The sequence below is a fragment of the Cupressus sempervirens genome, chromosome 5 (genome assembly GCF_028749045.1).
Source record: "Cupressus sempervirens isolate cs-2001-9-10 chromosome 5, ASM2874904v1, whole genome shotgun sequence".
In the NCBI taxonomy this organism is placed as follows: Eukaryota; Viridiplantae; Streptophyta; class Pinopsida; order Cupressales; family Cupressaceae; genus Cupressus; species Cupressus sempervirens.
The window spans coordinates 239,684,077-239,972,434 of NC_143122.1; the positions used below are offsets into that span (position 1 = coordinate 239,684,077).

Consider the following 288,358-nt stretch of genomic DNA (forward strand, 5'->3'; position numbering starts at 1 on the left):
TTATTCCATTTTAATTTTGTGACCCTATCTCGGGTGATGCTAAAACTTGTAGTGTTGGCCAATACAAAGTTGCCAATTGCCAAATCTCTATCACCTTTCATCATGGGATCAAAATATATATTCTATTAGCTCTAGGTGGTTGTTTAAAAACTATCCCCAAGCTCCTACCATCCTATTGAGCACTAAAATATTCTCGGGCATGCCAAACTGAATCGTCCCTAAGAGTCACGAAATGTCATAAGGCAGTGATCTTTGACTATGGCAACTGGATATGTCATCTCATCCAATGATGGAAACTCATGATAGAAGGTAAAGGGGTGATCATACACCCCATTTTGAACATGTTATTTTTTTATGGTTATAAGGTAATCCTTGTTTATAAGGTCAAGGAACTTGAGGTCACCTATAAACCCAAGTTGCCTTAGTCCTAATGATTTTTCTTTTTGTTGTTGTTTTTGTTAATAAGTTGACTCAATAAATTTTTTGAGAGTTATTAAACCTTATATAGATCATATGTGTTACCAAAAACCACTTGGTTAAGATCTAGAAATAGTTAGTGCAAAAATTGCATTTTGCAATAAAAGTTGTAACTTTTTGGCAATTTTAGCAATTTTTTGGAAAACCTTGAAATTAAACTTGTAACCAATCAAACCAACTAGTAATTAGTTGGAATAGATGTCAAATGATGAAAATACCTTCTATGAATTAAGAGGAGGCATAAGGTTTTGGTGATTATTAAGTTTTTTTTATATGGCAAGGAATCACTGCTGATGTTAAACTTGTATATAGGATCATTGATTTATTGTCAAATATCATTACTTCCTATTTGGAACAACAAACTCATACTTTTTCAGAATGAAACACCACTTTAGCTGCATGTTATCATCAAATGGAGTTAGTGGAAGATGTTAAGGATCTTCTTAGTTGTCTTAATAGCCATTTCATGGGTTTGAAACATAATCACTTCCCTTTGTGAAGAGTTGTCCGAAAATCAGTAAATTACATGTTGTTGCAAAGAAAATACAGTCATAGGATGTTGGAAGATTATTTTCACTCATAGGATGTTGAAGAATATCTTGGAAGGATGAAATAGATGAAAGACTGAAGTTTGTGAGATAGTTATTAGGTGTTCCTTGAAGTGTCTAACATGTTAGTTTTGAAGAAAGAAGTTGATTATGATCTATTTCTCAAATTTACTCATTTTTCTCTTATTGCTTCCCAAGCCTTGAATAGGGGAAGTGATCAAGTAGTTTTGTAAAGTTGGGTAGAAGTTTGTTTAATGTTGTAACCAAGTTGGAAAGAGTCTTTGAAGACACTTAGGAAGGTGGGAAAGGTAGTTTTCCTTAAAAGTGTTCTTGTTGGGAATCCACTAGCTTTTGGTGTGAGCACTCTACATCATTTTGGATGCAATTTACATTAAAATGAAATAAATAAAATGTACTTAAAATGTAAACAAGAAAAATAAGATATATATTATGATAACCAATAATGTCGTACATGAAAGGACATATAATATATTATGATAACCAATAATGTCATATATGAACAAACATATAATATATTATGATAACCAATAATGTTATACATTAATAGACATATAATATATTATGATAACCAATAATATCATACATGAAAAAAAATATCATATATTAACCAATAATTTCATAATTCTAATAATTTCATGCATCAAATATATGTCATACATCAAATATAAAATGTCATAAATACATCAAATGTATATCGAATATGTCCACTGACATAAAATCCAACATATATGTTCACTAATGCCTATACATGTGTGTCTATCAACTATATTTTCTCCTTCCCATGAGGGGAAGGAAACAAATCCCTAGAGGTCTTTGATCATTGTGTGGAGGGAAATAATGGGGATGATGGGGTCTTCCTCACACGCTCGCTCATCCTCTTGTTTAGGCTCTTCTCTAACTCGAGCTGATACAAAAAAAGTAGATATGAATCAATAATTACTATACATTGAAATCAAATATATGTACAGACAAAAATAATTATTTTCTTACTGCCATCAAATAGTCACTTTGTACATCCACCTCAAAGGCTTGCAGACAATCAAGTGTAATAAGGCCCTACAAAAATTTAATCAATATAATCACTTATAAATAACATTTAAAATTTTGATACTAAATATTATAAACTAAAACTAAAACCAAGAAAATTATTTCCTACCTCAGTCAATGGCTCTGAATTAGCCATCGCTGCAGCAACTCCATGATCGATGGACTGACAAAGATGAGGAGGAGTCTCAGACATCAACAGTTGCATTTCATATAATAAAATTTACATGTAACATGAAACATGAAACAAATATAATCAAATGAATTAAATTAACATGAAACAAATGTACCTCTACAAAGCTCGTATCATGCCTAGGCTTAGAGTCCCTTGTGAATGTTGATGGTCCAATAGAGAATTGATGCACATGCATAATTTTTTTTCAATCCTTCATATGATTACTTAATAAATATATTTATTAATTTAAATGATTAAATCGATACATACCTCTTGACTCATCGATGAGATGAAAAATGGGGCCATGGAATCTATTCTAGGGCTAGCAACACTCTTACCCTAAATTTTGAACAATGTCAATACATGCTAATTAATTAGTGATTCACTATACATATGAAATTTGATCAAATTAGTTTATTATAATTGTAATTTACCTATGTGTCAATGCCAAATGTGTCACTCAGGAACTCATCAATGACTAGCTCATCATCCATACCATCTCTAGCATGACTACCAAATGTGCATAAGAATCCACATGATGTGCACATGTGAATGCAACACACAGAAGGCTCCTCCTCAACTAATGGACTAGCACAATCAATGAGGGTTTGCGTCAAAGCACTGATAGTCCCTAGAGTGCTTCTTTATACATGTTTCTTCACAACTGAAGGAATAATCATATGCTCACCTTGTGGCTTAACAACAGGTGCCCTAACTACATTAGGTTCACGATGTGCACCTGACCTCTCAAATGATGAACCCCCACCTCTACCTTGAGATTCTAATATATCAAAATAATTGGGGATCACCCCAAGGACAAATTCATAATACAATTTCTTTAAGAAATACATTGGAACCTCATGATTATTGCAAGGAGGGGCATCAATGACCATCCACAATCTATCCAAAAAGTTATTTCTAATATCATCATGTATGCACCAATGGATGGGGAAGCTTTTAGTTGTATGTTGAACAATGTCTTGTTCTCCAAGCTTTTTAAACAATGCACACATGCTACCTTTTGGTATTTCCCTTTTTTTTTACATCTTTATATGATAATTTTCTTTCATAATATCTTCTTTTTTCATCCCTCTTAACATGTCAAATATCCAACTGACCACTAATAGATGCTACATGGGTCATAATAGATTCAAGGGAAGATGCCAATTGTGCTCTCATCGGATTGGTTTGTCCACAAGCTTTTAACCTACCAATGAGTGCTTCTAATTCAATTTTCCCTCTTTCTATTTCATTCAAAGTGTTTTCTTAGGTGCCAAGAGGAGGTCTTCCAAACAATGGAGGTTGTAGAATTTCTTTCTCTTCTTGTGGAGGATTTTGATTTTCATCTTATGGAGGGTTTTGATTTGGATCTTCTAGAGTGTTTTCAATTTGAGTTTGTTGATCCAGTTGGGGATTTGGCAGTTCATTATTCACATTTCCTAATAAGAAACAAATTACAATCTAAATAAATAAACAATTTTAAAGTAAAACTAAAAAAACCTACAAAATAATGTAAAAACTTACAAAACAATGCAAAAACAAGAGTAGAAAACATACTACATGATCTTGATCTTGATCTTCAGTGACAAGGAGGCATTTTGAGGAGGCAAGTGACAAAATTCTTCAACTTTTGCAACTGACATGCATGTTGTTGAGGAAAAACAACATGAAAACAAAAAATAATGAAATGGGTCACGGGTTTACAGCCCATATAAAAATATTTATGATTTCACAAAGCGTGTACACACTATAGCACACATGCACTTTGTGAATTTAAAGAAAAAATTTTGTGTGTCATGTTTTTGGCACCACAACTTGGTGCACTTACTCTATAAGGTTCATAACTTAATTGATTCTAATGTTTTATCTATTGATAATTTTGATGGTAGTGGGAATAAATTTGTTTCTCCTCCTAATCAAAATTTACAAATCTATATGAATCCTTTACCTACATATGATACTAATACTATTACTTAACCATCTTCTATGGATATTGTGTATGATTCAAAGATGGATGATCTTAATCATGTTGTTAATCAAGTGGAGCATGTGGTTTAATTTGTATCTCCACCTCAGTCTCAACTGCGACTTCAATCTCAAATCTTAGCTCTAACTCAACTAAAACCTAAGCCTAAATTGAAGCCTCAACCTAAACCTCGATAATAGCCAAAGAATAGGTCCAGTTTTCTTCCTATATATATATATATATATATATATATATATATATATATATATATATATATATATATATATATCAACTTGACACATAATTTTCCCTCCTTCTATTTCATTCAAAAAAATTTCTTGGGAAGAGGTCTTCCAATTAATGGAGGTTGTAGAATTTCTTTCTCTTCTTGTGGAGGGTTTTGATTTGGAGCTTATGGAAGGTTTTCATTTTGATTTTGTTGATCTGGCTGGGGATTTGGTTGTTCATTATTCATATTTTCTGATAAGAAACCAATTGCAATCTAAATAAATAAACAATTCTAAAGCAAAACTGAAAAACCCTACAAAATAATGTAAAAACTTACAAAACAATGTAAAAACATATAAAACAATCCAAAAAGAAGAGTAGAAAACATAGTACGTGATCCCAATCTTGATCTTTGGTGACAAGAAGGCATTTTGAGAGTCGAGTGAGAAAATTCTTCAAATTTTGCAACCCACATGTGCGTTGTTGAGGAGAAAGAATGTGAAAACAAAAAATAATGAAATGGGTCATGGGTTTTTAGCCCATATAAAAATATTTATGATCGCACAAAGAATGTACGTGCTATAGTGTGCATGCACTTTGTGAATTTAAAAAATAATAATTTGTGTGTCAAGTTTTTAGCACCACAACTGTGTGGACTTACCCCATAAGTTTCATAACTTAATTGATTCTAATGCTTCATCTATTGATAATTTTGATGGTAGTGGAAATAAATTTGTTTCTCCTAATCAAAATTTGCAAATCTATATGAATCCTTTACCTACATACGACACTAATACTATTACTTAACCATGTTCTATGGATATTGTGTATGATTCAAAGATTGATTATCTTAATCATGTTGTTAATCAAGTGAAGCATGTGGTTCAATCTATATCTCCACTTCAATCTCAACCTTAGCTTCAATCTCAAGTTTTAGCTGTAACTCAACTGAAACCTAAGCCTAAATTGAAGTCTCAACCTAAACCTCAACAATAGCCAAAGAATAGGTCCTATTTTCTTCCTATTCTATATATATATATATATATATATATATATATCAACTTGACATATAATTTTCCCTCTTTCTATTTCATTCAAAATGTTGTCTTGGGTGCTAGGAGGAGGTCTTCCAATCGGTGGAGGTTGCGAAATTTCTTGCTCTTCTTGTGGAGGGTTTTGATTTTCATCTTGGGGAGGGTTTTCATTTTTATTTTGTTGATCCAACTAGGGATATGGTGGTTCATTATTCACATTTCCTAATAAGAAACCAATTGCAATATAAATAAATAAACAATTTTAAAGCAAAACTGAAAAAACTTACAAAATAATGTAAAAACTTACAAAACAATGTAAAAACAAGAGTAGAAAACATACTACATGATCCTGATCTTGATCTTCGAAACAAGGAGGCATTTTGAGGAGGTGAGTGACAAAATTCTTCAACTTTTGCAACCCACATGTGTGCCATTGAGGAGAAAGAATGTGAAAACAAAAAATAATGAAATGGGTCGTAGGTTTGTAGCCCATATAAAAATATTTATGATTTCACGAAGCGCGTATGTGCTATAACACACACACACACACACTTTGTGAATTTAAAAATAAACTTTTGTGTGTCATGTTTTTGGCACCACAACTTGGTGCACTTAACCCATAAGGTTCATAACTTAATTGATTCTAATGGTTTATCTATTGATAATTTTGATGGTAGTGGAAATAAATTTGTTTCTCCTCCTGATCAAATTTTGCAAATCTATATGAATTCTTTACCTACATATGACACTAATACTATTACTTAACCATCTTCTATGGATATTATGTATGATTCAAATATGGATGATATTAATCATGTTGTTAATCAAGTGAAGCATGTGGTTCAATCTGTATCTCCACCTTAGTCTCAACCTCGGCTTCAATCTAAAGTTTTAGCTCTAACTCAACTGAAACCTAAGCCTAAATTGAAGCCTCAACCTAAACCTCAACAATAGCCAAAGAATAGATCCTATTTTCTTCCTATTATATATATATATATATATATATATATATATATATATATATATATATATATATATATATATATATATATATATATATATAGGATCATGGTCAACCAAACTATGGCTTTAAGTGGCAGTGAAAACCATCAAATCAAGGTTATGTCAACTTGACACATAATTTTAAAGTGGTTTTGTACTTTATATAAAAAGGTTTTAAGAAAATAATCTGTAGGAAATTGAATTTAGTTTTTAAACTACTAGGCCTTATTTTGAGAAAAAAAAATTTGATTGGTCAAAAATTTGGATTTCAATGCAGTACTACAAAAATTTTAGGGCAAAAATAAAGAGTAGGTGTATGTCTAACTACCTTAATCAAAATCAAATGATAATTTTTTTAAAATATAATTATAGATATAAAAAGTAGACTCATGTTTGGATGTTATGCATATTTTTGGGTATATTTATTCCAAATAAATAATTAAATATGAATTTTCTACTAAAACTTTTTCGGAATAAACAAACTCCCATGTCTGACCACCTTAATTAAGTGAAAACTTTACCAAATTAATTTTTCTTTTCTTTTCCTTATACTAGGTGAAGCATAGAATGCAACATAGCTTTTGGATTTAAAAAATGTTATATTGTTTGAAAGTTATAGCTATTTTTCAATTAGTATGTCAATCAGCACTTTACAATCATCTTTATTGAAAATTAACTAATAAATACATATCAAACTTAGAATTTGATAGCAATTATATTGATGGAATCTTGAGAGTGTTATAAAAAAACTCTTTTCATTTCATTCAATTTCGATGAAAATAACATTGTCAAATGGCTACTCGAAGTATGAGTGTCAGTGAAACCCTTCTCAAACACATGTTTTGGGTTGACCAAATAGGTTTTGTAAATACCAAACCTAATCGGATATCCGATTTCAAATCGGGTATCCAATTATAGATCGGATACCCAATACGAAATCGGGTATTTGAAAAGTCTGAATTTTCCAATTGGGAGGGAAACCACCCACATTGGAAATTTTGGAGGGAAATTTTAAAGGGGAACGAAAATTTGGGAAGTTTGTGGAATGCTATATAATTTCATATTATTATTACATATGATTATGAATATGATTATTAACCATTATTATTATATATGATTATAATTATTATTATATATAATAATATGTATGATTAATATGATTATTATTATATATAATAATATATATGGTTATTATTATTATTAAATATAATATCTAGTAATATATATGATTATTATTGTTATATAATCTAGTATCTAATTACTCCAAAATTTTCAATTGGGAGGGAAACCACCCACATTGGAAATTTTGGAGGGAAATTTTAGAGGAAACTTTTAGAGGGAAATTTATTTTTGGGAAGTGTGGGCATTATTATTATTATTACATATGACTATGATTATGACTATTAACTATTATTATTATATATAGTAATATGTATGATTATTATGATTATTATTATTAAATATAATATAGTTATAAATATAATTATTATTATAACTAAATATAATATAGTGATATATATGATAAATATTATTATAATTAAACATGTATAGTAATATTATATTATTATTATTATATATAATGATATATATGGTTATTATTATTATTAAATATATAATCTAGTAATATATATGATTATTGTTGTTGTATAATCTAATAATATATTATTATTATATTAAAATATCTAGTATTATATTATTATTATTAAATATATTATTGTCATGAAATGCATCGAGAGGGGTCATAGCTTAACCTCTGACATCTGTCGACACATTTCATGAAAGCATTTGTCAGTAGGGCCCTTAGTGACCTCTTTTAATGCATTTTCAATGGGTCCCTAGGGTCCATCATAGGGCCCCTAGGGACATATGTTGTCATGACATGCGCCAAAAGGGGTCATAGATTAACCTATAACACCTCCCGATGCATTAGAACCAACCAAATGGGTCCCTAGGGGTCCTAGGGCCCCTACGAACATATGTTGTCATGAAATGTGTCGTGAGGGGTCATAGGTTAAACTATGACACTTCTCGATGCATACGAACCAACCAAATGTGTCCCTAGGGGCCATAGGGCCTATAGGGACAAATGTTTTCATAAAATGCATCAATAGGGGTCGTAGAGTAACCTATGACCCCACTCCACACATTGGAACCAATCAAATGGGTCCCTAGGGGTACTAGGGCCCATAGAGACATATGTTGTCATGAAATGCGTTGAGAGGTGTCATAGGTTAACCTATGACACCTCTCAATGCATTAGAATGAACAAAATGCATCCTCATATGTTGTCATGAAATGCATCGAGAGGAGTCATAGGTTAACTTATGACCCCTCTTGATTCATTAAAACCAAACAAATGCATCCATAGGGGTCCTAGGGCCCCTAGAGACATATGTTGTCATGAAATGCATTGATACTATGACCCCTCTTGATGCATTGGAACCAACCAAATGCATCCTAAGGGGCTTGAGGGCCACTAGGGAGATATGTTGTCATGAAATGTATCGAGAGGGGTCATAGATTAACCTATGATCCCTCTCAACACATTCAAACCAAACAAATGGGTCCTTAGGGGCCCCAAGGTCACTACGAACATTCGTTGTCATGAAATACATCGAGAGGGGTCATAGGTTAACCTATGACCCCTCTCAATATATTGGAACCAACCAAATGTGTCCCTAGGGACCCTAGGACCCCTAGGGACATATGTTGTCATGAAACACATTGAGAGGGGTCATAAGTTAAACTATCACCCATCTCGAGACATTTGAATCAACCAAATGCATCCCTAGGGGTCCCAGGGCCACTAGGGACATATTTTGTCATGAAATGCATCGATAGGGGTCATAGGTTGACTTAAAACCTCTATCGATGCATTGGAACCAAACAAATGTGTCCTTATGGATCCTAGGGCCCCTACGAACATATGTTGTCATGAAGTGTATTGAGAGGGAACCTATGACAACTTTCAATGCATTGGAACCAACCAAATGCATCCCTTGGAGTAGTGGGGTCCCTATGGACATTCGTTGTCATGAAATGCATCGAGAGGAAGCATAGGTTAACTTATGACCTCTCTCGATACATTGGAACCAAAAAATGTGTCCCTAGGGGCCCTAGGGCCTCTATGGACATATGTTTTCATGAAATGTGTCGAAAGGGGTCATAGCTTAACCTACGACCCCTCTTGAAGCATTGAAACCAACCAAATGGGTCCCTAGGGGTCCTACAGCCCCTAAGGACATATGTTGAAATGATATGTGTTGAGAGGGGCCATAGTTTAACCTATGGCCCCTCTCAAAGCATTAGAACTAGCCAAATGCGTCCCTAGGAGCCTTAGGGCCCCTAGGGACATATGTTGTCATAAAATGCATTGTGAGAGGTCATAGGTAAACCTATCACCCCTCTCGATCCATTAGAAACAAAAAAATGTGTCCCTAGGGCTACTAGGGCACTTAGGAACATATGTTGTCATTAAATGCATCGATAAGGGTCATAGGTTAACCTATGACCCCTCTTGATGCATTGAAACCAAAAAAATACATCCCTAAGGCCCCTACAGCCCTTAGGGACATATGTTGTCATGAAATGCATTGAGAGGGGTCATAGGTTAGGGACATATGTTGTCATGAAATGCATCAAGAGGGGTCATAGGTTAACCTATGACCTAGGGCCCCTAGAGACCCATTTGGTTGGTATGCATCGAGAGGGGTCATAGGTTAACCTATGACCCCTCTCGATGCATACCAACCAAATGGGTCTCTAGGGGCCCTAGGGACATACATTGTCATAAAATGCATCGAGAGGGGTCATAGGTTAAGCTATGATCCCTCTCGACATATTTGAAACAACCAAATGCATCCCTAGGAGCCCTAGGGTGCCTAAGGTCATTTGTTCTCATGAAATGTGTCAAGAGAGGTTATAAGTTAACCTATGACCACTCTTGATGCATTAGAACCAAAAAAATGCATCCATAAGGGTCCTAGGGCCCTTAGAGACATATATTGTCTTGAAATACGTTGAGAGGTAACCTATGACCCATCTCGATGCATTGGAACCAACCAAATGCATCCCTAGGGGCCCTAGGGCCCCTACGAACATTCATTGTCATGAAATGTGTTGAGAGGGGTCATAAGTTAACACATGACCCCTCTTGATGAATTGAAAGCAACCAAATGCATCCCTAGGGGCCCTAGGGCCCCTAAAGACAAATGTTATCATGAAATTCATTGATAGGCATCATAGGTTAACCTATGACCCCTCTCTACGCATTGGAACCAACCAAATGGGTCCCTAGGGGTTCTAGGGCCCATATAGACATATGTTGTCATGAAATGCATCGAGAGGGGTCATAGATTAACTTATGAGCCCTCTCGACACATTAGAACCAACCAAATGCATCTTTAGGGCTTTTAGAGCCCCTAGAAACATATGTTGTCATGAAATGCATCGACAGGGGTCATAGGTAAACCTATGACCCCTCTCAATGCATTAGAACCAAAAAAATGCATCCATAGGGGTCCTAGGCCCACTAGGGACATATGTTGTTATGAAATATGTTGATAGGAGTCATAGGGTAACCTATAACCCCTCTCGACGCATTGAAACCAACCAAATGCGTACCTAGGGACCCTACAACCCTTAGGGACATAAGTTGTAATGAAATGCATTAAGAGGGGTCAAAAAATTAACCTATGACCCCTCTCGACACATTTGAATCAAAAAAATAGGTCCCTGGGGGCCCTAGGGCCACTAAGGACATATGTTATCATGAAATGCATCGAGAGAGGTCATAGGTTAACCTATGACCCCTCTTGATCCATTAGAACCAACATATGACCCCTCTTGATCCATTAGAGCCAACCAAATGCATCCCTAGGGCCCCTAGGGCCCCTAGGGACATTCGTTGTTATGAAATACATCAAGAGGGGTCATAGATTAACCTATGACCCCTCTCGACACATTAGAAACAAAAAAATGCATCCTTAGGGGTCCTAGGGACCCTTGGAGCATATCTTGTCATGAAATACGTCAAGAGGGAGCCTATGACCCCTCTCGAGGCATTAGAACCAACCAAATGCTTCCCTAGGGACCCTATGCCCCCAAGGGATAGTCATTGTTATGAAATGTGTTGAGAGGGATCATAGGCTAACTCAACTTATTGGAACCACCCAAATGCATCCCTAGGGGCCGTAGGGCCCCAAGGGACATATGTTGTCATGAAATGTGTCGATAGGGGTCATAGGTTAACCTATGACCCCTCTCTATGGATTGGAACTAACCAAATGGGTCCTTAGGGGTCCTAGGGCCCCTAGGGACATATGTTATCATGAAATACATTGAGAGGGGTCATAGGTTAACCTATGAGCCCTCTCAACACATTAGAATCAACTAAATGTTTGCTTAGGGCTCCTAGGGCCCCTAGGGACATATGTTTTCATGAAATGTGTCAAGAGGGAACCTATGACCCCTCTCGACAAATTGGAACCAACAAAATGCATAGGCCCCTAGGATAATTCATTGTCATGAAATGCATCGAGAGGGGTCATAGGTTAACCTATCACCCCTCTTGATGCATTGGAACCAACCAAATGCCTCCCTATACATATGTTGTCATGAAATGTGTCGATAGGGGTCGTAGATTAATCTATGACCCCTCTCGATGCATTTCATGAAAATATATGTCCCTAGGGGCCTAAGGGGCCCTAAGGCCCTTAGGGATGCATTTGGTTGGTTCCAATGTGGTCCCTAGGGGCTCTAGGGCCCTTAGGGACATATGTTGTCATGAATTCCATCAACAGGGGTCATAGCTTAACCTATGACCCATCTCGACACATTGGAACCAACCAAATGGACCCCTAGGGCCCCTAGGGACATTTTCTCATGAAATGCATTGAGAAGGGTTACCTCTTGATGCATTAAACCAACTAAATGTGTCCCTAATGGTCTTAGGGCCCCCTAGGGACATATGTTGTCATGAAAAGCATCAAGAGGCTCATAGGTTAACCTATCAGCCTTCTCAAGGCATGAGAACCAACCAAATGTATCCTGAGGGGTCCTAGGGCCCATAAGGACATATGTTGTCATGAAATGCATAGATAAGGGTGTTCGGTTAAGCTACGATCCCTCTCAATGCATTTCATGACAATATATGTCCCTAGGGGTCCTATGGCCCCTAGTGAACGCATTAGAACCAAACAAATGCATCCCTAAGAGACTTAGGGCTCCTAGGGCCTCTAAGGACATACATTGTCATGAAATGAATCAAGAGGGGTCATAGGTTAACTTATTACCCCCATCAACACACTCGAACCAACCAAACAGGTCCTTAGGGGCCCTAGAATCCCTAAGGACATACATTGTAATGAAATGCATCAAGAGGGGCCATAGGTTAACCTATGAACCCTCTTGATGCATTAGAACCAACCAGATGCATGCTTAGGTGTCCAAGGGCCCCTAGGGACATATGTTATCATGAAATGCATCAAGAGGTGTCATAGGTTAACCTATGACCCCTCTCGATTCATTAGAACCAACCAAATGCATCCCTAGGGGTCCTAGGGCCCCTAGGGACATATGTTGTCATGAAATGCATCGAGATGGAACTTATGACCCCTCTCGATTCATTAGAACCAACCAAATGCATCCCTAGGGTTCCTAGGGACCTTAGGGACATATGTTGTCATGAAATGCATCGAAAGGGAACTTATGACCCCTCTAAACGCATTGTAACCAACCAAATGCATCCCTAGGTAACCTAGGGCCCCTATGAACATTCATTGTCATGAAATGTGTTAAGAGGTGTCATAGGTTAACCTATGAACCCTTTCGATGAATTGAAACCAATCAAATGCGTCTTACATATGTTGTCATGAAATGTGTGAATAGGCATCATAGCTTAACCTATGACCCCTCTTGATGCATTGGAACCAACTAAACAGGTCCCTAGGGGTCTTAGGGCCACTTGGAACATATATTGTCACGAAATGCGTTAAGAGAGAACCTATGACCCCTCTCAATGCATTAGAACCAATCAAATGCACGCTTCTGGCCCTAGGGCCCCAAGGGACAATTGTTGTTATGAAATGCATTCATAGGGGTCATCCATTGTCACTAATTGCATCAAGAGGAATCATAGGTTAACCAAATGGATCCCTTGGTGCCTTAGGGCCCATAGATATATGCGTTATCATGAAATGCATCGAGAGGGGTCATAGGTTAACCTATGACCCCTCTCGATGCATTAGAAATAACCAAATGTGTCCCTAGGAGTCTTAAGGCCACTTGGAACATATGTTGTCATGACATGCATCAAGAGTTAACCTATGACCCTTCTTAATGCATTAGAACCAACCAAATGCACGCCTCAGTGCCCTAGGGCCCCACGAGAGAATCGTTGTTATGAAATGCATTCAAAGGGGTCATACATTGTGACTAATTGCATTGAGAGGGGTTATAGGTTAACCTATTACCCCTATCAATGCATTTGAACCAACAAAATGGGTCCCTAGGGGCCCTAGGGCCCTTAGGTATAGACATTGTCATCAAATGCACTGAGAGGAGTCATGGGTTAACCTATGACCCCTCTCGACACATTAAAACCAACCAAATGCATTTGTAGGTTCCCTAAGGCCCCTAGGGACATTCATTTTCATAAAATGAGTTGACAAGGGTCATAAGTTAACCTATGACCCCTCTTGATGCATTAGAACCAACCAAATGTGTCCTTAGGGGTCCTAGGACTCCTAGGGACATATGTTATCATGAAATGCATCGAGAGGGGTCATAGGTTAACTATGACCTCTCTCAATGCATTACAACCAACCAAATGCATCTCTAGGAGTCCTAGGCCCCCTAGGGACATATGTCATCACAAAATTCATTGAGAGGGAACCTATGACCCCTCTCGATGCATTGGAACCAACCAAATGCATCCCTACAGGCCCTAGGGCCCCTAGGGACATTCATTGTCATGAAATGCATTGAGAAGCATCATAGGTTAACCTATGACCCCTCTAGATGCATTGAAAGCAACCAAATGCATTCCTAGGTGCTCTAGGGTCCCTAGGGACATATGTTGTCATGAAATGCATCAATAGGGGTCATAGCTTAACCTATGACCCCTCCTAATGCATTGGAACAAACCAAATGGGTCCCTAGGAGTCCTCGGGCCCCTAGGGACATATGTGCTCATCAAATGCATCAAGAGGGTTTATGGGTTAATATATGACCTCTCTCGATAGATTATAACCAACCAAATGCATCCTTAGGGTTGCTAGGGCCACTCAAGATAGATGTTGTCATGCAATGAGTTGATAGGGGTAATAGTTTAACTTATGAGCCCTCTTGATGCATTGGAACCAACCAAATAAATCCCAAGGGGCCCTAGGACCCCTATGGCCATATGTTGTCATAAAATGCATTGAGATGAGTCATAGGTTAACCTATGAGCCCTCTTGACACATTGGAACCAACCAAATGCATCCTTGAAGGCTGTAAGGCCCTTAGACACATATGTTCACATGAAATTTGTCAATAAGGGTAGTAGGTTAACATATGACCCCTCCCTAGACATTTGAACCAACCAAATGGGTTCTTAGGGGTCCTAACGCCCCCCCTAGGGACATATATTATCATGAAATGTATCAAGGGGGGTCATAGGTTAACCTATGACCCCTCTCAATGTATTATAACCAAACAAATGCATCCCTATGGGCCCTAGGGACTTTAGGGATGTTCGTTGTCATGAAATGCATAGAGAGGGGTCAGGTTAACCTATGAACCCTCTTGACACATTAAAATCAACCAAATGTGTCCCTATTGGTCCTAGGGCCCCTAAGGACATATATTGTCATGAAATGCATTGAAAGTAGCCATAGGTTAACCTATGGCCCCTCTTGATTCATTATAACCAAAAAAAATTTCCCTAGGGGTCTTAGGGCCTCTATAGACATATCCTATTTTGAAATGTGTTGAGAGGGGTCATAGGTTAACCTATGAACCCTCTCGACGTAGTAGAACAAACCAAATGCATCGCTAGGGGTCCTAATGCACTTAGGGACATATGTTCTCATAAAATGCGTTGATAGGGGTCTTAGGTTAACCTATGACCCCTCTCAATGCCTTTGAACCAACTAAATGCATCCTTAAGGGCCCTAGGGCCCCTAAGGACATACGTTGTCATGAAATGCATTAAGAGGGGTCATAGGTTAAACTATGATTCCTCTTGACACATTTGAACTAACCAAATGGGTCTATATAGGCCCTAGGGCTACTAGGTACATACATTGTCATGAAATGCATCCAACCTATGACCCCTCTCAACACATTAGAACCAACAAAATTTGTCCTTAAGGGCCCTAGTTCCCCTATGGACACTCATTATCATGAATTGCATCAAGAGGGATCATAGGTTAACCTATCACCCCTAGAGTCATATGTTGTCATGAAGTGCATTGATAGGGAATCTATGACCCCTCTCAGTGCATAGGAACCAACACCCCTCTTGATGCATAGGAACCAACCAAATGGGCCCCTAGGGACATTCATTGTCATCAAATGCATCAAGGTAGGCCATAGGTTAACTTATGACCCCTCTCGATGCATTGGAACCAAACAAATGCATCTGTAGGGGTCTTTGGACCCATAGAGACATATTGTTTCATAAAATGCATGGAGAGAGAACCTATGACCCATCTCAATGCATTGGAACCAACCAAATGTGTCCATAGGGCCTCTAGGGACATATGTTGTCGTAAAATACATCAATAAGCTATGACCCCTCTCGACACATTGGATCCAACCAAATGGGTCCTATTGCCCTTATGAACATATGTTGTCATGAAATGTGTCCCTAGGGGTCCTATGGCCCCTAAGGACATATGTTGTCATAAAATGTGTCGAGAGGGAACCTATGACCCCTCTCAATGCATTATAACCAACCAAATGCATCCCTATGGTGCCCATGGCCCGTAGGGATGGTCATTACCATGAAATGCATTGAGAGGGGTCATAAGTTAACCTATGACACCTCTAGGCACATTGGAACCAACCAAATGGATCCCTATGGGTCGTAGGGCATCTAGGGACATATGTTGACATGAAATACATCTCTCAATGGATTGGAACCAACTAAATTGTTCCCTAGGGGTCATAGGGCCCCTAAAGAGATATTTTATAATAAAATACACCGAGAGGGGTTATAGGTTAACCTATGACCCCTCTCGATGTATTATAACCAACTAATTACATCCCTATGGGCCATAGGGCCACAAGGGACATTTATTGTCATGAAATGTATCAAGAGGGTTCACAAGTTAACCTATGACCCCTCTCAACCTATTAGAACCAACCAAATGCATTCTTGCAAGTCCTAGGGCCCCTAGGGATAGATGTTCTAATGAAATGCGTTGAGAGGGGTCATAGGTTAACCTATGACCCCTCTCGACACATTAGAACCAACAAAATGTTTCCTAAAGGTCTTAGGGCCCATATGCACACATGTCATCATGAAATGCATCGAGAGGGGTCATAGGGCACCTAGGGACATATGTTGTCATAAAATGCATCAATAGCGATCATAGGTTAAACTATGACCCCTCTCGACGCATTGGAACCAAAAAAATGCATCCTTAGAGGTGTCATAATCTAACCTATGACTCCTTTCAACACATTTGAACCAACCAAATGGGTCCCTAGGGGATCTAGGGCCATTAGGAACATATGTTGTAATGAAATGCATCAAGAGGGGTCAAAGGTTAACCTATGACCCCTCTCGAGGCATTAGAACCATAAAAATGTGTCCCTAGGGGTCCTAGGGCCCTTAGGGACATATTTTATCATGAAGTGCATTGAGAGGGAACCTATGACCCCTCTCGACACATTGGAACAATCCAAATGCATCCCTAGGGGCCCTAGGGCCCATAGAGACATTCATTGTCATGAAATTCATAAAGAGGGTTCATAGGTTAATATATACCCCTCTCGATGCATTGGAACCAACCAAATGCATCCATAGGGGCCTTAGGGCCTCTAGGTACATATGTTGTCCTGAAATGCATCAATAGGGGTCATAGCTTAACCTATGACCCCTCTCGAGACATTGAAAAAAATCAAATGGGTCCCTAGGGGTCCTAGGGCCCCTAGGGACATATTTTGTCATGAAATGCATTGAGAGGGGTCATAGGTTAACCTATGAGCCTCTTGATGCATTTGAACCAACCAAAAGGGTCCTAAGGGGCCTTAGGACCCATGGGAACATATATTGTCATTAAATGCATCGAGAGGGGTCATAGGTTAACCTATGACCCATCTCAATGTATTAGAACCAACCAAATGTATCTCTATGGGTCCTAGGGCCCATAGAAACATATGTTATCATGAAATATGTTGAGAGGGGTCATAACTTAACTTATTACACCTCTAAACACATTAGAACCAACCAAATGCATCCTTAACAGTTTTAGGGCCCCTAGGGACATATGTTGTAATGAAATGCGTCGAGAGGGGTCATACATCTTGATGCATTAGAAAAAACCAAATGTATCCTTAGGGATCATAGGGTTACTAGTGACATGTGTTGTCATAAAATGTGTCAAGAGGGGTCATAGGTTAACCTATGACCTCTCTCGATGTATTAGAACCAACCAAATGCATCCCTAGGGGTCCTAGGTCCACTAGGGACATATGTTGTCATGAAATACATTGAGAGGGATCATAAGCTAACGTATGACCCTTCTTGACGCATTGGAACCATCCAAATGCGTCCCTAGGGCCCCTACAAACATATGTTATCATGAAATACGTTGATAGGGGTCATAGCTTAACCTATGACTCCTCTCAACATATTGGAAACAAAAAAATGGGTCCTTAGGGGTCCTAGGGGACCTAGCAACATATATTATCATGAAATGCATCGAGAGGGGTCATAGGTTAACTTATGACCCCTTTGAACACATTAGAACCAAAAAAATGTGTCACTAACAGTTTTAGGGCTCCTAGGGACATATGTTGTCATGAAATGCATCGAGAGGGGTCCTAGGTTACGATGCATTAGAACTAACCAAATGCATCCTTAGGGGTCATATGGCTTCTAGTTATATATGTTGTCATGCAATGCATCGATAAAGGTCATAGGTTAACCTATGGCACCTATCGACATATTAAAACTAACCAAATGTGTCTCTAGGGGGCTTACAACCCTTAGGGACATACGTTGTCATAAAATACGTCAAGAGGGGTTATAAGTTAACCTATGAGACCTATTGATTCATTTGAATCAACCAAATCAGTCCTTTGGGGCCCCAGGGACCCTAGGGACATACATTGTCATGAAATTCATCAAAAGCAGTCATAGGTTAACCTATGACTCCTCTCATTGCACAAGAACCAACCAAATGCATTCTGTGTCGAGAGGTGTCATAGGTTAACCTATGACCCCTCTCGATGCATTATAAATAACCAAATGCATCCCTAGGGGTCCTAGGGCCCCTAGGGACATATGTTCTCATGAAATGCATTGAGAAAGTTCATAAATTAACCTATGACCCCTTTCGATGCATTAGAACCAACAAAATGTGTCCATAAGGGTCTTAGGGCCCATAGGGACATATGTTGTTATGAAATGTGTCTCTCGACACATTGGAACCAACCAAATGCTTTCTAAGGACATACGCTATCATGAAATGTATTGAAAGGTCTCATAAGTTAACCTATGACCCCTCTCGACACATTTGAACAAACCAAATCGGTCCGTAGAAGTTCTAGGGCCACTAGGGACATATGTTGTCACGAAATGCATTGAGAGGGGTCATAGGTTAAGCTATGAACCCTCTCGATGCATTGAAACCAACTAAATGCATCCCTAGGGTTCCTAGGGGACCTAGGGGCATATGTTGCCATGAAATGTGTCCTTAGAGACCCTAGGGCCCCTAGGGACATACATTGCCATGAAATGAATCGAGGAAGGTAATAGGTTAACCTATGACCCCTCTCGACACATTAGAATGAACCAAATGCATCCCTATGGGTCCTAATGCACCCAGCGACATATGTTGCCATGAAATGCATCGATAGTGGTCATAGGTTAATCTGTGACCCCTCTCAATGTATTAGAACCAAACAAATGCTTCCTTAGGGGTCGTAAGGCCCGTAAGGACAAATGCATGTCTAGGTGTCCTAGGGTTGGTAGGAACATATGTTGTCATTAAATGCATCGAAAGGGATCATAGGTTAACCTATGACCCCTCTCGACATAGTGGAACCAACCATATGCATCCCTAAGGGCCGTAAGACGCTTAGGGACATACATTGTCATGAAATGCATTGAGAATGATCATAAGTTAACCTATGACCCCTATTGATGCATTGGAACCAACCAAATGCATCCCTATCACACCTAGGTATAGTCTTTGTCATAAAATGCATTGAGAGGTGTCATAGGTTAACCTATGATCCCTCTTAATGCATTGGATCCAAAAAAATGGGTTCCTAGAGTTCCTAAGGCCGCTAGGGACATATGTTATAATGAAATGCATCAAGAGGGGTCATAGGTTAATCTATGACCCCTCTTGATGCATTAGAATCAACCAAATGTGTCCCTATTGGTCCTAGTGCTCCTAGGGACATGTGTTGTCATTAAATTCATTGAGAGGGGTCATAGGATAACCTATGACCCCTCTCAATACATTAGAAACAACCAAATGCATTTGTAAGGGTCTTTGGGCCCCTAGTGACATATGTTGTCAAGAAATGTGTTGAGATGGGTCATAGGTTAACCTATGACCTCTCTTGATGCATTAGAAATAACCAAAAGCATTCATAGGGGTCTTAGGTTAACCTATGACCCCACTAAATACATTGGAACTAGCCAAATGCGTCTCTAGGGGCCCTAGGGGCCCTTGGGACATTCGTTGTCATGAAATGTGTTGAAAGGAGTCATAGGTTAACTTATGACCCCTTTTGACATATTAGAACAAACCAAATGCATCCGTAGGGGTTGTAGGGCCCCTAGGGACATATGTTGTCATGAAATACATTAAGAGTAGTCATAGGTTAATTTATGACCCCTATCAATTTATTAGAACCAACCAAATGCATCCTTAGGGATTGTAGGGCCCCTAGGGACATATTTTGTTATAAAAAACATTGAGAGAGGTCATAGCTTATCCTATTACCCATCTCAACATAGTAGAACCAACCAAATACTTCTATAGGCGTCTTAGGGCTGATAGGGACATATATTTTCATTAAATGCATCGATAGAGGTCATAGGTCAACCTATGACCCCTATCGACGCAATTGAAACAAACAAATGCTTCCCTAGGGGCCCTCAGACCCCTAGGAACATACGTTGCCATGAAATGCATTGAGAAGGGTCATAAGTTAACCTATTACCCCTCTCAATTTAGTAGAACCAATCACATGCATCCCTAGGAGCCCTAGGGCCCCTAAGGACAATTATAGTCATAAAATGCATTGAGAGGGGTCATAAGTTAACCTATTACTGCTCTCGATGCACTAGAACCAACCAAATGTGTTCTTATGGGCTGTAGGGCCCCTAGGGACATATGTTGACATGAAATGTGTTGATAGGGGTGATAGGTTAACCTATGAGCCTTCTTGACACATTCAAACTAACCAAATGGGTTGGGTCTTACAGCCCATAACGAAATATGTTGTCATGAAATGCATCGAGAGGGGTTATAGGTTAACCTATGAATCCTCTTAACACATTTGAACCAACAAAATGCATCCATAGGGGTCTTATGGCCACTAGGGACATATGTTGTCATGAATTGCATTGAGAGGGGTTGTAAGTTAACTTATGAACCCTCTCGACATAGTAGAACCACCCAAATATGTACCTTTTTGCTATCATGAAATGAGTTAAGAGGGGTCATAGATTAAATACCTATGACCCCTCTCAATACATTAGAACCATAAAAATGCATCCTGAGGGGTCCTAGGGCCCCTAAGGACATATGTTGTCATGTAGTGTATTGAGAGGGAACCTATGACAACTCTCAACACATTGGAACCTACCAAATGTATCCCTATGGGTCCTTAGGCCCCTAGGGATATTTGTTCTCATGAAATATGTCAAGAGGGGTCATAGGTTAATTTATGACCCCTTTCAATGCATTGTAACCAACCAAATGCATCATTAGGGGCCCTTGGGGCCCTAGGGATATGTATTTTCATGAAATGCATTGAGAGGTGTCATAGCTTAATCTATGACCCCTCTTGACACATTCGAACCAACCAAATGGGTCCCTAGGTGTCATAGCTTAATCTATGACCCCTCTAGACACAATAAAACCAAAAAAATGTGTCCCTATGCGCCCTAAGGCTGTTAGGGAAATTTTTTATCATGACATGCATCAAGAGGCATCATAGGTTAACCTATGACCCCTCTCGATTCATTAGAACCAACCAAATGCATCCCTAGGGGCCCTAGGGCCCCTAGGGACATATATTGTCATGAAATGCATCGAGAGGGAACTTATGACCTCTCTCAAGGCATTGTAACCAACCAAATGCATTCCTAGGTAACCAAGGGCCCCTATGAACATTCATTATCATGAAATGTGTCAAGAGGGGTCATAGGTTAACTTATGAACCCTCTCGATGAATTGAAACTAATCAAATGTGTCTTACATATGTTGTCATGAAATGTGTCGATAGGCATCATAGCTTAACCTATGACCCGTCTTGATGCATTTGAACTAACCAAACAGGTCCCTAGGGGTCTTAGGGCCACTTGGAACATATGTTGTCACAAAATGTGTCAAGAGGGAACCTATGACCCCTCTGAACACATTAGAAATAATCAAATGCATGCCTCGAGGACCTAGGGCTCCAAGGGACAATCATTGTAACTAATTACATCGAAAGGCATCATAGGTTAACCTACTACCCCTATCAATGCATTCAAACCAACCAAATGGGTCCCTTGGTGCCTTAGGGCCCATAGAGATATACGTTATCATGAAATGCATCGAGAGGGGTAATAGGTTAACCTATGACACCTCTCGATGCATTAGAAATAACCAAATGTGTCCCTAGGGGTCTTAAGGCCACTTGGAACATATGTTGTCATGAAATGTGTCAAGAGTTAACCTTTGACCCCTCTCGACGCATTAGAAACAATCAAATGCATGGCTCAGTGCCCTAGGGCCCCACGGGAGAATCGTTGTTATGAAATGCATTGAAAGGGTTCTTACATTGTCACTAATTGCATTGAGAGTGGTTATAGGTTAACTTACTACCCCTATCAATGCATTTGAACCAACCAAATGGATCCCTAGGGGCCCTAGGGCCCTTAGGTATAGACATTGTCATGAAATGCATTGAGAGGAGTCATGGGTTAACCTATCACCCCTCTCGACACATTAAAACCAACCAAATGCATTTGTAGGTTCCCTAAGGCCCCTAGGGATATTCATTGTCATAAAATGAGTTAACAAGGGTCATAGGTTAACCTATGAACCTATGACCCCTCTCGATGCATTAGAACCAACAAAATGTGTCCCTAGGGGTCCTAGGACCCCTAGGAACATATGTTGTCATGAAATGCATCGAGAGGGATCATGGGCTAACCTATGACCACTCTCAATGCATTACAACCAACCAAATGCATCTCTAGGGGTTCTAGGCCCCCTAGGGACATATGTTATCATAAAATATGTCAAGAGGGAACTTATGACCTCTCTCGATGCATTGGAACCAACCAAATGCATCCTTAGAGGCCCTAGGGCCCCTAAGGACATTCATTGTCATGAAATGCATCAAGAGGCATCGTAGGTTAACCTATGACCCTCTTGACACATTGGAAGCAACCAAATGCATCCCTAGGGGCTTTAGGGTCCCTAGGGACATATGTTATCATGAAATGCATCAATAGGGGTCATAGCTTAACCTGTGACCCCTCCCGATGCATTGGAACAAACCAAATGGGTCCCTAGGGGTCCTAGGGCCCCTAGGGACATACGTGTTCATGAAATGCATCAAGAGGGGTTATAGGTTAATCTATGACCTCTCTTGATAGATTATAACCAACCAAATGCAACCTTAGGGTTGCTTGGGCCACTCAGGATATATGTTGTCATGCAATAAGTCGATAGGGGTAATAGGTTAACCTATGACCCCTCTTGATGCATTGGAACCAACCAAATAAATCCCAAGGGGCCCTAGGACCCCTAGGGCCATGGGTTGTCATGAAATGCATTGAGACGAATCATAGGTTAACCTATGACCCGTCTCAACACAATGGAACCAACCAAATGCATCCTTCAGGGCCGTAGGGCCCTCAGGGACATATGTGGAAATGAAATGCATCAATAAGGGCAATAGGTTAACCTATGACACCTCCCTAGACATTTGAACCAACCAAATGGGTTCTTAGGGGCCCTAAGGCCCCTATGGACATATATTATCATGAAATGTATCAAGAGGGGTCATAGGTCCTCTCAATGTATTATAACCAAACAAATGAATCCCTATAGGCCCTAGGGACTTTAGGGATGTTCGTTGTCATGAAATGCATGGAGAGGGGTCAGGTTAACCTATGACCCCTCTAGACAAATTAAAATCAACCAAATGTTTCCCTATTGGTCCTAGGGCCCCTAGGGACATATGTTATCATGAAATATGTTGAAAGTAGCCATAGGTTAACCTATGACCCCTCTTGCTGCATTATAACCTAAAAGAAATTTCCCTAGGGATCTTAGGGTCCCTACAGACATATCTTTTCATGAAATGTGTTGAGAGGGGTCATAGGTTAACCTATGACCCCTCTCGACGTACTAGAACCAACCAAATGCATCGCTAGGGGTTCTAGTGCACCTAGGGACATATGTTCTCATAAAATGCATTGATAGGGGTCGTAGGTTAACCTATAACCCCTCTCAATGCATTTGAACCAACTAAATGAATCCTTAAGGGCCCTAGGTCCCCTAGGGACATACGTTGTCATGAAATGCATTGAGAGGGGTCATAGGTTAAACTATGACTCCTCTTGACACATTCGAACTAACCAAATGGGTCCATACAAGCCCTAGGGCTACTAGGGACATATATTGTCATGAAATGCATCGAACCTATGACCCCTCTCAACACATTAGAACCAACAAAATGTGTCCTTAAGGGCCCTAGTTCCCTTAGGGACACTCGTTGTCATGAATTGCATTGAGAGGGGTGATAGGTTAACCTATCAACCCTAGGGTCATATGTTGTCATGAAGTGCATTGAGAGGGAATCTATAACCCCTCTCAATTCATAGGAACCAAAACCCCTCTCGATGCATAGGAGCCAACCAAACTGGCCCCTAGGGACATTTGTTGTCATCAAATACATCAAGATGGGCCATAGGTTGACTTATGACCCCTGTCGATGCATTGGAACCAAACAAATGATTCTATAGGGGTCTTTGGATGCATAGGGACATATTTTTTCATAAATTTCATGGAGAGGGAACCAATGACCCATCTTGATGCATTGGAACCAACCAAATGTGTCCATAGGGCCTCCAAGGACATATTTTGTCGTAAAATGCATCAATAAGCTATGACCCCTCTTGATGCATTGGAACCAACCAAATGGATGCTATTTCCCTTAGGAACATATGTTGCCATGAAATGCATCCCTAGGGGTCCTATGGCCCCTAAGGACATATGTTGTCATAAAATGTGTCGAGAGGGAACCTATGACCCCTCTTGATGCATTATAACCAACCAAATGCATCCCTACTGTGCCTACGGCCCCTAGGGATGGTCATTATCATGAAATGCATTGAGAGGGATCATAGGTTAACCTATGAACACATTGAAACCAACCAAATGGATCCCTATGGGCCGTAGGGCATCTAGGGACATATGTTGACATGAAATGCATTGATAGGGGTCATAGGTTAATCTATGACCCCTCTCGATGCATTGGAACCAACTAAATTGTTCCCTAGGGATCATAGGGCCCCTAAGGACATACGTTATCATGAAATACATCGAGAGACCTATGACCCCTCTCGATGTATTATAACCAACTAATTACATCCTTATGGGCCCTAGGGCCTCTAGGGACATTTATTGTCATGAAATGCATCGATAGGGGTCATAGGTTAACCTATGACCCCTCTCGACCTATTAGAATCAACCAAGTGTGTCCCTGCGAGTCCTAGGGCCCCTAGGGATAGATGTTGTAATGAAATGAGTTGAGAAGGGTCATAGGTTAACCTATGACCCCTCTCGACACATTAGTACCAACAAAATGTGTCCTAGGGATCTTAGGGCCCATATGCACACATGTAATCATGAAATGCATCGAGAGGGGTCATAGGTTAACTTGTGATCCCTCTTGATGCATTAGAACCAACCAAATGCATTCTCAGGGGTCCTAGGGCACCTAGGGACATATGTTGTCATAAAATGGTTGATAGCTATCATAGGTTCAACTATGACCCATCTCGATGCATTGGAACCAACCAAATGCATCCTTAGACGTGTCATAGCTTAACCTATGACCCCTCTTAACACATTCAAACCAATCAAATGGGTCCCTAGGGGATCTAGGGCCATTAGGAACATATGTAGTAATGAAATGCATCGAGACGAGGGCATAGGTTAACCTATGACCCCTCTCGAGGCATTAGAACCATAAAAATGTGTCCCTAGGGGTCCTAGGGCCCTTAGGGACAGATGTTATTATGGAGTACATTGAGAGGGAACCTATGACCCCTCTCAACACATTGGAACAATCCAAATGCATCCCTAGGGGCCTTGGTGCCCCTAGAGACATTCATTGTCATGAAATTTGTAAAGAGGGCTCATAGGTTAATATATACCCCTCTCGATGCATTGGAACCAACCAAATGCATCCATAGGGGACCTAGGGCATCTTGGTACATATGTTGTCATGAAATGTGTCAATAGGGGTCATAACTTAACCTATGACCTCTCTCGATGCATTGAAACAAACCAAATGGGTCCCTAGGGGTCCTAAGGCCCCTAGGGACATATTTTGTCATGAAATGCATCGAGAGAGGTCATAGGTTAACCTATGAGCCCTCTTGATGCATTTGAACCAACCAAAAGGTTCCTAAGGGGCCTGAGGACCCATGGGGACATATATTGTCATGAAATGCGTCGAAAGGGGTCAGAGGTTAACCTATGACCCCTCTCTACGTATTAGAACCAACCAAATGCATGTCTATGGGTCCTAGGGTCCCTAGCAATATATGTTATCATGAAATGTGTTGAGAGGGGTCATAGGTTAACTTATGACCCCTCTAAACACATTAGAATCAACCAAATGCGTCCCTAACAGTTTTAGGTCCCCTAGGGACATATGTTGTCATGAAATGCATCGACAGGGGTCATAGGTCTCGATGCATTAGAACCAACCAAATGCATCCTTAGGGGTCCTAGGGTTGCTAGTGACATATGTTGTCATAAAATGTATCAAGAGGGGTCACGAGTTAACATATGACTTCTCTCAACATATTAGAACTAACCAAATGCATCCCTAGGGGTACTAGGTCCACTAGGGACATATATTGTCATGAAATACATTGAGAGGGATCATAGGTTAACCTATGACCCTTCTCGATGCATTGGAACCATCCAAATGCATCCCTAGGGGACCTAGGCCTCCTACAAACATATGTTGTCATGAAATACATTAATAGGGGTCATAGCTTAACCTATGACCCCTCTCAACATATTGGAACCAACAAAATGGGTCCTTAGGGGTCCTAGGGGTCCTAGCAACATATGTTATCATGAGATACATCTAGAGGGGTCACAGGTTAACTTATGACCCCTTTGAACACATTAGAACCAAACAAATCCATCCCTAATAGTTTTAGGGCTCCTAGGGACATATGTTGTCATGAAATGAGTCGAGAGGGGTCATAGGTCTCAACGCATTAGAACTATCCAAATGCATCCTTAGGGGTCACATGGCTTCTAGTTACATATGTTGTCATGGAATGCATCAGATAGAGGTCATAAGTTAAACTATGGCACCTATTGACACATTAGAACCAACCAAATGTGTCCCTAGGGGCCCTACGACCCTTAGGGACATACGTTATCATGAAATACATTGAGAGGGGTTATAAGTTAACCTATGACACCTCTTGATTTATTCAAATCAACTAAATTGATCGGTGGGGGCCCCTAGGGACCCTAGGAACATACATTGTCATGAAATCCATCGAAAGCAATCATAGGTTAACCTATGACTCCTCTCATTGCACTAGAACCAACCAAATGAATTTTTTGCTGTCTCTCGATGCATTAGAAATAACCAAATGCATCCGTAGGGGTCCTAGGGCCCCTAGGGACATATGTTCTCATGAAATGCATTGAGAAAGCTCATAAATTAACCTATGACACCTTTCGATGCATTAGAACTGACAAAATGTGTCCATAGGGGTCTTAGGGCCCATAGGCACATATGTTGTTATGAAATGTGTCTCTCGACAGATTAGAACCAACCAAATGCTTACTAAGGACATACATTGTCATGAAATGCATTGAAAGGGCTCATAGGTTAACCTATGACCCCTCTCGACACATTTGAACCAACCAAATGGGTCTCTAGAGGTTCTAGGGCCACTAGGGACATACGTTGTCACGAAATGCATTGAGAGGGGTCATAGGTTAAGCTATGAATGCTCTTGATGCATTGAAACCAACTAAATGCATCCCTATGGTTCCTAGGGAACTAGGTGCATATGTTGTCATGAAATGCATCAATAGGGGTCATAGGTTAACCGATGACCACTCTCGATGCATTGGAACAAACAAAATGTGTCCTTAGGGACCCTAGGGCCCCTAGGGACATACATTGCCATGAAATGCATCGAGGAAGGTCATAGGTTAACCTATGACCCGTCTTGACACATTAGAACCAACCAAATGCATCCTTATGGGTCCTAAGGAACCCAGGGACATATGTTGCCATGCAATGCATCGATAAGGGTCATAGGTTAACCTATGACCCCTCTCAATGCATTAGAACCAAACAAATGCATCCTTAGGGGTTGTAAGGCCCGTAAGGACAAATGCATGTCTAGGTGTCCTAGGGCTGCTAGGAACATATGTTGTCACTAAATGCATCAAGAGGGGTCATATATTAACTTATGACCCCTCTCAACATAGTGGAACCAACCATATGCATCCCTAGGGGCTGTAGGACCCTTAGGGACATACTGTGTCATGAAATGCATTGAGAAGGGTCATAAGTTAACCTATGACCCCTATTAACGCATTGGAACTAGCCAAATGCATCCCTTGCACACATAGGGATAGTCGTTGTCATAAAATGCATTAAGAGGTGTCATAGGTTAACCTATAACCCCTCTTGATGCATTGGAACCAACAAAATGGGTTTCTAGAGGTCCTAAGGCCCCTAGGGACATATGTTATAATAAAATCCGTCAAGAGGGGTCATAGGTTAATGTATGACCCCTCTCAATGCATTAGAATCAACCAAATGTGTCCCTATTGGTCCTAGTGCTCCTAGGGACATGTGTTGTCATGAAATACATTAAGAGGGGTCATAGGTTAACCTATGACCCCTCTTAATACATTAGCAACACCCAAATGCATCTGTAGGGGTCTTTGGGCTCCTAGCGACATATGTTGTCAAGAAATGTGTTGAGAGGGGTCATAGGTTAACCTATGACCTCTCTCGATGCATTAGAAATAACCAAATGCATCCATAGAGGTCTTAGGTTAACCTATAACCCCACTCAACACATTGGAACCATCCAAATGCGTCCTTAGGGGCCCTAGGGCCCCTTGGGACATTCGTTGTCATAAAATGTATCGAAAGGAGTCATAGGTTAAATTATGACCTCTTTCGACATATTAGAACAAACCAAATGCATCCTTAGGGGTTGTAGGGCCCCTAGGGACATATGTTGTCATGAAATGCATTGAGAGTAGTCATAGGTTAATTTATGACCCCCATCGACATATTAGAACCAACCAAATGCATCCTTAGGGATTGTAGGGCCCCTAGGGACATATATTATCATGAAATACTCTGAGAGAGGTCATAGGTTAACCTATTACCCATCTTGATAGAGTAGAACCAACCAAATACTTCTGTAGGGGTCATAGGGCTGCTAGGTACATATATTGTCATTAAATGCATCGATAGGGGTCATAGGTTAACCTATGACGCCTATCGACACATTTGAAGCAACCAAATGCTTCCCTAGGGGCCCTAGGACACCTAGGGACATACATTGTCTTGAAATGCATTGAGAAGGGTCATAAGTTAACCTATTACCCCTCTCGATTTATTGGAACCAATCACATGCATGCCTAAGGACCCTAGGGCCCCTAGGGACAATTACAGTCATAAAATGCATTGAGAGGGGTCATAGGTTAACCTATTACTGCTCTCGATGCACTACAAACAACCAAATGCGTCTTTATGGGTTGTAGGGCCCCTAGGGGCATATGTTGACATGAAATGTGTTGATAGGGGTGATAGGTTAACCTATGAGCCTTCTTTAAACATTGGAACTAACCAAATGGGTCCCTAGGGGTCTTATAGCCCATAAGGACATATGTTGTCATGAAATGCATCGAGAGGGGTTATAGGTTAACCTATGACCCCTCTCGACACATTTGAACCAACAAAATGCATCCATAGGGGTCTTATGGCCACTAGGGACATATGTTGTCATGAATTGCATTGAGAGGGGTCATAAGTTAACTTATGACCCCTCTCAACACACTACAACCAACCAAATGTGTACCTTTTTGTTGTCATGAAATGAGTTGAGAGGGGTCATAGATTAAATACCTATGACCCCTCTCGATACATTAGAACCATACAAATGCATCCCGAGGGGTCCTAGGGCCCTTAAGGACATATGTTGTCATGTAGTATATTGAGAGGGAATCTATGACAACTCTCAATGCATTGGAACCTACCAAATGTATCCCTATGGGTCCTCACGCCCCTAGGGATATTCGTTCTCATGAAATATGTCAAGAGGGGTCATAAGTTAATTTATGACTCCTATTGGTGCATTGTAACCAACCAAATGCATCCTTAGGGTCCTTTGAGGCCCTAGGGATATACATTGTCATGAAATGCATCGAGAGGTGTCATAGCTTAATCTATGACCCCTCTTGACACATTTGAACCAACCAAATGGGTCCCTAGGTGTCATAGCTTAATCTATGACTCCTCTAGACACACTAAAACCAAATGGGCCGTTAGGCCCTTAGGGACATTTTTCATCATGACATGCATCGAGAGGGGTCATAGATTAACCTATGACCCCTCTCAAAGCATTAGAGGGGTCATAGCTTAACCTATGACTCCTCTTGATGCATTAGTACCTTACAAATGTGTCTGCAAGGCTCATAGGGCCCTTAGGGACATATGTTGTCATGAAGTTCATGGAGAGGGAACCTATGACGCCTCTCGATGCATTCGAACCAACCAAATGCATCCCTATGGGCCCTTGGGCCCCTAGAGACATTCGTTATCATGAAATTTGTTGAGAGGGATCATAGGTTAATCTATGATCCCTCTTCATGCATTGGAACAACCAAATGTGTCCATAGGGGCCTCTAGGGCCATATGTTATCATGAAATGCATTGATACAGGTCATAGCTTAACCTATGACCTCTCTAGATGCATTAGAACAAACCAAATGGGTCCCTAGGGGTCCTAGGGTCCCTAAGGTCATATATTGTTATGAAATGCGTCGAACCTATGACCCCTCTTGATGCATTAGAACTAACCAAAAGGGTCCGTAGGGCCCTTAGGGACATATGTTGTCGTTAAATACATCGAGAGGGGTCATAGGTTAACCTATGACCTCTCTTGACATATTACAGTCAAAAAAATGCATCCCTAGCGATTTTAGGGCCTCTAGGGACATATGTTATCATGAGACACATTAAAGGCAATCAAAGCATCCTTAGGGGTCGTAGGTCCACTAGGGATATATGTTTTCATGAAATGCATTGATAAGGGTCATAAGTTAACCCACCAAATGTGTCCTTAGGGGCCCTACGACCCTTAGGGACATATGTTGTAATTAAATACGTCAAGAGGGGTCATAAGTTAACCTATGAGCCCTCTCAATGCATTCGAATCAACCAAATGTGTCCCTAGGGGCCCTAGGGACCCTATGAACATAAGTTGTCATGAAATGCATTGAGAGAGGTCATAGGTTAAAGTATGACCCCTCTCAACACAATAGAAACAACCAAATGTATTCTTAGGGTTCCTAGGTCCCCTAGGGACATATGTTGTCATGAAATGCATTGATAAGGGTCATAAGTTAACCTATGACCCCTCTCGATGCATTAGAACCAACAAAATGTGTTTGTAAGGGTCTTAGAGCCCATAGGGGCATATGTTTTTTATGAAATACATCAAGAGTTGTCATAGGTTAGCCTATGACCCCTCTCGACACATTGGAACCATACATATGTTGTCATGAAATGCATCGAAAGGAGTCATAGGTTAACCTATGACCCCTCTTGACACTTTCGAAACAACAAAATGGATCCCTAGAGGTCCTAGGGCCATAAGAGACATACATTGTCATAAAATGCATCGAGAGGGATCATAGGTTAACCTATGACTCCTCTTAATATATTGAAACCAACCAAATGCATCCCTAGGGTTCTTAGGGCACCTAGGGAGATATGTTGTCATGAAATGCATCGATAGTGGTCATAGGTTAACCTGTGACCCCTCTCGATGCATTAGAACTAACCAAATGCATCCTTAGGGACCCTAGGGCCCCTAGGGACATTTGTTGTCATAAAATGCATCGAGAGAGGTCATAGGTTAACCTATGACCCATCTCGATACATTAGAACCAACCAAATGTGTCCCTAAGGGTGCTAGGGCACCTAGGGACATATTTTATCATGAAATGTTCCAAGAGGGGTTGTAGGTTAACCTAGGACCCCTCTTGATGCATTGGAACCAAACAAATGCATCCCTAGGGGCCATAATGCCACCCTAGAGCCCCTAGGGACATATGTTAACCAACCAAATGCATCCCTAAGGCCCCTAGGGCACCAAGGGACATATGTTGTCATGAAATGCGTCAATGCATTCTAATCAACAAAATGGGTCCCTAGGGGTCCTAGGGCCCCTAGGGATATATGTTGTCATGAAATGAATTGAGAGGGGTCATAGATTAACTTATGACCCCTCTCGAAACATTGGAACCAACCAAATGCATTCTTAGGGTGTTTAGGGCCCTTAAGGGACATATGTTGTCATGAAATGTGTGGAGAGGGGTCATAGGTTAACCTATGACCCATCTTAAAGCTTAGAACCAACCAAATGAGTCCCTAGGGAACCTAGGGCCACTAGGGAAAATGTTGTCATGGAATGCATCGATAGGGGCTATAGCTTAACTTATGACCATTCTTGATGCTTTAGAACAAACCAAATGGGTCCCTAGGGGTCCTAGGGCCCCTAGGGATATATGTTGTCATGAAATGCATCAAGAGAGGTCATAGATTAACTTATGACCCCTCTCGACACATTAGAAAAAACAAAATGCGTTCCTAGGGGGTTTAGGTCTCTTAGGGGCATATGTTGCCATGAAATTCATTAACCCATCTTGACACATTAGAACCAACCAAATGCATCCTTAGGGGCCCTAGGGCTTCTAGAGACATATGTTCTCATGAAATGCATCGATAGAGGTCATAGGTTAATCTATGACCACTCTCAACACATTAGAACCAACCAAATACATCCCTAGGGGCCCTAGGACCCCTAAGGACATACGATATCATGAAATGTGTCGAGAGGGGTCATAAGTTAACCTATGACCCCTCTCGATGCATTTTAACAAACCAAATGCGTCCCTAGGGGCCGTAGTGTGCCTAGGGATATGTGTTGAAATGAAATATGTCAACAGGGGTCATAGGTTAACCTATGACCCCTCTCGACATATTGGAACCAACAAAATGGGTTCCCAGGGGTCCTAGGGCCCCTAGGGACATATGTTATAATGAAATGCGTCGAGAGGGGTCATAGGTTAACCTACAACCCCTCTCGATGAATTATAACAAACCAAATGCATCCCTAGGGGCCTTATTTAAGACTTTTAGGGTATGAATCAATCTTTAGAGTGTGATGTTTAAGCCAACTGATAGTGCACTTGGTAAGCTAATGAATAATGGTGTGTCACATATACTGAAGCACCAAATGAATTGAGTTAAACTAGACCTCATGAACTTATTAATTATGAAAGAAAGCTCATGTATCAATTAAACCAGATACACTACCCAAATTATCATAAAATTGTATTATACAAAAAATAATAACTATAAACTGATATGAAAATTCAACACACAAATAAGACAATTTTACAATGTAACATAAACATTCAATACACAATAACAACATAGTTTACTAATCAACAATCAAATTCAATATACAAAAATAGTTTTCAAACTAACATAAAAATACAATATACAAGAACAAATAATTTACAAACTAATAAAAAAAAAACAAATACAAAAAAATATATATTAATAAAACAAAATGAAGAAAATAATTTAGAAACAAAAATTGAATGAAGTGCAACTATATTTAATTAAACAATTAGTAGCTCAAAGTTGACGGTAAAATTAATAGCCCCTAAGGATGTTCATTGTCATGAAATGCGTCGATAGGGGTCATAGGTTAACCTATGACCCCTCTCGACACATTAGAATCAACCAAATGTATCCCTAGGGGTCCTAGGGCCCCTAGGGACATATGTTGTCAAGAAATTCATTGAGAGGGGTCATAGGTTAACCTATGACCCCTCTTGATGCATTAGAACCAACCAAATGCATCCCTAGGGGTTTTAGGGCCCTTAGCAACATATGATGTCATGAAATGCATCGAAAGGGGTCATAGGTAAACCTATAACCCATCTCAATTCATTGGAACCAACCAAATGCATCCCTATGGGTCCTAGGGCCCTTAGGGACATACATTGTCATTAAATGTGTCGAGAGTGGTCATATGTTAACCTATTACCCCTCTCGATGCATTAGATCAAACAAAATACATCCTTATGGGTCTTAGGGACCATAGGGACATATGTTGTCATGAAATGCATCGAGAGTCTCAACACATTACAACCAACCAAATACGTCCCTAGGGGCCCTAGGGCCACCAGGGACATATTTTGTCACAAAATGCATCGATAAGGGCCATAGCTTAACCTATGACCCCTTTCAACACATTGGAACCAACCAAATGGGTCCCTAGGTGTCCTAGGTCCCCTAGGAGATATGTGTCATGAAATGCATCGAGAGGGGTCATAGGTTAATCTATGACCCCTCTTGACACATTGAAACCAACCAAATGGGTCCCTAGGGGTCCTAGAGCCCCAAGGGACATATGCTTTCATGAAATGCATTAAAGGGGTCATAGGTTAACCTATTACCCCTCTCAATGCATTGGAACTAACCAAATGCATCCCTAGGGGTCCTAAGTCTGCTAGGGACATATGATACCATGAAATGCATCAATAGGGGCATCTTGACGCATTGGAACCAACCAACTAGACCCCTAGGGCCCCTAGGGACATATGTTATCGTGAAATGCGTCAAGAGGGGTTACCTCTGTAGACACCTAAATTTGATTACACTGCTTTGGTAATCTAATTTAGCCATCTCTAAAGGCATCATTAATTAAATTCTTATTTAATTAATCCTTTGCCATCCCTAGTTGATTAATTTAATTAATCATCTATAGTCTTAATTGATAAATCAAATAATCTATTATTTATCAATTAAATCCTTTTCTCCTATCTAATTCCAAAAATCCCCATTTATTAAATAAATCTATTTGATAAATGAAATCCTCAAATTCAAAAACCCCTAACCTATCTCTAATCCTCCATTTAGCCTAATCCACCGCATCCACCCATACTAACCAAGCTTAGCCACTAACTCACCCACCCTCATTAATGCCGTCCACTTGCACATCTCTAACATCCCTAATCTAATCCTAAACCCAAGCCTAATCCACCCCCTAATGTTGTCACATTCCTTAAACAAGTTTAAGACTTTCCTAATCTAAACCAAAGTCTCCCCTCAAAAAAAACACAACCACTAAGTCATGAGTTCTCTTACAAAACATAAAAGACTCTTACAAGCCCACTCATGACTCTTACACCCATCTTCCACACTCTTCCCTCTTCCACACTCATTCCTCTTACATCCCTCTTACATACTCAACCCCACTCATCATGCCTTTAACCAACCCTTTACCCTACCCTCTCACACTCATCCTCCTTGTGACAAGTGTCACCTTCCCATTGGTGCTAAACAAGCACAATCCATGTGCTCTCCTTTGAGTGCATCCTAGCCCTCCTTAAGCCTTCATCCATCCTTGCATCTAAGCCCTCCATCCCTCTACCCCTTAGATTATAAATTGAATCCCATCCCAAGCCATTTCATCAACAATCTTTGAGCTAAAGTTACCATGCTATTTTGAGAACCAAAGCCATCAACCATACCCTTATAATGCCAAATTGAGAGCTCACAAAGCTACCAATTTTCCATTACCCATCTCCATTGAAGTAGCTTTTGAGCATCTTGAGCATACATCCACAGCAAAAGGACACATCTACAGAATCAAGAAAGCATGGAGTGTTTTCTCTTGTGAGGTTTGCACTTCTTGTTCTCTTTCTTTGTCTAAGCATATATGTGAATTTAGTTTTTGGTTTGTGAATGTTTACTTTATTTGTTAATGTTCTTTGCATACTAATTCTTGTTCTACAACCTCTCGACACATTAGAGCCATATATTGTGAAGAAATGCATCAAGACCTATGACCCCTCTTGATGCATTAGATCCAACTAAATGCATCCCTATGGGTCTTAGGGGCCCTACAGACATACGTTGTGATGAAATGCATCAAGAGGGGTCATAGGTTAATCTATTACCCCTATCGGTGCATTTGAACCAACCAAATTGGTCCCTAGGGGCCCTAAGGCCCATAGGGACATACATTGTCACGAAATGCATTGAGAGGGGTCATAGGTAAAACTATGACCCCTCTTGACACATTAACACCAACCAAATACGTTGGTAGAGGCCCTAAGGCCACTAGGGACATTTTTTGTCATGAAATGAGTCGATAGGGGTCATAAGTTTACCTATGACCCCTCTCGTCATATTAGAACCAACCAAATGCATCCCTAGGGTCATAGGGCCCCTAAGGACATATGTAATCATGAAATGCATCAAGAGGGGTCATAGGTTAACCGATGACCCCTCTCGATAAATTTGAACAAACCAAATGCATTGCTAGGGGCCCTAGGGCCCCTACAAACATTTTTTGTTATTAAATGCATCGAGAAGGTACATAGTTTAAACTATGAACCCTCTTGATGCATTAGAATGAACTAAATCCATCTCTAGAGAGGTCTTAGGGCCCTTAAGGAAATATGTTGTCATGAAATGCATCGAGAGGGAACCTATGACCCCTCTCAATGCACTAGAATGAAAATAATACATATGTTGTCATGAAATGCATCGATAGAGGTCATAACTTAACCTATGACCCCTCTCGACGCATTGTAACCAACCAAATGGGACCCTAGGCATCCTAGGGCCCCTAGCGATATATGTTGTCATGAAATGCAACAATAGGGGTCATAGGTTAACTAATGACTCCTCTCGACACATTAGAACCAACCAAATGTGTTCCTAGGGCATTTAGGGCCCTTAGGGACATATGTTGTCATGCAATGCATTGATATGGGTCATAGGTCAACCTATGACCCATCTTGATGCATTAGAACCAACCAAATGCGTCTCTAGTGGTCCTAGGGCTGCTGGGGATATATGTTGTGATGAAATGCATCGATAGAACCTATGAACCCTCTCAAACGCATTGGAACCAACCAAATGCATCCCTAGGGTCCCTAGGACCCCTAGGGACATACGTTGTCATGAAATGCATCGAGAGGGTTCATAAGTTAACCTATGACCTCTCACGACACATTTGACTCAACCAAATGTGTCCCCGAGGCCCTCATGGCCCTGAGGGACGTACATTGTCATGAAATGCACCGAGAGAGGTCATAGGTTAACCTGTGACCCCTCTAGACACATTGGAACATACCAAATGTTTTCCTAGGGATCCTAGGGACCCTAGGGACATATGTTATCATGAAATACATTAAGAGGGGTCATAGGTTAACCTACGATCCCTATCGATAAATTATAACCAACCAAATGCGTCCCTAGGGGCCCTATTTAACACTTTTAGGTTAATAATAAATCTTTAGAGTGTGTTGTTTAAGCCAACTAATAGTGCACTTGGTAAACTAATGACTGATGATGTGTCACATACACTGAAGCACCAAATGCATTGAGGTAAACTAGACCTCATGAACTTATTAATTATGAACGAAAGCTCATGTAACAATTAAACTAGAATTACTACCCAAATTATCATAAAATTGTATGATTCAAAAAATAATAATTATAAATTAATAAAATACAAAAATAGTTTCCAAACTAACATAAAATACAATATACAAGAAAAAATAATTTACGAACTAATATAAAAAAATAAAAAATAAAAAGGAAATAAAATATTTACAAAATAAAATGATGAAAATAATTTAGAAATCAAAATTGAATGAAGTGCAACTCAAATCTATTAAACAATTAGTAGCTCAAAGGCCACGGTAAAATTAATAGCCCTTAGGGACGTTCGTTGTCATCAAATGCATCGATAGGGGTCATAAGTTAACCTATGACCCCTCTTGATGCATTAGAATCAACCAAATGCATCCCTAGGGGTCCTAGGGCCCCTAGGGACATATGTTGTCATGAAATTCAACGAGATCAATGCATTAAATCCATCAAAATGTGTCTGTAGGGGTCTTAGGGCCCGTAGGGACATATGTTGTCATAAAATGCATCAATAGGGGGTCATAGGTTAACCTATCACCACTCTCGATGCATTGGAACCAACCAAATTCTTCTTGACAAGCCGTAGCAGTGCTAAGGACATACGTTGTCATGAAATGCGTCAAGAGGGGACACATTTGAACCAAACAAATCTATCCCTAAGGGGCCTAGAGAAACTAGGAACATATGTTGTCATGAAATATGTCGAGAGGGGTCATAGATTAACCTATGACCCCTCTTGACACATTAGCACAAATGAAATGCATCCCTAGGGGCCCTAGGGACATATGTTGTCATGAAATACATTGAATGGGGTCATAGATTAACCTATGACCCCTCTTGATGCATTAGAACCAACCAAATGCACCCCAAGGGGTCCTAGGGCACCTAGGGAAATATGTTGTCATGTAATGCATCGATAAGGGTCATAGGTTAACCTATAACCCCTCTCAAAACATTGGAACCAAACAAATGTGTCCTTTGGAGCCCTAGGGAACCTCGAGACATATATTTTCATGAAATATGTCAATAGGGATCATTGGTTAACATATAACCCCTCTCGATGCATTGGAACTAACCAAATGCCTCCTGAGCGGCCCTAGGGCCCCTAGGGACATTTTTTTTTATGAAATGCATTCAGAGGGGTCATAAGTTAACCTATGACCCCTCTCAACACATTCAAACTAACCAAATGGGTCCCTAGGGGCCCTAGAGCCTTTAGAGATATATGTTGTCATGAAATGTGTTGAGAGGGGTCATAGGCTAAACTATGACCTCTCTCAACACATTAGAACCAACTAAATGCATAATTAGTGGCCCTAGGGCCTCTAGGGACATATGTTGTCATGAAATGCATCGATATGGGTCATATCTTAACCAATGACCCCTCTCGATACATTGGAACCAACCAAATGGGTACCTAGGGATCCTAGGGTCCCTAGGGACATATATTGTCATGAAATGCATCGAGAGGGGTCATAGGTTAACCTATGACTCCTCTTGACACATTAGAACCAACCAAATCCATCCCTAAGGGTATTAGAGGCCCTAGGGATATATGTTATCATGAAATGCGTTGAGAGGAGTTATAGGTAAACTTATGAGCCCTCTTAGTGCATTAGAATAAACCAAATGCATCCCTAGGGGTCCTAGCACCCCTAGGAACATATGTTGTCATAAAATGCATCGAAAGGGTTCATAGATTAACTTATGACCCCTTTCGATGCATTAGAAAAACCCAAATGCATCCCTAGGGCCCCTAGGGGCATACATTATCTTGAAATGTGTTGAGAGGGGTCATAGATTAACCTATGACCCCTAACCTATGATCCCTCTTGATGCATTTGAACAAACCAAATGGGTCCCTACCAGCCCTAGGGTCCTTAGGAATGTACGTTATCATGAAATGAATTGAGAGGGGTCATATGTTAACCTATGATCCCTCTTAATGCATTAGAACCAACCAAATGCATCCCTAGGGGCTCTAGGGACATTCATTGTCATGATATGCATTGAGAGGGGTCATAGGTCAAACTATGACCCCTCTTGATGCATTAGAATCAGCCAAATGCATCCCTAGGGGTACTAAGGCCTTCAGGGACATATGTTGTCATGAAATGTGTCAAGATGAAACCTATGGCCCCTCTTAATGCATTAAAACTAACCAAATGCATCCTCAAGGGCCATAGGTCCCCTAGGGACATTTTTTGTCATTAAATGCGTCGAGAGGGGTTATAAGATAACCTATGACCCCTTTTTGTGCATTGGAACTAACCAAATGCATCCCTAGGGGCCATATGTTTTCATGAAATGCCTTGATAGGGATCATAGCTTAACCTATGACCCCTCTCAATGCATTGGAACCAACCTATGACCCCTCTTGACACATTAGAACCAATCAAATGTGTCCCTAGGGGCCCTATGACCCCTAATGACATAAGTTTTCATGAAATGCATCGAGAGGGGTCATAAGTTAACCTATTACCTCTCTCGATGCATTCGAAGCAACCAAATGGGTCACTAGGAGCCCTAGGGCCCCTAGGGACAAAAATTCATCAAGAGAGGTCATAGGTTAACCTTTGACTCCTCTTGATGCATTATAACTAAGTAAATGCATCCCTAGGGCCCTTAGGGTCATTCATTGTCATGAAATGCATCGAGAGTGGTCATAGGTTAGCTTATGAAACCTCTTGACGCATTAGAAACAATCAAATGCTTCCTTATTGGTCCAAGGGCCCCTAGGAACATATGTTATCATGAAATGCATCAAGATGGAACCTATGACCACTCTCGATGCATTGGAACTAACAAAATGCATCCCTAGGGTCGCTAGGGCCCTTAGGGACATTTGTTGTTATGAAATGCATTGAGAGGGATCCTAGGGACCTTAAGGACATATGTTGTCATGATATATATCGAGAGGGGTCATAGGTGAACCTATAACCCCTGTCAACACATTAACACTAACCAAATGCGTCCCTAGGGGTCCTATTTCCCCTAGGGACATATGTTGTCATGAAATTCATCAAGAGGGCTCATAGGTTAACCTATGACTCCTCTCAACAGATTAGAGTGAATGAAATGTGTCCCTATGGGTTATAGGGCCCATAGGGACATTTTTTGTAATGAAATGTGTTGATAGGGGTCATAGGTTAACCTATGACCCCTCTTAATGCATTGGAACTGACCAAATGTGTCCCTACGGACCCTAGGGCCCCTAGGGAGATACTTTTTCATGAAATGCATTGAGAGGGGTCTTAACCTATGACCCCTCTCGATGCATTGGAACCAACCAAATGCATCCCTAGGGGCCCTAGGACCCCTAAGGACATTCGTTGTAATGAAATGCATCAAGAGGGGTCATAGGATAACCTATGACCCCTCTCGACATATTAGAATCAACCAAATGCATATCTAGGTCATAACTTAACCTATGAGCCCCATTGAGGCATTGGAAGGAACCAAGTGGACCCCTAGGGCCCCTAAGGACATATGCTGTCATGAAATGTGTTGAGAGAGGTTACCTCTCAATGCATTAGAACCAACCAAATGCATCCCTAGGGGTCTTAGGGTTTCTAAGTACATATTTTGTCATGAAATGCATTAAGAGGCATCATAGGTTAAACTATGACCCCTCTTGATGCATTAGAACCAACCAAATGCATTCCTAGGCGTCCTAGGACCCATTGGGACATATGTTATCATGAAATGAGTCAATAGGGGTCATAGTTAAACTATGACCCCCCTCAATGCATTTCATGACAATGTATGTCCTTAGGCACTCTAGGGCATGTAAGGATCACATTCAAACCAACCAAATGCATCTCTATGGGCCCTAGGGCCCCTAGGCACATACGTTGTCATGAAATGCATTGAGAGGGTTCATAGGTTAATCTATTACACCTCTTGACACATTTGAATCAACCAAATGGGTCCTTAGGGACATATGTTGTCATGAAATGCATCAAGAGGGGTCATAAGTAAACATATGACCCCTCTCGATGCATTAGAACCAACCAAATGCATCCTTACGAGTCCTAGGGCTCTTAGGAACATATGTTGTCATGAAGTGAATTGAGTGGGAATTTATGACCCCTCCCGACACATTGGAACCAAACAAATGCATCCATAGGGGCCATGGGGCCCATAGGGACATTTTTTGTCACAAAATGTGTTGAGAGGGGTCATAGTTTAACCTATGTCCCCTCTTGACACATTGGAACCAAACAAATGTGTCCCTAGGGGCCCTAGGGCCATTAGGGACATATATTGTCATGAAATGCATTGATAGAGGTCATAGCTTAACCTATGACCCCTCTCAATGCACTGGAACCAATCAAATGGGTCCCTAAGTGTCATAAAGTCTCTAGGGAAATTCGTTGTCATGAAATATATTGAGAGGGGTCATAGGTCAACCCATGACTCCTCTTTATGCATTTAAACAGACAAAATGGATCCCTAGGGCCCATAGGGACATACGACATCATGAAATGCATTGAGAGGGATCTCTCTTGATGCATTAGAACCAACCAAATGCATCCCTAAGGGTCCTAAGGCGGTTAGGGACATATGTTGTCATTAAATGCATAGGGAGGGAACTTATAACCTGTCTTGATGAATTGGAACAAGCAAATGCATCCTTATGGGCCCTAGGGCCCCTAAGGACATTTTTTGTCATTAAATATGTCAAGAATGGTTATAGGTTAATCTATGACCTCTCTAGACACATTGGAACCAACCAAATGCATCTGTATGGCCATATGTTCTCATTAAATACATCGATAGGGGTCATAGCTTAACCTATTACAACTCTTGAGACATTGGAACCAACCAAATGGGTCCGTAGGGGTCTTAGGGCCCCAAAGGACATAAGTTGTCATGAAATGTGTTGAGAGGGGTTATAGGTTAATTTATGACCCCTCTTGACACATTAGAACTAACCAAATGCATCCTTAGGACTTTTAGGACCCCTAGGGACATATGTTGTCATGAAATGCATTAAGAGCAGTCATAGATTAACTTATGAACCCTCTTGACACATTAGAACCAACCAAATTCATCCTTAGGGGTCATAGGGCTGCTAGGGACATATGTTGTAATGAAATGCATCGATAGGGGTCATAGGTTATCCTATGACCCCTCTTGATGCATTAGAACCAACCAAAGCATCCTTAGGGGCCGTAGGGCACCTAAGGACATTCATTATCTTTAAATGTGTCAACAAGTGTCATAGGTTAACCTATGACCCCTCTCAACATAGTAGAAACAATCAAATGCATCCTTAAGGGTCGTAGGGTCCCTAGGAACATATGTTGTCATGAAATCTATCGAGAGAGAAACTATGACCCCTCTCGATGCATTAAAACCAACCAAATGCATCCCTAGGGGCCCTAGGGCCGCTAGGGATAGTCATGTCATGAAATGTGTTAAGAGGGATCATAGGTTACCCTATGACCCCTCTGAACACATTGGAACCATCAAAATGAATCCATAGGATGTGTAGGGTCCTTAGGGACATATGATGTCATAAAATTTGTCGAGATGAGTTACCTTTTGATGCATTAGAACCAACCAAATGCATCCTTAGGGGTCTTAGGGCCCATAGGGAGATATGTTGTCATAACCTTTCTCGACGCATTAGAACCAACCAAATCATCCATAGGGGTCCTAGGGCCCATAGGGACATATGTTGTCATGAAATGTGTCGATAGGAGTCATAGTTTAACCTATGACCCCTCTCCACACATTTCATGACAATTTATGTCTCTAGGGGCCCTAGGGCCCCTAGGGCCCCTAGGGACTACATTGGAACCAACCAAATGTGTCCCTAAGGGTCCTGGGAACATAGAGAATTATATTGTCATGAAATATGTTGATAGGCATCATAGGTTAACCTATGACCCCTCTCGATTCATTGGAACCATCCAAATGGGTCCTTAGGGGCCCTAGGGCCTATAGGGACATATGTTGTCATTAAATACATTGAGAGGGGTGATAGGTTAACCTATGACCCCTCTCAATGCATTAGAACCAACCAAACATGTCCTAGGGGCCCTAGGACCCTTAGGGACATATGTTGTCATAAAATGCATCAAGAGGGGTCATAGGTTAACCTATGACCCCTCTTGATGCATTTGAACCAACCAAATCCTTTTCTAGGGGCCCTAGGGCCCTTAGAGACATTTGATGTCATGAAATGCATCAAGAGGGGTCATAGGTTAACCTATGACCACTCTCGATGCATTAGAACCAACCAAATGCATCTCTAGAGGTCCTAGGGCCCATAAGAACATATGTTGTCATAAAATGTGTCGAGATGAGTCATAGGTTAACCTATGACCCCCAGCATCCCTAGGGCCCCTAGGGACATATCTTGTTATGAAATACATTTAACCTATGATCCCTCTCGATGCATTAAAACCAAAAAAAAGGGATATGTGTTGTCATGAAATGAATCAAGAGGGGTCATAGATTAACTTATGACCCCTCTCGACACATTAGAACCAAAAAAATCCATTCTTAGGGGTTTTAGGGCCCTTAGGGACATATGTTGTCATGAAATGTGTCGACAGTCATCTAATTGCACTAGAACCAACCAAATGCATCCCTAGGGGTCCTAAGGCTGCTAGGGACATATGTTGTCATGAAATACGTCGATAGGGGCCATAACTTAACTTATCACCCCTCTCAATGCTTTGGAACTAGCCAAATGGGTCCCTAGGGGTCCTAGGGCCCCCAGGGATATATTTTGTCATGAAATGCATCGAGGCAGGTCATAGGTTAACTTATGACCCCTCTTGACACATTAGAACCAACCAAATGCATTCCTAGGGGGTTTAGGTCCCTTAGGGACATATGTTGCCATGAAATGCATTGACCCATCTCTATGCATTATAACCAACCAAATGTGTCCCTAGGGGTCTTAGGGCCACCAAAGAATTATGCTATCATGAAATGCATTAATAGGGGTCATAGGTTGCCAATAGTGGAATGTTGTGATGGTTAAGTTGTTGTGTTGTTATCCTTGCCATCAAAGTTCAAATCTCATGGGGATGAGGTCCCCCGTTTGTGGCCTCACTGGTTCATAGCTTCAGGTCAAAGCGTTTACCCCTCTTTTAAAAAAATAGGGGTCATAGGTTAACCCATGAACCCCCTTGATGCATTAGAACCAACTAATGCATCCCTAGGGGCCCTAGGACTCCTAGGGACATACAATGTCATGAAATGCATTGAGAGGGGTCATAAGTTAACCTATGACCCCTCTCAACACATTCAAATATACGAAGTGGGATCCTGGGGGCCCTAGGGCCTCGAGGGACATACGTTGTCATGAAATACATTGAGAGAGGTCATCAGTTAACCTATGACCACTCACAATGCATTAGAACAAAACAAATGTGTCTCTACAGGCCACAGAGCCCCTTGGGACATGTGTTGACATGAAATGTGTCGATAAGGGTCATAGGTTAACCTATGACCCTTCTCGACATATTGGAACCAACCAAATGGGTCCCTAGGTGTCCTAGGGTCCCTATGGACATATGTTATAATGAAATGCGTCAATAGGGGTCAGGTTAATCTATGACCCCTCTTGATACATTATAATAAACCAAATGCATCCCTGGGGGCCCTATTTAACATGTTTAGGGTAAGAATCAATCTTTAGAGTGTTATGTTTAAGCCAATTGATAGTGCACTTGGTAAACTAATGACTGATGATGTGTCACATACATTGAAGCACCAAATGAATTGAGGTAAACTAGACCTCATGAACATACTGATTATGAAAGAAAGCTCAGGTAACAATTAAACTAGACAAACTACCCAAATTATCATAAAATTGTATTATACAAAAAATAATAACTATAAATTGATATGAAAATTCAACACACACATAAGACAGTTTTACAACCTAAAATAAATATTCAAAACACAATAAAATATAGTTTACTAATCAACAATCAAATTCAATATACAAAAATAGCTTCCAAACTAACATAAAATACAATATACAAGAACAAATAATTTACAAACTAATAAAAAATAACAAATAAAAAAGAAACAAAATATTAATAAAAAAAATGAAGAAAATAATTTACAAATCAAAATTGAATGAAGTGCACCTCAAATCTGTTAAACAATTAGTAGCTTAAAGACCACGATAAAATTAATAGCCCCTGGGGACGTTCGTTGTCATGAAATGCATTGATAGGGGTCATAGGTTAACCTATGACACCTCTCGATACATTAAAATGAACCAAATGCATCCCTAGGGGTCCTACGGTCCCTAGGGACATATGTTTTCATGAAATGTTTCAAGAGGGAACCTATGATCCCTCTCGATGCATTGGAACAAACAAAATACATCTCTAGGTGGCCTAAGGCCCCTAGGGACATTTGTTGTCATGAAATGTGTCGAGAGGGGTCATAGGTTAACCTATGACCTCTCTTGATGCATTGGAACAAACCAAATGCCTCCCTAGGGCCCCTACAGCCCCTAGGGGCATATGCTATCATGAAATGCATCGATAGGGGTCATAGCTTAACCTATGACCCCTCTCAATGCATTGTAACCAACCAAATAGTTTTCTAGTAGTCGTAGCGCCCCTAGGGACATATGTTGTCATGAAATGCATCACTAGATGCATTAGAACCAACCAAATGTGTCCCTATGGGTCCTTGTGCCCCTAGGGACATATGTTGTCATGAAATGTGTTGATAAGGGTCATAGCTTAACCTATGACCCCACTCAATGCATTAGAAATAACCAAATGGACCCTTAGGGCACTAGGGGTCTTAGGGTCCCTAGGGACATATGTTGTCATGAAATGCATTGAGAGGGGTCATAGGTTGGAACTAACCAAATGCATCCCTAAGGGGCTTATGGCCCATTAGGACTTATGTTGTCATGAAATCTATCGAGAGACATCATAGTTTAACCTATGATGCCTCTCGTTGCATTAGAATCAAACAAATGTGTCACTAGGGGACCTGGGGCGCCTAGGGACATATGTTGTCATGAAGTGCATTGAGAGGGAACCTATGACCCCTCTTGATGCATTGGAACCATCCAAATTCATCCCTAGGGGCCCTGGGGCACTTAGCAACATTCTTTATCATGAAATGTGTCGAGAGGGATGATAGGTTAACCTATGACCCCTCTAATTGAATTATAACCAACCAAATGCATCGCTAGGGCCCCTAGGGCTGCTAGGGACATATGTTGTCATGAAATTTGTGATAGGGGACATAATTGAACCTATGACCCCTCTCTATGTATTGTAACCAACCAAATGGGTCCCTAGGGATCCTAGGGCCCCTAGGGACATATGTTGCCATGAAATGCATTTAGAGGGGTAACCTATGACCCCTCTCAATGTATTGGAACAAACCAAATATGTCCTTAGGGCCCCTAGGGCCCCTAGGGACATACATTGTCATGAAATGCGTTGTGAGCCTATGACCCCTCTTAATGCATTAGAACCAACCAAATGCATCCCTAATGGTCCTAGGGCACTTAGGTACATATGTTTTCATGAAATGCATCGAGAGGGAACCAACGGCTCCTCTCAATGCATTGGAACTAACCAAATACATCCCTAGGGGCCCTAGGTACCCTAGGGACATTTTTTGTCATGAAATGTGGCGAGAGGGGTCATAGGGTTTGGACACATTAGAACCAACCAAATGCATCCCTAGGGGCCCTAGGGCCCATAGGGACATATGTTGTTATGAAAATGCATTGATAGGGGTCTTATTTTAACCTATGACACCTCTCGATGCATCAAAACGAACCAAATTTGTCCCTAGGAGTCCTAGGGCCTGAAGGGACATATGTTATCATGAAATGCGTCAAGAGGGGTCATAGGTTAACTTATGACCCCTCTCAACACATTAGAACTAACCAAATGTGTCCTTAGGGGCTTTATGTCCTCTAGGAACATACATTGTCATGAAATGCGTCAAGTTTGGTCATATGTTAACATATGACCCATCTCAACATATTAGAACCAACCAAAAGCATCCTTAGGGCTCCTAAGGCTGCTAGGGACATATGTGGTCATGAAATGTGTCAATAACTATGACCCCTCTCAATGCATTAGAACCAACCAAATGCATCCCTAGGGGCCTTAGGAACCCTAGGGACATATGTTATCATGAAATGCATCAAGAATAGTGATAAGTTAACATATGACCCCTCTCGATGCATTAGAACCAATTGAATGCATCCCTAGGGGCCCTAGAGCCCCTAGGGACATTCGTTGTAATGAAATGCAACGAGAGGAGTCATAGGTTAGGTTAACCTATGACCCCTCTCGATGCATTAGAAGCAACCAAATGTGTCCCTAGGGGCTGTAGGTCACCTAGGGACATATGTTGTCATGAAATACATTGATAGGGGTCATACGTTAACCTATGACCCCTCTCGACAACCTATGACCCCTCTCGATGCATTAGAAGCAACCAAATGTGTCCCTATGGGCTGTAGGTCCCCTAAGGACATATATTGTTGTGAAATGCATCGATAGGGGTCATAGGTTAACCTATGACCCCTCTCGACACATTGGAACCAACCAAATGGGTCCCTAGGGGTCCTAAGGCCCCTTGGGACATATGTTGTTATGAAATACGTCGATAGGGTCATAGCTTAATGTATGACCCTTCTCAATGCATTGGAACCAACCAAATTGACCCCTAGGGACCCTAAGGACATTAGTTGTCATGATGCATTAGAATCAACCAAATGCATCCCTAGGGGTCCAAGGGCCCTTAGGGACATATGTTGTCGTGAAATGCATCGATAGGGAACCTATGACCGCTATGGATGCATTTGAACCAACCAAATATAGGGTTCCTAGGGACATTCTTTGTCATGAAATGCATCGAGGGAAGTCATAGGTTAACCTATGAGCCCTCTTGATGCATTGGGACCAACCAAATGTTTTCCTAGGGGCTGTAGGGCCCCTAGAAACATATGTTATCATGAAATGCATCGATAGGGGTCATAGCTTAACCTATGACCCCTCTTAATGTATTAGACTCAACCAAATGGGTCCCTAGGGGTCTCAGGGCCCCTAGGGCCATATGTTGTTATGAAATGTATCGATAGGGTCATACTTTAACCTATGACCCCTCTCGACGCATTGGAACTAACCAAATGCGTCACTAGGGGTCCTAGGTCCACTTGTGATATATGTTGTTATAAAATGCATCGATAGGGTCATAGCTTAATGTATGACCCCTCTCAATGCATTGGAACAACCCAAATTGACCCTTAGGAGCCCTAAGGACATATGTTGTTATGAAATGTATCAAGAGGGGTTACCTCTCAATGCATTAGAACCAACAAAATGCCTCCCTAGAGGTTTTAGGATCCCTAGGGACATATGTTGTCATGAAAAATGCATTGAGATGGGTTATAGGTTAACCTATGACCCCTCTTGACATGTTAGAACCAACCAAATCCATTCTTGGGGGTACTAGGGCCCATAGGGACATATGTTGTTGTGAAATGCATCAATAGTGGTAATAGGTTAACCTATGACCCCTCTCAATGCATTTCATGACATTGTATATCCCTAGGTGCCCTAGGGCTGCTAAGGACCACATTTGAACCAACCAAATGCATTCCTAATGGACCTAGGGCCCTTAGGTCCCCTAGGGACATACATTTTCATCAAATGCGTTGAGAGAGGTCATAAGTTTATCTATTACCCCTCTTAATTCATTCAAACAAAATAAATGGGTCCCTAAGGGCCCTAAGGCCATGCATCGAGATGGGTCATAGTTTAACCTATGACACCTCTTGACACATTAAAACCAAAAAAATGTGTCTGTAGGGGCCCTAAAGCTCATAGGGACACTTGTTGTCATGAAATGGATTAAGAGGGGTCATGGGTTAACCTATGACCCCTCTCGATGCATTTAATCTAACCAAATGTGTCCCTAGGTGCCCTAGGGCCCTTAGGGACATACATTTTCATGAAATGTGTCAAGAGGGGTCATAGGTTAACCTATGATCCATCTTGATGCATTAGAACCAACCAAATGCATACCTAGGGGCCCTAGGGCTGCTAGGGATATTCATTGTCATGAAATGCATTAAGAGGGGTCATAGGTTAATGTATGACCTCTCTCAATTCATTAGAACTAACCAAATTCATCCCTAGGGTTCGTATTGTGCTTAGGGACACATGTTTTCATGAAATGCATCAAGAGGGAACCTACTACCCCTCTTGACACATTGGAACCAACCAAATGCATCCCTAGGGACCTAGGTACCCTAGGGACATTCATTGTTATGAAATGCAACGAGAGGGGTCATAGGTTCTCAACACATTAGAACCAACCAAATGCATTCGTAGGGACATATGTTGTCATAGAATGCATTGATAGGGGTCATAGCTTAACCTATGACAACTCTCGATGCATTGAAACCAACCAAATGGGACCTTAGGAGTCCTAGGGATTGGAAGGAAATATCTTGTCATGAAATGCATTGAGTGCGGTCATATGTTAACCTATGACCCCTTTTGACATATTAGAACCAATCAAATGCATCCCTAGGTGTCCTAGGGTCACTAGGGACATATGTTGTCATGAAATTCATCGATAGCCAATGACCCCTCCCGGTGCATTGGAACCAACCAAATGTGTCCCTAGGGGCCCTAGCACCCCTAGGGACATACGTTGTCATGAAATGCATCGAGAGGGTCCACAAATTAACCTATGACCCCTCTTGACATAGTCAAATCAACCAAATGGGTCCCTAGGGGCGCTAGGGCCCCTAGGGACATACATTGTCATAAAATGCATCGAGAGAGGTCATAGGTTAACCTATGACCCCTCTCGATGTATTAGAACCAACCAAATGCATCTAAACATTCATTATCATGAAATGCATCGAGAGGGGTCATAGGTTAACCACTAACCCCTCTCAATGCATTAGAAGCAACCAAATCCATCCCTAGGGGTCCTACAGCCCCTAGGAACATATGTTGTCATGGAATGCATTGAGAGGGAACCTATGACCCCTTTTAATGCATTGGAAACAATCAAATGCATCCCTAGGGGCCCTAGGGTGTGTAGGGATAGTCATTTTCATGAAATTCATTTAGAGGCATCATAGGTTAACCTATGACCCCTCTCAACACATTGGAACCAACCAAATGCATCCCTAGGGCCCGTAGGTTTCCTAGGGACATATGTTGTCATGAAATGTGTCGATAGGGGGTCATAGGTTAACCTATGACCCCTCTTAATACATTGGAACCAACCAAATGGGTCCGTAGGGGTCCTAAGGCCCCTTGGGACATATGTTATCATGGAATGCATTGATAAGGGTCATAGGTTAACCTATGACCCCAGTCAACACATTGCAACCAACCTATGACCCCTCTCGATGCATTAGAACCAACCAAATGCATCCCTAGGGGCCCTAAGACCCCTAGGGACATTCATTTTCATGACTTATTAGAATCAACCAAATGCGTCCCTAGGGGTCCTAGGGCCCTTAGGGACATATGTTGTCATGAAATGTGTCGAGAGTGAACCTATGACCCCTCTCGATGCATTTGAAAAAACCAAATGCAGGGCCCCTAGGGACATTTGTTGTCATGAAATGTGTTTAGAGGGGTCATAGGTTAACCTATGATCGCTCTTAATGCATTATGACCAAGCAAATGCATCCCTAGGGGTCGTAGAGCCCCTATGGACACATGTTATCATGAAATGCATCGATAGGGGTCATAGCTTAACCAATGACCCCTCTCAATGCATTAGAAACAACCAAATGGGTCCCTAGGGACATATGTTATCATGAAATGCATCAAGAGGGATTACATGTCAATGCATTAGAACTAGCCAAATGCTTCCCTAGTGGTCATAGCTTAACCTATGACCCCTCTCAAAACCAACTAAATGTACCCCTAGGGCCCTTAGGTATATATGTTGTCATGAAATGCTTCAAGAGGGGTTACCTCTCAATGCATTAGAACTAGCCAAATGCTTTGCTAGGGGTCTTCAGGTCCCTAGGGACATATGTTATCATGAAATGCATCGAGAGGGATCATAGGTTAACCTATGATCCCTCTCGATGCATTATAACCAACCAAATACATCTCTAGGGGTCCTCGGGCCTATAGGGACATATGTTGTCATGAAATGTGTCAATAGGGATCATAGATTAAGGGTAATAATTTAACCTAACCCCTCTCAATGCATTTCATGACAATGTATGTCCCTAGGTGCCCTAGGGTCCCTAAGGACCGCATTGGAACCAACCAAATGCGTCCGTAGGGCCCCTAGGAGTCCTATGGACTTACATTGTCATGAAATGTGTCAAAAGGGGTCATAGGTTAATCTATTACCCCTCTCGATGCATTTGAACTAACCAAATGGGTCCCTAAGGACCTTAGGGCTTCTAGGGACATATGTTGTCATGAAATGCATTGACTCTAGACACATTAGAACCAACCAAATGTGTCTCTAGGGGCCCTAAGGACCTTAGAGACATTCGTTGTCAAGAAATGCATCGAGAGGGGTCATAAGTTAACCTATGACCCATCTCGATGCATTAAAACAAGCCAAATGCATCCCTAGGGGTCCTAGGGCCCCTAAGGACATATATTGTCATGGAATGCATTGAGAGGGGTCATAGGTTAACCTATGATCCCTTTCTATACATTGGAACCAACCAAATGTGTCCCTAGGGTCCCTAGGCCCCTAGGGACATATGTTGTCATGAAATGAGTCAATAGGGGTCATAACTAAACCTATGACCCCTCTCAACGCTTAGGAACCAACCAAATGGTTCAGTAGGGGTCCTAGGACTGCTAGGGACATATGTTGTCATAAAATTTGTCGAGAGGGGTCATAGGTTAACTTATGACCCCTCTCGATGCATTAGAACCAACCAAAGTGTCCCTAGGGGGCCTAGGGCCCCTATGGACATTCATTGTCATGAAATGCATTGAGAGGAGTCATAGGTTAACCTATGACCATTCTCGATGCATTAGAACTAATAAAATGTGTTCCTAGGGGCCCTTAGGCCCCTATGGACATATGTTGTTATGGAATGAGTCAAGAGGAAACCTATGACCCCTCTCGATGCATTGGAACCAACCAAATGCATCGCTAGGGGCCATATGGCCTCTAGGGACATTGAGTTGCATAAAATGCATCAAGAGGGGTCATAAGTTAACCTATGACCCCTCTTGATGCATTGGAACCAAGAAAATGTGCCATCGATAGGGTTCATTACTTAATGTCTAATGCTACAGGACGGTCATGCCTAGGCCTACTATAACCTATCTCATTTTTTAGAGATCACATTTCATTTGGATTTGGCATAGCAATCCCACTCGATGGCAAAACTCACAGTGTGCCTGAGTTCATAGGTGCATCATAGTATAACTTTGAAACCACTTATCTTGGCATCAAATCATCAATGCCATTAGCTCTAGATAGGTGGGTGAACCCTAGTGAGACCCTTGCTCTGGCAGAGAGCCTCCATCATTCGCAACCACCCCATACTGAAGAGTCTCTAAGGTGCTCTAAGTGTGTTTTGAGGTCAATCTTCTAAGGTTCATAACTTAGACCTCATGGGGGCTATCGATAAAATGTTGAATGGTACAAGATAGTCATGCCTAGGCCTACAATAACCTATCTCATTTTCAAGAGATCACATGTTTTTGGATTCGGCATAGTGATCTCGCTCAATGCCAAAACTCAAAGTGTGCCTCAGGTCATAGGTGGATCATAGCATAATTTTGAAACTGCTAATCTTGGCATCCAATTATCAGTTCCATTAACTTTGGATGTGTGGGTGAACCCTAGTGACACCCTTGTTCTGGTCATGGAGAGCCTCCATCATTTGCAACCACACCATACCGAAGAGTCTCCAAGGTGCTCTAAGTATGTTTTGAGGTCAATCTTTTGAGGGTCGTAACTATGAGCTAATGGGGGCTATTGATGAAATGTCAAATGCTACAAGATGGTCATGTCTAGGCCTACAATAACCTATCTCATTTTTGAGAGATCAAATTCTATTTGGATTTGGCACAGTGATCTTGCTCGATGCCAAAACTCGCAGTGTGCCTCAATTCATAGGTGCATTATAGCACAACTTTGAAAAAATTGATCTTGGCATCGAATCATCAGTGCCATTAGCTCCAGATGGGTGGGTTAACCCTAGTGACACCCTTTTTTTCACAATCCTTCGCAGCCACCCCGTACCAAAGAGTCTCCAAGGTACTCTAAGTGCATTTTGAGGGTGATCTTCTGAGGGTCGTAACTTAGAGCTCATGGAGGCTATCAATGAAACATTGAATGCTATAGGACGATCATGCCTAGGCCTATAATAACCTATCTCATTTTTGAGAGATCACATTCTATTTGGATTCGACACAACAATCTCACTCGATGCCAAAACTCACAGTGTGCCTCAGTTCATAGGTGCATCATAGCATAACTTTGAAACCACTGATCCTACCATCAAATCATTAGCGCCATTAGCTCTAGATGGTTGGGTGAACCCTAGTGACACCCTTATATTGGCCGCAGAGAGCCTCCATCATTTGTGACCACCCTATACTGACGAGTCTCCAAGGTGCTCTAAGTGCGTATTGAGGTCAATCTTCTAAGGGTCGTAACTCAAAGCTCATGAGGGCTATTGATAACCTCTTACCAATTTTGGTGAACTCATCTAATTAAGAATTTAAAGCTATAGCAAAGAGTGCAAATGAGTTAGTTAGGGGTTTGAGCATGACCATACAAGGTTAGAAACACCTATATAAGGTGTGAAATGATAGAATGCATTAATGAAGTCAGTTTATATAAAAGTTGCATTATATGCAAAATATGGCCCAGAAGGCTAATCATGGGAATGTAAGGGATTATAGGGTTTGTAGTACTATATAGGGTGGAAAATGTCTTATTAGGGCCTTTAGATGTTGATTAGATCAATAATTGGCAAGAAATGTAATGATAATTTAAATTACAATTAAAACTTGACAATAAGTTGTCATCAATCGATTCAAAGGGATTAGAAGTTAGTTAGTGGAGAAAGTTGGTCAGTTTATAACTGTTAGAGAGTATCTTTAAGTTATATTGTTCAAATAAAAACAAGATGTATGGTGTATTATTAGTAAGAAGTAATAAAACAAAGTTTCTTTCTGCAATTTGTATCATTTTCCATTATTACACTTTGTTGGTAACATGTTTTTAATGAGATTGTCAAAGGAATATTTTTTTGCCATAGAATTTTTAGTGCTTTTATGGGGGCCATATCTAAATTTTCCACTGTTGGATTGGCCTGATTTTTGGATATGTTATGGAGGTTCAAGTGATCTAATTACTAAATGGTTGGATTGAGGAAATGAAGTATGGTTCAAAATATATGAATGATTGTGTTTGGGTCTATACAAAGAACAACAAGAAGGTATGTTTTGGATGATTTGGTTCCTAAGTTTTGTTAAGTGGATCAATATGGGTAATCTGATCAATGTGAGAAATGTATAGATGTTATTCATATGGATATGTTATTGGGGAGCCAATTTGAAAAGGTTTGATCCAATAAAGTCTCTTAAGTTGGGATATTTTGAGGTTATGTTGAAATTGAAAAGTTGTAGTATCAGGATAGTAACAAAGTGAAGGGCTAGTTATCAAAGATTATGAGTCTAGGAATGAGTTCATGATCGGGAATAGAATCCATGGTTAAGGAATGGAGTCCTTAAGTGTGTTGAGATTATATCTGAAGCCAAGAGTTAGTTTCAAGGTTGAAGGTGGAGTTTAAAATCAGATTTGGGGTTATGTGAACCTTGTGTAGGAGGTTAAAAAGTGTGTTGATGTTATTGTCTAAAATGCCATGGATCTTTGTTGAAGCCTTTGAGTTCATCCCAATTTCTTGATAGACTACCATCCTTTTGTGAATCCCCTTACTTAAATTATTGTTTGTTAAAGGTGTACTAAAGGGCTTTGCATCATTCTACCAAGATAAGGAATAAATCCAATCTAAAACTAAAACCACAAGGAAAAAAATGGTTTTCCATATGTCACTCGTTTCTATGGTTTCTCTGTATAAATAAGGTTTCCCTATTTTTCTTACTTTGAATCACATGATAGAAAGTGAACTCTCATATATTAACTATAGAATTTTTGATAGAAAAAAGATATAACTCATGATAGCATTCCAAATTAAACATTGCATCCAAATTTGATAATAAAGATTGTTAAAATGTTATTCACAAATTATTGCATTTGAATCAAATATAACAAACATGATCAAAATTAATGATATTCCATAAATATGAACAATGCACATGATGCACAATAAATTGAACAATACTAGATACTAAATTCATATGTATATCATTGTGGACATAAATGAAAAAAATATACATCAAAATACATGTATCCATAGGCCGATTTGACAAATATATATCAAAGTTCATGTATCCATAGACAAATTACACAAATATATATCAAAATACATAGATCCATATACAAAATGTGGCTGATCATACCATCAAAATGTGTATAGTATCAATGTTTCTATAATCAATGTGGCATATGTCATCTCAAAATGTCTCATTACTCATCTTATGACAACTATATTGTCCTAAGCTATTGGTGGATGATCAAAATGCAGCCTCTTTGCTGCACTAGGTGGATCAGATACCTCCTACATAAACAAAAAAGGAAAACCCAAAGTTAGATGACTAAATTTATATGATTCTTTGTATCTAACATTGAATTACTCAAATGCATAATGATCTTTTTTATAATGAAGATTTATAGTATTAAAATTTCATCATAAATACCTCTCTCGTTGACCTCCTACATTGGTCAGGAGTCCTCTCATATGTCATTGGCAATGCTTGAACCTCTTTGATTGTGGCCTATGTATGTTCAAATATGTTTGTCAGATGAATCTACAATTTAAGCTATAACATTATAATTCATAGCATGCTAAATTTATAACATATGATCAAGAATTCAAACTACAACTTACCCATTTTGACTCCTCCTCAGGATATAGTGGCTGCATCATCAAAGATACAAAACTCTACCATCCAACCTCATGTGCACTAGGAGTTTCCTATGAGATACAAAATACTAGTTGTTAATATCATGGAAATTAGTTTTGAATTTATTTATGAAAATAAAGAAAATAAAAAATAAATGATACTTATACATACAATGGGGCTCTTAATGCGAATGGAAATGCCAAAGCATCTATGACACAGAATCTACATGGGCTCATCGCCAATAGCCACACCCTATACAATAAAGAATGTAATTAAATTTCATTACCAAAAACATTTTACAAGAATGCATCGATATTTAATCAAATAGAAAGCACCTAATTACCTTTCCCTTTTCAATGGGTCCTAGCTCATCCCCCGCACTTTTTCCCCCAGGGACAGGTGATACTTGCAAGAAAAAAGAAAGATCAGAAACCATATATGCTACAATATCAAATAGAAAAAATAATGAGAACATAACATAATGTATTTTAGATGCCTCAAGGCCAAATGAAATAGCTGATAGCATGGCATCATCAACATATCTCAACTCCTCCTCAGTCATCAACTAGACATGAATGAAGATCACATACATGTATAAGTCAGTATAGCTAAAAAATTAAAATTACTCTATTATAAAGATTAAGTTTAAATCACATATGTCATAATAAAAAAATGTATACACATACAGACACAAAAGGAGTCCATGCCTCTGCATGCCCCTCCTCTCTCACATCAGGGTTTGTAGCCTCTACGCATGTGTCTGGTGTATCCTTGTCAAATACAAATTAATACTTAGAAAGATCACCTATGGGACCCAGACAAATATTGTTGCATGTTATGCAAGTATGGGACACACAAACATGCGATGAGCTCACCGATGATGAACTTGCACCAACATCATCAACACGGGGAGGCAACACTGACCTAGCTTGGGATATCAATAGGCTACTCAATCTATGGATGGCTCTAATAGTCTAAGAGCTAGCCTCTACAATGATATCAGGATCCTACACTTGAGGAGGGGGGGAGACATCAGTAGGGGGGACAAAAGTGCTAGCTTTTTTCCATTGGGCACAAGGTCTCTCCTGAGGAGCTACTTGTCCTACACCCATGTTGGGATTCATGCTCCAATAGTTCACCTTGAGCTTCAACACAAATTCTGCATACAATTTTCTAAGGAAATAAAATGGCACCTCTAAATTATTGTGTGGAGGGATGTCAAAAACCATCCACCAACGATCCCAAAAGTTCGCACATATGGTGTCATTTGTGCACCATTTAATCAATAGTTTCAGCTTTTTGTGGTGGACTTGTAAACTAATTTTTGGATTTGCAAAAAGGCAACCAAATAATCTTTACTTATATTGAGGGACGCAACCTCATCATAGTCAAACATCATCAAACATCTCATGCATTTCATCATGCCAACAAAGAGTGACATTTTGTTTGTTGGTAACTATTTCAATGTTATCCACTATGGTTTTTAATATGGATAATATAGGAGCCAATGAAGGTACAATATTATATGTTGTTCACAAAGCCCTTAATTTAATGAAATATTCAAATATCAAATCCTTAATTTCAGGAGGGTTTTGAGGGGGTAGGGGATCATTTGGTGGATGATTTTGAGGGGGCATTGGATCATTTGGTGGGGGGTTATGAGGAACAATATTTCTTGCCTCATTACCATCGTTTCAGTCAGCCATACCTATTAATTCGCAAAACATAATTTCTATTAAAAAAAACCTAAATTTCAATAATTTCTATTAAAAAAACCTAATTTTTTAAAAATTCAATTAAAACTAATAAATTTATAATAAAATTGATTGAAAACATTAAAAAAACAAAAAATCACTAACCTATATCGTCAATCCATTCACGGATCAGATATCATAGCTCAAAACATAAAACACAGTGTGAATAAACAACCCTCGGGTTTTGCTTTTTAAGAAAAAAAAATCATAGTACAAGTATCAGGTACCCAATATGAAATAGGATACCCAATAAGGCTTGGGGCTACTTTTTATCTTTGGTATTAGGATGGGTGTAAAAATGTCAGAGTGGATTATGAAATTCTTTTACACATTTTCAAACTCTATTTTTCTCACATCGCCACTTTTTGGCACACCATGATCCTACACATATCCATATATATATGCACCATGATATACACACACACACATTTCTTTTATGCAAACTCAAAAATTCTCATTTCTCATTAGGTGGTCATTCTTGTTTCATTTATCATTAGGTTGTCAATGCTATTTAATTTTTCATTTCTATTAACATAGAAATCAACACATACGAGGCAACAAAGGGGCACCCTAGAATTTCAAGTTGTGGGGTAGTGATTTGGAATCATACAAATAGACTCATTTCAGCTAAACCTATCTATCTAGGGTTAAGCATGGCTAAGGAAAAGGTTTAACCAAAGTCTGGATTAAAAAAATTCATTAAACATAATTGATTGCTTGTCTATATTGAATGAGTTGCAAGATTTTCGCATATCTCATGAGTACCACGAGGCTAGTCAAGTGAAAAATTATCTTGCCAACTTATTTTAAATGTTTTATAATTTTTTGGAGTCAATTGATCTAATACATATGGCTATGACTCAGTACAAAGGTACACAATACCTTCAAAGGTTGTATCCTTGAAAGTTTTCTATTCAGTAGATGGAATCTATAGCAAAGATGGAGAAAATGATAGCAGTCCACAACAAATTGATGACAAATGCAAGAGGAAGAAATCAATTTGGAAGGAGCTGAGACAAAACAAGGAATAAATATAGAAGGAGTAGGTATGGATGAGAATAAAAATGAAACTAAGGATATTATTAAATTGTTGATACTTTTATTAGTTTATGTTGACATTTTGTGTTGCCATCAATACCAAATAGGGAGTTTGTTGGAAACAGTTCTTCAATAGTATGTTGCCATTGATCTATTACAAAAATGTCAATATTTAGTGAGCAATGGAGGATTGGCAGTATTAAGTATGCTTATCTTAGTACTAACCAAGCAATTGGGTAATGAAGATCATTTTAGTATTAATCAAGCGTTCAATACTAATATTGACCAAGTAACAACATAATACAAATTGTTTAATAATTAATTGTTTGAGGCCAACTATTTGGATGGTTATTGATTATTTGGAAGGGTATTTGAGACAACTTATCAAAGCTCATGATATATATGAAAGGTTAAATAATGAGGATAAAGAACAAGTTCGAAGATGTGGAATAAGATGGATATGTGAGTGCAGGTAGAGTAGAAAATTGTGAAAGATAAGCTATAAAGAATATTCTAATTAGTAAGGATCCAAAGGTCAAGCCATAACAAAGATCAAAATTTGCAAAGGAATTTGTTTCATAAATCAGGTCAAATTTGTGTTACCTTCTAACCATTGTAGCAGTAAAGAAATCTCCTAACAAATTTTATTGAACAATCATTTTGTAAATTCTTTAACAAGGTGACATTTCAAGATTGAAGTGTTTGAAGACCTCTAACTAGGCCACTCATAACAAGGAGATCTAAATCCTCTAACAAGGTCATACTTAATAATATGTATTGTAACCTTTAACAGGGTTGGCTCTTAATAGGGCTCAATTTAAAAGAGTGAAAAATATTGTGACTAGTTGCAGAATGGTTTTTCTCAAATTGGGTTTCCATGTTAAATCTTGGTGTCATTTGTGTTCATGTTAGTTTCTTAATGCTTTATATTTTTGCAACTAAGTTACAAAAGGTTAAAATAGTTTAATATTCACAAGATTTCCTTGTTAAACGAGTTACATCATTAACATAGTTATAATCGAGCTGGACAATATTGCATGATTAGTGAAAAGTTTGATTTGAATCTAGGGTGAAGGGAATTATTTTGTAGTAACTGATTCACCCCTCCCCTCTAAGTTACTCTCTTCATTTTGAACAATCTCTCCTTATTGTGGCTTTTTCATCTAGTTTTGGTGATGATCACTACCAAGGCTTCAATGGATGAGGATTTTTGGTGACTTATTCTCATATCCTCCCTAAGTAGAGTGACCACAATTTCATCATAGACCAATTTTCTCTTAGAAAAATTTGAAGTGATAACTATTGTAACTATGACATGCCAACTGCCAGGTAAGGAACATAACAGGATGATAGCTTTAGATTTGTCATCTTGATTCATACCAATCGAGGTTTCTTAACACAATAATGTGTTCAGATCACTTATATGATTTGACATCACAATCCCTTCCTTCATTTAGAGCTTGTAGAGCTTCTTCATAATAAAGATTTTATTTGTAACAGATGTTGTTTCACAAATACTTTGAAGTATATCCCACAATTCCTTTGTTTTCTTTTCATTTGATACATTGAAGAAGATATTTTGAGATAATGAAAGAAATATTGTTGTCATCTTCTTTCCATCAATCTTTTCCCAATCTTCATTTGATATTGTAGTCACCTTCTTGGTTCTTCCCCTATTTGCAAGTGAAAGGTATTTCTTAACCAACAATAAATGCATGTTAAATTTCCACATATTGAAATTATGTCTTGAGAATTTATGCATTCTCAAATTTTCCATCTATATACCACCTTAGTCTCAACTTCCAGTTCAACCTAAAGTTTCAGTTGTACCTCAACTGAAACCTAAGTCTAAATTGAAGCCTCAACCTAAACCTTGACAAAAATGTAAGAAAAAATGATCTCAAGAACTTTTGATTACCTTTGATGATTCTACGACTATTAAAGCTCCTTATGGTACCCTTTATATTTATGCCAAGATTGCTGAGATACCTACTCATGGTTGTCTTGTTGATCCTACCTCCTTAGTTAATGTAATTAGAGAAGAAAATATTTTTATGAAAGGATTGCAACATGATTTTCATGATACATTAGATGTGTGGATTCAAAATTGTAATGGTTTTCTTTATCCATCATTTGGTTCTATTGATTTACCAATTGAACTTTGTGGAAAAATTGTGAACACTACCTTTGTTGTTGTTCCTACTTATGATCAGTTTCAAGTTAAGCTTGGTTTTTTTCATGGTTAAATGTCATGCATGATGTTGCTTTCCCTATTCATAAATGTGTTAAGTTTATTTATGATGGCAAAGTAAAGATAGTTAATCATAGTTTATATCATACTTCTAGGCCTGGGGATTCTACTACCATTGACTTATTTTGGCCTTCATTACCTAATTCATGTCCTTTTCCACCTGATCATCTTTTCCATTCATATTAATTCTATAAGAATTGTAAGATTCTCAAGTTAAGTTTACCTCCTATGGATCTTAACCATTGTCTTTTTCCTACACCTTCCATACCTCCTTTATCTATGACTTCTACAAGTGTTAATAAAGCTCTTGCTATTGCTTGTTAGTCTTCTAATAATTCTATTAATCTTCCTATAGAACATGTGAAGGATCCTGTGATTGTTCCTCTTAGTTCTCAACATATTTCAAGTAAGGAAAAATTTAATCGATCTACTAACGAATGTCATAAAAAGCATTGTGCTCAAGATAAACCTTGTAATTTTGTTCTTCAAAAATCTTTACCTTCTTTGGATACAACTATGCATGATGTGTTAGAAGAAGTTGTTGCTAATAATGATGTTAAGATGCATGATTTTGATAATTCTATTTGTATCTTAGATCCTATTTTGATTAATCTAGATGAAGAAGATACTCTTGTTGATACTAATGATGTTAATGATGAATATGAAACTATTGACATTGGCATTGATTTACCTAATATTCTTTCCTCACAATTGACACTTACACCTACTATTGAACATTGTGATTCTCAAGAGAATCCTTGTTTGGAACTAGCTATCATTCCTACTATGTTGGATATATTCCCTCTTGCAATTTACCCACCTTCTCTAAATGATATACAACAAGATAGGGAGAGTAGGAGACATGCTTGCTTGGCTAGTCCTTCATGGTAGCCTTTGTTGTGTGTTTGTCTGTTGTATTGTATTTCTCCCGTGATGTATTTTCTAAATATTCTTATATTCTTTTATATGATATTTGTTTCTATATTAGTAAAAAGTGATAAAAGAATAGAACCTATTGTATTATTCCTCTATATGTATCTCTATTCTTCCAAAGGGTATTTCATGTTATGTTGTATGTGTACTATTGTTCATACATGTTTCCTTGTGTAATCTTCTCGGATTTATGTCTTGGTAGCACTGATTCTTTTTGGTCTCTAGGTCATGATCCAAAAAGATTCTCCTTTGTATCTCTTATGTGATCTTCCCTCCTTTGTGATTTTAGTTCTACTTTCTTTGGGGAATTATGTCAATTCATTTGCAATAATATCATATATATATTATCTTATGATCATATTGACCCCACAGTAGGTAGATCCCTTCTATGTTCTATATATATTTATGTACTATTTCCCTTGATTTGTCTTTTTCTGGTGGCATCTTGTAGTGGAAACATAATCAGTGGAGTTGTTTATGTTTCCATGAAAGCCATTGATCTTGTTAAAGTGTTAATAATGACTTTAACATGATGGCATGTGCTCTTCTCACCTATTGCACACAAACACTTTTCAAAAACACATATATTATTTTTCAAGACACCTTTTCTCCCTTTTTGGATTAATGACTAATCCTTAAAGCATGCATTTATATTTTAGGATCTCTTGATCCCTCCATTTTCAAATATTTTTTGATCCCTTAAGGTCGAAGGTGTCCTTAGTATTGGATCTCTTTTTGTTTGATTGGGTTTTACTCTTATAGAATAGAATATTCTTGAGAGTAAATCCTTGATGGGTTGACTAGTGAGTAGCCACATTCACTAGGTAGTTCAATTCAATCTTTTCAATTGTGTAGTTTCCTTGTGTGGTTCTTAATAGGACATAAGTTCTTATTGGGTGAGATAATAACACTCTCTTTTCTTTTCTCTTTTTCTAGAGATGTCTCTCTTATTGTGATCTTAGAGTTGATGAAGACTTGAGTCTCTAGGGACTTGAGGATCTCTTTGTCTCTTTTATTTTAATAAGATTATCTTTTCATTATGATCTACTTTACAAGAGTTTGCATCGAGTCCATACTCTTGCTAAAGTGGGGGCTAAATGTATCATCTTAAATTGGAAGAACTTCCATGTTAAGAGTATTTAGCCCTTTGAGTAAGTGATCTAAGGTCATGTCAAGTGCTTTGAGTGGGTCTTTGCATGAATTTGGCTATTTTTCCCTTGTTCTGCTTCTCTCCCTCAATTTCCAGCCTCTTTCTAAAAACTTCCTCTGTGAAACTGATGACTTTGACTTTATGGGTCAAGAATAACTTGAAGGGTCAAGGACAACCTCCACCCTGACCCCATATCCTATTTTCAATTTCTAGGAGTTTCAGGATATCAGGCTTCAAAAAGTTTCTTTTTTTCGCTTCTAGGTCGACTATTTTGGGTTTTAGAATGGTAGATTCTTAAATTGCATTTAATCTAGGTCCATTTCTAGGGGTTAGGGTTAATTGGGATTTAATGCTCTCATGTCAGCCTTCTGTAGGAGTTTATGCCCTAGATCTCCATATAAAGAACCCCCAACTCATTTTTCTCGAAGACACATTATGATATTGGATGAAGCATTACCTTTCTACATCCATTATTCTATGAAGTGAAGATCTACTAATCATTCAAGTGTTCAAGCATTAAAGATCCAATTCATTAAGGAGGTCTAGTGTTACCTATTGAAGAATTCAATATCTATGGAGCCCTCTTGCTAAAGATTCTCCATCCATATTCATCCAAGCCTTTCCTATGCAAAGATACATTCAAGATTGGTGTTGAAGATCTAATGCCATTGATTTGAGACATCTTACATACATTTCTACATTCATTTGGAGCATCCATAATTGGATGCAAACAAGGATTCAAATCCTCGACAAGGATTTTAATATAAGTAAGGTGAATAGTTCAATTTACTTTGTTTATACATATTGTAATTTCATTTATATTTCAAGGTTGATTCCAAACTGGGGTTTGACCAAGGCAAATCCATGGTCCGAACAAACAAACCATTTTTCTAGCAGATATAGGAGTGGAACATTGAATTGAAGAGCAGATCTGGATACCCTTTTCATCAAACTTACAAAGATCCCTAAAACTATATGCAGACATAAGAAATCAAAATTTTCCAGATTTTTCCTACTTCAAGGTTAGTAGTTGTCTTTTATCTATTTCAAAATTTAAGCACATACTTCTGAAATAGAAAGACCATAGGATCTATTCTTTTCTTTATATTCTCCATTGCTTGATCCATTTGTGCATTGATCACTTCCCTTTGGTTAATAAATTTGGATCATTCCTTTTGGAAATTTGGATTGAGGATAGGTCCTATTTTCTTCCTATTCAACACACACACACACACACATTTATTTTATGTAATATTAAAAATTCTCGTTTCTCATTAGGTGGTCATTGTTGTTTCACATATCATCAGGTTGTCAGTGTTGTTTCATTTTTCATTTGTGTTAACATAGAAATCAACACATATGAGGTAACAAAGGGAAACTCTAGAATTGTAAGTTGTGGGATAGTGATTTGAGATCATATAGATAGACTCATTTAAGCTAAATCTATCTATCTAGAGTTAAGCATGGCTAAGGAAAAGGTATAACCAAAGTCTAGATAGAAAATAATTCATTAAACATAATTGATTACTTGTCTATATTGAATGAGCTGCAAGATCTTTGCATATATCATCAGTACCATGAGGCTAGTCAAGTGGCACATTATATTGCCAACTTATTTTAAATATCTAATCATTGTTTGGAGTCAATTGATCTAATACATATGGATATGAATCAATGCAAAGGTACACAGTACCTTCAAAGGTTGTATCCTTTGGTATTTGATGTCAAAGAAGGAGAGTTTGGCGTCAACAAGGAAAAGTTTCAAGGGACGGTTGAATTAAAAAAGAAATAGGGAAAGTTTTGTATTCATTTGATGGAATCTATAGCAAAGATGGAAAAAATGACAATAGTTCACATAAAATTGATGAAAAATTCAAGATGAAGAAATCAATTTGGAAGGAGTTGAGACAAAACTAGGTAGAATCATAGAGGGAGTTGGTATGGATGAGAATAAAAAATGAAACTAAGGATATTATTAAATTGTTACTTTTATCAATTTATGTTGACATTTTATGTTTCCATCAATGCCAAAGAGGGAGTTTTTTGGAAACAATTCTTCAATTTTGTGTTGCCCTTGATTTGTTACAAAAATGTCTATATTAACTGAGAAATGGAGGATTGGCAGTATTAAGTGTGCATATCTCAATACTGACCGAGCAGTTGGGTAATGAAGATCATTTTAGTATTAATCGAGCATTCAATCCTAATATTGACCAAGTGACAACATAATACAAATTGTTTAATAATTAATTGTTTGAGCTAACTATTGGATGGTTATTGATTATTTGGAAGGGTATTCAATATAACTTATCAAAGCTCATGATATATATGAAAGTTTAAATAGTGAGGATAAAGAACAAGTTGGAAGATGTGGAATAAGATGGATATGTGAGTGAAGACAAAGTAGAAAATTGTGAAAGATAAGCTGCAAAGAATATTCTAATCAGTAAGGATCTAGAGGACAAGCCACAATAGAGAACTAAATTTGCAAAGGAAGTTGTTTCATAAATCAGGTCAAATTTTTGTTACCTTCTAACCATTGTAGCAGTAAAGAAATCTCCTAACAAAGTTTATTGAACAATCATTTTGTAAATTCTTTAACAATGTGACATTTCAAGATTGAAGTGTTTGAAGACCTCTAACTAGGCCACTCCTACCAAGGTGATATAAATCCTCTAACAAGGTCATACTTAATAATACATATTGTAACCTTTAAAAGGGTTGGCTCTTAACAGGGCTCACTTCAAAAGAGTGAAAAATATTGTGACTAGTTGCAGAGTAGTTTTTCCCAAATTGGATTTCCACATTAAATCTTGGTGTCATTTGTGTTCATGTTATTTTCTTAATGCTTTATATTTTTGCAACTAATTTACAAAAGGTAAAATGGTTTAATATTCACAAGATTTCTTTGTTAACCGAGTTACAACATTAACATAGTTATAATCAAGCTAGACAATATTGCATGATTAGTGAAAAGTTTGATTTGACATCTAGGGTTAAGGGAATTATTTTTTAGTAACTGATTTGCCCCTCCCCTTTATGTTACTATCTTCATTTCAAACAATCTCTCCCTATTGTGGATTCATCCTCTAGTTTTGGTGATGACCATCGTCAAGGCTTATATAGATGAGGATTCTTGGTGACTTATTCTCATATCCTCCCTAAGTAGAGTGGCCACAACTTCATCATAGACTAGTTTTCTCTTAGCAGAATTTGAAGTGCTAATTGTTTTAACTATGACATGCCAACTACCAGGTAAGGAACATGACAAGATGATAGCTTTAGATTGGTCATCTTGAGTCATCCCAAATGATGTTTCTTGACATAATAATGTGTTCAAATCATTTATATTATTTGACATCATAGTCCCTCCCCTCATTTTGAGCTTGTAGAGCTTCTTCATAATAAAGGTTTTATTTGTAGTAGATGTTTTCTTACACATACTTTGAAGTACATCCCACACTTCCTTTATTGTCTTTTCATTTGATACATTGAAGAAGACATTTTGAGATAATGAAAGAAATATTGTTACCATCTCCTTTTCATCAATGTTTTCCCAATGTTCATTTGATATTATAGTCAGCTTCTTGGTTCTTCCCCTAGTTGCAAGTGAGAGGCCTCGCTTAACTAACAATGAATGCATGTGAAATTTCCATAGATTGAAATTATGTCCTAAGAATTTATGCACTCTCAAATCTTCTAGGATTCCAAAGTTTTAACCACCAAAATTGATAATAGCAACTATGCCAAGCTCTGATACCAATTATGAAGTATGCTGAAAGTGTGAAGTGAAAAGAAATAGAACAACAAGATAAAAAGAGAACACAAACAAGGGAATTTATCGTGGTTCACCACAAACTATGGCTACATCAACACTGTAGGGGAAATCTCTTATTAATGTTAAATTCTGATGTTACATCACAACTGTAGCTTCATCTCTTTGAATACAATATATTTAATAAGGCTCCAATAAGATATATGTATAGACACTCGAAAGAATTGAAGAGTCATAACAATTAGAAGAAAATCATTAAAAAAATAGAGAATAAAATGAATGCTTGTTGGACTTCACACATACACCCAACAATGTAGTGAACAATAAAATATTCTAACCCACTTTTTGGATAGTAAGAAAAATATTATTATCTTATATTATCTTTAGTCTCCTCTATAACTATTCAGCAATATATATATATATATATATATATATATATATATATATATATATATATATATATGAGTGTTTGCATTTTGTTAAGCACTTTTCCAATAGTCCAGCTCTTTAGAATTGTAAAAAGCAATTAGATTGTATTAGTGTTAGTATGAAGGAGTAGAGGCTAGTTAATTTAAAGTCTGATTTAGTTTAATGAATATAAATATTCGTGTATTGAATATAAAAATCAAGCAGAATCATGTTCAATTCCCTAACTTTGAATCATGTTAAAAATTATTCACTTAAAGAGATTATAGTTCCTAGATTATGTGAAGTATTTCCCTTTTTCATAAATCCATCTTATCTCAACACTCAAGTGGGTAGAATTTATAAGATAGGATTAAAAAGAACTGCCTTCATATGTTCAAGTATTGTAGTAGGAGATGTGAATTCATGATTGTGGAGGTAGAATAGTTGGATAATTTTGACCATATTCCAAAACATTTGCTTGCATTCACAAGGGATCTCACTTGGTTGCAATAATTTCCTGAGTATATTTTGTGTGTTTTCATTTATAGTGAGTCTAATCCTCTTAGTAGAATCCTCAATAGATGTTGTTGGATATTCTTTCATGAACAATGATACAAAGTTGAGCTTTCCTTGCTTGATCTCCCTTTGAAATAAATGAACAATTTAGTCCTCCATTGAAATTTGTTATATGAATAATTTAGCTCATTAATATTCATTAAGTAATACAAAGGGCTGATTTTGTTGATAGAAATGTTCAATACCTTGTAGCTTTGAATGTCATTCAAAAGGCGCCCACAACTATTCATGAGTTGCATAAGCCTCTTATACTCATGATGGTGAATCATTTTCCAGGAGAGCTTAGGGAAAACAAAAAATAGTGATAGGGAAGAGCTTATAACACAATAGTAAATTGTGATCCTTTTAAGTGGGAGGTCTTAGGTTTGAATCCACTTGAATTTGACGATTTACAATGATAATTTCTTAAGCTAATTACTAAAAAATGCAGAGAGGAATGTAGAGAAGCACTGGGTGCCAGCTAGGCTAGGGCTTTATCCCTAGCCTGTGATTGTTATTTGATCTTTACTGATATTTTTCCCTATTCTGTTTGGATTACCAACTGCTGGACAAAGTTTGCATGGGTTCTAGTTTTTGGAAATCTTTTGCAATCAATTTTGGATTGGGGTTTTTTTTGTTTGCATGGCAGGGCCTAGAATTTCTTCTACATTGGTGAGAATAGATGGTTCTTCTCCAACTATGCATACAATGAGATCTGAATCATTTTATTCAGGGGAAAGCTCCAAGTTGAAAAAAGTTAATGGTTGTTTTCCACGTAGCCATGATCTCCCTATTTTGGTTATTTCTCCAGCAGTTGTAATGGAGGACATTGAATATTGGACCAAGCATGCTTTGATATGCAAGTTTCTTGGAATCCAGATTTCCCTATCCCCTCTTGAGGCATGGATCCACTGCTCATGCCAAGTGGAAGGTGATATCAAGATTATGTTGGCAGGGAATAGCTATTTTTTTATTGTATTCTCTTGCATGTCTGATCATGATCATGTTTTTGAAGGAGGCCCTTATTTCTACAACCATGTGGGGTTATTTGTCAAACCCTGGCATTTAGGATTTAATTTTTCTAAGGATCTCCCTCAACAGTGCTAGTTTGGGTTCACTTGCCTTGCCTTCCCCTTGAATTTTGGTGTTAAGACATCCTCCAACAAATTGCTACTTTGTTGGGAAAGCTGACTGTGATTGCACATCAATCCCTCGATAAAAAGGCTATTTCTTATGCTAGAATTTGTGTTGAAATTAATTTGAATAAGCCATTACCAGATTCTTTGGAAATTTGTCTTGGGGTTTCTTCCTGGGTGCAATAGTTAGATTATGAATCCCTCCCTTTTCACTATCAAATTTGTCATAAGTATGGTCATTTACAGTGTCAGTGCCCCCAGAACTTGACTTTCAAAGGAGTGGATGGTTCTATGGTTGGCAATGCTAGTGGTTTGGCAAATACTACAGGGAAAGGACAATCTCAGATGGCTAATACTACCAAGGGGAAGAATCCACAAGAGGGAAAGGCTCAAATGTAGGATAAGGATGGATTTACCCATGCTTGCCCTCGAGCTAAGGAGCATGGTTAGAAGAGGCCTTTGAAAGAAAGAATATCTAATTCAGGTTTTAATCACTTTGAGGTGTTGGATAGTATGGTTCTAGAGGAGGGTATTCTTCCTCCTATCTCTTTTGACCCAGTTCTCCTAGATGAAGGATTTGTACCTAATGACGCTTATGGGGCCTCCCAAGATTTGGTATATCAAAATTGTGAGGTCCCTATAGCTCTTGTGTTGAAGGCTTTGGTGACACCTGCGATGTTGGAGGATAATGATGTTGTTCTAGCTGACTTGGTTAAGGATGTGCTACCATCAGGTAAGGGTAAGGGATCTCCTCTCCCTATGGGGTTGATGCATAGACCCTTTAAGTGGGTTTCTTTTACTCTCCCTCTAAGGAGTGGGCACAAAATAAACCAAGAGAAGATTAAACTCACATGAGATATATTGATTGAGTCTAGGTCAGTGAAACCTTTGGATGCTCATTTTCCTAGTTCTACTCAATGATGATTATTCTCTCATGGAATGTTAGGGGGTTGAATAACATCCCCAGAAAAAAGGCTATTTAGAATTTGGTAGTTGATTATTGTCCTAATGTTTTTTGTATCCAAGAGACTAAGATTTATGTGGAGTCTATAGTCCAAATGCATATAGTATTTGGTCTCATGGCCAATTCCAATGTGTTGGGGCTATGGGCAGTGCTAATGGTTTAGCTATCTTTTGGGATCTGTGAAAAATTTCTCCCCTTAACTAGGTGTCTTCTCACTCAGCTCTCTCTATGGTGGCCTCTACTTTAGACTCAAGAGAGGTAATCATGGTTACTAATGTGCATGCACCTGTTGATCTTGTGGGAAAGGAGGAACTTTGGAGGCATATTCAATATGTTAGAAATTGTCACCCTAATCATCCTTGGGTTTTAGCTGGGGACTTCAATTCAGTTTTAAGTCTAGAGGAGAAGCAAGGTGGTTTGGCTAGATTGGGGCTTTCTTCCACTCTTCTTCGGTAGCACATATCTCTTTTGCATCTCTTTGATGTTAAACTTTCTAATGGTCTCTATACTTGGAATAATCGAAGGAATAGGGTTGATGCTATCTCAAAATATCTAGATAGATTTCTTGTTTCTTGCTTCTAGGTTAGTGGCACCCTTACTCTCTCTTCAAAAATCCTTGATTGGAGGGGTTCTGATTATTGGCCAATCAAATTTTTTGCCATTGGGGCTTGTATTCTAAAGAATCCTCCTTTTAAGTTCTAGTTGATGTGGCTTTGTGACTCCTCTCTTTGTGATGTTTTTAATGTTGGTGGAAAGATGGTGCTCCTGCATATGGTACTGCTATGTTCTCATTTTCTAAAAGGCTTCAATATGTTAAAAGGCAGCTTAGGTTATGGAATAGACAATGTTTTTAGAACCTTCACTCTATAAAGAGGTTTGTTCAAGAAGATATTGATTTCATCACAAGGGAGATTAGAGATTGAGGTTTCTTGGAGGATCTTGGAAGGGCTGAATCCCTTGCTTCTAGAGCTCTAGAAGAATGATAACTTCAAGAGCAATTTTTTTTGAAGCAAAAGGCTAGAGTTGATTGGCTCTAGGAAGGTGATTGAAACACTGCCCTCTTTCATAAAATAGTGCAATCTTGTTGGAATCAGAGCAATATCTCTTCTTTGGTTAATTCTCAAGGTATCCAACTAACTTTATTGCTAGCTTTGTTCCAGGAGGCTACTTAGTACTTTTCTACCCTCTTCTTTGAGGACTCTCCTCCTGCTGATAATAAAGAAAATATTATTTTGTCTTGTATTCCTTCCCTTATAACTTAGGAAATGAATGATTATCTCATGCATCCAATATTTTTGGAAGAGCTAGAGGAGGTGGTCTTTGGTATGCCTAAGGGGAAGGCTCCTAGTCCTGATGGCTTTCTAGTTCAGTTCTTTCAAGAATTTTTGGACATCATTAATCATGATTTTTTGGAGATGGTTAAGGAATCCTATTCTAGCAAGTAGATGCTTTGGGTTTTTAATTCTACTTTCTTGACTCTTATTCCTAAGAGAGAGGGTGCTAATCAATTGGATTTGTTTAGACCAATTGCCTTATGTAATGTGTTTTACAAAGTTATTACTAAGTTGATTGCTGAGAGAATTAAAATGTGGCTTCCCATTATTATCTCAAAAGAACAAGGTGGTTTTGTTTCTAGAAGACAAATTTTGGAAGGGATGGTTATTGCTACTAAGGCTATTCACTCTATGGCTACTTCAAGGGAGAGGGAAATGTTTGTTAAGCTGGATATGGCTAAGGCCTATGATAGAGTTAAATGGAGTTTCCTAAGGACTATTTTTTTTCTTTTGGATTTAGCTCTGACTGGGTGAGTTGGACTATGAGTTGTGTTACTTCTGCCTCTTTTTCTATTCTTCTTAATGGTCAACCTTCTTAGCTATTTGGTGCCTCTAGAGGCCTCCACTAGGGTGATCCTCTCTCTCCATATCCATTGGAAATGATTGAAATGATCATAAGAAAAGTTGTTGGAATAATATATGGAACTAGTAAAGAATGTCCTCAATCATTGTTTTGTCATTGATGTCAAACTTGCTACTTGCAGGAATGACAATTGCTTTAGTGATCCAAATACTATCAATTAGTTGATTGTCAAGGAGGAGGCAATCAATAAGATGTAACTAGAACACCTAGAGAAAGGTTGAAGTTATGATATTGTAATGAAGTACAAGGATCAGCTAAGCCATTGATGAAAAAGTGTATTTGATGACATACTATAAGATACAAAGAATGGGCACACTGAAACATATCAAAGATTTAAGGTTTTAGCTAAGTCTTTTGTAAATCTCAACTAAGTTCATTAGAGAGAAGGAGCCGAGCAAATTTCTAGTTAATGCTGAGTAAACTTTAGATGCTAAGTAAACTTTAGATGCTGAGCAAGTTCAGATGCCGAGTGACACAGAGTTTATCAAGAGCCGAGCAGAACCAAGTAACTCAATAATGCTGAGTTGCTGCATTATTTTGGAAATTGAAGATTCGCCAGATCTAAGCTGAAAAGGTTGTTATCTATAAATTTTTCAATTAAAAGGAAGATAAGAATGATGAGCTAGTGGCACAGAACACCATGTAGAACGTTTTTAAGGATACAACTGGCTAAGTTTCTAGAAGAGAACAAGATATGGGGTAGATACATTGTATCTTACCTAATCCATTTTGAAACCCTAAAATTGGAGAGGGAGAATTGAGTGGTAAAGGAAAATTAGATTTCTATTTAAGAAGACATAAGTTAATGAAAAGAGAGAGAGAGAGAGGTGGTCAAGCATAAAAGCATGAAGTACTGAAGAAGGTGCTAAAGAGAAGAAAGCACAGGAACTCTGTTTGGATAGACGACCACAAGGATGATTGCATTGGTAGAATGAGTAAGAAGACTCAAGGAGACAAAGCTTGAGAGGAAGACAAGCAGTTAGAGCTGGAGTGATTGAAGCCAAGCATAAAGATTGAACTGAAAGTGTGATCTAAAATCTGCAAAGTATGTTGTAAGTTATATCAGATCAAAAGACCATTATTGTTACTTTGTAGCAATTGTAACAGTAAGTTTAAATCCTATGGACTTAGGTTGGTTTAATAGCCATAAGATAAATCCTTTAACAGGGTGACATTCCAAGTGAATGTTCTAAAGACCTTTAACTAGGCCCATTCCTAACAGTTTGGAGAAATCCTCTAACAGGGTCACATTTAACAGTGTGTTGTAAGCCTTTAACAGGGTAGGCTTTTAATAGGGCATCACTTCAGAAGAGTGAGAATCAAGTAGCATGTTGCTGGTGGTTTTTCTTAAATTGTGTTTCCATGTAAATCATTGTATCATGTGTTGATCTTGGATGTTTTATCTTTGCATATTGATTTACTATAACTTGCTTATATGATTGATTTAACTTTGGATGGATGAAAAGTGTATGGATTCATTAAAAGTAGTAAAAAGGTATTAATAGGGCATTTGGACCTTGGATAACTGATTCACACCCCCTCCCCAAGTTATTCTAAACAATTCTAACAATATCTATTCATCATCATGGCTAAGGGCTTGGGTAGATTCATTAAGTATCAGGTGTCCTAGAATTCTATTTAGGGGTGGCGGTGGGGTAATGGTTTACCTTCTCTTTCCCATATTCAATTTGTTGATGATTCTATTCTTGCGGCTCTTGCTAGGATCAAGGAAGCTGAAGCCTTTCAAAATACTTTGGACATTTATTTGGTAGCTTCAAGCTAGAAAGTTAATGAGCACAAATCTTCCATTTACTTTTTTAACACTCCTGATTCTATTCAGCATAGGATTGCTGGTATCCTGCGGTTTTAGATTGGGTCACTTCCTTTGACTTATTTTGGCATTCCTATTGCTATTTCTAGGTATCCATGTCTATTCTAGCAAAATTTGATTACCAAGCTTTACGATAAAGTAAATCATTTGACTCATAGATGGCTTTCTACTGCTGCTTAGGTTACTCTTCTTCAATCTTTTATCCAAGCTCTTCCTACTTATAAAAGCATGGTTCAGGCTGCTCCTATTTACTTCCTCAAGGAGTTTGATGCTCTTTCTTAGAAATTCCTTTGGAGTGGTAATTTTCATAGTACTAAATGGAGCTTGATTATTTGGGAGACTATTTGTAGGCCTAAAAAGGAGGGTGGTCTTGGTCTTCGATCAGCTCTCCTGAGTAGTCAAGCATTGGTTGCTAAACTTTATTGGCAATGGTGCTCTAGACAACATCAAATTTGGGCTCATATTATCACTCATAGATATTTTCATGGTGTTTATCCTTGCTCTATTTCTACACTTCCTCCTAAAGGTTGTGGCTCAATGGTTTGGTATACTATAAAGACAAGTGCAATGTTAGTTAAGAGGGGTCTATTCTGGATATGTAAAGGAGGTTCTGAGGCTCTATTTTTGTCTGATGCTTGGGATGGATTCCCATCCATATTATCCATGTATCCTCATCTTAAGACTCTTTGTGACTCTTTTCATGCTATTGGATGGGATAAAGTGGCTCATTACAAGACTCCTTATCAATTGGGACTTGTTGTTGGTTACCGATGGAAGAATTCTTCTGAGTGGCCTCCTAGAGGCACAGATGTGGATTGCCAGGAGCTTTCTCAAATTTTGACCTCTAGAGCATGTTCCTCTTTGCTAGGTCCAAATGTTTTACCTTGGGGAGGTACCTTGTCTAGTAAATATCATGTCTCTACTAGGTATTAGGAGATAACTAGACAATTATTTGGGGATGCCAAGGTCCTGTGGTGGAAGCAAGTCTAGAATAAAGTTTCTTAGTCCAAGTGCAATTTTTTCATGTGTCTAGTGGCTCACAACTATTGTATTACATGGGATAATCTTTGTAAATGTGGATTTTAGGGCCCCTCTTATTGTGTTTTTTGTGGTAATGGGGAGGAGTCTGTCTCCCATCTATTCTTCCATTTCTCCTATTCTATTCAGCTATGACACCTTTGGTGGAGTGCTTGGGGTTGCTCTTGTAGGTATGCTTCCTCTTTGCCTGAGTTTTGGGCCCGCTTGGGAAATGCTCCCTCAAAGTCTTCTCCTCTCAATGCTACTTGAATTGCTGGCCCATTGTTCATGCTTTGGCATATCTAGGTAGAGAGGAATTGTTGAATCTTTCAAGATGTTTGGCTTGGTGTTTTTCATATTTGGTGGAAGATCTCACATTCTTTTGAGGAAAATATTCAAGTGAAGTGTGAACTAGATGGGGGTTATGGATCTATGCCTCAATTTTCATCTTTAGGATGAGGCTATAGCTCAAAGGTTTTCTTCTATGTCCAAGAAGCCTCGACATCAGAGGAAAGGTTAGGTGAATCGAGATGGGCATTGGACTACTCCTCCCTATGGAGTTCTAAAAATTAACACTGATGGTTCTTCCCAAGGGAATCTAGGCCCTGCTGGTATTGGGGGAGTGGCTCAGTGTAGTTCTGGTGATGTTAAATTATTATTTTTAGTTGATAAGGGTGATTACACTAACAATCCCATGGAAGCTCAGGCTATTTTATATGTTGTGGAATAGTGTTGCTTATGGGGATGGAGTAAGATTATTTATGAGTCTGATTCCCAAGTGGTGGTGAACTTTCTTTCCTCATAGGAGCTTGATGATGTTAGTTGGCAGCTAGTCACTATTGTTAATAAGATTATTCTCTTTTCTACCTCTTTTTAGTTCATTAGGTTCACTTATATTCCTCATGAATGGAATAGAGTTGCCAATTGTTTAGCCAAATGGGCTTCTAGTCATGATCTGGGTTGGAATATTATGGATAGGGGGCAACTTTCCTTTGAGATGGTGCAAGAATTTGATGATCTTGTTACTCAAGATTGAGCTCCTTGTTGTATTTCTTTCTATCTTAATAAATTTTTACCCCTCTTTTCCCAAAAAAAAAATAAAAAATAGTGATGTAAAAATAATTGGTTCCAAGCCAATTTTTATTCTCCCATTTTCCATGTATTCTTCCGAGGATGGTATAAATCTAGTTTTGGTCCATTCAGCCTCCATCATTGAGATTGGTAGTTCATACCACTATAAAATTAAGCACAAAAAAGTTCTCATATATTGTTACCTAGTGATCTATTGTTTGCATAGCTTCTTGAAGTAAATTTTGTTGGCATCTATAGAATATAAATAAAATGAACACATAATTTATGTTCAAGGGAGATATACCCACAATTTCTCTTAACTAAGTGCTAATGTCCCAGCTCTGGAAAATCCATATATCTTGAACAATATAATTCATAGAGTTATAAATAGTAGAGAGTAAAATTTTCACATTAGCTGAAGAATTACATAAAACTATTGGGTCCCATCTACATAACATTTGAAACAAAGAAAGTTAGCAACTCTTCTCTATGTTTATATATATATATATATATATATATAAAGGAATCTAAGACCCATATAAAAATAGAACTTTTAACAGTCCAATACTGTTAGAAGATAAATTAATTATCTATTAGACAAAATTAACCAAGAATTATCTAGAATTGCACAAACCATTTCTACAAGCTTCTATTTTTACTATTTCACCTATCCTTCGTAAATGCTACACCTAATTTTGGTCTATAGTAAAGAGTGAATTTATTATGCACTCTTCTATAAATTAATGAAATGGGCCTGTGCTCTTTGAGCCCAATTTGGACCTCCAATAAATACCTACTATTTCTTTGCGATGGTTTTTGTAATGAGAACTGATTTTAAAATGGTTTGGATCATTGAAATCATTTATAATAGAATTACCTCTTAACCACTTCAAAAGAGGATTGAATATCTTCAATGGAACCCTCCACATCATAAAAGAAATCCATTAGAGTAGTGAGAACAACATTTTTAGTCCACACAATCTGAGTAGTAGACATTTCAGGGCTAAAAAGTGTTGAGGCAGCAGAGAAATAGCAGGCTACAAGCTTTTGTCTAGCAAAGTGTAGGTCACCAATTTTAGAGTCTACACTTCATCTGTTAATATTGGCAACCACCATAAAATCTTATCAAATTCCCAGTTTAACAATGGTGGTATTATTATTCTTGTAATTTCAAAAAAACTACCCACTTTTCCAATGCCTTCAAGTCCTCTTGTTGAGACGCTTGGCAAATATTGAAGTCTTTTTTGGCTAAAGATAAAAATAAATCCTTTCCTATAAATGGGATCCTGTAATACAATTCAAAGATCATCTACAAGAATATGGACTTTAAACTTTAGGTAAAAGTGAAGGGTTATAAAGATATGGGGATCTAGTCAAAAGGTACCTAGAAGAGGTCTCTCCAATCCAAATATCATCAAAAGTAAATGCTTTCATGTATCATAGATGTTCTATTCTCTCCAAACTAGCCATCCAAGGGACATCTAGTGCATGCTTAACCTGTAAAGAACACAATGGCCCACATATACTAATGTCATAAATAAATTTAAACACTTGTGCTTTGCCGAAACCTTTAAACATCACACATTAAGGAGAAAATTAAGTAAAAAAGAAGAAGTCAACTTTAATTATTTAATACTTTTAGTGTTAGAATGAAGCTTAGTGTGTGATGTTTAAGTCGTCAGATGCTTTGCAGCCTAATGAATAAATTGATTAGCTCTGCTTCAATATCTTTGAGAGCTCTACTTTGATCACCCATCTTAATATTTTTAAGATAATTTTGGGAGAATGATTTTGCTTCTTCAAAAATTCTTTCACCTAGGAACATCATTTGAGATGTCTTGTATAAATTCAGCAATTCTATAGTAGCTTGGCCACTATTTTATAGAAATAGTAGGAAGTCACTATCCCTCAGGTAACTGAGAAAGAAATCTACATGATTTTTTCTGATATCAAATTAATAGGAAATGCAAATGGAATTCAACTTAAAAAAATAGAAATTCACATTAACTCTTGTACATAATCAATCTTTGACTTAGAAACTACATGCCCGAAATTTCACATTTTTTAGATGACATAGAGACACATCATATCCATTCCAACACAAGATCTTGAAACTATTAGAAATGGTCATTATGTCTGATGCTAATGGCATTCCTTCAACCATTTCATTCTCTATCCAAAATTTGCTTAGGAAGAATATTTATTTCAAACAATATAATATGGAAATCAATTCATAAAATGTACTACAATTAGTCAAAAAAATATCTCCCAATTACCTATAGACATCTAGAACCTCTTTTATCTCAAGTTTGAAATGTCTTGCTATAGCCAAGCTCTCCAAATGATTTACCATTGAGAGGCCAATAATCAAATTGATAGGATAAGCACCAAGCACTGCACCAACAAGCAAATGTCTCTTACATTTACATGATCATTATAAAAATATCATCAAACTATATAAAAGAATATGTAAAGACCAACCTGTATCATAAGTAGAAAGAGATGAATATCTTCTCTTAATTTCCAAAAACAATGTATTTATCCTTGTAATATTATCACCTATGCACATCAAACCAAATGATTTGTTCTCTCTATTCTCTTTTTCAGCCTGCCATATAATGAGATGAGTGGTTATCAAATTTACTATAAACACGATGATTAAGGTAAACATAAATGTAAAGAGTACATTAGATAATATAGTTAAATACATTGGAGGAATCTTCAACACTCATAGATTCAACTTTCTAATGTGTTCTTGTATTGAACTTCTTTCTTCCATTGAAGTTGAAATTAGAGGCCCCTAGATTAAAGATATTATTACAAATCAGTTCAAAAAAACTCAATGACATAATTGATTATGAAATAAATATATGAATGAGTATAAAATTGTAGATTGTATACTAATCATACCCTTCCAAACTATAAATAAATTTGACTATGAGTAGGGAAAACACAAATTCTTAACCACAAAATTATTGTAGTATTCAACTATGTTCTTCATTAGCCTATGAAAGCTGACTAAGGTTACAATGTTTATAATGACTATAGTCAAAAATATAAATTAAAACAAGTAGGAATTCTTTAGAATTTATTTAAAAAGACATTGGCATGATATAACTTGCGGATCTTATCAAGACATGGTATTTTGTATCTCTAGACCGCCTTTGAAGATTTGAAGATGGTAGCTTAGGAATTGCATAGTTGGCAGTGGTGGAGATGGTAGAAAAACTAAGTGCTGCCATGGAAAATGAATTCCTAATGGTGGCCACAAAGAAATTAAATCTATACAAACTAGTTTTTTTGCCTTAACCCGTGTTCCCTACTTCTTATAGAGAAGAAGGAAACAAAATGACAAAATTGTATCATAGCTTGCTTATTCAATACAAATAATGCAGTCTTCTTAGTATAATAATGATGAAATGAATTGATAATGATCACAAAAAGTAAGTGAATGTATAAAAAATTCATACAAATAACTCAAACCTATGTCCCAAAAGGAACTGTCTCCAATGAACTAGAGCATGCACCATGGCTACAAGTTCCAAATCATGAGTGGTGTAGTTAAGCTCATGGTCCTTGAGTTTCCTAGACTCATATGTAATCACTCAACCATCCTGCATCAAAACCACACCCACACTTTCCAACCAAACATCTGTGCAAACCATGAAATCACCTACAAGATTAGGCACTAAAAGAATTGGTGCATTGGTCAAACACTCCTTAAGAGCATTAAATTTTGCTTCATACTAATCCAACCAAACATACTCCTTCCCTTTCCACTGAAGAGAAGTGATGGGACATTAGTGGGTACTAGCCAATCCCATGAAACTTTGAACTCATAATGCCCATACCGTGTATGAAAAGCTATTTGATGACTATCAACCTCCTAGATATGAAGCTAATGCTATCCTGACTTTAGATCAATCTTTGAGAACACTTGTGTTCCCTTCATCTGATTGAACAAATCATCTACCCTCATCAAAGGATACTAGTTCATCACTATCACCTTATTCAACTACTAGTAGTCAATGTACATACGCAAAGATCCATTCTTCTTCTTCATGAAGAAGATGACTGTTGCACCCCATGGGGATACAATAGGATGAATATGACCCTTGGCCAACAATTCCTCCAACTACAATTTGAGCTTACTCAACTCTTGAGTAGTCATGTGGTAAGGAGCTTGTGAAATTGGCCTCGCTCTTGGTACAAGATCAATTTGAAAATCAATGTAAAACTGCAGTGGCATACCTAGAATCTCATCAAAAACCACATCTACATACTCATGAAAGAGTGGGTGATCATAAAGCATCACTATATGGCTCTTAGCTTCCTCAAGATCATTGGTAGACACAAGAAAAAACTAACAACCCTTTTGCACACTCTACTTCAGCTGATTAGCTAAGATCATTCGAAGTAAAATTGGTCTCAAAACTCCCAAAAGTTCCACCTACCCACCTGTGTCATCAACACATTGTACTAACTTATGATGACAATCTATATTCGCCTAATGGGAAGCTAACCAATCCATGCTTAACATAATGTCATATGATTTGAGAGGTAGGATACGAAGATCCACTATGGTGATAAAGGTTCCCAAATTCAAAATACAACCTATGACCAATGAGTCTACAACCACTTTAGAACTTGTGGTTAACTTAACTTGCCACCTATTGACCTAACATACTACCACCAGCCCACATCATTGAACATGAGATGGTGAAATGAAAGAATTTGAAGTGCTAGAGTAAAAAAAAATTGAAGTTGAAATACCATGCAACGTACCTATAGCCTCGACTACTATACCTTGATGGTTAGCTTGATGGTTGTTAACTGTTGCAAAGACTTGATGATTCCTCCCAACATCTCCCACTATAGGCTTTGATCTAGTTGTACTCTTACCACATCTTATAGATGGTTTGATAGAACACTCAAAAGAAATATGACCAGGTTGACTGCAAGTAAAATAGTTTCCCCCGAAATTGGGACCTATTCCCTGACCACCCTTAGTAGTGTTAGGATAAGGTGCACTACCCTTGCTAGAATTCTACTGAACACTCTGGGGAGGATGATCCTACTAATATTTCTATCCTCAGCTTTGGTTACCTCCTTTTGTGTCAGTGGCACCAGAAGACTAGCCACCCTTTCCTCAAAACCTCTTCTTACCCTTACAGTGATAACCACCTTGAGAGGGTTCTAATTGGGCTTGGCCCTTCCTAAAGGACTAGGTAAATGGTTCATCTATCCTAAACATCGTGCAGTTTGGTTCTAAGAACTAGATCTACTACTAAAACCTCTAGCAAATTTTTTCTTTGCAATACACTCCTTCTCAACAACGAGAACAAGAGTCCTAGGCTAATGCATATAGACTTATCCAATTAGGCCATCCTTAAGGCCTTGGATGAAATGATGAATCAAGAAAAAATCATCATGATTGTAGCATGAGTACTACCTAAGCTCAAAGAATTGAATTTCATACTAATCCATTGTCATATTTCCTTTCTGAATTGCATGGAACTCATCAGCACGGGCCTCTCTAAACTAAGGAGATAGGAATTTTTCTCAAAACCACTCCTCAAAGATGTCCCAAGTGAGATCTACAACACTGATATGGAGCTTCTACCCCTCAATATTCCATTGTATAGATGTGTGGTCCCTCAACTGCATAATTGCACAACCTACCTTCAAATTGGTTGCATATGGGTACATGGTGAAGTAGCACTCCATGTCTAATAACCAAGTTTTTTCCTTGAGGGCACCTCCCTTACCATCATACAATGGTGGTTTGGATTGGTGAAGAGATTTCATGATATCCAACTAGATGAAATCTTCACTATTGTAGTCCCTACCACCCTAATGGTGCCCTTGGCCACCTGGTGAAGTACAAGAACATTCATTTTTGCACTCCTTTCTATGCTTTGAATGAAGGGAATCCCCATGATGAGATCCCTCCCCCTAGTCATGATCCTATCACTATTCTTCTACACGAGGGCCTAGCCAAGAAAGAATCTTCTAAAGAACTGACATTAATGCCCCCATGCCATTCTATTCATTATTACCCTTTTCTACCTCTCCTTCCTGATGTTCCTCTTCTTGGTGTTCTTCTCCATGGTTATTGCTATGGGTACCACCCTGACCACCAAGTCTATGTACAGGAGGGATCACTATGGGAACAAGAAGATAATGTTAGGAAAATTGGATCATAAGCATAAGAGTCAAAACCATGAACCAACAAGATATCAAAATAGCAACCATAATATAATAATAATCAACATAAAACAAAACCATAGTGGAAGCATAACACATACAGCCTAATGTTGCAACATGGGCTCTTATACTAGATGTAATGCCCTACCTGAAGAAACTTGGAACAAGGATAAATATAAGCCAAGATATATTTTTTTAAACAAGTATGGATGCACATGACATATCACATAAAAGGATCATAAAGATCTCAACAAAAGACTAACCAAACATCTTGACATCAATGGTTCTCCAAATGCCACTACTAACCAAAATAATTAACCACAGAAGACACCCAACTAATTTTGAATCAAAAAATTCTAAAATTAAAATGCAATGCCAAGGGATTGAGGAACACCTAAAAGGGTAGCCAAAACACTTCCCAAATTTTTTGGGTCAAACCAAAAAGGGCTTTTTGTCTGCCTAGATAGGTTTTTTCAAAACCTAGGTGATACTTTAAATTAACACTATGCGATACTTTCCAGTATTGTACGACATTTCTTAAGAAGAGGTGCAACACTTTTAAGGTTTGGGTGACACTTCTTTAAAGGGCATACAATAATTTACAAGTATCATATGACACTTCTTTAAAGGAGGTGTGATACTTTCTAGTATTGCATGAAATTTCTTCCTAAGAGGTGTGATACTTTCCAGTATCACATTATAGAACTCCCTTGGGCATGTGATAATTTATAGTATCACCCCATGTTGACACATGGTCACCCAGGAAACACATAAAATGTTCCAAGGAAAAACTAAAGAGTAAAATAGAGTTTAGAACCTCCACACTAGGGAGTACTGGATCCATAATTCTAGGCATAAACACTCAAACACAATACTAAAAGACAAAAATTGCATCTAACCATCTAATCAAGCAGTGAAGGGAAATAATTGAAAGCAACATTGTAGTGTATAGAAGTAAAATTTTAATGAACTAAAATAACCAACTAAGTATGTGCTTCCTCCCAATTGTAATAGCATCATAAGACCATCGTGGGTCCTAGCCATCCCCTATGCATAACATCCCAAACTACTAACTAGATCATCGATGCTATCTTATGAGGACGTCACTACTAAAACATGCTACAACATAAGAATAAGAAAATCTAACATGCTAGAAGTAAAGCATAAGATAATCCTACAAATCAAACTCATCATCTAACATATGATAAACATCATATAAGGAAATACGTCAATAATGACATCATCTAAACATGATATACAAGCATTCCAATGAAAGCATAAATCACAAGATAACATACTCTAGAACCTGAAGTACCAAGTGAAAACATCCACCAATAGTTGCACTGGGATAGTAGACTGTATTTGTACATCAGTCCTCAGTAGTGGTATAGGTAGCTATACCTCTCAACCACGTGGAAGTTGTAGGTCCACTCCCACTATGTTGATGGAGATAATGATCCAACCACAAACATACATAAAGAAAATGTCCATGGCTAACACTCACACCAAAAATTAAGAGGCCTGAAACCAAGAACATAGACAATGCATAAACTATAGGTCTTGGTTAGACACTTAATGGGCTACTAAGCAGGGGCTGACATCATGGAGAGTCACTTGGCATTGACAAGCCCAAGCTCAAATCTGCAAATTCAACTCCTTATCAGGAGGCTCTAGCACTGTGTCCTCAAACTTAATTGAGTGTTCACACATTTAATTATCTTAATTTTTATTACCACCTAACATTTTATTTAGTTATCACTTAATTAAAGGTTCCTCTGCCAACGTATGGCACCATGATTACTAGGTTGCGAGATAAAAACCCCCTCCATATGCTACCCTACCCTACCCATGCTCATCCACTGATGAGTGCCCCTAGGCATGCATATTCCCAACCCAATCCCAATGATCATAACTTCTAGAAGTACCATGGAAGATTGAGGCTTGTAAGTCACCTGAAAAATGTACACGCACGTACTTGTGTGTGGTGCACCACCATCACAAAGATCATAACATAAGGACTAGATGAGAACATAATGCATAAATACACTCAACTGAAAATGGACTTGGGAGGAAAGATGTGACATGCATCCCAATGAAACATAAAAGTGCAACAATGGTATGACTAACATCCAAATAGATGACCTAGGTCCATGACCAACATCATGGCAAGAAAAACCAGGAAAATAGGGCAATACGTAAAATAAGGTAAAAACCCCAAAAACTAGAAAAATTAAAAATTAAAACCCATTTGGTCTTTGGGCACAAAAACCCCAAGAATCCAATAAAATTTGGGTTCAGACAGTGTATGCAAAAAAAACTAGCATAATGGTGCAAAACCTTAGACCCCCATCTTGAAAATAGGGAAAATGTTCATACTTGACCAAGTAGGCAAAACCAACAAATAAAAATGAAGGGGAACACTAGTTCTCAGCTTCTTGATAAACTGCTACTAGAAATAGAAGCTAAAACAAAGTAGAAACAAGAAAACAGGAAAGCCCTACCTTACAGGAAAAGTTGCTAAAACTGAAAACAACATAATAAAATAAATTGCCCATTGAAACTAGCAAAAATCATGGCAAAGCAAGGTCTACTTGAGCTAGATCCAACGAGACTAGCCTCGTGAAGATCCTATGCTCATAGCTCCCGCAACGAATGAAAACATGATCCTCCAGAAGAGGATTATTAAAAAAGCTCTCAAATTTGTATTTTGCAAAAGTGAGAAGTGAGAAAACAATTCCCTTTTTCAATACTTATTCACTTTTTGAGTGAATAATTAATTAGGGAAAATAGCCAGTTAGACTAGGTAAACCTCGAATTGATCTAAACAAAAATAGGTTATCCCTCACAATAAGAGTTTACCTAAGGAAAACTTGCCAGAAATTAAATTCAATAAAATTTAAAGCTTGAAAACTCAAAATCACAAAAATCTCCTTAACAACTTTTGCAACAATGCGAACTACTAAATGCACAGACACACTCACTAGTCTAATCACATAATGCAAATGAGTTCAGATTTAATAATAATTGAAAGGTTTAATTTAAACAATTAATTAAGGATACATCGACCATATAGGGATTCCATTGGTAAAATATGAATAGATGAATCACTAACTCCATGTGCCACTACTAAGGATATAAATCTTACACACTAAAACACACAATCAAATTCAATTAAATATAATAACATAGTCAAAGTAATAAATGCATTAAATAATTAATTTAACCATTTATTCAATTATTCCTAAATAATCCATTTACATCACTCACATTTGCATAAAGTATAAATATACAAGAATGAAGGAAATAACCATAGCATAAAATCTATCACATAATAGAATTAGAGATATGTCCAAATACCAGATAACTAGATATCATCATAGACTTATTGTCATCTCAAAATGGCATCAACATGCAAATATGATAAATTGAACAACATAACTTAGTAAAGCATCTATGGTACTAAAATCAAAGTATAACATCCAACCCTCAAGTCATCTCAAAGTACAAATAATAAGAGTATCAAGTATCTATCAAATCAAAATGAACAAGGTACAAACTACAAACATGAGAGGCACTACACATATGTGCATGAATTAATGTAAACCAACTCACTATGTGAACTTCTTTACATGCATACATACAAAATTACATATTAATTGTACTAAATTAAATTAATCATTCATGTCTTGGATTTTCACAAGCAATTATCCTTGCATTCAATCAAATATATTCATACCAAACTAAGTATGCAGAAATCTATACTTACAGATTATATTATCTCTTAGTGATTGAGTAAAGATATCATGCATAATATCATCTAGGTATGATTAGATTTATTCACATTAAAGCATAATAGGATTGAGTAGATGATCCAATTATGTTACTTCATACTTGTTTTATTGAACATTTTGTTTATCATAATCATTAATACAAGAATTATACAACTACAACTAGTACTCTTTTTAATTTTATTTAATCATATACATTTAAGACTATTATTTTTCTTAAAATTAGACTATATATTTGTTATCAAAAAAACACAAATATAGATCTCTGATAATTATCTTTTTTAATTTAAAGATCTTCATATTTAATGTGAAGAGTTTCCACTACTAGACAATGGAATAGCCACAATGTGGAGCCACATAGCTCATGAATTTTTTCACCAAATTATATTTTTATTATAATTTTGTCCTTCAAAAATACTATAAGTGAATGTTCTTCTAATTTTTTATATATTTAATAATTTTTTTCTTGTCATTTGAGGTAATTTTCTATTATGAGATAGAGACATCTACCATAAGGATGGACATGCCAATTTTGATAATCTTGCTTTTAAAGTCGATTCCCTTATCTAATTAATGAAACTACTTGCAACTGACACCCTGATTTTTTGCAACTTACCCAATCAACCATTCACACAAATGAATCATCCCATATCCATAAAAAACATCTAATTTTCTATAAGTCTCTCCTCTAAAGACCCAATACATGAAGCCATTATCACCATGAGTAGACTCACTCTCCTAAGATGAATTCAATCAAAACTATTCATACCAAACTAAGTATCTAGAAATCTGTACTTACAAATTATATTTTCTCTTGGTGATTGAGTAAAGATTAGATATAGTTTTCGAAGGTGATAAAATTGCATATGTAGATGTATGTATGTATGTATGCATGTGTATATATATGTATGTATGTATGTATGCATGCATATATGTATGCATGTATATATGTATCTCTACATCTCGTTGCCATGCCTTTGTAATCTTTGTATATGTATGTTTGTATGTATGTATGTACATATATATACATATGTATATGTATATATGGGTATATACACACACAAATGTATGTGTGTGTATGTATGATTATATACACATACATATACATAAAGAGAAGCTTCTCTAATCACCTACTAGGTGAAATATAAAGAAATACATGTTTAGAAGGAAAAGAAAAGAACATTTACATAGTTACCTCTTCTTCCCTTGAAGAAAATAATAGAAAAAGCACTACTACATTTGGGCCTGAACACCACAAATTACATCACCGTTGCAAATTACCGATGCAATTTGACCCCAAATCTTGTAGTGCTACAAAGGGCATAGAGATCATAAGGGCATGCCATGAAAATGAAATTGTAGAGCAAGGGCACATAGATCACAAGGGAACAACAAAAAAATGCAAAGAACACAAGGGCATGAAAACGAAATTCTAGATCTCCACTGATCTCCACCAAGGGACAATAATGAAATGCAGAGATCTTAAGGGCACAAAAATAAAATATAGTGATTACAAGGGCACGACAATGAAATCTCCACCCTCATTCAGAGCTCTCCACCCTCTTTTACATGCAACTCTCCACAATCAAAACAAATGGGGAATGATTTATGTCATATTTTTTTTTTGTTTATATCTAAAATCAACTTCACATGGTGTTCTAACTCTGCCATAGGTGTTTGATCCTCAATAGCTTTCATTTTAGCATTTCAACATTAAAGTTTTCAAGTTTCTTCTTCATTATATAGTCCTTTTCACCCTAAAAACCACTTTATTACTTCATTAAAATCAGGATTTGAACAAAGCCAATGATAAAACAAAGCCCATATTCTAGAATCCAAATAATAAAACAATAAAACTCACTCAACCCATGCTAACTGACATAGCTCAAGATCCTGTACAAAAATAATTTAGACCATTAAAAATGGGCAAGAAATTTTAGAAAAACATATCATAGCAGATATTCTTAGAAAAAAATAAGCCATAACCTAGTTAAATGGGTCTAGTTACTGATTAGTTGGGTTGATTACAAAATTCCTATAGAACTGTCATTAGATTAGGTACAATAAAATGAACAATCAACTATTCCCAACTTGTAGGATCAAATATAGTTTTCCAAGGTGATAAAATTGCACATGTAGATGTATGTATGCATCTATGTATGCATATATATATGTATGTATGTATATATAGAGAGAGAACTTGTGGATTTTGGAGATCTAGGATTTCATTTTTGTGCCCTTGTGATCATTGTATTTTGTTGCCATGCATTTGTGATCTTTGCATCTCATTGTCATGCCCTTGTGATCTCTATATATGTATGTATGTGAATAAGAAGAATCAAAAGAGAGTTCAAATAGTGATATTGAAGTTGTTGAAGCCCTACTTGTAAGAAAGTATTTTTAAGGCATAGGAAAGTACAAAGGTAAAGTTCCTCTAATCTATTTTTCTTGTGAAGAAGTTGGTCACATTGCTACAAGGTGTCCAAATAGAGAAAACAAAGATGGAAAGAAAAGAAATAAGCACTAAGGTAAGAAGGATTTCAAGAATTACAAGAACTTTAAGGACAAAGGTAAGAAATCTTATTTTATGGCTAAAGATTCTGATAACAATGAAGATAAAATGATATATATTGCTGTAAAAGATGAATGAGATGATGAAGGAGATAAGATGGAACTTATCTCTCATGTTTGGAAAAATGATATATGGATTATTGATAGTGGTTGTTCACATCATATGACTAGAGATAAAACAAAATTTGAGCACATGGAATATTATGATGGTGGTAGTGTAAGATTTGGAAATAATGAACCTTGTAGCATAAAAGCAAAAGGATGTATTTCTTTGACTAACGAACTTGTATGTGACAATTCTTATTGGGTTGAAATATTAAAGCATAATCTACGGAGTGTGGCATAGTTGAATAACATTGGATTCAAGGTAGAATTCATGGATGGAAAGGCCAAACTATTGGATGGAAAAGGAAATTAGGTTGGATCTGGCAAGCAAGCAAAAGGTAATCTATTTTATCTTAATCTCAGTGAAAATTCAAATTTTATTGCTCAAGTAGAAGAAAGCTGGTTATGGCACAAAAGACTATGTCATGTAAAATTTGATAATCTGGTTAAGATGAGCAAACATAGTGTTAGATTGTGGTGACTGATCAGGAAAGTACTGTACATACTTCATAAATAGTGGCCGACATGGTAGCCGACATATTATGGTTGACATATGGCCAACATGTTATGACCCTAAAGCAGTTTAATACTTGTATAAAAGGGCTTAGGGCTGGGTATTTTTCATTATGTTGTGATGCAAAATTGGTTCTCGCAGTGGTATTGAGCTGTAAGGGATTATAGATTGTAATCAGGTTGTAATCACTAGATTGTAATAAGATCAAACTTGCTATTTGGTGGATGTAGCCTAGGGATTGGGTGAACCACGTTAAATCTTGATGCCTTGTGTTCATTTTTGTGTGATCTATTATTTTTTCTGCTATTGGTTATATTTTCATGTAGTTTTTTATTTTTGTCCATGGTTTATCCTAACAAGTGGTATTAGAGCATGGTTTTGGCCTGGTCATGGGTTCAAATCTCCTCGGTGCCTTCCTGACCTGCATAAGCACCTAGTATGCATGTCGAGGGGGAGATTGTTGGGTGATGCAACACACTCCCCTACCCACAAGTGCTTAATTATGTGGTGTTCCATGTTCACTAACAGTCATGGGTTTTGGTGCAATGACAAATGGGCCTCTGTATGCCCAATTTATGCCCTAATCCATGCTCAAAGTAAACAACATCTGATTATAGGGCTCTGAAAACCTGAAAAAATATAAAAATCATAGAATCAAACCTATACTATGTTTTAGTTCTCTAAATTAGCTTTCCAGCGCCTATAAGAACTCTAAAATTCAATATTCTGAGAGAAAGTTATGACCATTTTACTAAGACAATCTTTTTACCATTTTCATTGCAATTTTTCATTTTTTATTGTGATGAAAATTCTGACGAGATTAAATTTGATAGCCATCATGGGTTGAATCAAAAATCCTTTCATTTCCTCTAAACATGGCCAAACTAGGGCATATTATATATCAAAATTTATGGAAATGTCTACCCGGATCCAATGGTGAGGTCTGTTTTTACCTAGGAGGTCATTTCTGCAAGCTCCCCCTAAAATCCTCATTTTAAATGAAACACCTGAAAAACTCTTTTGTCCAACAATTTTACATGCCCAAATGTTTTAACATCCCATCATAATAGCAAATCCAAAATCCTTAGATTTGCAATAAATCATTCATATATCTTGCCCTTTCTTTTATCCTCTCATGTATTCCCATGGATTCAATCTAGGGTTATAATAATAAAACTATAGCTCTATGGCACAATAGACTTGGGCACATGAGTGAGAAAGGTATGAAAGTACTTCATTCAAAGAAAATTTTACCAGGTCTAAAATGTGTGAATATGGATTTCTGTAAAAGTTGTGTGTATGGAAAACAAAAGAGAGTGAGTTTTGTAAAGACTAGGAAGGAAAACAAAAGGGAGAAATTAGAGCTTGTGCATACAGATGTATGGGGACCAGCTCAGGTATCTTCCCTTGGTGGATCTCATTATTATGTTACATTTATTGATGATGCAACTAGGAAAGTATGGGTTTATTTCCTTAGATAGAAATCTGATGTATTTCAAACTTTTAAGAAATGGAAATGCTTGGTTGAAAATGAGACTGATAAGAAATTAAAATGTCTCAGATCTGATAATGGTGGTGAGTATTGCAGTCATGAATTTGAAGATTATATCTCCACTAATGGTATTCATAGATAGAAAACTATTCCAAGGACTCCACAAGAAAATGGAGTGGCTGAATGCATGAATAGGACTATAATGGAGCACGCAAGGAGCATGAGGTTGCATCTTGGGTTGCCCTTACACATGTGGGCAAAGGTTGTCAATACTGTAGTATATTTGATTAATAGAGGTCCCTCTACTCCTTTGGGCTGTGGTATTTGAGAGGAAGCATGGACTGGTAAGAAGGTGAGTTATTCTTTTCTCAAGACCTTTGGTTATGAAGCTTTTGCTCATATAGACTTTGAAAATAGAACCAAGCTAGAAGCTAAATCAAAGAAATGTGTCTTTTTTGGATATGGCATTAATGAATTTGGTTATAGGCTTTGGGATTTTGAAAATCTTAAAATTGTTAGAAGTTAGGATGTCATATTCAATGAGAACGTGTTGTACAAAGATTTGTTGCAGCAACATGAGAAGAAAGAAGATGATTATGTAGTGATGGATGATACTCCAAAAGCTAATGTTCCAGCCATTCCTCATGATGTGCAACAACTGCAACAACAAATACCACACACACTAGTGAATGTTAGATGGTCAATGAGGCAAATTAGACCCCCACAAAATTTTTTTCCCTCTTTGTATTCTATTTTACTTACTGATGCTGGTGAACTTGAAAGTTATGATGAAGCTGTGCAAGTGGATACTAAGATTCAGTGGGAGTCTGCAATGAAAGATGAAATGGACTCTTTGCTACAGAATACGACATGGGATCTATGCAAGTTGCCTGTAGGTAAAAAGGCTTTATAGAATAAGTGGGTTTACAAGTTGAAAGAAGAGGAAGGAGGTAAGAAAAGATTTAAAGCCAGGTTATATGTAAAAGGATTTGCACAGAAAAAGGGAATTGATTTTGATGAGAGATTTTCTCCTATTGTTAAAATGACTTCTATCTGTACTGTTTTAAGTCTTGTGGCTACTGAAGATTTGCATTTAGAGCAGTTGGATGCTAAAACAACCTTTCTTCATGGTGATTTGGATGAAGAAATATATATGGCCTAGCCACGGGGATTTGAGGTCAAAGGTAAGGAGAACTTAGTGTGAAAATTAAACAAAAGTTTATATGGATTGAAGTAAGCACCTCGGTAATGGTATCTAAAATTTGATAGGTTTATACATGAGCATGGCTATAACAGGTGCCATTCAGATTATTGTGTTTATTTTAAGAGGTTGGATGATGATAGCTACATTATTTTATGTCTATATGTTGATGATATGCTTGTAGCTGGGTCTAACATGGATCATATTAAGGGGTTGAAATGCCAATTAGCACATGCATTTGCTATGAAGGATTTGGGGGCAGCAAAACAAATCCTTGGTATGAAGATTTGTAGAGATGGGAAGAATAGAACATTGATGCTATCTCAAGCTGATTATGTTGAGAAGGTGTTGCAACATTTCTCTATGGAGAATGCTAAAGATGTCCGCACACCTTTACCTGGTCATTTGAAATTGACTAAGGAGATGTTTCCCAAGACACAAGAAGAGGAGGATAAGATGTCCAAGGTACCCTATGCTTCAGCTGTAGGAAGCTTGATGTATGATATGGCATGCACTGGGCCAGATATTGCACATGTAGTGGGAGTTGTTAGCAGGTATATGAGTCATCTAGGATTTGAGCATTGGAATGTTGTCAAGTGGATTCTCTGATATTTGAGAGGAATATCCAATAAGTGTTTACACTTTGGGGATTCTACTACTAATTTAAAGGGCTATGTTGACTCAGATTTGGTAGGGGATATTGATACTAGGTGGAGTACTACAAGTTATGTCTTTATTGTTGGTGGGGTAGCTGTGAGCTGGGTTTCTAGGTTACAAAAGATTAATGCTCTATCCACTACAGAGGTAGAGTATGTTGCTGCTACAGAGGTAGCCAAGGATATGATATGGCTTTAGTTCTTCTTGGAAGAATTGGGACATCCTCAGAAGGATAATTATTTGTTTACAGATAGTCAGAGTGCCATTCATCTTGCTAAGAATTCAGCTCTGCATTCTAAGACCAAACACATACAGTTGCGGTACCATATCATTTGGTCAGTTTTGGAGGATGGACAATTAAAGCTAGAGAAGATACATACCAATGATAATCTAGTAGATATGTTGACAAAGGTTGTAACAAGGGAGAAGCTGAACTCCTCTTTAGCTTTAGTTGGTCTTTTAGACTGAACATGAATAAAAGAACAACAGAGTCCAGGGTGGTTTGATCCAGTGGGAGCCCCATGTGGTATTGGTATTGCTACAGGATCAACCTCCAAGTGAAAAATTGTTTATTAGTGTGGAGCCTGATCAGTCCCCAAGTGGGAGATTGTTAGATTGTGGTGACTAATTAGGAAAGTACTAACATGTTATAACCCTAAAGCGATTTAATACTTGTATAAAAGGGCTTAGGGTTGGGTATTTTTCATTATGTTGTGAAATTGGTTCTTGCAGCAATATTGAGCTGTAAGGGATTACGGATTGAAATCGGGTTGTAATCACTGGATTGTAATAAGATCGAACTTGTTGTTTGGTGGATGTAGCCTAGGGATTGGGTGAACCAGGTTAAATCTTGGTGCCTTGTGTTCATTTCTGTGTGATCTATTATTTTTTCAGTTATTGGTTATATTTGCATGTAATTTTTTATTTCTATCTGTGCTTTATCCTAACACATAGAAGAGTAAGAAGTATTCCTAGTTTGAAAAGGCCTGATATGGGTCTATGCAAAAATTGCCAAATTGGTAAGATGGGAAAGACTAGTTTCAAAAGCAAGCATTATTAGTCAGAAGAAGTTTTAGAGCTTGTGCACATAGACTTATGTGGACCTATTGGAATAGAGAGTTTTAGTGGAGAATATTTTTTCATTCTTTTTGTTGATGACTATTTTAGAATGATGACTATAATGTATCTAAAAGAAAAATTAGAAGCTTTTCAAAAGTTCAAGTGGTATCTGGCAAGAGTAGAAAAAAAATTTGGAAAGAGATGGAAATGTTTAAGATCAGACAGAGGTGGTGAATTCATCTCCAATGAATTCAATAATTTTTGCATTGAAAGAGGAATTAAAAGACAATTATCAACCCCTGGTACACCTCAATAGAATAATATAGCTAAAGAAGGAACAAATCCATCATGGATTATGCAAGACCATTGATGATAGAAGAGAATGTTGCTATCAAATACTGGAAGGAAGCAATCAACAGAGTAGTTCATACCTTGAATAGAGTACAACTAAAGAAAGATTCAAATCAAACTCCTTATGAACTATGGTATGGCTACAAACCTAATGTAAGTTACTTGAAAGTATTTGGTAGCAAATGTTATATCTTGAAAGAATCTAGAAAAGGAAAATTTGATGTAAAAGGTGATGAAGGTATATTTCTAGGATACTGCTGTAGAAGTAAAGCATACAAATGTTTGAATTTGTCTACTCATAAAGTTATAGAAAGTGCACATGTGAGAATTGATGAGTTTGCCAAAAAGAGTGAAGAAGAAAGAGTAAAGAGCCAAAGGATTACATAATATTTTTTTACTATGAAATTGATACCCTTCCAAATCTATCTAAAAGAAAGGAGGCTTCACCTCTTGAGTCCCCAAAATCTCCAACAGTTACTGAGTTGCAGACAACACAACTCGAGTCATAGTCTAAAGGACCCAAGTCACAATCAAAGACTACTAAGCTAGTTCAAACTGAGTTTGAAGGACCTGAGTCATAAATAGTGGGACCAAAGCTTGATATTGACATTCATGATGAAAATAGTTGAATTCATTCCAAATCCAAAGAACTTATGTTAGCAAGATATGTTAGAAGGCATCATGCACCTAATCAGATCATTGGAGACAAATCTAATGGAACAATGACAAGAAAAAATTTGAAAAGTACATGTTTACTTGCTAAATTTGAACAAATAACTATTAAAGATGCATTGGATAATGAAAGTTGGGTTGAAGAAATGAATGAAGAGATAAAATAGACATAGAAGAACAAAACCTAGACTCTTGTTCCTAGACCCAAGGATAAAAATGTGATTGGCACAAAGTGGGTGTTTAGAAATAAACTGAATGAAGATGGAAAAGTTTCCAGAAACAAGGCAAGATTGGTGTGTAAAGGCTATTCTCAAGAAGAAAGTATTGATTATGGTGAAACTTTTGCTCTTGTTGCAAGATTAGAAGGTGTTAGAACTTTACTAGCATATGCAACACATAGAGGATTTAAAGTGTATCAAATGGATGTCAAATATGTATTCTTGAATGGAATTTTTGATGAGGAAATCTACATTGAACAACTATAAGGTTTTGTAGATCCTAACAAAAGGGACATGGTCTACAAATTATATAAAGCATTAAATGGTCTCAAGAAAAATCCCAGAGCTTGGTATGAAAAAAAACATAGCTATTTGGTATAGATTGGCTTTCAAAGAACAAACGATAATAGTAGCCTATATATCAAAGACGGGCTAGACAAGAAGATTGTGTTGGTAGAAACACTTGTTGATGATAGTTTATTCATAGGAAATGATGACTTGTGCAAGGCATTTTCAAAAGAAATGAGTAAAGAATTTGAGATGTCCATGTTTGGTGAGATAAAATTCTTTGTTGGACTATAGATTTAGTAGAACAAAAATGGTATCTACATTACTCAATCTAAATACATCAAGGAGATGTTGAAAAAATTTGGAATGGAAGATATAAGACTAGTTCAAACCCCTATGTCTACTAGACATAAGCTTTCCAAAAATGATGTTCCAAAGAGGTAGATTAGACCACGTACAAATCAATGATTAAAAAATTGTAGTATGTAGTGCATACAATGCTTGATATTGCATTAGCAGTTGGTATGGTGGCAAGATTCTTAGCAAACCCCACAGAAAATCACATGATGGAAATCAAGAGAATCATGAGATATCTAAAAGGTACTAAAGACTATGGCTTATGGTACAAACTTGGAGGCAATTTGGACTTAAAGGTGTTTATTGATGCTGATTGGGTAGGAAGTCTTGATGATAGAAAAAGCACTAGTGGTGGATCATTCTTTCTTGGTAAAAGACTAGTTTCTTGGACAAGCAAGAAACAAAATTGTACCTCTCAATCCATAGCTAAGGCAGAATATGTGGTAGCAGTAGTTAATTGTTCAAATATTGTTTGGTTCAAACAACTGTTGTTAGGTATGAAGATATAGATCAAGGATCCAGTAGTCATATACTGTGATAACACTAGTGCAATAAATATATCAAAGAATCCAATGATGCATACCAAAACAAAGCACATTGCTATAAAATATCATTTCTTAAGAGAATTGGTGCAAGACAAAGAAGTTAGATTGGAATATGTGAACACAAAAGAAAAAATTGCAAACATATTTACCAAGCCATTACCTAAGGATGCATTTCTGTATCTAAGAGGTAAGCTAGGGATCATTCCCCTAGCTGGCTCACTAAATGAATTTTAGTGATGCATCAACTAGAGTATATTGAAGATCAATCAGTTGATGCAATATTGACAAAGGCATATAGCAAATGAATCAATACTTAAGGTACATTGATATTAACAGAATTGTTATCAAAGAGGGAGAAGTTTACTGTCATATCTCATAGAAGTTTTTGTTATTACAAAGAAGGAGAAGTTTTTTGTAAGAGAGAGAAGTTTGCTATCTTAAAAAATTAATGAAGAGATGTCAAAAAGGGAGAAAACTGAAGGTAAGAAGAGTTCACACTGACAGAGGGAGTTCTCATGGATAGAATGAAACAAAGGATATGTTCCTTACTTTATTCGTGTTCTAAAATTTCATTGTGTTATGACATGTTGTGTTGCCATCAATGCTAAAGAGGGAGATTGTTGGATACAATTGATTAATTATGTATTGTCTTTGATGTTACACAAATGTCATATCATTATCAGTCAGTGTATGTGAAGCTCACTCGAGTAGTGAAGATAGTTTTTAGTGTCTAGCAAGCATCCCTAAGTTTGCCAAGCTGAGAAGACAGTATCTACTGAGTTCACTTGGGCATCGAAGGAAAGTCTGTAGAAGATGAGTGTTAACCAAACTCACTCAGTTAATGAAGGAAAAGTTGGATGGAACCAGTGTTAATCAAACTCACTTGGTTACCAAAGGATCTTTACAAGTTTGCAGTGTTAACTGAGTTTTAGTTGGTTAACACAGAAAATCATTTTTGAGTTAGTGTCTATCAAGCTGGGTTAGCTAATGAAGGATTTTCTTGTTTTGGCATATTAAACTTAATTAATTTATCTATTAGTTCTAGCTGACTAAGATGATGAATATTAATTATTCTAAGTTGTATTCTAGCTAACTTGACAATATGAAAAATATAAGTATAAGGCCAAGTTGAGATTTAGAGTGTGTGTGAATAAATAGAAGATTTCATGATTTCAAGAAGAAGTGAATCAGAAGGGTAAGAAGAATATCCTTATGGAGAAAAAAAGATATATTTGATTAGGAATGATTAAGTAAATCTAGAATCAAGATCTATAATCAGCAATTCAATTGCATTCAAATCAAGTCATCTCATTGTTACTCTCTAACCATTGTAGCCGTGATCTAAATCTCTTAACAAAGTTGACTTAATAGTTATTTGTAAATCCTCTCACAAGGTGGCAGTTTTGTTGAATTTTCTAAAGACCTCTAACAAGGCCACTCCTAATAGGGTGATTAAATCGTCTAACAAGGTCACACCTAACAATGTGTTTTGTAACCTTTAACAAGGTTGGCTCCTAATAGGACTCACTTCAGAAGAGTGAAAAATAGTAACTAGTTGCAATTAGTGGTTTTTCCCAAATTGGGTTTCCACATTAAATCCTAGTCTCAAATGTGTTCATGCTATTTTATTTTATATGTTTGCAACTAAATTTAAAGTAATGGTAATCACACATAACATCTAAAGTTTTCATATTCAGTATTTATCGAGTTACAACATTTTGTGTGTGTTTACCGAGCATCAACTGTATTCAATTCTCAAAGTTTAATTTTGTATTGACATCTAAGGGATCTGGAATTTATTTTAGTGGTAACTGATTCACCCCTCCCCTCTCAATTATTCCTCTTATATTTCCAACAATGTATGTATGTATATATGCATGCATGTATGTATGTATATAAACAAAGAGATCTTGGAACAATAAAAAATAAATAAAAATCACTCAACAGGTAGCATGGCCACGGGTATACTTACAATTTTTTAAACATAACTATATAAGGAGTGAGTTAGGAAATATATAGGTTAACCTTACATTAATTGTAAATGACAATACAAAGGTTTCACCAAGGTATTATAGTATTTTAATTATAGAAAACCACCTGATTTTCCCAAGTGGGTGTATGATTACAAAGAGCTATATTAGGTGAGTAAAGCTCACCAGTGTTTATAGGAATACAAAACTATATATTTGTTAGAGTGAGTAGTTCAAGGGTCTTGATCCCGTAGATATGGTTATGTAGGTAGCCTAGTAGGAAGAGTATGCCTCTAGTGTGTAGATGCCTTCAACATAGTTAGGTAGCACTTAACCATGTATGTATGTAACTATTCTCTACTTAACAGTGCCATCCACTTGTTGCTGGGGGGGGGGACGTAGTTGAGCTTGTACCTTTAGCAATACTTCATTTCCATTATTTGCACTCTTTGAATCAAAGGTATATAACTTTATCACTTGTAACTACAATTTTCAAATAGTACAAGGCACAATAGTTTCTTATAATTTTATGGTTCTCTTTGTAAGTTTATAAAATTGAAGTTTAAGACTTAATTGCATTTATGTACATATTTTTCAAGTTTGATATTTCTCTTTTTCCTGAATCATAGTCCAAGAATAATTTTTCAAAATATATACTAACTAGTTGGAGATTAGGCCAAAAAAATGTAAGAATGATTGTGCCAAAAGAGCTAAAAAAATGATTGTGCACGATAATCATCTTTTTACATTATGTTTGGCATAGTTGTTCTTACATTTTATGATTTTTGGTGAGAACAAAATTCCAAACTAATTAGGTAGGTGATAAGACCTCTGTCTTGTGATAAGATCTATTTCTTTATTTAATATAAATCCTAGAATATATCTAATTGAGTTGTTTTTTATTTGGTTTTGGCTAATACAAACTTTTATTTCAAATCTATGTTTTTTTTCCAAATGCCATGATTTCTAATGAGAAAATCTAGCTAAAATATTGTATAGAATCCTAGAATATATTTAATTTTGTTAAGGGTAAATTTGTTAAGCTTTTTAAAGTGCATCTATATTATATGATTGCTTTCTTTTGCAATTGGGTTTGAAATATGTTTACTTGTCTGCACCTCTTAATTAGATTTAGAAAAATCTAAGCATTCAGGTTTTCAAGTTTCCTCTTCATTATATGTTTGGTTTATCAATGATTTCCTCCAATTTGATTGTAGTGCATCTCAACTAGTTGCCCTAATGATGAAATCACCCATCTATCTCCAAATTATGCAAGCACTTGTTGATTTATAGAATCTAGAAAGATACTGAGAGTTACAAAGCAATAAACTTGAAGATCATCATGTGTGTGTCTCATTGTAGGGATGTCATGTTCTTGTGCATATATTACAATCACTTCCTTCAAACTAAACTGAGTTGCACCCATTGAATTATTTAGGTGAATCCCACTGCCCATGGAAGCTGAGACTTATTGTTGTGTATATGCTATTGCTGCTTGTTGTTGTTGAAGTACCTCAAATTGGCATTTCTTTGTCACCCTAAGATAGCTTAAATTCTCTCTAGCCCCATGTTGTTCCATAGTCATACCCTCTACAACTTGATTTATCATGTCAAGGGCTACATTTAGTTGACTTATTATCCTCTTATTAGCAAGAAGCTCAAGGAAAAATAGTCCTTTCTACCTTAAAAACCACTTTGTTACTTCATTAAAATCAGGCCAATGATACAAAACTTGCTATGAATTTTGAAAAAATGTTGCCTCCAATATTGCAACCATATGATAAATGGGAATAGCAGATGCCTAAGCCATAAACTATTTAAATTAGTTACTTGCTGATTAGTTGGGTATTGAAGTTAATTTGGGCATCACTATAGAGATCTTGTGGATTGTGGATTATGGATTATAAACCAAAAAAAAAAAAAAAAAACACAACATTAAACATTCCCCTTTGTATATTGCTAAACAGAGAGATCTTAGCACAACATAAAAACAATAAAACTCACTCAACAAGTTTTCATGCCCTTGTAATCTTTGCATCTTGTTGCCATACCCTTGTGATCTTTGTCTATGTATGTATGTATGTATGCACATATGTTGGAGGGGGGGGAATGAGCTTCCACCTTCAAGTGATTGGCCCTGGTTAGTAGAGAATATTAAACAATTCTCAAAACCATGTGAAGCTCAACAATAACCTATGATTGCATGCCAACTAATTGTGTGAATCTCTTAGTTTCAAGCAATGCAAAAGGATGCCATAGTTCAATATGCAATTCCAATTCATAGGCATATTAATGAAGTAATGCTCTGATACCACTAATGAAGGTCCGCTCTGATAGCACTTGATGAAGATATGCTCTAATACCACTAATCAAGGGCCACACCACCCTTACCAAATTACAACCAAGAAATGCCACAATATGAAGACAAGAGATGACAAAATTCTTCAAACAATTTTATTGAAAATTCAATAGCAATTACAATAACATTTTTGCAAGATCTCTCAAGATCTAATCCAAACCCAAGCTAGTCTAGATCCACACTCTGGTAGAAACCCCCAAGATCTCAACTTGTGCTCGCAAGCCACCAAGCAACCTCCTTGTTTCTAAACCATAGTCACTAGCTCTTCTCCAACTTTATCCAAGATCCAAGTGTAAACTGCCTCACATTCGACGCTCTGTCTACACACTCACAACTCCATCACAATCCTACTGTAAATTGCCTCACATTCGGCACTCTATCCAAAGACTCAAGAAAAATCACTCCTCACTTCCTCCTTCTCTTTCACACTTTGAAGCCTTCACCTTCCCAAGCTTCTCCTTCTCAAGCTTCTCCTTCTCGAGCTTCTACTTCTCAAGCTTTCACCTTCTTCTCGAGCTTGATTAGAAATGCTCATATGCCTTGCTTAAATAGGCACTTACCACCCAATGCATGACTTATCGACAACCTTCTAGAATTCCACCTACACAATATCCACAACCTTCTACAACTTCCATAACCTTCTACAGTATCCACAACTTTCTACAATATTCATAACTTTCTAGAATTCTTCCCACACACCTCGATAAATGGAATTACAACCATTTATTTTTTATTTTTTCTATTATGCCACCTATGCACCTCAAAAATAGAAATCCCATTTTCCTTTCTTTTCTCCTTTTTATTTTTTTTATTATTTCTCCTCTAATTTTCGTCACTTTCTCTCTCCTCCACAAATTTTTTTTTTTCCAATTTTTTTCAATTTTTTTTTTTCCAATAATTTTCCCATGCAAGATGCTCCTGCATCACATACGACATTAGGCAAAGCTGCAAAATGCAACAAGTTTGCACTTTTGTTAGAGGTCTTTAATTAGGTATTTTAAGTTATAAACCATCACAAACATTGTTCATGATGATGGTCTATAATTTTAAAAACTTAGTAGATCTATTAAATAAATGTAATCATGCTGCATTTTTTCAGCTCTGCCTATTGTCCATGCATAAAGAACACAGTTGCATTTGCATTCTTGATTCAGAGTAGCAAAATCTTATTTTGGATGTGATGAAAAAATGACATTCACTAGAAGATTGGAAAGTGATGTCACTTTTGTAGGTCTAGAACCTTATTTTGTACTTTAAATATTGATCATTTCTTAAAGATTTTATATGTTAATGGGGAATCTAGATGTTGGGGGGGTGGGGTGGGGCAAATGAGCTTCCACCTTCATGTGGCTGGCTTTGATTAGTAGAGAATATTAAACTATTATCAAAACCAAGTGAAGCTCAATATTAACCTATGATTGCATCATAGCTATTCAACTTTGCTACCAATTTGTTATTATTATTAATATAACATGACATTACAATTGCGATAGTTGGCCATCGATCCAAAAAAATTCCTGCCACATGCTCATCCCCATTGCAATAGAGGTTTTTGATAGCTTGTCATCAGATACATAACATTTCTATCACATAGATGTCACAATTGTGATGGTGTATTTGCCAAATTTCCATTGCAATGCTTACAGTGAAACTAAATGGTTTGCTAAAACTATAGCCCAATTTATGAAAATTATGGTTGATTACCCTTTCCATTGCAACTTGCAACAAAAAAAGTCTGATGCCCATATGAGGGGAGCCAATTTTGACTGATGTCAGTTGGGCGATAGTTTACTATTGTAATTGTGATGGCCCATTGTCACAATTCGAGCCCAAATGTAGTACTATCTTGAGAAGCACAATAGACTCTATGAAGCTCGGTAGTAATGTAACCAACCAAATGATTAAGTGTTTAGGCATTAATTGACAAATTATTTGACCATAAGGTGAACAATCTTCCCCTTTCGCATTAGTGACAAAAAAAACTTATCATACAAAATTTTTGAATACATAAAAAAAATACAAGTCAAAGATCCCCCTATCAATGTGCTTGGGTCTGTAACTCAGTTTTGACTGTTATGTTGATACTTGACTGACATTGACTCTATTTTGGCTTTTTCAAAAAAAAATTTATATCTTTTTTGTACATATATTTCCCCCTTCATAGATATATTCCTCCTTTGTATTCTCCCTTGTATATACATTTCTTCCTTTTTGTATGATATAACTATTTCCCCCCTTTTCTTTGACACAAATGCCAAAAATGCATATTTACAAGGTAACACCAAAATGTAAAAGGAAATCACTATGTACCTTCAAAATTATGGACTTTGTTTTGTCCCAATTATCTTGCAAAACTTTGGAAGCATGCAAAGCTATTTGTACTTCAGCTGATAATTCCATCATATGATCAACAATAGAAATGTTTTTGTCATGGATTAATGTTTTAGTATGAATAATATATTTCTATATTACAGCCATGTTGGGAATTATCAAACTCTAAATATCTTCCACTATAGCCTAGATTATGGCTTCTTCTCTCAACAATTCTACCTACAAGTCTGTCAAATACTTGATCTTGATGAAATGTGTAGAGCTAGTGCTTGGGTCAAGTGACAACTAGTGTGCATTTGCCTTCATATTAGTATCTATCTTAGACAACCTGTCCTTTATTTCCTTGGTGAAATTTGTAGTATCACTTAACTTTACTAATAAGGAAACAACATTATTTATAGAGTTTTCAATAGTAACAAGAATAGTGGACAATTCCACTTGATCAATGGCAATCTTTTGTTCCACTTTCTCCAAAACTTTGTTATCAAACTTTCTTTCTTCCCTCTATAGTAGCTTCTCTTGTCCATTTAAATCTTCATTAAACTTGTGAACTATGTCAACAAGTTGGTCCAATATAGGTTTATTTTCAGCAATTTAAATACTAAGTGCATCAACAAATATACCTTTTATGTCTTCTAGCACTTGATTCCTCTTCTTCCTTTCTACTCTTAGCTTCTGTTGTTTTTCTCTTTTCTTCCAAATCTCTCCAAGGGTGTGCATCTCTTTGGGAGTGAGATTAAAGGTATCCCAATTTCGAATAACTATATACTCATCTAGGTCAATTTCATCAATGGAGGATTCTACCTCTTTACCCTTTTCCTTTGGAACATAGGAAGGAATAATTTCCTTTCCTTTACTCAAATCCTTAGTGCTTGGTTGAGGCTTAACCTCAATTGTCATTGCACTTACTATTGAAACACTAGTAGCAAAAACAATAGTAGGAGTATTTACAATACCTTGTTGTGATTCTATCTGGCTTATTGCTATGAAGAGTAGAGCTTGCTGCTTAGTAGATGAAGTAGTGGTGAGAATACTCATCAATATACTTGGTAAGATAGCTCCAACAACCAATTGAGTGCTAGGTTGAACAATATTTAGCTCAATTATCTATGACTCAGTGACAAACTATTGCTTTTCCTAGAGAATTAGGGAGGGAGGCCATTACCTTTGCTGCAATCTTCTCAAGATCAAAATTTTGAATATCCTAAATCTCTGGTAGATCCTCACTAAATGATTGATCATCCTATTCCTCTTCATCATAATCAACATCATCAAAATCATCAACTTGCACAACTTCCTCAGTGGGCTTTATCTCATTCAATCTATAAATGTTCTTCCATTTATTTGTATTGGATTTTACAACAGATTCAATATCATTAGACAAAATTAGGAATGCATTGAACTTAGGAGTAAGCTTTTGTTCATGCTTTTTCAATGCTTCCTTCACTTCCTTATCTAATAGTTCTGGCATTACCTTCCTTTAGGTTTGTTCCTTGTTATCCTTGGAAATATTTACTACATTTTCCTAATGAGGTGCAACTGCCTTAAGTGTAAAACCTAGAACTTAATTAGTTAATTCACTCAGAGAGTATTTCCGTTTAGCTATCTTTTCCACTAAGGCTTCTTCTATCTATTTTTTTTTCTTCCTTGCTTATTGTTTCAAACTTAAGAGATTTGAAATATGCCATACCTCCTCCTTTTATGAGTCTTCTCAATCTTTCTTCAAAAGTTGGGGTAGACCTTTTGAAAGATATCTATTGCTCATCTTCATCTTGAATTTTGAGCTTCTTCCTTGACTTTTTGGGTCTTCTAGTGAAGAATGTACGTGAGGACCTTGTAGTTCTTTTTTTTATGGTTACTTTCCCCTTTTTCTTTGGAGGTTCCTCTAATGTTTCTTCCTCTTCTTCATCTTCTTCATCTTCTTCATGTTCCTCTGCTCCTTCTTCTTCTTCAATGTCATCTCCCTTTCCTTCTGTGAGCAGAAGAGGGGAACCAGATTTCACATTTTCCTTTTGAATCTTTTTAACCTTCTTCCTTCCTCTCTTCAAGGCTTGAGGAACCTTGATTTCAAGTTAAATCTTGGTTTTTTCCTTTTCATATGTTCCAAAATATGGTGCTTTAGGGTCCAAAGTCTCATTGACAAGAGCCTCTATGATATTCTTAGTATCATTAAGGTTTACCTCATAAACAATAGGTCCTACCCATGCAACTCTAGGTTTAACTACCTGTATATGTACCTTTTCATAGTCCACAAGGAAACATATGTCCTATTCATAATCATCAAATATTTTCTTAGGTATTCCAAACCTACTTTGCATCCTTTCCTTAAAGGTCTCAAAATATGCATCCACGATGCCCTCAAAATTATCTCCCATTTTAGCTATAAACTCATTGATCTGACATAAGATAGATCTATCTTTCTTCCATACTACAATACCTTTTAAAGGGAAAAACTTCTAAATATAAAAGGATAAACATACAAGAAGTGATCCAAACTTATAGAGATTAGACTTGGATGCTTAGATGCTCTCCATGTTCTTGCTTAATTGGATCATCTACTACTCGGTGAGGTCAAAGGATAGATTGTTCTTGACCACCTCGAATGCTAAGTCCACAACTTCACACAAGACATTATTCATTCAGTTGGAACTTATATCTTGAGAGCAATCACATAAACTCCAAACTTGATCTCCACGTCTATAACACCATTAAGCTTCACTCCTCTGCCATCCCACTTGGAAAAAGTCTTCTTTGCTAGCTCAACCTGACAAAAAGTTTTTCTTGTTTTAGGTCTATCTAGCATGGAATCCTGATAACCCTATGAATCATTTTCTTTGTGATCTGGATAGGTTGGTCAAGCCAAAATTGCATTTCATGAACACAATTAAGTATAAACCTAATCCACTTGATTTGGAAATCCCTCGACATATGCAAAATATGGTTTAAACCATTTGTTTCCAAGTGTTTATGCTTGGGTTTTAGGTTTCCATCCATGCAAAGTGCCTCATACATTTGATTCATATCTAAAATTCCCAATTCTTGAATCAAACAATGATAAAAGAATCTAATATTATGTATCAAGAATACCTTCAATGGAATTTGTGAATGTGCACCAACTGGGTCTAGTTTTTTTGTGATCGTCGGACAAAGTTTGAACTTTGGGTCTATAAGCACAAAATTTCTTATTAGCATCTCAGAACTTGACTTAACCTTGCTACTAGATGAATATGCCATATCACTCAATGCTGGAGAAATAAACTTTAACAAATTCACATAGAATCTCTCTCAGGCTCTAGAATTCTCTGCTCTTTTTACTCTCAAATTCATGGTGAAAAATAAACCTTTCAATTCTTCTTTTTCACCAAATATCTATCTTCAAGTTGCCATTAATGCATTGTACACAAGATAACTAAATGACATCCTATTAAAGTCAATAAGGATGAGATGCTTGACTAAGTCTTCAACTCGGAAAATACCTATGAATTGGTAGATACCTTCGATCTTCAACTTGATAAGAATAAGCTTGGTTATGTCTTAAACTTGGTATATGCCATCTATATTCAATTTCAATTAGGTCAGCAACCAAACTTTTCTCGGTAAGTTCTTACAACCTAACTTTTCTTGGTAAGCTCTTGCAACCCGACTTTGCTTGATAAGGTCTTTAACTTGGTGATACCAATGCATCTGAAATGTTGATTTAGATCTTATTGCTTGTGGATTGTCCAACTAATATAGGATGTTCTTTTCCAATGATCTCCATGGCTAATCAGTTTGAAATGTTTGAATCACCCAACTCATTGACTTAGCTATCAACATTTTTAGAATTTTTACTTGCATTCTCTAGAGATTTCTTTATCCATTGCTACCTCATTTGACTTTTGATATTGTTAGCCTTTGCTTTCTTTTCATCTTCAACTTTAGCTCGATTCATACAGTTTCTAGCTAGATGTCCAAGTTTTGTACCTACAAAACATTGTTTTGTAGGGTCTCTCTCCCTCATGTGAGTTCTTATGCAATTTGCTCCAATATGTCCATTCTCACCACAAAAGTGACATTTGCACCATGTGTTATAATCCCAACAATATATTCTATTGGATTCCATTTCTTGGTCTTGCATTCTGAAGATTTGTGCCCTTATTTATTGTAATTGAAACATTTTCCTTCAAACTTAGTTTTCTCCATGCATTCACTTTCTCTATGACCTTGCTTGTTACAACTAAAACATTTTCCATTGAATCTTGACTTACCATTGCTCCAACACTTGTTTGATGTATGACCTATCTTTCCACAATGATTACAAGAAGGTCTTTTATTCTTCTGAGCTCCTTGATAAGATGATTCACCTTTATCTGTATCGCCTAATCTTGCTTTTCCTTTGTGTCTAAATCGGGTTTTCTCATTCAATTGATTCATGCTTTCTTGAAATTTCATCATCCTTTCATTGGTTTTTCTTTCTATGTTGAGATCATTCTAAAATCTTTCATTATCTGTCCTTAAGTTGATAAGCTTTTGATTTTCACAATCGAGTTGACTTAACAAATCTGCTTGTTGAAGAGATAGGTGTTGAATTTCATTGTCCTTTTCTTCTATCTTTTTAGTTAGTAATATTTTCTCTTCTTTTTCTATGTCTTTTTTTTCCATGTCTTCACACATGTTGACTAACTGAATTTCTTGTTCACTTTTCATCTTTCTAACTTCTCCATGAAGAGTAATATTATTTTCAAGTAGGTCTTTGATTGTTGAATCAGCTTCATCTAAACTTCTATCTTGGAAAATGTCTTCAATTCTTTCTTCTATGTAGAGATCTCCATTCATCTATACTGCTAGGTCTTTTCTTATTTTCAAGAATTGAGAGAGTTGCTCCTTCATTTTCTTGAATTGTTCCATGGCCATCTGCAGATCTAGCTTTTCATTTTCAATAGCTTTCTCAACTCTATACACTTCCATTACCTCAGATCTTTCCTCAAGCTGCTAAACTTTTGATTGAGATGTAGTGCCTACCCTCATTCACATCTTTCTAGACATATTGTTACTACTATTATTAGACTATGTTAGACTAGTTTTATGTTGATGGATTAGTGGTATTGTTTTGAGACTATCAGACATTATGTTATGCATTCAGTTGATATATGATGAGATCATTTAGACTTTACATTTCATGTATGCATGATGACCATTACATTGCTTTTAGTTATTGATGATGATTAATTAGATGGTTTATTATCTCATGTGTTTTATTATGGATACTTACCCCATACTTGCATGTGTATGGTGTGCATGTTTGTTCTTATTGTATGGCATTTTTGATGTGGTTAAGGAAGGGAGTCGTAGTCACCTACTAGTCAAGATCTACACGATGCACCACTTCCTGCAATTGCCTATTTAGCTTAGCATTATATATATTGTATGTACATGCATGGTTTTTATGAAGGTTGCAGGTATCGGGTATCGACTTTCCTGAATTGCTAGGATGAGCGTACCCTATTACACTATCTCAACGATAAGAGAAGGGAGATAAATTCTCAAGTCCAAATCTCAAACCCTTAAACCATTTGTCCTAGTAAGGTAGGACAAGTATCTAGATATTTTACCTTCTGAATGTGTCGGATGACATAATTCATGATTTTTAACCCTTTAGATTGATTTTGTATCAATTGTTCTATGATGGGTTTTCATATTTTATCTTGGAGGTCTATGGTGAATTTTCTATTAATTAAGTCTTAATAAATAGATTTAATTAATAAATTAATTATTTGGAGAAAATTAATATAATATCACGATCTTTGATATTTTGATTATAATTAATTAAATGATAATTAATTAAGAAAAGAATTAAATAAAAGAAAATTAGAAATTAAAATTAATAATAATTATAAAATAATAATAAAGTAATAAATAAATAATAATAATAAAAGTTATAAAAATTAAAATGAAAGTTATAAAAATTAAAATAAAAGTTATAAGCTTGCCTAGGAGTAAATGCACCTTTTTATTTCTCATATATCAACAACACGGGGGTTAGTGCACCAATTAAGCACATGGTGTCTACAACCTTGTGACTCATCTAGAAGGTTGGAAAAAGCTCGTGCTTAATTGTCTACACCTTCTAGTTGTTTCTAGAGACTTTCTAGGTGCTTGCTAAGAGTCCTTTATATTCGGGCACTCCTAGAGGCTTAGGGAGAGCATTTTTGGAGCATTGGAGTACTCGAGAACATGGGAGAAGGAAGGAGCTTGCTCTATAGTTTCTGGAAAAAAGTGAATTAGCATCAGAATCTGGGTAGACTCTTGTGATTTTGCTTGTGCTATTTTCGCATCTTGCACTTCCTGTCTTCTTTGTGTCTTCCATATGTTTTCTGAGGATTTTCCTATTTTGGTTGTATGCATTCTCAATATGGGTAGTTAAAATTTATTTGAGAAAACCTTATATGCATAGATCTGAAGAGATTACGGTGCTAGGGTTTAAATTATAACCAAATCCATTAGAAAATTTTACTGAAAAAATTTAGAGAGAATATTTTATAGGAAATTCTTAAAATTGTGTATATATATTTTGTGGGAAAACATACATGTTTATATGTATATGTATGTATATATATATATATATATATATATATATATATACATATATATATATATACATATATATATATATACATATACATATATATACATACATACATATATATATATGTATATGTATATATATATATTTATATATATATATATATATATATACATATATATATATATGTATGTATATGTATATGTATATATATATGTATGTATGTATATATATATGTATGTATATATATATATATATATATATGTATATATATACATATATACATTTATATATGTGTATATATATATATATATATATATTTTTTTTTTTTAATTGAAAAGTTGAATGATATATCAGTGAGAAAACTTATTAAATTGCATCGCAATTCTTATTATATAAAAAATGCTTTTATTAAAAAATATTATTAAAAAAAAAAGTATAGCAAATCACATTGAGGGGCATGAATGGTACCTCATACCCTCGCAGGTCACAGAGGCCTACCGTCGCAGGACTGCGATGACAGGGGTACACTATACCCACTGTCGATGTAGTGCTTGCGGCCACAGGTACTGCGTACCGCGACGGGGGGGAGGGAAAGAATTATATTAATATATTTTTTTAATATATATATGGGTACGTTGGGAGTTATGAAGATAGAAATCAAAATTAACATTTTTTGTTACAATGTTATAAGATGTTATAATATATATATATATATATATATATATATATATATATATATATATATGTATGTATGTATGTATGTATGTATGTATGTATGTATGTATGTATGTATGTATGTATGTATGTATGTATGTATGTATTAATAATAAATAATTATTATATTATAAAAATAATTGTATTAAGAGATCTTTTCTTTAATAATAAATTAACTTGTAATATTATGGTATGACAATATAGATTTAATTTAATTGATTCGAATTATGAAGAAAGGATGATTATGAAAAGAATTGGTAATTTCTTATGTCAAAAACTTACTAGATAAATTTGATGGGAGTCATTTTCAAATAATGTTTATATAATAAAAATGTCATTAGAATAATTGGAAAATCGATTCTAAGAGTTATAGGGAGAAACTTTTATCTATCAAACAAATACATGTATTAGGTAAAACATACAAAGATTCCTCCATTCATTATCCAAAATTGGAAACTGAAAACTTCCACATTTAATTCAAGTATGTAATTTTAGCAAAACCAAAACATGTGCTTGCATTGTGTATTTTCTTATGTTTCTATTTTGGGTTTTGGGTTGACTAGTGTTGACTAGTTATAGGACGTCTACCAGAAGCTTGGGGGTTATGATTGTGATGTTGTGATGATGTCTTATTTCTGATCTTTATAAACCCAACCATGGTTATGTGATGGAATGCTCTATGAAATGTTTGTAATTACTGATTGTTATTATTTTCTAGTCTTCTTGTGAGAAGCTGAGATTATTATGTATGAGACATTTGACCTAATCATTTTTGAGTCATCGATCAGTTATCCTTGGATTATTTTTCAGTCGCCATGATGGGACTGAAATGTTGATTTATGATGTCATGATGTGGCATGTTTTGACTCAACCATTTTGGAGTCTTCGATTAGTATGATTTGAGATATATTTTGGTTATTGAGAACCAATGGATATTTTTGATTATCTGTAATGCCTACCCCTAAGTTGCATTTCAGTTATCATTGCCAAACTCTTTTAGGCTAGTTTGATACTTGATATTTAGTAGCATTACTTTCATATTTTCATATATTATTTCAAACTTAGTTGATTATATGATGAGATTACTTGGTACTCTATATTTCATGCATGTATGATGATTATTCAGTGTTTTCAGTTATCGATGATGATTATTTAGATGGTTTATTATCATATGCACTTTTTTATGGATACTTACCCCATACTACATGTGTATGGTGTGCGTATTTGTTTTCTTTATGTATGGTGTTTCTGATATGGTTAAGGAAGGCAGTCATAGTCACCTGCTAGTCGGGATCTACATGATGCACCACTTCCTGCCATTATCTGTTTAGCTTAGAATATTGTCTATACATGCATGGATTTTATGCAGGTTGCAAGTACCGGGTATCGACTTCCCTAAATTGCCAGGATGAGCGTACCCTATCGCATTATCTCAATGGTAAGAGAGGGGAGATAAACTCTTAAGTCCAAATCCTAAACCCTTTAGCCATTTGTCCTAATTGATAATTAGGACAAGTATCTGAGTTGAGTACCCTCTGAATGCGTCGAATGATGTCAATTCATGATTTAAACCCTTTGTTTGATTTAGTATGTGTTTTTCTATGATGGGTTTTCATATGTTATTTTATGAGTCCTTGGTGTATTTTCTATTAATTAAGTCTAATTAAAAAGATTAATTAATGATTTAATTTAATGAAAAATTATTATGACATTTTAATATTTAATTATATTTAATTAATTGAGAAATTAATTAAATAAAAAGAATTGAATTTGGAGATAAAAGTCCAAGGATAAATTTAGAATGTGATAATATTTAGTTAATTTAGTAATAATATATTTAGAGTTCATTTTTAAATAAATGCTAAATATTATTGTTATTTAAGTTAATTAAATATTTTATCAATTAAGTTTAAAAAAATAAATTAAAAGTAAAAAGATATTAAATTATTATTAAATTCTAGATCACATGATGCAGGCATGAGTTGAAAATAAAAGAGATTAATTAAAAGATAAAATAAGTGAAAATAATAATGTTATTTTAATTTCATAAAGTGCGCATGGGATTAAAAGTAATAAAGATTAAAAATAGAAGTCAAAAGGAAAACTAAATTAAGTTATTTAATAATTCATTTAATGTGCATTAAAAAGATAAAGCAAAGATAAATAAAGTTAATTTGGAGTTTGAGTCTGGTGAGCAAGGAGTCCTCTCGAGTGAACGCGCAATCAGTGCCCCGATTTGAGGAGAAAACTCCTTATCATAACTTTGCAGTTCATTTTTGAGGGACAACAAATTTGGAAAGGAACTTTTGGAGACAAGAATTTTGGGAGACATCTTTTGGCAGCGAATTTTTAGAAGGAGAATTCTAAGAAACTTTTTTCAGAGGAAAGTTATTGAAGAGGAGCGAATTTTCTCATAGTTTTTCGAGGTTTTCGTATTAGCATCAGTATCAGGTAGGGTCTTGTGCTTTGATCGTTGATTAATTTCGCAGTTATCCTTTCTTGTCTTCTTTGTGTCTGTGAATTGTAAAATCTAAATTCTTTGTGAAAGAAGTTTAAGCATTTCAAATATTGTGAATCTTTAGATGCTTGTCAAATAACTACCCGATACATAGGGATTAGAAAAGAAAAGAAAAAACGAAGAATTCTCCTATGCTAGATTAAAGAAATCAGGATTTCATTTGGGAATGGTCAAATTTTAAATACAATGAAAATTTAAGATTAAAAATTTGGTTGGTTAAAAATATTTTCTCTGTCAGAACAAAGATGAAAACAATTTCAAATATATATATATATATGTGTGTGTGTGTGTGTGTGTGTGTGTGTGTGTGTGTGTGTGTGTGTGTGTGTGTGTGTGTGTACTTTAAATAAATTTATTTTATTAAAATTTGTTAATTACAAATCATAATAAAATAAATTGGAATCTTTTTAATTTTATTTTTGAAAGAGACTAATCATGTATGTACGTTTTGAATTATTAAAAAAAATTAAAAATTAAAAAAATATATATAACAAATCATTTAATATTGTAAGTGGCGGGGGGGGGGGGGGAGGGAATTATCCCATGCCCCACCCCTTGTCACGGTCTCTATGCGATAGTACCTGCGTCACAGGTACTGTGAAGTTAGGTACCAAGTACCTGCGCCGCAGGCCCTGCGACTGCAGGACTACGACAAGCTGTAGGTTGTCAAGCCGGTGGGCTTATTAAAAATACACATTTTTTTAAAATATATATTTGATTTTAATTAATATTTAAATTAATGTTATTTATAAAAAGGTTTTATTATTATTTAAAAATTTTATTAATAAAATTTAATATGTTTTTATTTAATAATATTTTAATAATAATCTTTATTAATATTTAATAATTAAATATTAATGCATTTAATATAGATTTTGTAAATACTAATTTATTAATAATTTTTGGTTAAATATTATTAAATTAATAATTAACAAAGATATTAAAATAAGTAATTAGAACTGTAATTATTGATTAATTTAATTAAAATTAGGTTAATTAAAGTTAATTAATAATGGATATTATTTGATTAAATTGTAGATTTAGATTATTGATTTAATGGAAGTTATTATAGAAATGGATTAATTGTGAAAAAAAATTTATTACTTGAAACATATCTGAAACTAGAACTTAAACCCTATTGTTTATTTCAAACCCAACCCAAACTATGAAACTATATTGTTCTGTTTGTACTGACCATGCTTTGGGGGGTCTTGGGATTGTTTAGATGTTGACCAGTTTAGGTTGTTACCAGAGGCTCAAGGGTTTTGTGAATGTGATGTTATGATGATTTGGTCTCGATCTTTCTTAACCCAACCTTGGTAATATGATGCTATGCTCTATGATGGATGTGTGTACTAGTTGTTATTGCTTTCCAGGTTCTTGAGAGGACTGAGGTGTTTTAAGTGATTTGTTCTTGATGATGTCATGTTGTGACATATTTGACTTGACCATTCTGGAGTCTTCGATCAGTATTGTGATTTATTTTGGGATACTTCCTGGTTGCTCGTGTAGAACCATTGGATATTGTGACTTATCAATAATGCCTTCAGTTGCTGATAGAGAACTGTTGTAATCATTATGATTATCAATTGATGCTTTCCCGTTTTATTTGGAGAACTAATGTGATTATTATGGCTTATCTTTTTATGCTTTCCAGTTGCTTGTATAGGACTGAGGTGATTTGTGATTTCTTGAGCCTAGGGTAGGTTATGTATGTGTAGTGTTGAGAAGTGGCTTGCAATGAGGGATGGGAGACCCGAAGTGGCTCTGGGGATGACTCATTGTAAGTTGTTTGTTTTAATAAGTGATAACATTACACTAAATACTGACTTAAAGGAACCTAATAAGATTAATTGTATGTTCTCACCCATGCCTCAAGTGCTAGTACAGACCAGGATGGGAGAAGAGATAACACTTGGTTGCGACCTTGCATTCCATAGTATGCCTCGTCAGTATGAGAGGATACTAGTGGCCACAGGATTACTGGAGACTCAAGATTCTTGAGGATTGCTCGGGTAACTTCCAATGTGATTCATGTGATGACACTTTCTTGCTTGCATAATAAGTTTCCTATGTGTCTTTGTGTGGCTCTGGGTCTAGATGTCTATCAATGTTGGAACCTTTGAGTTAGTTTACTTTTAGGATTTCCCAGACTTAGAGAGTACTTGTGCTTTGTGTTTTGATATCCTGTTCGAGACTTGAAACTATCTCCTTAGTGCGGTTGGGTGGTAGTGCTTTTTACTCTTACCACTAAGATCCATTCGTGGTCACTGTGGCTAGAACTTTCTTGGTTGGCATTTACCTTCATTCTGTTCATGGATTATTATGATGGATGGTTAGGCTTTATGATGGATTTTTTATAATTATGGATGTATGGATGTATCATGTATGGTGAATGATTACATTTATTTTACTGTATTTTGTATTGTGGATTTGAGGATGATGTATCTTTATTTCTACGCATGTATATTTTTTTCAGCCTTTCATACCCTATGACATGTACAGTGGATGATTGAGCATTCTGAATTAATTTTCCAAATGGCATTCGAAACAAATGTATATTATATGGACATTGGACTTTTTGATTATTTTTTCATGTGGATGTGGTAGTTGTTAGACTTAGTTTTAGATCAAATTTAAATGTGACTCAACATCTTGGGATCCTTAAGGAATGTAACATGTTATGTATGTTTGTTGATGATTACATGTTATTGCTTCCGCTACTATGTGTTGATGTGTATGTTATACTTTCTTACTTTTAAAAAAAAAATGTTTAGAAAACTTAGTAAAACTTTAGGTTAGTTCTTTTGGATCCCTTGGCGAGGCATTACATCTGGTATTAGAGCCTGAGTTTCTACATTGGGAGCTCTGGGTATATTGGAATGCCACTAGTGTGAACTAGTTGAACAAGAACAAAAACTTTAACCTATTTTGTGTATCTCTTTCAAATTGAAACTTGAAATTAGTTGAACTGAAACATAATGTAAACTATTAGTTACATATTTTTCATACTTCAACACTAAGACTTCAAAAACTGAAATTATACTTAAACCAAAATTATAGGCAAACTAAAAATTGAAACTATCTTGTTTGCAAAACATGTGTCTTTTATCTATACTTTTCAGCAGTATGTTTTATGGTTATTATAGCATCTTATGTCTTGGATATTATTGTAGGATGGTATCTGGGATGAGGTCTTCCATTAGAGGTCATGGTAGGGGCTGTGGACGAGGCAAAGCTATCAGTGTCCATGAGTCCATCCACAAAGATCTTAATCAGGAAGAGAATAGGGAAGAGCATGTCAGTGAGCATCAGGAAGAGAAAAATAGAGAGGAGCATGCCGACTTAGAGGAGATTGGTCTAAGGAAAATGATGTGAACCATCATTGATCACCTACCTCCTATTCATGATCAAGATAGAGCACATCGAGCAGGACATGAGCATAGACCTAGGTCTAGGAGCCCTCCAAGGGATCGACATAGATCCATTGTATCTTCACAGATGAAGGATCTTCAGAGGTCCAAGGTCAAGCCCTTTAATGGGAAAGGTTCTAGATATGTAGCTGAGCAGTGGCTTATTGCCCTTGATAGGATTTTTACTATGCAGGACTTTGACAGTAATGTCAAAGTGAGGTTTGCCATAACCAACCTAGAGTTCTTTGGGGCCACTTGGTAGACAATCGAGGAAAAGAAGTTGGGCTTAACCATGAACAGTGTCACATGGGAGTTATTCTTAGAGAGCTTCCATGAGCGATTCCTACCAGAGGAATGGAAGCAACGTAGAGCAGATGAGTTCCATAACCTGAGACAGTACACTATGACCGTTATAGAGTATGAGCGCAAGTTCTTTGAGCTCATGCCCTTTTCAAGATTCAGGGACAACCCAACACAGTTGGCACAACATTTCATCAGAGGTTTGAACAACCATTTAATTGGGGGTGTTAAGGTGTTTGAACCTAAAACCCTCAAGGATGCGGTTCATAGAGCCGTCCTTGTAGAGCAGAGTGTGAACCTAGGACATGGGGGTTTTGTAGGAGCACCTTCAGCATCAGGGTCGAAGAGTGGTCAGGGAGCAGGTGGCAATAGGAAACCTCCTTCTAAGGGTAATCAACAATAGGAAGGAACTTATCCTTCCACACAGAGTGGTGGTGGTGGTTCCAATGCTAGAAACTATCACAAGCTCATCGCAACAAGCCCAACCAGTATGATCGATCATCTCAGAGTGTTTAGTTTTATCCTAGTGGGGGTAGTTTTCAGCAGTCTAGTGCACCTAGAGTTTAGAGGAGCTTTGATGGAGAGTGTTTCACATGTGGACAATGTGGACACAAATCATCTCATTTCCCTAAAAGGAAACCATCATTCTAAATCCAGGGACCTGCAGCTTCTGAATCTACAGTTGGTGACATGGGTAGAGCTCAGAGAGTCTACTCAGTGGAGTCTTATCCTCCTACAGGGGGAAAGGGTCCAATGGGACCCGCATAGTGAGTCCTTAGCTTTTCTTTTCTTGTAGGCTTCCAGGAGTAAGCCTAAGTCTAGGGGGGGTGGATGTAATGCCTACCCCTAAGTTGCATTTAAGTTATCATTATCAAACTCTTTTAGGCCAGTTTTATACTTGATATTTAGTAGCATTACTTTCAGATTTTCAGATATTATTTCAAACTTAGTTGATTATATGATGAGATTACTTGGTACTCTATATTTCATGCATGTATGATGATTATTCAGTGATTTCAGTTATCGATGATGATTAGTTAGATGGTTTATTATCACATGTGCTTTCTTATGGATACTTACCCCATACTGCATGTGTATGGTGTGCGTGTTTTTTTTTCTTTATGTATGGTGTTTCTGATGTGGTTAAGGAAGGGAGTCATAGTCACCTACTAGTTGGGATCTACACGATGCACCACTTCCTGCCATTGTCTGTTTAGCTTAGAATATTATGTCTGTACATGCATGGATTTTATGCAGGTTGTAGGTACCAGGTATTGACTTCCCTGAATTGCCAGGATGAGCGTACCCTATCGCATTATCTCAATGGTAAGAGAGAGGAGATAAACTCTTAAGTCCAAATCCTAAACCCTTTAAGCATTTGTCCTAATTGATAATTAGGACAAGTATCTGAGTTGAGTACCCTTCGAATGCGTCAAATGACATTAATTCATGATTTTAACCCTTTGTTTGATTTAGTATGTGTTTTTCTATGATGGGTTTTTATATGTTGTTTTATGAGTCCTTGGTGTATTTTCTATTAATTAAGTCTAATTAAAAAGATTAATTAATGATTTAATTTAATGAAAAATTATTATGACCTTTTAATACTTAATTATATTTAATTAATTGAGAAATTAATTAAATAAAAAGAATTGAATTTGGAGATAAAAGTCCAAGGATAAATTTAGAATGTGATAATATTTAGTTAATTTAATAATAATATATTTAGAGTTCATTTTTAAATAAATGCTAAATATTATTGTTATTTAAGTTAATTAAATATTTTATCAATTAAGTTTAAACAAATAAATTAAAAGTAAAAAGATATTAAATTATTATTAGATTCTAGATCGCATGATGCAGGCATGAGTTGAAAATAAAAGAGATTAATTAAAAGATAAAATAAGTGAAAATAATAATGTTATTTTAATTTCATAAAGTGCGCATGGGATTAAAAGTAATAAAGATTAAAAATAGAAGTCAAGAGGGAAACTAAATTAAGTTATCTAATAATTCATTTAATGTGCATTAAAAAGATAAAGCAAAGATAAATAAAGTTAATTTGGAGTTTGAGTCTGGTGAGCAAGGAGTCCTCTCGAGTGAACGCGCAATCAGTGCCCCAATTTGAGGAGAAAACTCCTTATCACAACTTTGCAGTTCATTTTTGAGGGACAACAAATTTGGAAAGGAACTTTTGGAGACAAGAATTTTGGGAGATATCTTTTGGCAGTGAATTTTTAGAAGGAGAATTCTAAGAAAATTTTTTCAGAGGAAAGTTATTGAAGAGGAGCGAATTTTCTCATAGTTTTTCGAGGTTTTCGTATTAGCATCAGTATTAGGTAGGGTCTTATGCTTTGATCGTTGATTAATTTTGCAGTTATCCTTTCTTGTCTTCTTTGTGTCCGTGAATTGTAAAATCTAAATTCTCTGTGAAAGAAGTTTAAGCATTTCAAATATTGTGAATCTTTAGATGCTTGTCAAATAACTACCCGATACATAGGGATTAGAAAAGAAAAGAAAAAACGAAGAACTCTCCTATGCTAGATTAAAGAAATCAGGATTTCATTTGGGAATGGTCGAATTTTAAATACAATGAAAATTTAAGATTAAAAATTTGGTTGGTTAAAAATATTTTCTCTGTCAGAACAAAGATGAAAACAATTTCAAATATATATATATATATATATATATGTACTTTAAATAAATTTATTTTATTAAAATTTGTTAATTACAAATCATAATAAAATAAATTGGAATCTTTTTATTTTTATTTTTAAAAGAGACTGATCATGTATGTACGTTTTGAATTATTAAAAAAAATTAAAAATTAAAAAAATATATATATAAAAATATATATAACAAATCATTTAATATTGTAAGGGGGAGAGGGGGGGGGGGGGGGGGAGGGAATTACCCCATGCCCCACCCCTTGTCGCGGTCTCTATGCGATAGTACCTGCGTCACAGGTACTGTGAAGTCAGGTACCAAGTACCTGCGCCACAGGCCCTACGACCGCAGGACTACGGCAAGCTATAGGTTGTCAAGCCGGTGGGCTTATTAAAAATACGCATTTTTTTAAAATATATATTTGATTTTAATTAATATTTAAATTAATGTTATTTATAAAAAGGTTTTATTATTATTTAAAAATTTTATTAATAAAATTTAATATGTTTTTATTTAATAATATTTTAATAATAATCTTTATTAATATTTAATAATTAAATATTAATGCATTTAATATAGATTTTGTAAACACTAATTTATTAATAATTTTTGGTTAAATATTATTAAATTAATAATTAACGAAGATATTAAAATAAGTAATTAGAACTGTAATTATTGATTAATTTAATTAAAATTAGGTTAATTAAAGTTAATTAATAATGGATATTATTTGATTAAATTGTAGATTTAGATTATTGATTTAATGGAAGTTATTATAGAAATGGATTAATTGTGAAAAAAAATTTATTACTTGAAACATATCTGAAACTGGAACTTAAACCCTATTGTTTATTTCAAACCCAACCCAAACTATGAAACTATATTGTTCTGTTTGTACTGACCATGCTTTGAGGGGTCTTGGGATTGTTTAGATGTTGACCAGTTTAGGTTGTTACCAAAGGCTCGGGGGTTTTGTGAATGTGATGTTATGATGATTTGGTCTCGATCTTTCTTAACCCAACCTTGGTAATATGATGCTATGCTCTATGATGGATGTGTGTACTAGTTGTTATTGCTTTCCAGGTTCTTGAGAGGACTGAGGTGTTTTAAGTGATTTGTTCTTGATGATGTCATGTTGTGACATATTTGACTTGACCATTCTGGAGTCTTCGATCAGTATTGTGATTTATTTTGGGATACTTCCTGGTTGCTCGTGTAGAACCATTGGATATTGTGACTTATCAATAATGCCTCCAGTTGCTGATAGAGAACTGTTGTGATCATTATGATTATCAATTGATGCTTTCCCGTTTTATTTGGAGAACTAATGTGATTATTATGGCTTATCTTTTTATGCTTTCTAGTTTCTTGTATAGGACTGAGGTGATTTGTGATTTCTTGAGCCTAGGGTAGGTTATGTATGTGTAGTGTTGAGAAGTGGCTTGCAATGAGGGATGGGAGACCCGAAGTGGCTCTGGGGATGACTCATTGTAAGTTGTTTGTTTTAATAAGTGATAACATTACACTAAATACTGACTTAAAGGAACCTAATAAGATTAATTGTATGTTCTCACCCATGCCTCAAGTGCTAGTATAGACCAGGATGGGAGAAGAGAGAACACTTGGTTGCGACCTTGCATTCCATAGTATGTCTCGTCAGTACGAGAGGATACTAGTGGCCACAGGATTACTGGAGACTCAAGATTCTTGAGGGATTGCTCGGGTAACTTCCAATGTGATTCATGCGATAAAATAAAATAAGTGAAAATAATAATGTTATTTTAATTTCATAAAGTGCGCATGGGATTAAAAGTAATGAAGATTAAAAATAGAAGTCAAGAGGGAAACTAAATTAAGTTATTTAATAATTCATTTAATGTGCATTAAAAAGATAAAGCAAAGATAAATAAAGTTAATTTGGAGTTTGAGTTTGGTGAGCAAGGAGTCCTCTCAGGTGAATGCGCAATCAGTGCCCCGATTTGAGGAGAAAACTACTTATCACAACTTTGGGGTTCATTTTTGAGGGAAAGTGAATTTGGGAAGGAACTTTTGGAGACAAGAATTTTGGGAGACATCTTTTGGCAGCAAATTTTTAGAAGGAGAATTCTAATAAAGTTTTTTCAAAGGAAAGTTATTGAAGAGGAGCGAATTCTCTCATAGTTTTTCGAGGTTTTTGTATTAGCATCAGGATCACGTAGGGTCTTGTGCTTTGATCGTTGATTAATTTTGCAGTTATCCTTTCCTGTCTTCTTCGTGTCTGTGAATTGTAAAATCTGAATTCTCTATGAAAGATGTTTAAGCATTTCAAATATTGTGAATTTTTAGATGCTTGTCAAATAACTACTCGATACATAGGGATTAGAAAAGAAAAGAAAATGAAGAACTCTCCTATGCTAGATTAAAGAAATCAGGATTTCATTTAGGAATGGTCGAATTTTAAATACAATGAAAATTTAAGATTGAAAATTTGGTTTGTTAAAAATATTTCTCTGTTAGAATAAAGATGAAAACAATTTCAAATATAAATATAAATAAATAAATATATATATATATATATATACTTTAAATAAATTTATTTTATTAAAATTTGTTAATTACAAATCGTAATAAAATAAATTGGAATCTTTTTTTTTTTTTTTAAAGAGACTGATCATGTATGTACATTTTGAATTATTTAAAAAAAAAATTAAAATATATATATATATATATATATAATCATTTAATATTGTATGGGGGGGAGGGAATTATCCCGTGCCCCACCCCCTGTCGCAGTCTCTGCGCGACAGTACCTACGTCGTAGGTATTGTGACATCAGGTACCAAGTACTTGCATCGCAAGCCCTGGGACCGCAGGACTGCAGCAGGCCGCAAGTTGTTAAGCCAGCAGACTTATTAAAAATATGCATTTTTTAAAAATATATATTTGATTTTTAATTAATATTTAAATTAATGTTATTTATAAAAAGGTTTTACTATTATTTAAAATTTTTATTAATAAATTTTGATATGTTTTTATTAAATAATGTTTTAATAATAATCTTTATTAATATTTAATAATTAAATATTAATGCATTTAATATAGTTTTTGTAAATATTAATTTATTAATAATTTTTGGTTAAATATTATTAAATTATTAATTAACGAAGATATTAAAATAAGTAATTAGAACTATAATTATTGACTAATTTAATTAAAATTAGGTTAATTAAAGTTAATTAATAATGGATATTATTTGATTAAATTATAGAATTAGATTATTGATTTAATGGAAGTTATTATAGAAATGGATTAATTGTGAAAAAAAACTTATTACTTGAAACGTATATGAAACTGGAAGTTAAACCCTATTGTTTATTTCAAACCCAACCCAAACTATGAAACTATATTGTTCTGTTTGTACTAACCATGCTTTGGGGGGTCTTAGGGTTGTTTAGATGTTGACCAATTTAGGTTGTTACCAGAGGCTCAGGGGTTTTGTGAATGTGATGTTATGATGATTTGGTCTCGATCTTTCTTAACCCGACCTTGGTAATGTGATGCTATGCTCTATGATGGATGTGTTTACTAGTTGTTATTGCTTTCAAGGTTCTTGAGAGGAATGAAGTGTTTTAAGTGATTTGTTCTTGATGATGTCATGTTGTGACATATTTGACTTGACCATTCTGGAGTCTTCGATTAGTATTGTGATTTATTTTGGGATTCTTCCTGGTTGCTCGTGGAGAACCATTGGATATTGTGACTTATCAATGATGCCTTCATTTGCTGATAGAGAACTGTTGTGATCATTATGATTATCAATTGATGCTTTCGAGTTTCTTGTGGAGAACTGATGTGATTATTATGGCTTATCTTTTTATGCTTTCCAGTTGCTTGTATAGGACTGAGGTGATTTGTGATTTCTTGAGCCTAGGGTAGGTTATCTATGTGTAGTGTCGAGAAGTGGCTTGCAATGAGGGATGGGAGACCCGAAGTGGCTCTGGGGATGACTCATTGTATGTTGTTTGTTTTAATAAGTGATAACATTACACTAAATACTGACTTAAATGAACCTAATAAGATTAATTGTATGTTCTCACCCATGCCTCGAGTGCTAGTATAGACTAGGATGGGAGAAGAGAGAACGCTTGGTTGTGACCTTGCATTCCATAGTATGCCTCGTCAGTACGAGAGGATACTAGTGGCTGTAGGATTACTGGGGACTTGAGATTCCTGAGGGATTGCTCGGGTAACTTCCAATGTGAATCATGTGATGACACTTTCCCTCTTGCATAGTAGGTTTCCTAGGTGTCTTTTTGTGCCTCTGGGTCTAGATGTCTATCTATGTTGGAACCTTTGATTTAGTTTACTTTTAGGATTTCCCAAACTTAGAGAGTACTTGTGTTTTGTGTTTTGATATCCTGTTTGACACTTGAGACTATCTCCTCAGCGCGGTGGCAGTGGACCATTTAGGTTCCATGCGGTCAGGTGGTGGTGCTTTTTACTCTTACCATTGAGATCCATCTGTGGTCACCATGGCTAGAACTTTCTTGGCTGGCATTTACCTTCATTCTGTTCATGGATTATTATGATGGATGGTTAGGCTTTATGATGCATGTTTTATTATTATGGATGTATGGATGTATCATGTATGGTGAATGATTACATTTATTTTACTGTATTTTGTATCATGGATTTGAGGATGATGTATCTTTATTTCTACACATGTATATTCTTTTAAACTTTTCATACCCTGTAACATGTACAGTGGATGATTGAGCATTCCGAATTAATTTTCCAAATGGCATTTGGAACAAATGTATATTATATGTACATTGGACTTTCTGATTATTTTTTCATGTGGATGTGGTAGTTGTTAGACTTAGTTTTAGATCAAATTTAAATGTGACTGAACATCTTGGGATCCTTAAGGAATGTAACCTGTTATGTATGTTTTTTGATGATTACATCTTATTGCTTCCGCTACTATGTGTTGATGTGTATGTTATACTTTCTTACTTTTAAAAAAAAAAATGTTTAGCAAACTTAGTAAAACTTTAGGTTAATTCTTTTGGATCCCTTGGCGGGGCATTACATTGTCAGTGATGCTTCAATTGCCAATAGAGAGCTGTTGTGGTCATGATTTTCTATGGATGCTTTTCTGTTACTCATGGAGATTTGATGCTATTATTGTGGATATTTGATGTTCTTATTTTGGATTATCTTTTTATTTTTCTTTCCAGTCGCTTGTATAGGACTAGGGTGATTTATGATTCCATTAGCTTAGGGTAGGTAATCTGCTTGTAGTGTTGGCAAGTGGCTTGCAATGCGGGCCGGGGCCCTAAGAGGCTGCCAGGGTAACTCATTGTAAGTTGTTTTAATAAGTGAAAACATTCACACCTAATACTGACTTAATGAACCTAAAAAGATAATTGTTTTGTTCTGGCCCATGCCTTGAGTGCTTGTACAAACTAGAATGGGAGTAGAGAAAATTCATGGTTGTGACCTTGCATTCCATAGTATGCCTTGTCAGTATGAGAGGACAGTAGTGGCCGCATGAGGATCAGTAGGGACCCATGGAGTTTAGCTAACTGCCAGGGTAACTTCTACATGATAAATGCGATGACACTTTCCCCTTGCATAGTAGGTTTCCTACATGTCATTGTGTGCCTCTGGGAATTAGATGTCGATTTGTGTGTTGGAACCTTTGAGTTAGTATACTTTAAGGATTCCTGGACTTAGAGAGTATTATGCTATGTGATTTTGATAGCCTGTTTGGGACTTGGGATTATCTCCTCAGCATGGTGGGAGTGGACCACTTAGGTTCCACGTGGTTGGGTGGTAGTTTTTTCCACTATAATCATTTGAGATCCATTTGATACATCGTGGTTGATGCATCCTTTATGATGGTGGACATGTATCCTTTCATTGATGATTAGCATATGTTAGATGATGTTATTTTATGATTTACTTTGCATGTTAGATTACTTTCTACATATGATGTAGTATATATAGGTGTGACATTCCTATTATGTTAATAGCGATGATCTCTTCAGTAGTTTGGAATGTTATGCACGGAGGGATGGCTAGGATCCATGATGGTCTAATGATGCTATTAATGGTTGGGAGGAATCGTGCACTTAGTTTATTATGTTTGATCTTTATGATGGATGTTTATATCTTCTATGATGACGTATCATGTGTATCATATGGTTATCTTTACTTGATGTATCATAGATTAGAATAGGATGATGTACCTTATTCCACATATGTATATTCTTTTAAGCTTTTGATACCCTATGACCTGTATAGTCAATGATTGAGCATTTAGAAATGTAATGTATAAACATTGGGCTTATCATTATTATATCATGTGGTTGTTGTATTAGATGGATTCAATAATGTTAGTTGATTTAGATGTAATTCAACGTTAAGGGATCTTTAAAGAATGTAACCCATTATGTTATGTTATGTGATGTTTACTTTTAGATGGTTATTGCTATTGCTTCCATTATTCTTGTATCAGTTGTAAATGATATTATTTTCATGTTATTTTTTTTTAAAAAATGTTTCCAAACTTAGTGAAATTCTAGGTTAATTCTTTGGATCCCTTGGCGAGGCATTACATGAGAACCAAATGCTCTAATACCAATTATTGAAAATGTATGGCGGGCTAGGTAACGAGTGGGTGGGGGGTGAATCAGGAATCAATTAAACTTTAACTCCAATTCACTAATTAATCCTCTATAAGATAATCTAATCTAATCGCATGCATGAAAGACTAAAAGCAATAAAACTTTCATAACAGTTGACACAATATTTGGTAACCTAAAAACCTTCCAAATAGAAAGTGAAAATAGGGTGGGGATGATATCCACAAGCTTTAGTGATGCAGTATAAAGTTGTCTTGTTAAGGCTTACAAATGATCACTTTTGGTGATCTAACCTGTTAGGAGCAATAAGGACTGTTAGGTCCACCTTGTAAAAGGATTTATACAACACAATGAAGCATGCACTTGGTAGGAGATTTAGAATAAGACTATTAAGTCCACCTTGTTAGAGGATTTGACTGATGCACCTGTTAGGATGAACTAGTAGTCGATCTCTGCCCTACAACTTGGTTTGCTAATTGAGATTCTTTTGATATAGAAATGATCACCTTGCTCTGATAGATGAGACTCTTCTTTTCCCCGTACTGCTAATAGCCTTTTCTCTTCAATTCACTTTCATACTTGTTTCACATTCTCTCATTTGGATATGACAAGATATCTTACATGTATACTAATCCAAATAATTACCTACTAAGGTTGGCTACAATACCTAATTCAAAAATCTTCACTAAGTCAGCTCAATGCTAAAATTCAAGTTTTGAAGACCACTCAGGTGAAATTCTAACACTAGGAAACACAATCAACTCGTCCATCTCTGGCACTTGATTGACATTGGTGCTCGGTCCACATGGATCACTCGGGTGTAGGCATGATCTCTATTTGCATTAATGACTTGGAAAACACTAGAGAACTCAATTGAGACTAAAGGGCTCAGTTGAAATTGAATCTCAATCAACACTACCTTCCTTTTGTTTAGCTAGCTCAGTAGACACTGGTAGCTTGGCTTATACTACTTTCTGCTTGTGAAGCTCGGTAGACTCTATCAATCTCAATTTACACTATTTTCTTCTCGTGAAGCTTGGTAGGCTCTGTGAAGCTCGGTAGCAATATTACCAACCAAATAATTAAGTGTTTAGGCACTAATTCAAATGATTTTACCATAAGGTCAATATTATAATGGTTAGAGATACCAACAATCTCCCCTTTTGACATTATTGGAAAAACAACTTTGTCATATCAATATCATTTGATAAAATGAGCTCCCCCCTAAGTCTTATGACTTATCAATAATGAATAAATTCATCACAAGCTTTATACTATACCTATATATCCTATTTTCTTCAATACACTCCCTCTTCCATATATATTTCTCCCTTGTATACATTTCCCCCTTGTTTTTGAACACTTTATGTCACTATTGTTGGGGTTGAAAAAGTTGAACTAATCCATATGTTTCAATGATTCCTTTAGAACTCTAGTAATTATGGTCAATGCATGATTTCATGTGGTTCTTGTGGTCTCTAAAAATTTGATTCTATAGTTTTAATTTTGTAGCTAAATCAATTAAAATCTTAGCCACTGATAAGTTATGATCTTTTATGATAAGATCATGGGTTGTCTTTAGTTCTCTCTGCATGATCTCCAAATGTTGTATCATCATTTCCTGAATTAAGATCAATTTGCATCTCATGGTATTGTCAATTGCCTAAAGCACAACCAATGTGCCTTGAGAATTTAGTAGAGTATCACAGTGATCAATGCTAGATCCTACTAACTATGATATAATATTGTTGAATGCCTTCATCTCGGCTTGAGTCTTATCTATCTGTGCCTTAATATCATCTATAGATATTGCCACATCTAACAAAATTGTGTACACATGTTGTACTCTCTGTATAAGGTCCATCATTATCTATGCTTTCTCTTGCAATAACACTTTTTGCTCAGCTAAAGTTACAAAAACTTTGTCCACAACCTTGGTCTCAATTCTTCTTGCTGACCAATCCATTAGTTTCCCATTTGATTCAAAATTTTCACCACTTACTTGATCAATTATATTTACAATTTGATCAATGATTGGTGTCTCTTCATCTAAAGTTTTTATCTCAAAAGCATCAACAAAAATATGCTTTACATCTTGTAAGGAATGCTGTTGCTTTTGGTCTCTCCTTAGCTCTTCTTGTCTCTTCTTCTTCTTCTTCAGAATTTCTTGTAGCAAAAAGTTTTGCTACAAGGTGAGATTTTCCTAATCAAATTGTGGCATCTCAATGATCTCATACAGACTAACCTAAATATTTGGTGAAATGCCTTTTATTTCTTTTCTCTTCTTGTTCAGTGAAGGGTTGTTGCTAGTCAGCACTGGCTTAGGTGTAGGTGAGGGGGGGTCACCACTCGGTCTTGCTTGTGCATCTATGCTTGAGATAGAAAAAATCATACTTGGTTTAGCCTTATTTAAATTTTTTTTTTCCTTAATTTGAGGTGTTGAAACAATTTTATCATTTTCATTAGTTTCTCTACCTTTTCCATCTTCTTCTTCATCTATTAGCTTGGATTGCTTAGCTTCTAGAGTGTTAGGGGTGTCAACACGTATACGATACATGCTACCTTTTCGACTCGAGACACCTAAGCTTTCTCCACTATTGTGTTCATCATCAATGTTTATAGTCTCTACCTTCTTTGTAGTTAACCCAAAAATGCTCTTCCACAACAACTTTCTTTGTTATCGTACAACTTCCTCTTTATTTAGCAATATAAAAAATATCCTAAATTTTGGGTCAAATCTATTCCTATACTTCTCTAAAAATGTGTCATTTTGTTCTTGTGATAGATCAGGCATAACTCTGACTAGTGTGTTAGTTATTATCTAATTTTCTACTTCCTCTACCTATTATCATCTTCTCCTGAGGTATTTGTCTCTCCAATTTATTTGAAATTTGAAATCATTTCTATCATAGCTTCTTCAATTCTATTCTTATCATCATTATCTAATATGTCATATTTGACAAATTTAAAACTAGATAATCCTAAAGAACTTTTTATATATAAACATACCTCATCAATAGAATTTTGTTTCCTCTAAGGTGGCCCTTTGACCAAGCTCCTTCTTCTAATTTGAGGTTCACTTAGTTCAGTAGACTCTACTGCTTTATTCTTTATAGGCTGCTCAGCAATAGCAGATGGCTTGGTCCCTGACTTATTTGGTGGTGGAGGTGTCACTATATTCTTCTTCTCTATTCTTTTAGCCTTATTTATTGGTGGCATGCCAACAACTAGGGCTTTACCCTTGTTATCTTTTTCTACTTCATCTTCCTCATCACCATTGACTTGTCCTCCATCTTCACTAAGACCTTGTGTAATTTGTAATGGTTCTTTTCCCTTGCCTAGGGTGCCCAGTTTAACTTCTAGGTCTTTAATCATCTTCTTTCTCTTCTTCTCCTTGGAAGCTATCTTGATGTTCACTATTATCCTCACCTTTTCTTCATCATATCTTCCAAATGGTTTGACCTCAACATCTATTTCTTCTTTTAATAGTGCATCAATGTTTTCACTTACAATATCACTATCTATCTCATATTCAAAGCTTTGTAACTACGCCTTCCTTGGCTTCAAGTGTTGCTTGTAAAAATGTGTTGTCCATATCAACAAGGAAACATATGTTACTATAATATTTTGTGACCAATTCCTCTAGAATTCTTATTCTCCTTTTCATCCTCAACTTGAATTCATCAAAATATGTATTGCTTGCATTTTCAAAATTGTCTCCTAATTGAGCAATATACTCATTGATTTTCCTTGTCACTGGTTTATCTTGTTCCCATACAATATTACCTTATCAAGAAAATAATTTTTGATATAAAATACTATACAAACAATTAAGGAACCAAACTTACACATTGAATTCTTTATGTGTCATATTGATGATAGATTTTCTTCTAGTTGTAAAATTTGCAGCTTGACAAGATCATACTCATTTTCTTTCATCACAATCTTCCATGGTTAGTCCATAGCCATAAATGACACACTATTCAATCTGCTCAATTGATAGAATTTGTGAGCAATGACTCTCATTGAAAATTCTATGAGTGGATAAAAATTGCTTGTAATGGACATACCACATCCATTCCACTCGGCTCCTGTATTTGCCTCAATTTCTCCTTGACTCAAGCATCACATGGTTTTCTTCTTATCTAGGGTTGGATAACTTGTATCCTTCTATACCATTTTTTTTGTGATCTCCATTGGTCCATTTTACAACTAGTACTTCATATCATGAACTTTCCTCAAAATAACTTTGATCCATTTGATACTAGAATTTCTCAAAAATTCTAGGGCAAGAGTTAACTCGTTCCTCTCAATAACCTAAAACTCATACTTCAAAGTGCCTTAAAAATCTTCTCATAAGCTTCCTTGATTTTATAATCTCCCACTTCTCTGATTTTTCACATAAAATATCTTCTAATACCATGAATCATAATGACTTTAGGTGGTATCAAAAATAATGCACCCATTGAGTCTCTTTTTACAACAATCTTTGGAATAGCACAAAATTTAGGAGCAGGACAGGTGTCACTCTTCACTAGTTGAACTTTACTAAAATTTTGACTAATTTGAGTGATTGATGAAGCTACCATGATCATACCTAGGGTTTGGTGTTCTTCCTTCTCTAGATACTTGACACTCTTTCATGCTCTTTACTTGTTTAATCTTCTTGATCAACTCCTTGAAATCTTTATTGGTTGCTTGAAATCACTTAATCACTCCGAGCTCTTTGAAAATATGGATGCAAGGTATTAACTAATATATTCAAAAAAATTTATATACCTCTCTTTTGATTGATTAGGTTCACCATTAATGTTGCATACTTCATTGAGTGGAAGCAAGCTAGCACAACATATTGGTCTCTTCCATAACCTTCGGTTTCTATTAGAGTGCTCGGTCAATGTTGCAATGCTTGGTCAATATAGATAGCTTACTGATACTCAATAACCTTTCACAAAATTTTTTTCTCATGCATCTTATATATGCAAATATTAAATTTTGGCACACATTTATGTAAGGAACTAATGTATGATATATCATTTAGGTATATAGTTTCATACATACCTATTTTTCTCAATTAGAGATGACATGATCACCTTCTCCATTGGATTGGGTGACCTAAGATCTATTAACTCGACTATTTCCATCTTCTATTTTCTTTTTCCATTTCTAGTTCATTTCATTCCTCACTTACTTGATGTCCACTTTTCCCTTTCCTTTGTCCTTTATCTAATTTTCTAAATGTACTTGAGTCCCGTAATTCTTGCTTTGATGTCCAAACTTCTAACATTTGGAACATGTATTGTTAGATGCATAGTTCTTCTTTTGATTTGGCTAGTAGGGTTTTGTCTCTAATCTACATTCAAATGCTCTATGCCCATATTTCTAACAGTTGTAGTAGTATCCTTCAAATCTAGTTGTAGTAGTTATATTCCTTATTCTTGACCTACACTCATATATTTGATGTTCCTGTTTCTTGCAATAAAAGAAGTAACCAATAAACTTAGTTTTAGAATTTTGCATACAATTTTTGCTTCAACAGATGTTTGCAGCATGTCAGTTTGTCGTTTGGCTTTGCATTTCTCATTTCTCCATTCTTGGATGCTCTCCTTTCTTAGTGCATGAATGTCCTAACCTATTAGAACAATTTGACGACTTCATGAGTTCTTCATAATAATTCATTTCTTCCTTTTGTTTGTTGAATTTCTCCATAGAATCCTTCTCATTCTTTAGTATCTCATTATGAGATTTTAGGTTTGCAATATCCACATCCTTGTGATTCAGTTTCTGATTTGTAGTCATTAGTTGGTTCATTAGATCCATTTGTGTATTTGTGAGCTTCTACACATTAGTGGTCATGTCCCTTGGTACTGTTATGACTTTTTCCACCATGACTGACCTTAATATCTTTTCTCCTTTAATGTTGTTAGCTATCTTCAATGTTTCCCTTTTAATACTTCCGACCACCTTCAACTTCCTTTGCTAATAGGTTATTTATTATGTAGAGATATTTGCAAATAAGTATTATCAAATTAAATTCAAATATTAGAACACACATTCTGATGATTATATGAAATACTACATTATATATATAATATTGCCAAAATGTGACATACTATCTACCTATAGGTTAATCATAAGTTCAAGTAAACATAAGTTCACAAATGTCTTGGCGGAAGTAAAACAAAGTGTTTAAAATTATCATAAAACATAGGAAATAATTAGCCTCATCATCTACCCCATGGTAAATTGATGCTTGTCCTCAAGCATTACATTTTCTAGTCAGTGATCTAAATTATCCAATTGTAGTCCTTCCTCTCCTACTACTCTTGAAGGTGTAGTAGAATCCTCATGTTCTCTCCCAAACTTCCCTTCTCTTGTCCTCTTCTAGCTTGTCAAGTCTATCAACATTAATATCATATAGGGGCCAGATGCGCATTGGAGGTTGCATAGTGAGTGCACACCATGGTTTTGGCCTAGCCTGTTTCCCCAACTATATATACTTTGGAACTTGGTGAAGGGCAGCCTCTAAATTGATAGGACTATATGGCTCTGATCTTTTAAGTGTCTCAAGTAATCTAGCCCACCTAATTTTAGCACCAACCATTGTTATCTGAAAGGAAAAGTAAGGTAGGTTATCATATTTTACATAGATCTTGGTTCTAGCAAAGATTTTGTCCCTTACTCCCTTGTCCTTATCCCCATAAGTCAATATGAACCAGTCCCTAAGAATTTCTTCTGGTTTATTGCTCTTAGCTCTTAATGATAGGGGCTCCATTCTTTCCTCATCTCTATAATTATTCAATTGTCTATCATAATTAACTTCATTATGCATCCAAGACATCAAAGCCCTCAGATGTGTATCCCCTATCTAGAGTAAAGGATTCCATTGAGTTTCTAATATTTGAATTTAATTTGATAATGCTTATTTGCAAATATCTCTACATAATAACTAACCTATTAGAAAAGGAAGCTAAAGGTCATCTGGAGTATTAAAAGCAAAACATTGAAGATAGCTAACAACATTCAAGGAGAAAAGACATTAAGGTCAGCTGTGGTGGAAAAAGTCATAACGGTACCAAGAGACATGACCACTAATATAGAGGAGCTATGAAGAATTGCTATATTTTCTTTACATTTGTTATTATGTCAAAGTGGTTGTCTAGACTTTATTGTTCATTCTGTGAGTTGTTACCTTTCTTTCTCTTTCTCTGATAGATTTGTAGTTAGTTTGTTTTGCTTTTCTATTTCAGAATAAGTGTCGATCTTCTATTTATAGGGATCAAACCAATAGTGTTAGAGGTTAGAAGAAAGTTTATGACAAGAAACTATTGACTCTTGCAGTGAATTGTTTTTACAATTTTATGTATTGTTCTCATGTAATGAATTTCTAAAACATAATGAAATAGCTCCTAGTTTACATTCTGTATTAGTAGATTAGCAAAAGCCAACCAAGGGGGCCCATTTGGGAGGTGGATTAGATTAGAGTAGTATAGATTTTTTTTCAAGCATTTTTAGTATTGTGGGTAGAAGTTGTAAGTTCCTTCCTATAGCATCATACTTTGTGAGTGTTCCTACATCATCTATAAGAAAAATTATAGTAGATGAAGTGAGTTAAGTGTGTTAAGAGTTAAGAGTATTTTTTTTAGTAAAGAGTTAAGTGTGTTAGTTTCCTACAGCACTAGTGTAGGTTCTTTCCTTGCATTTTACTTTCTTGTAGCATAAGCATAATTACTCATTAAGAAACCTAGTGCACATAATGTGCCAACCACTTCAAGTATAATTCCCTGGGTTGACAAAATTAAATGCACCTTATGGTGGGGAAAAATAGTCCTTAGATTGAATACACTACTTCTAAGTATGGCCTTTGGCATGATTATTATACACCTATTGTGAGAGGGATCATTTTTGGTGCCATTGTCAAGGATGGTGTCATGCTAGGAGCATTCTTGAGTCATAGTTCTTACTTAAGTTTTTTTTAGAAATTTACAGTTTTAAAGCTTTCTTCACTAGTGTGAAGAATTCGATTGCATGCATTGAAGAGAAAGACAATGAGATAAATATGACGAATTTCTTCCATGGGAGTCTATTAATTTGAATGAAGAATTTGAAGAAGAAGAAGTTGAGTTGCCTTTTGAAGATGCAAGCCCTATTTTTCCTATAGAATCATCCTTAAGAGCAAAACCTATAGATACGAGTGGTCTTCAACCTTTTGCTGAAATTTTGGCCATTTTCCTTGATAATACTACTCCAAATCCACCAGTTGTTAATAATCTAGTACCCAATGTTCCTTTTCAGTAGAAACTTCATAATCTAATACCTCTAGTAACGACACAACCTACTTTTCCATTTCCTCTTCCAAGCCTCATAAATACTGATAATCTCAAGAATATACCTGCAACTAGTCTTCCAAAGTTCTATGGCCTTGCAATTGAAGACCCTGATACTTTCTTGTTTGAATTTGACATACTCTATCGTAGTTTTGACTACAAAACTAATGCCCATAAGTTCAAATTATTTCTAGCAACATTAAAAGAGTCAACTTTATGATGGTTCATGGGCTTAGAAGCCAATGCAATAGGAACTTAGGATGAACTGTACACTTTGTTTCTTGATAAATATAAAGAGTATTGTAAAGCATCTAGTTCAAGAGGAGAAGATATCTTTAGAATATCACAAAAGGAGGAAGAAACATTAGAAGACTATGTTTCACATTTCTTGTATACACTATAGAAGAACCCTCAACATGTGTTGTTTGAGGATTCACAAAAGCTAGTCTTTTTGAGAAGTGTGAATGATAATTGTTTAGAAGCACTAGACTTGATGGCTGGTGGTGATGTATATCAATCTTCCTAGGATGACCTCAAGAAAATCTATCAAAACTATTCAAGGCCAACTATGAAGAAAGGCCAGGGACCTCATTTCACAGTCACTAAAGGAATCAGTCAGGGTATTTCAAAGCTCAAGATATCTAACTTATTGTCAAATTTCAAGTAGGACATCATAAATGATGTCACTATACATCTCGACACAATGACTACAAAGAAGCAACATGCAGAAGCTGAATTACAACTAGCTAAATACTGCCCCCACTACCAAAAGCAAAAGAAGGATTGCCAATGCAAATTCGTTGCCAACATGGAGAACCTACATCTTCCAACTGAGTACGTCAAGATAGATGGAGATGATGAGTAGGTATTCTTTGTTGCTCAACACTAGCTATGGGCCCAACATCAAGGTATGCATTAGGACCCTTTGCATAATTCAAATTTATGTGTTAATCAATGGCAAAACCATAATCCCCAAGGTCCTCCACAATATAATCAACCCAATTGGAATAATGCGTGGCAAAATAATCTGCAATAGCCCTAATGGCCTCAAAACTCCCAACTATCCTAGCCTAATGAACATAATAACTAATGGCAGAACTAGCAAAACCAATGGCAACCATCCTAGGGGAATTGGTAGTCTACAAATCAATGGAAAGGACCTCAATAGTGGCCTAATCAAAATACTAGTACTCCACAATTACCACCCCTAGTCCAACAACTTGCACTAATGCCACCACCTGTGAATCCTAGACCTCAAAAGTAGACACAGTTACCTACACAATCTCATCCAAATCCAAATAACTAGTAGCCACAACAACCCATGTATATTGATGATGCTCAGCAATATCCTGCTCATGCTCTGAATATTGTAAATATACATCTAAGGCCTGGTACAACTTTACCAGTGCCTAAACCACCTCTTATAACTAAAATACTAGATACTCCTATAGCATCAAATTCCCTAGTGTCTAAAGAGGTTGACCCAACTAATGTCACTATCTCAACCCAAGCTCAGCCAGCAGTAGAACCTCCTTTTCTAGAGAAGCTTGTACAAAGTGAACTTGTACAAATAGAGGAACAATCTTTTGATATTGTTGATCAATTGAAGAACATGCATGTCTAAATACCCCTATTCCAAGCTATTGAAGATGTTCCAATCTATGGAAAAGATGTTAGAGAAACCTACCTGAAAAATCTTGGGAGGAAGAAAAAGGACCCAATTGTAGTCCATGTTGTGGGTCAATTGGCTGACATTATGTTAGGAAAATTGGTCACTCCAAAATATTCTGATCTAAGTAGTCCAATTGTGAATGTGAGTATAAATGATCAGTTTGTTAAAAATGCTTTAATAGATCTTGGAGCTGCTATAAATTTCATGACCAAGGATACTATGAAGAAGTTAAAAAATGAAGGATTAAGGGCTACTCCAACAATTTTGCAACTTCCAGATAGTTCTGTTGTCACTCGTGATGGCATGATAGAAAACATAGTTGTAACCTTAGACTCTCTAGAGTATCCTACAGATTTCATGATTCTGTCTCCCAAGCTAATTTATCTGGTTACCCTATCATCCTAGGACGACCATGGTTAGCTACAACTGATGCGAATATAAGTTGTAGATCAGGGAATATGACCATATCAAATGGCCAAGCAACAAAAAAATTTGATTTGTATCCTCCAGCACAACCATTACCAAATTTAAGTACATCTGTTTGGCCCAATTTAGGGGATGGAGAAGAAGAATTAAACTCTATAGCAAAACTTATGATGATACATAGACAATCCTTTCTAAAGATGCAGGAAGATGATTCAATACTTTAGAGTATTCTTACTAACAATTGTGTGGTAGAAAAATATGTATTGGAAAGTTTCGTGTTAGAATTGACCACATATGAGGAATGTAATGAGAATTGTACTTTTTTCAAAGAACCAAACATTCTCCATCAACTCTTACCCTATGAATTAGATACAAGTCCAATTTTTGAAGTTGCTATGATAGAGTCTAATACTACTGTTGAGCTATCCAAAGGTCATAATCTTCATGTTAATCCCAAATTATCATCCACACAAATGAAACAATTAACAAAGCTACTTCAAAAGCATGCAAAGGCTTTTTCATTGGACTATGGTGATATGAAAGGGTTGAGTCCTACATTATGCACTCATAGAATATACATCAATGAAGGGCGTGTACTGCTCCATCAACCCCAAAGAAGGATAAATCCAAGCCTTAGAGAAATAGTTAAAAATTGAATTGCAAAAATTGCTTGATGCTGGTTTTATTTATCCTATATCTGATAGTAAATGGGTGTCACCCTTGATCATAGTGCCCAAAAAGGGAGGGAAATGGCAGATTTTTGTAGATTACAGAGAATTGAACAAGGCCACCAAAAAGGATCACCTTCCTTTACCATTCATAGATCAAGTTCTAGACACTCTAGCTGGAAAGAAGTATTTCTCTTTTTTAGATGGGTATAATCATTATAATCAAATGAGTATTGCTCCTAAAGATCAAGATAAAACCACATTCGCATTCCTCTGGGGTACTTTTACATACTCTATTCTCCCATTTGGCCTATGCAATGCTCCTGCAACATTTCAACAAGTTGTTATTAACATCTTTGCTGATATATCATATGATTGTATGGAAATATATATGGATGACTTCACAATATTTGGAGTCACCTTTGATGAATCTTGAAAAAGTTCTGATAAGGTGTCAAGAACATAATCTGACACTTAATAATGAAAAATGTTTCATGCTTATGCAAGAAGGTGTGGTACTTGGTCATTTCATATCAGCAATGAATACAAGTGGATCTAGCTAAGATAGAGGTAATTCAGACATTGCCCATACCCACAAAACTGAAAGACATGAAATCTTTTCTAGGTCATGCTAGATATTATAGACGTTTCATTAAAGACTTTAGCAAAATAGCTAGTCCCTTATATACATTACTGACTAAAGAAGTGGAATTCATTTGGACATCCGAATGCAATGAAGCCTTCCTACAGCTTAAGGAACTTCTCACTACAGCCCTAGTTTTACAAGGCCCTGATTGGACTTTTCCTTTTTACATATATATAGATGCTTCTGACTATGCCATAGGTGCAGTTCTAGGACAACAATCTCAACATCTTGAAAATGCAATATATTATATTAGCGAGAGCCTTCATGGACTAGAATTAAACTACATAGTGACCAAAAAAGAACTGTTAGTAGTAATTTATGCTCTGAACAAATTTTGGCATTACATAACTGGCTATCCCATATTCGTTCACATTGATCATGCATCAATTAAATATCTCATGAACAAACCTGCTATAACAGGCAGGTTAGCAAGATGGTTACTATTGTTGCAAGAATTTGATATCACCATTGTTGATAAGCTTGGGAGAGCCAATGTGTTAGCTGATTAATTTATCAAGAATCAACCATGATAAGAACGACACTACTCTAGTAGATGATGCATTTCTAGATAAGCATTTATTTCATATTGTTGTTCAAACTCCATGGTATGTAGACATTGCTAACTACATTGCAGCTAATAAAATGCTAGAACATTTCTCTTACAAGGAAAAGAAGCTACTTGTAGTGAAAAGTTTCCATTTCTCTTGGATTGATAATATCTTATTTTACACTAGACCTGATCAAGTTATGAGAAGTTGTGTGAGAGAGGATGACACATATGACATTCTACACGCATGTCATAATGAACCATGTGGAGGGCACTTTGAAGAAAAAAGAACAGCTTTAAACATTTTAACAACTAGTTACTATTGGCCTACCCTTCACAAAGATGTAGCCAACTATACATAGAAAGTTCACAAGTGTCAAAGGATGCGGTGACCAATAAGAACATATGAAATGTCTCTTCATCCACAACTGGCATTAACACCATTTGACAAATGGGGTATAGACTTCATTGGTCCAATTGATTCTCCATCCAATGGGAAATCATATATCCTTGTGTGCACTAACCACCTGATAAAATGGGTTGAAGTCAAAGCCATGAAGCATGCTCGTGATCACAAAGTTGCAGAATTTCTATATGAAGAAATCTTTACTCGCTATAGCATACCTATAGAACTAGTCACTGATCAAGGTGCTCAATTTACCTCTAATCTGATCATAGAAATGATGAAACAATATGATATCAAGCACTAAAAATCAAGCCCCTATCACCCTCAAACTAATGGACAAGCAGAAGTCACTGTAACGATCCCTCTAATACCTTTTTTTCGATTTAGGACTAATTTCTTTAAATTCAATTACAATAGACTTCTTTCGATACTTCAGACTCAACCTTTTGTTGGTAATAAATTAACTGGTGTAGTAATAATATTATCATTGAAAAGAATGATAGGAATTAGCTTGTTTTATACTTGTTCGAGATCTGGAAGAAACCTTATTTAATTCTAGTAGCTCCTGAAGATTGCATGGATTATTAATGATATTATCTAGGAATAATGAGTCTCTTGATATTCCTATTATCACAGATCGAACACCATCAATCTCTTGATCCCTCAATTACTAGAGTCTACATTGTTCGTTGGATTGTATTTGTTATATTAAATATTGTTTTCATTTCTGTAAGGAATTGTAGAGAGTTTTGCAATATAGATGCTTCCTCTACTCTTAGCATTTTCTGAGCAATTCTCTTAACATATTGATGTCTTACCATTGGCTATAAGTAGTTGTTTTGGGATTCAATACATTTGTTGACATGTTTATATGCTAATCAATCATCCAAATGTTCACAGTGGCCCAAACATTATATCTTCCTTACTATCTCGTCAAAGCCCTAAATACAAATATGACGTTTATTGTATCTATTTTTTGGCCATTTCCCTATGATAAGTATATTACCTCTTGCGATATTTACAATATCTCTACTATCTTACGCCAGTTGTGTATGATCGTTGCTCTTTGTAATACCCTTTTGCAGATGTAAATATCTGATGCTTATGTATTTGTTCATTTTTTTTTGTCCATCGTATCCTCTACTCCTTCAGCAAACAGCTCTGCTGTACTGACTGTGTTGGGAATGTATGACTTGGATTTGCTTAGTCAATCAATATATATATATATATATATATATATATTCCATAATGTTACGATTCTCTATTATGAAGAAGAATGATTCTAAAATTCCATCACATTAAGCTGATCACATGTAATGTTATTCTAAATGTAAAGCTTCCATAATTTATTCTAGCACAAATTTAATTCTCTTTTCATGACAATTGTATATGGTTATCTTCCCCGCCAAAAGATATTTCTTTGATACTTTTGTATTTCCTTATATATCCTCTCCATTGAAAGGTCGTGTCTTTAGATATTTAACTAATTCAATGTTATTTAAAATTTTGATTATTATTTATTTATACCAAATTTTATTAATGTCCACATTTAATAATAATAGATGATAATATTGGCTAATGAATATATTTAATAAATTACATTATATTTTGTTGTCATTTATGATTAGTACTAATTTAAACTTTATCTATTTTTAAAATCATATTATATTTAATTATTAATTATTATTAATCATTTGTATGATTATTATATTAGCATCTCTATTCGATTTTATATTTTATTTATTGATAATGCTTATTTATTTATAAAATATTATTCTATTATGATAATAATTCAAAGATAATTATATAATAGATATTATATAAGATAACTTAGTTTAATATCATTGTTTTATTTATTAAATAAGAATTTGCATACTCTATTCTTATAAGATATTATTAGTATTTATCAATATAATAATTATTTTAATTATAATTACAATTTATTTATTTATTTCTTATGTTCACTCTATTATTAAAATTGATCTTGGAAATGGAGACATTATAGTCACAAATCGAAAGATAGAGGCCATATTAACAAAAATAGTTCATTTGCACCGTAGGGATTGGAATAGTAGATTACCAGAAGCTGTTTAGGCCTACAAAACAACATGGAAGACTACTACAGGGTTCACACCATTCGAGCTCCTCTATGGGAAAGTAGCCATGCTCCCCATTGAATTTGAACATAAAACATTAATAACTGCACTGGAGCTTAACATTGAACTTCCTGCAGCACAGAGAGAACATCTTTTACATCTTAATTCTTTGGAAAAAATGCGCAAGGCTACTCTGGAATGTACTAAAATCATACAGAAGAAAAGGAAACAATGGCATGACTCCCACATTAGCAACAAATAATTTCAAGTTGGTGACTGGACATTGCTATATGATTCCAGATTAAAAGATATTCCAGGCAAGCAGTAGATATGATGGCTGGGTCCATATGAAATTAACCATGTCTTTGCAAATGGAGCTATTTAGTTAACTACCATTGACCCAATGCCTTTTAAGTTGCTAGTCAATGGCCATAGACTGAAGTTATATAAATGGCCCCAAATAAAAGAGGACTTCTTGCAGCAATTTCAATAGACAAATTCAAATGTACACCAGGTAACTCTTCTTTCAGTAGAAGGTGTTGACCTCCTACCTGCAACTCTTCAATACTAATTTCTTTGTGCATGCCCATAATAAAAACTTTATGTCCACATAAAGTTCCAAAAATCTCCATTCATCTTCTAGTTTCTTCTTTTCCAACTCATCTCACTTCTTTACCTACCACCCACCCACCTTCCACATCATCATTTTACAATGCTTTCAATAAACACCGCAAGTTTGCTCACGTATGCTATCACTGTTGATGAACTTTCTGCCACTTTTTAGTATGTGCAACAATCAACTAACATGCATAAGCTTTTCAAATCATTATTCACTTATAGTACATAGATTTTGTTGTTTATATATAATACTACATTATTTATATTATGGTGGCGTTATGCCAATTCCATACCTTGTACACTTGTCCATATTTCGTAGGGGATAGGGAAGGTTACTAAAACACAATGACATTCCTATTTATTCATAAAGAATTATTTTTTCCAAATCTTTATACTCCTTTCACTTATGAAACTCAATTGCTATAAGTACGCAAGTGTTTAGGTGTTGTACCCCTTATTCTCAAATGATTCCTTACTATCAGGCTGTGATGTGACCCATTTTCAATTTTCAAGTGATCTAAATTCTATTTTCGGATGATTCTCACATATCCATGATAAAATCACATTATTACTGCTCATAATGAATTGTTATGGCATTAATTAGCTAAAAAATGAAATGTAAAATGGGTCTGTAAAATAACAAAAAAAGAAAGCCTGAATTCATAGAAGAGAAATAGTGCAAGTAGAGCAGAGAGTGAAATTGTCAGGTAGAATGGATGGACAATTGCAGCAATGAGAACTAGTGGAGCATACTATTTTACTCTCAAACGTAGAGGTAGTGAGGATATTTAATGCATGTGGCTGGTTAGGGTATTTCCTAAGTTTAACTGTGTTTGATGAAGAAGCAGCCACAGAATTTACAAGAACATTTAATGAGGGAGAAGATACTGTATGGGGTTTAACGGTTGTTGCTACAGAAGAGCAGATAATAGAAGTAACTGGGTTACCAAGAATAGGAGAACATTATCCTAATACACATGATGCAAGATCAGCCAAGGCTCAGTTTGTCATACCAACTGATCCTCAGTTGGATATCACCAAGCAAGGTTGCAAAAGGACATCTCTTCTACTGCCATACAACAAGCTGGCTATGCACATTATCAAGTACCTCACCTATGAAGGGAGATTTTCATATTTACATGCACATCATTTTAAATTACTCAGGTGCATAAGGCACAATTATCCAGTAAATGTTCCCAATTTCTTGTATAACATGTTATGCATTAGTGTTGAAGAAACCCAGAAGGGGAAGGACAATTTTGTCATCCATCATGCCCTAATTAAATTACTCATAGACAGATCACTTAGGGATCTCTCTCCCATGTCATGGGCAGAATTTGTCCGAGTTAAAATCTTATAACCCTAGGTTGTCCTTAATGAACAACCCAATGAAGAGAATGTAGTTCCCATTGATGAACCTACTAAGCAAAGCACTTAAGATGCTAAAGCTGGCAATGTGCAAGAGAATGTACAAGAAAATGTGTCTTTACCTATTCAAGAGACTCAAAAACCTACCTCTACCTAAGCAAAGGGAAAATAGAAATTGCAAGAAGAAACCTTAGCTATGGTAGTAGAAAAGCTAAACCCTATAGTCGCAAAGAAAAAGAAAACAAAGATAGGTCCTATAGTAGTTCCTCCTATAGTAGAGACACCAAAAGGAAGAAGTAGGAAGAAGACTATGATACCAGAGGAGACCCTTGTGAGAAGAAGTCCTAGAATGAGGAGGTAAATTTCTAAAGTGATAGTAGAAGCTCAGTCTACTTCATCCAAACCATCCACTAAAGAATCTCCAGTACAAATTATTTTCGATAATTCTCCTTCTCACCCTGAAACTGCAAACATTCCTAAAAACCCTAATGAGGAATGTGGGGTTGAAGTAAATAAAAATCAAAATGATTCCCTAGTAGGCCAACAAATAGTTCCCATAATGAAGGAGTTAGTTTATTTAAACATTGGCCTAGTTCCCTATAAACCAACATGGCTTATAGATTTTGTAAAGTAGTTATGGAGGGAACAGAGGAAGAGGAAAAATAACTATGGAGAGGATAGTGGTTCCATTACCCTACAAAAACTTATTTTCCATTTGTTTGGACAACATATGCTTGTTGTTGCCCTATGGGAAGAGGAGAAGAAGAAAATGAAGAAAGTCATAGTGTCCCTAGGTGAGGAAATTATAGATTTGAAAGAGCAATTGGCAAACCAAAAACAAAGGATGGATCATGCCCTCAAATTGGCTAATCAAGAACTTTCTTGCATACCACCACCTTGGATTTATGCTATATGTTTAAAGGAACAATTCATTTTATTCCAACTTATTCTAACCCTCAAGAACATAAATATAGAATTCAAATTAACTTAGGAATTCTATGATTTATACCAAACTCTGCCATCCTGGTAGCAGAACTTGCTCTATGAGTTATATGTGCACAACTTTATCATTCCAATAGAAACTCAATGAAATCCTTTACTCTATATAGGGGATATGCATCTGAGGGATTTGATGTCCTAGATGCATAATGAAATTAATTATGACAGACAATTGAATAATTACACAGATGAAGAAAGAACGGAACCCCTCTCATTAAGAGCCAAGAGCACTAAACTAGAAGAAATTCTTAGGGACTGGTTTAGATTGACTTATGGGGATAAGGACAAGGGAGTAAGGGACATAATCTTTGCTACTAGAACCAAGGTCTATGCAGAATATGAGAACCTACCTTACTTTTTCTTTCAGAGAGCCATGGTTGGTGCTAAAAGTAGGTGGACTGGATTACCTGAGACACTTAAAAGATCAGAGCCACATAGTCCTATCAATTTAGAGGCTGCCCTTCACTGAGTTCCAAAGTATAAAGAGTTGGGGAAACATGCTAGGCTATAACTATGGTGCCCACTCACTATGCAACCTCCAATGCTCATGTAGCCCCTATATGATATTAATGCTAATAGACTTGACAAGCTGTAGGAGGACAATAGAAGGGAAGTTTGGGAGAGAACATGAGGATTCTACTACATCTTCAAGAGTAGTAGGAGAGGAAGGATTGAAGTTGGAGAATTCAGATCATTGACTAGAAAATGCAAGGCTTGAGGACAAGCATTAGTTTACTAGGGGGCAAATGATGAGGCTATTATTGCCTCTATTTTATAATAAGTTTAAACACTTTGTTTTACTTCCACCAAGACATTTGTGAACTTATGATTAACCTATGGGTAGATAGTATGTCATATTTTGTCAATATTATATATATAATGCAGTATTTCATATGATCATCAGAATGTGTGTTCTAATATTTGAATTTAATTTGATAATGCTTATTTACAAATATCTTAGCATAATAACTAACCTATTAGAAATGGAAGATAAAGGTGGTCGAGAGTATTAAAATGGAAACATTGAAGATAACTAAACAACATTCAAGGAGAAAAGACGTTAAGGTGAATAGTAGTGGAAAAAGTAATAACGGTACCAAGGGACATGACCGCTAATATGGAGGAGCTATGAAGAATTGCTATATTTTCTTTGCATTCATTATTATGTCAAAGTAGTTGTCCAAACTTTATTGTTCATTTCGTGAGCTGTTACCTTTCTTTCTCTTTCTCTAGCGAATTTGTAGTTAGTTTATTTTTCTTTTTTGTTTCAAAATAAGTGTCGATCTTCTATTTATAGGGATTAGACCAATAGTGTTAGAGGTTAAAAGAAAGTTTATGACAAGAAATTTTTGACTCTTGTAGTGAGTTGTTTTTATAGTTTTATGTATCATTCTCATGTAATGAATTTTTGAAACATAATGAAATAGCTCCTAGTTTATATTCTGTGTTAGTAGATTAACAGAAGCCAACCAAGGGGGCCCACTTTGGAGGTAGATTAGATTAGAGTAGTATAGATTTGTTTTCAAGCATCTTTAGTATTGTAGGTAGAAGTTGTAAGTTCCTTCCTGTAGCATCATACTTTGTGAGTGTTCCTATAGCATCTATAAGAACAGTTATAGTAGATGAACTGAGTTGAAACATATATTAGTATTTAATTGAATTTTCAATGTTCGTTTTAGTAAAGAGTTAAGTGTGTTAGTTTCTTGCAGCACTAGTGTATGTTCTTTCCTTGCATTTTACTTTCTTGCAACATAAGCATAATGACTCATTAAAAAACCTAGTGCACATACTATGCCGACCATTTCAAGTATACGTCTCTAGGTTGACAAAATTAAATGCACCTCATGGTGGGGAAAAATAGTCGTTATATTGAATACACTATTTCTAAGTATGGCCTTTGGCATGATTATTATATACCTACTATGAGAGGGATCAAGAACATCAACAAAAACAAGCATAAAAATAGGTCATGTATGATATTTAGATATATTTCTTGATTAATTTTTGATTGATAATTTAGACGAGAATGATCCCATTGTTGAGAAATTGATTAAGGTTGTAGAGAAAATAAATGACCCAGATATAGATGCAAATGAAAGATTAATGCAATGGTTAGAAAGTATATCAAAGAAGAGAGGTATGGAGAAGGTAGCAACAGAGATTGATGTCAGACATGTAGAGTTGTCAAATCTTGTGAATAATTGAGAAAAAGTTACTCAAAATGTACATATTTTTTTTAGGAAGTTATGTGATACTTCCACATTCACAAAGGACATAAGGGGAAGGATAGATAAGTTGGAAGAGGATCTATAGCATAGTAAATATTTCTGCACTTGAACGAGGTATTGCAAATATTTTTGATATTAATAAAATGTGCACTTGCCTTATATATATATAGTTGTGACTTAAAGTTGTCATTGTTAACAGAGAACTCACAATTGATAAAGGGTAAAAGCACAAACTTGTGTCAACCTTTTGTAAAGGAAAAGGCTAACAAAAGTATAGTTGTTCACATTCAATGGCATAAAGCTGATAGTATTATTTGAAATTTGAAAATGAAGTAAACTAATGAAATGTGTAGAAATTGATGAATTTTAGGATTAGATTTTTCAATAATTATTTGGAATAAGAATTGATATATTTTCCTATTTTTTATAGATAATTTTTTAGTGGCTAAAAAAAACTGAAAATTAGGGGTCTAGTTCTCACCACAACATTATATGAAAATAAACTTATTTCCCTTTGATCTCTGACTATGTTATAGCTAACATATATAGATAGAACAATCAAAAATAAAAATTGGCTTTAGATCTATATTTTCTTTTTTGTAATGATTCAAAATTGAACTCACCTAAAATCAATAGTTTTTGCCTTCCACCACATTTTTCAAAACAACCCTATTCTAACCAAAATAAAAATTATACATTCTTGAAGAGGACTCTCTCCTCTAGAATGTCATATAATTTTATTTTATTTTGATATGATTTAATATTTTTTTCTTTTTCAAAATTGACATCTTTTCGAGTGTTAAAATATGTGCTTGTAGAATTTTTAAATTACAATATACTATATCTAATTAAAACACTATAAAATTCATATGAAAATATTCTTGACTTTGAGCTTTATAAAATAGTGTTTATATGTTATTAAAAAAAATTCATAAAAAATAGTAGGACTTATCGAAACGTCAATTTTTTAAAATAATTTGATTTCTTTAGTAATTAGATAGAAACTAGTATAAAACATACATCTAATAGACATTTCCAATTGGAATAGTGTGAGACCATATACAAGTTAGCTAGAATAAATTTAGCTATATCATATGTTTGAAAAAAAAATAATTTTTAGATAGAAATACTCAAATTTAGTCATTCTGATAAGTTAGCCTGAAAGGTGACATAGTTTTGTACTTTTACCCTGAAATGTATTCCTTAGATCTAAAAACAACAAATTATATGATGTCACAGTGCACTAATAAAACATAATTTAACATATAACTGTTGGTCTAACTCTTTTAGGGATATTTTTGAACGTTTCATCAAAAAACATGATGGTGTGGTATCATATTTGATAATATGACTCTAAACTCTAATCACATAATACTTGTCAAAAAAATTGATACAAAAACATGAAAATTTGAAATTAAATATGGTTCAAAGATGCATGAATATAAATTTTGAAAGACAAATTTTGAATACACAACTTGTGAATCTTTCTCCTAACATTTTCCCTTGTAAATTAATGCATCTGTGATGAAGCTAATTGAAAGGAAGTTGAGATTTTATATGGGAGTCATATTAGTGAATCGAAATCATCAAAATATTGTGATATTACTATCAAAATTAAACTATGTGGTTTTTTGAGTTAAACTCATTGACTCATATTTCATGAGTAGTAATTCACACAAAGCCATCTCTCATGAGAATGAATGAAACACTTAGCACTCATTGCATCTAGGTGATGTTCATAGAGGTGAAGCATCGACACCCATGGCATATTTGAAATCATATCAGTGAATTAAAATGATCAAAATGTTGTAACATTTCTATTAGAATTCAATTGTGTAGCATTTTGAGCCATACTCATTACCCATGTTTCATGAGTTGATGCAGGAAAGAGATGAATAACTAGGGCCAAAGGCACACCCAACTATCCAAACCACCCTACAAGAGTTAACACAATGGAAGAAAACACGAGGAACAACACCAAGGAAAGAGAGAACAAGGATATATTTATTGATTCATCAAATATTCAGCATACATGCCCAGCTGTAAGGCCTTCTAGGTTATGGCCAATTACAAATGTATAACTTCCAGATCTCCAAATCAGCTTTTTAAATCCACATATCTATTTTCTTTTGAACTCTCCCACCAAAAATCTGCCCTAACCCTAAACCTAAACACCCTACTTATACTTGCCAAAATGGCTTACAGCTAATTCTAGAACATAGAGAAACCACAAGTTGGCCCTCATCAAATATAATTAACTATACCAAAATTAAATGTGAGCAAAGTCAGCTAGATTGGAACTAGGCAGAATGAACTAATCTGCAGGATTACAAAGAAACCCAGGATACTCCTACATCAGACAACCAGGGTTGGAAAAAAAAATGATTCTCTTGAATCATGCAAATGTCACACCCTGAGCTGAATCCAACTCAGACTGAGAAATCCATGTAGCATCTTCAACTGGTCTATTCTTCCACCTCACCAAACATTCATAGTAATCTTTTCCTTCTGTGCTCTTACCAAATCTTTGATACAATATCTGTTCAATCTCTTCGATTTGCTTCTTAGGATAATCATTAGGTACAACAATTTCATCCTCTGACTCATGATACTTATACAAATCAGCAATATTGAATATAGGAGATATATCCATGTCATCAGGTAACTCAACTTCATAAGCATTACCACTATCAAACTTCTTCAAAATCTTACAAGGTCCAAATTTGTTCATCTTCAGCTTACTGTATGTTCTAGCTAAGAATCTTCCTTTCTTCAGATGAACCATCACCTCATCACCAACCTGAAAATCATGGTGTCTTCTAGACTGATCAGCATTCTCTTGATACTTCTGATTACTTTTTTCCAATCTCAACTTCACTTCCTTATGCAAAGACTCCATAAAATCAGCAAATTCTTTTGTTGCAACACTTCTCTTTTCTTCACCAACAACATCTCTCAAATCTGATATGCCTCTAGGATGCATTCCAGTAACAATCTCAAAAGGTGTCTTCCCTGTACTCCTATTCATAGAATTGTTATATGCAAATTCAGCTTGTGCCAATACCATCTCCCAATTACTTGGCTTATTCCCAACCAAACATCTTAGCAAATTACCCAAGCTTCTATTCACAACCTCTGTCTATCCATCTGTTTGTGGATGGAATGTAGAACTAAACTTCAACTCAGTACCCATCTTCTTCCACAAAGTCTTCCAAAAATATCCAACAAACTTACTATCTCTGTCAGAAATAATACTTCTTGGTAATCCATGCAATCTCAAAATCTCTTTAAAAAAAGGTTCATCAACATGCTCAGCATATGATGTCTTCTTACATGGTATAAAACGAGCCATCTTAGAAAATCTGTCCACTACCACACATATGGAATCATACCCTTTCATTGTCTTAGGCAATCCAAGAACAAAATCCATACTAATGTTAGTCCAAGGTTTCTCAGGAATAGTAATAGGTGTATACAAACCAGTATTTTGACTCACTCCTTTTGCAACTTGACAAACTCCACAACTCTTTACAAATTTTTGAATATCCTTATACATTTGTGGCCAATAATATTTTTCTTTCAGCAAACCCAATGTCTTATCAATTCCAAAATGTCCAGCTAATCCACCACTATGCTTTTCCTTAATTACATTCAATCTCATAGAACATCTAGGAAAAAACAATTGAATGCTTTTGAACAAAATACCTTCTTGAATGAAATACGCATCATACTTACTTATGTGATCTGTTAGATTTGGTGCTCTACACTCTCTCCATGCCTCAGAAAAATCAAGATCAACATCATATAACTCTTTCATCTCATCAAAACCAAGAACTTCAACCTTCATTTCAGTCAAAAAAGAATGTCTTCTACTCAATGCATCAACAACTTTGTTAGTAACTCCACTCTTGTGCTTAATCACAAATATAAAACTCTGCAAATATTCAACCCACTTCATATTTCTTTGATTCAATTTATGTTGACTTCCCAAGTATTGTAAAGCTTTATGATCAGTATACAACACAAACTCCTTAGGCATCAAGTAATGTCTCCACTTCTTCAATGCTTGAACAATAGCATAAAACTCTTGATCATACATAGAATATTTCCTTCTAGCATCATTCAACTTTTCACTAAAGAAAGCAACAGGCTTACCTTCTTGACTTAATATAGCTCCTATTGCATTACCACTTGCATCACATTCAACTTGAAATACTTTGTTGAAATTAGGGACAGCCAATACCGGTAATTCTGCAACCTTTTGTTTCACAGTCTCAAAACTCTTATCAGCTCCATGTGTCCACTTGAATTCCTTTTTATCTCCCCTCATTGTTTGAGTCATAGCATTGCAAATAGCATTGAAATTGTTTATAAACTTTATACAAAAACTAGCTAAACCATGAAATGATCTTACCTCACTCACATTCTCAGGTCTAGGCCATTCCAAAATTGCTTTAACCTTCTCATGATCCATCTTCAAACCATCAGCTGAAATCACAAATCCCAGATACACAATCTCCTCTTGCATAAAAGAACACTTTTTTCAAATTAATTGGCATTTTTTCCTCTTTCAACCTCTGCAATACTTGTCTAATATGCTCAAGATGTTCTTCTTTAGTCTTACTGAATATCAGAATATTATCCAAATAAAAAATCACAAACTTACCCAAAAATCTTTTCAGAACTTCAGTCATTAACCTTATGAAAGTATTAGGTGCATTAGTCAAACCAAAAGGCATAACCAACCATTCATACAAACCATCTTTTGTCTTGATAGTAGTCTTCTATTCATCACCTTCTCTGATTCTGATCTAATGATGGCCACTCTTCAAATCAATCTTGGTAAAATACTTTGCTCCACTTAAACAATCCATTATGTCATCCATCCTTGGCATAGGAAACCTATATTTCACTATTATCTTGTTAATGGCTCTAGAATCAGTACACATTCTCCATTCTCCATTCTTTTTAGGTGCTAATACAGTAGGTATAGCACATGGACTCAAGCTTTCTCTGATCAAACCTTTCTGCAACAAATCATGCACTTGTCTATTAAGTTCTTCATTCTCTGTAGGTGTCAATCTATATGGAGCTTTGTTTGGAAAACTTGCTGCAGGGATCAAATACATACAATGACTTATACTTCTTACTGGAGGTAATCCATCAAGAAGATCATCAGCAATAATGTCTTTATATTCATTGAGCAATTTTGCAATTTCTTCTGGCACTTGGTCAATACTACCATCTATCACTCGGTCGCCACTATCTGGCACTCGGTTAGCATTATTCTCTTGCACTTGGCCTTCATTGACAAAACTTGGTTTTCTTGAAATTGTGGCAAAACAAACTTGATTCTTCTTCACTTCCTTTTCAAATTGTTTCCCATTAACCATACAAATCTTTACAGTACTACAATTAACCTCATCTGGAACTTCAATCAAAGGCAACAATGTTTGTTTCTTCCCATTCACCTAAAGAGTACATTGATTCAATCTTCCATCATGTATAGCATGTCTATCATATTGCCAAGGTCTACCCAACAAAATATGACAACAATCCATGGGCATAATATCACACAAAACTTCATCAACATAATGTCCAATTTTAAATTTCACAAGGCATTTCTCACTTACCAATATCTTATGTTCATCTTTGATCCATGAAGCATGATAAGGTTTGGGATGTTTCAGCCTCTCTAATTGCAACTTGGTAACCAACTCTTTTGATGGTAGATTTGTAGAACTCCCACTGTCAATGATCACTTTGCAGCATTTTTCAGCCATCTTACATCTTGTCTTGAAAAGACTTCTCTTTAAAACAGGTTCCTCATCACTTCTTTTATTACATAAGGTTCTTCTCACCATCAAATTTTCTCCAACTTCAGGTCCACTTGGTGAACTTTCAATGTCTTCTTGAATCACAAAATTTCTATTATTTTGTCCACTTTCAGAGGATCTACACTCAAAAGATCTATGCCCTTTTTTGCCACATCTAAAACAATTACCATGAAATCCACTTCTAGAATAGGAATTACCTCTTCCCCGATAAGAATTAGTGCCTCCTTGGTAAGAATTATCACCTTTCCATTCGATCTTGCCTTTGTCATCACTCTTCCATTCAGATTTGCCTTTATCTTGCATAGAATTGTAAGATCTACTACTTTCTCCATAAGATCTACCTCTACCTCTTTGGAATCTACCACCTCTACCTCTTTGTCTTTGTTCATGCTTCTTTGTCAAAATCTCCTCAGCCTTCAAGGCATACTGGTATGCTTCTTCCACACTTTCTAACTTCACAAAACTTATCTCATATTGAATTCCAGATCTCAATCCATTAATGTACCTTGCAATTTTCTCAACATCATCATCCACATGTCTAGATCTTATGTCCAATCTATAGAATTCCTCGATATATTCTTTCACAGTCATGTCCCTTTGTTTCAAATTTTGCATCTTTCTCAATAAGCTAACTTGGTAATCAGCAGGAAGGAATTTGTTCTTTACCTTGTTCACCATCTTTGGCCAAGTTCTTATCTTCTCATTTCCTCTCCTTTGTCTATCAGTTTGCAAGTGTTCCCACCATAATGATGCATGACCTTTCAACCTAGTGACTGCAATCTTCACCTTTCTGTTATCAGGAGTGTTTTCATACTCAAAGAACTTCTCCATATCAGAGATCCAATCTAGCACAGTATTTGTATCAAATTTTCCATCATAAGGAACAACTTCTACAACAAAATTTGAATTTTCCCTAGACAATAATCACAACAATCTTTCCTCATCTCGATCTTCTTCAGGTTTTGGATTATGGTTTGGTGTTGCTGCTTCATCATCACTTACATCTTTAAGATGTGGTCCTCTCCTCTGGGCTATCTCTACAACATCTAACAATTTGTCTTAACTGATCCAATATAGCGTTATCAACATTATTTCCTCTACCACAAACCATCTTTACAAATTAGGTTCCTGCAAGATCGTAACCCTCTGCAAGTTATAGGTCAAATCCATAGATCTGCCACCCTACAACCAGATCCAAATTAGGGTTCTACACAATCCAATCTCCACAAGGATGAACTTCGAGCTCTGATACCAACTGATGCAGGCAAGAGATGAATAACTAGGGCCGAAGGCACACCCAGCTATCCAAACCACCCTGCAAGAGTTAACACAACAGAAGCAAACACGAGGAACAACACCAAGGAAAGAGAGAACAAGGATATATTTATTGATTCATCAAATATTCAGTATACATGCCCAGAAGTAAGGCCTTCTGGGTTATGGCCAATTACAAATGTAAAACTTCCAAATCTCCAAATCAGCTTTTTAAATCCACATATCTCTTTTCTTTTGAACTCTCCCACCAAAAATTTGCCCAAACCCTAAACCTAAACACGCTAATTACACTTGCCAAAATGGCTTACGAATAATTCTAGAACATAGAGAAACCACAAGTCAGCCCTCATCAAATATAATTAACTATACCAAAATTAAATGTGAGCAAAGTCAGCCAAATTGGAAATAGGCAGAATGAACTAATGTGTAGGATTACAAAGAAACCCAGGATGCTCCTAGATCATGAGTAGTGGTTCACATGAACCTATCTCTCATGAGAATGAATAGAACACTTAGCATTCATTGCATCTAGGAAATGTTCACAAAGGTTAAGCCACAAAAACTTCATGGAAGGTCATCCATCCAAGTACTGCTCCACTTCAAACTACTTAATTACAAAATTTCTTCTATAATTAAACTTGCCAAATTTGGATATTTGAAATCATATTAGTGAATTGAAAACATGAAAATTTTGTATTATTTCTATCAAGATTCAATTGTATAGTTTTTTGAGCTTTAGACTTATTGACCCATATTTCATAAATAATAGGTTCAAAGAAATTTATCTCTCATTAGAATAAATAAAACATTTAACATTCCTTACATCAAAGTAATATTTACATAAATGAAGCACACAAGACTTTATGAAAGGTCATCCATCCAAATATAGCTATAACCTTACCGCTGAATTGAAATAAGGTTGAGATTTGAGAGGAATGAATCAAATTCATGGCTGAAAGAAGCCTCATGTGTAAGAGGCAAAGGCTTGTCTAGTACTTCTGGAACATCACAGTCTCCCTCCAACATCTTTAAAGCTTCCACCATGCTCGGCCTAAATGCCACCATAACATGGGTGCACAAAATGCCCACTAAAACAAACCTCTCCATCTCTCTCTCAGCCCCAATCTCATGGATTCTACTATCGATCACATCCAAAGTTTCCCCCAATTTCACAAGCCTCCATGCCCAATCTATAACCAAGTAATAGGATGGAAATTCAACACTACTATCAAGAGCTTTTCTCCTGCTCAAAATATCTAGTAACACAATGCCAAAGCTATACACATCACTCCAATTTGAGAGTTTCCCATACAAAACATATTCCAGATCGATGGGGCACTTTGTCTGACCAAACAGAATAACAGAAATGCTCTGAGAATTCTCATCTTCATTTTTTCCTCTATCAACTGCAACCTTTGCCGACAAGAACTATATTTAAGAGTTGATTAATTGTTTGTGAATCGGTCTGGCGAGTGAAAGTTTTCCACGTTTTATTGTTCTCCTCTAGAAAATGCAGCATTATAGCTTGAGGACAAAATTATTCCATAAAAATTTACTTTAATGGAGGACACTTTAAACGTGTCTATTATTTTTTGCTACCTTGAAGCAGTTAAGCTAAATTTATTTTTCTTGACTTCTAAAGAAATGTTCCTCCTTTTTTTTTTTTTGATGAATAGTCATTTTCTATTGATAAATAATATACTAAGTTACAATTTACAAAAAAGGGTCGGAGGATACAAGATCACCCTGTGAAAGTTTACATGGCCAAAGCTAGAATCAACATCTATTCATAAAAATAAACATATAAGAAGCAACCCTTAGGCAGCTAAAGCAATGCTAGCTGAGGGTGGTGGTTCATCCCGATCATGAAATCCCTAGTCATCACTAGGATTGGCAGGTGGGCTGCGAACAATCCAGCCATCAACAACATCGTTAGGAGCCTGGTCAGCATCTTTGGTATCAGGCCGTGGAGGTGAGATGGCCAATTCCAAGCAAAAGGGCCATTTTCCATAAACAACATGCTAAGCACTAGGAGGAGGAGCCACCAGGCCTAGGGACTAGCCTATGCCACCACGGGGTGGGGAAACCAAGCGACGATGCCAACCACCATCACCACCACTAGAAGAGCAGTGGCAGGAAGCCTGTGAGCATGGCGTATGCGAGTAGTGGCTAGAAGAGTTGCGCCCTCGATGGCCGCCCTTGGGCGGCGTAGTATCAACTGAAGCATCAAGAGACACTTTGGAAATTGTACAAGGGCATTACCCCAATGATTGAGAATCTCTTGAAGGTGGGCCACCTCCTATAAGAATTGGAAACTAGAAGCATTGCCACATATGCAAACGACCCGAAAATGTGGAATTTAAAATTTGAAAAGGCAAATGTTGACTACATATATATAGGAACTTATTTCCATTTCATCAAAGTTGAATATAATTTTATAGTGAGATTTAAATGAGTTACAAAGATGAAACATGTTAGCATAAATATCATAACTTTAACATAATTAATGTAGTTTAAATCCAATACAAAGTCAATCACATGTCAGTACTACAACACATAAGAAGTTGAAATATACACATAATCATGTTGATCTTAAATCACAACTATGTCGACCTACATGTTGAACATAAGCATACCATCAGTACATCATATGATATAAAACATATATAATAATATAAACACAAAAATTAACATGCCATCAAACCTGAGAGTCCATCAGATTGCTATCCATCCACTATCATGAGATGAAAGAGTGGTATAGGCACTTTTACCACCCAACTATGGAGTGGTTAGCTCCCCAAGATTCTCTGGTTAAGAAGAACTATCCAACCCTGGCATGAGTAAGCAAGTAATGTGGCACAGTTGGATCAGAAAGATCAAATGTAGCCAAGTGATCAAATCTACTTACACCTATGTCTAGTAGATACATTCACAAGGATATGGAAGAGGGAAAACAAAATAAAACAACCTTTACATTTCAATCATATGCATAAATATTTTACCGAGCTTGGCCAAGCATCATGAACCAGTTAAAATGTAAAAGACTGGTATGTAATATATATGGAACACTAACACAAGTTTCCAATAATTACCCTCCTCTTTGATCCCACATTCAGCACCCTTCCCAAAATAAAAAATTATTACTTCTAAATACAAAATATAAGAAAATAAGTATACAAAATGGTTGGAGAAAGAGAGTTTAAAGATTTAGTATTTTAAAAATTCTGAACTAGTGTACTCTTTAAATGATAAAATTCACTTTTGTTACACAAGCACTAAATAACACTTTGATGCAAGTTATCCTTAGTCATTCATCCAACCTATACAAATTTTAAATAGCTTCTACACTAAAGTTTCCATGATACTCAAATTAGAAGCAACTTTTCATATTTGAAAATAACAAAACAGGATGGTGAGTTTCTTTAATTGGTACTATGTTACTGTTAGTATGGCTCTATTTCTAGCTATCACTATCATTGTCTATGTTTAGAGCTATGTAAGCTGGAGTGTGGGGTTTGGTAACTATACTATGCTTATGCTTATATCAACAAGTTGTCTTTATTGCTGGAGCTCCCTTGCCGTGACAGTCCACAAGGCCATCCATTCACTGGATTTACACAGGGTCATAGTGGAAAATTTAGGAAATGGAATTTATCTCTATCTTTGGACACTACAAAACTTATCATGGCCAAGGTTGCTCCAAGCCTCCTCTCATAGATAGACTTTGGCAGTTTACTCAGACAATTTCTCTCCTTTATTCAAAAAATATAATACATTTATTCGGATACTTTTCTTATCAATAACCAAAATGAAGAAATGAAAAAAGTCTTTTGTTTTCTAAAAATTATAGCCAATCGGTTTCACTGGAAAATAAAACAATTGCATAGAAAACTGTCCATAAACTGATGGAGAAATAATCATACAAAAAAAAAATCAAAGTACTGTAAAAAAATAAAGATTTCACCCAAATTTACGTCAAACTTCTACTGGCATGCACAACCTTAAAGAAAACTATAATATGGATGAAAATTGCCACTCTGAATATATTTCCTGATGTTATTCTTTTCTTCTAAAACTGGCAGGTGTACTGAATATTGTGTATGAAGAAAACAAACAAAGAAAAACAACAAAACACAAACCATCTAACATAATTCTGAAGTTCATTTCATTGTAATTTATTCTACAAAACTCCAAAGATATATCAAAACTTAGCAATAAGTGTATAATGAATCTGGGATGTTTTTCTTTCTAAGGAATAAGCTAGTTTTTGGAGCCTCCCGTCAACAATTGACTTCTCCCACAAGCTGCTACCTCCTCCTCCTCTCAAATTTCTCTCCCTTACAACACATCTCCGCTCGCTCCATAAATCGTTCCCTTCCTCCCTCTCTTCCTTGCGATTTTTAGAAGGAATTAAATATTTCTATCTTTCCTCCCCTTTCCCTGCCGCTCTTGTTTTATTTAAAAGAAATATTTCCTTCCCCCCCCAACAACACATCTTCTCCCCCCTTTCACAACAACACAACTCCCTCTCCTTTAATTAAGAAATCTTCCTTAATTTAGTGCAGATTTGTATCCCAATCAACTTCCACATCCCCTAAATTCACTGTCGTTCCTTTTCTTCAACCAAAACATAATGAACATAAATTTAAATTGTTAGTTTTTAAATTCCATTCTCACCGATCTTGGAAAATAACTCCAATTACGCATGTTTATGAAAAAATCACTTTCAGTTCTATTTATTTACACTAAATTCTTCAACATTTAAATTTTTATTTTGAATTGGAGCATAATAATTACTAATGTAGAAATTAGAAGCCTGGTATTTATTTTAAAATATAAATTATAATATTTCAAAAACAATAGACAAATTTATGAAATTTGTAAATAAAAAATCTACACATTTTTATTTATTTATTTCAAAATCAAACTAACTAAAAAAATAAAGATAATAGATTTAATATGAATAAAAATATCTGTGTGTGTGTGCGTGCGCGCATACACTATGAAAATTTAGGGCCAAACCTACTGAGAAGCTAAACTCCTCTACCTCAACCACTCTTCCACCTTCAATACCTGCACACTCACAAACTCAATATCATCCATTGAGTTAGTAACGACATCACCAAGATAAATAAATAACATCTTAAATACATTTTTTTTGAAACATTCATCACATGTCATCAAATATAAACATATAAAAATAATGATAATTTTATCCATCATATCAAAATCTCATATGATCAATCATATAACAAAATCACTATATCGACAGCAAGTAAAATTTATCCATCTAATATCACCGACTAATAAAGTCTAAAATAAAATATAAAGGTATTCAACTCAAGTTGAGTCATACATTGTCTTAGTCAAAAAGTCCATCAACATAATAAGTCTGAATAAAAAGCATGTTGAAATTTGAGTCGTGACACATCAAGAACCACCTTGTTGGCTTGCACTTGAATCTGCATCATTACATTATTACAAATGCATGCTTTAGTGTACATAGCAACATTTTTAACACACTTGTGATGTTGTTGACTAAATTACTTGCTAAATTATGATTGAGCATGTGGAGCCCATATGTTGCTTGCTTTCACTTCTCTAAGACATCTGAATTCATTTTCATGCTTAATTCTAGAAAATTTTATATCATCTAGAGTATGAGATGTAAATTGGAATATTTATGATTTTTGGTGGTTTCTTTGTGTTCACTATAAGTCTAGAGTTCTTGACTAATAGACAATACCTATCTCTTTCTTTCCATATTGGAAAAATACTAAAAACACAATGATTTTAACATTTTTACATGATGATCTACATTAAGCTTACCAGAGTGATAACATCTTTTACATGATGATCCTCATTAAGCTTAGGAGAGTGATTTTTGATCTCTTTAAACGAATAAAAGAATCAAAGTTTATTTAATGAATCCCCATAAAGTATGGCTCTATACTTCAGCTATGACAGTTGGCCTTTGTGAAAGATTATTTCATCTAACTTGTAGATCTCTTCTTTCAGTAGCAAGATTAAATGATAAAAAACTTGTGAACAACAACAATGATCTCATATAATACACTTCACAACAATGATTTCAACATCTTCTACACTTCGGAAAAGACTAATAACACAATGATTTTAACATCTTCTACACTTTGATCTTTATTAAACTCAGGATGGTGATCATTGATATTAAAGGTTTTTTTTAATGAATCCTCACAAAGTATGGCTATATAATTTAGTTATGACAATTGGCCTTTGTGAAATATTATTCATCCTTATAGGTCTCTTCTTTAGGTGCCAAGGTTAGAGGATGCAACTAAGTCTTGATCATAAACCCTTGAGATATATTCAATTAAAAAAAACTTTCAACAACATCAATCTCATAGAATACACTTACAATCACAAGATTATAATAGATTTATTTAGCATTTGTAATAATGAAATATGGATAATGATGAAACAATGAAAGTAATAAAAACAAAAGATTTAAAATTCTCTTTATTTTCAACTAGTGAATGGTTAGCTTTCAAAAAATTGACTAGTGCCTAATTTTGCAACAAAGTCCAATCTAAGTTAAACATCAATTCTAAAGAAAACCCAACTCTCAAAATGAATCTATTACACTTTCTCTATACCATAGAACTCAAAACCTCAAACAAATCTCTTTTTCTAATAGTATACCTCTATTTAATAATCAAAAAGTATTTTAAGTGCCACATTTGTTATCCTAAAAGATTTTTTTGCCAAAATGTTAAGCAAAAATAAAATGGCTTCATAGAACTTCTTGAATGCAAACTAACAATGATTAATGTTAGGATTTGGTGTTGTCTAACATTTTATTAAATGACTTAATTATAATTAAATGATTATTTAGTTTGACAATTATAGCAAATGTAATTAGCCACGCTATGTACTTATTTGGGGACCACTTGTAATGTTGTACTATGACATTGGGTTGATTATTTTATGTGTGGAAGATAGATGGAAATTGATTAATATTTAAGGAAAAACATTTAATAAAGTAAAAAATTAACACCCAATGAGGAGTCAATGATTATGTGCTCTTATGCCTTTGAGAGACATTGTTTTGTGTTTGTATTATGTGAGGTTTGGGTTTACAAAGCAAGCACATGTTTGGAGGTTAAGGTTGGGTAAGTATGTTGTCATCTTTTGAGTCTTTTTTAGGAGAGCATATATGAAGCATGACACGAGATGTGTGGATTCATGCCTGAACACAAGGATGATGTAATGAAAAGGCTTAATGTTTCCAGAATATTCATATAATTTGCATTGTGTTATTTATTTGTTGAATAGAGGATGGAATATGAATACTTTTGGAGGTTGATTTTTTCAAACCTCTTAAGGGATTTTTAGGGTATATCTCTTGGTCTCTTGTCACTTCCCTATTTGATCTATTTTCATTATGGTTATTCAATACACTTGTATGCATGCTTTTCTCTAATGAGGTTATGTAGGAAATATATTGAATCTTAGACTAGATTTTAAATGCATTATTCCCTATCAAGTGGTACAAATCTTTCATAGTTGTGGGAGGTGTGATCTTTCAAGTTGAGTATATATATTTGGTACAATATTAAACTCATGGATATACAAGAAATATTTGGGGTATTACAATGAATGAAACACATGAGAAGGTTGGTATTTTTTATATTTAAGGGTTTTGGATGTATGCTACTTTTATTGGTTTCTTCATAATTAAAAAAATGTAGGGTCAAAAAGTTTTCCTAAATGTGCTTCCATATGGGGGTTTTGTGTGGGATTTTTATAGATAACTTCTTGGAACAAATGCTTTTCTGCACTATATCTAGAATGGCCAAGATAAAAACATCTAACATTAAATTTTCTCTATTTCTTCAACATGAAAAAATGAAAACAATTTTAGCCCTTGGACCCTTGGTCACATGGGTATATAGTCGAAAAAGGTCTAAAGGGCCTTTTAAAATACCTAAAAAAATAACTAGAACAATATGTCCCCTTAAATTTTTATCACATTTCTATGATAGCATTTTATTGAAAATGAGAGAAATATAATGGGATCCTTGGTAGAGATTTCAATATTTTTAAAGGGATACGATCCACATTAAGGATGCACCTTAGAATTAAGAAGAGGGGATCCTAAAACAAGGATACATTCTTGTCAAACTTTAACTATCCCTATCCCCATTTTATAAGGGAGAATAACCATACTAGAGTATTATATTTCTATCATAGATGATAAATAGTTGTACATGAGATTTTACAAACATTAACAATAGTGAGTTCCCATGTAGACCTATGAATGTCACATAGTGAGGATCAACATAGTTGTATCATCATAACTTATACACCTTTAATTAGAGAATTCTATTTCATACTCTCCTAACACTCTTTATTTCCCATTCTTGTATATATTATATGACCTTTTTCTAATTTAAATTAATATTATCAGACTTATTCCACTTTAATACATGTGAAAACTTTATTATTTGGGCCCTTATCCTAAGTGTGCATTTTATCTTATTTTAACCTATAATGGAGCACTATATAAACTCAATCTGTACAATGCAATTACAGACCACAATTATTACAGTAAAGTTATACACAATTTCAATGCTTAACTCAAGGTGTGAGAATCCTTCCATCTATGCAAGTTTATCAATTAAGCACTGCTAAATTATGAATTTTGAAGAGCCAATTGTGTTTATTTTAATTATTGCCTATCATATTAGTTTCTTAGAGTTTTTTATTGCCATGATTATCTTCTTGTGACTAGTCTTTGAAACTATTTTCTACTGGCACATTAAGATAAATTTATCTCATACGTGTGTACATCTACAATAGCTTCAAAAATCAATGAATTTTGATACATCATACTTGCTCATAATTTTCCTTGTTGATTGCATCTGCAAAGTATAGATTGTGAATTTCTTCTTTTTTTGTGGGTTTTTCTTTATCTTCCAAACAGTTTAACTTGGAAAATAATTTTTTGATAGCTTATGTCCATTTACATTTTTAATTTCAACAATTTTCTTACGCTCTTATTAGGTACCCTAACATCTTTGTGACTTTTTTTAAAAAAATGGTTAAATTAGTAACTCTTTCTAGGAGATAGATTAAATTGTATCAATAGATTTTCATTATATCATAAAAGATTCAATAGAAAAATTGTTATTATTGTCACTGATTGTAGCCCTACAATTTTCTCTTAGACTGGCAAAGGTCTTCTCACAAGTAATCACATTAGTCTTCAATTGAATCATCTAGGTGGTTGACAAAAAGCCTAAAAGAACCTTGGGAATAGTTATATTATTCATTCAAGAGAGGAATTTGCATCGATTTTTTTGTCTTTGTCTTATGTAGTGACAAGGCTCAACATGATATATCAAGATAATGTGTTTGCCAATATCATTGTTTAAAATATTTTCTTTTGAAATTAGTTTATAATCTTCATTAAAAAATAAATACATTTGTTCTCAATTAGAGTGCCATTCGATATTCTAGCACAATGGTAGATATGAGAGACATGATTTCATTTTTCATGATGTTATATTACATAACTCCCAATATAAATTAAATGTGGATATATTTCTTCAATATTTTAGATTAAACTACATGAACTATCATTCTTTTATCTTGTCCTTCTCTCTTCTTTTTATAATAGATTATGAAATGCATCTTTACTAATTCAATCTCACTTAAAAATTATGTATACATGAAATAAAAATTATCAAATAAAGGGGTACTCGAGGTTTACGGATGTTCACTGGATACTCTTAAGTAGAAATAAAAAGTATTGCCCCCTAACTACATGTCCCCATGTGGCTGCTTAAGTGTAAATCATGCTTAAATGTAAACAGCTGAAGTGTCCCCATGCCAATATTTAATGACAGGAATGAGATAATTTAGAATCTATCCCTAATTTTTTTGGAGCAGCCACTGCTTAAACTTGAAAAATAAGCTTTGAAATAAACAAGGGGCTGGAATAAGAAGCAACTATTTATTAAGAAAAAAGACACATGGCTGCATAATATTGCTCCCTAACTACATGTCCCCATGGGGCTACTTAAGTGCAAATCATGCTTAAAGGTAAGCAGCTGAAGTGTCCCCATGCCAATATTAAATGACAGGAATGAGATAATTTAGAATCTATCCGTAATTTTTTTGGAGCAGCCACTGCTTAAACTTGAAAAATAAGCTTTGAAATAAACAAGGGGCTGAAATAAGAAGCAAGTCTCCTATTTTTTGATGGAGGGTTTAGACCTGTGAGGCAAGGAGCCTGCAAGCTAAATCAACAAAGGCCACCACATAGGCAATTTAGGGACCCAACCTCATCCCTTATGATGCCGGAGCCTTGCACTTAGCAAGACTTGATCCGTGGTGGGCTCTTTGTGAGCCATTTAACTTCACCAGCAGACCAAGGGCCCATTGACAATCATTAAGATTTTTATTTAAACATTCTATGTTAGATGCCTGCTATAAAATAAGCAACAAACATCATGAGACCACCAACTTCACATATTATTGTTAAAACAATTGAATAGTGGCCGCTAGCCAAAATAAGATATGCACAGCATATCTGTATAGATAATTGAAATAGACTTCTCAGGGGTTTGAAAACACTGTCCCATCTAATATTCTCGCACACTTTTTGGATAGTAAGAAAAATATTATTTTATATTATCTTCAGTCTAGTCTAGAACTATTCAGCAGTCTCTATATTGAGTGTTTAAATTTTGTTAAGCACTCTTCCAAGAATCAAGCTCTGTAGAGCTGTAACGAGCAACGTAAAATATAAGTTTGTAATAGTGTTAGCATGAAAGAGCAGAATCTCAGTTAATATAAGGACTGATTTAGTTTGTGTCTATTTTTGTTTGATTGCTGGTCCCTCTAAATACTGAATATCAAAATCAAACAGAATCATGTTCAATTCCCTAACTTTCAATCTTATTAAAATTATTGACTTAAAGAGATTACAATTCCTACATTATGTGAAGGATTTCCCTTTTTCATAAAACCAAGTATCTTATCTCAACACTCTTGGGTACAATTTATAAAACAGGATTAATAAGAACTGCCTGCATATGTTCAAGTATCGCAGTAGGACATGTGAATTCATCACTGTGGAGGTAGAATAGTTGGATAATTTTGATCATATTCCAAAATATCTGCTTGCATTCACGAGGGATCTCACTTGGTTGCAATAATTTTCTTAGTATTATTTGTATGTTTTCATTTACAGTGAGTCTAATCCACTCACTCGCATCCTCAATAGATGTTTCTGGATATTCTTTCAGGAACAATGATACAGAGTTGAGCTTTCCTTGCTTCATCTCCCTCTGAAATAAATGAACAATTTAGTCCTCCATTGAAATTTTTTATATGAATAATTTAGCTCATTAATATTCATTAAGTAATACAAAGGGCTGATTTTGTTGATAGAAATGTTCAATACCTTGTAGCTCTGAATGTCATTCAAAAGGCGCCCACAAGTATTCGTGAGTTGCATAAGCCTCTTATACTCGTGATGGCGGATCATTTGCTCGGAAAGCTTAGGGCCAACAAAAAATAGTGACGTAAAAATAATTGGTTCCAAGCCAATTGTTATTCTCCCATTTTCCATGTATTCTTGCAGGGATGGTATAAATCCAGTTTTGGTCCATTCAGCCTCCTTCATCATTGAGATTGCCAGTTCGTACCACTATAAAATTAAGCACAAAAATGTTCTCATATATTGTTACCCTAGTGATCTGTTGTTTGGAAAGATTCTCCAAGTAAATTTTGTTGGCATCTAAAGAATATAAATAAAATGCACACATAATTTATGTTCAAGGGAGATATACCCACAATTTCTCTTAACTGAGTGCTAATGTCCCAGCCCCGGAAAATCCATATATCTTGAGCAATATCATTCACAGTGTTATAAATAGCAGAGAATAAAATTTTCACATTATCTGAACAATTACATAAAACTATTGGGTCCCATCTGCATAACATTTGAAACAAAGAAAGTCAGTAACTCTTCTCTATGTTTATATATATATTAAGGAATCTAAGAGCACTATAAGAATAGAGCTTTTAACAGTCCAACACTGTTATAAGATAAATTAATTATCTACTATCCACTATCAGCATGGACAAAATTGACTAAGAATTATCTAGAATTGCACAAACCATTTCTACAAGCTTCTATTTTTACTGTTTCACCTATCCTTCATAATTGCTGTACATAACTGTGATCTACAGTAAAGAGTGAATTTATTATGTACTCTTCTATAAATTAATGAAATGGGCCTGTGCTCTTTGAGCCTAATTTGGATCTCCAATAAATAACTATTGTTTCTTTAGGGACAGGCTAATTTCCATCCAAAATTCACTAAAGACAAAACAAAGTCAAATTTATTTTTTTTCACATTCACGTAATGATTTTTTTCCACTTTTTTTTGATATTTTCGACTACAAACTATGCAGATCATGAAGATCAAATGCTGAAATTTTCAGAAAAATTCATGATGTTTTCAATTTTTTGAAAATTGGTCAACTGTATAGTTTGGATGGAGGATAGCCACGTGATAATTTTAATAATGAGAACTGATTTTAAGATGGTTTGGATCATTGAAATCATTTATAATAGAATTACCTCTTAACCGCTTCAACAAAGGATTGAATATCTTCAATGGAACCCTCCACATCATAAAAGTCATCCATTAGAGTAGTGAGAACAGCATTTTTAGTCCACACAATCCGAGTAGTAGACATTTCAGGGCTAAAAAGTGTTGAGGCGGCAGAGAAATAGCAGGCTACAAGCTTTTGTCGAGCAAAGTGTAGGTCACCAAGTTTATAATCTACACTCCATCTGTTAATATTGACAACCACCATAAATTTTTATCAAATTCTCAGTTTAACGATGGTGGTATTCTTATTCTTGTAATTTCAAAAAACTACCCACTTTTCCAACTTCTTTAAATCTTCTTGTTGAGCTGCTTGGCAGATATTGAAGTCCTTTTTGGCTAAAGATATGAATAAATCCTTTCCTGCAAATGGGATCCTGCAATACAATCCAAAGGCCATCTCGAAGCATATAGATTTTAAACTTTAGGTAAAAGTGAAGGGTTATAAAGATATGGGGATCCAGTCAAAAGGTACCTAGAAGAGGTCTCTCCAATCCAAATATCATCAAAAACAAATATTTTCATGTATCTCAGATGCTCTATTCTCTCCAAACTAGTCATCCAAGGGACATCCAGTGCATGCTTAACCTGTAAGGAACAGATTGAATCACAAAGAGTAATGACATAAATAAGTTTAAACATATGTGCTTTGTTGCCACTCTTAAATATCATACATTGAGGAGAAAATTAAGTTTTAAAAAAAAGTCAATTTTGACTATTTAACACTTTTAGTGTTGGAATGAAGTTTAGTATGTGATGTTTAAGTCGTCCAGTGCTTTACAGCCTAATGAATAAATTGATTACCTCTACTTCAAGATCTTTGAGAACTCTACTTTGGTTGCCCATCTTGACATTTTCAAGATAATTTTGGGAGAATGATTTTGCTTCTTCAAGAATTCTTTCCCCTGGGAACATCATCTGAGATGCCTTGTACAAATTCAGCAATGCTATAGTAGCTTGGCCACTATTATCTAGAGATAGTAGGAATTCACTATTCCTCAAGTAACTGAGAAAGACATCTACATGATTTTTGCTGATATCAAATTAATAATAGGAAATGAAAATAGAATGAAAGGCAAAAATCACATTAACTCTTGTACATAATCAATCTTTGACTTAGAAACTACATGCCCGAAATTTCATATATTTCAAATGCTATAACCAGCATGCATTCTTAACAAAGAATAATTTATGCGAGATTTAATCAAAAGCATATTTTAATGAAAACATGATGGTTTTTTTCTCAAAAGACCTGGAGATACATCATATCCATTCCACCGCAAGATCCTGAAACTGATAGAAATGGTCATTATGTCTGATGCTGATGGCATTCCTTCAACCATTTCATTCTCTATCCAAAATCTGCCCAGGAAGAATATTCATTTTAAACAATATGGAAATCAATTCATAAAATGTAAATCTGCCCAGGAAGAATATTCATTTCAAACAATATGGAAATCAATTCATAAAATGTACTACAATTAGTCAGGAAAAATATCTCCCAATTACCTATAGACGTCGTCTACAACCTCTTTTATCTCAAGTTTGAAATGTCTTGCTATACCCAAACTCTCCAAACGATTTACCATTGAGAGACCAAGAATCATATTGATAGGGTAAACACCAGGCACTGCACTGACAAACAAATGTCTGTTACATTTACATGACCATTATAAAAATCCCATCAAACTATATACAGGGATATTTAAGGATCAACCTGTATCATAAGTAAAAAGAGATGAGGATCTTCTCGTAATTTCCAAGAACATTTTTATCCTTGTAATATCATCATCTATGCACATCAAACCAAATGATTTGTTCTCTCTGTTCTCTTGCTCAGCCTGTCATATAATGAGATAATTGGCTATCAAATTTTACTATAAACACATGTGATGATTTGTAAAGTTATCCCTGATAAACTACAAAGTAAATTCATTATAACAGTTTGCGAAAAATAAATATAAATGTACTCCAATCATCCAGTGTGACTAGACTTGTATTTGATAATTATTGTTAACAAAAAACATTACGTTGTATCCTTTGGAGAAATCTTCAAGAAGGAATCCACTCATAGATTTAACTTTCTGACGTGTTCTTGTAGTGAATCCCTTTCTTGCAGTGAACTTGAAACCAGAAGCCCCTGTTAAAATATTATAAGAAATCAGTTAAGAAATAACTCAATGACAGCATTGACAAATTGTACTATGAGTAGGGAAGACAAAAATGTTAACCACAAAATTATTGTAGTATTGCACTAATTTCTTCATTAGCCTATAAAATCAGACCAAGGTTGTCTGACTATAGACAAAAGTATGAATCAAAACAAGCAGGGATGCTTCAGAATTTATCTAAAGAAGAAATTGGCGTGTAATAACCTGCAGATCTTATCAAGACATGGTACTTTGCATCTCTGAACCGTCCTTGAAGATTTGAAGATGGCAGCTTGGGAATTGCATAGTTGGCAGTGGTGGAGATGGTAGAAAAACTAAGTGCTGCCATGGAAAATGAATTTGTAATGGTGACCACAAAGTAAGTAAATCTATTCAAGTCAATTGTTTTGCCTTAACCGCTGCTTTCTCTGCTTCTTATACAGAGGAAGGAAAGAAACAGACAAAATGGTATCATGTCTTGCTTATTTAAATGTTTCATTTGTTTTGTCTACAGGTTGTTATATCTTTTCCGCTTAGAGTCAAGAATTAAACGCACGGTCAAAATCACCTGGAAGTTTGGAGCACAATCCCAACTTCATCCCACGTCATAAGATTTGATTCGTATAGACCAATAATTATATTCATTTATTTCATTGTTTCTAGAAAATGATGCCTTTTTTATACTAATATAATAGTAATGATGATAAGTAACATGCAGTGAGCTCATCCGAGTTAATTGCCAAGGGTTGACAAAGATTCCTTTATTTAGAAATGTTTCCGTTCATTGGGAGAATCAAGAGCGCTTTCCATATTGCCTAAAATAAAAACATGATGACAAGTAACATGCAGTACGCTCATTTCGAAAAGTTCTGTTTGAATTTTAGCTTGCATCTGCTTACGTGTCTGCCGGCTGGCATTGTCTTTGAGCACGATTGGCTTTAAATATACAGTTACAGCTAGAAATGGGTAAAATATTCTATTATCGGAAAGTTTTCTGATCTCTTGAAAGATTGGTAAACATTTGTATATTATTATTACTTCACTATCTTTCCGGATTTATATTTTCTTTATATGTATAGTTATTATATTAAATATGTGCATTTCTTTGAAGTGGTGTGCAATGAGCTTCATCTTTAGGTCCTTTCTTAATTTCTTTTTTGGAAGTTGGGAGAGTGTAACATGGCTCAAGTCTGGGTCTGAAGACTCACCTTTAAACATTACACATCTGAAGTGGAATATTTTTCTACTTATGTTCAAACAAAAGAAAATAAGAGTGGACATCAAATGAAAATCCTTGTGGTTGGTCTATAGCCAACCATAGTTACCAGAAACACGATGGGGCAGCTCCATTTCGCATTTCGACAGCAGAACTGGTTTCCCGTTGCAAAATGGTTTTTGGGCTATTCCAAAAAAAAATTGTTTAAAAAAATTATCATTTGCATTTTGAATTGTAAACATAAATTATAGGCAAGAGTTATAGTTTGCAGGCAGATTTTTTTTTAAAAAGCAATCAGATTACTTGCCTGTAGTATTAGTTACTAGCTAATATATACTCTATATGTAAAATACGCTGAGATGCATTAAGGTGTTGAATTATTTTTAATGCATATTAAAAGTGAATAATGAAAAATTTCAATGCCTCAAATGCATCTCAACGTATTTTACATATAGAGTATATATTAGCTAGTAGCAGTTGCAGCGTGCACAACACATTGAATAATTAATTTGATTATGTTTAAAATATAGCTTTAAAATTTATATAATGGTTAGGTTTAGTATTAGGGTGTCTTGATCTATATTTTTTATTATAATTAAAGATAAGATTTAGTGTTAATGTTGAATCTATCATCTTATTTGCCAGTGGAAAAATGCTTAGTGTTAGTGTCAAAGTTAGGAATAGTGTAAAACCTATCATACCCTTATATAAAACCTAACACTAACACAATATTATAAACCTAAATTATAAATTATCTTAGTCATAGAAACTAAACCCTAATCCTTAATACTTAATCTTAATCCTAAATTCTAAACCCTAATTAATCCTAAATTCTAACCCTTATATAAAACATAACACTAACATAATATTATAAACCTAAATTGTAAATTTTGATCCCTTGCCCTAACCCTAAATTCTAGACCCTACTCTTAATTTCTAAAATAATAAAATAAACCATAATAATAAATGGTCAACCATAGTACTAAATGGTAAACCATAATCTTATATACTACATTCCCTAAATGCTAAACCCTAATCCTAACCTTAACCTAGTATAATTATTATATGAACTCATATGAGAACCCTAATATTAATCATAATCCTAGAATTTATAGCATGGTTAAGATTGTAAGGTATATATCATGGTTAAGGTTAGTGTAAAGGTTTAAGGAAATATTAGTGCAAGGCTTGATTGAATCATTAAGGATAGTGTTTAGGTTTGAAAAGTGACAGATTCTAGTTAGGGTTCAAGGTTAAGGGTATGGTTTGAATCATGCTTAGCCCTAGGGTTAGGGTTAGATTTTGGATTAGTGATTGAACTATAGCATTAACCCTAAGATCATGATATAAATACTAACCCTAAATATAAACCCTAATCCTAGAGTTCTAACCCTAACCCTAATCATTTAATAATACCCATATGCAAACCTATACCCTAATACTAATATTGACAACAACTGTAGATCTAAAATACTAATCCTAGTCCTAATCATAAAGACTAAACACTAATCCTTATTACTTAATCATAACCTAGATGTTAAATATTAATTATAACATTATTCCTAAATTCTATCCCTTATATAGAATCTAACTCTAACATAATATTATAATCCTAAATTATAAATTTTAGATGCTAATCTAAACCCTAAGTCTAAAATTTAAACCAATAACCCTAAATACTAAGGTAAACCATAATCCTAAATTTTGAATCCTAATACTAAATGGCCAACCTAATCTTATATTCTAATAATCTAAATGCTAAATCCCAATCCTAATTGTAACCTAGTACTAATTGTTATGTAAATCCATATCCTAAACCTAATCATAATGATAACTATAAATATATTTTATGTTGAACTCTAGTCCTTGTTCTAAAGCACAATCCTAACCCTTGAGAAATTCTAACCCCATTCCTAAATCCTAAGCATTATTTTTTTTGTTCTAGGGCAATATAGTTAAGGAAAGGCTTAAAATTATCATTGGGGTTAGGATTTAGGTTAGACTTATAGTTATGATTAAAAATATGATTAAATTCAGGATTGGGATTAGGGCTTGGATATAGTTAACATTAAGATGGGGATTATTTCTATGACTAATGTTTAGGGTTGGACTTAGGATTATGTTTATGGATAAGGTTTAAGAAAATGGTTAATATGTTGGTTAAGGCTAGGGTTTGTATAATGGTTAGAATTTGGCTTATTAATAAGGTTAGAGATAGACTTCTGGGTAGGGTTAGTGTTTAGGGTAAGGATTATGGTTAAAATTGGGGTTTACGTCATGGTTAGGGATAAAGTGAGTATTTAGGTTAGTGAAGGATTAAACTTTTGGTTAGGGATTATGATTTGGGTTCTAGGGTATGTGTCATAGTTAGAGATAGGGTTTGAGCTATCTTGAGTGAAAGTTTAATAATTATCAATAGGGTTAGGTTTGGGTTAGAGGTATAATCAAGGTTAATGTTTTAATTAAGGACCTTTTAGGGTTTTTGTGTGAATTATACTTTGGGTTAGGGTTAGGGTTGGATTTTGATAACTTGTCATGTTAAATTTAGTGTCATTAATAAGGTTAGAATTATGATAAAGGTTAGGGCTATGGTTAGGGTTCTCATTACATTTTGATTAGGGTTTGGGGGAATATAATCGAGAAATTTCAATGCCTAATTACTATTGATTTATTTATTTCTAGAATTTATTTGTAATGTAAGGATATAGATAGAGTTTCCCCTTTAAGTGTGAACCATATTGATTCTCATTCAAATAGCTCATAAAAGATTATCAATAATAGAAAATGATTTTTTTTAAAAAATTGTAAAACAAATTATTTTGTTAACTGATTTTTTCTAAGAATAATAAACAAGAAATGTAGAAACATTTTTATTTTTTGTATACTTTTTTAAATCTTTTATAGATTTATCCAAAATAAGATGTAGAGAGATATTGTTTTCCATTATTTTAGAAACATCTAGCTTCTATATTTTGACGTTTTAAATTAAGAACAAAAATATGTCTACTTCTCACTATTTGGAATTAGAAACATATAATTTCTATACTTTGATATTTTAAATTTAGAAAAAATAATTTTCAATTAGAAAAGTACAAAATAAAACAGAAACCTTCTAACTTAAAATCAAAGATTTAAAATAAGTTTTCATGTTTAAAGTCATATGTTTCTATTGTTTTACAGAAGTTGTTTATATATTTCTTGTAGATAATATTCACACAAATTATATATTCTTAATATAAAATTATTTTCAATTAGAAAAGTAAAAAATAAAATAGAAACCTTCTAAATTAAAATCAAAGATTTAAAATAATTTTCCATGTTTAAAGTCATATGTTTCTATTGTTTTACAAAAGTTGTTTATATATTTCTTGTAGATAATATTCACACAAATTATATATTCTTAATATAAAGCACCAATTTTAAGAATACGATCAACATGAAATCACCATCCAAAGAAATAAATTCTTGCATAGTGTTATGATAAAAATACATTACAATTTAATTTAAGTAAAAATAATCAATAATTGTGTCTCAATAATATAGCTCATATGGAACATTTATAACAGAAGGAAACCTCATAAAGCTAAGGTTTTTTTAAATGAACTATAGAATAATTAGAGCTTTACTACATGAAAATCATTTTTAAATGATTTAAAAAGTTATATTACCTTGATAGAACCTTTCTAACTTTATTAGATACAAATCATTTAAAATCATACAAAGCGTAGTTTTAAAAATATATATAAATTAAAAGAATTTTATCTATTATCTACAAATCAATTTAAATTTACAACATATAAATCTTAATATAATATTTAAGATATCTAATTGATTATTAAACTAATTAAAAGTCCCTTAAATTAACTTAACTTGCCCTAATTTAAGTCAAATGACAAAGACCTTTGGTACATCTTGGTCTTTTTGTACAATAATTTCATCACATAATGAAAGGAAGTAATATAATTGAAGTCTATGCACTAAACAAACATTCAGCCAATCGCACATAACAAGACTTTTTTTTAAAGCTCACCTAGTATGCTTCTAAATCTATGGTTGTTGGTATAATAATTACAAAATACTAGATATCAAAACTCAATATTTGTGCAATCAAATAAATTTTCAAAAATCCAAACTTAATGTAATGAATTATCACTCAAAATAAAACTAACAATGACTGTAACTTTATTAAAAAATAAAGAGAAATATTTAGATTTGAAAATATGTTCATAGAAATATATCCCATTCAAAATATAAAGAGAAAAGAACACCCATAATAGATCCCTGGCACGAAGGAGCCAATAAACAATGGATCAAGATTCCTGCATACAACCATTATTATAAACTCCACTACCATCAATACTTTTGAGGTCACCATTCACATCAACCTCTAAACATGCCTACCTTCCTAAAATATAAAGCAAAGCAAGGTATTCACTGTAACAACATTTTAAGTTAAAATCTTGGCATTACATACCTAAGAGTGCAAGACATTTTCTTATTTAAAAACTCAAAGCTAAACAACTAATGGATCATAGTCACTGCACAAACCTCAAACTTCATTGATAAATATATTTTATAGTTCATGCATACAACAAATTCATGCCATAAAATCAATTATAAACTCATTGAAGGAGAAATAAGAATTCAGGCATGAAAAATCTCCATGGATCAAATCCTCCAAATTTCCAAGAGTAGCTATTTCCATTATTACATGCAACTGACTTCCAAAAATAATGGAAGTCAGTTTCATATAATAAAGGCCAAAAATAATGGAAGTCATTATTATATGCAACTGACTTCCATTATTCTCAGCTTTTTCCACAAATGTGGCTCATTTTTGTGAAGCTTGGGTGGAATAGTAAAGGTTTCTTTTTTCTTACAATGGTTTTTTTTTTAATGACCTCCTATAGGGGGTATTCTGCCATTGTAGTGTTACGCCTCTCAGCGTAATTATTATGCAATAAGTATTGGTAATAAATGTAACTATTAGTTATTTATGAGATTAAACTTTGAGTAATTTAAAAATAATAATTAAATATTAAAATTATTTTTTTTAATAAAATATTAACATTTTAAAATAATTTTAATATTAAATTATTGTGTGTGTGTGTGTGTACACACACACACACACACAAACATTTCTTTTATGCAATCTTAAAAAATCTTGTTTCTCATTAGGTGGTCGTTGTTGTTTCATTTATCATCAAGTTGTCGGTGCAGTTTCATTTTTCATTTTTGTAACATAGAAATTAACACATGCAATGCAACAAATGGGAACCTTGGCATTGCAAGTTGTGGGGTAGTGATTTGAGATCATACAAATAGACTCATTTCAGGTAAACCTATCCATCTGGGGTTAAGCATGGCTAAGGAAAAGGTTTAACCAAAGTCTAGATAGAAAACAATTCATTAAACATAATTGATTACTTGTCTATATTGAATGAGCTGCAAGATTTTCACATATCTCATAAGTACCATGAGGCTAGTCAAGTGGCAAATTATCTTGCCAACTTATTTTTAATGTCTAATCATTGTATGGAGTCAATTGTTCTAATACATATAGATATGAATCAGTAAAAAGGTACATAGTACCTTCAAAGGTTGTATCCTTTGGCATTTGATGTCAATGAGGGAGAGTTTGGTGTCAACAAGGAAAAGTTTCAAGGGATAGTTGAAGTCAAAAAGAAATAGGGAAATTTTTGTATTCATTTGATGGAATCTATAGCAAAGATGGAGAAAATGACAATAGTCCACAGCAAATTGATGACACATGCAAGAGGAAGAAATCAATTTGGAAGCAACTGAGGCAAAACTAAGAAAAATCATAGAGGGAGTTGGTATGGATGAGAATCAAAATGAAACTAAGGATATTATTAAATTGTTGATAGTTTTATCAGTTTATGTTGACATTTTTTGTTTCCATCAATGCTAAAGAGGGACTTTGTTGGAAACAATTCTTCAATTGTATGTTGGCATTGATGTTACAAAAATGTTAGTATTAAATGAGCAATGGAGGATTGATAGTATTAAACATCAACATCTCAGTATTGACCAAGCAGTCAAGTAATGAAGATCATTTTAAAGATAATAAATTTTCACAATCCATGATAATAAGATTCCTGCTTCTAGGTAAGATTGTGTGAGAGTTTTTTTGCATCAACATTTTGGATCATACTCAATGATCCATCATCAGGATGAGAGTGCTAAGAATGTGGATCATTGAGTATGATTTGAAATGTTGATGCAAAAAAACTCTCACACAATCTTACCCAGAAGCAAGAATCTTAAGATCATTTTCGTATTAACCAAGCGTTCAATCCTAATATTGACTAAGTGACAACATAATACAATTTTTTTAATAATTAATTTTTTGAGGTCGACTATTTGGATGGTTATTGATTATTTGGAAGGGTATTCAAGACGACTTATCAAAGCTCATGATATATATAAAATGTCAAATAGTGAGGATAAAGAACAAGTTGGAAGATGTGGAATAAGATGGATATGTGAGCGAAGGTAGAGTAGGAAATTGTGAAAGATAAGCTGCAAAGAATATTATGTATAGTAAGGATCCAAAGGTCCAGCCATAAGAGAGATTTGAATTTGCAAAGGAAGCTTTTTCATAAATAGGTCAAATTGTTGTTACCTTCTAACCATTGTAGCAGTAAAGAAATCTCCTAATAGAGTTTATTGAACAGTCATTTTGTAAATTCTTTAACAATGTGACATTTCAAGATTGAAGTGTTTGAAGACCTCTAACCAGGCCACTTCGAAAAAGATGATCTAAATCCTCTAACAAGATCATACTTAACAGTATGTATTGTAACCTTTAACATGATTGGCTCTTAAGAGGGCTCACTTCAAAAGAGTGAAAAATATTTTGTTTAGTTGCAAAGTGGTTTTTCCCAAATTGGATTTCCATGTTAAATCTTGGTGTCATCTATGTTCATGTTATTTTCTTAATGCTTTATGTTTTTGCAACTAAGTTACTAAAGGTTAAAATAGTTTAATATTTACAAGATTTCTTTGTTAACTGAGTTACAACATTAACATAGTTATAACTAAGCTGGACAATATTGCATGATTAGTAAAAAGTTTGATTTGACATCTAGGGTCAAGGGAATTGTTTTGTAGTAATTGATTAACCCCTCCCCATTTCAAAAAATCTCTCCCTATTGTGGCTTCTTACTCTATTTTTGGTGATGACTGTAGTCAAGGCTTCACTAGATGAGGATTCTTGATGACTTATTCTTATATCCTCTCTAAGTAGAGTGACAACAACTTCATCATAGACCAAATTTCTCTTAATAGAATTTGAAGTGCTAATTGTTGTAACTATGACATGCCAACTATCAGGTAAGGAACATAACAAGATGATAACTTTAGATTCATCATCTTGAGTCATGCCAACTAAGGTTGCTTGACATAATAATGTGTTCAAATCATTTATATGTTTTGACATCACAATCCCTTCCTTCATTTTGAGCTTGTAGAGCTTCTTCACAATAATTTTTTTATTTGTAGTAGATGTCATTTCATACATACTTTGAAGTATATCCCACACTTCCTTTGTTTTCTTTTCATTTGATACATTGAAGAAGACATTTTGAGATAATGAAACAAATATTGTTGCCATCTCTTTTTCATCAATATTTTCCCAATCTTCATTTGATATTGCAGTTAGCTTCTTGGTTCTTCCCCCAATTTCAAGTGAGATGTCTTTCTTAACCAAAAATGAATTCATTTGAACTTTCCATAGACTAAAATTATGTCCTGAAAATTTATGCACTCTCAAATCTTCAATGCTTTCGGAGTTTTAACCATTGAAATTGATCATAGTAACTATGCTAGGCTCTGATGCCAATTGTGAAGTATGTTGAAAGTGTGAAGTGAAAAGAAATAGAACAAGAAGATAAAAAGAGAAGAGGAACATTGGAATTTATCATGGTTCACCACAAATTGTGGCTACGTCCACACTACAGAGGAAATCTCTTATTAATGTTAAATTTTGATGTTACATCACAACTATAGCTTCAACTCTTTGAATACAATATGTTTAATAAGCCTCCAGTAAGATATATGTATAGACACTCGAAAGAATTGAAGAGTCAAAACAATTAGAAGAAAAGCATAATAAAAATAGCAAATAAAATGAATGGTTCTTGGACTTCACACATACACCCAATAGTGTAGTGAACAATAAAATTGAAACATATTTCTAAGGATTCGAAAACATTTTGTAATAACTCTTCATGTAATGCCTACCCCGAGTTGAATTTTCTATTGTATTTCTTGATTCTTTTATGCTAGTTTTCTAATTATGTTTTCTGATTATCGGTACTTGGTTAGCGGATTTGATTATATTACATTTCATACTCAATTGATTTATGTGATGAGTTGTCCAATTATTTCATGTGTTTATGTTTATCCTTTCAATGATGATATATGTATGTTCAGTTAGTGATTTGAATTATCTCATGATGATTAGTTAGATGAATGATCTATATGCAATTTTTATGGATACTTACCCTATACTTACATGTGTATGGTGTACACGTATGTTTTACTTTATGATTGATGTTCCTAATGTGGTTAAGGGAGGGATTTGTAGTCACCTGCTAGTCAGGATCTACATGATGTACCACTCCTTTCCATTTCCTATTTAGTTTAGAATATATGAGTATGTATATGCATGGATTTTATGCAGATTGCAGGTACCAAGTGTCGACTTCCCTAAATTGCCAAGATGAGCATACCCTATCATAGTATCTTAATGGTATAAGTGGGGAGATAACTCTCAAGTCCAAATCCTAACCTAAGCTAGTTCTAGAAAGTAGGAAAAGTATCTAAGTTGTTTCACCTGTATGAATTCGTTAAGTGACGTGAATTCATGATTTTGACCTTGGAGTTTGATTATATGATTTGTCTTCAGTTGGGTTGTTGTATTTTGTTTTGTGTATCTATTGTGATTTGTGTTATTAATTAAATCAAATTAAAAGAATATTTAATGATTTAATTTAATTGAAATTTTATAAAGAAAATTCAATATTTAATTATATTTAATTAATTGAGAAATTAATTTAAAAAAAGAATTAAATTTAAAAGATTAATTAAAGTTCTAATTTAGGCATATTTATATCTATTTATTTAATAATTTTTATTTATGAGTTTTATTTTAATAATAAACTCTAAATAATATTATTAGTTGAATTATTAAATATATTATTAAAACGCCTTGTAATTAACTAGAGAGAGAAAACATAAATTTAATAAATTTTATTTTAATTAAATTGCATAAAGCTTATGCATGAAATTAAAATATAATAAATTAATTAGAGAGAGAAAAGAAATTAATTTCATAAAGATATTTTTAATTGCCAAAAAGTGTGCATGAATATTTAAAATATAATAAAATAATAAAAGATAAAGATCAATGAGTCTTCTCGCATGATTGCACAATCGAAGCCCTAAATTTGGGTGAGAATCTTTTATCAGAGATCTAGAGCTCATTTTTGTAGGAATTGGGTTTTGGAGGAGCAATTTTCTGAGAAGAAGGGTTTCAGAAAAAGGGGATTATTTGCGTGCTCCGTCCGGTTGTCATTTTAGCATCAGATCTAGGTAGGATCTCATGGTTTATTTGTACAATAATTTTTGTTCTTTGAACTTCTATCTTCTTTGTGTCTATTGAATATTCTGGTTCCAGAATGTTAGTTGAGTTGAAACCCTTGTATGCGAATTTATTGTTCTTTGATTGAGAAATATATGTTTATGCTTTGAAGATTTGAAACCCTCATATTGAAATTTATCACTCTTCATCTCTTGAAAATATCGGTGAATGGATTTAGTAATGAAATCCTTATTTGATGGACTGGAAGGGTTGTTTTGAATTGTTAAATTGGGTTGTGGTTTTGAAAAGATAATGAATTTTGTTTTATGGATTTTGCTTGTTTTATCTAGGTTTCTATACCAGATTCATTTTCAAAGTTTTATCAATATAATAATAATAATAATAATATAATTACCACAGTGATTGGTAATTACATAATTAAAATATATAAAAATAATTAAAAATGTTTTAGTGTGGATTTGGTTTTTAATGATACTGGAGGGGATATATATATATATATATATATATATATATATATATATATTTATATTTATATTTATATAAAATTTGTTTGGTGGGTGGGGGCCACCACCCCCCACCCCCTTCTCCTATTCTTTCCACCCTTTGACCACTGGCGGCTCCCTTAGGAAGGACTACATGCGACAATCCTACTACTACATCAGCAGGTTTGCACACAACAACAGACAATCGACGAGCTTAAAACATTTTAAAAAGAAACATTATGAATTGTTTCTTGTTATTTTATTTTTTAAATATTTTATTTAATTATACTTTTTCAAGTGTACAGGTGCACAACATGCACAACTCCTCATTTTGTAGAAACCATATTCACAACTACAAATACACAAAACTCCCAAGGTAACCCTTAGTTAGCTCAGTGCAATTTTGCACCTTGCACACTTGTGTAGGTACACACTTTCTTCTCTTTTTAGTCTTTTGTTAAGTTTAGTCAATTTTTTGCTAGTTTCTTTGAGTCATTAAGCATATTTTGGCAGGTTATCATGGCTTCATCATCTTCCACAATGACCAAGATCACCTAAATCAATAACTTTAAAATTATAAGGAGCATCCAAGAAGTCAAGATTCATAGATTTGCACTCTAAAGTCAGAGACATTGAGCCTAGACACATAGATTGGAACAAGTTCTTGATACTATGAGGGATTGGAGATGGTCTCTTCCCTCATTTAGAGAAGATTGGTGAATGCAACATCACATCTAGTATCAGTGTAGTAATCATAGTTAATCATGACTAGAGAAATTGTCTTGGATATCCGACCAAATAATATAGAGAAAGTTTTCAAACTTCCCTAGGCTGATGAATATCAAGAGATTACATATGAGAGTGCATAGCTCTGGTATAGGGAAAATATTAAAGTAGGTCAAGGACATAGTACAAGAGAAGTACTTGATTACTAGGAGCTCACATAATAGGATAAGTAAAGTTGCTATAACATGGGGATACACGATTACAAATGTTGGTTACTGCATAGATCTCCTAAGTAGAGTAATGAGACTTTCTACAGCAGGTCACCTAGAGACTTGGATGGTTCATTTTATAGAAACAATCAAAACTAGCCACCACAAGATTGATAGAGGTACCATCATTAGAATCTTGTTGGATAAGAAACTCACTATGGTCTAGAAAGACTCATAGTTTGATATGACTTCTTATGTAGTCTACTTGTTGGCAACCCAAGTGGTGAATTATCCAAGGCTGGTAAGGAGGGGAAACATACAAGAAACCAATGTGTGGCCTCAAATTGTCATGTACCTATAGATGGTATAGAAGAATCTCTCAAATAAAAGCCATTCATTTAGAATAGTGAATGATGCCTTCATCTTTTTGTTAATCTGATTCATTAAAAGGGATTATTAAAAAAAGGATATAAGTCAAATCAATGGAAAGGGTGACACATGTGGGAGGGTATTTCATCCACTATAATGCATTCATATATATCTGAGGGGTTGGTACTCTCTTCCACTTAAAGAAGTTTCCACAATATCTATTGTATAGGCTTGTGTTATTGGAGATTGCATGACAAGTAGCCTCTTCATATAATAGGGTGAGGAAGAAGCATAGAAAGGCCTAGGTATGACCTATCATCATTAGGCCTTATGTGGTAAAATAAAAGCAAGACATCACCACTTACGAGGAGGAATGGGAGAAATACCCCCTAGAGGACTACCTTGTGGCACACCCTTATTTTGATAATATATGGATGTTGAAACATGTTGCGTACAAATAGTTCATTCCAGATGCTGCTATGGAAGATCATTGATTGAACTATGTAGATGACTATGAAATTTGGATAAGGGACTATCGCATAATAGAGATGAAATCTGCATAAAAAGGTGTTAAATCTACACATACTGCTTAAGGGTTGCAATAAGGATAGTCCTAATATCTCATATCCCACCTATAATAAGGACAAGATCTTTGAGTGTCCCATCATGAATGTTGAGGTAAATCAGGAGGAGAATGATGACATCCAACACCAAGCCTGATGCATTGTTAATCTAACAAGGGAATGGGTACAAAAGCCTTTTTGTTGGATTTTTTGCCCAATATTCCTATATTGAAGGCACCAACAAGAACAAAGAAAGGGAAAGGGAATAAGGTCATCATCCCCATTTATAAGGATAAGTCCTTGGTTAGGTCAAAGATGATGCACAACCACAAGAGGGATGTGGTGTATATCCATCGAGAAGAGAAGTCTAAGTGCAAGAAGAAGACGAAGGCTACAAAAGTAAAGGAAGCATAGCCTGATGAGAATCCTACTCAGTCATAAGCTTCTCCATTAGTCCCTAAGAGAAATAGAACAAAGATAGTGGTAATTAGAGTAAACTGATGACGATTGAAGAAAAGGATCACTTCTTTTCCACTAATCCTTGAGACCATCTTAGAGGTTGAAGAGGAAGAAGAACAAGAGGATGAGATTGAATATCTCCTTTTGAATCATAGGACTCATTCACCCAAGGCCGCTAAAGAAGAAAGAAGGATAAGTTCAACATAGACACTCCTATTATCCCAAGAACAACTGATCCAAGTTAAAGAATCTATGGATCAGGAGCAAAAAGGATGGACAGAGTCCAGAGTAGGGGATGGGTTGGATGTGTTTGATCTCACTAAATTTGACTTCATGTCCATAGGGACCCATTTGGAGGAAGGAGAGACAAGGGATATGTCGCTAGGTGAAGATTGGAATACACTACCTCTTCTTCCACATTGTCCAATCGAGCTACATCCTCCACCTCTGAGAATACTAGAGATACCATCTCTGACTCCACCACAATAGGGCAATGTGTCGTTGTGTCCTTCAATTATAGAGAAACAATGCCAAATAATAGAGGATGAAGAGTATGTAGTGCATCACATAGAAGAAGCTCATGAAAAAGGGCTAGTAGTTGCAATAGCCAAACAAGCTCCTCTTGCAGCACAACCACTATCATCCCCTCATAGAACCATAATGGGTATCCTAGTGGTGGAACAACTAAGATTAGAGGAGAAACCAAAAGAGAGAGAGAGACAAAGGCAAAGGGCTAGTATCTACGACAACTTCATTGTCTAGTTAGTAGATGTTTTTGATGGGTACTAGCCCAGCATGGCTAAAATGGGAATTGGAAACCCAACATAGGAGGTATTTGAAGACTATTGAGGAGGGTATGATGTTTTTTATAGAGGCAGTTAATCCAACAGTGTCCATCTAAGAAAATATGCAACAACTGGCTTTCATCATGAAGAATAAGAAGCAATATTTGGTGGCACATATAGTCATTCCTACCCCTTATACAAATATCCAAATGATATCCCCACAAGACTATCAGATATAAGAGATGATATTGGGGAAGTCAACCAAGGACACGATCAAAGTTTTGATAACCATGGGTCTTAAGTAGGTGTTTCATCATTTAGACCAAGGTGAAGTGGAGCTCCAGATGTTGAGGAAGCATAATGACATTTTGTAGGCATTCATAAAAGAGGTAGCTGGCCTAATTGACCCAACTCACCCTAGGATTTCTCTAGTGGGTGCCCTCGAGAAATGAGCTTCATCCCCCATACAAGATGACTCATTTGCAATATGATATAATAAGATATATACAAATAGGATTCAAGGAATCTCATTTATATAATTTTCAATAAAGAAATTAAGGGTCAAGATAGATTGGAAACTAGATGGCCAAGCTTGGATAAGGAGTATGGATTTGAATTAATGTTATAGTCATGAGAAAAATGTCACATGAGGGATAAGTAATAGCTTTACAAATAGGTTCAGAAAACACCCTTAGGTGACTAGCAAGGATTTGTAGATGGACCATAAAATGGAGGGATGATATGTAAAGTTAGTTTGACTTTTTGCAAGCACTTAGATTAAATGAATTTCAACAAGATCTTATTTAGACATGTGGGAGGAGTACATCAAGGATAACTTTAAGAAACCCCCCTTTAGAAAAAAGTATAAAATTTTGGCAAATCAAACATTAGTTCATGGGGAAAAAATTAACTTCTATTGGCAAATTTTTATTTTTAAGTAAGAATTTTTTAAATTTTATTGACAATTATTTTTCAATCATATGAAAAATCTATAGAATCGTGGCGAATCTTTCATTATTGATGAAAATTGTGAAAAAAATGTACAAATACCTAGAAACAATGATTTTATTATTATTATATGGAGCCTAATTAATTATCAAACTTTAAGGTTAAATTTAGCCCACTTTTACCATTACATTTTCCCTTCAATTTATTGATTGGTGGTTTTGGGGAAGCACCTCTATTATTTTTAAGCATTGGATGATCCTAGAACAATGACCTAAATACTATTTCAAGCCAAACTTTTAAAAGGATACCAAGTTTTAAATAAATTTCCCAAAGTAAAGACACATGTCTCCAATCAAATCTATTTTGCAAAAAAGTGAGAAAGGATAAAATGTTTCATGAAAAGTCTTCAGAATAGAGATACATGTCAAATTTACATACTTAATCTGTATTGTAAGTTAAATTTTTTCCAAATATTGGTGAATATGACCATCAATTAAGATAGGCCTTGAAAATTATAGGCAACTATATTTAAATTACTATGTAGAAAAAATAGAATCCATTAGTGAAGTCATCACTAAAATCTAAATACTTCTATATTGTTATTGGTGATTAGAATAAGCATGGGACCTAATTTTGGTAAGTGTAGGCAACATGAACACCCCAAAAGTGCAAAAAAAAAAGTCAAATTTAGGGTCCTCGATGAGTGAGATTAGCCATTTGGTGAATATTAGCCACTAAAGTTATCCTTGGAGTACATGTCAATTGATGAGAAGTTTGGTTTGTGAAATGTATGAGTAATCCAATGGAAATAATTAAGTGGACAAGGATTTAGGGGATAAGGTGAAAGATAAATTAAATAAATAAATTATTATTATTTAATTAATTGATAGATAGAATGAGGTAATTAAAGGAATTGAGGATAAAGGTGAAAAATATATTAATTAAATTAATTAAATATTTATTGAATTTGTCAATTAACTAAGATTGGATAAAAGCTATAAGTTAAATTACCTAACTACATTATACAAATTTATTCAATGATATAGTAGGATAAAGTGAAGGCAAGTGTGGTGAACGATGGACATATTTAGCTTCCTAGATTGTTTTCACCTTCAAAATGATTGTGTGCCTAAGAAAAATAACATCATTTAAATCAAGAATAAAACATAGGGGGTAGGGAGGGGCAATGAATAATGAAATGATACCTTAGGCATTTTTGATGATGAGAGTTAGCTATGCCCCATTAAGAGGACATGTAGTTAAAAACATAGGTGTGATCCAAAAAGGGATGAGATGGCTAGATGAGGTAGTGTGAGAGAAACTAGAAGAAAATAGAGATGAGGAAATATGAATGGATATGAGGGATGAAGGATCATCATGTTGTAATGGTATAACCTAGATTTGATATTGTACTTAATATTTTACACCTTAATATGAGGAATAAGGGTGAAAATAGGTCAATTGCATGTTAAAAAGGGCCCAATATAAACATGTTCCTTGTTGTTAAGAAAATGGTGTCTCATCCTTGAAATAATAAAAGGTTACCATTGATAAATGAATAAGAGGGGTTGCAAGGGGGGTTATTACCATCGCAAGATCCAAGGGGGATACACCCCTAGGTAGGGGTTTCTACTAGTGAAAATGAAGCTACATTTTGTGTATAATTTATCATTGTAAATCTTGACTCTTTATCATCAAGCAACATTTCTAATGGTTAAAAATTTTTGCACTTTTATTTTCCTATTTAAGGGAATCCTATTTTATGAAGGTATTATTACAACTATGTATTGTTCAATGAATTCTAAGAGTCTAACATTTGTTGATTTTCCCCTTGATCTATATTCATGATACTTCTATAAGAAGTTTTCTCTATTATTGTAAAATATATATTAGATTTTTTTTTTGGAGTGTGGGATTTTCCTTCTAAAAGATTTTTCTCCATATAAGTGAGTTTGTTATGATATGTGTGTTAGTTATATAATTTTGTGTTAGTTTTTAATAACTATTGTAAGTGCTAAAAATTAAATATATAACCTCATCTCAAAGATAGAATAGAAAGTCATTCTACAACCTTAACTTTCTTATAAATGGTATCATAGCCTAATAACCTTTAGTTTTAGTTGTTGGATTTTTAAAATAATCTAGATTTGAGTGAGAACTTATGTAAAATATGGTTTATGATCTTCTTGTACAAGTTTACAAAATGTAAATTTTTATTTAAGAACTATAATATAGGTGGATAATTTTTCTATAAAAATATTTATATGTGGAAGATTAAGATGGAGAATCTATTAATAGCTCAAACAATTGGGATGTTGTTGTTGAGAATGAATTTAGACCAAGAGATGTTATGGCATCTCCCTCACTATGATGTTATGGACTATAAATGAAAGGACCTAATCAAATTGTTCTTGACAGACTCTTGCTTAATCAATTTCTACGGAGAGCCCTCTTTAAAGAGGCTATGGAAAAACAAATTAGTGGTACAAATCAAACCAAATATATATTGAATAAGGCTTTCTTGAGAAAGGAATTATATTCCTTGTTAGAGAATTCAATAAATTTCCATGGCTGAATCAAAATCAATAGAATTAAGATGCACGAGGACAAAAATTAGGATAGTTTTTTCTTTTTATTTTCTTGATTTGAAGTATGCTTTTTAATCCCTATTGTTAGTACTTGCATATAACAAAATAGGTTATAATTTTTAATGTTATGGATAGGAGTTTCTAGATCCCACATCCTACATACAATGCAATACAAAACTTCCAACTAAGAGAATCCAATTCACACAACCAAAAGAGGAAGGGTTCTAACTCTTGATCTATCATGTATAGGATTTTTTAATTATTTAAATGATTAATGAAATTATATGTAAATAATAGGTAGATATGATAAATAAAAGTATATACAATTTATAAAAGTAAGTGCAAGACAAAATGGAGAAATGAACTTATCTTGAAGATAGAAGAGAGAAATGACCTTCAAATATGGATTTAAGTATCACCAGGATGCCAAAATTAGGTATGACTCATGTTCTAAGACTTTGATGCCTATATCAATCCATTGTGAAACTTGCAACCAAAAAGTATAGAACAAGGTTAACCTAGTTGACCTAGTCCTAGATAGAGTCAATTAAGTTAACCTAGACTATTTGGGTCCAAAATTGATTAAATTTACTGAGGATATGTAACTAGTTCTAAGACTTTTGAATCTAGATCTACAACTTGTTCCTACACACAAAAAAGAGAAGAATTTTGGGGGGAGACATCTTCCTTATGCAACCACATTCTTTAGGAATACCCCTGAAATTAAATAAATGAAATTAAATAAGTGTTGTCATATGTTAGAGCTTAGATCTAAATAAAAAAGTATATTATTCCTTGTAAATAGAATTGCCTCTTGAAATATAATCAAGTATGTTGATGTAATAGCTTTGACTCAAAAAGAATAAAAAGGAAATCATGTTAGAGAAATCCTCATGTAGAAGATGTCATCATTTTCCACAATGTTGGATTGTGGAAGGAAGAGAAGAAAAAGACTTGATGGATCAATATATATCTCCTTCCTTGATGTCAAACTCCTTTGTTTGGCCTCCAGTAAGGGAAAGAAGCTAGATCCATGGAGGGTAAAAGTACAAAGTTGTGTCACCTTTTAGGCCGACTTATCAAAATAATTGAATTTCAGTATTTTTATCTAAAAATCTATTTTTTTTTAACATATGATCTTAGATAAATTCATTCCAGCTAAGTTATATATGGTCTCACACTTTTCCAATTGGAAATGTCTATCAAATGCATGTTTTATACTAGTTTGTATCCAATTACTAAAAAATAAAATTATTTCAAAAAAGTGGCATTTCAATAACTCTTACTTATTTTTATGATTTTTTTAAAATAATATGTAAACACCATTTTATAGAGCTCGGAGCTAAGAATATTCTCATATAGAGTTGATAGTGTTTTCATTAGATATAGTATATTATGATTCAAAAATTCTACAACCATGTATTTTAACACTAGAAAAGATGTTGGTTTTGAGAAAGAAAAAAGTATTAGATCATATCAAAAAAATCTAAAAGTTATATGACATTCTAGAGGAGAGAGTCCTCTTCTAGAATGTATAATTTTTCTCCTAGTCAGGATAGATTTGTTTTGAAAAATGTGGTGGGAGATGAAAACTATCATTTTTATTTTTTATTGTTCTAGATAATTATGTTATCTATAACATAGTCTAAAATCAAAGGGAAATAAGTTTATTTCCATGTAGTTTTGTGGTGGGAACTAGACCCTTAATTTTCAGTGTTTTTCAGCACCTAAAAATTTATCTATAAAAATTTGGAAAACATATCAATTCTTATTCCAAATAATTATTAAAAATTATAATTCTAAACTTCATCCATTTCTATACATTTCATTAATTTACTTCATTTCCAAATTCCAAAAAATAATACCAATTTTATGTCATTGAAGGTGAACAATTATACTTTTTTTAGCCTTTTTATTTACAAAAGGGTGACACAGGTTTGTGCTTTTACCCTAGAAGGAAATGCCTTCAATTTATAATGGTGATTAATACTTGAATTCTTGATGGCTTCTTTGTAGTTGAATTCTCTATGGACTTGAATGCTTTAGAATGGATTCCTTCAAATGATGCTTACTTGCACTTGGATCTCTTGAATGCGCAATGAGTGATAATAGCTTTCATAAGAATGGATGGTTGTAGATGTGCAAATGAGAGAAAAAATTCTCCTTTTATATACATTTTAGGGCTTAAATTTCATCAAGGTCAAGGTATGAGCAAGATCATGAGGCGTCAAACTATGGCCTTAAGTGGTAGTGAACAAATTGGACATTAGTGTTAGTTAACTTAATGTGAAATTTTGAACTAGCTATGAACCTTATATCAAAAATTTGTAAGACCAGAATTTGTGAAAAATTGAATGTGGTTTCTCAACTATTAGCCCTTTTCTAAAAAAATTTTAAAAAATTATTTGCTCAAAATTTTGGATTTCAATGCAAAAGTACACAATTTTAAGGAAATAAATATGAAGTAGGTGTATTTCTAACCACCTTAATCACAATAAAATGATAATATTTTTTATAAGATTCAAGATATATAAAAGTGGACTACCTAATGTGATGCAAATTTTTTGGTAATTATATTCCAAGTAAATAATTAATTCCAATTTTTTTGCTACAATATTTTTAAGAATGAAAAACTCTTGTGTCTAACCACTTTAGCTCTTTGAAAACTATTTTTAAAAAATTATTTTTTTCCTTGTAGTAGGAAAATCATACAATTTGAAGCATATTTTACATTTGAAAAAGGTTATACCATTTGAAACTTATAACTTTTTTCAATCAGTATGTAAATAAACACTTTATAGGTAACTCCATTAGAAAATAAGTAATAATTACTTAGAGAAATCATAATTTGAGAGAAATTACATTGATGGAAAGTTTACAATACCCTTAAGAAACCCTCTGAATTTCTTCAAATTAAGATGAAAATTGGGTTTTTTCCATATTGCCACTTTTTGACCCCTCGTGATCATGTAGATACCCTCAACTATATTTTTAAACCTTGGAAGTAAATCCTTCCATCAAGCTATGGACCAATTTTAAGAACAAAAGACTAGGACAAGGTCAACTTGGATGACCTAGTCTTGAAGAAGGTTGACCTAGCAGGCCTAGTCCTAGTAAAATTCCCTCAACATCTCATGTGATGTCTAAGAGTGTGTTAAGAAGTAGTGGTTGAATTCATAGCCTGCTAAGAGATTAGGAAAATACCTATATATTTAAATGCATACCAAACATTTAAAATGCATATATAGGTCCTCGATGGGGAATGAATCATGTGGCAGAATTAAAAATAGGAAATTGTGAATAGAATGTAGATTCAACTTGGAGTTTAAACAATATTTAAGGAAAGGGAATACCTTTATTTGAATTAAATACCAATTTAAGTGCAATATGAAATCCTATTATAAGAAACATGCTAGAGTAGGCTCATAATGGTCCCAAAATAAGAAAATATATCTTCTTATCTTGTAGGATGATTCGGTACTTATATTATATTGAAGACTAAGGATATGGTGGGTTATTGTATTCCTGATGCGATGAAGATGAATCTTTCCATGTTCAATCCAAGGAGTCCCTAAGTAATTTTGGAAGACCAAATGAAAATGTCATGAAGAATGAGAAACACAGTTTAGATTAAAGTCCCTCATATAGAAAGTTCAAGTTTATTTATTGGAATTGTAGTAATATTCAACACATTTTTAATGAATTCAAAGAAGAAGAAAAGAAATAAATTAATATAAATTAAAAACAAGCTCTTTTTTATTGCATCATTTACATGATAGAATTATAGGGATTTGATTATCATAATCTATCTCTTGAAAGAGTGAGACAATTCACTCTCAAATTTCTAGAAGGTTGGGTCATTTTCATATTGGGATGGGTCTCATCTAAGATTAAATGAAATTTCAAAAGGTACATACCTTTTCTAATTTAATGAAGAGTAACTGGAAATGAATTTTTTAGATGCTCTGACTTGTTGTCTAGGATAAAAAATTACTTTTTGGATTTTCCAAGACATAAACTTCATACAATAATAATCATTTATTATAAATAACTTACTTGAGTATAAGATAATGCTAAAATAGCTTCATATCTTTACTATATATATATATATATATATATATATATATATATATATATATATATATATATATATATATATATATATATATATATATATATATATATATATATATATATATATATATATATATATATATATATATATGATAAGTAACAAGAGATTTTAAACAAAATAAATGGCCAAATAATATCCAAGGACATCAACCAATTGAATTCTTTTAATTGTCATGTAGACGGTTAGACTACATCAAATAACCATGATAATATAAATGATAACATGTGTTGTTGCCTTGATAGATGAGATGTGGTTACACATAAATCTAAAAACATGGTTAGATAATCAAGATGAATGAGAAAATAAATAGAAAACTTAAGAATATTGTAAAATAAGATGTATCCAATTAGACTGCAAGGTCTTTCATTTATATTTAAAAGTATGTGGAAAACTAAAGACTAGGATAGATTGAATAGTGGATGGCTATGATCAATTTAGGACTATGAATTTGGATGAGAGTTATAGTCATAAAATAAGTGTCACATGATGGATAAGTAACATATCTATAAAAATATTCAAACAACGTGCTTATGTAAATAACAAGGATTTGGATATTTAGTACAACATGGAAGCATACTATGTAAAGATTCAAAAGTCATGAAAAGAAACAAGTTGAAGAATGATACATGTTTACTATGTGAGTTTGAGGCAATAAAATTTAAATATGAATTGGAGAATGAAGATTGGATTAGAGCAATGAATGAGGAGATTGACCAAATAGAAAAGAACAAATCATGGACATTAATACCAAGGCCAAAGGATAAGAATGTGATGAGAACCAAGTGGGAATTCAAAAACAAGTTGAATGATAAAGGTGAAGTCACAAGGAACAAAGAAATATTGGTTTTCAAAGGATATGTGCAAGAGGAATGAATTGACTATGGGGAGGCATTTTCTCCAGTTGCAAGGTTGGAAGGAGTAAGAACATTACTTGGCAATGCTTCTTACAAAGGATTCAAGGTATATCAAATGGATATCAAATCTACATTTTAGAATGGAATCTTGGAAGAAGAAGTCTACATTGAACAACCTAAAGGATTTTTTGAACCTAGCAAGAATAGCATGGTATGTAAGTTGCACAAGGCTTTGTATGGTTTAAAACAAGCTCCTAGAGCATGGTACCAAAGGTTACATACATTTTTGGAGAAATTTGGTTTTGTAAGAACTAATGATAATAGAAATCTATATTTGAAAAGTGAATCCGAGAATAAGATATTGCTAGCTGAAGTATTTATTGATGATATCATATTTGGAGAACATTATTTTTTGTGCAAATCATTTTCTAATGAGATGAAGAAAGAATTTGAGATGTCAATGTTTAGAGAAATAAATTTCTTTGTTGGTTTACAAGGCTATCAAATGAAAGGAGGTATATACATTACACAATCAAAGTATATCAAGGAGATACTAAAAAGCTTTGGAATGGAAGGTTCTAAACTAGTTGGAACACCTATGGCTACTGGACATAAAATTTCAAAGAATGATGATTCTGCTAAAGTAAATCAAACATTGTATAGGTCAATGATTAGCAAATTGAAATATATTGTTCATAGTAGACTTGACATTAGATTACCTATTGGCATTTTTGCAAGATTCTCTATTAAACCTAACGAGAATCACCTTATGGATGTGAAAAGGATATTGAGATATCTAAAAGGAACTAAAGACTATGGTTTATGGTATAAGAAGAATAATAGATTTGAGCTTAAAGTGTGCATAGCTGTTGATTGGGTTGGAAACATTAATGATATAAAGAGAACAAGTAGATGCACTTTCTTTCTAGGAAAGAGATTGATTTCATCAACAAGTAAGAAGGAAAGTTATATTTCCCAATCCATAGAAAAAGTAGAATAGGTTGCAGCAATAGTTAATTGCTCAAACTTTATGTGTATCGAGAAATTGTTGGAAGGAATGAAGGAAGAGATTATTGAACCTATGGTGATATATTTTGATAACACAAGTGTTATAAACATATCCAAGAACCCTGTGATGCACACAAAGACCGAGCATATCTCAATTAAGTATCATTACTTGAGGGAATTAGTGCAAGACAAAGAAGTAAAACTAGAGTATGTGAACACAAAGGAACAAATAGTTGATATATTCACTAAGGCACTACCTAAGGATTCATTTGTGTATCTAAGAGGTAAGTTAGGGGTCGTTCCCCTATATGAAGTAAACGAAGTAGTGATGCAACATTATGTAAATTGTTATAATAAGAAAATCTTATAGATTGATGCAAAAGGTCACACTTTAGGAGCTTCCTAAAGCTGTAAAAAAGAAGGATAGAGGTGTGGGTTGATGAATTTCCAAGAAAACACATGGTGATACAGTCAAAGAACAAAGATGAAAGAGGGGGATATGTTTCAAAGATCAATCAGTAAAGAAGATAAAGAAGGAAATGTGTACATGATGTGTACATTAGATGATGTCTTTGACATTTTTTTCAAAGAGGGAGATAATATGAGCTAATTTACCATTTGATACAAGTTACAAATCAAGAGGGAGAATATGAATGCCAATTACCATCCAATATCTGAAGACATGGGAGGGAAATGTGTGTTAAGTTACCATCATGGAGATATGTGATGAGTGTTGGTAATGGCCAAGAAAAATGAAGAGAAAAATTTAGTAGAGATTGAGCACAAAGATACTTGAGTGAGCAAGTCTAAGCCAAGCAAGATAGATCAGTGGAGACCGAGCTACATAGTGATGACCGAGCTAAAGAACATAGTGATGATTTGTTTGCAAGAATCAAGATTTGAGGCTGGCATAGTTAAATTTATAGATTGGTCAAAATGCGTATAAGATAAGGATTAATGAGTTGCAGTATTTAATACATGAATTGAGTTTTTTAAGTAATCTAAGGCAAGGACTCAATGAGAAGTTTCTAGAAGTTTCAAGAGAAGAAGAAGGACAAAATGATGGATAAATTCAATGAATTTGATCCAACCCTAAGATCTATAGTTATCGTTAAGAAGAAAAAGATTAAACCCATATACATAAGGAGGAACAAGGGATAATTTATTGGTTGTTGGACTAGAAAATTTGTGGAGAACAAGTGAAGAACAAAGTTTCATTCTAGAAAAGTGAGATGTTGGTCAGTGTGATTGCTTGAAGAGTTGTCAAGAAGATCAGAGATCAATGATGGAGAACATGATGAAGTCCAATCAATGGACCAAGAATGACCTGAATGAATATTTGAACTTCCTAAGTGAGTTGTATTTTATCAGATCAACCTAGTTGTTACTTTATAACTATTATGGAAGTAAAATCCTTTAATCAAGATTGACCCAATAGTCATATTGTAAATCCTTTAGTCAAGATGACATTCTAATGGAATGTTCTAAAGACCTCTAACAAGGCCACTCTTAATAGGGTGAGTAAATCCTTTAACAAGATCACACCTAACAATGTGTTTTGTGACCTTTAATAGGGTTGGCTCTTAACTGAGCTCACTTTAGAAGTGTGAAAAGTGGTAGTATGGTACTTGGTGGTTTTTCCCACATTGGGTTTCCACGTTAAATCTTGGTGTCATACATGTGTGATTTTTTTTTCATAGTTTATGCTATTTACTATTATATGTTTCTATTATTTGGCAAATACTAAATAGAGAGCTAAGTGATGAGATGAATGAATTGGATTATTAATGAATTTCTATTTGGCCAAGTGGATTTATGAGCTTGATTAAGTTGTTTGAAGCTGTTAAAAGTTGAATTAGTACATCTGGAGCTGAAATAAATAATTCACCCCCCCACCCGCCTCAGTTATTCTAATCAATCTAACATTTTTTGTGTTTTTTTTATTTTTTTGGTGGGGGAAGTGGGGAGGGAGGGGCATGTTACTTATAGAATATAGTACATGGTGTTCTGACCCTAAAACTTTATAGGCCTTGTTGCTTGGACATAATCCTATTGTAAGGGGAGGCACCAATATCAATGATTGATCGTGTCTACTTATCACTTATGAGAGTGATGCCCCCCTATGTTTTTTATGGTTGTGGTGATATAAACTACATCCTTCCAAATCAATCTAAGGTTAGTTTGAAATGTAATTCATGTAGCTTTTATTTATTGTAGAAGAAGAAAATTATTATGTTTCTACAAGTTGAAAAGCTTCCTAAGCACACATTTTCTATTAGAAGTCTCTAGACCCATCACATTCAAAGACATGATTTTAAATATCATACACTTTTAATTATAATTATTCTCTTTGGTAGGATTGAATTTATAATAATGTTGGGAATCTTTTTGTTAAATTATTATCTTTTAGAGTTTGGATCCATATAAATTAGATTATTGTTTTTTCTTTCACTCTCCATGAATATTTTCACTATTCCTTCCCAAGATAGATTACCTTATCCACTTTATTTGTAGGGAGATCACCATATTTCTATTATTGAGTAGTAACCTCGAATTTAGTGACATACTTATTGAGGCATGAACAACATTATTATTAGAGATAGTGAAGCATTCAAGTTTAAGGTAATTTATGAGAAGAGGCTATTGTATGCACCCTTCCAGTTAGGGTGGAGACAACATTAACCTTGTCATTTTTATTAAGTAGGTCAATCTTTCAAAAATTACCTTGGCCTTCCCTTTTCCCAATGCCCTACTATAGATTCAAGGACTCATAAGCTAGTATGAAGAACCTCTTAGGAATGGAGGGGGGCCAATGTTTAACCTATTCCATTCATACAATACTCACTAGTAAATTATTTTAATATAGGTATAGACACCTCTTCAATAGAGTGTCTAAAAGAAGATTAAAGGGGGTCCTTCTGAATAGATTGATGGCACTTTTCATCCCCAAGGTCATGTCCAACACACTAGAGGTGTTACCACTTTGAAAATCTAGAACCAAAGTCTTCACTCAAGAAGTCGCATTTGGGATGTGATAAACTCTAGGATCCATATCTTTTGTACAATATTTTTTGAATCCTCTAATGATATATCATGAGCTATCTTTGAGGAATCACCCCCAACAATATTAAACATCTTACTTTTAACAAATTTCTCTGATTTTCCCACTAACAAACTTTTGTAAATTCATGGTTCCTTAATCTATGATGGCCTCACCCTCTTTGGTTGATGTTGCAAGAGGATGATTGCAATTATTGTTAGGAGGGTTACCATCAAAATGTATTGAATTATCATGCATGCGCTTAATAAAAATCTTAAGTAGTTCTTCTAGAGAGGTATTCAAGATCATATCAAAATCTAGAGGCTTAATACAATTAGTAGCCTCCTCTATCACCATTCTACCATTATTTTTTAGGGACACCACTTCATGGATATCCCCTATACATTATTGTATTCATCATCACTATCCAGATCACTATGGTGTTCAATGGGCTTAATATTAGAATTATTGTGCAAATTTCTATCCATAGTGGACTTCCTCTATCTTTTTTTAATACTAGGGAAATTCCTCCTAATATGACCCTCCCTCTAACACAAGAAATATGCATTTATTCCTCTAAGAACTTCAATATAGAAATAATGAATTTCATCTTCTAAATTTATACTTTCAACATTTGATAAGTCTATATTGGACGTTAGAGAAATCAAAACTTTAGTCTCCATATGGAGAAAGGTGGTTATTGTACCATTAATTCTAATGACATATCCAAAATGAGCTAATAATTATGAGATGATACTCAAAGAAATATTGTATATTCTTCATCGTCAACAACCTAAGGGGGGCGAGAGGAATTATTCATTATATGTGGTTGGGGTCAATTAATGATTTTAAAAGTATAGTCACTAATAGACCTAAATTGTCTATTCATAACCTTGTTATGAGCATAATGATCATTAAAGGAGAAAAAAAAACCCTATTTAATCATTTTACAAAATTGGAGACTAACGTCCATTTTTTTAGTCCAAACACTAAATACGTGTTCATCTAAAAAATTGAGATGAAACTTTCATAAGGTCAACCAAAAAAAAAAAATGGCAACAAATTGAATTCTCCCTATTTTGATAGAGATAGTCATAGTCATTTACTAGTTAGTCTTAATGCAAAAAAAAATTATCCATCATTGGGTTTTGGCCTTCACTTCTTTTGACCTAGCTTAGGATTGACAAGAAAAACATCCTTCTCTTCCATTTTTTCACTTAGTTTCAATGGTACTACTACAATGTCACATTTCCACAACACTACACAAAGAAAGAAAGAAAGAAAGAATAGGGAAGAAGAGCATAGAGGGGAGGTGAATGAACAATAGTGCAAAATGGAGAAACAGAAACACTTACCAAACTTATCATTAGTAGACCAAGCATACATAATCCCATCTGATTGGGTAGAGATCTTGGAGTTCAAGCCATTGCATCATATATAAATCGCTTGAATATGCATCAAGTTAGAAAGACCAACATTCAATATCTTTATCAATATATACATTGGAAATATCTCCTCACAATCTCCTCATATTCTCAGTGAGCTTACCATTCAGAAAAACTTCACAAATTTCCTATTATCCATAGCCTTATTTTTTGCCTATATTTTGGAAATTATCTTCCAACTATTAGTAATGTGTTATCATATTTCAATAGCATAAATTTGTCTTTTAACATCCATTGATTAATTTTTCTCAATAGTAAAATTTAATTAAATTTGTTGAGGCAAATAGCATTTTTCCAATAAGAAGTAGTCGTTGATTTCTAGCCTTTCCTTTTTTCTGAAAAGCTTATTTTTCAATTCCTAAGTAGTTTCTACTCTAAACTAGCATGGGAATATATTCCAATTTATCATTTTACCAAAATAAAAAAAGGGAATACTCTAATTGTTTAAAATTGAGTAGAAAATCCACTTAAGAAATTGCATATGGACATGAGGCACTGCAACTATTTCTCTAACTATTATAAACTCATGTTGGACATTGAATAAAAAAATGTTGATGTGGCATCCTATTTGATAGCGTGAACCTCAAAATTTGAAAGGGATTTAAAATGATTATATTAAGTTTTGAGAGACAAAATTATGATGCTCAATTGCAAGATTTTCTCTCCTAATTAAATAAGCATTAACCTGACAAATTTATTAACCCTCAACAATGAACTTATTAATAGTGTTAATAGGTCCTTTCTCTAGGAGTGAAGTTGAATAAAATGAGTTCAACATAAATCAAATATTTGCTAAAATGCAAAACTCTCATATTACATTAAAGGAGGTGGAACCATACTACGAGGGTTTCACTTAGTGTACCCCAACAATAACATGTGTGTCTGTGGCATACTAAATAATCTTCTTATTTTTATAAAAATATCACTCCCAACACTTTTTTTGTCATTCCCTTTTAATACCCACCCATTACCTCCAACACCTATTTTCTTATATATACCTTCTTAAGGGAAAAGATCCATTAGTCCATCAGGCTAACTTCATGCACTTAGAACTCTTAAACTGTAAGTCAAATTTTTTGAAATGAATTGATGTACCTCTATAGGTGAATGAAGAGCTTAATGGTAAGGTTCAAGTTTTTGGCTATCCAAAAATCCCTAGGTAGTCGTGGAACACAAAATAGTCAAAAAGTATCATTTCAAAATTTTCATCTGTTTTAACTTTTGACCCTAAAACAAAGATCAAACAAAAGACTGTTTTTGAAGAGAGCAAATTGTTTTCAATTTATTGAAAGCGGCCTTTGGAAAAGGCATATAAACTTTCATTGGGCAAAGCAAAGGAATCTTGTTCAGGGAACAGCTGTTGCGTCCGACCGTCCATAGAATCAAATCAGTTCTCCAAAACGAACGAGAGAGAAATGAAGAGAAGTGTGATGGAATCAACATGGTGAAAGAAGTCAACGATAACTGACTTAAAGCTTGCCGTATGATGATCTATAAACTCCACAGTTTGGCCCCTCCCTGGACTGTTTTCCAGGAATCAAAAGCAAAACGGCGGAAAACCCAGTTTTGCCTGCCGTGGAGGGATGCTTTGCCCCCACCACTACCACTTTGATTGGACTATGCTCTGAACAACCCATATACTACCACTTCCACTTCTTTTTGCTTCTTCTTTTACTTCACTTGATCCCCATAAACATATTCCAACCATTTTATTCACCTCCCATCTTCCTCCTTTCACATTCCAACAATGTGACATCCTCTCTGATACCAACAAAACGAATCAAAGCGCTTCTTTTACATTTGACAGACCCACGAATCCATTTGCACAAAATGCCTTATACTGTGATGGGAGATCAGATTGGAACAAAATGACCCAAAAAGATCAAAACATTGAGAGAGAAGTAAAACTGTTTGGGGTAACGCTCAGAAAGAGCGCTAGCACAGGAAATCTCTGTTACAATGCTCTCCCAAATCAACAGTTTGATGAATATGTTAGCGATGGGTATGACAACAATCTCTCTAAACACCTTCCAATGAAAAGAGGTTTGCCTCCTCTTTCTCTCTTTACATTTCCTGATCTTTTTAAACCTTTTCGTTTCTGAGCTTGATCCAAAATCTTGATGAAATCAAGAAACAGTTTTTTCAGAAGTTGTGCATTTGAGTATACCAAACTTTTCTTGTCGGTACCTACCAACAAATTGGATCAGATAACAGCTTTTAGATTATAGATTTTATGATCTGAAAGTGCCGTATTGATTTTCGAATTAGATTTTATGATCTCAAATATTGATAAAAAATCTATATATAAATTATGTTGATAACTAGCGTTGTTGATTTTTCAAACGACCTTAAACTTTTCGGCGATGAAGATGAGAAGCGCTGGTTGCCGGCTGGGCTAGGGCGTTTTCCCTAGCCTGTTATTGTTGTTTGATCTCTATTATTTTTTTCCTGTTCTGTTTGGATTGCCGGCTGCTGGACATAGTTTGCGTGGGTGTTTTTGGTAATCTTCTGCAGTCGATTTTGGATTGGGGTTTTTATTGTTTTATGGCAGGGCCTGGGATTTCTTCTACGTTGGTGAGAACGGATGGTTCTTCTCCAACTGTGCATGCAATGCGATCTGAATCGTTTTATTCAGAGGAGAGCTCCAAGTTGAAAAAAGTTAATGGTTGTTTTCGGCATAGCCATGATCTCCCTATTCTGGTTATTCCTCCAGCGGCTGTAATGGAGGACATTGACTATTGGACCAAGCATGCTTTGATATGCAAATTTCTTGGCATCCAGATTTCCCTATCCGTTCTTGAGGCATGGATCTGCCGCTCATGGTAGGTGGACGACAATATGGAGATTATTTTGGCAGGGAATAGTTACTTTTTTGTTGTATTCTCTTGCATGTCTGATTGTGATCGTATTTTTGAAGGAGGCCCTTATTTCTACAACCATGTGGGGTTATTTGTCAAACCCTGGCATTTAGGATTTAATTCTGCTGAGGATCTTCCTTCAACAGTGCCAATTTGGATTCGCTTGCCTCACCTTCCCTTGAAATTTTGGAGTGAAGACATCCTCCGGCAAATTGCTGCTTTGTTGGGGGAGCCGACTGCGATCGCACATCAATCCCTTAATAAAAAGGTTATTTCTTATGCTAGAATTTGTGTTGAAATTAATTTGAATAACCCTTTACCAGATTCTTTGGAAATTTGTCTTAGGGCTTCTTCTTGGGTGCAGCAATTAGATTATGAATCCCTCCCTTTCCGCTGTCAGATTTGTCATGAGTATGGTCATTTACAGCATCAGTGCCCCCGCAACTTGACTTCTAAAGGAGTGGATGGTTCTACAGTTGGCAATGGTGGTTTGGCAGATACTACAGGGAAAGGACAATCTCAAATGGCCAATACTACCAAGGGGATGAATCTGCAAGATGCTACAAGTAAGGGTAAGGCTCAAATGTAGGATAAGGATGGCTTTACCCCTACTCACCCACGAGCTAAGGGGCAAGGACAAAAGAGGCCTTTGAAAGAAATATTATCTGATTCAAGTTTTAATCGCTTTGAGGTGCTAGATAGTATGGTTCTAGAGGAGGGTATTCCTCCTCCTATCTCTTTTGATCCAGTTTGCCCAGATGAGGGATTTGTTCCTAATTATGCTTGTGGGGCATCCCAAGTTGTAGTACACCAAAACTGTGAGGTCCCTGTAGCTCCTGTGACAGAGGCTCTGGTGACTCTTGCGGTGTTGGAGGATAATGATGTTGTTCTGGCTGACCTGGTTAAGGATGTGCTACCATCAGGTAAGGGCAAGGGATCTCCTCTCCCCTTGGGTTTGATGCCTAGACCCTTTAAGCAGGTTTCTTTTACTCCCCCTCTAAGAAGTGGGCACAAAATAGACCAAGAGAAGATTAAACTCACAGGAGATATATTGATTAAGTTTGGTTCAGTAAAACCTTTGGATGCTCTTTTTTCCAATTCTACCCAATGATGATTATTCTCTCATGGAATGTTAGGGGGTTAAATAGCATCCCTAGACAAAAGGTTATTCATAACTTGGTGGTTGATCATAGTCCTGATGTTTTTTGTATCCAAGAGACTAAGCTTTCTGTAGATTCTATGGTCCAACATGTCTCTAGTATTCGGTCTCGTGGCCAATGCTAGTGTGTTGGGGCAAAAGGCAGTGCTGGTGGTTTAGCTATATTTTGGTATCCATGAAAAATTTCTCCCCTTGGCTCAGTGTCTTCTCGCTCAACTCTCTCTATGGTAGCTTCTGCTCTAGACTCAGGAGAGGTAATTATGGTTACTAATGTGTATGCACATGTTGATCTTGTGGGAAAGGAGGAACTTTGGAACCATATTCAATATGTTAGAAATTGTCACCCTTATCATCCTTGGGTGTTAGCAGGGGACTTCAATTCAGTTTTAAGTTTGAAAGAGAAGCAAGGTCGTTTGGCTAGACTGGGGCCTTCTTCTGCTCTTCTTCGGCAACACATATCTCTTTGGCATCTCTCTGATGTTAAGCCTTCTAATGGTCTATATACTTGGAATAATCGAAGGACTGGAGCTGCTGCTATCTCAGAACGTCTGGACAGATTTCTTGTTTCTTGCTTCTGGGTTAGTGGCACTCTTACTCTCTCTTCAAAAATCCTTGATGGAGGGGTTTTGATTATTGGCCAATCAAATTTTTTGCTATTGGGGCTTGTGTCCCAAAGCATCCTCCTTTTAAGTTCTAGTTGATGTGGCTTTGTGACTCTTCTCTTCGTGATTTTGTTTTATGTTGGTGGAAAGATGGTGCTCTTGCATATGGTACTGCAATGTACTCATTTTCTAAAAGGCTTCAATATGTTAAAAGGCAGCTCAAGATATGGAATAGGCAATGCTTTGGGAACCTTCACTCTATGAAGAGGCTTGCTCAAGAAGATCTTGATGTCATCACTAGGGAGATTAGAGATCAAGGTTTCTCAGAGGATCTTGGAAGGGCTGAATCCCTTGCTTCTAGAGCTCTAGAAGAATGGGAACTTCGAGAGGAAATTTTTTGGAAGCAAAAGGCTAGAGTTGATTGGCTCCAGGAAGGTGATTAGAACACTGTCTTTTTTCATAAAATAGTGCAATCTCACCGAAATCAAAGCAATATCTCTTCTTTGGTTAATTCTCAAGGTATCCATCTTAATTCCTTGCCAGCTTTATTCCAAGAGGCTACTCAGTACTTTTCTACCCTCTTCTCTAAGGACTCTCCTCCTGCTGATAATGAAGAAACTATTCTTTTGTCTTTTATTCCCTCCCTTATCACTTAGGAAATGAATGATTATTTCATGCATCCAATATCTTTGGAAGAGCTGGAGGAGGTGGTCTTTAGCAAGCCTAAGGGAAGGCTCCTAGTCCTAATGGCTTTCCAGTTGAGTTCTTTCAAAAATTTTGGGACATCATTAATCATGATTTGTTGGAGGTGGTTAAGGAATCCTATTCTAGCAAGTAGATGCTTCGGGCTTTGAATTCTACATTCTTGACTCTTATTCCTAAGAGAGAGGGTGCTAATCAATTGGAATTTTTTAGACCAATTGCCTTATGTAATGTGGTTTACAAAGTTATTACTAAGTTGATTGGTGAGAGAATTAAAAAGTGGCTTCCCATTATTATCTCAAAAGAACAAGGCGATTTTCTTACTGGAAGACAAATTTGGGATGGGGTGGTTATTGCTATTGAGGCTATTCACTCTATGGCTACTTCAAGGGAGAGAGCAATGTTTGTTAAGCTGGATATGGCTAAGGCCTATGATATAGTTAAATGGAGTTTCTTAAGGAGTATTCTTCTTTCTTTTGGATTTAGCTCTGACTAGGTGAGTTGGACTATGAGTTGTCTTACTTCTGCCTCTTTTTCTATTCTTATTAATGGTCAACCTTCTTAGCAATTTGGTGCCTTTAGAGGCCTCTGCCAAGGTGACCCTCTCTCCCCATATATATTCATCATCATGGCTGAAGGCTTGGGAAGATTCATTAAGTATCAGGTGTCCTAGAATTCTATTTAGGAGTGGTGGTGGGGTAATGGCTTACTTTCTCTTTCCCATCTTCAATTTGTTGATGATTCTGCTCTTGTAGGTCATGCTAGGACCAAGGAAGCTGAAGCCTTTCAACATGCTTTGGACATTTATTTGGTAGCTTCAGGTCAAAAAGTTAATGAGCACAAATCTTCCATTTACTTTTTTAACACTCCTGATTCTATTCAGCACAGGATTGTTGGTAGCCTGCGATTTCAGATTGGATCACTTCTTTTGACTTATCTTGGCATTCCAATTGTTGTTTCTAGGCAGCCACGTCTCTTCTGGCAAAATTTGATTACCAAGCTTTAGGATAAGGTTAATCATTGGACTCATAGATAACTTTCTACTACTGCCCGGGTTACTCTTCTTCAAGTTGTTATCCAAGCTCTTCCTACTTATAGAAGCATGATTCAAGCTACTCCTATTTACTTTCTCAAGGAATTTGATGCTCTTTCTCAGTAATTCCTTTGGAGTGGTAATTCGCATAGTACTAAATGGAGAGCTTGATTAGTTGGGCAACTATTTGTAGGCCTAAAAAGGAGGGTGGTCTTGGTCTTCGATCTGCTCTCTTGAGTAGTCAAGCTTTGGCTGCTAAACTTTATTGGCGATGGTGCTCTGGACAACATCAACTTTGGGCTCGTATTATCACTCATAAATATTTTCATGGCACTGATCCTTGCTCTATTTCTACACTTCCTCTTGAAGGTCATGGCTCAATGGTTTGGTATACTTTGACGACAAGTGCAGTGTTAGTCAAGAGGAGTCTATTCTGGATATGTAAAGGTGGTTCTGAGGCTTTGTTTTGGTTTGATGCTTGAGATGGATTCCCTTCCATTTTATCCATGTACCCTCATCTTCAGTCTCTTTGTGACTCTTTTCATACTGCTGGATGGGATAAAATGGCTCATTACAAAACTCCTTTTCAATTGTGACTTGTTATTGGTTGCAGATGGAAGCATTCTTCTGCTTGGCCTCCTGGAGGTATAGACATGGATCGTCAGGAGCTTTCTCAGATTCTGGCCTCTAGAGAGTGTTCCTCTTTGCTAGGTCCTGATGTTTTGGCTTAGGGAGGTACCTTGTCTGGTAAATATCATGTCTCTGCTGGGTATCAGGAGATAACTAGACAATTATTTGGGGATGGTGAGGTCTCTTGGTGGAAGCAAGTTTGGAATAAAGTTTCTTGGTCCAAGTGCAATTTTTTCATATGGCTAGTGGCTCACAACTGCTGTCTTACATGGGATAATCTTTGTAAATGTGGATTTCAGGGCCCCTCTTATTGTGTTTTGTGTGGTAATGAGGAGGGTTCTGTCTCTCATCTGTTCTTCCATTGCTCCTATTCTATTCAGCTATGGCACCTTTGGTGGAGTACTTGGGGTTGCTCTTGTAGGCATGCTTCCTCTTTGCTTGAGTTCTGGGCCCGCTTGGGAAGTGCTCCCTCCAAGTCTTCTCCTCTCCATGCTGCTTGGATTGCTAGTCCTTCATTCATGCTTTGGCATATCTGGTTGGAGAAAAATTATTGAATATTCCAAGATGTTCAGCTAGATGTTTTACATCTTTGGTGGAAGATCTCACATTCTCTTTAGGAAACTATTCATGTGAAGTATGAGCTAGATGGGGGTATGGATCCAGTTGATCTTGCTATGTGCAATCGCTTCAATTTTCATCTTCAGGATGGAGCTATAGCTCAAAGGTTTCCTTCTATGTCTAGGCAGCTTCAACATCAGAGGAAGGGTCGGATAAATCAGGATGGGCATTGGACTCCTCCTCCCTATGGAGTTCTAAAAATTAACACTAATGGTTCTTCCCGAAGGAATCCAGGCCCTGCTGGTATTGGGGGAGTGGCTCGCTGTGGTTCTGGTGATGTTAAATTCTTTTTCTCAGTTCATTAGGGTGATTTCACTAACAATCTCATGGAAGCTCAGGCTATTTTATATGTTGTGGAACAGTGTTGCTTGCGGGGATGGCATAAGATTATCTGTGAGTCTGATTCCTAGGTGGTGGTGAACTTGCTTTCTTCGCAGGAGCTTGACAATGTTAGTTGGCAGCTGGCCAATGTTGTTAATCAGATTATTCTCTTCTCTACCTCTTTTCAATTCATTAGGTTCACGTATATTCCTCGTGAATGGAACAAAGCTGCTGATTGTTTAGCCAAATGGGCTTCTAGTCATGATCCGGGTTGGAATATTATGGATAGGAGGCAACTTTCCTTTGAGATGGTGCAAGAATTTGATGATCTTGTTGCTCAGAATTGAGCTCCTTGTTGAGCTCTCCTTCTTGTATTCATTTTTGTCTTAATAAATTTTTACCCCTCTTTTTCCAAGAAAAAAAATTAGCGTTGTTTCTCAGTTAGATTTTAAGAAGTTCAAAAACTCTCCCACAATGTAATCCGAAATTGTATGATCTAAATCATTCATTAAAAAAACTATACACAATTAAATTGTGTTAATATCTGTTATGTCTGAATAAGATTTTACGATTCCAAATGTCTACAAAAAGACTTCTAAGTTGCTGCTAGCTCCCATTTCTAGATTATATAATGCAGTCCAAAACATTACCAATCTTACACAATCAAATCTAAGAAGGGTTGTGAGAAAATTTGATACCTTCAATTAAGAAAAGTCATGTGGGTCGTTTAGAACTGTGAACAAAAAACTCTAGCAATGAAGAACATCCGTGTCAAAATTTGATATCATTAATGAAAAAGTTTTATTGATTTGCAGGAATCCCATGGACAGAGGAAGAACACAGATTGTTTTTGACAGGACTTGAAAATCTAGGAAAGAGAGATTGGTGAGGCATATCCAGGAATTTTGTGACAACAAGAAAACCTACTCAGGTTGCCAGCCACGCACAAAAGTACTTCCTCAGGCAAAAACATGTTAGTGCCAAGAAGCGCCGCTCAAGCGTTTTCGACATATGCCATTTTGATTCTAATCAAAGGGTAATTTTTATGTGTAATTCCCTGAAAAATGTCATCTTTGAGTCCTTCCTACTTTATCGGAGATGGTAGACATTGCAGGCAGGAAGTCCTAAAGAAATAAGCTGTATAGATCTGTTGTCAAATTCAACCAGGATGAATGCAAACTCTACAGAAGCTCTTCTATGTCTGACCATTGCACCTCCTCCTCAGCATTCTACATTTTATGGCAGGCAAAACTTGTACCTTGACGGTGGCATTAAGGTTGTTTGATTATCAGATGACTAGAAAACCGATATTTATTTTGTTGGGATATGGTTGCTATTTTTCTTTTCGAGAACCGATTTTTTTCAATTGTTAGAGCCCACTGTACAAGATATTTGACAGTGGGTGATCTAGATTAAAGTTGGAAACTAATACATTCATTCAGAGAATTTTGATCACGTCAAGACATAAAAGTAGGCCTAAATGGCTGATATGTTCCCTCATAAGCAATGCAGTTCAGTTGCATATGTTTCATATTATTATAACGGTAATGATGGAAGGAGCTTTAACTAGTTTGCAGAAACTTTTATAAAGTTTTGATTTCTTGCTCCTTCACTCCTGTCTCTGTCTATAAAGTTTTTATTAAACTTCTAATTTCTTGCCCCTTTCTCTTTGTAAAGTTCTTGTAAAGTTTTCTTATTGAATAAGGAAGCATAAGCTTGGCAAAACTCTAAAAGTACAGTCTCAAAACCACACACAAATATACAAGTAAATGTTCAGTCAACATCAAGTATAGATACTAAATATTTAGCTATAGATTGGGTCCATGTTGCATATTTAGATTATTCATGTTTATTAATTTATTTTTTCCTAGTGAAATCCTGCATCATTAAGATTGATTTAAATAATTATCATTCTGAATTTTTTAAAAAAAATTGAAACAAAGCAAGGTTACAAAGAATAATAGCTACACGAGCTAGCTGGAAGAGAGATACATCATATAAAACAAATCACTACAATACAACCAATAGTTGGCATTACATTGAGAGGACATGACGAAACACTTTGCAAAGGTCCATATGGCAATTACTTTGAAGCTATCTGTCAGCCATTGTTGTGAACTGGTAATGGATTTTCAATTTTAAAAAGTTAGCTTTCAATTTAGATTTCAATTTACTGATTCTCTAATAAAATTATTGATTTCAATATATAAAACTAATAAAAATTAAGTCAAGTTGGACCTGTGATTACATTTATTTTTGAAATTTGAAGTACAAAATAATATCTATGGTACTCACCAATTCCAATTTCCAATGGTAGTACTACAAGATCAAAACTTAAGATGAGAAAAGGGAGATGGTCTAATCAAATACATATCCTTGGGATGTGTGACATTAGACTTGGCCAAGGCATGTAAAATGTCAATCTTCGCACAAAATTATATCATTTGTATACTAGACATTTGCACTAAGAACAATAGGTCAAATCTACAACTTTTAAAGAAAAGTGTGTGGAAAATATGAATTGTACTATGCATTGTTCCTTACATACACTTGCATCATTTTTCTTCAAAGTGAGGACCCATTTTTCTTTGCCTAGCTTCTTTTCTCAAGCTTTGTTATCTATTTAGATGCTTGGTTTTTGTTCTGATTTCTACTTATGATTATTTCAAATGGTGAATTTTATTTGTGTCAATTTTTTAGAGTTTCTTGTCTTGGCATAATCATAAAGGAATCTTTAAAACATGAACATTTATTAACACTAGAATTGTTAGAGGTTTTGTTCAATGTGGGCTCATAGGCTCTCCAGAGTTGGTCATCCCAACATGATCATAAGTGAATCTTTGAAGCCTTGATGCTTAGTATGAGATGTGACTTCACCTAGATCCCTTCATCTCTATAGTAATGGACATTTTATCATGTGTTCTTTTTGGTTTTACTCTTGTTTGGCTTCTCATTTCATCACTTTATTTTTTCAAGTTTGTATATTAAAGTCCTAATGATTTTCTCTCCATTGTTGTTTCTTATGAATTTTTTTCATAACTTGGTATAGATTATTGATACTTAAAAGAGATTGATACTTGTACATTTTTGCATGTAGCTCTATAGTATTAGTGATTAGTCACTTTTTATCATACATCTTCACAATTTAACTAGGTACCATGACTTCTCTTGGTTTATTAGTGGTTTCCCTAGTTCTTTTTATTCAAATAAGTTTTCCTAGTGCACAAGTGGATTTTATTTTTAATTTTCCTTAGTAGATTATTTCTCTCTTTTCTTTTCCATTTTTTGATGTTCTCTTAGATTCATATTTAATATTTTATAATTTCTCACATGTCTAATTTGTACTTTTACTTTCCTTCTTCTATAAATTATTTTTTAATGTTTGTGAGAGTTTGAGGAAATTTTAAAATTGTAATATGATATTAGAATCATACTTTAATATATCTTTATACCATATCAAAAAGTGTACACTCACTTTGTAAGACCTTTTAACCCTCCTTAGTGTGATTTGGTATAGGATGTCATTTTGTATTTAATAACTTAAATTAATGTTATTTCTTCTTCCAATCTTGCGCAAGACTCTGTGGTGCCACCAATTTCTATGAATTAATTTCCATTTATTACCCTGACCACATAAATCATGTTTTAAATGTATTTTTAGCTATTTTCCTATAGATGTCATCATTTTCCCTGATCCAGTAATATTTCTTGGATATAGAGCCCATTTATGGGTCTTTTCATCTTTTTCATCTCTATGTTAGGGACACACTCATTCCTACCTAGGATAAGCGAAAAACTTGTCTCTTACCTAGGTTGTAAAGGATGAGCTCATCCCTTACCAAAGTGATTTTCATGAAGAAATTTTAAGCCTCAAGTCAAAAAATTATTTTTTCCACTCGTTGAGTCACCCGTTCTCAAGTTTTGTTCTAAAACTGATATAGAAGAAGAACTTCTCATTTCATTTGTGAATCTACAATTAATTTCTATACGTAAAAGCTATCCATGCTCAAGATCTCAAGGTGCATTCAAGGAGCTCTCAAGAAAGCAAGTAGGCAAGGCATCCCTCTTCCTCCATCTACGCATTTAAGATCTTCATCATTCATCATGCATTTTCTCTTCTAGGTCTAAATTCATTTTAGACTTTGGCCATCAAAGTGGAGGTCTACCTTCATACAAAAATTCACCATTGGTACATATTGAAAGCACTTACATACATAAGGTTTTGTCTTACATGATTTCCTTTTTGGTTTTTGTGTTTGGTCAAGGCTATTGCATTAACATACTTGATCACATATTAAACAATATTACATCAATACTGCTATGATATTATACATTATTACATCTATTTCTATACATGTTATTGTTCCATTATTAATATTTATTTTAATTAAGGTTAATTACTCGACTAGGTTTTGACTAAGGTAAGCCCCACCCCACCAACCAATTCTCCCTCTCCATTGTGTACGGGTGCAAATTTTGAGCATAGTTATGAGGACCACATTTGGAATACTTTCTTATTAATATTTCATTTTGAATTCTAACACTCCAAGCTTAAATATGAAGTCATCCTTGATCTTATAATTTCAATTATAGTTTTGTTGCATATTTGATAGTTTAGAGTGCAGATCTAGCAATTTTGGCATCATTTTTTGCATTCAAGTCAAGGTTGAAGTTCTCCCTAATTAAAGTAGGGGTATCTTAGGTTCTTGAGGATTTTAGCATTTTGGTGTAAGATTGCAGGTGCTCAGCCATCTTGTGGTATTTCTCGATTGGAGGTTTGATCAAAAGAGTTTGGTGGAGAAGCTTAACATTCAATTGATGTATGTTACTTTGTCAAAGAAGGGATGTTGCTCAATCATTATTAGGGAGGTTCTTGGTTATCATTTTGGCCAAGGGACTTGGTCCTTGAAGGATCTTGACATTTAGTATGCTCTTTAGCACTCATTGCACTTCTCAACATGTGTTAGTTGGTTGGCACCAAAGAAACTCAACAATGGTTGTGGGATCTTGGTCATGCATGGTGGTTTTGCTAATGCTCGACAGTGTGGCACATTGAATGGTGTTTTTGCAGATTGGATCAACCGAATTGGTGTATTCAATGCATGCGATCATGATGTGGATCGATTGTGGGGAATTTGATCTTTATCTTAGGTGTATTTAATGGGTGTTGTAAGATGACTAAGGCATTTTGTATTTAATATCTGTTGCAAGCCAACTTGTGGCTTAAATAGGTATTTAATGTAAGATTTTATTTAATTTGTAACTTGCTAGGCCAACTTGTGGCTTAGTTGGGTTTAACTCAAGGGTTTTTTAGAGTCTTGAGTCATAATTCAATTCAGCATGGAGTAGCTAAGAGGAGTAAAGTGTAGCAGATCTAGTATTTGTGGCTTGGGAAACATGAAGATTGCTTGATGGCTTGTGAACACAAGTTTAGATCTCATTGGAGGTTTCTACCAGAGTGTTGTTGTGCTATAGATCTAGACTAGCTAGGGTTTGAGTTGGATCTTGAGGGATCTTGCATAACTATTACTTGTTTTGTAACCGAGAAGGCCTTACAACTCGACAAATTGCATGTAATCAATTGTTTTATGAATAAAGAATTAAGTTTGGTATCAGATCTTGTATCTTGTGTTGTTTTTTTGATGTGTGGTTATTTTTTGGGAACTAAATCACCTACATTGGGAATTCATTCAATTTGGCACTACATCACTATCCTAGGTCAAGGTTGAGGTCATTCTTGACCTCCTAGTTTGTCCTTGTCTAGTGTATAAACAAGTTCTAACCTTGTTAAGATTCTATCATTTCTTGGGGATTACTTCAAATAATTATAGTTAATTTTTTGTTATAATATAGTAAAAATACCTTATCCATGTTCTAGGTCTCATAATCACCTTTCTGGTGCCCATAAAAAATCAAAACTTTGATAGAAATATAAAAATTATGCCCATTTTACTAAAATGTATTTTTCATTTATAAAAAAAAATAAGTATCTCATTTATAACAAGTATCCAATTCGGATCATATACCTAGTATATTAATGGGTATTCAATTTGGTTTGGTATTACCAAACTAGAAATCCAAATTTTATCTAATCTTTGCAAAATGTCAAAGCAAATTTTGGCATGGTTGGCATGATTTAAAACACAATTTTTAGTCATTACCACTTTTTGGCATACCATGATCATGCACATATCAACAACCCTAAAACATAAATTTATACGCAACCCTTAATTGGGGATATACTAACTTAGTAGGAAAAAAATGAGTTGTTTTTATTTAACATATCGTCTAAGCTATAAATTATATCAATATTTTACTCATCTCATTTTAATTTTAAACTTCTAAATATATAAATCTATAATGATGTATAGTACATATAGAGATGATAGATATGGTTGGTATCCACAAGATAAAACAACAAACCTATGCACATGAATCTCTTATGAACATAATAAAATATCTCATATAAATCCAAAGAGAGTGAATTTTCAAGAGTAATCTAAGGTCTAAAGACAACCATTCAAGGAATGCTTCAAACTATTTCTCAAAATTTGACTTTACGCTATAATAAATAAATAACCCCTTCTTTATGTTTATCTCTCACCCTTAAAATATTTAATTAAGTCTCCTTTATCTTCCACTTTTAATTTAAAAAGTAGTCCATGTATTTAATTAAGTCTAGCCTTATCCCTAAAATTTCTCTAGCTAAATTATTCAATTAATATATACTTAATTAGTGATTTAAGATTATTAATCCCTCATCATGTTATTATTTCAAGAAGAAACCAAATTTATTTATCAACACATCATTATGCAACTTTCTTGTATTTAATTTAAGTATTAAAGTAGTATTTGATTTGGTGCTCTTTTAATTATTCATTTGTATGCAACACAATAGTTTTAAGGTATGTGTAGAATCATGGTCAACCAAGCTATGGCCATAAGTGGTAGTGAAAATCAACAAATCAAGGTTATGTCAACTTGACACATTATTTTAAAGTAGTTGTGAACTTTATATCAAAAAGTTGTAGGAAAAGAATATGTAGGAAATTGAATGTAGTTTGTAAATTACTAGGCCTTATTTGAAGAAAACAATCATTGGTCAAAATTTTGGATTTTAATGCAGTAGTACAAAAATTTCAAGACAAAAATAAAAAGTAGGTGTATGTCTTACCACCTTAATCAAAATCAAATGATAATATTTTTTAATATAGTTCTCATTATAAGAAGTAGACTCATGCCCGGATGTGACACACATTTTATTCTAAATAAATAAAATTTTGAATTTTCTACAATAACATTTTCATAATAAAAAAATGCTCATGTATGACTGCCTTAACTAATTGAAAACTTTAGAAAAATATTTTTTTTTTCTTATAGTAGGAAAAGCATAGAATGTGATGCAACTTTTGGATTTCAAAAATCTTATACCATTTAAAAGTTATAATTTTTTTTCAATCAGTATGTCAATCAACACTTTATGGGAAGCTTCATTAGAAATTAACTAATAAATACTTATAAAACTTGTAATTTTACAACAATCATATCAATGAACTATTGAAAGTGTTCTTAAGAAACCCTTTTTGTTTCATTGAAGTTGGATGAAGAAAGAGTCATCAAATGGTCAGGTGAAGTGTGGATGTCAGAGAAACATGGCTTAAACACTTTTTTCAAGTTGACCAAATAGGGTAGGTAAATATCAAGCCTAATCAAGTTCCCAAAATCAAATTGGGTACCTAATCTAGTTTCATATACACAAAAAGTGGCGGCAAAATCTGAAATTTCAGATTTTATATATTTGAGACCACATTCTATATTCAAGACCAAAAGTTTTACAAACCTATTTAAATATGTTTGAGTAGTATTAGTATTTTAAAATATAATAATATATGAATATTATAATTTCTTATTCTATTATTATATATTATATATTAAATGTTATTATTACAATGTTATAAATAGTATTAAATATATAATTACATTGTATAAATTAGGATCATAGTAATATATGTTATTATATAGTACTCTATATTATTTATAGTATTAGAAATTATTATATAGTATTATATATTTTATTAAATAAACATAATATTATTAATTATATTGTATTGTATTCGATTATACTAAGTTGTCATGTGAATGGTCGAAAGGGATCGTAAGGTAACCTACAACCCCTTATGACTCATTCGGCCATAAGATGCTTGCTCCTAGGAGTCCTAGGGAGTCCTAGGAGTCCTAAGACTCCTAGGAACACATGTTGTCATGTGAATGGTTGAAAGGGGTCATAGGGTAACTTATTTCCTTTTTCGACCCATCAGAACACAATATTTATGTAGGAACACATATTGTTATGTGAATGGTCAAAAGGGGTCATAGGGTAAACTACAATCTTTTTTGACCCATTGGAACACAACATGCATGTCCCTAGGGGTCCTAGGAACCCTGATAACACAAGAGGGGTCACAGGGTAACCTATGACCCCTTGTGACCCATAAGAACACAACATGCATGTCCCTAGTGGTCCCAAGACCCCTGGGAACAAATGTTGTCACGTGAATGATAAAAAGGGGTCATAGGGTAACCTACAACCCCTTACAACCCATAGGAAAAATTATAATATGTCCCTAGGGGTCCTAGGACCCCTAGGGACATATCTTGTCATGAAATTTTTTGAAAGGGGTCATAGGTTATCTTATGATCCATTTCAACCCATTTGAACAATTATAATAGGTACCTAAGGTTCCTAGGACCCCTAGGGACATAGGTTGTCATGAATCATGTCGAAAGCGGTCATAAGTTATCCTATAACCCCTTTCTATCCATATAAAAAATTATAATCAGTCATCATGAAGCGAAATCAGTCATCATGAAGCGATCATATGATGAAGACTATGAGAAGCATAAAACAATTCTCATATATTCACACCTTATTATACTAGAAAATGTGAAGTGGTGAAGCATCAAGGAAGACCAAAAGTAAAAGAACTTTCTACTATTAGTAATGTTGATCACAAAGCCCTATTTGAGACCTTCAAGCAAAGAGAGGACCCTATAGGAACACTCAACTAGGTATATTTACTTCTTATGTTTTTGTGTTCATAATGATTTGGTGAATCAATTAGTATCTTATTTGAATTCAATTAACTTATAATAGAATATTGGTTATCAGTATGGGTGAGTGCACCAAGATGGTGTAGAAAAAGGGGGGTATAAGTTGACACTTTTTTTTCTAAAATTAGCTAAACCTAAACTTGGATGAGACATTTGAGGGTCATCCACTAAAAATGATAAGATGTGTAAAACATGATAATTATAGTACTCTAAATCTACTTTATAAACTACTAGAGTTTTTATGAAATGGATAAGATTAGGTGGATCAAACCCTACACACATGTAAAATGGTTCTTTCAATTTTTTTAAGAAAACATAACATATATCTATTTTCATGTGCAACACCAAAGACCAAGTTATATTTAGTATCTAACATATCCCTTTGGTAGGATGATATTTAAGAGTCATATCTATAAGTTGTGTATTTTTTTGTAATTTTATGATGAGTATTTTTTTAATTATGAATTATTGAATTGACTACATCCTAAAATTTTGGTACCTATTCGTGTGGTGAGCATAACTGGCATCAAAATAATCAAAAATAAATTATTATTTTTTTAAGTGTATAGAATAAAGTTTAGAACAATAACATATAATTTAATTTAAATTTGGTTAAGTATATAAAAATTTATTTTAAACAATGGTAGACATATGTCTGTGAGGAATGTCAAGGCATTGGTTAAAGTAATTAAACTTTGTGTTGGTGTAAATACGTATTTACTATTTACACTTACTTAAGTTTACTTAGGTTAATGCATTATTTTATTATTTTATTTTGTGAGACACTTAGGAGTTTGTGCACCTTTTTGAGTTGTTATGTTGACAACACAGAAGTATGCAACTCTATTTCAACACATGGTGTCTACAACACTAGAGTTTGCATCATTGATTGAGTTGTCATGTAGAAACACAGTTATTTGCACTCCTTTTTTAGCACATGTTGTCTACAACACTGATTTGCATGTTACACCCTTGTAGGTTTATCCTCTCATCATCGCACTTACTTTCTTGCTTAATGGAGGATAACCCATATCTGGTGGACATGTGCCTGGTTGTATAAATTATCATGTAGCTGATTCTGAGGCATTCTAGATGTATCTCAAAGGTCTTCTATATAGGCACTCCTAGTGTACTCTTAATGCATATTGAATTGAATAAATTGTTATTCTGATCATACTCCTTTCTGGTCAATAGTTGTGCTTTTGTTTGAGTTCTTATTTCTTGGGTGAATTTTTCCCTAAGGAAAATTCTTACATGGTATCAGAGCTAGGAGATTGTCTCTTCACATAGCCATTTGACACCATTATTGCTTTAGCACCTCAGCTTGAATCCTAAGTACTGCAAAAATTGGGAGGATCTAGAGCTAGATCTGACCTTGTCATTGCATCCAAAATGTTGATTCGGTGAAGATTGACTATAAACTCGGCTATCCTAGGCCAAAGTCGATTGTGAGGCAAAAAAAGTTTGCAAATCGGCACCTGTAGGCCCTTATTTGCAATTTAGGTATGGTTTGCAAATCTATTTGATTAATTTTTGGGGTTTTAAATTTAATTCTCTGCATTTTTTACTGTATTTTTTCAAAAAAAAAAATTCACTTCAAGTAGGTAGCAAAGAATTTTTTTTTTGCAAAATCAGGTTGTCAGATCCTGATCTTGTGCAAAGGAATATTTTGCAGCATCTTTTACAGGGCAGTATAATTACATCAGCGGGCATCACATAAATTTTTGGCTGCTCAAACTTACTGGCCAAACTTACTTCCAAAGCCCAGCAGCTTCTTTCAACACCAGTGAAAAATTCCAGTTGAGCTCACAAAAGCCCTGGCAAAGGACAAACCCCACCACCTCTCTCACCAGTGGGCTCTTTGTTTTATAGTTTGCAACCTTTCCTTTTTAAACAAAGTACAGGTCTATCCCACCAACAATGTGGGATTAAACCCACTGAATTTGGTGCTTAAAAGACACCGTCGGTAGCGGTAAAACAAAGACTCAGCGTTGACATTCACTATTCTAGCCTGACTGCTGCTCTGAACTTGGCCATCATAAAATGTTTACAGTGAATTTAATCTCTGACATGCAGTGCCATCCCACTAGCCACCTGGACATAGTGTACAGTCTCAGCCACACGACAAGTAGAGTACATGTGGCATCACTAAGACCATGTACATGTCACATCACATAAGTGTCCAGTTGTCATCCCAATTCGATCTGACTCTATAGAAGAGTCAGCAAAATTGAGACAACAACTCGTCAACCTGAGGCCTACGTGGATAGTCCCAATCATGCCACATCAGCACCAGTATGAATCTGTACCTGACACATTAGCACTGAATCATAGAGCACCACATCAGATCTGATCACTGATCCATATAGTGTAGCATGGAATACAGTTAGCAAACATGCAAGTAGATCATATACTGAATCACTTGCATAGTCAATAGATCGTACTTTGCCCCTTAACCTGTTTGTATGGTTCATACATACTAATGTCACCATAAGGCTGAGAATTGTTGATGCCATTAGATTTATGAGCCTAAATTTGATGACCATCTGACCGTCATTCCTAGTCATTTTACAATTGCTATGACAACCATTTGACCATCAATTTTAAGATATCAATTTTCCTTCTAGAACCCTCTCTAGATTACTTTTTGATTTGGCAACCTAACTTTGCGAGCCCATAATTTGGTCATCCAAACTCCAATTCTAGTGCAATTTTTTTTTAAATTTAGTAGAATTTCTTGAACTTTCTAGTGGTGGTGTTCTTTTCTAGTTTTGGTGCAAGAATTTTTTAGAAATTGCATTTTTTGGTGACTATACATGCTTAATCCTACATTTTGTAACTTCAAACGCTCCATATAGGCACATTTGGTCACCTTTTCAGGTTCCATTTTTTTGAAAGTGTGTTATTTTTTATCTACTTTCTAGATTTGTAGTCAAATTCTAGGGTTCTGTGGACAAAAATTTCACTTTTAGAACTAGGGCTTTTTCTACATTTTAATGTTTTGATTAATTTTTAGAATTGTTGTATATCTGAGCTATAATGCTTTGTTCTAGATTTTGGCCTCAAAGGTAGTTGTAAAAGCAAAATCGAAAAGTCCACTTTGTTCATTTTGACAAGTGGCCCATTGTACATGCACTACTTATAAAGTGCCAAAAGCATTTTTTTGAGGGGGTCTTTTGATTGAGTGAAAAGGGGGGGTGTGTACTATGTTCTTTTGTCTCTCTTTTGTGCTCGTTTCATTTTCTGCATCATAGGTTCATTTAAATGTCCACCTCTAACTTGACACAATTATTCTACATGGAAAAATATTGCATGGAATAGATTAATGGAAAAACGTTACACTCTTTATGTTGATGGTACAATTACCAAACCTAATGATGCTAAAGAACTCATTGAATGGAAAAAACAAGACCAACAGGCTTTAGGAATTATCAGGAGTTGTGTACATAGAGATCTCTTCTTTCACATTGATAGTTTCACAAAATCCAATCCAGCTTGGGACAAACTTGAATCATTGTATGGTAAGGTGGATGAAGAAAAGGGATTTCAAATTGAGGATGATCTACTTCTCTTGGATCCAAAGAACTTTGACACAATTCAAGATTACACCAACAAAGCCAATGAGTATAGGGCACTACTTAAAGATTGTAAAAATCCCATAAAGGATGAAAAGTTGATTCATCACATCCTGAAGAGGCTACCTTCAGAGTATGCTTCCTTTGTTTCAAGTTTTAATACTCATAGGTTGAATGTGGGAACTGCTTACTAGAAGCCTACATTTGATGCATTCACAAAGATATTGATTGTTGAACAATCTCACTTGATGGATTTAGGACTTCTCACGACATCAAAGAGAAAAACATTGGTGGCTAGTGATGAGCACCAATCAAGTCAAGGAGGGAAAAGTTCTAGCAACAATAAGAAGAAGCAATGGAAGCAGAAATCACAATCTGAGACACAAAAATCCCCCTCATAGCAAGGCAATTCTTCTTCCAACAAGAAGGGAAGTAATGAAAAGAAGAACAAACTTTTTTGTGCATAACATAAAAATCCAAATCATGACGAGCATTATTGCAAGACTAAAAGAATCGATGAGTTGGAAAACCTACTCAGGAAGAACAAGATTCAAGTACCAGGTAGTTCCAAGTATTCAAATCCAACCTCTTCAAAGGGAAAAGGGCAAGCACTTATGGAAAATACAAGTTCTTCTTCGAAATGCATACTTAACTCAAGTGCCTCTTAGCATATGGGTTCTTTAAAGGGAGACATTTCTATATTGAAGCAGTCATAGGTACTGCACATCTTCATGGGAGATGATACTAAAGTGGAAGTTGAAGGAAAAAGACATGTGGAAATTGAAAATGGGGAATTCAAATATGCTCTCTATGTTCCTAACCTTAGCTCTAATCTCTTCTTAGTTTACCAAATCACTCACCTTGGAGATGGTCATAAAGTTGAATTCCTTCTAGATTCAAAGATGGTGTGTAGTCTTAAAGATGATTCATTGGTTGTAGTGGTGAAAGTCAATCATGACAAGAGGCTTTATTCCTTCTCCCACTTTGTACCTAAGTCTCCTTCTCAAACCTTCTTGACTCACTCACATTCACAAATCAAACTATGGCATGAGTGGTTTGGTCATCTTGCCTTCTACTATCTTCAACAACTTTTCTCGAAACACATGGTCAAAGGTCTACCTAACATCAACTTTTCTAAGGGAGAGTGTTCCTCATGTCTAGTGGATATGCATCTTAAGGAGAAGTATGATAAAGGCAAGTCTTCTAGAGCACCAGTTGTTCTCTAGTTAGTTCACATGGTTTTAGCAGGACCCTTTGCAGTGATATTAGTCATCCAAGGTCGCTACATCCTTGCTTTTGTTGATGATTTTTCATGATTCACATGGGTCTACTTCCTTCATCACAAGAATGAAGTGGTTGACAAGCTTCAAGCCTTTAAGACTCATGTTGAACAAAAATCTGGGAAAGCCATCAAGGTTTTGCGGATGGACAATGAGAATAGATATGTGGACAGAAGACTTAGAGACTTTTGTAGACTTGAGAGAATTGATCTTTAGAATCCACTAGCATTTAATCTGCATTTAATCTCTTGATCCTACACTTGAAGTTGAAGCCATTAGAAGTGCTACTCACATACTTAACATGTCTCCTCATAATGCCTTAGACAAGAAGACTCCTTTTGAGGCATGGTGCAGAAGAAAACTAGTTGTGAGTCACTTCAGAGTCTTGGGTTGTCCAGCATGGGCTAACCTATCTTCTAGGGGATGCAAGGCACTAGAACCTAGGCCTTGTACTTTCATTGGGTATGAAGATAATGCTAAAGCTTATAGACTTATGGATCCAAAGACCCATGAGATTTTTGTGGAGAAGGATGTTCACTTTGAGGAAAGTTCACCCAGCTTATCCTCTAATCCTCTCTACAATTCATACATAATGGAAACTAATAGTGAGACCAGCGATAGTGCTTCAATAGATTCATACATGTGGGGTTCTATCAATAATTGTAGCAAGAGGTCACGACATCAATCCAATCCACATGCATAGATTACCTCAGTGAAAGGTCCAACACAACATGGTACATCTCGTCTTCTAGTTCCAGCTTTAGTTGATGACTACATGGCAGATATTCTAGGTTTGTTCATGGAGTCACACATTGAAAACTTGGGAGATAGCCTTGTGGATTTACATCTTCTCTTTGATGAAGATGATCCTTCTACAGTTGTTGTGAAGGTTGACTCTGATCTTCATGTCCATTCTCTACATGATCAATCTTTACAGATTGGTGTGATTGTGGATCCTTATGAACAACAATTGTCAAAGGTCTCTTTATTAATTGAGGAGATACATGGTTCATTGGGATAGGTTCAATAGACATCCTTTCTAGATCTACATTCATTATTTTTAGCACATTTGGAAGGGGCAACCATCAGTATTAGCACAGGGATACTTGAGCAGGTTTTAGGACCAGCATACATCTTTAGGATTGCACCCTTTCCATTGGTTCTTCCAAAGGGGAGGAATGTCATTCTGCACTTTTGGACCAACTTCTTCCTTGAAGCATCATTCACTGGTCAACATTCTTCATTTGGCAGGGGGACTACCTTGTCTCTCTTCCTCTTCTTTTTTATGGGGGGGACTTTTTCCTCTTGTGAGGTCGTGTTCTTCTCCTTCTTTGCTATTGTACATACTAGATGTATGTTGTAATGGGGGGGTCTTGATTACTCCATCCATCCATGCATCTTGAATTTTCATCTCTCTTTTTGGGGGAGGCTTTTTCCTATGAGGTTTTCCCTCTTTCTCCACTTTATGAGAGATTGCATCTTCGTTATGTACATGGGTACCTAACATGGCCTAGTAGCTAGGACCCATTATGCATTTCATCCTAGTTTTCATAATTTTAAGGGCATTCCCCTAAGTTGCACTTAAGGGGGGGGTGCTGGTGTAAATATGCATTTACTATTTACACTTAATTTTATTTAGGTTAATGCATTATTTTATTATTTTATTTTGTGAGACACTTAGGAGTTTGCACACCTCTTTGAGTTGTCAACATAGAAGTATGCAACTCTATTTCAGTACATGGTGTCTACAACACTAGAGTTTGCATCATTCACTGAGTTTTCATGTAGACAACATAGTTATTTACACTCTCCTTTTAGCACATGTTATCTACAACACTGATTTGCATGTTACACCCTTGTAGGCTTATCCTCTCATCATCGCACTTACTTTCGTGCTTAATGGAGGATAACCCATATTTGGTGGACATGTGCCTAGTTGTATGACTTATCATGTAGCTGATTTTGAGGCATTCTAGATGTATCTTAGAGGCCTTTATATATAGGCACTCCTAGTGTAATCTTAATGCATATTGAATTGAATAAATTGTTATTCTGATCATACTCCTTTATGGTTTATAGTTGTGCTTGTGTTTGAGTTCTTAGTTCTTGGGTGAATTTTTCCCTAAGGAAAATTTTTACACTTTGCAATGTTAATTTTGTCCAAAAAAAGAAAAATTTATATGGTTAGAAAGCTAAGAAGACATGTAAGATTATGATGGTCATTTTAGACATACCCACTTCACCATTAGAAAACCTGATGAAGGCAAAGACAAGAATCCATCTTAGAAGATGAAAAAATGTCTAAAGGAAAAAAAATGGAGGGAAAATATTCTCCCAAGCCTTTGGTTCATTTTCCTAGGCTATCACCAAGCCATAACTTGATTAGGTTCTACAAAACCTGATTGGGTTTTATATTACTACTTCACAAGGTTAGATTGAGGGAGGGAGTGAGAGAGAGAGAGAGAGAGAGAGAGAGAGAGAGAGAGAGAGAGAGAGAGAACTATCAAGTTATGTATTCTAATAAAAAAGTTTCTATCATATCCTTGTCTCCATCCCATCCTCTCTCTACATCTCTCTCTCTCTCTCTCTCTCTCTCTCTCTCTCTCTCTCTCTCTCTCTCTCTCTCTCTCTCTCTCTCTCTCTCATTTCTTCCCTTTATCCTATCCTTGTCTCTCTTTCTCCTATCCCCTTCTCTCTCACACTCTTGATATCATATCCCCTAATCTTTCTCTTCATCCTCTCTCTCTTCTATCCCCCTCCCTCTTTCTTATATCCCCTTCTCTCTCTCACTCTTTCTATCTTTTCCCCAAACCTCACTCTCTCCCTCCCTCTTTGTATCTCTCTCTATCTCTGCCCCCACCTCTCTCTCTCTCACTCTTTCTATCATATCCTCTAATTCTTCTATCCATGCCATCGTCTCTCTCATTCCCTTCTCTCTCACTCTTTTTATCGTATCCTCTAATTCTTCTATCCATCCCATTCTCTCTCTCTCTCATCTCCTTCTCTCTCTCACTCTTTCTATCATATCCTTTAATTCAACTATCCATCTCATCCCCTCTCTTTGTCCTATCCCCCCTCTCTCTCTCTCCATCCCATCCTCTCTCTCTCTCTCTCTCTCTCTCTCTCTCTCTCTCTCTCTCATTCTTTTTGTCCTATTCCCCCCTCTCTTTTTGATATCCCCTTCTCTAACTCTCTCTCATTCTCTCTCTCTCTCTCTCTCTCTCTCTCTCTCTTTCTCTCTCTCTCTCTCTCTCTCTCTCTCTCCCTCCGTCACATCCTCTCTGTCTCTCTCATTCTCTCTTTGTCATATCCCCCTTCTCTTTCTATTATCCCCTTCTTTCCCTCTCTCTCATTCTCTCCATCTCTCTCTCTCACATCCCCTCTCTCTCTTTCTCCTATCCCCTAATCCTTCTCTCTCTCTCTCTCTCTCTCTCTCTCTCTCTCTCTCTCTCTCTCTCTCTCTCTCTCTCTCTCTCTCTCTCTCCATCTCTCTTATTCACTCTCCCTCTTCATATCCCCTTCTATCTCTTTATCTACCTTTGTGGAGTAGTAAACCAGAACCCAATCAAGTTTTGTATAACCTAATTAGGTTATTTGCCCAATGCATTTAGAACTCAACAACCTGATTGAGTTATTGAAAATTTTAAATATAACAATATGTAAAGGGTTATTATGTTGTTTCAATGTGGTTTGGACTAGATTCTACTATCAAGTTCACATGTATTTGTATACCAGGTATGCAAGTGTAAGTTTTTTGTGCTTGGAAATGCTAAATTTTATATTTTTCTTGTGATAACATCTTATTTTATGTTAGTATCTTATGATTGAGCATAAAATAATCATAGTATCTTATTATTTATTTAATTCATGTTATTGTTTTTAGGGTAATTTGCATCTACAATCATGGGAAATAACAAGAGAGGAATGATTGAAAAATGAGAGGCAACAAAGGAAAAAATAAGGGAGCATATGAGGAGATTATGGGAAGGTACATCATCAAATGTCTCCAATGTAAGTGATGAAAATTCACCTATTGATATTGATGTCAAAAATGCACCTAATTTGATGCACGAAAATGCTCAACATACCCCAATTGAAATGATTATGAAAAATACACACCTAATGCCCCTAATGCCACATCTCAAGTTGAAATGATGAATGTACATGATGTAAGTAATGAAAATATAGAGCATGCTCATACATCAACATCTTCCAGAATAATTCATAGAAAACCAAAGTTTTTAATTGACATTGATGAAAATATTTTGAAGTCAATGGATGATAAAATTTTAGAAAGAAATTGTACGAAAATTGTTCAAAAGATATGGAATAACTATTTTGAAAATTTAAATAAAAGTGGAAAATGCCAACTTCTTGTTGAAATGGTTAAAAATCTAAAATTTAGAGACACAATGAGAATTTTGGGGTTAAGAACATCTAACAATAGTAGTGAAAGATGTTAGAAATATCTTTGATGCATACAAATCCATTGGTTCAAGAGCACATATTAAAGATACTAATACAACTCAATGGGTCCTCACATCAACCACAATGGGAAAGGAAATGAAAAAAAATTGTATGGCAAGAAAAAAAGTAAATCATTAAGGATAAGTAGAACAATGTTAGTCAAAGCCTTAGTGAGGTGAAAGAAAATTGAGAATTCTGATGAGACTTCTTTTTTGTTATTCCAAGGTAGACTCCCATGCAAGGATAAAGTTATTATTGATGCACTAAGAACATTATCAAAAACTTTTGGCATGACAACACAAGGGCTTCACCAAACCAAAAAAGATATTGTCAAAAGATGAATTGGAAAAAAAAATACCATGAGCCACATACAAAACATTTTTTGGACATGACTCAGACACAATTTTATGAAATTTTTCTTCAAAGATTTCCTCAAATTAAAATTAATTAAAGGTTGTTTGATATGAAAAAACCATTCTATGTTAACATAAATCATACACGCACTACATGTTGTTGTAGGGTTCATGTTGAATTTTCTATGCATTATGATGTTTATCATTATATATGTTGTACTTTGCATACTAATGAAATATTGCAGGAATGTGGTCTACAATTACTTCCTAAGTCACCAAGAGAATTTATTGCAAGTGTACTATGCAAACAAGATGATGGATGCATTTATTACAATACCATGTGTTTGAAAGGTTTTTGCCCTCAATGTGGTGGTTTGCAAAAGTTGCATAGATGCCTACATCTAGATAGCACGCATGAAATTAGTAAGACACTAGTTTCTCTTGGAAAGTACAAATTAGTTATATATGGTGTTAACAATGGAAAAGAGTTAAAGAGGTGTGAATTAGTGAAAAGTGATGTATGTGTAGCTAATTTTATGAAATTGTTTTAAGAAAAAATAGTTTATGACTACATAGGTCATACACATAGAGCTAGATGGTTAGATGAGTAATTCAAGTTCTGTAAGGGTACTTTTCCCTTGGGTACAATTCTATTGATTTCTGACTTCATTGAAAACTATACGCTAAAACCTCAAATTGAAGTGCAAAAAATGTATTGCCACTCTATACAAGTGTCAGTTTTTGTACACATAGCATTTATTCATGCACATGATAGCATTGAGGATGATAGAAAAATATTAAGAGAGTATCACTTCTATATTAGTGATGATCGAACTCATTCATCAAAGTTTGTGCAATGGTATTTTAGAGTTTTCTATGACAATTTGAGGGAAAGAGATGAAAGATACAATCAACACATTATATAGTCAGATAAATGCACCGCACAATTCAAGAATGCAAGGATGCTCTATTGGTTGAGTAGGATGCATGAGAGTGGAGTGCAATATTTTTGGAATTTCATTAAGCTAGGACATGGAAAGGGAGAGCATGATGGTGTTGAAGCGTGTGTGAAAAGAGCCCTTAGTAGAGAGGAATTAAAATATGAAGGTGGCACAATATTAGAAAATGTTGAAACAATTGTCCAATGGTACAATTCTATTATGGGACTAGGTAATATAGGTAAGTCTATGGTTTCTAGATTTTTTTGGTTGATATGTGAACCTAACATTAAAAACTTGCAAGATTGTTGTACTCGTAAAGGATTAGTGAGATGCATTAATTTTGAAGTTCAAATGTAGTGTCACTAGCTATTCATACTAGAAAGCTTGCATGCTTTTGCTCTTCATGTATGCATTGTTTATGGGATGAATGTGAATCAAAAGAGTGGTTCATCCAATTGATTCATATCAACTTCTTACAAGACTACTACTCAACCAAGTTGAAGCATCAATAGATTTTGAGCATGTATCTGACCTAGTTGAACCAGGCACTAAGTTATCAATTTAATACTTGGTTAAAATAGATTACTTTCAATTTTTCCATTAACTTGTCCTTCTATATGATACAAGTCATGTATACGTAGTTATTGCATATGAGAATAATGATGAAGGAACAAATTACTTTCTATGTTGGTGTATTGACCCCAAAAAGAAACTAATAGCTGCAGTCATTGATGGTGAGGATATTTATTAGCCTATAGGATTTGTCATTGTGACAGGCACATGGCTTAGAAGATAGTATATTTTTGTCCCCTACCATGAATATGTTGATCTCAGATTGGTTGTGACAATTGAGTGTCAACACACTTAAGCTTTTTACTAAGTTCATGTTGAGCTAGTAATATATGTTGAGTATAATGAGTATAGATGCTGAATTGCAATGAGTGCCAAGTCACTCATGTGCTGAGTAAATTAAGTGTTGAGCAGTTCAAGTGCCAAGTGAATAGTAGATGTCGAACAAGTTCAATTTTTGAGCCAAAAAAAATTATAGTATGTGTCAAGCATCAGTATAAACAAGTATCGAGTAACACAGAATTGACCTAGTTGTTTGTGATGGCACAAACAACCATGTAAACCATTTTTGAGCCGACATATATCTCAAAGCTTTGAAGATAAATCTATTTGGATTCCCTATGAAATCAACATGCAACCAATCAAAAATTTGAAGGAATTGAGTGGGAGAAATGAATGAATCTCAATTGTAGATTCATACTTAACCCTAAGCCACCAAAGTCTTTTTAAAGGGAGACAAAGCCCCATAATTTAGTTTGTGTGAGAGAGTATTAGAGAATGCATGTGAGGGGGTGATACTAGCAAAAGATTTGAAGGAAGTGAAAGGGGTGAATTGATCAATATACGTTCAAGGTGACTTAGAAGAAGGACGAAATTGTAGAATTAGTTATCAGAATAGAGGATCAAACATACAAGAATTTCATATCAGGTTAGAAAGGATCAAGAAGGACTAAATTGAGATCTGAAATCAGCAATACTAGATTGTAAGTGTATTAGATCAAACATTCTACTATACTTTTTAACAACTGTATCAGCAAGATGAAATCCATTTATTAAGGTTGATTTAAAAGTCATAGTGAAATCCTTTAATAGGGTGACATTCCAAGTGAGTGTTCTAAAGTCCTTTAGCTGAGCACACTTTTAACAAGGTGTTAAAATCCTCTAATAGAGTAGGATCTAACAATCCTTTGTAAGCCTTTAACATGGTAGGCCTTTCATAGGGCAGATCATGAGAATGGTCAAATTGTGTAACCTTAATAGGTGAACTTTATTGCTATAGTAGTGAAGATTTGTGGGTGTCATCCCCACCCCAGTTTTACCTTCTCATTGGAGGGTTTTTGGGTAATCATATCTGGTGTCAAGATTTTATGTGGATGCATTTTCTTTACATTATATTTCAATATGTTTATGCATGCATTGTTTTAAAGTTAAAAGTTTTATTGGTTAGAGGTTAATACTACTGATTTACCTACCCCCCACCACCCCATCTCAGAAGTATACATTTCCCATTTGTATTTCCAACAATTGGTATCAGAGTTGAGTTATCACTGGGAGAAGCCTTATAGCTTGGAGAAAAGATCTTGAGATGGATGTTTACAAGTTGGGAAAGACCATTGAAAAATATACATCTCTTACTACAACAGTTGAATGAATCCAAAGATGCCTCGAGAAGCTTGGTAAAGAGAAGGAAAGAGATTGCTATGGCAGAAAATGACACTCAATACAAAGAGATTGACACCACAAAGTTATTTGCAAATGGTAACTCTTATGAATTTAATGCAACAATTGTAGATCTCATGGACAAGAATAGAGAACAAGTTGAGGAAATCATAAATCTCAAGTAGGAACAAGAATCACAAGCAATATTGCTATGTGAGGTGACTGAGAAAAAGAAGAAAGCTATAGAAGACAAGGCCATGATTGAAGAAGACAAAAGAATTTTGGCAAACAGATTGGGAAAAAAATTACTAGAGCTATCTAGGATCTCAAACATGCAATTGGACACCCTAAGTTAAATGATGAATGCCCATCATGAGTTGAATGTCAAGGACATTGAGATAACTACATTGAAGTTGTAGAATGAGCAATTGCAGTATGACTTGAAAACAAAAAAGGAATTTGTAGAAAGTTTTAACAATCCAAATGAAGCCATCAAGTACTTTGAGGAACTACTGAAATCCCCTAGATCCAATAAAGACACATCAAGATTGGACTACACAAGCACTAAAGAAGGAGAAACATCTAAAGCTGTTGAGGAAAGGAACAATAAAGGTAAGAATTCTAAACCTATTTGTCATCACTATGGAAACAAAGGACATACAACTAATGTTTACAGGAGAAAGAATGCTAGTTAGAATGCTAAGGCAAAGAACTTGACTCATTGTCACAAGTGTAACAATCAAGGTCATCAAGAACATGAATGCAGAACTAGAACCTTGCATGCACCAAAATTTAAAGGACACTGCTACAATTGTCAAAATTTTGGACACAAAGCCTTTGAATGTAGACCCAAGACCTTATGATCATCAAACAAGTCAACAAAGGGAAGAATCTATGAAAATTCCTATAATTGGGATTACAATACAAGACATAGCTTTCATTATTGTCAAGAGTATGGACACACCCCTGAGAATTGCATAAGAACACACTTTAGCAGTAGCTATAATAGATGGCTGAGTCAAACTACATACTTTAGTTATTTTAAGATAGGTCATATTAGCAAGCATTTCCTAACAAGGACAAAGGCACCTAACTCAAAGTTGAATAAGGGAAAAGGCAAGGTAGATGTTGAGCACATTAGAGGAGAGATGAACAAAATATAGAAGAAGAAAGATGGATGTAGCACATCAAATGAAGAGATCACTTCACCCAAAAGGTCAAGTGGTCACACTTCATCAAACTAAGAAAAAGGAGGTATGTGGGACTAATATTTAAATGCCTCATCATACATTAGTTCCAAGATAAGTTAGTACTAAAAAGGGTAAAATAGCATGAATAAAGATTTAAGTCAACAAAAAAGGAGTTAAAACTTTAAGTTTTCATCTAACTACCGAGTGTGAAAAATCCTCTTCAATTGTCGAGTAAATTCAAATGTGTACCGAGTTGTCAACCAAAATTAGTTGAAGCCAAGTTAGTAGTATCTGTCGAGTGATGGAAAAACCAATGGATGCCGAGCAAAATAGAAATTGTATAAAAGCTGATTTTATAGTTGTATAAGCACCATGCATTAAATGAAATTTTTTGAAAGGGTATAAGGAAGATTTTCACTCATTTTTTGTCAGTACAAACACAGAGCAAGAGCGAGCAGAGTGAAGAAGTAATTAATGAGAAAAGATTGAAGTATTTTCATGGATTCTAGTAACAATCAAGAATCATTCCATTCATTTAAAGTTATTCTTCACATACCGAGTTACACAATTATGTAGTTTTATATTTGTTGAAACCCTAGTTTGGAAAAATGGCCTCTAGCTTTAAAAATCCTAAGGATAAGGAACCATTTGAAGTTCATTTGGTTAGTAATGAGGTAAAACAACTAGACTTTAGGGTTATTCCTGAGGTTGCATACAAAAATGACCCAGAAGGCACGTTATTAGTCATTCCACCCAGGGTTGTAATGGTTCAAGATGTAAGGAAGTGTTATAATTGTAAGGTTGCAGGAATTGGAGACATGGAAATTCATTAGGCTTATGATAAATTATGTGAAAATGGAGTTTTGAAAGAAGAATTGAAAATTGTAGAAAGAAAGGGACTAACCTATGCCCTAGATTTCTTTACTTTCTTCAAAACAGAGTGGATAATAATTGTCTTGAGTAGAATCCATGATGGATGGCTATGGCTAGAAGGAGGACCTATCAAAATTTCAATGAGGATTGTGCATAGGGTTACATAATATCCAACCCTAAGGAGTGACTCAAAAGAAGCAATTGAGAAAAATACATGGGCAAAGTGGAACAAGAGAGGAATGACCATTGATACTATCAATGATCCACTTCTTGAATTCGTGGTGAGGGTCATATCACACAAATTATATTAGTCGAGCCTACTGAATAGTGTTCCATGTATTGCAGTTGATGTAGGATAGAAGATAGTGAAGAAAGATCATACTTATGATCTAGCAAAGCTACAGGTGCAGCAAATAATGGAGAACTTAGGAGCAATAAGGAGATGTAAAAGTGCTCAATGCAAGTTTGGTTCCATACTGATATGCATATTCTTTTATGTTCAAAATGAGTTTCCCTCTTTTGGTAAGGTCAGATGGAAGACCAATAGGTCTATGGCTGTGCAAATAAATGAGTACATTGAACAAATGGGAGACAATTTTGAGTCAGTGATGACTAGTTACTTTTAGGATTTCAAGAAGTCAATGAAATAGAGGCTGAGAATTCTTGTTTCCTTGGTCAAGAAGTACTATAATGATATTTGTTTCTTGGTAGACATTGATTACACCTTTATCTAGGCTGTAGCATCTAGAGTGAAATGGCTAAGGCTTTTGGGTTATGAAATGAACATAGACAAAGCATTAGTTGCCATCACTACACTACTTGCAGAGGAAGTTGATAAGTCAGAAAAATCTTTGGTAATTATGATATTGTCAAATATAAGTTTAAAATGGAGTTGAAAACTACCTCAACTCTAAAGAAGAAGGATAAAATGGTGAGGAAGTTGAAAGAAAAATTTGGTGAAGGAGTTGATGAAGATGATGATGAAGAAGAAGAGGAGGAAGAACAAGAGTAGGGTCAAGAACCTCTTGCCCTAACCCAAGGTATGGGTGAAGATGAAGAACATGAAGATTCTAACGAGGAACAAGCCAAGGAAGCACCAGCAAAAAATGAATCAAAGAAAAGAAAGGCTAAAACACAGCCTACAACTCAACCAAAGGGTAAGAAAATTGGAAAACCAAGCTTTGCAAAGCCTTTTGCTCCAGCCATAAGAGCAACCACAAGGACCACCACTCAAAAGGCTAAGGAGAAAATAAAAGAGAAGAAGAAGGCTACTAAACAACAAGGTCCTGTGTAGAAGAAATTGAGGAGAAAATATATTGCACAACCTAAATTTGATGATGAAAGGACCAAGTCAGAAGACACAAACTAGTTTAGAGTGATAAGTCAAGCTCCCAAGTCTAATATTGAAAACATTTGTGATAATGTTAGGGAAAATGTAGATTTAACTAGTTTGAAAAAAATTAAATTTAATAAATTGAATAGAAAAGATCAAAAGAAGATTGAAGAATCAGTCTATGCCATAATGGAAAAATTCATGAAAACCCCACTTGAATTTGATAATACTATGCCCAAATATTTATATTCAATTGTTGAGAATAAATGGCATTATTGCTTAAATATGGAAAAGGAAATAAGAGAGTCTACATTGGCACAAGTGATGCTAGAATTGTCAAAAGGGAAAATAACAAAGGAAAATAAGAAACATGGTAGAAATTTTGTACCCAAGTATAGAGCCTTCAACATTCTCCAAAACAAGATTGAAGATATTGTAAAGAAGTCCACTCAAATGTGGAAATTGATATATGGCTTGACTATTGTCAAGGAAGTAGAGGAGGATCCCTTTGAGGGAAGGAATAATGGAGAAGATGAAGATAATGACAAGGAAGGAGAAGTTGAGAAAGAAAAGGAAGGTAACACAGTGGAGGAGACACAACAAAAGGGAGATGAAATGGCAATAGTTGAGGAGCAACAAATAAATCAAAGTGTGCAAGACACACAATTACCACCATTAAGCCCTCCACAAGACACAAACACACCTATAGTCACAATAAAAGTAAAAGATGTTTATGATAGTTCAACTTAGAACATCAATCCACTAACTACAGTAGATCTGAAGAAGATCCTTGGCCAATCCACATTATAGGCTAAATTGTGTGTTAATTCAATTTTGGTCAGTGTGGATGAATTACAAAAAGCAATAGCTGACATAACTAGGGAAAAGGTGAACACACAAGAGACACCTTCTACATCCCTATAGCTACTAGTGGTCAACCTCAAGAGAAAACATTAGCAGATGCATTAGCAAAGGTTGATACCACAGTCAAAGTTGTTATGAATGAACAATAGACTAAGACTATAGAGGAGCCCACAAAGGATCAAGTAGGATAGATAGAGGTATTTGTACCTACTGTACAAACACAAGGTGCACCACAAATAATTGTAATTGATCAAGGAAGAGAAAAAGAAGAGGGACATTCCAAAGGAAAAGGAGCAGGAAGCCATTCAAACATTAGTTAATTTACCAACAACTGACACTCCTACCAAAGTCCTTCAGAAGCCAAGCAGTGATGCAATGCCAGTTTAGATTTTTTCCCTAGGCTCAAGCTCAACAAAGATTGCAAGGGTACTTCACTATGGAGACCCAACACTAGATGAGGAAATTTTAATACCAAAATATGACTATGCAACCATGAACCTAGAACAAATCAATATCATGTAGAAGGCATTGGAAAGGAAAAAGAACCAAGAGATACTCAGAAATGAGTATAAGAAAAGGAATGTAACACATCAGATAAAAGAAATCTATTTAGATGCATTCATTTTGCAAACACCTAATGAGATCAAGCCTATATTGGACCAATTGTTAGAAATTGTTGAATAGGTGACAAATGAAGACTAGGAAACCTATGCAAAACTCAGGGAATGGTCTGAAAAGAAATTTCAAGGAAAGGTCAATGAAAAGATATCCAGTGGAATAGCACTATCACAAGTGGAACTAGCTACAAAGATAAAAAAGTGAAGAAGGTACTTGACAATATATTGTCATTGTACACCAAATTGTGAGAATCCACACTCTTCACACAAGAAACAAGCCAGCGAATTTTGAGTCTAGAAAGAAATTTGAAAGTATCTAGTATCCAATTACCACAAAATCTAGCTCAAAGTGAGAAGCACTTTCATTCAATTCTTTACACACAAAAGGAACTACCTATATTAATAGTAGAAGAGGCTAATATAAGAGAGCCAAGCTAGTCCAAATTCAAGCTTCCCTAACCCCTCACATGGAAATACTACAAAAAGAACTAGCCTATGCTGAAATAGTACTCAAAAAATATCCTAATATTTCAACATTAGATGGCTTAGTTCACCTTGAAGTAGAGACAACCATCCAAATCAAATCATTAGATATTGCAATAAACAATTGGGATGTTTCTCTCAAGATTTTCATGGAAGTGAATAAGAACATTTCTAGATAAATACACACTTAGTGTATAGACCCTTTGAAATTGGTGTCAAAAAGGGGGAGAAATATTTAAAAGATAAAATGGAAGGGGGAGACATGTGAAAGGGGAGATATAAATAAATAGAGAGAAGAACAAACAAAAAAAGGGGGAGTAAACAACAAAAAAGTAGAAATAGGGCATATTAGAACATATCAGATAAAGAGTATCAAAATGATTGAAGACAAAGAGTAACAACAAGAGGCAAATCTACTCAAAAAGATTTTGGATATAGAATAGACACATTAACTTAGGGGGAGTCACAAAATTTTGAGGTATATGGTACATTACAAAAATTTTGAACAATTTTGAAGTTTTGTATATATGCCGAACTAGATGTATATCATACTTGAGGACACTAGTCTCATCATCTATAGTTAAGTTTTCTTGCCACTCATGTCAAATTAGGAAATTGTTGATCTTAGATTCGTTTTGAAAATTGAGTGTCAACACACTTAAGCTTTTTACTAAGTTCAGACTGAGCTAGTAATATATGTCAAGTATAATGAGTATAGATGCCAAGTTGCAATGAGTGTCGAGTCACTCATGTGCTAAGTAAATCAAGTGTCAAGTAAATAGTAAGTGTCGAGTAGCTCAAGTGCTAAGTGAATAGTAGATGCTGAGAAAGTTCAAGTGTTGACCCAAAAAGAATTATAGTATGTATTGAGCATCAGTATAAACAAGTGTCAAGTAACACAGAATTGACCTAGTTGTTTGTGATGGGACAAACAACTATGTAAACCATTTTTTAGCCAACATTTGGATAGATCTTGAAGCTTTGAAGATAAGATCGAATCTATTTGGATTCCCTATGCGATCAACATGCAACCAATCAGAAAAATGGAAAGAATTGAGTGGGAAAAATGAATGAATCTCAATTGTAGATTCATACTAAGCCACCAAAGTCTTTTTAAAGGGAGACAAAGCCCCATAATTTAGTGTGTGAGAGAGAGCATTAGAGAATGCACATGAGGAGGTGATACTTGTGAAATATTTGAATGAAGTGAAAGGGGTGAATTGATCAGTATACATTCAAGGTGACTTAGAAGAAGGAAAGAATTGCAGAATCGATTATCAAAACAGAGGATCGAACATACAGCAATTTCATATCAGATCAGAAAGGATCAAGAAGGACTGAATTGAGATCTAAAATCAGCAATACCAGATTGTAACTGTATTAGATCAAACATTCCACTATACTTTCTAACAACTATATCAGCACGATGAAATCCTTTTATTAAGGTTGATTTAACAATCATAGTGAAATCCTTTAACAAGGTGACATTCCAAGTGAGTGTTCTAAATTCCTTTAGCCAGGCACACTTTTAACAAGGTGTTAAAACCCTCTAATAGGGTAGGATCTAACAATCCTTGGTAAGCCTTTGATAGGGTAGGCCTTTCACAAGGAAAATCATGAGAATGGTCAAATTATGTAACCTTAACAGGTGAACTTTATTGCTACAGTAGTGAAGAATTGTGGGTGTCATCCCCACCCTATTTTTACCTTCTCATTGGAGGGTTTCTAGGTAATAATATTTGGTGTCAAGAGTTTATGTGGATGCATTTGCTTTACATTGTATTTCAATATGTTTATACATGCATTATTTTAAAGTTAAAAGTTTTATTGGTTAGAGATTAATGCTTCTGATTCATACCACCCCCCCACCCCTACCCTTAGAAGTATACATTTCCCATTTTTATTTCCAATAGAATATCTATTTAAGTCAATTTTTCATGTATAATGTATTGAAATACTGACTATAAATTATCTTTACAATTAAATGTAGGTACCCTATCAGGAAATCTACCATGTAGTTAATTGAGGATTTTCAAACACACAGACATATTCTTCATTACTCTAACCCTATTTTTGCAACAAATATCCAATTGATACCATATCATGGTAGGGATCTTAACAAGAAGTTGTAGAAAGTACATGAATCTGATCATGAGACAATACTTAATACAATAAGGGTTAGAGTTGATCCAAAAGATTCTCTTGATTGATTGTTTTCTATATAGCTAAATCATTCTACATCTGGTAGAACAATTTTGAAAATTTTGTATATATGTTATGTGAAATGTTGCAACTTCACAATAATGTGCATATGTAGATGCCAAATTTTGTATATTAAAAGGAGAAGACATTGAACATGTGCATATTTGTATGCTATATTTTGTATAAAAATCTAATAAGAGATGTCACATGTGCATATTTAGATGCAAAATTTTGTATATAAAATAGAGAAGACATGTAACATGTGCATATTTGTATGCCATATTTTGTATAAAAACCCGATAATGTCACTAGTGCATATTTAAATGCCAAATTTTGTATATAAAAAAGAGAAAACATGTAACATATGCATATTTGTATGCCATATATTTTTTTTTTTATGGGTTTGATGATATCCTTAAAAAAAATATAATTATCTTCAACTTATATGGATTTAGATGGCTATCCTCTTGCATTTTTCTTTAGAATTTCCTAAAACACTAGGAAAATAAATTATAGATTTGGATACACATTTGGCTTCTCTATAGCATATGCAAAACTTGGATGGGTTGTTTTAGACCGTATCCTTGTTGTCACACTATGTCACCCCTTTTTAGGCTTAAACTAGCTCTCTGATTGACACAAGGCATGATGATGACATCATCACGAGGTCAATAGGATCCACAAAGAGTTAGGGTTAGGTTTTTATCATAGGTAAGGTTTGTGGTTAAGTTTGAGGTAGGGTCAATTTGCAACTTTTTGCAAAAATTGCAAAAGTTGCTCAAGCAAATTTTCAAGTTTTGAGCAACTTTTGCTCTTGATATCTTTTGGTCAAATAGGTCCATCTAGGACTATTCTAGGACCCTAATTAAGATTCCTAGGATGTATTAAGTAACCTAATAACTCAGCTTCCCATCTCTAACAACTTTTAACCTATTCAAGAACTCTTGGCTTATTGAGCAACTTTTGACCAACTTAGGACCTAATTAGCGATTTTGGCTTTTCCTAGCAATCCATGGCTGCTCCAAAAGCTCAATTTTGTTAAGTTTAGCCTAGGATAAACCTCATTTCATTGAAAATTTCCTTCCAATGGTATCAACAACACTGAATGGAAGTGTCCCTAAGGGTCTCTAAGCACCATCGGGCTGTGATCTTTCATAGAGCATTTCTCTAAGCTCATGTAAGGTATTGATGAATTGTTAGGTGCTATAGGATTGCATTATCTAGGCCCACAAAAACCTATCTTAGGTTTTAGATATTCAACTTTGTTTCGATATTGTACACATATCTCTTGTATTGCCAAAAGTTACAATGTTGCTCAGTTAAAATGAGCAAGGTTGTGTATATTTCAAACCGTTGGTCCTAGGATTGAATCATCTTCTCTATTAGCTCTAGTTGGCTAGGTTTAGCCTAGGTTCAAGCTCATTTCAGCCACAACTTCCCTCTGACAGTATCAACTAGATTGAATGGAAGCATCCCTAAGGGTCTTTAAGCACCATCAGGTTGTGATATTTGATCAAGCATTTCTCTGAGCTTGTGCAAGGTATTAAAAAACTATCAAGTGCTATAGGATTTTTCTATCTAGGTCTAAAATAACCTATCTCAATTTTTAGATATTTGACTTTGTTTGGATTTGGCACCCGTATCTCATCTATTGCCAAAAGTTGCAATGTTGCTTAGTTAAAATGAGCAAGGTTGTGTATATTTCAAGCCATTAGTCTTGGGATCAAATTTTCTACTTCATTAGCTCTATTTGGTTGGGTTTACCTTAGGACCAACCTCATTTTGGACATAGCATCCCTCCAATGGTATCGACCACACTAAACAAAAGCATCCCCAAGGGTCTCTAAGCATTATCAGGCTGTGTTATTTGATTAGGCATTTCCCTGAGCTTGTGCAAGGTATTGATGAACTGCCAGGTGCTATAGGATCATGTTATCTAGGCCCATAACAATCTATCTTACTTTTTAGAGATTCTACTTTGTTTGGATTTGGCACCCATATCTTGCTTATTGCCAAAAGTTATAATGTTGCTCATTTAAAATGAGCAAGGTTGTGTATATTTCAAACTATTGGTCCTATGATCAAATCATCTACTTCATTAGCTCTGATTGGTTGGGTTTAACCTAGGACCAACCTCATTTTAGCCACAATGTCCCTCTGATGGTATCAACCACACTAAATGTAAGTGTCCCTAAAGGTCTCTATGCACTATCAGGCTGCAATCTTTAACACAAATACAAAAATCATGACATATTTTTACTTTTTATGTCTTATTAAGTCAAAATAAGTGACATATGATTACATATTATAATGAATTTGATAAACATGTTACATTTTCTCTATAAAATAATGAACATTCATGTGTTTGATTAATTGAAGAAAGTAAGGTGAAATACAAGTTTGTATGCACACATCGAACAAGTTGGATGGAAATCCAAGTTTAATGTATATCAAAATGAATAATATATTATATCATATCAATCATATAGTTACAAAAATATGTTATGTCTCATTGATACAATACAAAAGTTGAATACTCAAAAAATGTTGAATGTGTACAATAGAAATGTCGAATGTACACAATACAAATATCAAATATATACGGTATAAAAGTTTAATACCTGAAAAATGTCAAATGTGTACAATATAAATATTGAATGTGCACAATACAAATCTCAAATATGTACAATACAAAAGTCAAATATATGTCAATGCCATGTGATGACCACAGCTACATATGTATATCACTATCAATATCTATGCTTGTGCAAAATCATCAAAATTGAGCCTCTTTGATGTAGTTTGTGGCTCACCAAGTGTCTACAGAAGAAAAATTAAAATACACTATCAAATATCTTATCTATAAGTAATATGAAAATAACTAGAAATTGGGTTCTAAATTATGGATAGTTGAGTTGTTCATTACCTCATCCCTTTGTCCCACAATTGGACTAAATGATAGCAGTAATGGGCTCCATCGTCGAGGGGTGGGACTCCTCACAAAATGATGAGATAAAGTGATAATGGGAGACACAACTACCAATGAATCCATGCTCATGAGAGGCACTATTAGAAATAGAGGGGGGGGGGGGGGGGGGGTTGCGAATCAATAATCTACAAACTTTAGTCACCAACTAGATATTATTTATTACTTTGAACCATACATAAGAAAGTGAACAAGTAATGTAGAATAGTAATAGTAATGATGTACAAAAATAACTCATAACACCATATTTTGTTAACTAGGGAAAACCCTAGTGAGGATGATACCCACTAGATAATATATTGATATATATGTTCCTTGTTAGAGGATAGACCTTGTTAGGAGTCAATGAGAAAATTTAGTATAGAGAGTCCATGATAGGAGACTTTGAATCCCTATTAGGAGATTCCAACCCTATTGGGAATTCTAGTATAGTAGATGCAAGAAGAGCTCACTCCCAAAACAAGCAATTAGTCTTTTAGAATATCGGTGTTGTAACTTCTTTCTTGACTAATCTCTAACTTCAAGTTGATCTCAAATCACAAAATTAGGTCCTCATAAACTTCACTTGACAAGAAACAAAAGTTTGCATATCATTTAATAAAATACAAAATACACACTTCTTATCACAAGATGTCCTTTGCATAAATACTGTGCATTTTCACAAGTTGGTGTTGGGTTGGCTAAGACAATACTACACTTTTCTAACTTAGAGTAAACATCTAGGATATTGGCCCTAATTGTTCAAGTAATTATTTTGTAAACAAAATAATTCCTTTACCTTTAATTCAAATGTTCGATAAATCTTGAATATCTTTTTTTTTCATACAGTCCATACTGATGTCCAAGGTTGTACACATGATCATCAATATGTATACCATCTACATTTAACCTCTCTTCCAGAAATTACATCATATAAACAAGTTATATGTTAAATACTACTCTCTATTCCTAATTGATAATCATAGAACTATTTTCACTAAAACTTGAATAACAAGTGTTAGAGTTAGTATTCTTGCACACGAAATTAACCACATGTCCAACATACTTGTTGCTTTCTCCATGTAACCTTGTTAGTCATAATATGATGTTAGTAACAAGTTACATACAAAAAAAAAAACTGTTGCAAACCAATTTCATACTTAGACAATTTTTTGGGTACCAAAAGCTAAGTATCTTTATTTTTTAGGTGTTCTACAAGCATGTACATAATGTGTTGCCATAAATGACAATAATTACATATATTCATTAGCCAATTTTCAACAATCTCCCCCTTTGGAATTTATGGCAACAAAATAGGAAATTTTGGCTAAGTAACAAAAACTTGTCCAAAACATTACAGTATCAATATATTAATCATTTTTTACAACTGATTACAACTTACACATGCTCCCCCTTTCGATATGATTTCATACCTTACCTTACTTAAAATTTTCTTATGCATCTTCTCCCCCTTTGACACCAATGACAAATGTCAAAATATCAAAAACTATTAAAAATATTCATCTACTATCAAAAACTTTGTTTATCTACCTTAAGCTAATACCATCTTCATGCAATCATAAAAACTTTCCTTGAGATTGTTTGAACCTTTTACCCATGTATCCTTGGCTATTTTAGAAGAAATGAGAATTGCACATAGGGCATATGCTGCAATTTCTACTACACTAAGATTAGAGTATAAGAAATTTGAATAGTTGTCCTTGGCTTTGACACACTCCTCTTACTGTCTCTCAATAGATGATATTTTTAGATCAATAGGCTCTTTGAATTCTGATAATCTCTTCTCAAGTTCTAGTTTCCTAATATCATTGTGAACAGGGACCACTTTTTAGAGATGAGATCAAGTTAGTTTGATCATCATCATCACTTTTCAGGCTAGCAAGAAAAAGTGGAGTAGATTAACTAGATGGTTTAGTTTCATCTTCCCTTTGCTTCTTCTCTACTACCTACTTAGTTCTTCTCTCTTCTTTCTCTTTCTCTTCTTTTTCTTTTCTTTCCTTCTCTTTCTTTTCTTCCTCCTCTATTCTTTTCCTCTTTTCTTCCTCAACTCTTCTTTTCATTTCTTCTTCAATTAATTTCAGCTTGGCTTCTTTGATTTTTCTCTTTTCTACAGCTAATTGCCTCTTCTCCTCTTCAATTAGTTTCAATTGATCTTGAATAACCTCAGCTTGAGATTAAGGCTATTCAAAACTCTTAAAAGGGTTAGTGTCATCAATTTTAATAGTAACATTGGTCTAGTCAATCTACATAGTTTCACCACTTACTGACACTTTCAAAGATTTAAGTGTTGGAGTAGGTGTTGCCTTTGAATCTATAATCATCTAACTGATAACTATCACTAGTTCACTCCTTATTTAATCCTTCTCACCCACCATAAATAGAAATGGTCTCACCTTGTTCCTTAAGTAGGGTGCCAAATTGTTCAACAATTTCTTAACTTCTTCCTCGTCATCTATTTGTCATATTGTCCTTATCATAGACTTCTGAAGTTATATATCATCTTCCCGAGCTAGTGCTTTCTTCTCTATAAGTGTGTCATAGAATTTCTAATCTATTGTGCCTTCAATATCCTTAAGTTTTAGATTGTTAGCACTTATATATCTTATAGTAGAGGTATCAATCCAATCTTTCTCAATATCATTATATAGATTAGAGAATTTGTTCATTTGAACAAAGTTTCCTTCATTTTCAATTGCTGAGTTGATCTTCTCAATCTTCAGCTTCCAAGAATGCCTTGCTTTTCCTACTAACTATTTAGTAACTTTCTCTACATGTTTAACTTCTTGTTTTTGTTCTTCTATCTTTTACCTGGTTCAATAGCTTGTTGCTTCACACTTTTAGTCTTGGTAGTCATAGTTTCTACTAGTCTTTCAAATTTTCTCTATGGCTCACTTGGTTGTTCAGCTGATATTGTAGCATATGGAATGCTCTATTCTAAAGGTATCTCTATAATAGGCACACCAGATGGTTGTCCAACTAATAATGGTTGTACATACAATATTCCTTATTTCATTATTTTAATAACTACTTGTGACTCATTTTCTATCATACTGGACTCAATTAGAGATTTTGTCATTATTATCTCAATATTTTTGTGAGATGCTTTCTCTAAGGATGTTTGATAAGAAGATTGGGTAATCTCTTCATATGTCCCAAATTCATACTCAACTTGGTCCTTTTTGGATTTCAATATATCCAATTGCTACATAATAACTGAACTCATAACCTAATGGATCAAGGAATGTTTCCTAAGGTTCTATTGCTTGAATATGAGTTAAATGTGTATCAACCATAACACATATATCATCTTTGAATCTTTCCACAATTGTAGATGCAATTCTAAATCTTTTTTTCATCCCATTCTGAAATATCTTGATGATAAAATTTATGTTGTCCAAGATTTTGTCTATTGGATGTCTTCTACATACATCTGTAATCTTTTCCATGGTACATCTCTCACTACTTATAATCTCTATAACTAATAAATATGGAAATCTCTTAAGTGCATGAAAGAATATATTATTGATCAATGACTGAAATCTAAACACACCATTCTTGGTCCTCTTGATTCTATCTAAGTTTTCAAGGAGTTGCACTCTCAAAATTTCACTTAGGTTAACTTTTTCTTTCTCAACACAAATCTTAGAGGCTATATAGATGAATCCCACTTATAATTCATCAATTTTAGAACTTTCACATATAGAATAGGGAATGATTCTACTTAGGAATCTTACATCATCTTGTTTAATGGTGTTGATCACCATGGCCTTTCCATTATAAACTACTTTAGTGGAGCTCTCAGTCTTCTTAAATAGTTTCTCACCTATAGGCACACTGCCTTGTTTGCTAAGACCATTTACCTCATGAATAAGGTCGGCTAAAATGTCAACTACATTATCTTCCATCCACAATTTTCCATCATGAATTCTACTTAGTATAATCTGTGTCCATTCCTTAGTATCAAGTTCATGGTAGAAATGATATTTGAAAAGGTCTAGTTCTTTCAAATATTCAAATATGGGCCTTACTGACATATCATGGTTAAATAAAACTTCCATATCTTTTTTTATATACTCACTCCCAATAGTTTCAAACTTACTATTAAGATAACTTCCTACATCTTCCAAATACACTATGTTGTTCAGAGTGGTAGATAATGCTGAATTAGGGTTTTCTTCTATGGGTTTCATGGAAACAACTATCAATTTTGGTCTCTCCTCATTCTCAACATTATGAAAAATTGACATATCCATGATTTTATCAAATATAAATTTTATCGAAGAAATTCTACAGAGAAATGATAAAATACCTCATTCTAAACGAAGGTTTCGTTCAAAATCATCTTGTCAAGTTGCTTCTAAGTGCTCTATGCCTCTAATGTGATCACAATGAAGTGGTAATCAAGTTTGTACTCCATTTTATTCATTCATGATGCAGAGTATGCAGCAAAAGCACCAACTCCGATCAGCACCTTAACTTGCTTCCAACCTCCAAATAGTAACTAGGCTTTCTTCCAAGGTTAATTACTGACCCAATGGCTTCTAACATTGGTAGACTCTACCTCAAAGTGGACTCCACTTCACAAGCCCAACCCTCAAACCTAGGGTTCACAAACAACTTGGGACAATCACACCTATTACGGATTCCCTAACACCAAATAGGCTTAAAATAGAAAATGTTTCTTAGATTGGGTTAGAACTCCATTCCTATGATAGAAATGGTGCTTACTAACTCAAAACAACAAGAAAAACCCCCACTTTGAAGTTTCTCAACACCCAACACTGAAAATTACAAATTGTTACCAGCACTTTTATCAGAACAATTCCTAGTTTCAATGGTCAAACTCCCAAAAAATACAAAGAAACATACAATATTTTCACATCACCAAACACCCTTCAACTACTCCTATGAGATTCCAAAATATCAATTACCAACTCTACTCCAGCATCAAGTTATGCTCGCTTTGTGTCACAGTCCTAAATGGCCAGTTTAGGCTGGGTTACAAGGAAAGCATAAATAAATGGGTTCAAAGACTTGGTTCAACCCCTTGGATCTCTTCTACACCTTTTATTTGTCCTTCTACACCCTTCACTTGGGTCAAATCAATCAACTTGGGAGCGTGATCCTTCGTTTTCCTTCAAAACTAGACTAGACATAAGACTATGTTCATCCTAGGGCTTGCTGGTAAAAATAGGTGCCCAACTCCTACAGCCCTGAAACTCTTCCATCTTTAAGTCACCTCTCCTAACTTGCATTCCACAAAGCGTCATTGAAATCCCACGGTGGGTTTGCAAGTTAGGAGGCCATCTTGTTGAAACCCTCAATGTGCAGCAATTTCAGACCTACCTCTACTAAAACAGGTATAACTTTTAACCCAGAATAGATAAAAACTTCAAACCAATTGCATTAGAATTCTGACTCAGTCCTCTTTCCAAAAATATAAGATTTGTACCGCTACCAATCCGTACAGTCCGTACGGAATTGAAAAAACAAAGAAAATTGTAGAATTTCTGAGTTTTATTCACCAAATGCTGTCCACCCGTCCGTACCATGGCCTTCCCCACGTGTGGAGACCTTAAATAAGTGTCTTCCAATAGTTATAACTTCCATTTGGACGGTTGGAAGACCATACAACTTCCTTTTTTTTAAGTTTGACAACAAATTTGCAAAAATTGCTCTTTAGCAACTTTTTGCATTTTGCAACTTTTTGCACCTTTGCATTTTTTTTTTTACACACCTTCAATTCAAACGTGTCCTAATGACTCAAATCCACCTAAAACATCCTAAAAATAGTAAAATACTCAAGAATTCATAAATAATGACTCCTTGGTTACAAATGGTCACTTGGCTTATAACCACACCAATGTGCCATTGTACCTTACAATTGAGTCTTCATTACAAATATGGACCAAACTTCATTCCTAACAACTCTAACATACTAAACACCTTGAATTCATGCCTAAGAGCCTTAGGTGCCCTGCACCATACTCCCTAGGCCAAAAGAAACTCAAGTCTCTTGAGTTGCTAATGTGGACACGTTGTCTGTATTTATCTTTAAGGAATCTTATTTCAACTCAAGGGATTCACAATATTCTGGTACACCCTCAAGGAACCAAGAACATCTCAAAGATTACAACAAAGAACCCTGGCATTATACACCAATAAAGACAAAATCTTCACTCACACAATCAGATTGCTATGTCTGATTCCATTGTTCATAACTTCTGTTCTAAATGTCTTCTTGAAAATTTTTTTGGAGGAATTGTTCCAAATTAGTAATTATAAAACATATCCAAATCTGAGACCAATCCAATAAACAAATTATGAATTATGTATTCTAAACCGAGACCCATATTTTCTGTCTTAAACCAGAATCAAAACTAGTAACCCTGCCTAGGGCATCACATAACGTTCACAAAATAAATTCAAATAACCTCAAACCAATTCCAAATTATCCATTTGTGAGTCTAGTTTCCAAATCTTTAAGCCATTAATTTATCCAATTCATAAATCAATGTATAAACATAAATCTTTGCCTGCCACACCATTGAAGGCATTTAAAAACCAGTTTTTACTCAAATCTTCATAACTTTCACAAATCTATATAAAAACAACCCAAACCAAAAGGAAATGAAATTTAATGCATATATCTTTCCAATGAATATTTTTAGAGGTCTTTATTTTTCAAAATATTCCTGTACCAAACGTTTCAATCTGACTATAGTTGGGCATTCTCAAATCTGCAATTTACAAGCTTTGCCAAAACCTGCATAACTTCTTCATTTCTAAATGAAACAAATCCAAACCAAAGCCAAAAGAAATTTTATTCACTTATCTATCCAAATATAAAAAATTTACATGGTTTCCAGGCTATACATGGTCGTACAAGACCTGGAACCAACACTAAAATAAAAAATCAATCAAAATAACAACTCAGAATATTACCAAATTTGTTTCAAAATGTATCTATTCCTTTCCTCAATGCTTTGGTTTGACCTTACATACAGTTTTATAGATTTTTTTGGTTGGTTATAACTTCCAAACCACCCTTTAAACCAACCCATTACATTCTTTTGACCCTTTTGCATTCTTGAAAACATTTTATGCATTTTATGCATTTTTACATTTCAACTTTCATACAAACCCAACCTAGACCAACATTATGACTCAAATGACTTTATATGAATGTCAATAGATCCATTCACCAATTAAATAAATATTTTTACATTATTTATCATATTAAGACCTCCTTTGACAACTTATTACAAATGGCTTCTCTAGCTTTTATATCTTTGTCTTCTTGAAATTTAGGTGCCTCTGCACCATACTCCCAACCTTGAAAAGTTTCCAAGTCCCTTGGAAACATGGAATCAATAACCTGCAAGAAAAAATATTAGATCAAAATCCTCATCTTTTCCTTTGCCTCTTCATGCCTTTATCACCATCATCTTTTCCCTTAAGGACACAAGACTGTCCTGAAAATCATCTTCTCAAATACTCCTTTTAGTGGAGCATTAATGGCTGCAACTTCCACGGTGCTTTATCAGTAAGAGATCCATCTTTACCATTGCTACTTCAAACTCACCACAAACAACTCTCCCCTATGCCTCACCTAGGAGTCCTCCTCTTTGCCTCTCTCCCTAGTCTCTTGGCAATCAACTAGACCAATCCATGGCCCTTGACCATTCATCTTACCCAACAGTAGATCCTGTAAGATGCCTCACCTTCTTTGTGCCATGCACCTTCTACCCAGCTTTATCTCCATTGGAGAATGGTTATGATAGACCTTCTCTTGTCTACCCATACATCCCAACCTTCATGTTCAGCAAGATGGATAAGCGCCTACAACCAATACTCATCAACAAAACAAATACAAATTCTTCAAGGTCCTGGTGTGGATTGCCTCCCTCGGTGCTCTACTCACACACTCAAGATCTTCAAGCTCTGATACCACTCTGATGCAGAGTATGCAGCAAAAGCACCAACTCTTCTTCCAACTCTGATCAGCACCTTAACTTGCTTCCAACCTCCAAACAGCAACTAGGCTTTCTTCCAAGGTTAATGACTGACCCAATGGCTTCTAACATTGGTAGACTCTACCTCAAAGTGGACTCCACTTCACAAGCCCAACCCTCAAACCTAGGGTTCACAAACAACTTGGGACAATCACACCTATTACGGATTCCCTAACACCAAATAGGCTTAAAATAGAAAATGTTTCTTAGATTGGGTTAGAACTCCATTACTATGATAGAAATAGTGCTTACTAACTCAAAACAACAAGAAAAACCCCCACTTTGAAGTTTCTCAACACCCAACACTGAAAATTACAAATTGTTACCAGCACTTTTATTAGAACAATTCCTAGTTTCAATGGTCAAACTCCCAAAAAATACAAAGAAACATACAATATTTTCACATCACCAAACACCCTTCAACTACTCCTATGAGATTCCAAAAGATCAATTACCAACTCTACTCCAGCATCAAGTTATGCCCGCTTTGTGTCACAGTCCTAAATGGCCAGTTTAGGCTGGGTTACAAGGAAAGCATAAATAAATGGGTTCAAAGACTTGGTTCAACCCCTTGGATCTCTTCTACACCTTTTATTTTTCCTTCTACACCCTTCACTTGGGTCAAATCAATCAACTTGGGAGCGTGATCCTTCGTTTTCCTTCAAAACTAGACTAGACATAAGACTATGTTCATCCTAGGGCTTGCTGGTAAAAATAGGTGCCCAAATCCTACAGCCCTGAAACTCTTCCATCTTTAAGTCACCTCTCCTAACTTGCATTCCACAAAGCGGCATTGAAATCCCACGGTGGGTTTGCAAGTTAGGAGGCCATCTTGTTGAAACCCTCAATGTGCAGCAATTTCAGACCTACCTCTACTAAAACAGGTATAACTTTTAACCCAGAATAGATAAAAACTTCAAACCAATTGTATTAGAATTCTGACTCAGTCCTCTTTCCAAAAATATAAGATTTGTACCACTACCAATCAGTACAATCCGTACAGAATTGAAAAAACAAAGAAAATTGTAGAATTTCTGAGTTTTATTCACCAAATGTTGTCCACCCGTCCGTACCATGGCCTTCCCCACGTGTGGAGACCTTAAATAAGTGTCTTCCAACAGTTATAACTTCCATTTGGACGGTTGGAAGACCATACAACTTCCTTTTTTTTAAGTTTGACAACAAATTTGCAAAAATTGCTCTTTAGCAACTTTTTGCATTTTGCAACTTTTTGCACCTTTGCATTTTTTTTTTACACACCTTCAATTAAAACGTGTCCTAATGACTCAAATCCACCTAAAACATCCTAAAAATAGTAAAATACTCAAGAATTCATAAATAATGACTCCTTGGTTACAAATGGTCACTTGGCTTATAACCACACCAATGTGCCATTGTACCTTACAATTGAGTCTTCATTACAAATATGGACCAAACTTCATTCCTAACAACTCTAACATACTAAACACCTTGAATTCATGCCTAAGAGCCTTCGGTGCCCTGCACCAATTCAATTCAAACTTGCATTAATTGTGTACTTTGTTAAATTGGAAAAAATTGTCAATTTCATTCTGAAATCAAATATTTGCTCGAAATCTTTATTTGATCTTCAAATGCTACCCAAGATTTACCATAGCTTCCTTGAATCATGAAAATGTTCCAAGAAACTTTGTTCTATGAAATTCTCTATAAAAACATAGTTTTAATCTTTTGCTATAGACTTGACTTTCGCTATCATAATAGTAACTCTTAATTCCTTTGTAACAAGTTTTGATAAGCTCCAAACTACAAGTGAGCTCAGCTATAGTCTAAAATATTCTTGATATGCCTTTTCCCAATTTCACTACCTTTACTTTGATCTCTACATGAAGTTTCGAATTCTGGTGCTAAGAACAAGCTTAATTCAACTTAGTTGAATCAAACTCAATAACTAACTTTGATTTTCTTGTCTCTACATCATCTAACTTATCCTCAAAAACAATAAATCCCTTCACAAATATGTCATCAAGTTCTTCTCAAAGTTCACTAATAATATTTCTTTGATCCTCATTATCTTTGCTAGTTCCTTAGTTCCTTCTATAGTTCCTTCTATCACTTTTGACATTTCTTCCATTATTTCTTCTATTTCTAAAGTTTTTTTCCATTGTTTCTTCTATCTCTGAAGTTTCTATCCATTCTATAATACTTTGTTGTATGTCCAAAGTTGTTGAATAACTGACATACTGAAGTTCTGCTTCTAGGATTCTACTAATCAATAGGTGCATGAAAATTTTAGGCTATGTGTCCAAAGTTGTTACACTTATAAGACATGATCTACCTTGTTTCTTCATAAGGTATTTCTTCTCTTGATGTCCTCTCATTGGATTTTCTTCTATCTATAGGATTAGTATTCCTAGACATTCTACTATTCCTTCTATCATTATCATATTTTGGTTTCCTATAATTAATTTCTCTATGAACTATACCATGACAATTATGACAATAAAAATATGTAACATGATTCAATGACTTGCACAATCTCTTTTGATATGACTTATTTCATTACATCAAAAACACTTACCTCTAAATTCATACTTGGTTTCTCTAAAAGATTCAGCTTACTTTGGTTCATCCAAAATCTTAGCTTCCTTGTCTTGTCCAACCACTTTAGGTTTATCCGAAGATTGACTAGATTCAATCTTATCATTTGATTTATCTTTTCTTTTTAGATCTAATATATTTTTATGTTTCTTTATAGACATGTTAAATAAATAACCAAGACTAGTCTTACCATAGGTAGGTGTTGGTATAAATAAGTATTTACTATTTACACTTTACTTAAGTTTACTTAAGTTAATGCATTATTTTATTATTTCTTAAGTGAGACACTTGAGAGTTCGCGTACTCTTATGATTTTTCATGTTGACAACATTGGAGTAAGAAACTCTAATTCAACACATGGTTTCTACAACACTAGAGTTTGAATAATTAACTGAGTTGTCATGTAGACAACACACTTATTTGCACTCCTAATTTAGCACATGGTGTCTACAACATAATTTTGCATGCTGCACCTTTGTAAGCTTATCCTCTCATCATTTCACTTACTCTTGTGCTTAATGGAGGATAATCTACTCCTGGTAGACATGTGCTTAATTGTAAGACTTATCAGTATGTTGATTCCTAGACATTCTAGAAGCATTCCAGAGGCCTTTATATATAACCACACCTAGTGTTCTTTCATATCATACATTTAATGAATATCATATCATCACTCTGATCATACTCTTTTGGTCTATTTTTGTGCTTGTGCTTGAGTTCCTTGGTCTTGGGTGAATTTTTCCCTAAGGAAAATTCTTACATGGTATTAGAGCTTAGGGAAATTCTGTTCACATAGTTGTTCAAGACCATTCTTGCTTCAACACCTCAACATAGATTTGCAGAATCTGTAGAAATTGGGAGCATCTAAAGCCAAAGTGGACCTCACCATTGCATTTGGAGCATCAATTCAGTGAATTGACTATAAATTCACCTATGATGGGCCATGGTCAAAATTGAGGCAACATTTTTTTTGCAAACCGACAACCCAAAGGCCTAATTTGTGAAATTGGTATGATCATTTTAGATCTGTACATTTAATTTTTGAATCTACACTTTTTTTCATCTGCATCTCTACAATTATTTTGGATCTACATTATTTTTTGGGAAATTTTTGGCCATCAGGTCAGTAAGAGAGGTTTTTTGTTGGTGAATATTAGAGCTTACTGGTGCAAATTAGATATTTGCATCACATTCAAAAGGTCAAAAAAACCCCAAAGCTGATTTTGTTTCATCCAAATTGGACATTTGAGGCTAAATCTAGAGCCATTTATTTTTTGGGGGTGCAACAGTGATGATTAAGGAAAAATGATTATAGCAATGATATCTCCCTCATACAGACTCCTGTTTGCAAGCAATTTTTTTAATTTTCAGGTAGAATTTTGTGATCTACACATTGGTGTATGTGGTTTGAGATCTTTGTTCCTAAATTTTTCTACAACTTGCAAATCTTGATTTTTGCCACTTCAAATGCTTAGTACGAGCTCATCTAGACACATAATTAGGTTCTATTTTTTTTGAATGTTCATAAATTTTTATCTACTTTCTAGATCTACAATCAAATTATAGGTTTCTATGGATAGAAATACTACTTTTAGAAATAGGCCTTAAATTGGCATGTGGGTATCGCACTAAGTGCCAAATCATACATTAGGGTGGGTTGATTGAATATTTTTGCATTTTGGGGGGTGCTTACATTCGTTGATCTCATAGATGAGTTTTTTTTCACATGTTGGTTTGGGATTAAACCTCTATTGACAAAAGGAACTATAAAAAAAATGTAGTGCTTTAGTCATTGATCATCTAAAATGTGAGCATAAGGAAGTATTTCCTTATTTATGTTCCAACAAAATAATCTCTAACACTGAAATACAACCACCTATTAACAAACTCTTAGATATTATTATAATGAATATGAGTTCTGACCATTGGCATGTCATTAAAATGCTCATTCACCTGTATGATATGTGGATGGCTCTTTGGAAAGAATATGGAGATCGCACAGTTCCTACTTTTCTAGATGATATTCTATCTTTAGTAGCTTTAGTGTTAGTTCCTTCAACTCCAAATGATATTACACCTCTTGATGCTCCTATTGATACTATTGATCTAATTCTAGCTGTAGATGCTCCTAATTTAGTGTAGCAAGAAACATTGTCTTCCTACTTTAGCTTCATGGGATGACTTCCTTCTAGAAATTGTGGGTTTGTTCATGGAGTCTCACATTGAAGATGTGGGAGACATTATCAATTATATTCATCTTCTCTTTGTTGAGGTGAATGCTTCATCAATTGTCATAGTGATAGATTCATGTACTACAACATAGCAGGGTACACCTAGTCTTCTGGCTCCAACATCAGGTGATGACTTCTTGACAGATATTTCAGGTTTATTCATGGAGTCACACATACTAGATTTGGGAGACATCTTTGATGATCTATATCTTCTCTTTGATGAACTTGAATCTTCTTCAGTTGTCATGAGGGTTCACTCTAGCCCTCTTGTCCATTCACTACATGATCAGTCTTCAGAAGTTGATGTGATTGTGGATCCTATGTACAACAGTTGCAAGAGGTCTCTTTATCATTTGAGGAGACAATTTTTTCTTTGGGATATATTCTGCATACATCCTTGCTAGATCTACACTTCTTCTCAACAATATTGGAAGTAGCCACCATCAATATTAATACAAGTATAGTTGAGCAGGTTTTAAAGACACCTTTAATCATTGAGATTCTTTCCACACATAGGGGAAGCATCTAACTTGTACCTCTTCCATTGTTTCTTTGAAAGGGGAGAAACATTATTCAGTGCTCATGGATCAACTTCTACATTGGAGTAGTTCTCACTGATCAGCACACTACATTTGGGCGGGGGGGGAGAACTACCGTGTCTCCTTCTTCTTCTCTTCTATAGAGGGGACTTTTTCCTCGAATGTGGTTTTTTCCTTCTCCCATTTCTCTATTGTACATATCTCTCTTTTTGGAGGAGGGTTTTTCCCATGTGGTTTTCCCACTTTCCCCATTTGTAGAAAGATTGCATTGCTTTATGTGTTCAGCATTGCATTATGTACATGGGTACCTAACATGGCCTAGTAGCCAAGACCCATCTTATATTTCATCCTAGCATTCGTAAGCTTAAATGCATTCCCCTAAGTTGCACTTAAGAGGGGATGTTCATGTAAATCAGTACTTACTATTTACACTTTACTTAAGTTTACTTAGGTTAATGCATCATTTTATTATATTGCATTATTTTATTATTTCTTAGGTGATACACTTAGGATTTTGTGTAATCTTATGAGTTTTCATGTTGACAACATTGGAATAAGCAACTCTAATTCAACACATGGTGTCTACAACACTAGAGTTTGCATAATTAATTGAATTTTCATGTAAACAACACAATTATTCACACTCCTAATTTAGCACATGGTGTCTACAACATATTTTGTAGTCTTATCCTGTCATCATTGCACTTACTCCTGTGCTAAATGGAGGATAATCCACTCCTGCTGAACATATGCTTGGTTGTAAGACTTATTAGTATGTTGATTCCTAGCAATTCTAGAAGCATTCTAGAGGCCTTTATATACAAGCACTCCTAGTGTACTTTCATATCATACATTGAATGAATATCATATCATCATTCTGATCATACTCTTTTGTTCTACTATTGTGCTTGTGCTTGAGTTCCTCGGTCTTGGGTGAATTTTTCCCTAAGGAAAATTCTTACAGTAGGTCTCTATATTAACATTGAATATTCAAGATTTTCTCTACTAGAATAAAGCTTTTCAAGTTGTTTCTTGCACTAAGTTAGTTCACCTTTCACAATAGTGTTGTACTTATGAAGTTCTTCATGATGTTCTTTCAATGTTTCAAACTTAGATGTCTTTTTTGCTAGACTTGCTCTAAAATCTGAATTTTCAGTCTTCAAATTAGATTCAACTTTGCTAGGATCACTCTTCAACCTTAATGTTAGATTGGTAATCTTCAATTCATGCTTCAAGATCTTGTACTTTGTCTTTAGTTTTGAATGATCATCATCAATAGTTTCATATTTAGTAGATTCATACTTTGATTTGAGATGTTCAATCTTGTCCTTCAATTGTCCAATATATACTTTGGAGTCTTCATATCTATCCTTCAACTTATCTCTTTCTTTAGTAAGAAAATCAATTTGATCAAGTGCCTCTTCAAGGTTCTTCATCAAATGTTCCACATCCATAGGGATCTTACTCAAGCTATTAAGCCTCTTCTGAGTAACTATGCTCTGATACCAATCGATAGAAATAGGAATTACTAAGAGGGGGTTAATCACTAATTTCCAAACTTTAGTTGCCAACTTGATATTATTTACTACTTTCAACCATACATAAGAAAGTGAAAAGTAATGTAGAATAGTAATAGTAATCATGCACAAAGATACCTGATAACACCATATTTTCTTAACTAGAGAAACCTTGGCCAAGGAAAAACACTGGTGGGGATGATACCCACTAGATAATATACTAATATATATGTTCCTTGTTTGACGATAGACCCTATTAAGAGTCAATGAGAAAATTTAGTATAGAGAGTTCCTGTTAGGAGACTTTGAATCCTTGTTAGGAGATTCTAACCCTATTAGGAGTTGTAGTACAATAGATGCAAGAAGAGCTCACTACCCAAACATGCACTTCCAATTACAAGAATAGCTCACTACCCAAACAATTAATTAGTCTTCTAGAATATTAGTGTTGTAACTTCTTTCTTGACTAATCTCTGACCTCATCTCAATCTCAGATCACAAAATTAGGTTCTCATAAACTTCTCTTTACAAGATAAAAAAGTTTGCATATCATTTAATACAATACAAAATACACAATTCTTATCATAAGATGCTTTGCATAAATACCATGTCTTTTCACAAAATGTTTTTGCATCGGCTAATACCAAAATACACTTTTCCAACTTAGAGTAAACATCTAGGATGTTTACCCTAATTGGTCAAGTAATTATTTTGTAAACAAAATAATTCCTTTACCTCCAATTCAGATGTTAGAGAAATCTTGAATATCTTTTATCCGTATAGTTTGTACTAATATCTAAGGTTGTACACATCATTATTAATGTGTATACCATATACATTTAACCTCTCTTCCAGAAATAACATCATATAAATAAGTTATATTCTAAATACTACTCTCTATTCCTAATTGATAATCACAGAACTGTTTTCACTAAAACTTGAATAACAAGTGTTAGAGTTAGTATTCCTACACACATTGTTAACCACATGTCCAAAATACTTCTTGCTTCCTCCATTTAACCTCATTAGTCATAATATGAAATCAGTAACAAGTTACATACAAAACAATAAACTATTGTAAACCAATTTAATACTTAGACACTTTTCTAGGTACCAAAAGCTAAGTATGTTTATTTATGAGGCTTTCTACAAGCATGTACATCATGTGTTTCCATAAATGAAAATAATTAAGTATCTTCATTAGCCAATTATCAACAAGCACAGCCTGTACGATAAGAAGTAAAATGTTAGCATTATATAGTGGCATTAGGGATTACAAATAGAGTTTTAAAACAAAAAATGTATTGCAGCCTAAGCTAGATCTCTAGTGCTAGCAGGAGGTACAAGAACTAATCAATCAATGTTGCTATGAGGCACAACCTATATGGTAGGCATTAAAACGTTAGAATTATAGATTAGATGTTGGGGATTTCTATCACACACACAAGAAATCCAAATTGAGATCACAAAAGGGATTCAACTAAGACTCTACATACATACCTTTGGCCTCTGTTGTGTTTGACCCTATCTTGACACTCAGGACTCCTAAAAAAATGAAATGGGAAAGGATTTGCATGATGTCTCAAAGACTAATGTAATAGGTAAAAGATATATAACACATGTTAATAAGAAAAATTGTTGGTAATTATTATAAAATTGAAAAAAAAAATACTCATTTGTAAATGCAACTATTTAATATGTGTATTGAACAAATGCATACTATAGCCTAAAATTTATGAGAAAGAAAATATGGAATTTTACCTCTTACATTGCCTCAACATGGTAGTCTCAAGAGCATTCATCAACTCTACAAAACTAAATTGTTTCTACATATATTCAACAAACAAGTCAACATGTATTCATCAATATTGAGTACATGTATATACATTCATTCTTACTAAATATCAAAATATAAACTTGACTTGTATTTAATACCATTTTTTTTTGCTTTGGTGCTCTTGCTGATTTCTTTCCCTTTACTCTAGACCTTGAGCGATGTGGAGTAGCCTAAAGAAAAAACAAATATAACATAAGAGGAATCAATAAGACACATCATGAGTTCAACTCAAATTGTAAACTTTATAGGTGTGAAAACTATGATATTGCATAGCTCTCAAGGCCAAAGTTAATAGCAGAAAGTGTGGCATCATCAATTTGAGAAATTTCAGCCCCTGACAAGCCCTATAAAATAGTGAAGAGTATTCTTATAAATATGAGATAATGTTGTAAATGGAAAGAAGGTGCAATAACAACAAGACAATCATAGGAGGGCAAGAAGACAAAAGGACTTCAAGGATGATATTGGAAGGATAGTACAAGGCCTAGAAATTGAAAACAAAGAGACTAAGAAGGAAAAGAGAGATGTGAATGACCTTTTAGCACCTAATCAAGAAATAAAAGTGGAGATTCATGATCTCCACACTCTTGCAAGACACCCTATGTGATATGGAGGTTATTCGATGCAGAGGGGTATATGAAGGATGAACTCACATGAGGTTCAATAGAAGAAGTTTAGATGTGCTAAAAGCAAGATATGTGGATGGGAATTGGATGGATTTGATGAATTTGTGAGGGTTTCAATGATGGTAGGAGATGGAAAGGTATTATTGTACTTTTAAGAATACTAATCAAGAAACAATATTTCAAATCCAATGTGTTATTGTACTATTAAGAAATTTTTTTTAAAAATTACATCAGGTGTTCTTGCTCCTAGCCTCGCACCTCTAGCAAAATGAGTACTATGTAGTACTCTTGTACTGCTTGCTACACCCTACATTGTATATTTTTTGACATATCAATCTATAGTTCTCTATAAATTAAAAAATTATTTACTTTTACTATATTTCTAGGTGATTAAATAATATCATGTCAAAACTAATGAGGTTCATTGGATGGGGTTTGGGTAATGCTAGGAGCAAGAGATGTGGATGGGAATTGGATGGATTTGATGAATGAGAGGGTTTGAATGATGGTAGGAGATGGAAGAGGATCTATAAGCAGGTTGTTAGTGTCATACCAATTAAGAAACAATATTTTAGAGCCAATGTATTATTGTACTTTTAAAAATATTTGCAAAACTTTACCTCGGGTGTTCTTGCACCTAGCCTCACACCTCTAGCAGAACGAGTACTTTGTGGTGTTATCATACTGTTTGTTCTACCCTACATTGCATATTGTTCACATATCAATTTAGAGTGATCTATAAAATATAATTTTTAAAAAACTTTTATGATATTTAGGTGATTAACTAATATCCTGTCAAAACTCAAACAAACAAACAAAAAACATATGTCCCCTGTCCACCAAACACCATTTCCATCACATCATTTGTGAGTGTGAAATACCCACCTCCATATGAATAACGAGTATGCCTAGAATGTACACATGGATGAGATGACACTCCATCCTAAGATGCATCTATATCTTTCCCATCACACATGTGCCAATAGCTAAAACAAAAATGTTGATTAGGTTCCAAGGACTGTAATGATCCACATGATGACAATGTAGGTGGCACAATTGAGGATGACATTGATGGTGTAGGTGACACAAGTAGAGATGACACCAATGTTGTAGGTGATAGAAGTGGAGATGATGGAGCCGTTGTAGGCTGTGATGACCGAGGTGCCATAGGTGATAATGATGGAGTTGTCACATGTTGTGATGACCTTGGTGCCATAGGTGATTATGATAGAGCTTTTGCATGCTATGATGACCCTAAAGATGCATTTGATGATGGTTGAGGTGTCATAGGTGAAGGAAAACCACCTAACTGTGAGCCATGTTGAATGATGACATGTGTCAATGATGCAGTCGCATGAAGAGTCTATAAATCAATTGACTCCTTTACAATTGATGGGAGCACAACATGAGGCATGGTTTTTTTCATTGTACCTCTCCTCTCATGTTGTGGTAGCACCCTATGAGCCCTAAGTCTATCCTATGTAGAGCCTCTCCCTCTACCCTAGAACTGACGAATGTCAAAGTAATTTAGTTTCTCACCAAGGATAAACTCACAATATAGATTTCTCAAAAAATATAGAAGCGTCTCATAATTATTACATGGTGGTAGGTCAAATATCATATACCACCTATCCCAAAACAATAATCTCATCCTAGCATGAGTGGACCAATGAATAGGAAAAGTTATGATTGTCTGTAATAGGGAGTTGTCGGATATAGGATTGGTGAAAAGAGAACATATGGTACCTTTCTTTATGTCTTTACCTTTCACTTGCCAATATGATAACCCATTGGCATAAAATGCATGACACATATCCCTCCATGTACCCCATTTTGTAACCTCCCTAGACACATCATTTGCATTTTGGGTCATTTTTTCAAGTGTATTTGCTAGGGTTGAGTGGTGATCAAGTATAGATGACCACAACCTATTGACCATTTGGGTAATGTTAGCATTATTTTGTGAGAGGTGGTTTATGAGGTCCTCTTGTGCAGTAGTTAAATTATGTAATTATATGTGTAGAGGGTTTATAGGAGGTTGTGGTTGTTGAACAGGAATATTGAGAGGAGGGTTTTGTGATTGTGTCAGAATGGGGGGAGTCTTTTGTGGTTGTGTCATGATGGTTGAAAGGTTTGATTGTGTAGGAGGTGATCTTTCTTCTCTTCCTCATTTTCTTGAATTACTTGATGCATCTATATTATAAAAATTTGAAATAATCACAAAAATTATAAACTACAAAACCAAATTATAAAATTTGATAAAAAATACATAAATGACAAATAGAATGAAGACTTACCTTGTTTGTGAGGCACCATGAATGGAGATGCAATCATATTTATTTTTAGGGTAAACCTTATTAGGTTTTGCTGGTCTCCTTCACAATTCATGTTGCTACTATCATTTGAGGGTAAAATATGACCTCAAATGTGAACAACAATAAAAATATATTGTTTACAAAACCCGATCGGGTTTTGTAAATTATAATAGCCAAGCTTGGGTACCAAGCCTAGCCAACATTTCACGTTTCAAATAACCCAATCGAGTTATTGAATTTTTTTTAAATATTTTTTGTGGGGTGGGGGGGTGGTGTTCACTTTTTGGTATACCATCTTGGTGCACTTACCCATATACTTATTATTCCTACATATTATAGATATTTTGTATGATATTGAAATGTAAGTACATCATGAAAAGTAGCAGTGCATGAAGATAGAAACCCAATGAGTGACATGGACAAATTTTGATTATATTTTTTACACTAGTATTTTTGGTAATTGTGTATTGATGTAATAACAATGAAATACTTGAGATACTGTAAATATGAACTTGATTTAATATATTTTTTCACAAGGTTCTCTAATGCTCAAAGTGGTCTAAGAAGACAAAGTCAACAAATAACATGGAGGGAGCTAAAAAATGATATTTTTACGTGGTCCAATTAATATTGGTAATTTTTACAAAGTTGAAAGTGTGATTGATGTAATAATGACACAAATTAAAATTATTGAAAAAAAAAATCAATTGAATATCTAAGATGCACTAACTGCATTTGGAGATTGATCTGTCAAGGGTCATCACTTAGAGCTTGTGAGGGCTATTAATGCTCTGTCAAATTCTATAGTTCAATGATTTTGAGGTCTACAATAACCACTCTCATTTTAGAAAGATCACATTCCATCTAAATTTGGTACAACAATCTCTCCTAATGCCAAAACTTATAGTGTACCTCAGTTCATTGGTGCATCAATGTGTAACTTTTAAATTGTTGATTTGGGTATTACATTATTTGTGCCACTATCTCTAGATGGGTGAGTAAACCCTAGCAACAACCTTGTTCTAACCATAGAGAACTTAGAACATTCACAACCATCCAGCACAAAAGTGTCCCCAAGGTGCACTGAGTGTGTTTGGAGATCGATCTTCCAATGATCGTAACTTGGAGCTTGTCAAGGCTATTTGTGCTCTATCAAATGCCATAGGATTGTAATTTCAAGTTATACTAAAACCTCTATTATTTTGGAGAGATCATAATTAATTTAAATTTGGCATGGTGATCTCGTGTGCACAATGTCAAACCTTGTAGTGTACCTCAGTTCATTAGTGCATCAATATGTAACTTTCAAACTATTGATTGTGGCATTGAATCATCAATTTCATTAGTTGTGGATGGTAAATTGAACCCTAGTGACACCACTATTATATCCATGAAGAGCCTAAAACATTTGCAACCACCTAACACCAAAGTGTCCCCAAGGTGCACTAAGTGCATTACGATATCAATCTTCTGAGGGTTGTAACTTGGAACTTTTGAGGAATATTAGTGCTTTGTCAAATGTTATAAGATGGTGATGTTGAGGTCTACAAAAGCCTTTCTTAGTTTGGAGAGATCATTTATATTTGAATTTGGCACACTGATCTCACTCAATGACAAAACTTGTAGTCCACCTCAGTCCATTGGTGCATCACTGCATAACTTTCAAACCATTGATTGTAGCATCAAATCATCAGTTTCATTATCTATAAAAGGGTAGGTAAAGCCTAGTAACACCCCTATTGTGACCACATAGAGCCTAGATCATTGGTGACCACCTGACACCAAAGCATTCCAAAGGTGCACTATGTGCATTTGGAGATCAATCTTTTGAGGGTCATAACTCGGAGCTCATGATGGTATTAGTGTTATGTCAAATGATAAAAGACGGTGATTTCAAGGTGTACAAAAACTCTCTTAGTTTATAGATATCACATTTTATTTGAATCTAGCATAGTGATCTCACCCGATGCCAAAACTTGTAATGTACCTTAGTTCATTGGTGCATCACTGCATAATTTTCAAACCATTGATCATGGCATCAAATTCTTAGCATCATTAGCTCTAGATAATAAGGTCAACCCTAGTGACACCTATGTTTCAATGATGTATCCCCTATAATGAACACTACCACTATGTACCAAAGTGTCCCCTAATGTGCAATAAGTGAAATTTGACGGTTATATTATACCAGTAGGAAATTGGCTTGAAGGAGGACTCTATTTAATGACTGGAGCATTTATTTCATACCTAATAGATGCTATTTAAACTTTGTTTGAGCTCCATAAATATTGGGAATGGTTAGTTTGAAGAGGCCCTAGTTTTGTAAGGGTTTTAAGACAAATTTGGGGCTCTCATAGTAGATGGGTTCCTAAGACCAAATTAGTTATGGAATTGGATACTTAGAGACATCTTAAGGATTTTTTTGGAGGTTCCAATATTTGGGAGACAATATTTCATTAACTTAATTTGAAAGGCACTCATATAATTTAAATATAGGGGTCCTAGTGTGGACAAGAAGTTAAACATCATTTCAAATTAAACATGTGATATAATTTCAAATTAAATATTGAATTAAATTTGATAAAAATTTATTCACAAATCAGTACATTTGAATCAAATATACTAAACATGATCAAAATGAATAATATTCCATAAACACGAACAGTACAAACGATGCACAGTAAATTGAACAATACTCTAAGAAATCAAAATATAAGTCTATGTGCACATAAACTACACAAATTTATATCAAAATAAATGTATTCATTGATAAATTATGCAAATATATATATCAAAATACATAGATCCATATACAAAATGTGGTTGACCATGCCATCAAAATGTATAATAAAAACATTTATGTATAAAATGTGGCATATGCCATCTCAAAATGTCTCATGGCATATCTCTTAACAGCTATAATATCCTATACTACTGGTGGATCAACCAAATCTAGTGTCTTTGTTCTACTAAATGATTTAGATGCCTCCTAAATAAACAAAAAAGAAAACCCAAAATTTGACTACAGAATTTATATGATTCTACATGTCTAACATAGTTTAATGACATGCATAATGATAATTTTTTTAATGAAGATTTATATTTTCTATTGAATTTGATGAAATATCAACCCCATAGCTCCCAAGAATCATCTAGATAAAAACACCTATCATAGAAAGAGAGAAGTAAAGCTATGAAAGTTAGAATTTCTAGATCCAGAGACGAAACATTCTTAATGAGAAAAAAGAGACATTTCTATAATCAAAAGTGAAATAATGAATTCAAAAGAGATCAATCCTTATTAAAAGAGATCAAAACCTTAGTAGATAACTAACCTAGGTTGCATGATAATAGTTAATAAAAGAATTAATTATTATATGCCCAAAGTTTAGCTTAAGTAGACAAGAGATAAATAGTGACTTAATAATTAAATTAATATAATTTGATTAATAAAAAAGTTGTATTAATCTAACACCCCCTTAAGATAAACCTAGGGAGTAGCTAAAAATCTAGAAACAAATACTGAAAGTAAATTTAGGTCCTGGTATCAAATCCTAATGAGGCACCCAAGCACAACCAAATCTCTAAAAAAAGGAGAAAGGACAAAACCACATGGGAAAAACCCTAGTCCAAAAAGAGATGGAAAGAAAGTTCCAGAAGATAGGAACACAAGGATAATACATAGTTGGCTATGTGCAGGATCATGGTCAACCAAGCTATCACCTTAAGTGGTAGTGAAAAACCAACAAATCAAAGTTATGTCAACTTGAAATGCAATTTTAAAGTAGTTATGAACTTTATATCAAAAAGTTGTAAGAAAAGAATCTGTAGGAAATTGAATGTAGCTTCTAAATTACTAGGCCTTATCTAGAGAAAAATTTATTTGATTGGTCAAAATCTTAGATTTTAATGTAGTACTACAAAAAATTTAGCGCAAAAATAAAAAGTAGGTGTATGTCTGACCAACTTAATCAAAATCAAATGATAAATTTTTTAATATAATTATAAATATAAAAAGTAGACTCATGCCTAGATGTGACATATATTTTTGGGTGTTTTTATTACAAATAAAATATTAAATATGAATTTTCTACTATAACTTATTTAGAATAAAAAACACTCCCACATCTTACCTCCTTAATTAATTGAAAACTTTACAAAAAAAAATATTTTTTCTTATACTAGGCAAAGCATAGAATGTGATGTATCTTTTGGATTTCAAAAATATTATACCATTTGAATGTTATAGCTATTTTATAATTAGTATGTCAATAAGTAGTTTATAGACATCTTCATTATAAATTTAACTAATAAATACTTATCAAACTCATCATTTGACAACAATTATATAGATGGAATCTTGAGAGTGTTCTTAAAAAGCCCTTTTTGTGTCATTGAATTTGAGTGAAAAAAATATTGTCAGATGGCCAGTCAAAGTCTAAATGTCAAGGAAACATGTCTCAAAACATTTTTTGAGCTGAAAAAAAGAGGTTTGGTAAATATCAAACCTATTCAGGTACCTAATCCAAAATCGAATACCTAAAATGTGGTGGCAAAACACAAAATTTTAAATTTGAGATAGTGGGAACCAATTGTACATTTTAAGCCAAAAGGCTTACAAACATATTTAAATATGATTTTACATTTAAGATATAATGATATTTGAATATTATTATTTTTTATTTTATTATTATATATTATATAATAAATTTTATTATTATAATATTCTATATGATATTAAATATGATTAGATAGTATATTAGGATCATATTACTATTTATTATTATATAGTATTCTATATCATCTATAATATTATAACTATTATATATATATATATATATATATATATATATATATATATATATATATATATATATATATATATAATTACATATAAAACTATAATATATATTTTAACATAGTATTAGAAATTATTACATAGTATTATATAGTTTATCAAATTAAAATATGATCAATTACGATATGTCCCTAGGGGTCCTCAGACCCTTAGGGACACATGTCATGATGAAATGTGTCAAAAGGGGTCATAGGCTAACCTACAACCCCTTTCAACCCTTAAAATGGATTACAATATGTCCCTAGATGTCTTAAGACCCCTAAGGACACATGTTGTGATGAAATGAGTCAAAGGGGTTGTAGGTTAGCCTATGACCCTATTCGACCAATATGATCAATTACAATATGTCCCTATGGGTCCTAGGACCCCTAGGGACACATGTTATGATAAAATAGGTCAAAGTGGGTCATAGGTTAGCCTACGACTCCCTTTGACCCTTAAGATGGATTAGAATATGTCCCTAGTGGTCCTAGGACCCATAGGGATACATGTCATAATGAAATAGGTCAAAGGGGGCCGTAGGTAAGCCTTTGACCCAATTTGAGAAATATGATTGATTACCATATGTCCCTAGAGGTCCTAGGACCCCTAGGGAGACATGTCATGATGCAATGGGTCAAAGGGGTCGCAAGTTAGCCTACAACCCCATTCAACCCATATGATTGATTACCATATCTCCGTAGGGGTCCTAGGACCCCTAGGGATATATATCATGATAAAATGGGTTGAAGGGGGTTGTAGGCTAGCTTATGACCCCATTCAATCCATATGATCAATTACCATATGTCCCTAGGGGTCGTAGGACCCGTAGGAACACATATCATCATAAAATACATCAAAGGGGTTTGTAGGTTAGCCTATGACCCCCTTCGACCCCTAAGATGGATTACAATATGTCACTAGGAATCCTAGGATCCCTAGGGACACATGTCACAATGAAATGAATTGAAGGGGTCAACGTTATCCTATGGCCCCATTTGACTCATATGATTGATTACTATATATCTGTAGAGGTCTTAAGACACTAGGGATTCATGTCAAGATGAAATGTATTAAAAGGGGTCCTAGGAACCTACAACCCCCTTTGACACTTAAGATGGATTACGATATGTCCCTAGGGGTTCTAGGGACACATGTTGCAACAAAATGGGTTGAAGGGGGTTGCAGGTTAGGCTATGACCCCATTTGATCCATATGATTAATTACCATATGACCCCTAGGATCCATGGTGATATATGTCATGATGAATTATATTGAAGGGGCTTGTAGGTTAGCCTATGACCCCTTTTGACCCTAAAGATGGATTATGATATGTACCTAGGGGTCCTAGGAACTATAGGGACACATGTCATGATACAATAGGTTGAAGGGGGTTGTAGGTTAGCCTACAACCCCATTTGACCCATATGATCAATTACAATATATCCCTAGGGGTCCTACGATCCCTAAGGATACATGTCATGATGAAATAGGTCAAAGAGGGTAATAGGTTAGTCTACAACCTACTTCGACCCTTAAGATGGATTACTATATGTTCTTAGGGGTCTTTGTACCACTAGGGACACATGTCATCAAATGGGTCGAAGGGGGTTGTAGGTTTTCCTATGACCCTATTCAACCAATATGCTTGATTACCATATGTCCCTAAGGGTCCTAGGACCCCTAGGACACATGTCATGATAAAATGGGTCAAAGGGAGTTGTAGGTTAGCCTACAATCCCATTTTACCATAAGATCAATTACCATATGTCCCTAGGGGTCATAGGACCCCTAGGGACACATGTCTTGATGAAATGCATCAAATAGGGTCATAGGCTAACCTATGACCACCTTGGACCCTTAATATGGATTATAATATGTCCCTAGGGGTCCTACGACACTTAGGGACACATGTCACGATGAAATGGGTCAAATAGGATCATAGCTTAGCCTACAAACATATTCAACCCATATGATCAATCACCATATGTCCTTAAGTGTTCTAGAACCCCTAGGGACACATGTCGTGATGAAATGGGTCAAAGGGGATCGTAGGTTTTCATATGACCCCATTTGACCCATATGATCAATTACCATATGTCCCTATGGGTCCTAGGACCCCTATGGACACATGTCACAAAGAAATGGGTTGAATAAGGTCATTGTTTAGCCTAAAGACACATTTGACCCATATGATTGATTACCATATGTCCCTAGGGGTCCTAGGACTCCCTAGGGACACATGTCATGATGAAATACATCAAAGGGGATCGTAGATTAGCCTACGATGCTCTTGGACCCTTAAGATGGATTATGATATGTCCCTAGGGGTCCTAGTGACAAATTTCATGATGAAATGGGTCAAAGGGTGTCAAAGGTTAGCCTAAAACACCATTGGACCCATATGATCAATTAAGATATGTCACTAGGGGTCCTAGGGACACATGTCATGATGAAATGGGTGAAAGGGGGTTGAAGGTTATCCTAAGACCACCTTTGACCCTTAAGATGCATTACGATATGTCCATAGGGGTCCTAGGACCCCTAGGTACACATGCTATGATGAAATGCCTCGAAGGGGGTTGTAGGTTATCCTATGACCCTAATTCAATGCATATGATAGATTATGATATGTCCCTAAGGGTCCTACGACCCCTAGGGAAACATCTTGTTATGAAATGGGTTGAAGGGGGACATAGGTTATGCTATGACCCCCTTTGACCCTTAAGATGGATTATGACATCTCCCTAGGGGTCCTAAGACCCCTACGGACACATGTCATGATGGAATTTGTTGAAGGGAGTTGTAAGTTAGCCTATGAACGCCTTCAACCCATATGATTAATTATAATATGTCCCTATGGGTTCTAGGACCCCTAGGGACACATGTCATGATGAAATGGATTGAAGAGAGTTCTAGGTTGTCCTAGAACCCCATTCGACCCATATGATTGATTACCAAATGTCCCTAGAGCTCCCAAGACCCCTAGGGACACATGTCATGATGAAATAGGTCAAAAGGTAACCTATGATCCCATTTGACCCATATGATAGATTACCATATGACCCTAGGGTTCCTAAGACCCCTAGGGATAGATGTTGTGATGAAATGTGTTGAAGGGGGTTGTAGGTTAGCCTAGTTGACCCTTAAGATGGATTATGATATGTCCCTAGGGGTCGGACCCGTAGGGACACATGCCATGATGAAATGGGTCAAAGGGGTTCATAGGTTAGCATACAACCCCCTTCAACCCATATGATCAATTATTATATGTCCCTAAGGGTCCTAGGAGCCCTAGAGATACATGTCATGATGAAATGGTTCAAATGGGGTTGTAGGTTTGCCTACAACCCCATTCAACCCATATGATTAATTACCATATGTTATGATGTAATGCATTGAAGGGGGTTGTAGGTTAGCCTACAACCCTTGACCCTTAAGATGGATTACCATATATCCCTAGGGTTCCTAGGACCCTTAGGGACATATGTCTTGATTAAATAGGTTGAAGGGGGTCGTAGGTTAGCCTACAACCCCATTCAACTCATATGATCAATTACCATATGTCCCTAGTGGTCGTAGGACCCCTATGGAAATATCATGATGAAATGAATCAAAGGGAGTCATAATTTATCCTATGACTCCCTTCGACCCTTAAGATGGATTATGATATGTCCCTAGGGGTCCTAGGATCCCTAAGAAAACATGGCATGATAAAATGGATCAAAGGGGGTTGTAGGTTAGCCTATGACCCATTTGACCCATATGATCAATTATGATATGTCCCTAGGGGTCCTAGGACCCCTAGGGATGCATGTCCTGATGAAATGGGTCGAAGGGGGTCATATGTTAGCCTATGACCCCTACGAGTCCTAGGACTACTTGGGACACATGTTGTGATGAAATGGGTTAAAGGGAGTCATAGGTTGACCTATGACCCCATTCAACCCATATGATCGATTACGCTATGACACATGTCATGATGAAATGGGTTAAAAGGGGTCATAGGTTAGCCTATGACCCATTTGATCCATATGATCGATTACCATATGTCCCTAGGGGTCCTAGGGAGACGTGTCATAATGAAATGCATTGAAGGGTGTTCTAGGTTAGGCTATGACCCCCTTTAACCCTTAAGATGGATTACAATATTTTGTTAGGTGTCCTAGGACCCCTAGGGACACATGTCATGATGAAATGGGTCAAAGGGGGTCATAGGTTAGTCTACAATCCCATTCGACCCATATGATCGATTACAATATTTCCCTAGGGCTCCTAGGACCCCTAGGGACACATGTCATGATGAAATCAATCGAAGGGTATCGTTGGCACCCTTAAGATGGATTATGATGTCCCTAGGGTCCTAGGACCCCTAGGGACACACGTTGTGATGAGATGGGATAAAGGGCCATCGTAGGTTGGCCTACGACACCATTCAAACCATATGACCGATTACCATATGTCCCTATGGGTCTTGATGGATTATGTTTTTCCCTAGGGTCCTAAGACACTTGGGACACATGTCATGATGAAATGGGTTGAAGGGAGTTGTAGGTTGGCCTACAACCCCATTCGATGAATATGATCGATTACCATATGTCCCTAGGAGTCCCAAAAATCTCTAGGGACACATGGCATGATTAAATGGGTCAAAGGGAGTCATAAGTTAGCCTATGATCCTCTTTGACCCCTAAGATGGATTACGATATGTCCCTTGGGTTCCTAGGATCCCTAGGGACACATTACAATACTAATATATAATAAGTAAATTATATATATTATTATTTAAATAATAATAATAACATATTAATATATTATATAATATTATTATTAATATTAATATATTAAGTACTATATTATATAATAATAATATGTAATTGTTCTCTAGTATTTATACCTGATTTCCTTCCAAATTTTGGTCAGGAATTTTGAATACTCGATACCATATCAAGTAGCTAATTTGGGATCAAACACCCAATATGGGATTGGGTACACAATTTTTTTTACTAGTAGACTTTAACCGAAATATTCTCTCACTGTAGACCCGACAATCACATTTTTTATTTGGTTTTTTCACGAGTTTGTAGACAAAAAATTGTTTGGGGCCCATTGTTTGGAAAGGTTTCTATGAAATTTGATTAGGTTTCTAGTATTGTTCTTTGAATGAGAAGCAGTAGTTGTCAAAAGGCTAAATGCAATAGGAAGGTATCAAACAAAGACATTGCAACATATAGGGAAAGAGACAGGGTAAATCACCAAAGGAAGAGACAAATTATGTTTAATGTCAATCAAGTTGATGATGTATTGATTGAAGGTGAAATCATGGAGTCAAAAAATGAATATGTTCAGTTGGGGAATGAAAATGCACCAATTGATAATGTCAATGTAGGATTGAAAATTTGGAGAACGAAAACTTACCAGTTCATAATATGAATTCTATGATTGACCATGTCGAAAATGAAAATGCACATGAATGTTACATATCTCGTAATTATAACCAAAGTGAAGATCATAGAACACCAAAATGGTTAATTGGAATTGATGAAATTATTAGTAATTTGGAAAGAATAAAAATCACAAAGAACCATTTAGTTATGGGCTTCAAGACTATATAAGATGTTCTTTGCCAACGAGACAGTGGTAGATCAATGTCAACTTTGTATGCACCTATTAAAGATTCTTGATAGTATGATTTTTGGTAGTTATGTATTGACATAATAATGATGAAACACTTGAGATATTACAAATATAAACTTGATGATTTAATGTAAGCAACAACAATGTCTTTAAGTAATGTAATTAATGTGGAGAGACCTAAAAAATGATGTTTTTACTTAATAATAACACCAAAATTGCACTATGCCCAATGCCAAAAATTTGATGGAGCTGAAAAATAATGTGCTTACTTAATACTAACCCTAGTGACAACCATATTCCAACCATCAAGAGCCTACAAAGTTCACTGCCACCCTGTACCAAAGAGTCTCCAAGATGCTCTAAGTGTGTTTGGAGATCGATCTTCCAAGGGTTGTAACTCAGAGCTCGTGGGAGCTATCTATGAAATGTTGAATGTTACAAGATGGTGATGTCAAGGTCTACAATAACCTATCTTATTTAGGAGAGATCGCATTAATTTTGGATTTGGCACAATGAGCTCGCTCGATACCAAAACTTGTAGTGTACCTTAGTTCATTGGTGCATTAGTGGGTAACTTTGAAACCGCTGATATTGGAATTGAATTATCAGTGCCATTAGTTCCATATGGTCAGGTGAACCCTAGTGACATCCTTATTCTATCCTTGAAGAGCCTTCAACTTTCATGGTCACCCCATGTCAAAGTTTCTCCAAGATGCTCTAGGTGTGTTTGGAGATTGATCTTCCAAGGGTTGTAAATCAAAGTTTGTGGGGGGCTATCAGTAAAACATCAAATGTTAAAGGATATTGATGCCAAGTTTACAATAACCTATCTCATTTTAGAGAGATCACATTCCATTGGGATTTCATACAACAATCTTGCTCAATGCCAAAACTTGCAGTGTGCCTCAGTTCATTGGTGCATCACTGTGTAACTTTGTAACTGCTAATCTTGGCATTAAATTGTTAGTTCCATTAGCTTTGGATGGGAAGGTGAGCCCTGGTGGCACCCTTTTTCTAGTCATGTAGAGCAAAGATCATGCAACGTTCATGGCCACCTTGTACCAAAGAGTCTCCAAGATGCTCTAAGTGTGTTTGGAGATTGATCTTCCAAGGGTCATAAATTGAAGCTCATGGGGCTATTGGTAAAAATTCAAATGTTAAAATATGGTCATGTCAAGCTATACAATAACCTATCTCAATTTAGAGAGATAACATTATGTTTGGATTTGGCACAACAATCTTTCTCTATGCCAAAACTTGCAATGTGCCTCAGTTCATTGGTACATCATTGGGCAACTTTGAAAATGCTGATCCTTGCATCAAATCATCAGCACCATTAGCTTTGTATGGATGGGTGAACCCCAGTGACACCCTTGTTCTAGTTGCCTAGAGCCTCCAATGTTCACAGCCACCCCATACCAAAGAGTCTACAAGATGCTCTAAGTGTGTTTGCAGATTGATCTTCTAAGGGTCATAGCTCGAAGCTCATGGTGGTTATTGATTAAAAATTAAATTCTATAGGATAGTGATGTTGAGGTTTGAAATAACCTATCTCATTTTGGAGAGATCACATTCTATTTGGATTTTGCACAATGATCTTGCTTGATGCCAAAACTTGCAGTGTGCATCACTTCATTGGTGCATTATTGCATAAATTTGAAACTACTAATCATGGCATCAAATCATAAGCTTCATTAGCTCTAGATGGGTGGGTAAATCCTAGGATACCCTTGTTCTAGCTGCAAAGAGCCTACAACGTTCACAGACACCCCATACCAAAGAGTCTCCAAGATTCTTTAAGGGCATTTGGAGATCAATATTTCAAGGGTCATAACTTGGAGATCATGGGGGCTATTAGTGAAATTTAAAATTCTACAAGATGGTGATGTTGAGGTCTACAATAAGCTATCTCATTTTGAAGAGATCACATTTTTTTTGGATTTGGCACAATAATCTCGCTCGATGCCAAAAACATGCAGTGTGCCTTAGTTCATTGGTAGATCACTATGTATCTTTGAAACCACTAATCTTGGCATTGAATCATCAGAACCATTACTTTTTATGCATAGGTGAACCTTGTTAAACCCTTATTTTGGCCATGAGGAGCCTACAACATTCACGGTCACCCCATACCACAGAGTTTCCAAGATGCTCTAAGTGCACTTGGATATCAATCTCCCTAGGATCGTAACTCGAAGTTCATGCTGTCTTTTGGTGAAATGTCAAATTATATTGGATGGTGATGTCAACATATACAATAACCTATCTCATTTTGGAGAGATCACATTCTATCTAGATTTGGCAAAGTGATCTCACTCCATGCCAAAATTTGTTGTGTGCCTCAGTTCATTGGTGCATCACTATGTAACTTTGAAAATGCTAACCTTGGCATCAAATAATTAGTGCCATTATCTCTTGATGGGTGGGTTAAACCCTATTGACACTCTTTTTCCATTCATTAAGAGCTTGCAATGTTTGTGGCCACCCTATACTAAAGAGTCTCTAGGATGCTCTAAGTGTGTTTGGAGATTGATCCTCCAAGGGTTGTAACTTAGAGCTCATGGGGGATATCAATGAAATGTTAAATATTTTGAGACCATAATGTTGAGGTATAAAATAACCTATCTTATTTTAGAGAGATCACATTTCATTTGTATTTGGCACTGTGATCTTGATTGATGCCAAAACTTGAACTGTGCCTTAGTTCATTGGTGCATCATTGTGTAACTTTGAAATTGCTGATCTTGGAATTGAATTGTCAATGCCATTAGCTCTATATGGGAAGGCGAACCCTAGTGACACCCTTTTTTATGGCTATAGAGAGCTTGCAATGTTCATGGCCACCCTATACCAAAAAGTCTCCAAGATGCTCTAATTGTGTTTGGAGATCAATCTTCTGAGGCTCATATCTTGAAGCTCATAGGACCTATTGGTGAAACCTTGAATTTTACAAGATGGTGATGTCATGGTCTATAATAAGCATTCTTATTTTAGAGAGATCACATGTCATTTAGATTTGGCATAACAATCTTAGTCGATGCCAAAACTTGTAGTGTGTCTCAATTAATTAGTGAATCACTGTGTAACTTTAAAACCATTGATCTTGGCATCGAATCATCAGTACCATTAGCTCCAAATGGGAAAGTGAATCATTATGTCAATTTGAAAGCTAGTGAGACCTAGTGACACCCCTATTTTCCCCTATAACATTTATGACCAGTACATACAGAAACATCTTGTAGGAACAAAGATGGGCTTCTAAAACCAAATTGGCCATGGATTTGGCTAATAATAGACATCTTAAGGGATTGCAAAGATCATTTGAAATTAAACATATATGTTATAATTTCAAATTAAATAGTGCACCAAAAATTGATAATAAAGGTTGTTAAAATGTTCTTCACAAATTATTGCATTTGAATCGAATATAACAAACATGATCAAAATGAATGATATTCCATAAACATGACTAATACACATGATCCATGATAAATTGAATAATAATATACTAAATTAATATGTATATCCTTGTGCACATAAATGAAAAATATATATATATCAAAATACATGTATACGTAGATAAATTATGCAAATATATATCTAATTTCATGTATCCATAGACAAATTATGCAAATATATATCAAAATACATAGATCCATATAGAAAATGTGTCTGATCATGCCATAAAAATATGTATAATATCAATTTTTCTATATAAAATGTTCATATTCCATCTCAAAATGTCTATGACAACTATACTATCCTATGTTGATGGTGGATCATCAAAATGTAGCCTCTTCACTAAACTAGGTGGATAAAATGCCTCCTACATAAACAAAAAAGGAAAACCCAAAGTTAGACTACTAAATTTATGTGATTCTATGTATCTAACATTGAATTACTCAAATGCATAATGATCCTTTTTTTAATGAAGATTTATAGTTTTAAACTTTTATCATAAATACCCCTCTTGTTGACCTCTTGTGGTGGTCAGGAGTCCTCTCATATTTCCTTAGTGATGCTTGAACCTCATTGATTGTAGCATGTATATGTTCAATTATGGTTGTCATATGGACCTACAACTTAAACTAGACCATTATAATTCATAACATACTAAATTTATAACATATAATCAAGAATTCAAACCAAAACGTACCTCTATTGACTCCTCCTCTGGATATAATAGTTGCGTGAGAAAAGATACAAAACTCTGACATCCAACCTCTTGTGCACTAGGTATTTCCTATAAGATACAAAAGCCTAGTTATTAATATCATGGAAATTAGTTTTAATTTTTTTTTTATGAAAATAAGGAAAATAAAAAATAAATGATAACTGTACATACGATGGAGCTCTCACTATGAATGAAAATTCCAATGGGTCTATGATGTTGAATCTTCCTAGACTCATCACCGGTAGCCATGCCCTATACAATAAACAATGTAATTAAAGTTTATTAGTAAAAACATTTTACAAGAATGCATTGATATTTAATCACTTTAAAAGCACCTAATTACCTTCCTCTTGTCAATGGGTTATGCCTCACTCCTCGCACTCTTCCCCCCACTGACAAGTGATACTTGCAAGAGAAAAGAAATATTAGAAACCATATATGTTTCGATATCAAATAGAAAAACATTGAGAGCGCAACATAATGTATCATAGATGTCTCAAGGCCAAATGAAATGGTTGAGAGTGTGACATCATCAACCTATCAGAGCTCTTCCTCGATCATCAACTAAACAAATGAAGATCATATACATGTATAAGTCAATATGGGTTAAAATTATTCTATTATAAAGATTAAATTTAAATAAAATATGCCATAACAAAAAAATTTATATATGTACTAACATAGAAGAATCACATGGCTTTGCATGCCCCTTCTCTCTCACGTTAGGGTGTGTAGTCTCTATAGGCATGTCTACTGTATCATGCTCCTCAAATAGAAAATGTTACTCAAAAAAATCACCAATGGGACCTAGACAATATTCTTGCATGTTATGCAAGTATGGGGCACACAAACATGTGATGAGCTCATCGATGATGAACTCACACCAACATCATCAACATGGGGAGGCAATACTAACCTAGCCTGGGATATCAATAGGCTACTCAATCTATGGATGGCTCTAATAGTTTGATAGCTAGCCTTTGCAATGATATTAGGATGTTGCACTAGAGGAGGTGGGAGACATCAGTAGGGGGAAAAGTGCTAGCTTTCTTCCTTTGGGAAAAGAGTCTATCCTAAGGAGCTCCTCCTCCTACACCCATGTTGGGCCACATGCTCCAATAGTTCACCTTGAGACCCAACACAAATTTAGCATACAATTTTCTAATGAAATAGAATGGCACCTCTAAATTGTTGTGTAGAGGTTTGTCAAAAATCATCCACTAACAATCCCAAATGTTCACACACATAGCCTCTTTTGTGCAACATTTAATTGATAATTTGGGCTTTGTGTGATCTAATTTTTTACTAGTTTTTGGGTTTGAAAAAAGGTTAACTATATCATCTTTACTTATGTTTAGGGTTGCAGCCTCATCATAGTCCAACCCATCATCAAACATGGCATGCATTTCCTCACACTAGTGGAGAGCAACATTTGTTCATCAATAAGTTTTAGAATATTATCCACTATGGTGTTTTAAATGAAAAATATGGGAGCCAATGTAGGTATAGTTTTATATTTGGTTTGAAAACCCCTTAGTTCTATAAGATTTTCTTGTATCAAGTCTTCAATTTGAGGAGGGTTTGAGGGGGTAGGGGATCATCTAGTGGACAGTTTTGAGGGGGTACTAGATCATTTGGTGGAGGGTTTTGAGGAACATTATTTCATGGCTCAATGTTATCAATATCATTCAAGTCATCCATACCTATTAAATTGAAAAACCACATTTTAAGTTTTTAATTAAGATAAAACAAATCAACAATTTCTATTTTAAAAAACCCAATTTTGAATATAACTCATTCAAAACCATCAAATAAAATCTAAATTTAAATATAATTCAATTAAAATGTCAAAAAAAAATTTAAAAATAACATATTATTGGTCAAAAAAATTGTCTTTTAATAAAAAGAAATGAAAGAAAACTTCTACGCCCAAATTCACATGACAAATGCAATTTCCCAACAGTTGAGGAATGTCAACTTCTTCAATTCCACTCTGAATATTGGTAATGTTCAACTTCCTTATTATATGTTCAATCAAAACTACCTCCTAAAGGAGAGCTACTTTTAACTAGAAAGTATTAAGGCTTCCCATCTATTCTTATATAGAGGGATACTTTGATAAATAGTAATTAAATAAACAAGAACACAAATAATTGAGAGAATGCATATTTTCTCTATCAATTACTACTTGAAGAACATTCAAAAATAGAACTCATCTAGCATGAAAAGAAATATCCAGCATCAAAGGAATTTCAATGATTCAATATCGATTCAATACTAAATCAATAAAGAAAAAATTCAAAGCATAACATCTTCGAACATTCAAACATTTTCCTTTTCAAAAGAATAATATTGTTTAGATACAATGCTAGAAACTTAAAAAATTTGCATAGCAATAAAATTTGGATAGAAATGGTCACAATATGATAACCATCAAAAAATGCCAACCCTAAATGCAATTGAGTTTCAGACTTAAATAGAGAGTTATCCAAGAATCTCCCTAAAAGCTTGATTCGTAGACGGTTAAAAGTAGTATCATCTATCAATTTTTCAAGCAGTTCTTCTTCCTCCTCATCTTTAGCATCACCATGTCCACGTGCTAGCTTCTATATCCTGAATGTGTTCATGAATTTAGTCATGGTAGTTGTATTCGGTCTCTTGATGCTTTGTAGTCAATTTTTCTAGATGTCTTTAAACAACTTCATCTTATTCATGCTATCCAGGTAACTAGGGAGTCACAAAGTGCACATGCCTAACATTACCTCACTTTTGGCCATCTTGGAGAAGTTAAATGATGTGAGATCAATTTTATCTTTTACAAACTTCATGTGTTCTTCATATTTTTTAATCATGGTCTCCACATCAAAACCTCCTTTTTTAAGAGGATTAGAAAAGGTTGAGCCAATGGATTGAAAATCCCTGCTTACATGTTCAAGCAATGTTTTAAATTCCTTTTCACATGATTGCATCCTAGAAATAGTAGAAGTGTAACTGGATACCCTCAAGGCTATATTATTTCTTTAAGATTTGAATCAATCATGTGTCCATGTGCTACAATGGGTTCTCCTTTAGAAACTTTTCTGGCCTGAAATCTTCTACTTCTACCAATTGGGTTACCATGGCTGAAAATTTCTCAACTTCACCTTTCTAAACTATTGACTAAATGTGAGATTCATCAAGTGTGGTCCTAGCCAGAGAAACAATATAATGTAGATTTTTCATGAGTTCAACAACCTCATTTTTTAATAGGCTAATCCAATTGATCACAACAAACATCATCATCTTTTCTTTTTTTAAATCCTCTAGTAATTGTTGATTTTTAGGAGCACTGGAGTCAAAGGTGAGCTATGATTGGTTACCAAGAACTAAACTCTAACCTTTCAGTGAATTTATATATTTGACCATTGCATTATTCTTAGATGTTACTATCTTCTTATTAATCTTCTCTTTCTGCGACTGTAGCACAATTTGTTTGGTAGATGCCTCCACCTAGTGTTCTTTTGTTTGATGGTTCATCACCCCCAAATCTATGTATGCAATTTGAAAATTTCTTAAATCCAATTTATCAGTTCCCTCTTTTTTATTGTACATGGCTACTTCAGCTATACTCCTCCCTGTTGCACAATCAAAAGTTGTTCTAGCTATGCTTTTAGTCCTCTTAGGTTTTGGGGCCTTGTTGGTGTATTTTCTCACAATCTTATCAATAGGGAAAGAAACATGAACAAAGCTCCTCTTCCTATTTACTAAAGCTATGAGCTAGTTAAGAGTGGTAGCATCTTGTTATGACTCAATACCTTTTTCTGGAGTCTTTACGACTTGCATCCTCAAAGGAGACAAACACACAGTGATTTGAACTCTCTGGCTATTATCAATAAGCTAACCACCTAGGTCTTTATCTAGCTCACCATCTACTTGGATTAGCTGGTGAAGTTTTACCAGTACTAATATTTTGGTTTTCATGTTAGAATAGGTTCTTTGCACAAGAGGGGGATTATAGATCTTCTTCTCAAAAATCCTTAACAACCTTTTGTTACTTACAATTGTAAGACCAACATTAGAAATAGGGTCAATTTGGTCACTAATACATGTGTCTTTTTCATTCTCAACCAAGACTTTATGTTTTTAATCACATTTTTGTTCTTTCCAGAATATTATCCTCTTCTTTAGAGTTCCAATCTATAGCAACTATGTTATAATTTACTGGTTCAATTTCTTGGGGAGCTCAAGTATCTATTTTGTCCTCTTCTATGTCTATGATAGCTACACCTAGTTTCAATTGAAAAAGATGGACTTGTGTAAAAGAGAACCTAGATAACCCTCTTCTTTTCACCTCCAACTCATATGTACAATCCTCCCAAAAATCTTCCACATTAGAGACATGTACAATCCTTGTATGAGTGTCAAATAGGCTATGAATAATTCTCTTTCTGTCAAAATTTGGTCTATCCTAATAGAAGAAAAAACAAGTTTACCCAAGTTAGAGCTTATACATGTTGCATCTTCCATGCTTTTGATGTCAATTTTCCTAGCTTAAGTGGGAAAATAATATCACAAGCTTCTTCAGCTAATATATTATTTATTACAGCAATTAATTTTTGAGCTACCTCTATCAGGATAAAGCAATCAAGAGAAAACCTAGGAAGGCATATAGGCTCTTCATCAAAACCCCCTGCTCTTAGATAATTAAATCTATGGAATTGGATGTACAGGCTACTAAAAGATTGAATGAGCTTTTGAGACTTAGGGGATAATCTATGGTGCAAGGGGCTTTTTAATTCAAAACACAACTTTCTAGAAAAGATATCATGGACCCTTCTGAACTTTCAAAACTTTATCTTTGTGAAAAAAGGGATAATAATTATATTACAATGTTCTTAGTCTAGGGTTCATGCAGTAAATGTTGTAAATCCTGAGTGCTAGCTAGCATATACATCAAATAGGATGACATAAAAAAGTTCTTTTTCAAGTTTAGAGCACCCTTTTAGCTGATCTCTAAGAGAGCTAGCTATTAATTCTTACCAGTCTAGAAATTGTGAGCCCTTTAACACAATTTGAATATAAAAATACATCCATTCTTCAAAAACAGAAGCATCGAAAGATCCAAAAATTCTATGAAATAGAACCATTATGTCGTAGACTTGAGTGGTCATTTAGCTTTTCATCAAGGTTCTGGGTAACCTAGAACCACTTTTGTAGAAAGAATTAGTCTAGCTCTTTTCTATAGTGTTCCTATAGACATTTTCTTGTTCTAAAAATCTAGTCAAGGACAAGGTAGGAGTCACATCAACAAATTGTTTCTCTTCCAAGTGGAATAATCTGGATACAGTATCCCTATTGACACTCAACAAAACACTTCCATCTTTCTTTAATAAATTCCCCTTAGAAACATTATACATATGAATGCACTCCTGAATTAATTCTGGACAAGGGTAAGTTGGGGGGAAAGTGGAGGCCATGAGGAGGTTAGTATTCAACACTTTAGTGGAAAAAGGTTTCACAAGTCTTTCGCACAATCTTTCTGGAATACCCCCTAAATAAACCCCTAATAGGCCTGTTTTGAATACTATAGGTGATTTACATTGTAAACTATGAGTATTCCTGAATATATGCAGTGTAAACTTCATGATTTTAAACTTGTATTTGAAAACAAAGAAACAACCACAAATATGCTTCACTCAACAGGTAGGAGAAAAATAACCAAAAAGAAGAAGGATTAATTGAAGAGTGATAACTATTACAAATATGGAAGAAGGCTTGCTCTCTCTAATTATCCTACGAATAATTATTTCAAACAAAGAAAAGAAACTTAATGCTATTTTTTTAAAGGAAAAACCTTCTTCATATGCATCTCAAAAATAGGACATGATTATTAATTATGTAGATGATAGAATTAATTTTGGCATGCCACGAAGGTAAGGTGATGGGAAAAACTAGTGACTAACACTAAACAAAGAAACAAGTACTTCAAATGATTACTACCCTTTGCATGTGCCAAATTTTTATTTTTGCACTCCCAAATCAAGTTTCTAGCATGATCATTTATGATGACCTTATTTCAACTATTAACTACTTGCACTTACTCTTAAAACATGACATCACCCATAGTTTTATCATACTTGATGAGGCATCTAGTTGTTTCATGTCCTCCACACATGTGCATACACAACATGTTGACTAGGCCCACTAAGAAACATTATCTTTGAGAACCAGACGAAGCGTTTAACTTGTGAACTGGTTCATTTGGTACAAAGGGTTGAAGATAGATTCATGCTATCCATACTTGGTATAAGGGGTAAAAAACGTTCAAGGGATACAAAGAAGCTTAGATTTTATACCAAGAAACTTGCAAACTTTTTCTAAGATGGTTTCAAGATAAATCACTCCCAATCAAGGCTTTCTAAGGGAAAAACTTGGTCAAAAATTATCTTTAGAGATGGATAAATTGAAGAAATGAGGTTGGAGAAATGTGAAAATGTTATCATAGCTCATTTTACATTTGACTCTTGATAGAACCAATGGTTCAAATGAAAAATGCTTGAAAACAAGAGTGAACCAAAAATAAAGAATAAAAATGGTAACTCTGAAAAAAAAAACATGAACTAACACTTATCTAAATCGTATACCCATTTTCATATCAAGTACCTAAAATGAGGAAGAAAAACAATGCCAAATGGTGGAAAATGAAAATGATTGATTTCTCTCAGGTTTTTTTTATAGTCACTATTTTTGAGTATCCTTTTTCAAATCGAATACCCAATATGATATCAAGTAACTGATAATGGATGAGATACCCAATTAGGGTTGGTCTAACCTTTTTTCCTTGGTATTAGGATGGGTGGAAAAAATTCAATAGATTTTGAAACACTTTTAGATGTATAAAATTTCACTTTTTACACATTGCCACTTTTTGATACACCATGATCCTACACATACCCAGCTAATTCCATTGAACCAAGAAAGAAATAGAACCAACATAACCCCCTATAATGGTGAGAGGTAAGACATGAACACTGAAATTGAATGCAAAATCTCCTACAAAAAGAAGAACTAGAAACATTGAGAGTGCAAAAGAAGTACAAACACTTATAATGGCAAATGCCATCGACACATTATGAAGCCAATATCATGGAAGGAACCCTCACTTAACAAAGGAAAATGGTGAATATGGCCAACATGAAACCCCCCAAGTCACTTTATAATGTAGTGTGAGTACAAAAAAATACAAAGATGTGCAAGACCCCAAAATACAATAGAGCGACACTTCATCTAAGTGTGTTTACAAAAAATACATACAAATGATGTCTAAATAGACCAGAAGAGATAGAAGGCTAGAACAATAGATAGTACAACCCATGAAAAATCATCTAAAGTAACAAAATTGGTCCCCATACCTAAAACAACCAAGATATCCACCAAAGTACAAAAAAGAAAAAAAAACTAAATAGAGTGTACCCTGAGTAGAATTTGGAAAAACACCTAGCATCACTAGAAAGAGTGCATAGAGACCTTTCATATGATATAAATACTTCCCATATTAGAGATCAAGTGCTCAAGATATGTCTCCTAGAGTGCAAAATAGAACCTCTGAATTGTGGCTGCATAAAATCACGACCAAACGACATCAAAACTCCAAATAAACTACACCATCATGATGGGCACAGAATCAACTTTTTGATGATATTATTTTTACAAAAAATAGAGTCTGGATGAGCAAGTTACAGCTAAAAAACCACAATTAGGTCAAAAAAGAGTCAGAAGGGAAAAATAAAAAATCATCATCTTGGAACTCGTGCCAAAATGCCTCTAGAAGTGTGTTAGTTCATACTAGAAATTACCTCATTATGCGTATAGGTTTTGTAGCAACATGTCCTCAAGAAGCGTGTTGGTCCCATACCCAAATTATCTTGGGAAGCATGCTAGTTCCATACATAAAAATATCTCAATTTCTATGCCAAAAATCTCAAATTTTGTGTTGAAAAATATTTATTATCATGCCAAAAAACATTGATTTCTATATCAAAAATCATAAAATTGCCACCTCAGGAAATGTGGCCAATCTACGAGCAATTTTTTTTTGCCTCAAATTCTAGCTGTGTCCAAATTGGACAAATTATATATGAAAATAGGAGTTTTTGGGCATGCTAAGCTCAACAGTGAGGCCCATTTTGGCTCAAGGTGCACTAAAAAAAGGTGATCCCCTAGATCCAATACAAAAAAATCTCTAAGGAATGAATCCCTTTGAAAGAAAAAGTATAGTTGTTACATCAACAAATATACATAACTCTACTGTCTAGTCTTATGGGCACTAGGTGTTCCCTACGAGATATAAAAGCATAGTTGTTACTATTATGGAAATTAGTTTTGTAAATATTTATTAAAGAAAGGAAAATAAAAAATAAATGATAAATATACATACAATGGGGCTCTTGGTGCGAATGGAAATGCCATAGGCTTTGGGATGTCAAATTTTCCTGGAGTCGTTACTAGTGGCCACACCATGTACAATAAAGAATGTAATTAAACTTCATTGGCACACACAAGCTACAAGAATGTTTCTATATTTAATCACTTTAAAAACACATAATCACCTTTCCCTTGTCAATCCATTGTGGCTCACCCCCCACACTCTGCCCCCGACTGATAGGTAATACTTGCAAGACAAAAGAAAGATGAAAAACCATGTATGTTCCAGTATCAAATAGAAAAGAAATGAGAACAAAACATAATTTACCATAGATATCTCAAGGCCAAATGAAATAACTAATAGCATACCATCATCAACCTATTTGAGATCCTCCTAAGTCATGAGCTGAACATGAATGAAGATCACATCCATGTATAAGTGTGTAGCTGTTAAAATTATTCTACTATAAAGACTAATTTTAAATCAATTATGTCTTAACAAAAAAAAGTATTCTCTTACTAACATAGAAGGATTCCATGGCTCTACATGTCCCTCCTCTCTCACATCAGGGTATATAGTCTTTGTAGTCACATGTATTGTATCATTATCTCCAAATATAAATTGATACTCAAAATGATCACCAATGGGACCTAGGCATAAATTATTGCACATTATGCAAGTATGGGGCACACAAACATGTGATGTGCTTGCTGATAATGAACCCATGTCAACATCATCAACACAAAGAGTTAACATTGAGCTAGTCCATGAGATCAATATGCTACTCAATTTATGGATGACTCTAATAGTTTGAGAGCTAGCCTCTGCAATGATATTGAGATGTTGCACTAGATGGGGGAACATAAGTGTCATCTTTCTTCTATTGGGAAGAGGATCTATCCTGAGGAGCTTCTGTTGAGATAATGGGTGTTGCACACATTGCATAATATTGTTATTTTATTATTTTATTTTATTATGTAATGTTGTACCTAGATGGGCGTGCAACATGTAAAGATTCCCATGGAATATTCTTGATGAGTTGTATTGTAACATTGTGATAATATTTCATGTAATTATTTAATATTGGGGAAAAGAATTAAATGCCCAATATTAAATGTGGGTTCAGTGGGTTAGGTAGCACATAGTTTTAGCACATGGTTTATGTAATACCACTTAGTGGTTTTGTGGGACTTGCTATTATATAAGCAGCCACAAGGGTAGTTGTTGTATAGAGAGAAAAAAGAGAGAAAGAGTGACAAGAAGAAAAAAGGCAAGAGTCTAGCGGGAGAAGGCTTGACAGGTTAGCCAAGGGAGCATTTGTGAAGGTTGGAAGCATGGCATGGGATGTGTGGATTCATGCTTGTTCACATAGTTTGCTCGGTTGTGGCTATGGCCATGAAGGCTTCCATGGTTGTATGGCAATGGTATTTTTTGCTGAATAATACATGATGATGGATGCTTTTGGAGGCTGGGTTTTTTCCCTCAATGAGGGTTTCCCAGGGTATATCTTGTGACAATTTTATGGGTATGTTGTCTATTTCTCTTGCATGTGGATTTTAATTCCGTATTTATTTTCAGATCTATGATGGGTTATGTGGAAACGGTTATATTCTTTATTGCCAAGTTTCCTTACAAGTGGTATCAGAGCTATGGTTGTTTTATTATTGTAACCCTAGATTGAATCCATGGGAATGCATGAGAGGATAAAAGAAAGGGGCAAGATATATGAATAATTATTGCAGATCTGAGGACTTTGGGTTTGCTGTTATGATGGGATGTTAAAAGATTTGGGCATGTGAAATTTTTTGGACAAAAGATTTTTTTCGGATGTTTCATTTTAAATGAGGGTTTTGGGGGGTAGCTTGCAGAAATGACCTCCTGGGTAAAAACAGACCTCACCATTGGATCCGGGTCGACATTTCCATAAAATTTGATATATATTATGCCCTAGTTTGGCCATGTTCAGAGGAAATGAAAGAGTTTTTTGGTTTCAGCTCATGATGGCCGTCAAATTTAATCCCGTTGGAATTTTCGTCACTGAAAAAATAAAAAATAAAAAAATCATACTGAAAATGGTAAAAAGACTGTCTTAGTAAAACGGCCATAACTTTCTCTCAGAATATCAGATTTCAGAGTTCTTACAGGCGTTGGAAAGCTAATTCAGAGCACTACAAGATGGTGTATGTTTGGTTCTGTGATTTTGAGATTTTGTCAAGTTTTAAGAGCCCTAAAGTCAGATGTTATTTATTTTGAGCATGGATTAGGGCATAACTTGGGCATACGGAGTCAGATTTTGAACTTCGAGTAGTCAACGGAAAAATCTTGGAGAGCTCTACACATTGGTTCAGATTTGGTGTAGGTTTGGCATGATTTATTTGTTGATATATTTATCTGAACTGTTTATGGTATATTTTGACTATGGTAACATTGTGAGTTTATGGCATTGGAGATTTAAGTTTTGATGTCATTGTATACTCCGTTCATATTTCAGATTGGTCTCATGATGATATGGTTATCAATGTTTGGTTTGGATATGCATGATGACTTGTTGGGTCTACAAGTTGTGCAGTATTGTAAGCGGTCTATACTTACAGGTTGCATTTATAGCTTGGTTATGGGTTGTCTTTGCCCATTGATCTTTCATTATTGATGCATATTCAGATTGGTGGCTTGGATTTGGGTTGTCTATGCCCTAAGTCACATGATTTACTATTTTCTTCATGTAGAAGGGATGAGATGTTGTTACCAGGTACAGTCATGGTAGAGGATTGTGGTTGACTATGCTGACAGGTTGGATACTTTGAGAGACAGATGCTCAGTTCATGGATGTGATCATGGTGTCATGGATTTTGGCATGACATGATTGGTTATACAGGTACATCCTTGATGTTCATTAGCTTGGATTTCTGATATAGTTATGGTGGTATATCTTCTTGGTTGAGGATCATGGTTATTTGGTTTCTTTTTGAGGAGCTCATGATGTGTACTTTTAGTTCTTTGATGGTTTGATGCCTTGGTTGATTCTCATGGTTAGAGGATGGGTTTTCATCATGATGTCATGGATAGCTTGGATACACGGTTTAGTGAGAGCTTGTGACAGTGATGGGGTGACAGTGGAGGATTAGTTCCTGGTTTGATTTGGATCTTCATATAGGAGATGGATTTTATGATGCCATAGGTGACTTGGTACCACGGTTGAGTGAGAGTTTTTTGGCATTGATATATTTATTGAGTGTTTGTAGATGTTAGAGGTTTGTCTTAGATCCTGTTGCTGCAGAAGCGTCTTTGACATTTGCATGGTGCACTTGTTATCTTCATGGTGTGTGAAGATGGTTAGATATTGAGGACTCATGGAGTTCTTGGTTATCTTCATGGTGTGTGGAGATGGTTCTTCCTGGTATGTGGAGATGGTTTTCTTCATGGTGTGTCGAGATGGTTGCATCTTGAGGACTCACAGGGTTCTTGGCAAAGGTGTGGTTTATGCTTTTATTTGGCATGTTATCCTTGGTATGAGGATGGTTTCATTATTATGTCATGGTATACTCTTGATACGCGTTTAGAGTTGTGACATGTTATGATATGTTCATATGGAGCATGTTATTTTTTTAGTTGAGATGGTAAGATCATGTTGTCATGTTTATGTTCCTAAGGCCATGGTTGGAACTTTGACATTGATCTTGGTTTAGTTTCTTGGTATTGAGTACACTAATCATAAGCTGGATACTTCATGATATTTCTATGTTGCATTTGGAGTTGGCATGGATTGATTGGTTACAGGTGCTCATGGATACTTAGAGACGGTGGTGACGCTGATTTCTCTTGGATTAGAGAAGTATTTGTTGAGACGGTTGATGGTTTCAACAGGAAGTCCGAGGGGCAGTCACCTGATATGGACTTGAGAGGAGATTGTTCTTAGATGAGTCTTGGTTGGAGACTTGGGTATCTTGATGAGCATTCTCATTCCCCACTCTTGGTCTACTCGGCGGTTTGCTACTTGAGAGGTATAGCCCATTGTTTTTCTCAAGTGCATTATATTTATGCTTGTCTTTCATGGATATGGATCTTGAGCTATGGTACATGAGTTAGTTCTGGAGGGTTCATTTGAGAGATGGTTTAGCATTGGTTATCTCCATGTGCATATGTTGTTATGCTGGTTGAGTTTGGGAGATGGTTTTATATTGGGCATATTCCTTGGATTAGGAATGGTTATTCCTTGGTTTAGGAATGGGTTTATTGAGTTTGATCTTCTTGTGAGAGGCTTATATCCATGATGAGTTATATGGTATGGTTTGGGTGTTGTTGAGGCTTCTTGTTGGGGTTTTATGGAGGAGATCATACTTGCACAATTTACATCTAGAGGTGTGTGTAGAAGGACATGATACAGGTTATGATTTGCATGGTTTCTTCGATCTTGGTTATCTTCTTGGATGTTCAGTTTTGCCTACATTGGATTTGAGATTGGTTAGAGATTGTGATCACTGGTTTGTGCTCATGCATGTCATGTGAGAGATGACATGGTTATTCCTTTATCTCTTTCCTTTGTTGGTTGTGGTGAACTTGGGAGACTATTGGAGACTTGTTATTTGTTCTTGCAGGATATTAGTTTATGTATTGTGGATGTCCTTGATACTACATGGATTCACTTCTTTGAGATGTGTTGAGTGGATTGGTTATAGATTTGACATTATCTTTTGCAGTGGGAGCTTCTTGGTATATATGTGGCAAGTATTGCTCTTGAGGCTTGTGATTGCAGGTTATAGATTGGATATGTCGGTGATATGAGATTCACTTGTTATACCTTTGAGGTATGGATAGTTGGATGGGTTTGGCACTTGCTGTCGGTGCTATTTCAGCTATGGATATTTTGACAACTATGGATACATGTGATTACCTTTGGATCAGGTTATTTGTGCTTAGAATTTTAGTTGGTACAGGATTTTATGATCTTCTAATGCGACAGGTTGGGTGGCTTTCTCTTTGGATGGCTTCTATGTATGTCCAGTGGTAGTGGCATAATAGGAGGTGAGATCATTCATGTTTGAGATGCTGGATACTTTGATTTTGTTGTGGGTACCAGGATGGAGCACTTGGTGTATTATGATCCATGATGGTGGATGTGCTGGGAGGGATTGTTCCCTTGTTCATTTATGTGGCTACAGATTGATCCTATGCAATGTATACAACAAGTGGGAGATTGTTGAGATAATGGGTGTTGCACACATTGCTTAATATTGTTATTTTATTATTTTATTTTATTATGTAATGTTGTACCTAGATGGACGTGCAACATGTAAAGATTCCCATAGAATATTCTTGATGAGTTGTATTGTAACATTGTGATAATATTTCATGTAATTATTTAATATTGGGGAAAAGAATTAAATGCCCAATATTAAATGTGGGTTCAGTGGGTTAGGTAGCACATAGTTTTAGCACATGGTTTATGTAATACCACTTAGTGGTTTTGTGGGACTTGCTATTATATAAGCAGCCACAAGGGTAGTTGTTGTATAGAGAGAAAAAAGAGAGAAAGAGTGACAAGAAGAAAAAAGGCAAGAGTCGAGCGGGACAAGGCTTGACAGGTTAGCCAAGGGAGCATTTGTGAAGGTTGGAAGCATGGCATGGGATGTGTGGATTCATGCTTGTTCACATAGTTTGCTCGGTTGTGGCTATGGCCATGAAGGCTTCCATGGTTGTATGGCAATGGTATTTTTTGCTGAATAATACATGATGATGGATGCTTTTGGAGGCTGGGTTTTTTCCCTCAATGAGGGTTTCCCAGGGTATATCTTGTGACAATTTTATGGGTATGTTGTCTATTTCTCTTGCATGTGGATTTTAATTCCGTGTTTATTTTCAAATCTATGATGGGTTATGTGGAAACGGTTATATTCTTTATTGCCAAGTTTCCTTACAGCTTCTCCTCCTACACCCATGTTGGGTCTTAGGCTCCAGTAGCTCACTTTGAGACCCAACACAAATTTACTATATAATTTTTTAATGAAATAAAATGGGATCTCTAAATTATTATGTGGTGGTTTATAAAAAATGATCCACCAACAATCCCAAAGTTCACACACATAGCTTCATTTGTGCACCATTTAGTTGAGAAATAGGGTTTAGTGTGATCCACTTCTTTTACCAATTTTTGTGTTCACAAAAAGGTTAGCAATATCATCCTTTGGTTATGTTTAGGGATGCAACTTCATCATAGTCCAACCCATCATCAAATAGGGAATTCATTTTCAAATGCTAGTGATGATTAAAATTTCATTGTTTAATAAGTGTCTGAATATTATCCACCATGGTGTTTAACATGGATAACATGGGTGCCAATGTAGGTATATTGTTCTATGTGACTTGTAAACCCCTTAGTGTGGTAAGATTATTTTGTATTAAGTCTTCAATTTGAGGAGGGTTTTGAGGGGGTGGTGGATCATTTGGTGGAGGTTAAGGATTTTGATGGGGTTGTGGAACATTTGGCGGAGGGTTTCGAGGAACATCATTTTGTGGATTAGTGCTATTAACATCATTCGAGTTAGTTATGCCTTTTAAATTGAAAATAATTCAAAAATCACTAATTTTATTCATAGTTTATAGTTAAAATGAAGAAAACTAGTGATTTTGTTAAAAGAAATACAATTTTAAATTGAAAACAATCAAAACAATAAAAAATAAATTAAAATACTTGTCTTTAATCAAAATGATGGATTAAAGGTGGAGATTGATCTGATACCTGATTTGGGATCATATACACAAAATGAGGACCCAAACAACCAAATCAAACAATGAACAATGACACTCAAGTTTTTAAATATTATTTTCTACACAGTTTTGGGTATTCGATTGCATATCAGGTATATGATATACCTGATATGACATCGGGTACTCGATAAGGTAAGGTATTACCTTTTTACTTTGGTATCAGGATGGGTGGAAAAAAAGAAGTCAAAACGGATTTTGAAAAACTTTTAGACATTTTAAAACTACAATTTTTTTGTATCACCACTTTTTGACACACCATGATCCTATATATACCCTTTAAATATAAATGATTATACATAAATATAACTTGAAAAAGGAAATGTTAATGGTAGTTAAATTTAATTATGCCCTATATAGCTATGATATGGATATGCCCTAGTATTTGGTGGATGAAAGATGCAATTATTTTTGCATAGCAAAGTACTAGAGAGACAAGATCCCAAGATTGACAAAAAAGGAACACAAAATAAATAAAAATGAAAACAATGCCATCCTAGCTTTATTCTGGTCCTTAGTCAATGAACCCTTTGTATATGGGTTGTGTTCTAGATTTACTACTTGGTTGATATCATAAATATATGATGCCTCTATTGCTTTAATCAAAAAAAATAATACTTTTCCCTATGTCATTCTTACTACCTCATTTCATGAAATCATTAACATAATTTGATGGAAAACATAAACAAACCCATAAATTTGCAACTATCAAATGAAAATATTTTACCATAATATAAAATCAAACATGTCAAGGGTAAGATGGACGTCACCATACCCTATATCATCCTTCCAACCTTATTCCACAAGGAGAATGTAATAAAATGTACTTATGACATGGGCTAAATTCTATAATTATACAAAAAATTGTTGATGATACACTAAGATAAGGCAAAGAAACCTACCTAAATGACTTTTATTTTTTGATAACTTATTTTGTTGTCTCCATTACAATTCTTGAGAGTAGGATTGGAGTTACCTATGAAAAAATGCATTTTCATTGTCAAATTAAAACAAATGATGAGAATAAATGTGACACATTTTAAAGGGTGTTGGGGAAGTGTGGAATCACCTACAACCAAAGGCTTGTCATAAAAAAAAGGGAGTAAACAAACCATAGAGTAACTATTATTATAGGCTCTATAATTGTAATGTGATATTCTGTATTAGAATAGTGATATGATACTTTATACAAACTATATAATATGAAAAATGGCCAACTCCAAATTGAAAGTAGTTTTTATTTAGTACTTTGGACTAATTTAATTACAAATATTTTAATAATTCTTTATTAAAATACATTAATTTTCATAAAAATATAATTTAAGTTGTAAATTAGTGACACCATGTAGTTTGCACATCTCATATATGGGGCAATAAGGATGACCAAAATCATCTTCCATCAATTGGTATGACTCTAGTTGTTTAAAGAAAAACTAGTTTTTGGGCTTTAACCTTGTCTTTTTGTTCTTTTTTGTTGTTGTCCAAAAACATTCCCATTTGAATTAAAATTCATGGGGTGATTTAATATCCCCAACTTTTTTTGTGAATATGTAAAATTATATATGTAAACATCTTAGCGTACATAGACATTGACATTTTTGTCTTTATATAGACATTATTCTCTCCCTTTTTCTCTATCTCTCCCTTTTTAGACATTGATGTCAGTGGACTATACATTGATAGTGTGTTTGTCCAAGAAAGATTTATGGACCTCTATTATATTCTTAAGAGTTGCATCCAAATTTTCACAAGCTACATCCAAAGACTTAATTTGGATAGCCAACGTGGTAGCAAGGTGAACTAGGCCATCTATTGTAGAA

General features: G+C 35.1%; 1 protein-coding gene and 1 pseudogene across 1 annotated transcript; both read right to left on the bottom strand.

Moving 5' to 3' along the window:
• Nucleotides 1–68,626: 68,626 nt before the first annotated feature.
• On the bottom strand, nt 68,627–155,591 carry LOC149555415 (acyclic sesquiterpene synthase-like; annotated as a pseudogene).
• Nucleotides 155,592–164,412: 8,821 nt separating this feature from the next.
• Nucleotides 164,413–198,274, bottom strand: LOC149555416 (ent-kaurene synthase CPS/KS, chloroplastic-like). The gene is made up of 11 exons (XM_089829390.1): nt 198,118–198,274; nt 176,095–176,121; nt 167,542–167,662; nt 167,285–167,394; nt 166,837–167,051; nt 166,508–166,620; nt 166,311–166,409; nt 166,002–166,217; nt 165,209–165,347; nt 164,817–165,062; nt 164,413–164,700 (listed from the first exon to the last, which is right to left on the bottom strand). Exons 1-11 carry the CDS (start codon nt 198,272–198,274, stop codon nt 164,413–164,415), a joined length of 1,731 nt encoding a protein of 576 aa, XP_089685516.1.
• Between the last annotated feature and the right edge of the window lie 90,084 nt (nt 198,275–288,358).

Bases quoted from the DNA above. Each gene is read 5' to 3' on its own strand.
- LOC149555416 (XM_089829390.1), bottom strand. From the start codon at position 198,274: ATGGGTTGTTCAGAGCATAGTCCAATCAAAGTGGTAGTGGTGGGGGCA. The intron at 176,122-198,117 runs GCAAGCTTTAAG...CTTGAAATGTCA, and splicing joins AGTTTATAGATCATCATACG to CATTGTTAAAGAATTTACAA. The intron at 166,410-166,507 runs GTACCTTTTGAC...ATTGTATTGCAG, and splicing joins ATTGGAGAGACCTCTTCTAG to GATCCCATTTGCAGGAAAGG.